This window comes from Catharus ustulatus, chromosome 1, assembly GCF_009819885.2.
Source record: "Catharus ustulatus isolate bCatUst1 chromosome 1, bCatUst1.pri.v2, whole genome shotgun sequence".
Lineage (NCBI taxonomy): Eukaryota > Metazoa > Chordata > Aves > Passeriformes > Turdidae > Catharus > Catharus ustulatus.
In genome coordinates this window covers 106,224,306-106,512,663 of record NC_046221.1, presented here as the reverse complement: position 1 = coordinate 106,512,663, position 288,358 = coordinate 106,224,306, and the positions used below count along the sequence as shown (strand labels likewise).

The 288,358-nt window shown below is 40.3% G+C and overlaps 8 protein-coding genes across 16 annotated transcripts; 4 read left to right on the top strand and 4 right to left on the bottom strand.

Annotated features, from left to right (window-relative positions):
- The first annotated feature begins 6,419 nt into the window (after window positions 1-6,419).
- On the top strand, window positions 6,420-17,124 carry CIDEA (cell death inducing DFFA like effector a). Its single transcript, XM_033081216.1, has 6 exons — window positions 6,420-6,507; window positions 10,424-10,580; window positions 10,777-10,923; window positions 13,041-13,222; window positions 16,319-16,476; window positions 16,942-17,124. The coding sequence occupies exons 1-5, from the start codon at window positions 6,470-6,472 to the stop codon at window positions 16,449-16,451; spliced, it is 657 nt and encodes a 218-aa protein (XP_032937107.1). The 5' UTR covers window positions 6,420-6,469; the 3' UTR covers window positions 16,452-16,476; window positions 16,942-17,124.
- Window positions 17,125-33,457: 16,333 nt separating this feature from the next.
- Window positions 33,458-41,332, top strand: TUBB6 (tubulin beta 6 class V). The gene is made up of 4 exons (XM_033054689.1): window positions 33,458-33,569; window positions 34,118-34,226; window positions 35,349-35,459; window positions 39,717-41,332. The coding sequence occupies exons 1-4, from the start codon at window positions 33,513-33,515 to the stop codon at window positions 40,778-40,780; spliced, it is 1,341 nt and encodes a 446-aa protein (XP_032910580.1). The 5' UTR covers window positions 33,458-33,512; the 3' UTR covers window positions 40,781-41,332.
- Window positions 41,333-45,726: 4,394 nt separating this feature from the next.
- Window positions 45,727-70,137, bottom strand: AFG3L2 (AFG3 like matrix AAA peptidase subunit 2). 2 transcript variants are annotated; one of them, XM_033054666.2, is made up of 17 exons: window positions 70,012-70,137; window positions 64,992-65,091; window positions 64,474-64,542; window positions 63,900-64,015; window positions 62,835-62,987; window positions 60,256-60,330; window positions 58,722-58,846; window positions 56,153-56,426; window positions 55,464-55,601; window positions 53,604-53,757; window positions 52,927-53,034; window positions 52,651-52,776; window positions 51,481-51,591; window positions 50,809-50,924; window positions 49,679-49,879; window positions 47,836-48,030; window positions 45,727-46,723 (listed from the first exon to the last, which is right to left on the bottom strand). In XM_033054666.2, exons 1-17 carry the CDS (start codon window positions 70,135-70,137, stop codon window positions 46,481-46,483), a joined length of 2,430 nt encoding a protein of 809 aa, XP_032910557.1. In that variant the 3' UTR covers window positions 45,727-46,480. The 2 variants fall into 2 exon arrangements, with proteins under 2 accessions (XP_032910557.1, XP_032910566.1); XM_033054675.2 differs by having other exon boundaries at window positions 58,722-58,843.
- A 2,821-nt stretch (window positions 70,138-72,958) lies between these two features.
- On the top strand, window positions 72,959-86,568 carry PRELID3A (PRELI domain containing 3A). 3 transcript variants are annotated; one of them, XR_004418204.2, is made up of 7 exons: window positions 72,959-73,100; window positions 75,445-75,613; window positions 75,927-76,016; window positions 76,762-76,832; window positions 76,927-77,029; window positions 78,593-78,704; window positions 82,239-82,325. XR_004418204.2 is itself a non-coding variant. In XM_033062532.2 (7 exons), exons 1-6 carry the CDS (start codon window positions 73,069-73,071, stop codon window positions 78,644-78,646), a joined length of 519 nt encoding a protein of 172 aa, XP_032918423.1. In that variant the 5' UTR covers window positions 72,959-73,068; the 3' UTR covers window positions 78,647-78,680; window positions 82,239-82,326. The 3 variants fall into 3 exon arrangements, 2 of the variants coding, with proteins under 2 accessions (XP_032918423.1, XP_032918414.1); XM_033062532.2 differs by having other exon boundaries at window positions 78,593-78,680; window positions 82,239-82,326; XM_033062523.2 differs by lacking the exon at window positions 78,593-78,704 and having other exon boundaries at window positions 72,962-73,100; window positions 82,239-86,568.
- Window positions 86,569-89,915: 3,347 nt separating this feature from the next.
- SPIRE1 (spire type actin nucleation factor 1) lies at window positions 89,916-219,500 on the bottom strand. Of its 4 annotated transcripts, none has more exons than XM_042779108.1 (17): window positions 218,881-219,500; window positions 206,908-206,942; window positions 162,584-162,817; window positions 140,054-140,179; window positions 128,023-128,106; window positions 126,362-126,526; window positions 119,830-119,916; window positions 119,327-119,456; window positions 115,904-115,945; window positions 108,774-108,937; window positions 104,522-104,612; window positions 103,694-103,791; window positions 97,429-97,566; window positions 96,325-96,395; window positions 95,594-95,621; window positions 95,375-95,505; window positions 89,916-94,536 (listed from the first exon to the last, which is right to left on the bottom strand). In XM_042779108.1, the coding sequence occupies exons 1-17, from the start codon at window positions 219,185-219,187 to the stop codon at window positions 94,284-94,286; spliced, it is 2,184 nt and encodes a 727-aa protein (XP_042635042.1). In that variant the 5' UTR covers window positions 219,188-219,500; the 3' UTR covers window positions 89,916-94,283. The 4 variants fall into 4 exon arrangements, with proteins under 4 accessions (XP_042635042.1, XP_042635041.1, XP_042635043.1 ...); XM_042779107.1 differs by having other exon boundaries at window positions 103,649-103,791; window positions 218,881-219,499; XM_042779109.1 differs by lacking the exon at window positions 115,904-115,945 and having other exon boundaries at window positions 218,881-219,499.
- A 1,947-nt stretch (window positions 219,501-221,447) lies between these two features.
- CEP76 (centrosomal protein 76) lies at window positions 221,448-236,112 on the bottom strand. Its single transcript, XM_033061631.2, has 12 exons — window positions 235,969-236,112; window positions 234,443-234,598; window positions 234,042-234,123; window positions 233,455-233,679; window positions 232,768-232,953; window positions 230,963-231,060; window positions 230,179-230,307; window positions 227,590-227,781; window positions 225,147-225,313; window positions 223,952-224,285; window positions 222,501-222,718; window positions 221,448-222,052 (listed from the first exon to the last, which is right to left on the bottom strand). The coding sequence occupies exons 1-12, from the start codon at window positions 236,029-236,031 to the stop codon at window positions 221,914-221,916; spliced, it is 1,989 nt and encodes a 662-aa protein (XP_032917522.1). The 5' UTR covers window positions 236,032-236,112; the 3' UTR covers window positions 221,448-221,913.
- A 27-nt stretch (window positions 236,113-236,139) lies between these two features.
- On the top strand, window positions 236,140-243,310 carry PSMG2 (proteasome assembly chaperone 2). 2 transcript variants are annotated; one of them, XM_033061645.2, is made up of 7 exons: window positions 236,140-236,288; window positions 237,869-238,040; window positions 238,816-238,874; window positions 239,701-239,819; window positions 241,120-241,293; window positions 242,474-242,594; window positions 242,964-243,310. In XM_033061645.2, exons 1-7 carry the CDS (start codon window positions 236,220-236,222, stop codon window positions 243,054-243,056), a joined length of 807 nt encoding a protein of 268 aa, XP_032917536.1. In that variant the 5' UTR covers window positions 236,140-236,219; the 3' UTR covers window positions 243,057-243,310. The 2 variants fall into 2 exon arrangements, with proteins under 2 accessions (XP_032917536.1, XP_032917544.1); XM_033061653.2 differs by lacking the exon at window positions 236,140-236,288 and adding an exon at window positions 237,249-237,340.
- Window positions 243,311-246,290: 2,980 nt separating this feature from the next.
- On the bottom strand, window positions 246,291-277,358 carry PTPN2 (protein tyrosine phosphatase non-receptor type 2). Of its 2 annotated transcripts, XM_033065039.2 has the most exons (10): window positions 277,143-277,249; window positions 274,540-274,630; window positions 266,881-266,981; window positions 266,144-266,242; window positions 264,883-265,020; window positions 258,068-258,277; window positions 255,849-256,007; window positions 253,204-253,394; window positions 251,613-251,717; window positions 246,291-247,113 (listed from the first exon to the last, which is right to left on the bottom strand). In XM_033065039.2, the coding sequence occupies exons 1-10, from the start codon at window positions 277,209-277,211 to the stop codon at window positions 247,092-247,094; spliced, it is 1,185 nt and encodes a 394-aa protein (XP_032920930.1). In that variant the 5' UTR covers window positions 277,212-277,249; the 3' UTR covers window positions 246,291-247,091. The 2 variants fall into 2 exon arrangements, with proteins under 2 accessions (XP_032920930.1, XP_032920925.1); XM_033065034.2 differs by lacking the exon at window positions 246,291-247,113 and having other exon boundaries at window positions 247,785-251,717; window positions 277,143-277,358.
- Window positions 277,359-288,358: the final 11,000 nt, after the last annotated feature.

Genomic DNA, 288,358 nt, shown 5'->3' with positions numbered 1-288,358 from the left:
AGAAGCAAGTAGGCAGCATCTGGCAGATGTTACCAAAAAAGGACAAAGTCCTCAGAAGACACCTGCAGCCAGGAGCCTTTAGAACCCCCTCTGAGCAGATCCAAGCTCCCAGGTCTGTAGTCAGCCCAAACATAGCTTTCTCCAAGGACCTCTTCCAAGGGATGCAGCTCAGAAGACAGAGCACATATTTCATCTGTACCCCTCACTTCTACACTTTCCCTAAAAATTGAACTTAACTGGCATAAAACTCAGAGTTGAAACAGGCTGAACTTTTACCTTGGATATGCTTATGGCAGCATGTTGTGCATATAAAACCATAGCCTGATCTCTCCCCCAGTAGTTCCCAAGAATGACTACATCAGCATTACCGTCTTCTTTCTTTATAAACAAACCAAAAAAACCCAACGCCAAAACATTCAAGAATGATGATTAGGCCAGAGTTTATCTGAGAAAACTGTTGAGACAGAGGCCTTGGCTGAGCGCCCACCAAAATCAATGGGAGTCTTTCCATTTACTTAATGGGCTTTGACTGAGCTCTGAGTGAAGGGGGGTGGGAAGGTGGTGAAATCTGTGCTGATTACCCACTAACAAAGATGTGTTTGATATAATCTGCTGCCATCTGTCTTTGTTTTGCTAACCCACTCAGCTAGGCCTGAACAGAAAACCCATCAGCTGAATAGAGAATTAATTATTTAAAGAATGATCCCTTTGCATTTCTCACCTTCTGCAAGATCTATCCCCACTGACCATGTGGGAGATTTCCCTGCATGATTACAGCAAACCAGCATGGCACTGAGCCTACAGCTGTCACATACGTGTGTGTGTGTCAGGCAAATTATAAAAATAAATAGATCTCTTCAATCTCGTCCTGTAAGGTTCCTGTTGTATCTGTTAGGAGGAATGGTTCAAGTGTGACCATGAGATAAGTCTGGCAGCTCTGTTACCTCCTCAACGTGTTCCAAAGCCTCAACAGCTTAATTTCTCAGGAATCATCCAGACTTACTATCACTTACTATCCATGAAAGGGTGTAGTAACATCATGCTCCTAAGTGTCACCCACACTAATTGGTTTGGCTGGACAGAACATCCAATGGCCAGAATCAAACCCAACAGAGCCACATCTGTGTGGGCTGGGGCTGATGGGGGAGGCACAACCAGGCCTAAGAGTGTGAGGTGACAAGGACTTTGGAGCTGAGGTGGCCCAGGACCACTGGAAGCTGCAGTAGTAGAAATAAGAGGTGAAGAGTGAGACTATTCAGATCTGGGAGCTATTAGCCTCACAGCTCAAACCCATTCTCCTCCCATCCAAAAGTGGTGCAAAGACCTGCTAGGGTCAGAGATGACTGGATATTTTACAGGGATGGGTACAGAGGCAGGCCAGCTCTTGTCAGAAAGCATTTAACTCCTAAGTCAGGCTTAGACTCCAAATTAGGTCTGACAGGCACTTCTGGCTTGCAGCTTACCAAGAGCATTTTTGTCCAGAGAGCAAAGTACATAAGGAGAATGTAAAGTAAGTCATAGCAATATTTTTCTTGTTCTGTTTCAATCTCTGATCCTTTAAAATTTCCTAGTGGAGCTGCTTTGGAAATTTCATGTGCACATAGATTACTGTGTAGCATCTATGAATCTAGTTCCTGTTCTTGCATGCCTTGGAAATGTTCAAGCTCACAGGTGAACCCATAATAGACAGAAACACATGGATTCAAATGCAGCGGGACCCTCAGGAAAGTCACCCATTAACCTATTGTTGCCTTAGTCTTTGTTTTGGACAAAACCAAAGTACAATAATTGTTATTTTTAAACTTTGAAAGAATTCCATGTAAGACATAAAGATGATCCTTGTCCAAGAAGATTTTTTAAATCTGTTTATTTGAGTGCAGCTACCAAGGAAGCATGAGCTCACAGCTCAGTCTGAGGCCCAGTAGCTCTGGATTGTTGCCTGGAGTCTGAAGCTCTTCAAGCCCTGGTATAAAAATCATAACATGGCTGTGCAGCTATGGGACAATTCCACAGCTGATAGCCACTCATTTTGTGATGAAAAGCCTCATAAAAGAAAATTTCAATACTTTTAAATTAAAAATTCATATTTCTCCTTGAATATTTTTATTCCTATTTTTTATTCACTAAACACTAATAAATTGTAAAGATATTAGAAATGAATGAACAAAAATGTGATTTAGTTTTATTTAGAACATACACATCTTCAGAGCTCCAGCTTTTGAAATATAAAACAAAGTATTTGAGATTATCCTTGGCATGATCAGAATAAACAAACATTAAGTTTCCAGCTCATTATCTCCAATAATCTCCTGAGCAATATTTATATTTTTCATTACCTCTGTCACACTGATGTTCTCCATAAGTCAGCTTTCAGCTGAATGCTGCCCACAAATATGTGCAATTCATTCAGTATAGCAAAGGGGGTAAAGGAGGGCAAAGCCCAACCTTGGGATTTTAATACCCCATCTAACCATAATGCATCTAAATTTAAATTTGTGTGTCCAAGTATTCCACACCACTGAGACACTCTTGACAGGGCAATTTTTCCTAAGCATGCAGCATGTGCCCATCCATCAACACTCTCTTGATCCTATTGTTAAAATCATTGAAAACCAAAAAGAACCAAATAAAACATAATACCCACCCATGAAATCTCAGAATAAAGAACATTTTTTCTGGTTCAGATAATTCACTGCATTAAAGGGTAGTTTTGAGTCCAAACAGAGCTTTCTGTTTGAATCCAGGAATCTTTGCTGGCCACAGAACCATTTCCAGCAAATTTCAGAGGATTTTAATGTTCCCATCTTCTTCTACATAGCCGTGCAGAGCACTGAGATCACCTTTAGGAGGAGCCTCATCCCCTCCTGTACAGCTAACAAAAACTCTCCATGGCTCCTGAAAACCTGTTAGAACTTTACATTACAAAATATGGTTTCACTAGCAAAGATTCTGAAAAAGATGGAAAACAACAAAAAGCAACCTCATGAAATCTATTCCATAATCTTTTCTCAAAATAATCTGATGTATATTAACCTCTTGTGATGGATGCTTGTCTGATTTGTTCTTTAAAACTTTAAAGGATAGTGCAGTATTGGTTAGCAGAAATTAGGAACGAACAAGCAAATCTTTAACATAAACAGCCTGACAAATAAAACAGAATTAGAGGCAGTGGAGATAGAAATCTGCTGAATAGTAAAAGCAGTTTAGAAACAAGTATTGTTATTTTGAGGAGACACAGTGAAGAATAGAAGGTTGGTTCTCTATGGAATGGAGAAGAAATAAATTTGCTTAGGGGTGATCACAAGAGTGCTTCTAACAGAAATCAGGATCCGACTTAACTGAAAGCAGGAAAGGGCAGAAAGCTGAATAGAAGGTCAGCTTTTACAAATCTGAGGCAACCCTTCTACCTTTGTAGCTCACACTGCTGTAAATGCATCTGTTCACTTCTTTCACTCCCCTCTTGGGCCAAGGAAGGTGAGGTAGAGATGCACTTTATTCTGCTTTAATCTTATTCATGGTATTTGTCAGAGCCTTGAAAAACAGAAAGGATGCCCAAATTGATCCTTGGTGTCTGGACTTGTCCTTTTTGTTATTTGACCACTGGCCCAAGCAACACCAGTGTCTAATTGACCTCACATCTTCAGTCAGCAATTGAGCCCAGAACCTAACAGTCACCTTAGAGGGGAAATGTTTCTTAATGGACAACCTAATTCTCCTTTCCTACTGGTTAAGCCCTTGTAGACACAAAGAAAATGTTATTCCATTGCTCTTCAGAGAGTTCTCTAAAATTACTGAAGTCCATGATTGGTATCCCACCCACTCTTCCCAATTCCCAAAATACATAGCCCATATACCATGTTTTTCTGCATGTCAGATCATTTCCACTTTCCTCTGAGTTTGTTCCAATTTTTCTCAGAGGGTGATAAGGAAAACCTGGCCTGATACTGCATGCTCATCAATGTGAAGTTGCACACAAAACTATTTCAAGTGCCTCCTCCTCCCTGTTAAACATGCCAGATGCAAACATTTTTCTACAGCAATATGACCCCTGTGAGGAGTGACTTAATCAAACTTGTTTGACTTGAACTGCCATGGAAAAGTAACACCTGTGGAGGCAGTCACTGCACTCAGCAAGGGGACAGTAAGAGAGTAATTTAGCAAGAGGGATTAGCACCCTTATTTAACTCCACCTCTAATATTCACTTCCTTCAGTACCAGCCATGTACTTTGTCCCCTGCATGACTAATATTTTCAGTGATGACTGAAGCAAATGTTGCTAAGTTTTCTGGCCTCCTCACATCAGCCTACAGGTTACTTTCTCTCCCTGTAAAAGAGTGGAATGATTCTGCCTCTTACAGCTATTGTCTTTATAGTGGGTGTTGCCTTGTCACATCAGTTTTTAATGACCTCTCATTTGATTGCCCTGGCCTGCCAGTTTTGGCACCTTATACTGGTTTGTACTCTTCCTCGGTAGGTTCTGTGCAAATCCCATCTGTATCCTGTCTTGCTACTGTTCAAAGATGATTCCCAGCTCCTAGGTCAGTGATTTTATCCATCTGATGGTTTTACTGCTGCTTGCTCAGAAAAGAAAAAAAAAAAAAGGAGTAAGGAGTATTTGTGTAGCTTGTAAAACTGCAGGTAGTACCTTCTCTCCTTTTCAGATGAGGACAGTCTTTAAAAGGACATGTTTTTCCTGTTACTCTTGTATATCTTTGTTTGCATTAGTTAGGCATCTGTGTTTGTATTAGTTGCAACTGCCATGCAAATTGAAGCACTAATGCTGCTGGAGGAGCATTTTGTCCTTGCAAAACACACAGTGCCTGCCTCTGAGCTGTGGCAGACTTTGCATGTCCCCTGGGGAGCTGCTGAGCAGTGGCTGTCTGGTTGGACATCTCTGCAGAAAACTTTGGGGAGAGCCACATGACTGGCGAAAAACTAAACTTCTGCAAGACCGAAATTTCCAGCTCCTCCAGACATTTGTATCCCAGCCTGTTCAGAAAAATCTCAAAAGTTACTGCAATTTCCATATGATTTGTAAGGGGCACTCTCTCTTCCCTTCCACAGACAGAGGAGACAGACCATCTGACAAAACTCCTTCTCCCTCTTCTCACTCCACAGCAGGAAAAACTGCAGTATACACACCAGTTTTCTACAGAAGATAAACCCTTGTCAAGAACTCCTTAAAAATGCATCAATTTTCAGACTCAGCATCAGCTGTGCCCCACAATCAACCACAAGATACAAATCCAGCGGGGAAACTGGTTGTTTGGAGTCCAGCACTCAAGAACTATTTACTGCCCCTCATCTCCTGCTCTCTATGGTGTATTGTCAGGGACTTATTGCAGAAGAGTAAATGCCATAGGAAATGGGGGGAAAGGGGTTAACATACAAGAAACATTCCTACACACCTGCAAGACACAAGTAGCTTGAGGAGGAAGCAATAAAAGTCTGAAACTTCCCAGGGGCGAATTTCTTGATCTAGAGTGTGCTCTGAGGAAAGGAGCTATTTGTTTCATCAGGCTGGAAAGGAGATGCCATCCAAAAAAGCAATTCAACCAAAAATGTTGAATTCTTAATAGCTGGAAAAGGCCCCAAATGCTGAGGACTGAGGAAGACATCTAGCAGGTGTCAGACTGCCTGCTGAAGAAACCTGGACAGTAAGGGGTATCTTGAGTGCTCCTTTCTACCCTAAACAGGAAAAGCAATTCAGGCAATGAAGTAACTCAATGTTCCTGACACTGGGGGTAACCTGAGTGCTGGTGGCACTGATCAGCAGTGGCAAGGTGTCCTGGTGCAGATCCTGGCCATAGGTCAGATTCTTGCCTGAGGCAGGTTCTGATGCTCCTGGCTCTATTTTTCCTGTACAATAGTTGCTGGACAGCTGTGAGCAACAGAACCTGGTTCCAGAGCCCAAAAGAACTGTGAAGGATTTGTGTCCATGTGAACAGGAACCTTTGCTCCCGTGTAGTAAACAGAAGCCACTGCTCCCCTGCCCGTGGGAGTAGCAGTAAATACGTCCACTACTGTACACATTAATCCGAGCTGTAAGCTTATTCACAGGCCCTAAAATCAGAAGCTGAGACACTTAATCTGTTGATTTGCTCTAATGCCGGGAGGCCGCAAATGAGATTGGCTTCCCCTGTTACTATATTAGCCGTAACTCGCCAACGTGCGGCGTGCATGCCCCACACACTCTGAACAAAACCTTTCCCCTTCCCTTCCCAGGCAAACCATTCGGCGCTTCCTAACAAACATCCCTTCCCGAAGGGCGCTGCCCGCACCTGTGGCTGCACCCTGGCGTTGCGGGCAGGCGCGGAGCCCGGCGGGGCTGTCCGGCCGCGCTCCCCGGGCCGGGCACACCTGCCGGGGCAGGCGGGGAAGGAGGGGAAGGAGGGAGGGCCGGGGGAGGAGCCCCGCCCGCTGCTCCTCATTAAGCGCCGTGACCGGGGCTGCCCGCGGCCGGGCGGGCATGGAGGTGGCGCGGGATAGCGTGGGATCGCTGCTGCGGTGAGTGCGGGGACATCCCGCCCGTTCCCCGTGCCCTGGGCCGTGCCGGCCGGCGGGGATGCCCGGGGCTGGGAGCCCTCGGTCGGCCCCAGCGCTGCCGGGCAGAGGGCGCGGTGCGGGGGCAGCCGGGCAGGGTTGGAAGGGGATTAACCCCGATGGACGCTGCGTGGGAGCAGCGGGTCGGGACGCTGTGCAGCCCTGCGAGCCCGGCTGGAGCTCTGCTGAGGGCAGCGCGGGTGGAGCCCCGCAGCCTGAGCCGCCTGGGAGCTGCGGTGACCTCTCGGCCCCCGGGGCTGTGCCGGCTGCGTGGGAGCCCCGGGGGCTCGGGGACAGCGTGAGCACAAGCCCGGTGATGTTGTCACCGAGCCAGCCGCGACCATCGGGGTACAGCTCTGTAGGACATCAGCTCCCAGCTGCGCTTGTGCCGGGTCCACAGGTCGTGTTTGAGCAGCAGGACCACGCTGCCATCTGGTTGAACCCTAAGTCTCCTAACCGATTTCCGACCTCGCCCTGTTTTGTTGTGTTTTGATTTGTTTGGTTTGGGGATTTTTTTGTTACCTCTTGCTTTGCCTCATTGTCACTGCCGCTGTCCTTTGCCAGCGAACCCTAACCTAAAAATCAATCCATATCCTAGAGCGAGTTGTGCAACGTTGATTTTTCTGAGACTGAAGACCATTGCACCACATTCTTAGACAAACATATGGGGCATGTTGCAAACAGAGATAAATAGTGAAATACGTGTACAGGGCTCAAGGCAAGCTTTTAATCCTCATGTCTTCCTAAAAAATTAATTCATCTGTCCCACCACTTGACACTAGAGTGAATGCTGGTGGCAGCATTTGGGAAGCCCTCTCTAGCAGATTGTTTTTATCCAAAGCAAACTGGATAAGATGCTAGAGTTTGAAGATATTAGATCTTTCATTTATAAAATATTTTTGTATTTTCCACAGATATGGGATTCTCCCTTCAGAGAAGAGCTAGGACTTGATCCTTTTGGCTTTAAAGAATAATAAAACAATAGTCTGTATTTAACATGTCACTCAGCTTTCTGATGAAACCAACTGCACCCTCCTTTCCACCACTTGTTTTGTGATGTAGCTTCATCAGCTTTTAATAGGAGATTATTTTTGGTAATTCCAATCTAGCAGAGGAATTCCCTATCAGGAATTGGTCTATCTATGTTTGAAGGACAGCTACAATAAGAATGGAGCTTTCTTAGACCTGTGAATGTAAGCTGGCCTGTTTGAGTCTATGATCTAGGAAGGAGAGTGGCACACAAAATAGATTCAGCTATAGGCCCAGAAATGGAAGGGTTCATGCTCTCTTTATCTGGATGCTTTTCATCCTTCGGCCTTTTGTCTCCTCATTAGCTGAACCCTCAGCCTGCCCTGGAGCCCAGACTCACTTCTTCATAAGCAGGCTTAGTTTAAAGATGGTATTGACAGGTTTTATCAAAATGCAGGTGAAATGTCACCACTGTAAAATAACTTCTTAAGATCTTTCCTGTTCAGTGACTGTCTGGTGGTGATAATGTAAGCCCTGTTTTATTAATCTTTAGATAGGCATTAGATAGAGCTAGGCAGCAATGTGATTGATCCTGACTCCTTGAGAAATTCTGCTCAGAGCTTCCAAGTACAGCTTGTAGAGTTGGCTGGGGTGATCCCTGTTAGCTCAAGTCCTGCCCATGAGCTGTGTCCCAAACATTTCTCATTGTTTGTCAGCATGTATGTTTTGGCTGTTAGTCTTATGCCTTGTCTTTTGTGAATGACAGCTTGGCTTAACTAATGGGAAAGAAAATTTTTCAATGGGACTGATATTGACTGTCCTCACAAAAAGAAAAAAAATAGGCAGTACTCACGTATATATCACTCGTATTACTATTTTACTTGCAATCTTTCAAATTTGTGAGAGGCAATGAGGTGTAATCAGCTGTGAAAGCTCTTGAAACCACAGTACTGCACTTTTCAACATCAGGGTGCCCTGTGAAGTGGTGTCACTAGCCCCAAGGTAGATGAGCAGGCTTCCTTCCTGAGAGAGAGACTCAGTGATTCAGAATGTGAGCTGCCCACAGGCAGTGGGGTGATTGGGGGTTCATTAACTTAGTCAGCAGAGATTGACAAACAGCAGAGATTGACAGACTGTCCCAGCAGGCTTCCCCTCTGTGGAGCCTCGATGCCTTTGTCAGTGCTGCTGTGTCCTTGTCCTCCTCCCTGGCCCTCACCCTTTTCCAGGAAGGATGGCGTTTATTAGCACTTTAATACAAAACTGCACTTGTTTCCTGAAAGCCAAACTGACTGCTTATCCTCACCAGCTTTGTCACAGGAAGGGCAGAGGTTTCCATCAGCTACGTGTGTATAAATGCCAAATGTTGAAAGCCAGGCATCTACTGTATAGCCAGGACTAGCAACAAAGTTATAGCATGAGCTGGAACAAAACTGCTGAATGTTCTCCTCCTTTAAAAATATTACAGCTCCAATAATGCCAAGGAGTTTTTGAGGAAGGTAAACTTTATTTTTAGAGGAAAGGTGATAGCTCAGAAGTGTAGTTCAGAACAAGAACAGGAAATAAATTATTTGCTGAAATCTGGATCTGTTCAGACAGAAAATATTCTATACATTCCAAAAATATGTTTATAGACCAGATAAGAGATGTGGAAAAAATATTTATTCTCTGCAGTTGGTGTGGGTTTGCATAAAAGGTGTGACTGGGAGATCATAGGTTGAGTAACTTTATATCATTTCACTGTTGTTCTAGGAAGTCCTGTATTCACTCTCTGGCTGCAGATAAAGGCTGCCAGCTCACTCTACCCTCAGTAAAAATGTCTGAGAATAAATTTTCCTATGTAAAGTTGACCTTTTACACCTATATGGGAGAACAAAATGGGGATGCACCACTTCCCCACCCCTGAGAAATTCAGTATGAAGGAACCAAAGGGTACAGAGGGTAAAGTCCAGGAGTGTGAGAGATAAAACATTGCCTCCCTTTAAAAGACTTGGAAATCAATCCTTCCCAAGTGTCAGGCAGAGTGCCATTTTTGGCAAGCTAATTATTGACTTAGCCATTATAATTTGGCAGAAAAAGTTGTCACTAGGTGTAGATGAGAGCAGGTTTGTACATTGGTTTGGGAGTAGGCTGTTACTGGTGTTATGTGCTTGGCTTACCAAAGGTAAATATGCAGTTGCCCTGAAAAAATCTAAAATCTCTTTCTAAAAGTGATTGAATTCTTCCAGCATTGCTGGCACAACACTATGCATTTATGTACTTGGATATTAACTTTGCCTACATTAAACTCCTTCTGATACAAGCCCCTAGTTTTGTGTTTTTCAAAACCAGATGGAGTTTCATAGGCTGCAGATATAATTTACAAACAAATGCTTTGACTCTTCGGAAGTCAAATGTAACTGTATCACAAAGCTCTGCTTGCATTCTGCTGCTGGGTGTCTTGAATATGGGTAATAATGTTCAGTCTTCCTAAAACAAAACAGCTTTTAACACACAGATTGGTTTCAACTAATTGTGTATCTCACTGAGTGTTTATGTTGAAAATAAAGAGAATGATCTAAGTAACTGAATGCAGTAACAGCTGCTGCCTTTTGAATTCAGTTTTACAACCCATCAGCTTTGCTGTGATTGTGGCTCTGATGTCAGTCAAGGTAGAGGTGTCCCATGTCTGCTTGAAAGTGTATTAATTTTAAAAAAGTCTTTCCAAATGTCGTGGACAAGAGAGAGTTCAGATATAACATGTCTGTAGGGCTTATAACATGTCTGTAGTATTTAGTTTTGAAATTAAGCTCCAAGAGTCTTAATGTGATCTGTGAACTACTCATATAATGTGATTATTTCAATGGTCTTCCTCCTTCTTGCAGTACTTGACATGACTGTTTTTGTAACTATGTTGAATTTTTATTTGTCTTAGATCTTTCATATCCCTAGGAGCATCTGTGGGAGCAGTAACAAAACAGACCCTGTTCCCTGCTCTCATGCCTGCTGGGCGCCCTTTCCGGGTGTCCAATGCCTCCCGCAGCAGCCGGAAAGGAATTGTTGCAAGCAGCCTGCAAGAGCTCCTCAGCAAGGTAGAGCAAACAATCCCACTCTGACTGAAACTTGCAGGGAAATGCAGTATCCCAGAAAGACAACCTACAGACTCTTGTTCTTCTAAAAACCCATTACTGGAGAGATTCAGGAGAATATTTCAGATAAGCAAGTCTCAATATGAAATGATGGGCTCTCTTTAGAATGCTAAAATCTCCTGGTTTTTTTTTTTTTCAGACTTTAGATGCCTTTGTTATAACTGCTGGAATAGTTACTCTGGTTTTGGAGGAAGATGGCACAGTTGTGGACACTGAAGAGTTCTTCAGGTCCCTGGATGATAATACACACTTCATGGTTCTGGAAAATGGACAGAAATGGACACCAGTAAGTGTTGACTGCTTCTCTCTCATTTGAGTAGAAGTGGAAGGAGGAATGTTTGTAGCTGTTAAAATTGTTGGAAAGCGAGGAGAAGAGGAACAAAAATGCCTCTGAAGAGGCAAGGTGTAAATTCTTTGTTGAGCCTTCCTGGATGAAAAATCAAGTTCATATTTCTTATTGTCGATTGTTTGGACATAGATCTGTTGGCAAAATCCACCAGCAATTGAAATAAAACATTACAGCTGAAAAGACTTACAGGGAAAATACCCTGCTTTTGGGGAAGCTCAGAAATATTTGTTCTTGAGCCTTTTTGTAACATAAAGAAAATTAGGACTTTGACTCTGTGAAGTTAAAAAATACAGTGTCTTTAAAGATTAGATTTAGACTGTAAAAATGCTCAAATAAAGTAATATAAAGCAAATTCTGTCTTCTGAAGACAGTAATAGTTAATAACATTTGGAAAAATGCCTGTGTTTGATTTTTGTCAGAAGTTGGCATCAGAACCTAATGTCAGTCTGCATGCTTCAAGATATTTAAGAACTATTAAAAATGGCTTGCTTTAGCCTTCTAATCATATAAATTTAGTATTCAATCAGTTACTTTATGGGGAAATAGTCATCTGTACATTAATAACATGGACTGAAACTCAGGACTGTTTTTCCATGAGATGATTGCTGCTAAAAAGCTGGCAACAATTTTTCCTAGAAGGTGCAGAGCTGGCCGTGGAGCTGTAAGTAGGGACCATTTCTTTGCCTTCACAGGTACAGCTCAATCATGTGGCCCTGTTTTCCCAGTCTCCTGTTGCAGTGTGGGCAGCCTGTATGTTTTTCCCCCAAATACCTCACTGGCTTATCAGGCTCTGCATCTGGGGCATGAGCTTCCAGGGCAGAAAAGGAGTTGCTGCCAGGGTGTGACTCCACCTTGCTCCTCTCCACTGTCTGAACAAGTCTGAATGCAGCCCCTCTTCAAAATGTGCTGAGTGATAACAGAGGGATTGCCACAGCTTCAGCAGTCACCTGGAGTGTAGCACCAGCTCTGTCCTGCTTTATCCAAGTATTCTGGCTGCTAATGGGGAGGGGTGTGAGGAGATGCTTCCAAGCACGCCAACTGCTTGTACATGTCCAAAGCTGTTGTTGATAGCGGACCCTGCTGCTGGAGCTTGGAGGTTATCAGAGGAAAACAGGCATAAAATTGCTGGCTAATGATATACTGCTGTGTTTAACTTTGTCTGACTTATCACGGTGCTGTCTGAGGACTGGGGTGTCAAGTACAAAAAGGCCCGGTCTTACACAACTTTACTGCTTCATGTAGCATGCAGAAAACAGCCTGGCAGCTGCCAGGTCATTAACCTTGAGGGGAACGTGCTGAGCAGAGGATCCTGTGTATCCACTAGATGTCCCTGTGAATATGGGTTCTCCACTATTTTCTTTTTGTTTTTCCTTTCTCGAAGCACACACCCTGCAGCAGACAAGGGCTGCTTTCAATAAAGGAGGGTGCATTTAAGATGGAAGATGACTTTCTGTGTTCCCTCTCCTTTGCTTTTCCTCTTAAAATCTCGTTATTAAACCCTTGGCCCAATCAGCAGTGGTTCCCTCTCTGTGTTTCTTTTTATTAGGAAGAAAGAGATGTTGTGAGCCAGGTTTTGAAATGAGTTCCTGACTTTTCACAAATGCCATCTTTGTAGCTGTCTTCAAGAGTGCTCAACCAGTATTGTGCTCCTGACTAAGCACAAGGACCTGGTGTCACCCTGGATATTTGGTGGCCTAAACCCCCCTGCCTCAGAATGTACCAGGATAAATAAATGGCAGGAACACTGTCCGGTGGTTTCAGTGTACTCTGAAGAAGGTCTACTACAGAAAATAAATATTCAGGAGGTGCTCTGTCACTCTAGAATTTTAGAAAACATCAGGAGCCTGTTCAGGACTTGGAAAACAATACACAAACTAGAGACCTCCTTTTCTGTGTACTAATGCTTGTAATTGTAATTTAGAATTGACCGAGAACTAGCCCCAAGACTGAAATAGGCAAAGCTGCTTCTGAAGATCTACACTGTTAATAATTGTCTTGCTGTACCTTCCTGTGTCATGGTACAAATTCTCTCTCTCTCTCTCTTTTGAAATCAGACAAAAAATGGAGTTGTTGCTGTGAGAAAAAAGAAGAAAATGGGAGTAGCTAACATCACATTTGATTTGTACAAACTGAACCCTAAGGATTTTATTGGCTGCTTAAACATCAAGGCAACCTTCTATGAGATCTACTCTATCTCATATGACATCAAATGCATGGGAGCAAAAAGTGTATTACGGTGAGTGTTTCTCCACTGCTGGTGAGATGTATGTGCTAATGTAAAGGTCTGTGTTTGCTATTGGTTCTGTGAAGCAGGCGTGTTTATAAATTCAGAATTTTTGTTATTTCTTTCCTACTGGCCAAGATGCTGACTCTTTCTTCATAAGGTGGATAGCTGACTGGTAAAAAGCTTCCTATAGCTTTTATGATGGAATCTTGTGTTTCTGCCGAGGCAAAACTCTTATCAGCTTGTATTTACTGAAAGGATGTAAGTACAGTCTCTTTGTTCTGCTGAGAGAATTTCCTCACATTTCCTTGACTTGTTTGTCTGAAGAATGCAGGAGGCTGGGGAAAGAAACTCTTCAAAGAGAAGACTTCAAGGGGATGAAATGAGAGTAATTTGAGATCTGATGTCAGGGGTCTTAAAGCTTACTCAGACATTGCAGTTCCTGTTTGCCAGATTCGCCACTGGAGCTACATGGAGGCAAAGGAAAATGGAACAGCGGTGACACTCTCCTCTCTTAATGTGGATTTGTCATCTGTAGCAAGACTCTGTGATATCACTGTTTTTAAGCCAGCTGATGTAGTGTCTAGGCTAGCTGAGGGAGCCTGGCAAGGACCAGTCTACTGCAGGACTGATCTGCTCTGGGCTGTGAGTTTGGTAGAACTGGCTGTTGGGAAATGATGTCTTAAAATAATACCTGTCCAGTCCGCTGTTCTTAGCAACAAGATAAGAGTCATGATCAGCTGTGTTCTGCTTGTGGTTCAAGAAGACTCCTGAGTTCAGGCCCCTTCCCAGAGGTGCAGTCCTTTGACAGCTGTTTAAGCTGCAGCCCCAAGTTTCTCTGCCTGACTTTTAGAATTCTGGTTGAGACACAATGGTGTGCTGCATTTCATTACTTGAGGGCCAGATCTGACAGACAGATGTGTATGTCATCAGTGAAGTTTTGTCTCGTCCTGAGTGACATGTGGCCTTTAGATGAAATCTTTAAGCAGTCTTTCCTGTCCTGATGCAGATATGGTGATTAGCATTGTAATGCTGATCTTGTTCCCTGTCCTTCAGTCTCACTGACCTCTCCCACTCTACTTGGGTGGTCCCATCCTTAATCTTTCAGGCTACAGCTGGTGTGGCTGTAGACAAGACTCCTCTCTGGTCAGGATGAAGTGATTATCCAGCTACAGGCTTCACCCACCTGTAACACTGACTTCATTAGGGTTTCTTCAAGGCAGAGGTTTGCCCTTGGACAGCTACACTCCTCCAGTTCTTATGTTTGTCAAACTGTCTCGAGCCAAAACAAACTCTTGTCTCTGCCTGCTTGCTATGGAACTGAGTATCAGCACTGGAACTTGTGCTGCAAAGGAGAGTTTGAAGTGACAATTCTGCCTCCCTGCCAAGACGGGGCAGCTGGCAAGGAAGGAGCAGTGCTGGCAAACAGCTGAAGTAGCTGTGGAGTTCTGGAAGCTCTGTTATGTTGCAGAGTTGAGCTGTAAGGGATGTGTCACTGTCAGGGTGGGATGACAGTTTGCTAGCAAAGAACAGGGTGACAGAAGAGATAACCTTGGGTACCCTTGAATACAACAGTGGCATGGCCTGTCTCAACTTGCTGTTGAAATTGGAGACAGACAATGTCAGGATCCTGGTGTAGTCCCTCTGCTAATGAGTTCCAGATTGCTAACTCTGATGCCCTCTCCCCGAGCCTGCATGTAGAGTGTGGAGGGAAGGGACTGAAAAATGCTGCAGCTGTTCGTGATGGGAGGGGCTGGAAACCTGCCAGGTCTGATTAGTGCATTTCCCTCGTGGTGTTTCCCTGTAGTGTCCGACTGAAGGATCAAATGTCCAGTTCAACAAATAACTTGTTCCCTGGCTTAAGTGGCAACTGCTCTTGTGTGCAAGTGACACACTGCAGCTGCTCCAAAGCCCAGCACCAGGTGCAGCTTTCTTTGCAACTGCAAAGCTCCTTGGCCTGATCTGTGTGGTGGAGGAAGAGCATGCTGAAATGGCACGTGTGGGAAGCATGAATAAGGGTACAGTGTTCTTTAAAGGCTGCACAGGCTCGAAGTACAGGGTATTCTGCTATGTTGAGGCATTGGATTTCAACTGCAAACCTTTCATGACACTGGGGTTAAACATGAATTTGTAGGAAGAAGGCTCTGCTTAAGCTCAAAGGACAAGTGAATAGAAGCAGAGGGTTCACAGCTGCATGTTTTCTTAGACAAGAATTCAGAAAATCTTCCCACTTTTTTTGCAGAAGAGAGACTGATCTGGTTTCTGTATCTTCAGAACCTGATCCTGTTCCAGTTTTTTTGTAGTGCTTCCCAATGCCTCAGCTTCACACTTGTGAGGTCCCTCCTAACTTCTGGGGGATGAGACTCAAATGTAGCTCTCAGCACTCATGTCCCTGTTGTTTCTTGCCACATGGAAGATGCAGTTATAACTAAATTGAATAAATGACCATTCAAATATGACTGTCTCTTCTCCTTTGAAGATCCACAGCTTATATTGTCAATGTCAGATGCTTACCTGATGTTGTCTATGGATTTGTACTGATTCTTACACAGCACTATATATTTGAATGCAGATTTTATCAAATTTTTAGAAAATAAGTAGTTGTGGACTGAGAATTCTTAGGGCTTGCATCTTGGCCAGCAGTAATTTTCCTGCTTCACCTGTTTGGCTGTTGAGTGCCCACTGTAACGTGATTGTTTAGCTTCAGATCTAATCAGGTTTGATCTGTGGCTTGAAGATACATACAGGGCTGTTTTAGAGAATGACAAAGGTGAGACATGAGGTGAGGTTATGCTGCAGGAATGCTGCTCCCAGGTGAAGTTGTTTTCTGTGGTACTGTGATGGTTTGAGTGATGGCAGAAGGCCTGTAAGGGTCTAGCAGGATGTCAGTCTGCTTTGTCAAATGTGATTTCTGGTCCTTCCCAGCAGTTTTCTGTCAATCAAGTATTTTCTCTAAAGAAGGTACAAAAATGACCATCTTCTCAGAAGTGAGAAGGAATGAGAGCAAGCTTTTAAATACATTGACTTATCACGACACTGTGGGTGGAAAGGGGTAGTGGAATCTTGCTAATTTTTTTTTTTCTCTTAAACAAATGATTTTTTTTCCAGGAAAGTGCTTCAACTAATGTCCCATGCAGCACAAATAACTGGACAGTTTCTCCTCTACACTGGGACATACATGTTGCAGTTGATGGGTGAATATGATGAAGAGGAGATGTGCACAAGATCCAGGCGGGAGTAGTGACCGCAGCTGCGCTTCTGATGCCGAATCCTTTTGCTTAAAGACATTCTCTTGCCCAGTTCTGATTGTAATAATGTTGTACCAGGGGGATGTGCACTAATGTGAACTAATGTTTTTCCTGTTTGGGAGTACCTTTAGGGACTTAGTTATGAAGTGTTGGATGTTCACAGGCTCTTAATACCACAAAAAGATGGGTACCTAACTCTTGAGAATCTGGCAAAAGGAGAGAGAGGGAGTGGTTTTGCCCCAGCAATTCAAAATGGAGAATAAGGATACTTGGAAACTTGCTTGCTTTGCAACCAGTGGAATATTTTTTTGCACCAATCAAGACATTTTGTTATTTTGGGGGGATTTTTGTGTTTGTTTGTTTTTTCATAGCTACCTATCTACTTGCATTCTGAACAGACTGGGGCTGTAAGGGGTGGGCAAGGGGACTGTGGGGTTGGTTTGTTGATTTGTTTGTTTTAATCCTTAACAGTGCTGGCATTAGTGTGAAACTGGCATTGAGCTGAAGTTTGCTCCTGCTGACAATGGAACTACGTAGTGCAACTTCAGTCATACTTCAGTGACTGACTCTTCTCATGAAGTCTAATTGGAGATTGTGCAACTACTAAGCAGAAAGTTAAGATTTAGCCTTACTTCCCTTAAAACAAATAAAACCTTTCCATTATCATTCTTTATATATTTTTTCAAATCTTCAGGATATTTAGGTTATTACAGCTCACACAGTTGAAGAACCTGATAATTTTTTTAATGAGTCTGATGTCCAGTTCTGCCTGAGCACTCAATAATCTGCCATTGTTTCATAATTATGACTTATAAGCAACCTGCTGAAGTTTTTTTTCAGGGGTTAAACCACCACTTCTGTAGTTTTTACTGTTAAAGATGATGCTAGGTGTCAAGTTGGGCCTTGAGGTACATGTAAGAGATGCTGGATATTTTGTTGCTCTGGATTTCAGGGGAGAGAGCAGCAGGACACTATCTAGTCTTGCATAACATACATTTATGCTTTAAAGCTAATATTTGCAGTATTATAGTCTCCCAAGACAAGCTGTATTAAAGGGCAAAGTAATGTTTCCTGCAGTTTACTGAACTGCTGCTATGCCCAGCTTTAAGCAAGCTTTTCCTCAACAGTGTGAAAAATTGGGAAACACTTAGCCTTAGACATCTGGCATCAAAATGCAAACTCACATTGGTGGAGGAAAAAAAGCCCAATTTTGGTTTTTCACACATGTAGCTTTTGAGGTTTTTGTTTGCTTGCATATAAGAATTTTAGGAAGGCTGGAAGCTGTCAAGGGTACACCAGATGCAGGAAATGTTTCTCCTTCTCTTACTGGAAGCTCTGGTGCAGAGGGAACAAGTGGGGCGGGGGAGGAAATCAGTGGGAGCAGTAGGGAAAAGACCACTATGGACCCCACAGTGCTTGCTGTGCCACTGAGACAGGAATCCATTAACTGTGTGCACCAACTGCACCAACCTGATCTGCTACAAGAGGAGCAGAAGGGTGGGGAGATGAAGTGTCATGGCTGGTGGTACCTATTCTGACCTCTTAGCTGGGTCTGTTCACTTCAAAAGTCACTGATACATGGGAAATTTGCTCTTGCTGTTAGCTGCAAATCTCACCTTCGTGTGCTTATTTTTACCTTCCCATTATGAGTGTGGCTATACCAGCTGGAGCTGCAGCTCTCAAATCACTGTTGAGAGGAAAGGCAGCCTGAACCCAAGTGCTAAAGTTACTGATGGGCACAATTTTTGGTTGTTCACTGCCCGTAATGGTATTACAAATAAATAGACAGATAAGGAAAATCTTGGTGTCTTCTCCTAATTTCTGTTTCCCATCTACTTCTGGGTGTTTGCTGGAGGAGGCAGAGTTCATACTGCTCCAGATAAGGGGAGGACTTGTTCTTTCCTTATTTCTCAGAAGAGAGAAGGCCTGGGGCTTGTGGCACTGTCAGGTGTCCTTCAGAAGAAAATATAAACTATTCTGGGAGTAATGAGAAAGCTTCCACATTGTTATAACCTCTTTATGTTTTATCTGTAATTTTCTGGACACCTCCTGCATAAATGATTGTTGACATGTTAATAATCTTTTTCTTAAATCTCTTTTCCTTGTCAAGGAATCTCATTTAACTGACTTTACAAGGACCTGGTGCCTTTTTTCAGTTTTTAAGGACCACTTATTCTATTAAAACATGCATACCTCTTGGAAGCAAATTCTCTAAAATGCTTCTATGAATATTTATGTTGCCTATGGTGGGAGCACCAGCGTTAAAAAAAAAAGGTGAAACAACCGGAATAACTCATTGTTGCTTTGAGTTATTCTTCAACATCTGTAGTACAAAAGCTTTTGCATGTCTGAACTGTGCAGATCCCGAATTCCAGCCTCCTCTAGCCAGAGGCAATTGTTACAGGACTAAGACTCCATAGTTTACAGTGGCACTATCTGGAAAACTAGCAGTGGTCTGAAAAACTAACCTGCTATGAATGTGCAATGTTTTTAAGCAGCTGTTCCATCAACAGCTTAGCACTTAAAACTTGAGCTGCTGAAGTTCCTGTATGCAGCAATTCCCTCTGTTCAGCTGTTTGCATTTTGAATTAAAGTAGCTCAGCTTTGGTATTTTCTTGAAATGGGGGAAGTGTCCTGGAAGTTGTCTAAAATTGTTTCATTGCTTCTGAATCTGGATCTCTCACAGGTTTAGTGTTTGGAGGTGATATTTGCTACTGTACCAACTTCTTTCCGGAAGTAAAGTTTTGGCTTTAAGTCAAAAAGGAGGAGTTTGTCATTCTCTGAGTTGGAACCATTTTGTTTTTTGTTTTTGTTTTTTTTTGCACACTGCTTAGGAAGTATAGCTTTTACTTCAGTTGTGTATCATATGCAGCAAAGAAAAACTTTTGCATTATCTACCTTTTAGAAAACTATATACATTGCTGTACATTATCTAACAAGACACAGAAAAAACTAAAAACACAGGGTCTTAAATAGAGGAATGTGAAGAAGCAGCTAGATTCTTTTTGTTTGTTTGGTTTTTTTAGCTTTAGTTTTATTTCTCGTAAACTCAGTTAATCTGCACTTGTTGCAGACAAGGCTGGGAGCAAAGAAATGCAGAAGGTGTGAAATATGTTTGCTGCCTCCTTGTTTGCACTGATCCTTTTTTGCCTTTTCTTTGCATCACTTACTAACAATGCACCAAGTCCTACTCTCTGGTTACCAAAAAAGGAATTTTCACTGAAGTAAGAGACCTTGTTGACTCAGGCACTGCTCATGTTCTGCAGACAGAGCAAAGTTGCTTTCTTTACGACCAGAATGAAAAATCTAGTAGCTTTTGTGTGTGTGCAGTTTATCATTACTTCATTTCCTTCCTTTCATAAACCCATGAAAGTTTTCTTGCACCTTCCGATTCTTTCAGGAGAAATGGAATTGCAAGCTCTTCTGTCCAGGGAGAGAAGAAAAAGCAGGGTTCTAAATTTCTTAGATCTTTTGATATATGCTGTATGAAATACTAGGAATCCCTTCCCTACAGAGGAGGGGAAGATAAAAGCAGGAAAATTGGATTTTGAGCTGGAATTTTTTTCAATGAAGTGTGCAGAGAGGTAGGTATGCAGAATTTTGGAAATGTTGAAATTCTGAATTTTAACTGTGAAGATAACCTCACATGATAATTTGTAACTGGCAGAAATATAATTCTAAATAATTTCAGTGTACTTCTTCCATGAAATAACATTTGAACTAAAGGCACAAGCTAATTAATTAAAAGTAAAAAAAAAAAGAAGTTTAAAACCAAAGTGTGTTTTTGACTTATTGCCCCAAGGTTTATTAGAGGACTTAATGTGATTAACATCCCACTTCAGTTATGTATCAGCAAGTATCTTTGTGGGGCTTAGAGTTTATCACTGCTTCTTCTACCATACATTGTCATATATGTAGCTAAGATATTTTAAGTGTAAGGATTGTTATTTTGCTAAGGGAAAATATAGTATTTTCCTACTTCACATATTTTAATCTCAGTAGTTTAGCTTGCTGTAAAAATTGAGATGGGTGAAAATTGTGTTCAGTGATGGCAATATTTTCTGCTGTGTGGTGCCAATTTTAAGGAACATTGTTCATTAATAAATAAAATCAAGTGGTGGCTTTGGATTCATTTCCAGAATAACTTGTTCCTGAAATAGTCATGAATATTAATGAATCTATGGTCTGGCACAAACCGTTTCCAAATGCTGGACTGTGGCAGGAAAGTAACTGGATACTATTTTGTGGCTCTGAACCCTTAACTCCCTACTGCTGACTCACTTTCTGGCCTCAAGAGAAACTGTGCAAACTGTGTTTCCTTTCATACAAAAGGTTTGCCTTCCTCCATCTTTTACAGAAGTTGCTAAAGACTACAAAATACTGAGTACAGGAGATAGAAGGGTTCAGGGATCTCTGGTGTTCGCTAAACACTGTTAGGGTCAAGGACCTCTTTATTTTGCCTCACAAAACCTCTCTGCAGTCCTTTGCCTAAAGATAAGGTAGTAGATGTTTGACTGCAGGGGAAAAATTAGTGAAATATCATATTTGTGTAGTTCAGGATTAACTTAAGTTTGAGGGGGGTTAACATGCAAGTGTGATTTGTCTACTGCTCTTCTGTCTAACAAGTACATCTTGTATTTAGCTTAAGGGACAGTTTTGAAGAGCTTGACTGATGGAGCAGTTCCCCTCTGAGGGAATCAGTCTGTTTTCTTGCAGTGGGAAAGCACAAAATAGAGCTGTACTTGGTTTAGTGGTGAGGCTTTGGCAGTGGGAATTAGAGGGATGCTGTGGCGGTGGCCTCTGTGTTTTCAGAGCTCTGAAATGAACCCACCATTGCCCAAAGCTGAGACCTTCAGACAAGCTGGTGGTGCCCCTGTGGAAATATATTTAAGAAAGGGCAAAAAATGCTGTGCAGCAGCTGTGAGAAAGGACAGGAAAAAAAAAAGGAGATATAACCTGCAGACTTCAAGGTCAGAAAAGAAGTGGGAGGAAGTGCTACACGTGCTAGACAGAGCTTTCTCTGCAGCCTGTGGAGGAACATGCAGGAGAAAACATCCACCCGTGGACCCCCCTTCCCACAGCAGGTAGATATGCCTTGGAGGAAGCTGCAGCCATGGGGAGCCCATGAATGAGCAATTTTTCTGGCAGGAGCTGTGGCCAGTGAGTGACCCATGCTGGGTCTGTATCCTGCGGGAAGGGCCCAGGGTGGAGCAGGGGAAAGGGGGAGAAGGAAGGAACAGCACAAAAGACTGGATATGGAGTCACCGTGACCCCCATTCCTCTACACTGCTTGGGGACAGAGAGAGGAGGTGGAAGAGCTGGGAATGAAGGAGTGAAGTTCAGCTTCAGAAGAAAGCAGAGTTTGGGGGAAGGTGTTTTTATTTTGTTTCTCACCATCTTATATTTTTTTTTTAAATGAATTTGATCTTCCCTGAGTTCTGTCTGTTTTGCTGATGTCGCTAATGGGTGAGTGATGCCTCTGTCTTTATCTTGACCCATAGAGTATTTCATCTCATTTTCTCCCCATGTCTGTTGAGGGGATGAAGTGAGAGATCAGCTGGTAGGTGCCTGACAGGCAGCAAAATTTAACATACCACAAGTAAAAAACACTGGAAGTAAAAATAAGCAAAATCCCAAAGGTGTTTGTGCCAATGGTGGCCAGTAAAACTGGAAACAAATCTTTAGGAGTGATTTCTGAATGGCTTTTCACAGCAATGTTTGGAGGGACAAAATCCAGTCATATGTGAGACAAAGGTAATTTTCTCTTTAAAAAAACTTCACTTTACTAAGCTCAGTCTTGGGCGTGGTTTTTCTAAGGTCACCCATCAGTGCAAATCATTTGTAGTAGGCCCCACTCTTAATGTGTTCTTGATTAGGAATATTTATTAATAAATAGCAATTATCACTGGAAAAATAACTTTGAAATAGTAGTGTAAGTAGTTTCATAAAGCAAGACAACTAATGAGATGTAACACTAGAAATAAAGTATGTCTTAATAGGCTGCAGAATCACGATAATGCATTTTATGCAGTTGCAACATAAAAAATTGTTGACCACCAGATTTCTAAAAAGTCTGCTTCAATAATTAGCATACATTATGTATAGATTAGGTGGAAGGGTTAAGTAATGTAACTTTTATAACAGGTTGTTTGTGATTCTCATATGTTAAAAAAAAAGGGAAAGCTTAGATCCTCGGACAGCAACTCTATTTAAGAAAACTGTAGCTTAATGATGTGTGTACTCAGTCTATTACAGACCCAGAGAAATCTCAGACATCTAAGAAGTCCTTTAAAGTCCTAAAGGTAATTTCTTATGACACATTTTTAATTACATCATGAAGTCCATAATCTTTTATGTTAGAAGCACTTCTAATTACAAAGCTTCTTCCCATGCATAGGTACGTAGCTTGGTTTGCTGCCGTTCTTTATTAAGGAGTGTTTTCAAATTCTCTTCTCGCATCTCAAAAATCAGGAGAGAATGTACAATAAAACTATGAATAACCTAATTTAAGTAGAAGGACTGTTGATTTATTACTGAGCTAGACAAACTGAAATCTATGGTAAACTCTATTTTATTCCTGAGAATCTAAATTGCAAATGCCATCATTTCAGTGATTCCTGTACAAAATGTGCTTAATGTAGGTGCTCTCCCAGGTGCAGCTCTCTTGCTTTCTTGCCTACTTAGGGAAGTTGCCTAGAAAAGCTGCCTTGAACAATTGCAGAATATTGTTCTAATTTCCCAAGTGATCATGCTTTCCAAATAAAAGTCACTATCTTTCAGAATAAACAATATGTTTTCAGAGATGATTGGTTATTCAAAAATCAATTCATTTTACCAGAAAGTATTAGATAACTCCTGCAAATATTCCAGTCTCCCAGAAAAGCCATTTCATCTTTGGATGTTCAAACTGGTTTTCTTCATTATTATAAGCACTTTTTGCATACTACATTAGGATCAATACTTCATCTTGATAAGAAAAGTACTGTCTCTAATAGTTCCACCTTTGTGACCACTGAATTTAGTAAACAGCCCTCTCAATTCCTCCTAGTCTTAGCTGGCCCTGACACTGTACCGTGTACTCACAAGAGTTGTGATCACTGAAAACAAAGCAGGTTTTGTCACTTGCAGCATCAGCTATGGCTAAAGACTGTAGCAATCTAACAGAAAAAGTCACTTCTCTTCCTCTAACTTGTCTCTCTACAAAGGTTGGAGTTTGGAGGGGTTTCATTGGAATGGGAGGGAGTGGTTGGTTGGTTGGTTTTGATATTTTGGTTTTTGGTTTTCTTTCACTGGAAAAATTCCCGCTGCTACATTCTGTTCTTCTTTTTCTCTGTGCCTGATGTGTCACCAGCTTCAAGCACTCAGTTCCTTTAGCTGTTTTTCTGCACCTTGCCCTGATGAGCCCCTTTACACATGAGACCTATTATGTTGTTTCTCTTGTGGCCTTCCATCACCTATTCCAGATCTCCTCTGGCCACACTCAAACTAAAAATACTTTGTGACTGAGGGGAGAAGGGGGTGGGGTGGGCATGAGGGGATGAGCAGGTGTTTAAGCAAATGTAAATTAAGAAAAAAAGGCATTTGTATCTGTCTTGTTCTAGCTGTTGCTGTGAAGTCTTTTGACATAGCAATGATCAGCCTCCTTGTTTCTGTAGCACTTTTAGCATAATTGTCTTCTATACCAACCAAGCTGATGTCCTAAGACACTTCTGATTACTTCAAGCCATGCCCTATTCCTGACAGATCATACAGACCACACATGACATAAAGTCCCTGTTCATTAACAGTCAGGACATCACAATGAAATAAATTTACACAACAGAGATGTATCTCTCTGCAAATCTTCCATGCACAAGCAACAACTGTGTGTCCACACCCTTCCCACAAAGCAGTGACATTCAGCTGTGCAGCCAGTGTATATTGCAGCTCCATATCCTCCCCCATTCCGGTTCTCTGTTCAACAAACCGACCGTGAAGCACATTATTCACCGGGCCAGCAGTGGGCTGAGTCCTGGCCCTGGGCCAGACTGACCTCTTACATTCTTGGCATTCATAAGCCTTTAGATCACGAATATGGTAATGCTGCTCATGGGCTGCAGTCCAAGGCAAGGGGTGAACACCCTCAGTACCACTGCTGCAGAGCGCTTTTCTAAGAAAAATCATGTCCAGCTCTCTCTGTGGGTGAATGTCAGCTTGCTCTCCTAATTCCCAGTAGGTGACTCTTGGAGTACCCTGCTCAGAGGGGGATGGTTCAGCTGCTTTTGTGCATTCAGTTTTAGAACACGTTCCTTCAGTGGCTGCACCCACCCAGCTCTGGCAGTGCTGAGCACTACGCTGTTAAAAATAAGCCAGGCTTTGTCCAGTCATAGCTTGTGCTGTGCTGTTTGTCCTGTGGACTTGTGAGGAATGGTGCTCTTCTCCTCCCAAATGTAATCTGAGAGAATCTTTTGTGGAGCAGCATAGGAGTGGCATGCTGGTCCTGGTTGGACATGTGTGACAGATGAGTGGGATCTGTGCTGGTGCAGGAAGGGTGGCAGCCAGGAGCCACTCAGCACCTGAGAAAACAGGTGAGGACGAAAACTGTGACTCACTTGAGAAACCCAAGGCCTGACTGGAGCAATTTATAGTCGATTTTAGCTGCAAACCTGCTCTTACAGAAGAAGTGTTTCCCACAATGGGATGAATCACTTTTACCTGGAGAGCTACACATTTCGTCTCAAATACATGCTTGGTAAGTGTTAAATAACTGACAGTCTAAGCAGGATTACATCTCTTTGTCTTAGAGGTCTATTGCTTTTTTGCAATGATGAAAAGTTTGCAGTACAGATCTCTGCTGCAAGGAGTTTTACTCAAGAGCTTTAAGGAGACTGAGCTGGATGGGATAAGTTGCTTTAGCAACAAAAGACAAGAAAACTCTAGATGAAATCCATAGATTGTGCTTGGACCTGAACTGCTCAATTCTAAATGACCTGGGGCAAAAAAGTACTGAACTGGTAAATCTCTGTGATTGTACAAAAATCTTCAGGACAGTTAATCAGGCTATCAGGTGGACTGAGTTTCAGAAGTATTTCATGATACCAATTCAATAAACAACACTTGATGAAATTTAATATCCGTAACTGCATTACACAAGAAAAACCACCCCTGTGTTTCCAGGGATGGGATTTAATTTAGCTATCATCATGGTCAAAAGATGTCTTGAAGGTGGTGTGAACAGTTCAAGGAAGCAAAAAGCTCAGCAGCAACCAAGAGGGCAAACACAAGGAATATTAGAAAATAAAAACCGGAGCAGGAAGCGTCCTATAACACTGCACAAAATGATGACCATCATTTAAATACTGTTACTCCCATGTCACAGACGCTGCAGTAGAGCTAGCAAAGGAGGCTGATAAGCAAGGACTGTCATAGGAGTGCAGGGTCACACTCAAACATGGGGAGATTAATTAGTGTAATACTTTCAGCTCAGAAAATTTTGGACAGATAGGTGAAATGAAGAACAAAACCACTAAAACCTTCACCTTACACACAGCTACAATGATCATTAGGAACTGGTAGTCACTGTTTCTCAAAACAGAAGAGTTTTGAGCACCAATTTCAGGTTTCAGGTTTACAAAAAAGAAAGAGATACTTCTTCACGGAATGGGATTCAGTTGTACATGGAAGGTAATGCCATGGGAGACTTTGGAGGCTGAAACTGTAACTGTGTTAAAAAGCAATTATATAACTTATAGGATTCTTGAAATGAGCTATTAAATATGGGGTCCAGATCCTTCCTGTGGTTCAACAAAGGCGTAAGCACTGATTGCCAAATGTAAAAGGGCATTTTTGGGGGATCATTACCATATTCTCTCCCTAGCATCCATCACTGACTACTGTCAGAGATGGAATTCTAGATTAGATAGATCTTCTATCTAATCACAACCAGCTGCCATCAATGTACTCATCTGGTCAAAACAAGGGGTTTTTTTTCCTGATAGTCTTTAGCATGACTTCTGTTTAAGAGACCTTTTTGTCCTTGTTCTGATGTCTCCCACTCCCAAAACACGAAGACTTCATTGATAAGGTCTGCATTGTATTGGCATCTATTCAGAGCTGACTAAACTCCATAAAGCAAGCTGTCAATATCTCATATTCATTTTCCTCTTACATCTGTACCACTCACTCACCGCATGATACAGATAATGGGTGGTATACATTCCAGTTAAATTATATTTTCACTCTGTCCTCCAAACAGATTGGTTCCCCAAAATCTTGAGTGTATAGAGAGGGTGGTGAGTTGAACGTAGACAAATGCCTGCCTTAATTTTGTATTCCCATAGTCTTGGTTGTAGCTGTAAGGAAACACTAGCCTGGCTCCTTTACTGACTGTTGAACACAGAGTGCAGCCCATTCTCTAACTCTGTTTGTTTGTGTAGCTAAGTAACCGATTGGAATAGAGGTTAAAAACACAGCCACACCAAATACACATTTCTGCCTGACAAAACAGGCAGGTACATGCTTCCCTCTGCTCCAGGTGCTACAGCTATTGCATAAAAATCACTATGACCAGCTGTGCAAAAAGTCTTGGCTGAGTAATGGTTAGCATTGAGGCTAAGCATGGGGAGAAACTAAGGGCTGAAAGAGAATACTCATTTCCAAAGGACAGAAAATATGTTACAAATCAAAAGACATTAAGTGCTGGAAAGTGCAAAAGCACCTATACTCAAACACATGAATATTCAGGGTTGGAGTTAAAGTTTTCCATCCATTTTGTCAAACAGTGATAACTGTGTGAAAATGCAGCTAGAAACTCCTTTGGAAGAGATGGTGGGATTTCTCCAGCGTCACAGTCTCTTGGACTTTGCATCTTAACATATTTTGCCCTGACTTTAATTAGTGGCTTTTGTTTTAACGTTACAAAGTTCAGACCACATCTTGTGGGCTAAAACAAACATCAGCAGTATCTCCACTGACAGCTACAGATAGCAGCCAGATGAGTAGCAATAAAAAACCCCCCTGAGTACTGTGTGTGAGCATAGGTGGCAAATCATGAAACCACAAGTTTAATGGATGGGGGGGATGACAAAGCAAGAAACTGTTTGAGAACCATATGAAATATAATGGCTTGGAACACAAGCCATGGAACACAAGCTCCAAAACACCTGAGCTAAATATGTGGCCTGGTGTTTGTCTTAACAGACCATTTGTTTCTCTGTGCGTATCTTGCTGCCTCACTTCCCCTTTTAATTGTTTTTGTTGTGTTCTTGAGCTGTTTCTAGACTCAGCTGCAGTGTCTCTGTAACTCACGTGCCTCTTGTAGATTTTGTCACAAGAGGCTGATGGAAAAAGAGGTAGTGGTGGATACATGGGTATATACTTGAACAGGAGCATGACTTCCCATCATTGGTTTTCTCAGGAAGCCAGGCAGAAAAACCCCAACAAAACAACAACAACAACAAAACCCAACAACAACCAAACAAAAAACAATAAAAAATCCAAAACCAGATTATTTTAAGGTTTTTTTTTTTTGTTTCTTAATTTGCTTGAAACTCTTCAGACTAAAGAGGAAAGAAGGAACTAGACTGACCTTTGGACCTTCCTCCTAAAGGTCACCATTGACTTAGCCATTTACTAGCCTGTTACAAGCTGTCAGAGTAAATCCACCATTATATTTATTACTTCAGTATTTAATGTAAGTGCTAACAAGCGTTTTAACACTGGATGGACACTTGCTAATATTCTTAAATATCAAAATGCACAAATGTATTTTGCTGAAACAAGAAAAGACTAGCTAACTTGCTAAATGTTCTCTTATGGTATGAATTTCTCTCTAGTCATTAAAAACTTCAGTAAATAGAAATAATCTTAGCAACAACCCTGATATAAACACAAATGTGTTTCCTGAAAAGCAGGAAGCAGCTTAACAATCATATCATATGACTGGCTAAATACAGAAGAACTTAGCTGGTTTTTTTCCAGGGCATTAAAGCAAATTTCCATGTGACTTTGTGGGACATGACTGTTGCTTGAGCTGTTATTACTGGAAAATCCTTTTACTCTGCAGCATGGGCACTTCACACATTTTGTCACACCTTGTGAAACTCATCATCTTGTAGGAATCCATTTCTCTTCAGCCTGTGCACAAGAAAAGAGAACATGAGAAAACCTGAAGACAGAACACTGAATGCTCTACAACCACCCATAGCCCCCATCCTGTGAATGTGTACGGCCGTTTCAAAGCAGCTGGAGCTCACACAAGATCAGTGTAAATATTTAATTTGCTGCTGCTGTCTGATACCTTGTGAGTTCTGACCAACAGCAACAAAGAATCATATCACAGTGAAGCCCATCCCACTGGAGCACCAAAGAGTTATCCAGTAGAAATAAACTATCTTGGGTTTTTATCAGCTAGAAATGCCTAATCCAGATATGGCCGAGCAGCCAGATATTCCTTTATCCATATCCTCTCTTTCATAAATGGTCACACCATTCCCTTAAATGCAAGTTTGGACCTCTTCTAGCATTTAGTCTTTTGCTTTCACAATTGGGAGCAAGAGATACCTAGAGAACCTAAACTGATTGTTCAAAAGGCTGCCTGGAGCACAAATCTGCAAACTTGAGCTGGTGGATTGTAGCTATTGTAACATTTTACTCATTTTTCAGGTAATATATTAAAAAAATAAAAATTATATATATATATATACACGTATACATATACGTATACGTATACGTATACGTATACGTATACGTATATGTATATGTATATGTATATGTATATGTATATGTATGCATACATATTATATATAATATATATTAATTATTTTCAGCAGCAGAAATTAAGTTGAAATTGCAAAAGCAAATAAATAAGGAACAACAATAAAAGGAGTAAGTCTGCAAAGGAAACCTTAAGAAAGTTCTTCTCCTATTTTGTGCATGGTGGGAAAAAAAGCCATACTCTAAGTATTAAATTAACCTATGGAGTGAATAGGAAATAAATAAAAGTCTATGAGCTATGAAGGTTAGAGGTCAATATATTATAGGTATGTGAGAGAGATATCTGAGAGAGCCAAATATAACAAGTGAGAATACATTGTACAGAATTTACAGTGTTTCTATAATAATCTAAATATAGAATGAATCTCATGGATCTCAGTCAGATGAAGAACCCAGGGAGAAATTTAGGTGCCTTAAATTTCCAAGAGGTGTTTAGTGGAGTTTTAAAATACAGCCATAAGTAATCCATGACAGTTAAGTACATAGGAGGGTTTTGAAACACCTAAGTACCCTTAAAATCCCAGACCAAGTCTGTGGAGACTTAAGAAGAATATGCAGGACTCAGGTTATAATGGCACCTTCACCTCCTAAATCAGTTGAACTATTAAGTAAACACAAGCATGGATGAAAAGGATTTGAAGGTGCATCTACATTCAGTGACCAACAAAAGTGTCTCCTTTTAGATTACCAGCAGTAAAACATGGAGAAGCTGCAAGTTGATTCAGGTCTGACTGAAAATTAGAAGTTATTTACGTAACTATAAAATTTCTACATGCAAATTTGTTGGGTAAGCTGTTGCTCACCTCCATGAGGCACACAGCTCTACAGCATTATACACACCTCAGTGTGTTATTTTGTATGTGTGGGAAACTGGCTGAAGTCTTGGTCTCTAAATGTTGTTTGACCAACTGCTGCTCACAAACACGAGACAAACCTTTCAAAGATTACAGATGTTGGCAGTGCAGCCAACAGAAGGCACGTGGATTAAAGGCTCTACTGAAACACATTCTCATTGCTTCTATTTTCCCCTTTCTGCCTACCTATGTCCATTTGTTGCTTCTTACTTTTATTCTTAAAACATAATTTGATTCAGATGATCACATGGGTTTGACCTGCTGCTGGATTACGTGATTCAAGGCTTATCTCCACGAATGGAAAGGAGCACAAAGGAACACAGGCAGGAGAAATCCAATAGCACATCCAGAGAAAAGGAGCCTCTGCCCTGGCTCCTCTCAGTGAGGGTTCAGCCTGGGGTCTGGTGTGACACCCATCACCTCCAGTCAGTGGGAGAGGCTCCATGGATAGAGAGAAGTTGAGAATCTCTAGGAGTTGCCTGCAGGGGTTGGGAGTCTCTGGGGCATGGAGGGGAAGAACATCTTTGGGATTGTACAAGACAACTTTTGGGATATTTAGAGGAATCAAAGTTGAGGGTAAGAGGGGATAAAGATGGTTTGATAAAGAAAAACAAAAGGCTACAAAGCTAAAGTGACCCAATTGGGTGTTGGTGAGCATGCTTGTCTGGGTACACCTTGCTCCTGACCATCTCAGTCTGTCTTGTATTTGTCAACTGTATTTTAATTATTTTTTGTGCGTGAGAGTGACATCTATATTCCATGTGTATACATGTGTATCGCAGCCTGAGTGCCACCAATTAGAGATGGGGACCACAAGTCACAGGAGCCTGTGTGTTCTAGGTGCAGCAGCAGGGAAGATGAGAGCACACACTGTATGTGAATCTGTGTAGTCACTAGCAAACAGCAAGCCAGGGCAGGTGGAAGTCAAGTTTTGGAGCAGCCATGAGTCCAGGAAGGAAAGTGAAGAGACCAGAGGATCTCTGAGCTGGCTGCTGGAGAGACAAGGGGCTTTCAGTCACCTGCTGAGGAGACTGTGGTGGGGTTAGCTACTGGTAAGGCCACAACTCTGGACTAGCTGCCAGAGGAACTTGTTTGTATGTCTGTATGAGGCAAATGGGGATCCAGAGGTCAGCTACTGAACAGGCTGTGTCCTAAAGCCAGCACCGGACAATGAAGCCATAGTTCATAGTTGTAGATCTGATTACAGCAACTAGCTTCTGGGATAACATTTGCATTTACCAGCAACTGAAAAGAGCTGGAATTCAGGTGTTAACAACAGAGTAAGATTAGTGTCTCAGACCAGCTATAGAGAGATCCATATTGTGTATACAAATACATATTTATTTTCCATTAATGGGGATCTGTCCTGATCAGTCAGAGAGGGGAAAAAGATGAGGCCATTAATGCTGTTTGGTTTTGTGTGAGTGCTGTGTTTTCTGCTTGGGTTAGTCAACATGGCCAGCCATGCCTGTATCTGTATGTGTGAGCCTACTGGGAACACACACCCAGTCTTACCACTACCTGGATCTGGGAACCTACTGAATTTTAAAAACTGGCATACCAGCAACAGGCAAGAGGGTGGCAGGTATGAACAGTAAACAGGAGGATTTGCAAAGCATGGGGAAAGCCAGGCCTGGAAGGCATAGTCAAGGACATATAGATCCAGGCAATGTCCAAGACAACCTCACTAATCAGGCTGCTGAATAACGACTTGTTCATGGATCTCTTCCAAAAATGCAGATCACACACAGAAGGACACTTATTTTGAGTCCTTCAGCAGAGAAAAAGGCACATAGTATCCAGTCTTCTGCTGCTGGCTGCTTGCAAAGCAAACATGCTGATCCTGATCCTCCAGCTGCTTCCCTGATGCCAGGAAGAGATTTGACTCAGCCTAGCATGATGCATGTGGGCTACTCGGAGGTCATTTGCAAGATGCTGCAAGCCCTGCTGAAAAACATTTATGGGAAGGCAAGGCTGGAGCTGAGAGCACAGAGTCGAGCTGACATCGGTCATGCCGCAGCAACGTAAGGGCAGACAGGCAGCAGGTGGCCTCCCAATACACAGATTTTGGATTATTTGTAGGTTATATATCGATTGGTGGGAGCTACCTTGACTGTGTTCAAGCTGTAGAGAGCACCCAAGATTGTTCACCAAAAAGCCCAGCTGGGCCAACTTACAACAAGTGGATAAGGAGGTTCTGTAACTCCGGCCTCCGGGCTGCTCTTGCACAACAGCAGAGACTGGGCTGGGCAGCGCAGATGTGCATGGACAGATGAATGTCTCCCACAGGGCTACATACTGGAATAGGCTACACAGACAATGGCATCCCATGGAAGAGTCATGTTGGCATGACAGCAAGCACCCTCTACTTGGGAAACTGTGCAGCAGTTATCCACAGCGGTCATAAAGCAGGTTCAGCAGCTGTGGGAAATAACTTCTTCTCTGGAGGGGAAAGAAAATACCATTTTGCATTAAAAATCAAGCTATTTCAAACCTTGTATATCCCAGGGCATGCTCTGTATTGTGATGACATGAGCTCTCAGGAAAATTGCTCCACAGACTGCTTGACATCCCAGTTACAATTTTCAGGCAGAAGTTTGTCTTACTGGCAAAAGAAAACCCCAAAACAAACAAACAAACAAACAAACAAACAAACAAACAAACAAACAAACAAACCAACCAACCAACCAACCAAAAACCTCAACCAACCACCCAAACAAAAAAAACCACACAAAAAAAACCCACTCCAAAAAAAACCCAAAACCAAAAACCCATCAGAAAAAAATTAAGAGTTGTGTGAAGAAGATGGCAAGGCACAGAGAAGGGCTACCCATTGTTTTGGATGCTGTGCCTTCACAGGAGCACAGAACCATAGGATCAGTTCGGTAGGAAAAGACCTCAGTGGTCATCGAATCTAATAATGACTGAACACTACCGTACCTAAACCACGGCACTAAGTGACACCTCCCGTCTTCCCTTAAACACCTCCAGGGACTCCACTGCCTCACTGGGCAGCCGGATCCAATGTCTCATCACCCTCTCTGTGAAAAAATTCTACATAAGTAGACTTCTGCAGCAAAGGCTGCGATGTGCGCGCCCGTCGGAGCAGGGGGACACGGGACAGGAGACGGAGAAGGCGGCGATGTCCGGCCGCCCCACGGCGAGGGCTCCCGGGCGCTGGAGACGCCGCAGCCGAGTTTGCTGCGCTGGCTTTGGGGTGAGCACAGCCGCTGAGGCAGGAGGAGCGCCCCGGGACCCCACGGCGGCCGGGGACAGCGAGGGCCGGTGCCGCAGAGCGGGCGGTGTCGCCCCCGTGCCGAGGGCGGTGCCGGGCGAGCGGCGGGGGGGTGCGGGAGCCCATAAAGCACCGCCCGGCGGGACGGCGCGGCGCACAGCGGGCTGGGCGGCGGGACAGCGGGCGCACGGCGGGGCGAGCGGGGCGCAGCCATGAGGGAGATCGTGCACATCCAGGCGGGACAGTGTGGAAACCAGATCGGGACCAAGGTGAGCCTGAAGCGGAGCCGCCGCCTGCCCGCCGCGTGCGGAGCCTCTGAACGCCCGGGGGACGCTCCCGGTGTTTCCCCGGGGCTGCCGGACCCCCGGCGCTGCCGCACACCGGGGCCGGGCTGTGCCGGCCGCCCCCGCTCCCCGTGCCCCGAGGAGCCGCTGCCGAGCGGCGCCGGGCGCGCCCGGGGCACCGCGCATCGCTCCGCTCCCCGTGACCATAAAAGGCCTTGGGAAGTACCGAAACCGAAGGGGACGGCTTCATAAAAATTGTTTTAAAAGCTGTTTTTATGTTTGAGCCGGCCAGGCTGCGGTTGAGGAGCGGGGGAGGGCGGCAGAGGCTGGGCGGCCCCTCCGGGCCGTTGGGTTTGAATCCCGGTGCCCGCCCGGCCCCGCTCCCTGCCCCGCCGCGCAGGGAGGGGCGGCGGGCGCGCCTGGAATCCGGCAGCTGCCCCGGGACCGCCGCCACCCCCGGCCCGAGCGCCGGGCAGCGCCCCCGGTGCTCCGCAGGGAAGTTCCCAACCCGCTTCTCGCTTTTCCTCCCTTAGTTTTGGGAAGTGATAAGTGATGAGCATGGCATTGACCCAGCCGGAGGCTATGTCGGTGACTCAGCGCTGCAGCTGGAAAGGATCAATGTCTACTATAATGAATCATCTTGTAAGTGTGGGACAGGGAAGGGTGCGGGACAGGGGGCTCCGTGGGAAGGGGCACAGGAATCAGAAGACGGCGGGCTCATGAAGTCATATTGCAAGTCTGGCCACACTCTTCACATGCCACTAGCCCTCCAGCTTTGCCTGGCTCTACAGAAAATATTACCTACTTTCTTACAAAGTATTAAGATGGCTGGGTGCTATCTCCCCAGACACAGAGAAGTGGCACAAGGGGCTGTCCTTAGGGTCTGGAGGTGGAGGTTTGTTTATTATTTAACATTACCGTAGGCGTTTGCTCTTCAAATGTGTGCTTACTTCACTGAATGCGTTTCTTCAATTACTCCAAATTAAACTCTTGGTTATATGAGCCCACATCTGTAGTACTCTCTCTTTAATTTTCATGAATGAGAGGGTTGGGCCACAGGTAATAAGAGAACTGTTCCATTAATAAGATGCCAAAAGGCATCCAAGTCCTCAGAGTCCTCTGCTGTTGAAAGGTGTGAACAGCGTAAAATGGGGATCTGGAGTTCTTTGGTCCGGGGACATGAACCTGTAAGCGTGAATGTTTCATCTTTTGTCCAGCTGGGGTTAAATCACATTTTTTTACCTGAGTTTCCTTGAACAAATTCAACTTGACACCGATTGTTTATTTTGTGCTTTGTGGTAGATGTGATGACTACTACTGTTTGCCATGTACACCAAATAGCTCCTTCAGTGGAGGAGAATCCTTCAAGCATAAAAGCTTGTGGAGATGTGTTAGGGTAACTTGAACATAAGCACTTGACTCACCCTGATATTCACAGAAAAGATTACCTCCTTTCTTAAAAAAAACAAGTAAACCGTTTTTTGTCTAATCAGAAACGCCCTAATATCTCTTGCTAATAAAGAGCTTACAAAATGTAAAATCTGTGGAGCCCAAATTAGGTCAGGTCTGTTTTCCAAGCCGAATTGATTTATTCCTATGGAGGTGGGTTTTTCACCACCATGACTTTCTGTATAGGAGGGGCTTATATATGTATGAACTATATATTAGACTAACAATATGAGATGTAATGTATCTGTGTATTGAAAGCTGTAACTGTGTTAGCTTGTTTCTGAACACTAAGGGCACGCTTACTTTTTATTGTAGCCCACAAATTTGTACCAAGAGCAGTTTTACTGGACTTGGAGCCGGGAACCATGGATAGTGTGCGGTCTGGTCTTTTTGGTCAGCTCTTTCGGCCTGATAATTTCATCTTTGGTATGTGGATGTTTCTTTTTAAAAAACAGAGCTCTTCTACTGCTGTTTGATTACCAAGTGACTGGTCAAAAAGCATTCCACCTCCCTGTTCCAAAGTGGTCCTACTGAGAAATCTTAATAGCAAACAATGGAATTGCAATTATGTGTAAGCCAGTGAAAACATCCTGTTAGCTGAAAAAGACATTCTGTTGATTATTCCTTTGGTTAGCAAACTGCTGGAAGTTTCCTATGGTATTCAGATAAAGTACATTTGCTTTCTTCATATATGAACTCCAGAGAAATCCTGAGGCCAATTCTTCACAACAAAATGCATAGAAATTATGCAGAAAATGGAGGGGGGAGGGAAAACCTCAACCACAAACCAGCCAGACTACTCTTCACTTAAATTCACATTAAATGCTTGTTTTTGGAATTGTTGTTTTTAGGTTGTGTAATTAAACTTTTTCAGTAGATCTTTGCAGTACAGTAACAGCAGGAGAACATAATCTGTAACATGGAAAACACATATGTAGCCAGTTTCTGGTTTAGATTTTAGCATAATGAGGAACAGTCTGAATGTATGTGGAGATGTTCTGGTTTTGCAGTGTTCTTACAGAGAGTTGTTTTTACTTTTACTGCTCTACTTTGGACTTCTGTAGTACTTTGCATCTAAGCTTAAAAACGCACATTACCTTTCAGAGCATCCTTACAAAGCAGAAGCATTATCAGTCCCTTTGCACTAAAGGAGAAACAGCATGTGGAAGCTAAGTGAGCCACTTGCTGAAATGAGAAGTCTGAATGAAAACTACGAGAACTTTCATGTCCTTTTGGTTTCCAAGTCTGCACTAGCCACAAACACATCTCCTTCTGTCAAGGCAAGCTTAAACTGGAACTCAGTTTGGTATGTAGTGTTAACATAAGGAAGGAACAAAGCCAGGGACAGACAGAGGAAAGATAAACATAATTTGGATGGTATAAAGCAAACTTAAGTCTGGGTTGTTGGGTTGGAGAGGGGAGTGAAAAAGCCGTACAGAGTTCCTTTAAGGCTTTGACTTCAAACTTTTATGCTATCCATGTTGTTCTCCTGTAAACTGCGTGGCAGTGGTGTTGAGGGTCTGTAAGTTACAACATGTCACTTAAGGGGTAAGCTTAGGGAGAACAGCCATAGATATAGACAGCTTTATGAAGTCTGTTTCTTATTCAGGTTGTCCCTTTCATTCCCTTTTACCTGCACAAACCACAGAAGCGAATTCACACAAGTGAATTCATCTGACCTATGGAAATACCTGAACTGGAGCTTTACAGTTTGGCACAACACCAGTAAAACCAGAGCAAAATCAATTCAGAACATCTCCAACAATAGTCCAGTTTGCTGTACTCCCTTCCTGCCAAGATAACAATGAACCAACAGCATGTGATCGACTCGTATCTGACAGAGGCCCCTGCCAGCATCAGGCACTGTCCTCCCAACCTGCTGAATAATGTAGAATGGCTGAGCGCTGAAGTAATGATCTTCTGTGTCAAAAGCCAACAAAGCATTTTGTTTTCTCTTTTAAAAGTCTGGCCTGGGCCCACAAAGGATTTTGTGGCAGAAGCTGGCAGTCCCATACTTGCTGTACCCCAGGCTGTATGGGCTCATTCTGATGGGGATATTTTCCACCTCTGCTTGTATAATCCTGCATGTGCCCACATCTCCACAGCAAGTAACCATGGACCACCAATCAGGATTTCATGCAGGGGTATTGAATACATGGTCACACACTCCACATACAGGAATTTGTATCAAACCAGCAAGAGATTTAAGATGAACACAAAATAATCCTTACACTTCAATGCCTGTGTTGACAAGGCAGTGATTTAATGGGTGAAGAACTGCAGGTGGAATGATCTTGCTGTATGAGAGCAGCAGGCCTTCTGACAGCACACAATTGCTCACCAGGAGCTGCTGTGAACTCCTCCTGTTAACCAGTTTTCATTTGCACATTTTTGCATTTCTCATTCTATTCTTGTGTACAGCCTTGCTAGATTTTCTACAGAGATACCACTCCAATTTAATTTGTATGAACTGATGGGGGCAACCACAAAATAGCTGTCAAAGGCAAGTTCTGCACCAGGGCTGTTCACACCAGGCTGCTAAGTGTTAATGTGCAAGCTACTGAGCTCTTTTATCTTATATTTTATAGAAGATGAGCAGATTTATCTTCTATTTTGAGCAGCAAAGAGGGTAGAGCAAAAGAAGATTGTAGGAAACAAGTGCCATTTTAGGGATTAAAGAAATAAATTGACTGTTAGACAAATGGCTTCTCTGCATGTGCAGCTCAACCTGAACATGTGTGATAACCCTACAGCATGGTGAAAGAAGGATCTGGAGGTGCCAGGGGTGCTGATAAGTTGTGGGATTGCTTCATGTAGGCTTCTTTAGATCCTGGCAAATGACAGACGCAGGATGCTGGAGATGGGCTTCCAGGATTGGCAAAAGAAATGCCAGATCCTGAGTTTTGTTGGCACAGGTTCATTGTCCATCTAGACAGTTTAGTCCTGGTGAAATTTTATCATTTCTATGTGTTTGCCTTAGATTTTCAGAGGTCAGGTAGGTAAGTACCTGATAAGTGGAGGGCATCCAGTACAGTTTCACAGGATTGTGATCATGATTTCCAGGTTTTGTTGCAGCCTTACAGTGCTGTAGAGTCAGTGGTTCTGGAAGTGTAAGATAACTGGGTGTAGAAGTAGGAGATCACCAATGAAAACACTGGAGACCCTAGGCACATGGCTGACTAGTGGATGGAGTGTAGTGTTGCCACAGGAGCAGCTGATAGTTGTCCTAAAATCAGAATTTGCCTCCATGAAGAGGTAAATGCCTTCTGCATTTTGGAGTGATGTCTGCTTCTTTCTATGCATCCTGGTGTGCTGCCCTATCCATAGTAGGGGATCTGCTCACGAAGACTGCAGGTGCTTACAAACATATTTAATTCTGGAAGGATATTACTTTGTGCTTTGCCCAGCTGGACAGGAAGTGCTGAGCTCCCTAGGCTCAAAGAAAGAAAAATATAGCAACACACAGAACAATGCATTAACTAACCAAATACACCATAGGAAACCAAGCATTTATGCAGTGGAAAAAAAATTGCATAGGATTTCAGAAGTGTCCTAGCCAGCAGTTTCCCTGGTTCATATGTTTGGCACCAACATGGTGCTGTGGGAATTGAAATGAGACATGGTAATAGGAAGGGAGGGAAAGCTCTTGGGGAGCAGCACAGAATTTGCCAGCTCTATTCTTAATTCTGAAACTATTGCTCTGCCTGAATACCAGTCCCAGGAGTACCCTACGTGAGTTCAGGGGCAAAATGTGTGTGTATAGTAGTCACTGAGGAACAGGAGTAGCAAAAAACTGATTCCCCAATTTAATCCTCCTCATTATCTAACCAATAACAAAATAGTGACAGTAGCAAATGATCCACACTGCATAAAACAAGAAGGGAAGCCTTGGGAAGAAAAGGATGGACTCATCACTTTTCTCAAATATCAGTAATCCAATTTTGCATGTCATTCTGCATATCCTAAAGAATAGTGAGTTTATAAGGAAATCAGTAAAATCTAAAAGGCACTTGACCTGTAAGTTTTTTGAGATAATGTCCCTGAAGCTCCTGTTGATCACTATTTTCATTCAGGCTAGGTAACCGTGAATTAAAAAAGCTATAGTTCTTGACATAATTAGTTAAATAGGATTTTGAAGCCCAGCTTTATTCTTGCATGACAATGCTTTCTCTTTGACTCATAAGAACAGTCCAAGAACCTCTCGTTTTCATTGAGACAGATGTATCCGTGATTTAGCTTTGCATGCATCATGGTCCTTAGAGACAGAAAGCATTTAAACAGTCATCTTGTGTACAGATTCATCAGGATTGGGAGTGTGAAAGTTTTCAAAACAAGGAGTTAAGGCTATCTTTGCATTTATGGAAGGTAAAATGACAAAAAAGAAAAAAAACAAAACCAAACCAAACCAAACAAAAAAAAAACCCTCAAAAACCCCAAAAAACCAAAAAACGGACAAAACCAACAAAAAACCCGCCTAAAGATATTAATGAAAACTGCCAGAGGCTATATAAAAAGTTTATGGTGGTACTTCCAGAGACATATGTAGGCAAAACCGAAGAGCACAGTTATCTACCTGACAGATTTATAGCAGATTTTTTACAGATGTGAGTCCATTGAACATGCAAATATCAAACCTTGCCAATAATTTTGTATATTTTCTTTTCCTGTTGTATCTTATTTTAGGACAAACTGGTGCAGGGAACAACTGGGCTAAAGGACACTATACAGAAGGGGCAGAGCTGGTTGACTCTGTGCTTGACGTAGTAAGAAAAGAGAGTGAACACTGCGATTGCTTGCAAGGATTCCAGCTCACTCACTCCCTGGGAGGAGGGACAGGGTCTGGCATGGGAACCCTACTCATCAGCAAGATCCGAGAGGAATATCCAGACAGGATAATGAATACCTTTAGTGTCATGCCTTCTCCCAAGGTTTCTGACACAGTGGTGGAGCCGTATAACGCTACGCTTTCGGTCCACCAGCTGGTTGAAAACACGGATGAAACCTACTGCATCGACAATGAAGCTCTGTACGACATCTGCTTCCGCACCCTGAAGCTCACCACTCCCACTTACGGGGATTTAAACCACTTGGTGTCCGCCACCATGAGCGGGGTAACCACATCCCTGCGTTTTCCGGGCCAGCTCAACGCTGACCTGCGGAAGCTGGCAGTAAATATGGTCCCCTTCCCACGCCTTCACTTCTTCATGCCAGGCTTCGCTCCTTTGACGGCGCGAGGCAGCCAGCAATACCGAGCACTGACGGTGCCCGAGCTCACCCAGCAGATGTTCGATGCCAAGAACATGATGGCAGCCTGTGACCCCCGGCACGGCCGGTATTTGACAGTGGCCACCGTCTTCCGCGGCCCCATGTCCATGAAGGAGGTCGATGAGCAGATGTTGGCCATCCAGAACAAGAACAGCAGCTACTTTGTGGAGTGGATCCCCAACAATGTCAAGGTGGCAGTGTGTGACATCCCTCCCCGTGGCCTTAAGATGGCCTCCACCTTCATTGGCAACAGCACGGCCATCCAGGAGCTCTTCAAAAGGATCTCGGAGCAGTTTTCTGCCATGTTCAGGAGAAAGGCCTTCCTCCACTGGTTCACAGGAGAGGGAATGGATGAAATGGAGTTTACAGAAGCAGAAAGCAACATGAATGACCTGGTTTCAGAATATCAGCAATATCAAGAAGCAACAGCAAATGATGGAGAGGAAGCGTTTGAAGATGACGAGGAAGAGATCAATGAATAAAAAAAATTAGGTGCGAGATTTTTCCAGGCCAAATTCTCAAATCTGGATTTCTGATTATTAGGTTTGTAAATCCATACTTGCATTCAAAAAATAATAAAAAAGGGAGCATGAATTTCAGATGTTAGAAGTGCTCTTCAGAGTACGTTTGGATCACTGAGGACATTCAGCATTTCTGGAAAGTGGGCCATTCCTGGTCGTGAGACAATTGTAAGGCATTCAGTTAAGACTTTGGCCTGAGAGTCTGAACGTGGAGATTGCTAGTTTGGGATCTTTTTTCTTTAGGGTCATCATCCCTAAAGCTGTAGAAGAGAAGATGTAAAATAGGCATGAAAATCTGCAAATTAGAGCTGCACTATTTTCATCCAGTTATGAGTAAGAAAATCTTGTGAGCTTGAAGCATTCTGTACCAAATGTACAGTACTCAACTGCCAAAACCAAAATTTATTCATAATAAAAGAAAAAGTTTTTAGATATTCTGTACAGTAACTGCTAACAGTGATATTTGATTCCAGTCCTCTAAAAATAAAATAAAAATTAATAGTACCCTCTCAAGCAGAAGTGTTGTGGGCAGTCAATGCTACATAAATACCCAGCGAGCTGCAGGCTAGAGGCTGGATTTGTGTGATGTGACTTCATCACTTGCTGCTGCTGAATAATCACAGATGATATATATGAAATCCTTCCATTTGTGATGTGTTTATCATGAATCCCTGAGGTTTAAAGTGGTACCCAAATATCTTACTGGTCTTCCTGGCTATCACCAGCTGCTGATGCTATTCTTAACTCTGTTTCAACCAGCTGAAACCCACATATTCCACAGATCATGGTGGGACAGGGGACATAGGCTATGTGCCAGCAGCTCTCCCTCCCTGGGTTTGTAAGCTCACCACACCTACAGAGGCTGTGCATGTCTTGCTACCAAAACAGGTTAAAACAAATGGCCAGGTAAAGGTTAAAGCACAAGAGCATTTATCCATGATACTCAAAACAGTTGGCAAAATGAAAGATGAACAACAGGTTTATCTGCCCCCACTAAAGCCAAGCCAGAAAGGTCTCTGCCTAAGCCAGCTGACAAAGTGACTGTTGGGCATTTGCCCTCTGTGCATGCTTTATGTTTCTGCTCATATCAATTAAACAGTCCTTCTCCATTAGAGAGCCTCCACCAGAGAACACTCTGTCTACTTGGAGTCTCTTATTTAGGCCAGTTCCTAGGCAACAAAGAAAGCAAACAAAGGAGAAAAACCTCTGGAAATCCAAACTTTAAATGTTTCAAGAACTCTTGCTTTTTCTTCTTGCTTTCAGAAGCACTTTCCCAGCAAAAGTGTTGCTCAATACTTAAAAAGGCACTTTACAAACATAAAGAAATTTCCAAAGGTCTGCTGCTCCTGACAAATGATGCTTTGCTAGTTTGGGATTCAGGGAGACAGTACTTTAGGAAGTATATAAACCAGGCAAATGTTAATCACATAACCTGAAGCTGTGTGCCCAATTCTATTCCACACAGAAATGGAACTACACTAGCTTTAATCGAGTACAAGTTTTTTGCAGAAAGTGACTTCAGGGGTTGACACAATTGCTGGAATGTGCCAACCAGACTGGCTTTGGCACAGAGGCAGAGCTTGGGAGGGCCTGGCTGATTGTCTTTAGAAGGATCATGGAGGAGTCAGCAAATTCACAGGGGCCACATTCTTTGCTGTGTCTAGTGATGCCTAAAGGATTTATGAACAGCCATAGAGCACCTTTAAATATGCATTTTATAAATGTGAGATGTGGCTATGTATTAAATTACAGTATGAGATAAAGTTATAACACAATATACATTGAAGAGAAATTACTATGCAGGATAATACAAAGCAAAATCCAGTGTGAGTAGAGCCATTAAACTTCAAAGTGAAGTTGGTTCTTTGTAAATGGTTGACTATTTGCTTTGAAAGGGAGGAGGATGCCTTACAGGCTCAGAGCCTGCCATCACACAGCTGTGGCACAGGCTTTCCAATTAGGGCACTAGCACAGTTTCTGCTGAATGAAATAGAATTAACCATCTTATTGTGTGTGAAACTGCATTTTGTTGTAACACAGATTTAATAATTAGGTCCAAGTCAAATTCTGATATTACTGTGGGAAAAAAAAAAACAACAAAACTTTAAAAATACCAGAAATCTTGGCATTGCTAAATAATGGAGTTATTAACTTGGGGAACCAGCCTATTCCTTACTGCATTTCATACACTTGACTCAAAATGCAGAATGCAGACTCTGAGGCTGTGGAATTCAGACCTCACAATGATCCTGCTTTGACTCACCCATTCTTGCACATGTGTTTACTTGCAAGTGTTTGATGTGAATTTCTAGAATGTGTGGAGGTGGAAGAGGCCAACTAATGTTCTCTTTAGAAAAAAAGAGATCTATTCCATCAGATCCTAGGGGGGAAAAACCCCTGCCACCATAATGACCCCAGGAACCTGTAGCAGGAGGATCATCAGAGGACCAGTTTGTGCGTAACCAGTAACAGAGCCACGGGAAGCACAAACACTTCCTGTTTCTCTTCAGCCAACCAACTCTAATCATCTTCCTTCCCTGAGATACAACTGAAAATTGTTTTAGTAGCAAGTTTAGTGAGCAAATCCTTCAGTTGCACTTCCTTTCAAATAATTTCCTGCCTTTTTCTTGGAAGCTTCTCTCTTATTTTGCAATAATACTTTTCATGGTGACTCGCACCTGGGCTTTGTTGCTCTTCTTCTCAAATTCCTCACCTGTGTGTTTTTCATTTCCCCTCTAGTTTTTCAGCCTAGTCTCTGGCACCTTTTATTTCTGTGCCTGGCCCAGCCTCTTTTTCTCTTCTGCAACTGCTTTGCACCTGGCAGTATCTAGCAGCAGGCTGCCAGGAGAAGCCAGACCCCAGGAGCCCTGGAAGTGCAGCTTCCACTGCTCAGACACAAACACACCAATGTAGGCTGAGGAGAAAATATGGCAGCCTAAACCACTGACACCACTTGGAAACTGGGAGTTGGCAAGGTGCTGCCTGGGAAAGAGGGAGTGGCATCAGGACAGAAATTGGAATCTTAGCTCCATAGGTCAGCTCCTTTGCAAAGCCACTCTGGTCAAGGCCAGCAGAGAAAGGGGCAGGCCCTCAGCACACAGTCAGGAGAGTCCTTGCACATGCTGCCTTCACCAAACCACCTCAGGCTCCTGCTTTCTTTGCATCCCATGATTACTGCTTGGATTACACTCTCCATTCCTTCTGTTGCACTTGTAGCCCCTAGGAAAATGTGATCACTCCTTGGGAATGGAGTCAGGTTGGGAAAGAGGGTCTAGACCTACCTGCTCCTTCTCCTAGCCTTGGGAGGAGCAGGGAACTCAACAATTCACTTGATGCTGCACAAGACCCTGGTAGCTGAAGCAGCACTGCTCAGTGTGCTTGCAATAGAAATTAATCTGGCATTATTGGCAGCCACAGCACAGACTACACTTGATTTTCTTGATTTACATTCAACCACCTGACATCCTAAATTTGGGAGTTGAAGGAGGCTAGCATTCCTCTTCAAAGAAGCAAGTTGGGTAAACAGCTTTTGTGGTTGTTTTTCTGTATCTTTGATTCCAAAATCCCAACACTATCAAATTCTGCCACTTTGGGCACAAAATATTAAGACTTGCTAATGTAAGGTTAAGTAAGCAACTTAATGCTCTAAAACAGAGGCAAAGGTAAAATAGAAGTAAAGCCCTTTTCCTACACCTATTAATTTCATGCTGCTACTGAACAAGAGTGGAATTTATTAGTAGACACAACAGGGAGTAAGAGAAATCATCTCCTGGAGATGATTCTTTCAGAGTCTGGTAGTGCCATTGTGAAGAGTCAGGTTAAGAGTTTTGGTGCTTGGGTGGTTGATTGCTGAGTTTTCTACTGGTTTTATTTAGCAAGGAATGAAGAAATGCAGAACTCTGACCTTTACTGTATAAGCACAGCTAGTCCTCAGCACTGGCTACAAACAAGAGTATCCCAGACAGGAAGAGTTCAGCTAAACTGGAGGATGAGAAAAGAACAAACAAGGCATTCATGCAGAATACATGTGAGAGATACATGTAAGAGCATAAGTACAGAAATCAGTGACTGCCTTATGTGCGCAGAATTTGAGTTTTATGGAAGAATTTTGTTATTGCAACAAATAATTTTAAACTTTGAGTCCAAAAAAGAAATGAAATTGTTTTCAGGCTGCTTTCCTGTTTATCATTCATTTTTCAACAAACACAATAGAGAAAAAAATGCCCAGTAAATATGCCCAAAATAGCTATATTTGTTCAGTTTACCTCATTCCTCTTCACTGTAAAGCCAGGTAACATCACAGATGGAAGAAGTTCTATCATGAAGAAAAAGAAAATCCAGAAAAACAATTTCCATCAATAATTTAACTCGAATACATTTGGAACCAAGTGTCTAAACTTTCAGATAAACTTTTTCCTTTGTCATCCTACCGATTTCCAGTATGTTGCAAAATACAGATGGAATCAGTCACTAGTTATCCTTTTAACCTGCCCTCTGACTCATCATCCTTAAAGGATATTTGGTCCAGCAGAGAAGATTGGTTTATTTTCCTTCCCCCCCCTTAACCACCACTCCACCCTCCAACCATGCTTCCTGTCTTCTGGGATGGGGAGACAGGCCATTAATTTTTGAACAACTGAATTCTCCAACTAATTAATTCTTAGCATGCAACAGACAACAAGAAGCAGATTACTAAGACACTGTATTCAACTAAGCAGGCGAAAAACCCCACAGCTTTAGGTTAAGCAAACGAGTATGAAACTCTGACAATCTGATTTATCACCTTTAGTTTTGGTTACTGCTTGTATTTGTGAGCACAACCCTGTTACCCTATTTTAACAGAGAGTTAGATTGTTCTGAATTATATACCCAGAACCCAGGGAAAAAAATAAAAAAGGCAAGCTTTGTTCAGAAAAGTACTGTTTTTATTGACTCAAACTGTATTTACACAACACATTCATATGTTCAATATTTTACAGAACTCTGTAAAAAACTGACTGGTAAAACTGCAGGAGCCAAACAGTTTCAGACTTAATTTAAGACACTGAACCATGAGTACATTTTATGATATTTAGGCAAGTGTCCAGTTTCACTGTCAACTTACATGGCAGCTCTCTGTAGGAAAACTCTAAAATCAAAATTAGGTGAAGGGGAAAGGATCAGATGAAAGAGCTGATAGTTTTGCGAAGCCAGTACTTTGTACAACCAGACTTTCACATTTGACGATGGTTTTTATGATTCTTTTTCTTTTTGGAAACAGGTCACATATAGGTATTGTTTAGATAAATAATCAAAAAAAACCCTTTGATTTTTGTAAGCTTACAGAGATTTGGAAAAAAAAAAGACCAGTGCCACAAAGTCTGTGCATGAACCTGAACTGTTTCAACACTTGAGAGGCTCAGTTCTGGCGTTCCACTGCAGCTCAAATTCCTTGTATGCTTCTCCAGCTGGCAAACGAAAGATGATCACCTTTTACCAGTGAACTGCTGATCTCACACAGGTACATCGGAAGCAGAACATCCTTATCTCATCCCAAGAGATCACTCTTCCATCCACTACTAATACAGTTTGGTTGAATAAATATTTTTTGTTTTGAAGTACAAACTAGGTGAGTTTGTTTCTCTTCCAGAGTGCAAGTCACTGTGGGCACACACTTCACAGTTAAAATGGCATCCCTCCTCTGATCTGCCTAGCGACCTGTTCATCTGTTGTCTCCTCTTTTTCTTTTTCACGCTCTTTGTTCCAGTCTTTAAGGCCTTCTGGTAGTGAAGTATCCTCATCCAAACTTCCTGTACCTTCCACAAATTCTTCATAAGTAGACTTTTCTGCAAATGGTCTTGGGCCAAGCAAGTCTAGCATATCGCTTTTATCAAGCACTTCCTTCTCCAGTAGCCTCAGGGCAACCTGGAATAGCACAAGTTATGTCATGTCATACATACCAAATATTTAAGATAGTTGTACTATTGAGAAGAGTTTGCTAAGGCAGTTAATTTGGAATTGATTAATTTTGATAGAAAAAACAGGTTGTTCAGTGTTCATCAGATACAAGATTTTTCTCCCTCTTGAGCATAAATAAAATTGTATTTTTAATCCTGCTTTTAAGATTAAGCAAAGTCCCCTCAATGTGGGTCACTGCTGCTTTTATTGTTGCTTCAGAACAGCAGCTTTTTGCTTCTGCCAAAAGGCTCCTGATGCAAGACATTAAGTGACAGACGAAAACACGTGCTCCCTTCCAGTCAGTGGGGATGGTTCAGTCAGGCTGCTGTTGTGCTACAAGCTCAAGAGCACCATAAAATACCAATATGTGAACACTGCACCAGGGTAGTTTGCAGCCTTGGGTCAGTGAGCTCATTGTTCTGCACAGACCACATTCAGTGTTCCCTTTTGGGATGCTGAGCTGCTACAACAAGATTTGTCACCTTATCAGTAAGCTTATTGCATGCCTATCCTAGAAATTTATTCTTTTGCTGTATCAGATTTTGTGGGATGAAGAAAATATGCACAAGCTGAATCTCAGCTGCAGTGAGGCAGATCACAAGCAGCCAAGGGACAGGAAAGGAAGATGACAATACTTTCATTAACGCTCAAAAGGAATTCAGAGAAAAGAAGGCATGTGAACATCTCTGCTTACAAGAGCTTCTTTTAGCCCAAAAAATTGGTATCCTGGTATTTCACCTTTAGGTTTTTAAGTTTGCCTATCACATCTACTAAAACGTTATGTTAGTAGGTAGACTCTTCCCTCCAACTTTCAAAATGAATATTGACTACATAAGCAGGGAGGGATGTTAGATCATACTCATGAGACGCTCAGAAGTGTTCCAACACAAAAGGAGGTTTCTGTTAAGTCTTGTGACACATTCTCAAGATTGCATCAAATGGGTTTTGAGCAAACTTTCTCTATATACTTACATATATACTATATACTTACATAGTCACTATTTCAAATCGAATTCAGTTCAATTCAGATTTTGGCTTACCAGCTTGAACTTAGTGGCTAAAAATACTGTAATGCTCACCTTCTCCACTTCTGCTTTCTTCTCAGTCAGCAGATTTAATGTCCTTTCATAGGCAATATTAATTAGTGACCGCACTTCTTCATCTATCAACCTGGCAGTTGCCTCGCTGTAAGGTTTCTCTAAGACCATGTCTCCTTGACGAGGAAGATCAAAGGAAATCTGCCCCACTTTTTCATTCATACCAAACTGAACAATCTGAAGGGGAAAAAAAAAAAAAAATCAAACAAAGAAGAGACAGCAAGACTTTAGGGTAGGTTGATGCAAAATATGGCCAACAAAAAAGAACGGAAGAAGTAATTTTTGCTACAACCTAATCTTTTCCTGTAACATCAACCCTTCCCTCAAGTCTATTGAAGTTAATACATGCATGTTGACTGTCACTTAGTTCTTTTTACTGATTATCTATTGAAGTTAATACATGCATGTTGACTGTCACTTAGTTCTTTTTACTGATTAAAGGACACAAAAACCACCATTTTAAAGTGGTTACTAGTGGTACACATAGAGTTTTGCTGTTTAAATTCTAAACTATTACACAAAAAACACTTCAGCCTTCCTTAAGCAGTAAAACCCTTCTCCTTTACCAGAAATAGAAGTGTTTCGCCAATTCAAAATACTTCTGAAGTTTACCATATTCTACTCACCCATAAAGATAAGCCAACTTAAGTACCGAAGTAGAGGGTCTTGAAGGTTTTTCTTCTATCAAGTCCAAAAATTATACTCTATTTCTCATCTCAAGACACTCCTCTACAAATATGAAAACAATTCTTATATTGCTTGACTCAGTCCTGAATATTGACTTGTCCGGTTGCCAAATGTGGATGTTTTAAGTTGTGTTCTGCTCCAGCAGAGGCAGAAGCAAGTTCAAACTGCTATTTATTTATACACTCCATGGCTACTATCAACTTGATGGTTACTGAAGCAGCACTTCTCAGTCTAACAAGATCCACATAGGTATGACAACAAATATTCAGAATTCAAAGAGATCTCACCATTAGAACCAAGCATCTTAACCTGCTTTCTTAAGAAAAGTTTGGTACTTTTTTGGTTAACATGTACTAAAGTCTATAAGTAGACTTATTTTTTTAATTTAAAATTGAACAAGAGTCACTGGAGATCTCATAGAACTAACAGGGTATCATTTCACATTTGCTTCCAGAACTGAGGCAACAAGAAGCATGCCTGAGACCAGGAAGTAGGTGGGGTTTGGGGATAAGCGTGCAGGGGAAGATAAGTGTACTCCAAAACATCTCTTGCTCTTTGTGTCTTATGAGATTACACCTTTTGTGCTGATGCAGGAAATATAGTAATACACCGGTGTGTAGCCCACAGCTACACTTAGGTGAGTCACTGCATTGATAAGATTTTAAATTACTCATCTACATTAGTTAATATGATACAAACACAAACTGATGTCTTAATTCCCATAGCCTTAATTGGCATCAAATAGTGGTTTTATGTAAGGTTGTCTGGATTTCAAGTGTGAATCCAAATTGAATCTTCACACTGGGGAATTATAAATGTAGGATGATATGATCAAATCTTTGTACTTATTTTAAAATGGAATTTAGTTCTATTTCCACATGTAATTGAATCCAATTGCATGCAACTGCAACATGTATATTCCTGTGGGCAGATGTAGGGCAGTAATTGAAGCCTAATGCTGTTGTGAGACTGAAATAAAATGTTTGAGTCATCAGCATCTCTAAACAACACCATGATGTTTGTTTATGCAGTGTTTTCTGAAACAAGGCTGATGAAATTGCATCATATAAAAATACTAGTCAGGTCAGAGATAAAGAAAACCATAAAGGAAAAAAAGGAATCTCACTGAAGCCCATACCTGAGCATATGCACTCTGGGTCACCTTCTTCAAGTCATCTTGGGCACCAGTTGTAATTCTTCCAAAGAAGATTTGCTCAGACACACGTCCTCCCAGAGTCATGCACATTCTGTCCAGTAGCTGCTCTTTGGTATAAAGATACTGTTCTTTGGGCAAATACTGAGCGTAACCCAGTCCTTTACCACGTGGAATAATAGATACCTACAAACAAAATTAACAGTGCTACAACTAAACAGTGTTAAAAACCATAAAGCATCCTTCAGTTTGACTCACTTTTTAATACCACAACCTACACCATACCCACCCTTGAGGTTTAATTCAGACATTATTTCCATTTACAGTGTTGCTCCCATTGTGTTTTATCCTTACAAGCCCTGGCTAGCTCTAAACTGGGATAACTACTACTAGAATATCTGGGAAAGAAACACAAGACCACTGTCATCTTCTCTAAAAACTGTATGATATTTAAAAAATACTATTTTAATTAAAATCCTCAGTTCCTCGAGTGTTATGTATTGGGCATTATGTACTCTGTAACAGATACAACATTTTTCCATCTTTAGCATTCTGAGCAATTCAAGAAATTTCCACATTTACTAATGACCTTTCTTCCAGCGCTAAATTGTACAATATTATTTTTAAGCCTGAGATGAGATTAAAAACACAGCTATGCAAAACTATGAATGTTAAAGCAAGTTTGGTAGTTAAGGGTGCTTTTCCCTCTTTTGTTCAACTTGTCACACTGTGAACCGAAAAGAAAGCAAATTGAAACTAAAATTTAGCCTTATATATTCCTGAAGTATACTGTATAACCTAGTAAGAGTAACTTAAACCATTGATCAGTACTGAAAGCCTCAGAGAAAAAGCAACCATCAAGGCAGGCAGACTCATGGGAAGAACAGGTCTCTCACTTTCAAAGGACATTTATACTACAAACTATGTAACAGTTAAGTCAGAAAACAGTTTAGAAAGCTCCAAGAAATGAACCAAAATGTACTCTAAAATTGACACATACTGCTTTTTAAAAGATTATGTATTTTAGTATCATCTTAAATTAAGGAGGGAAAAAAAACAAATAAAAACATGCCCATGCTACTGTTAAAATGACACGTTCAAATTAGCCTTCTTACCTTCAACAGTGGGTCAGCATGTTCCAAAAACCATCCTGCAACTGCATGCCCTGCCTCATGATATGCCACTGTTTTTTTCTCCTCTGGTTGGAGTACTTGGGTTTTCTTTTCCAAACCTTTGTAAAATAAATTTGATTAATAGTTTCAGGCACAACTTTCTCCTCTGAAATCCTTTACCTCATTTGGAAAGATGGTGAGCAATACTTAGAGGTCGTGCATATGATCTATTGAAAAAGTTTAAATAACCCCCCGCAAACTTGCAAGTTTTACAAATCTGCATCTTCCAGGTTTCACCTTGTCCTTCCTTAGACTTTCTAGTTTCAAATTAAGTTCTTTAGAGTATTTAAATATTTAAATAAAACATTTGCACTTTAAAAATCTTTTCTATACTATTTCAGGCTAGAAGCAGTTAAAAGCATCCCTAAACCCAAACAACTTTTCCTCTTGCTGATATGAAGAAATTAGGGAAGTGTCATGATGAAATTTCTCTTTGTTCCTCTTCCTTTATTACAGAAGTCAGCAATACAGACATGATGTTTCTTTTCTAAATCTCAGGTGTGTTCAAGAGAGAAAAAAAAAACAACCCTGAAGAGCAGGGAAAGATTCAAAAGCATGGCTTCCTACACATAAAAAAGGAAGAAACAATTGACACAATTGACACAATTCACCTACCTCCAATAACTCTTTCAATTGCTTGCTCAAAATGCTTTTGGTTTATAGCATCTGAGAGATGCCTTGCAGCAATTAAAGCAGCTTCATTACAAACATTAGCAATATCAGCACCTAAAAGCAGAGAAGGCAAGAATTACTGATCCTTTTCAACACTTTTCTCTGAGTTCTGCATAAAGACAACCTTATCTATAATTAGTTTGCTATAAAGTCTCACTGAGCTTGAAAATTAAAGGTAATGTGCTCTGAATAGCTTGATCATTTAAGATATATTTAAATACATATGCTATAGTTATAGGCTTTAGGGTTTTTCTCATAAGTACACAGCCAGCAAATAAAGCTTATTACCAGTGAAGTACTTGTTTGACACATCCCACCTTCCTTTTCTGTCTGCATCAGATTATACTTAAACTAGTATATACTTAGCTGTATGCATTTCCTATATGTGAATTCTGTATAGCTCAGATATTGGCATATCTTTAGGAGATATCCTTTCACATTATTGATTTCAAGCCATCCACTTTTTGTTAAAATTATTTGCAGTAGTGCTATTGAGATAACTTAGTTTAAACATCATCACTGTAGCTGCCAGAAACACTGACAGTCAAATCTCAGAAAACCAGTTCTGTACAGACCAAAAACCAGTGAAGAATTCACAAGTGTTGAATTAAGAAAAGATGCGAGAACTCTCATTATTCCTTTATAATCTAATTAATTTCAAATCTGTATTAACCAGTAGTTGAATTCTGCACTGTTTTTTGGTTTTTACATCCAGAAACAGAAATTCCCCTACAGAATATGCTCACAAACTCCACAAAACCCAGGTCTTCTCCAGAAGTGTTCAAGAATGCAACAAACAAAGGAAAGGACAAACAAAGGAAGAACACACACACGCACAAGTGATAAAAATCAGAAACCTTTGAATTGCTTGTACTGAAGACAGAAGAAAATCCCTTCTCATGTCACCCTGACTGAAGCCGACAAAACGTTAGACCCTCAGAAATCTTACTTGCTTAAACAGGCTATGAGAATTTCAGGCTGTGCCAGTACACACAATGAAATCACATGCCATCCAGAATATCAAGTGCAAGAAAACCAAAATTAGTAGGGAAATCGAATATCTATAGCTTAAATAGTAAATGGAGAATAATAGTGGCTTTAGGAGTCACTTACCAGAAAACCCAGGTGTTAGCGATGCAAGCTTTCTTGCTAGGTTATCTTTATTTAAGACAGTGTCTAATTTCAGAGGTCTAAGGTGAACCTTGAAAATGGACGCTCTTCCTTTTATATCTGGGGGTCCTTTAAAACAGAAGACATATGGTTTTATTTTTCACACCCATATATATTCAAATTGAGTGTCTGAAAGGAAGCTACAAATATAAACAGTCACAGTGACTTCAGCAGTGTTCTACAAACAGAGGGTGATACAGGCACCCAGGTAAAACTTACCAATGTAAATCTGCCTGTCAAAGCGTCCTGGTCTCATCAGAGCAGGGTCTAAAATATCTGGCCTGTTAGTACCTGCCAAAATTACTACGTTTGTGGTGGTATTAAATCCTGTTAAAGAAAAGTGATAAAGAAAAAAACCTGTAAATATAATTTCTGTGAAAATATAGACTGTCCACTTTACAGGGTCATGTAAGAACTGACAATTTAAACAAATTATGTTAAAGCTGAATATATTTCTATTTATTGCTGCATTGACCCCAACTTTTCATAACAAGCAAGAAAATGGCCTTGGGCTCTGCTTTGTGAAGTACTTTATCAAATCCTGCTTTATCTTCAAAATACAATAATAGATTGACTGCTCAGAAAGTCACAAAACCAGCACAGCTAGCTGTATTTTTTACATACGACTGGTCTCATTGCAAAGAATTTTTTTTTTTTGCTTATTCAACTACGACAAAGAGTTAGGAGATACAGAACGAGGTTTTTTTTTCTCTGAATGAATTTTAGCAAAACATCAGGGTGCAGCAGAATGAGTCACCATGCTTTATTTTAGGAAACAAGGAAGGAATTTGAATCTAAGCTAGAATACAGATCTTGGTTAGCAGGTCTGAACAAGCATATTAGTTCTTTCCAATATCCTTGTTATTATAACACTGTATTAGATATTAAATACTCACCATCCATTTCTACTAAAAGCTGATTGAGCGTGTTCTCTTGCTCACTTTGTCCTCCAAAGTTGCCCCTTCCTCTCTTCCTCCCTACTGCATCTATTTCATCAATGAAGAGAATGCAGGGAGCATTTTTCCGAGCCAGAGCAAATAAGTCTCTAACCTTAACAAGGGAATAGAGAATGTATCAGACTTGTTCATAACTCTTTTGAATTACGGGTGGGGAGGAAGAGGCACATCAGTAACAGTATCCCTAAATCACTTAGGGTTCTGAACAAGCAATCCAAAGCCTTCAGCCCTCAAGGCAATGATAAGTTATTGAATTCCCCTCCAAATATTCATTTGGAAGTTAAATTAACTTCTAGAAGTCTGGAAAAAACATCCAGGACATGAGTAGATAGCTGATTTTTTTTTTAGACTTTCATATTTTAAACAAGATATTACATAACTACTGTGGTAGTTGCAGCACAATCTGACTTGAATTTTAGATGCAACATTGCAATGTTGCTCTTCTTGCAAACGTATCAGAACAACCTCATTAAAACCAGTTCAGCGGGTTAACAGATCTACAACTGAGGAATCGAACTGGAGCAAACAGGAAATAAAAAATTAATGGAAGAATGTTGACCTGAGTGAGAATCAGGTGCAGCTCGGAGCTTTACTACTTTATACATTACTGATGCAATTACAGAAGGCTTTTCTGATGACAAAAAACGTACAGGAGACATGAAGAGATGCAAATATTGGACAGTAGGCTGTACTACAGAAAGTCACCCAGATCTTTTGAGAAAAGTATAATGAAGAATCAAGATAAACAAGTGTCAGATGCTGAAAGTGAACTATCTTTTCACTGGAATAAGCAAAAATCCAGAATCATACAACTATCTTTCGTGTATTTGCATTGTGGAAACGAAAGGTTTTCATATGCATATACACTTAAAAATGACCAAAGAAACCAAGGTTGTGTAAGCAGTTTTAGTTCTAGCACATTCCAATTTACAAATGATCAATTTAGCATCACTAACAACTGCCTTATTTAATAAATTAATAGGAACTGAAAGTAAAACACTCATGTTGTTTTCTTATAAACATCAGAGATTATCAACTGTGTTGAAACCTCTGTTCCCAGTCAAAGTTGAGTCAACAGATTTCACTGGACAGTAAAAGTACTTTTATAGACCACTAGGGAAAAGTTAAGTCTCTTTGCTTTGGAGCACTTCAGCTATCTATTGACAACAAACCTGAGCATAACTATTATTTTAGGATACCTATTACTTTGCCAAATTTTAATTACCATAAAATACCACCAGTAACTTGTTTATACCACTTTACATGTTTTTAATGAGCTTTCTTGAGACAGTTAAGGCAGAAAAGCCCAAAAATATTAGACATATATTTGGTTATTTAAAACACCTGATCTCCAGAAATCAGTCACTCGACTCATATTTCCTTCAGCAGCTTATCTGTGTGTCCTAGAAACTCTTTACAGCTAAGAGTTTGAAACTACAAAGAGAATAAAGTTCTTCAAAGAAACAGGATTTAGAGCAGAAGGCACTCCCATACCAGTAGCCTAATGAGCTGCTAGTAAATTTACTTCAGATCAGAGCTTAAAGAGTGCTGTTCTGTGTTCTCAAGCACCTGAAAAGAGGCACATCCTTAACGGCCTGAAACCAGATAGTGAACTGCCTTAGTAACTTTTATTAAAGGTACACCAGTGATTTTTGTGTTTAGACTTGCATTTGGTATCACTTGTAAGAAATCTGCATAGAAGAAAGAACTTCAGCTGTAATCAAACCATTTGTCTCCCAAACCTGACAACATCCTTTCAACAGCCAATACTGAAAGAAAAGAGCAAGGCCAAAGACTTACTCGCGCTGGACCCACACCAACAAACATCTCCAAGAACTCTGAGCCATTGACAGTGATAAATGGCACATTGGCTTCTCCAGCTGTAGCTTTAGCCAGAAGTGTTTTCCCAGTACCTGGAGGACCTGTCAGAATTGCCCCCTGCAAGAAAACAGGTATATTTTCCTCATGAAGAAAACACAGTATTAAGCCTATGAAATAACACGTTATGATATTGAGTCCTCTGGCTTTTCTTTCACCACACTCAAAATCATGCAAGGAAATAACTGAAGATTAATCCCTTCTTTAAATGAGCAAAAGGAAAAACAAATTAAATACAACACTACCATGCTGACTTAGAGTTACAGGAACAGTGTTTTCTTTGACTGACATACTAAAAAAGAAAAAGAAAGGTATGTCATCAGTTGGACTCCCCTGTCAATACAGCCAAAAGGCAATTCTGTTGTAACTATTTGCCAGAATGATGCTATACTTATATGTGCATCATTTCTGGTCCACATGAACAGATAATGTATTCCACAAGGAAAGTCTTCTGGTACCACAGTTGTACTGCTGGCACTTAATGCTTTTTTTTTTTTTCCTGACTGGAAGAAGACAGAAGCTGGAAAGCATTGCATACATAACCAATCCTGGGACAGTTTAGAATACTGAGGACTACTAGAAGAATAAAGTCTAAGTCATCATTTCCTTACCTTTGGAATTTTTGCTCCCAGATCCTCATATTGTTTGGGATTTTTCAGAAAGTTAACAAACTCCATTATCTCTAATTTGGCCTCCTCACAGCCAGCTACATCTTTGAATTTAACATCTATTTCATCCTTAAGGACTTTGGCTGTAGTTTCACCAACACTGAAAAGTCCACCCATTCCACGCCCTGCCCGACCTAAGCCTGCAGGACCTCTTCTTAACGTGTACAGCAATGAACCAATGATCAGAATTGTAGGTAGCAAACTGAGGAGAAATGATCTGTGGAGAAAAACAAAAAAACAAGAAGCATATCACAAAAGTCTATTACTGCAAATAACATATACAAGATGCTGGTTCCATCATAAGCAAATTCAGGACTAATACTCTACTAACTTGTAATCTTTGTATTTCCACAGGTTGTTCACACTGGAAAAACACCAAAATAAATCAAGAACAAATTGTTACACTGACAGTTGCCTGTTTTTAAGCCAAACACATGAAATAACATTGCTGAGTTTCACAGAGGAAAAACTGCATTACCTAAGTAGCTTGGTTTTGCAAAGGTTAATTTACAGGACTACTTATGAAAATGGTTATAGTCTCAAAGTAAGTTGTATTAGGTAGCATATAGACAGTGTGTCCTACTATTTCAAGGGTAAATTTATCTCCAAAATACATTCTCTTCTTCCCTTAGATATTTCAGCCTTTTACATTTTTTCTTCTTCTTTCCATGTTTCTATTTTCATTTTCAAGGATACAGATTTGCGGGGGAAGGGGATGGTTTCTTGAGGTAGGTTTTTGTTTGTTTTGTGGCTTTGATTTTTTAAAATTATTATTCATTGTCCATTGTCCTCCAGCTTTCTAGCACAGCTCTGTAAAAGCCAAAAACCCTAACACAGCCTAACACAGTCCTCTTTATCATGTATCTGAGCACAACACAGATTTTTCTGTGAAAAGGAACAGCTTCAAACAGCTCACAAGATGTTCTATCCACACTCAGCAAAAATAAAACGAAGAAAAGAAGCACAATAAATGAGCACAGGATTTCCAGGCTTTACAAATAACCCACATTCCTGGGATAAAGAGGAAAAGAAGGATTTTCCCCTCTACTGTGGTATTCAGCAGATTCTGATTCAACAGAGACCAGCAGTACTTTGATTATATATCGCTCCTGCTCTCTCCTATTTTCTGTGGCATTCCTGGGGCAGAGCAATATAAATAATTATCTGAAGAATAATATATGAAGAACAGCCACTGAGGAAGAAAGGACCAGATCTGTGGTCAGAAAGAGGGATTCAGGAAGTAAAGGTCTGGACAAGGCTGAAGAAGGCACAGGAACTAACCTACTTTTCCCAGTCTGTTGTTAGAAGCCTCAGGCCAACATGCAGTCTTTTTGCACAAGTGCTGCACTGCCCTGACCATCACTTTTCCCCAGGTTTGTTTAAATAAGGCTCAACAGGTTTATTTATGACCACCCTTAAGAGCATGCTCCATTATAAACAAACAGAAATGAGGTAGGCAGTGTGTAGAACAGGGAAATAAAAACCTCTATCTGAAGTTGCAGGATTGCCCAGAGTTAAGGCCACCATTTTCCTGTTGCCACCAAGACCAACAGGCAACAGGAACACACTGCAGAAAAAACAAGATATTCCCCTCCATCCCCTCAAATCAAAACAAATACCCACAAGTACCAAGAATGTAAATATGAGGGGCAATAAATGAGCCATTTTCATTAGTCATATGAGCTACTACACTCAAAGTCCAACTTCCTGATGATACAAAACCTATTTCACAGACATCACCAGGAATAATTTTTGAACTGCTCACTTAAAAAAAAAACAAAAAACAACCCCTAGTCTCTCAGATACAAGATTATGTTTGTCTTCTAAGCTACTTGGAAATATACATCAGAAAAGCACTTTTACTGTCTTCTAAATAAGGTCAATAAAATTCAGCTACATAAGGCTAATATAAAGAACACAAATCTAGTATCAGTCATTATTCTGTAATGGGAAGCAACAATGCTGTAAATCTAACATCAGTACTATTTTTCTTTACAATTAAGAGTGTGATGCATTTGCCAGTCCCTGCTAACAAGCAGGTTAGTGTGATCTGCTTAATCACTCATTTCTTACTTTTTCCCAAGGCCTCAAAATTTGACTTATGCTTAGTTTTTGGCCAAAATTTGATGCCCAGAATGTCTCACCCAGTATACTGTGGTTCTATGATATAATATATCTGTTCAAAAATCCACATAAACATCATCTCTGGAGCTCTGCTGCTGTGCCTGGCTAACTCATGGTCTAGTAAAAGTCGCTGAGTGGAAGGGCTAAAACGAAGAAAGGTGTTATAGTAAAATATTTATATAATAAGAAGCTATATGGATTTCTTCATGGACAAAGAGTACTGAACAGCTTCTCTTACACTTAGCACTCAAAAATTAACCAAAGTTTGATTGTTATTCTGATAATACTGCCACCTAGTGAAGCATAAACTATGTGTATTACAAACCTACTTCTCTACTATAAACACAACCCTTCTTTTAACCAAAGACTTTTTAAAGCAACTTCTTACCCATCACTCTCTGTCGAGTAGACTACAGGCAATCTGTTCTCCACTTCTATTCCCAGATCTTGCTGCACAGTCTCAAGATTCCGCTCAAAAGTGTCCACACTACCGATATTAAACCAGACGTACTGCTGGGAAAAAAGTAGAGATCACAATGTGCCCTGTCTTATTTCACCTTCACTACAAACCAACTTCTGGTCTAGTAATTCCTTGTGCATGGGTTAGATTTGGACCAAGTTTAAGTTGCCTTGTCAAGTCTGTAACTGGTGCAAGAGGCACACAATAAATCCAAAGCCTCCCAACCTGAATATGCTGTATCTATCAGTGCTTCTGCAGAGATGATGAATCCAATAGTTTTAGGGCACTTTAAACAGATGGAAATCCTGGCACTTCATTCAGAAAAAAAAACCAGAAGGGAGTAATAAACAGATCTTTACAAGTGAGCTATAAAGTCAGAATAATACAGAGCACTGAACCTGGAAATACAGCAGTCATACAACTTACTGCTTCATCTGAAGGTCTCAGCCCTCTTGATTAAGAAAGGCTTTTGCTTTTCTTAAGAAAATCTTTTGTAGTTTATACTAGCTTTAAAGTTAGCTGTCTTCATAAAAAAAAAAAAAAAAAAAAAAAAAAAAGCCCAGCATGAAATTTATCACAGACCAGAACTAAAAATCCAGACATTACTTTCTAAATGTGTTGAGATCTGGTCTTTTGAGAAAATCTCCCCTTTTCCACCACGACCTGCCTGACTTGTCCCTCCTTATTCTAACATTGAAAAAGAAAAAAAACAGTTAACTGATTGGGAAACGAAGGCAACTGGTTTTATGTGGGCTAAAGAGTAGGTGAATAAATAAGTCACACTGAAACCCACTGATTAAGTAACTGCTGCAGATTTCACTTTACCCAGGAGGGATTTGCAGACCTTGTTTCAGAAAGACAGTTAAGAAAAGCTCAAACACCTAAGAAGAGGTAACCTAATAAAGCTTTTCTAATGCTTCTTTGAATTTTTCATGAAAAATTTGTATTTTTTTTAATAGGACCCTGCCACTGGTTAACATTCTTTAGAAAACTTTCATCTGCATCAGTCTATTTCTCACTGTGTGACTAGGAGAGCAACTCCATGAAATGAATACATTGGAAACAAACACTTGTCTTTGTTTTCTCAAGTAACTGGCTAAAAGCAGTCCGGAACAGAAAAGATTCCTAAGTATGTGAACTTAAGTCTGGGATTTTCTTGAGCAGATGGAAAACAGCAGTTAAAAATACAGAACCTTCAGCAATTTCTTGCTCTTCCTGTTTAAGTATCTGTATTAAAGAGCATAGTGCTGGAAAGGAACTACTTGTCATGGTTTAAAGGTATCTATGGCAAAATAACTGATACAGTAAAGTGAAAAACACACGATATAGGATAATGTAACAAGAAAATGTTTTGGATTAAGAAATTATTAACGATCCAGACCAAGTTTCTGCCTCAAACTTTATGTAAAAAGACTCTTCTGCTGCTTCCAATATCTCATGTACATGTATTAGAAGTGTTTACCCATTCATGAGGAGACTTTCCAGGAACAAAGATGACTCTAACAAAGCGCTTGTTCACCACTTCAAGTCTGTCCACCTGTAGGAAGAGAAAAGAAGAAAACCTGAGTGAAGGGTGCACAGTCACTGAGCTGCCAATACAGCTTCAGATAACGAATGTGAAGCTTTCTGTTTTCCAGTTAGGAGATTACAATTAATCATGTACATCAGGACAGTTTCACAGTCTACAGTTTGCCATTAGGAATCACGTACGTAATCAGGAAAAAAGGAATACTGACTGGCACATCAGAATTTAGATTGAAAGACTGACATCATACCCTTTTCTCAAGGAAAAACTCAAGGCATGCCTCAGTAAAAATCAGTTACAGTAAAACAGTTAAACAATAGTTAATTGTCTCAGTGGTCAAACACCAAAAGCAGTAAGTGATATGATTCCAAACTCTTACAGCAGCTTCCAAAACAAACCAAATTGAGCAAAATGAGGGAAATCTAAACTCGGCTCTTACGACTGTTTTCCCTGATGGACAGGGTTTCCCATGCTACAACATTAAATACAATAACACCAATTAGATTAAGTATTTAGCTGAGGTAACAGATATTATATAAATCTAGGAACTGTCATAGATTCAGCAGATATATACCATTAAGATCTTTTTTACAAGTATCCTGCAATGGTTAGTTTCTTGGATTTGACAGGACCTTTTCAGAAGTGAACTAAAGATTTTTCCATGTTTTCTTCCTCTTTCCATAAAATAATTGGTTTTAACATCTCTAAAGTATTTAAAACTAGCAATCTAGTTTTGAAAGTTGGGCTTGAACTGCACAGCTCACTATATGTGGCCATTTCCGGTAGAATTGAAGCAAAACATGAGCTAAGAAATCCCTCTAGAACTACCCTGATTTCACACAACACTACCTGAATGCCTTTGCTTTGAACAGCACACCACTCCAGCAGTGCAGTCTTCTCCCCACCACTATGGCAACTAACAGCACTCGATAGCTACACATTTACAGTAATTTCACGACTATAAGGTGCACCCTTATGACTAAAATTTTGGCCTGAACCCAGAAGTGCCCCTTATAGTCCGGTGCGCCTTATATATGGATAAAGTTTGGAAATTTGACAACCCGGAAGTGTGAGCCGCAGGGGGAGTTGGCAGGGCCGTGGGGCTTCTGCTGCCAGGTGGAGGCGGGCCTGGGGGCCAATGGCTGCTGGGTTGAGGCGGGGCCTCGGCCAGCAACCGCACTGGGGAAGCTGGGGACGGATCCTCACTGCAAAAAAAAAGTGCGTCCTATAGTCCGGTGCGCCTTGTATATTGGCAAAAGTTTGGAAATTTGTTGACACCCAGAAGTGGGCCTTATAATCCGGTGCACCTTGTGGTCGTGAAATTACTGTAGTCTGTCTGAATATCCCCACTACATTTTACAAAGACACAAGAAACTCGGTTTTGTGCAACAGCCTACTTTCACAATGCTTTTCTGCAAGAAGGCTTCAGGCCTTGCTCATTATAACAGCTAAACTAATATTTTTACAGAGTTAAGTGTCTCACTGCTTCAGAAATTTAATGAGTACAGGTTTTTTTCACAAGAGATACAAAAGTCACCAATTCAGAACAGGACTGATTGTAAGACAGTCTAGGTAGAAGGGGAGAAGCAGCTCTGCAGAGATCAGTTAGAAAAGAAAGGTAAGAGACACCCTGTTCAGCAGCTTACCAAAGTAATAGAAGGTTAATTTTGTGTTAACATAAAATCCCTCTAGGTCTGAAACCTAGAGGACAAAGCAAACCAATGCTTTCCTAATCTGTAGGTGAAGCTACAAGCAGGGAGGGAACAGAGCAGACAACTAGTGGCTCCTGAAGTGGAAAAAGCCTATGCAAGACAATCTCCTGAACTTCAGGGCATCACCAACCTATTACTCCAAGTATGGAAAGCTGCCAAGTTCTACAGAGAGATAGGATACTGATGATAAAATTGATTGCTCCAGTAGTGGCTCCAGGTAAGTAGAAATGAGAGGAGAAAACAAAGAAAGGAAGCTACTTTACAACACAGGTTGATGAAGGGATGCCAATGTATTACCCTTGAAAGGATTCTTCCATTCCCCACCCAGCCCTTTCTCTTCCCACTGTTGCTTCTCAGATTCCCCAAGGAACTGATTTTAGGTATGAAACAAGAAAAAAACCTTTTCTTTCAGCAGGATGGGCTCATGCAAGTGATAAGGTTAGGAGTAAACTTCTTCCAAAGGCAGCTGGCATGTCTCTTTAAGCCATTATGTCAGCTTACCTGTACTGTACAGCCATACCCAGAGGGAGTGTGGCTACCCTGCCCCTTCAAACCAGCACCCACAGAATTTTTGTTCTGAGCTGCTATTCCCTCTCCTCACTCGAAATGACATAAATCTTCACACATCCATCCAGAACATCAGATCTAGGAACTGATTAAAATAAAAGCTAATTCCTTTCTCCCTCAAAAATTACACTGAGCTAATTCTCACTCTACAGACATGCAAACACAAGCCTAAGTGGGGAGGCAGAAATTAGCTTCTTCAGCACTCTGATGTTTCACTCTGTGAAACTTCCCACTCACCAATCCTTTAGAAAGGTAGTTGTTGACAAAGTCTTTCCAGGTGATTTCTCTCCCAGGGACCCTGAAGAAGAAGTAGTATACTACCATTGTCCAGAAAAAAGAACTTCCCACTACATACATCCGAAACTCCCTGACATCCCATGGAATGTCACCCTAGGAAAAAGAGAAGGCAAAAAAAAAATTAGAGTCTGTAATACAGTGAGCACATAGGAAACAGATTCTGGTATTTCTTTGTAGCTTCTACTCCCTGCCCTCAAGGTTGTCATAGAGAATGTCAAAGGCCAGTTTTGTTGAATGAACACGCTTCAGCAATTTCACACAGAACTGAGGAATTACAGCAACCGAAAATCCTTAAATGTTTTATAAATAGTAATTGAAGAGTTTTGATCTACAAACTACTGATTTTAGAAAAAAAAAATCACATGACCTTTCTGCCTCCATTCTACAACATTATCCTTGGTCTCCAGGAGTGCAAGAAAGACCGACAAAAAATAAAGGAAAAGACTAACAGAAGAAAAGAAACCAAAAAAACCCCCAAAAACGCCCCAAGAAGGATGAAAAACATTATGTGCACCAAAAACATTCTTTATATTCCTGTACTGTCAGGTGCCATTATCTTTGTGTTACAGCTGAGGGCAATAAATTTCAAAAGGAAACTCACATAAGTATTCCATTAAGGTCAAACATGTAAGAGTGAACTACATTTAATGAGCATTGTGTGGTCAGAAAGTTTTCCAAATTGACACTGAAACAAAACACAAAGCCTTTAAAGGTCTGAGGCTCTACTCTAAGCATACTGACTACTAGCAACTGCATTCACACAGCTTAAACTTCACTAACATTCCTGAACCAGAGGCAGATGCCTCTGGAGTTATGCACAAAAGTTATTCACGAAAGGCACTGAGTGGGGTGCCACCTAGAGCCAGATGCCATGAAAGGCCTGGCACAGGAGCTTGAGCAAGATTTGGGCAATCAGAATATGGCCTTAAAAAGCAAAAAAAACCCATGCAAGGTTATTTTGGAGACAAGATAGCGACATAAAGAAAGATATTTTGAAGTCAAAACCTTCTGTAATCTGGTCCACCAGTTAGTGTCTTCTTTCTTGCCACCTTTTTTTCCACCACTGCCGCCTCCTCCACTACTAGTCCCACTGGGTTGTCTGGAAGGAGCTTGCTTTGTTTCTAATAAAGTAAAAACATGTTTACATCTTATACCAATCTCACATTACCTTTTATTAGTTACACTAGGGAGATGTTCTGAAAAATGTACAAGTCTGCAATACTACAGAAATAAGATTATTTGAAAAATTGCACTTTCCATAGAAAACCAAATTGTCCATTAAGTGGCAGACAGATAGTTATGACCAGATGAGAGGTCTGTTAACTTATAATTGAGGGACAACACTCCAACAGAAGCATGACAATAAACACTATTCCAGAAAGTGAATATTATTTTGCTTTCATATAATGTATAATAAAAATGTATCAATTTACATTTCTAAACTAATCTGGTACAGAAATAATATCTTCCCTGGAAAATAAAGAAAAAACCTAAAACCCCAACTCATAATTGTTATGCTAGAATCTAATTTAATGAATACACATTCCACAAAGAACTCAAGCCAAGTAGTTTTTTGTACCTTTTGTTTCTCCAGGTGTACTTTTAGTTCCATTAGATTTCTTCCCATTGGGAAAATACTTTTCAAATCCTATTAAGAAAGAGGAAAGGAGTTCACAATTGGTTTTTATTTTACAGTTCTTTCATCACACTTCAGTCACCACAAGCTGAATGTATACACCAGAAGAAGCTTACAAAACCAGCTTTGTTCTTGTCTACCTGGTCTCCACAAATCTACTGTGTTGACAAGAAAATGCCACATGTCTTTAATAACCTGAAGTAAAGCTATCTTTTAACCAGAGATACAGAAGCTCAGGTCAACAGAAAGCTCCACTGCACAGTGTGAAGTTGACCAAACCACACTATTCTTTAATAGCTTCTAAAGATCCCATAAATCAAATGTTCCATCTCAAGATTAAAGGCTGGTTAGTACAAGAAATGACTTTCCCACAGATAATAAATCTGAATGGCACATGAGTTCAGTCCTCAGCAAGGTATGTAAGCAGTCTGCTTTGTTTCACAAATCAAAGTTACAGTCACCTTTGGGAGGTTGAGAGAAAAGCCTTCTGCAAGCAGCGATTACACTCGCCAAAACAGTGCCTCTATCAGCAGTAGCTCCAGGGGTAACTTGGTCACAGAGCTGAAAGATAAAAAAGAAACATAAAGAACAAGAACATGCCACAAAAATATTCATGCTCTCTAGTACAGCCTGGCAGCTAGTCAAACACTATTTTACCACTGGAACTTTACAATAGACCTTGTAGTAACTGCTGTGAGTCAGAAAGTAAAATAACAATGGAAAAAGAAAAGTTCATCAAATTCAAAATCAAATGAGTAATTTCTAGAGCAAGGAGATTTTTTTCTTGTTGTTAAGAACAGAATTTCATCTTACATACAAACAAAACATTCCTTATTTAGAGAAAAAACAAGTAGAAAACACTATAAGCTATGAACATTAAATACACATTTATTTCTATGGGAAACATTTAATCATACCAGCTGAATGACATTAAAGTACAACATTAACTGTGACTGTACAAGCATGATCCATACAGTACTGAATCATGTTTTGTCTGCAACCTTTTTTCAAATAGTGAAGAAGTTATAGCTTCTGAATATGAGAGATCTACTTGAAGCCAAAAGAAAGGGATGTGGCAGACACTGCTTACATCCAGCTAAGAAAGTAAAACAGATGAGGAATCTCAGTTCAAAAAGAAGATCTAAAGCCCTAATGTGGGTAAACATCCCATTATAAAATCACAACAAACCTAAGCCTATTGCTCTTTGTTCTAAGGCTTTTTACTGTTATTCATCGTTTAAGTGCAAGGAGGGAATTTAAATATTTAAAGTCACTAATTCTTCAAAATTTTGCTACTGCAGTTGAATTCTTACAAAAAGTGCAAACTGCAATTTTCTTGAAGAGAAATCACCTGATTTCTTCAAGAAGGAGATATTTTAGATAAAATCCCCTTCATAAGCCTTTCCAGCACTTCTGAGAAAAAAAATATTATCCATGCCAAGATTTCCCCACAGACTGACTTTCCTTCTGCCTCCACTCCCACCACATAAAGGCACTAATCTCCTGTTCTTTTTGATTGGAAGCTATTTACCTTAAGAGCCACAGAAACAGTAAAATGCAAAAACCAAACCTTGCAAGATAGCAAACATCGATCTGGGACTAACACCTCTAGGACTATTTCAGTGAAGGGAAGCTCAGTGTTATAGCCAAGGTACAGTGGCAATAAACAAAACCTATTTTTGCATATTAAAGAAACTTTTGATTACTTGATTGTACACTAGAACTACTCCAGGCATGCTGCCATTCATTAACTGAATGCTGTAACTCTCCTGAAATCTGTCTGGAGCTTCCCCCTCCACCTCTTATTAAATGATGAAATACATTAGACTTATTTCAAGCATCCCTGTAGTTCCACCTGCTGGCAACAAGAAGAATACCAAAAAGTTCTCATTCCTTGCTTTTCCTGTAGACTGAGCTAAGAATTCTTGGGCTGCTTGATCAAGCCATTAGTTTTGTGCCACTGCATGTCTCTGAATAAAATCCAGAAAATCCAAGAGGACATTTTACTGATTATGAGAAGCATGTGCAGGGCAGATAGTCTAGAGAGAAGGTAATGTAGAGAACAGCTACGAAATCCAATACACTATGGCCTCCAAAATGAGCAATTCCATCTGTGCTCCTAGAAGTTTTAGGACAAATGGGATGCAGCCATGTGGACAATAAAATAAAAAGAGCTTGCCACAGATCATGTATAGTTCAAATACAGACAGGCAGTAAATATTGCATCAAGTGACAAAACTCAAAGAAGCAACAGGGTTTTCTCCTATGTCAGTAGTCTCCTACAACACACAAAAAATAGGGACTTAGTTCTTCTGCAAACTCACATTACTTTTTATTTGCAAAGAGACCAGAATATTCTGAAAGCTTAACTCCAACTAAGGCAAGAACAACTACTCATGTTTAAAAAAAAACTTTAAGTAAGCCAAATCCAATGGCCTGGCTCATCTAGACCAGCATGGTTTACTACAGAATTAAGTTATAGTTTAAGCAAAGGAGAGAGAAGGGTAAGCAGACAGAGCTTTGCGGCAGACCTGAATAATGGGACTGGTTTCTTGTTGGATTGTCTCTACAGATTCCATGAACACAAGCAGACCTGTCAAGTTAATATGCAGAGAGCTGAGTGCTTTGAAGTTGCTTTGTGAGAAAAAGGAACAACTGACTTCGTGGCCTGTTCAGTATCACCTGACTGCCTTGAGAAGAGAGGGCTAAGAAGAGACCTCATTATTGTCTTTAAGTATCTGAGGGGAGGGTGCCAGGAAGATGGATCCAGGCTCTTCTTAGTGGAGCTGAGCAATAGGACAAGGGCCAATGGGCAGAAACAGATGCACCTGAATAGGAGGAAGAGTGTGGGTGACTAAGCACTGGTACAGGCTGCCCAGAGATGTTGTACAATCTCCCTCACTGGAGATATTCAAGAACTCTCTAAAACATCAGCACAAAAGCTGCCTGATACAGGGCCTGTCTGGCAATAGGAATGCCACAGCAAGTTTAGCTGATATAAGCACACTCACTGCCTAAACAGAAAGCAAACAGAGCACATTTTGACTGGATGCTGTTTTGAGCTGTCCATCAGGAAACTCTTGCCAAGTGTCTCCAAATCAGAGGCAAAAAACTTCACTGCATTTAAAACAAATTTTTTTTTTTAATCTAATTTTTTTCTTTCAGGCAAACCTTGTGACACCATCCTAACTTTTAAAAATATAAGTTCTAGATAACCAAAATACACATAGGTTAGTTTTACAGTTAAAATAACCAATGAAATGTTACTAGTCCAGAGTGCCACATAAACCCAAGACCACAAGAAGAACTACTTAAAAGGCTTACAAAACTTTGTAAGCACAATCCTTTTTTTAAAAACTGAGGCTACGTGAAGCAGGAACAGAAAATCCACTTGCTTAGTTATGCAAATAAGATAGAGAATCTGTTAATTCTAGAAAGCTGGAAGTTTACAGTTTTATCCATTATCAAATTCCAAATCAAAGTAAAATGAAACTGAACGTCTTAATTATCGAACAGCCACCAAAATATTACATAAGAACATAACAGGAAGAGGAGACAACACACAACAAAAAGCTGGTAAGGATATTCACCTTAATGCAAGTTACTTTCTACATGGGCAAATAGTGATAGGACAAGGGAAAATGTTTTTAAACTAAAAGAGTAGAGATTTGGATCAAAAATTAGGAAGAAAGTCTTTACTCCTAGAGAGTGGTGAGTCACTGGAAGAGGTTGCTCAGAGAAGTTGTGGATGCCCAACCCTGGAAGTGTTCAGGGTCAGACTGGATGGTGCCCTGAGCAACCTGGTCTGGTGGGATGTGTCCCTGCAAGGGGTTGTATGTAACTAGATGATCTTTAAGGTCCCTTCCAACTCAAGCCTTTCTAAGGTTCTGTTATCCCAACCCACTCACTTTTTGCTAAATTTAAATAAGTAACGGCTTTTATGGAACAAAGATGGTAATTTTTCTGCCTACATACAAAGCCAGATACCAGAATGAAAACAAAGTCCCCCTCCTAAGACTGATTACGAATAGGAACTCATTAAATTTTATTGAGAGAAATAAGAATTAGCTTCCTGAGAGATCAGCAGCATTGCTGACAATGTTTTAATTATTGCTGAAATGACAATCAGCTCTGATCAAACAAAATCAAATTCACCATTAAAAACAAGCCACGTATTCATGCTGACAACAAAACTACTAACACCCTTCTGTGTCTATTTGTCTCACAATTATCACCATCCTAGAGATAACCTTGATACCGATAAAGGTGTGGCTGTTCACCACTCTACACTACAGGAAAACAAAGCAACCCTCTCAAGGTGCCAATGAAAGGGAGAGGAATTAAGCATCTTCCTTTTCCCAAGCAGTCGAATAGGCCTGTCACTCCACTGTGTTAGAGCTGCCAACAAGGGTAATACACATCTTGTAACAGCTGACAGTAAAGACCATTTTACTAAGAATGAACACACAGACATCATGATTTATCAGTTAGTACCACAACTGTAGGTGCAGATTCATGGCATCATTGCAATGTGCAATCCCGGGATGCAAACAACCAGGCTCCTCTTTTCCAGAACACTGACACCCAAAACAAACTGCTCAGTCATTAATCTTTAACATTTCAGTCTCTCACACAGCCACAAACCCACCTAATGCAAATTATCACTCTAAGAAAGCAAAGGAAGAACTTTGAAATTAGGTGGGACACAGCACCTGGGAAACCAGTGGGAACCTGGGAACCCTCTTCTACGAGGAGAAGCTGAGAAAGTTGGGGCTGCTCAGCCTGAAGGAGAGAAAGTGGCATGGAGAGCTCACAGCAACCTTACAGCATCTGAAGAGGGTCTACAGAAAAGGACTCTGCCGGAACCGGAGTGACAGCACAAGGAGTAATGGGTGCAAATAGAAAGAGGAGAAATTAAGTTATTAGGAAGAAATTCTTCCCTGTGAGGGTGGTGAGACACTGGAACAGGTTGTTCAGAGAAGCTGTAAATGCAGTGTTCAAGGCCAGGCTGGATGGGCCTCGGAGTAACACGGTGTAGTGGGAGGTGTCCCTGTCCATGGCAGAGGAGTCGGGAAGAGAAAATCCTTTAGGTCCCTTCAACCTCCTAACATTCTCTATGAATACCGGAGCCATGCAGGACTGGGGTGTCACCTCGTCTTCCTTCTTCAAGGCGACCCTGCTGCAGCCGAAGGAGCCCGCAGGTTCTCCCGCACGGAGCCACTTCCAGCCCGGGAGGCGCGGCACTCCAACCCGCCCGCTCACCCATCCACCGACCCTCGCTCCCCGCCGCCCGGAAGGGCCGGTGCCGAGCAGGCCGGGGCTGCGTCCTCCGAACAGGGTAAGGACGAGCCGGGGAAGGCCGCGGGCAGTAGACAGACGCCCTCGGCTCCGAACAGCAGGACGCCTTTCCCCGCCCCGGGGCCGCCCGCCGCCGCCGCCACGGCCCTCTATCGACGCACGCCCCCCGTGCTCGCTCCTCACCTGCGCCAGGCAGGGCCTCGCCCCCGCAAGCAGGCCCCTCCCGCAGAGCAGCTGCTGCAGCGGGGCCCCGGGCAGCCCCCGGCGGCAGCCGCCGCCCCGCGCCAGCAGCAGGTACCGGTGCGCCATGGCCGCCCGGACCCGCCGTCACCGCCGGCCCGCGCCGCCTGACGTCACCGCGCCGCCGCGTGCATTTCCTCTGCGTCCGAAGGGCACCGTCCGGCCCCGCCCCCTGGCGGAGACCACGCCCCCCAGGAGGTCACGCACCGCCCTCTGACCACGCCCACCGCCGTCACCGCCGGAGCCCCGCCCTCCCTGGGCGCACGGCTTTCTCAAAATTCCGGGATCAATCGGGTTGGAAAACATCTGCGGGATCATCGAGTGCAACCTGTGACCCAACACCACCACGTCACCTAGACCATGGCACCAAGTGCCACGTCCGGGCTCTCCTTAAACACCTCCAGAGATAGTGACAACACCACCTCCCTGAGCAGCCCATTCCGATATTTAATCATCCTTTCTGCGAGGAATTTCTTCCTAATGTCATGTCCAACCTGAACTTCCCCTGGCGCAGTTTGAGGTTATGTCCTCTTTCCCTGCTTGCCTGGGAGAAGAGCCCGACCCCGACCTGCCCAAAAGCTCCTTCCAGGCAGTTGTAGACAGAGATAAGGTCACCCCTGAGCCGCCTCTCCTCCAGCCTAAACACCCTCAGCTCTCTGAGCTGCTCCCCACAGGACATGTGCTCCAGACCCCTCCCCAGCATCACTGCCTTTCTCTGGACACGCTCCAGCACCTAAATGTCCTTCTGAACTGAGGGGCCCAGAACTGAACTCAATATTTGAAGTGTTACCTCATCAGTGCTGAATACCGGAGGGGAAATCTCTGCCCTGGTCCTGCTGGCCACATTTTGATACAGGCCAGGATGCCCCTGATCTTGGCCACTGAGGCACATGCTGGCTCATGTTCAGCTCTTGTTGACCAGCACCCCCAGATCCTTTTCCACTGGGCCAGTTTCTAACTGCTCTGACTGCAGCCTGTAGTGCTGCATGGGGTTATTGTGGCCAAAGTGCAGGACACAGCATTTGTTCTTGTTAAACCTCATGCCGTTGGTCCCAGCCCATCTTTCCAGCTTGTCCAGATCCCTTTGCTGAGTCAAGGGTGTGAATGAGTCAGCAGGGCACAGCCCAGCCCCGTCCAGCCCAGCCCCGTCCAGCCCAGCCCAGCCTGGCCAGCAGCACTGAGAAGGGTGGTTCTCCTTGCTGTCAGGGCTGGTTTAGCCTGCAGTAATGTTCTACAAAGCCTGGAGGAAGGAAACAAGGAAACCTGTCTCCTGTTTTTCCCCCATTATGTAAGGCATTTCATATCAATGTGTTTGCTGTAGAATGAATCTGTGCAAAGTCCTCTAGGTGAACTCAGCCATTTGCCTTTATCACTGTTGAGGAAACATCCCAGTCTGACCATTCACAAGACTCTCTGTCAGCCACATTCCCAAGCCAGAGACTTTCACAGCTGGGATCAGTACCCCTTTCCAATGGGCAACTCCAGTGTGCCCACAGGAGCCCCACTTGATTGCCCTCACACAGCTAGGGTCAGGTTTCCTTACTGGATCCACCCCAGGTTTTTCATGGCAGTCTCAAATGTCTCATTCCGTAAAACAATTTATTCATGGTGCAGTAACACAAAAAGAACACCAGCAAAGGAACCCCTAGGCTTCTACACCCCCACAGTCTAAGCCACATGCAAATCTTGCTCTTACTCATGAGTCTTTGCTCCTCCTGTGTCTCCCAGTGTCCATTCACCTGGCTGGCAGAACCAAAGTGTTGGCAGTTCATGGTCTCTTGTCTCAGGTTCCCTCTGACAGCTCCATCAATATCTCAATCTGCAGTTTGCAAACTGAGCTATGTATTCCTCAACAATCACTTCTCCCCTGGGCACAGCCCTGTACATGCTGTCCCTGGCTGCGTGTCACCCCCACATCTGTTATTAGGGTATTTAATCAAAACTCCCAGTTTGATTAAACCAAAACGCTGGTAGCTCACAGAATCCCAGAATCCCAAAATGGGAAGGGATCACAGTACGGCATTGGGTCCAACCTCCCTGCTCAACCAGGGTCATCCTACAGCACACGGCACAGAGTTGCATCCAAATGGGTCTTGAGTATCTCCAGTGAGGGAGACTCCATGGTCTCTCTGGGCAATCTGTTCCAGTGCTTGCTCACCCACACAGTAAGCAAATTGTTCCTCATATTCAGTTGGAAAGAACTTCCTGTGCATCAGTTTCTGCCATGGCACCACTGAGCAGAGCCTGGCTCCAACCTCTTGACACCCTCCCTCTAAATATATATGTACATTGATGGGGTCCTCTCTCTCAACCATCTCCTCTGGAGGTTGAACAGGCCTCATGAGAGAGATGCTCCAATTCCTTCATCGTATTTGTAGCTCTCCACCATGGAGATTCAGGGAGCGCCATGTCTCCGTACAGAGGAGTTGGGTTTTTTGTGAGGACCAGGGGAACAGTCAGTCAATGGTAACGCAGAACTGCTTTCTCAGGGTGTGCCTTTCCACGATCTGTGTCAGGGGAGGTTTAGGCTGGATATCAGGAAAAGGTTCTTTACCTAGAGGGTGTTTGGGAACTGGAACAGGCTCCCAGGAAAATGGTCACAGCACCAAGGCTGACAGAGCTCGAGAAGCGTTTAGATAACGCTCCCGGGCACACGGTGTGATTCCTGGGGCTGTCTGAGCAGGGCTACGAACTGGACTTGGATGATCCCGGCGAGTCGCTCCCACACCGGGACACCGTGACACCGGGCCCGGCCGGCGCGCGCTCCTGCGCATGTGCGCTGCATCGCTTCTCCCACGGGCGCGGGAGGGGCGGGGCGGTGACGCAGGCGCGTGACGCGCGCGCCGGCCCGGGCACGCCCCCCACGCCCCTCCCGGCGGCCGCTCGCGCTCGCCGGGCCGGCGCGAGGCTGTCAGTCAGCCGGGCACCGCCGCCGCGCGCCCTGCTTCCCGCCTTTCCCGCCATTCCCGCCGGGCTCTGAGGGACACACCGCCAGCGGCCATGAAGATCTGGAGCTCGGAGCACGTCTTCGGGTGAGGGGGCTGCGCGGGGAGGGCCGGAGGGCGCGGCGAGACCCCGGCGCTTCGCCGGGCCGGGCCGTGCGGGGCGAGCCGGGTCCCGCCGGGATGGCGGCGGAAATAGGAATGCTGCGGGCGCGGCCGGAGAAGGAGAGAGACCGGGAACGAGCCTCGGCGGTGCCGGTCCTGCATCGCCTCAAGCTGCTCCCTGCGCGGCCGGACGCCGCGCCTGGGCTTCTCTTAGCTCGGGAATGACATTCCAACAGGATGGAGCGGTAGAGCTGGCCCGACAGCGTGATGGCTTGATAGAGGGCTGGGTGTCCAGGAAAAATAACTTTCACGCTATAAATAAAAATAAACCCCGAACTACTGATGTAGCCGACGATCTATTCCAAGAGGTGTGGGCAGAGTGTGTCCCTCAGCCTCAGGCGCTGCGCTGAGGTGCCCGGCAGCCAGCTCCGTGTAAGTGTTCTTCCCATCGGTGCTTTTCTGCGTGGAACGTGGTTCTGGCCATACGGTTCCACCTTGTCGTGACGAGGAAACAGCAGGGACGGGTATCAGGAGGTGTGTGACACGAGCTGTGCCGGGAGCTGGCGTGGAGGGTCGGCGGTGCCGGTGCAGCTCCGGGAATGCCGCCGCCCATGGTTCCTCTGCTACAGGTGGTCCTAAAGTCTTGAAGTTCGCAGAGCACCGGGGGTGATAGTTCTTAAAATATTTACAAAATATCTCAGATGTGTTACTCTAAATTTCTTCTGTTACCTCAACGCAACAGAATCCCTTGTGCTGATGCAGATACTCGGTGCTGCACTTCAACATTGGTCTGGTGTAAGTGAACTGTGATTTCTAGCAGGAAATATCAGGCAGAGACTGCTCGAGCATGACACAACTCCCGAGTTTGGGATGAGTATCTGTAACCTAGGAAATGCAAAAGCTATTTTTATTTGACATTTTATCATCAAGTTCTGTATTAGAGCACCCCCTTCTCATGGCGTAATGTGTGGGGGTGTAGGTAGTTCATTTGAATGGTTAATAAAATGTTGTTGTGCCTTATCAGATGTCTGACTCAATCCCTTAGGCACATTTAACAGAATTTTGTCATTTTCAGTTTCTTTATATTCTGTTGATGGAGGTGTGGAGTCGCCAAAGCTGAAGTGAGGAACAATCCTCTAGCTCTCCTTCTGCTGCAGGAATTGAGGGCTCTTACTTCTGCTTGCACCAGTAAAGCTTTCTGACACTTTTCTTATTAGAAAAATAACTTATTTTTCCAACTTTCTCTTTGTTCTTGTAGTGCTGTACTGTCAGTGCCTTTCTATACCAGTCTATTTTAAGACTAAAATAAAATCCATTTAAGGCCCTAAGTGCAACTCTTAAGTACGAGTTGGCAGCCCTAAGCCTTCTTAAGTTAGATACCAATTGTTGAATTTTTAAACATACTTTTAAAGGCTTTAAGGCTGTCATGTCATGACAGTCAGTTATTCTGAATATAGAAATAATTAGGGACAGAATTTCTCTGTTGGATCAGGTCCATGGTTTCTGTAGCCTTCTCTGTTTCAGAAGGAAAAATCTGAAGTACCTCAAGAGCTGTATGGACAGTCTGGCCTTGAGTAGTAGGACTGCTCCGATCTCAGGAATTTGAGGTTATCAAAATTTGTTTCATAAAAACAGTTCTGAGAAGGGTATCCACAAGTGGAATTCCTGCTAAGAAACTGCTGGAAGCAGTAGTGTAGGTGCAGACATCAGGCTGTGAGCTGATGAGGTTTCTGAAAATCTGTTTCTTTATTTTGAACTTCTCAATCATCATTTTTTTTAGTAGAATTTAATTTCACTTAGCTTTTTTTTTTTTTTTTTGGCTGTAGGAAGGAGCAGAAGCTAGTGATGTCATCTTCAGTTTATTTGGTATGCTTAGAATTACAGAAAAATTTATGGTGGAGTAGACTCGTGGAGGTCATGTAGTCTAGCCCTCTTCTCAAAGCAGGGCAAGCTTAAGTGTTAGGTAAGGTTGCTTTCCTGGTGAGTTCTGGAATGAGCTGAGATTCCACCATCTCCAAGTGTGGGCACTACTTCGAATGTCACTTGTAGCAGTGAGTGACTGTTGCCCCTTGCCTTCATTTTTCTTACTCTTGCGTTAATAATTCCTTGCTTCAGTCTGGAGAGAAGAATTTATTTTTTCTTCTGTTCTTGTGTCAGTACTCTCTTATTGCCTTTCCAAGCATAACTGTATTCCAAAGGGACTTCTGGGAGCTAGGAGGCTGTACAGCCTGTACCATATTGCACAACCTATATCCTGATTTAGTATCATCTGAATAATTGCAATTCAATACAGAATACTTACAAATACTCTCACCTCTTCCTTTTACAGGCATCCCTGGGATACGGTGATCAAAGCTGCTATGAGAAAGTACCCCAACCCCATGAATCCGTGTGTGGTGGGAGTAGATGTCCTTGACAGGAGCCTGGATAACCAGGGGAGGCTGCACAGTCACCGTCTTCTCAGCACAGAGTGGGGATTGCCCAGTATTGTCAAAGCAGTATGTTTTTGCAGCCTTTGTTCTTTATAAAGGGTGTGATCTCTTTTATGTCATCCTCTGAACTGGAGATGACTTCGAAGTAAAAAGCTGAAATTTGTGTGTGTCTATAAATGCCTTCCAGGCTGGTCTGTGCCATGCTCTATGGCTGATACAATCTCTACAATGACATCTTGCCACTCATCACATCCTCTGGTATCCATGAATTACTTTGTATTTATTTGGGGTCACTGAGAACTTGGCATTTATGTGTTTTAAAGTTCACTTTGCTTTTGTTTGTTGGATTTTGGTACTTAACATTTTTTTCCCCCTTCAGATACTAGGAACAAATAGAACTCTGACTTACATAGAGGAACATTCTGTGGTAGATCCAGTGGAAAAGAAGATGGAGCTTTGCTCAACTAATGTGAGTGGTGGCTTAAGAAGTTTCTGATAATTAATTCTGGAAGTTGGATGTTTTGTTCTTAACATTTAGATTAGAAATGTATCTGTGTCTTTCATTAGAGGCAACAATTTACATGTCTTAATCAGTGTCTTAGATGACTTTTTTTCTTCTTCTCATAATTTAAATATTTCATCATCAAACATTTGTGATTCTGTTTTTAATGTAAGATTTTTTTTTGGAATGCATGTAAAATAGTTTGACTTTTAGATGAATGAGTTCTGTCATTTCCAACAAAAGTTCTAATGTGAAATGCCTTTTTTCATAGAATGTAAATGAAGTATTGTGCTGTATTTTGGTATCCTGGCAACTCATGACTCAGATTTAATGTGGGGTTGTCTGTAGGAGAGCCTTGTCTCTGTACAAGAGGCCTTGTCCTTCCTGAGTGTTAATTTTCCTGAGTTAGTTCAGGTAGTGCTATGGGGGTCTGGAAGAACCTGTCTTAATTGCTGGCCGTAAGTCAGACTTGACATTCAGAGAAAGCTGTTGGTGCTTTGTCCTGTGAATGGGAACTTTGAGGTAATTAGATCAAGGATCGAAGAAGATGCATCACCCTTTATAGGTCATTTTAATGACCGTGTTCTGGGTTTTATATTCTGTGTACAGTATATTGACATTAAATTGAGTGCTCTGCTATTGAGTAGTGCTGCTGATAACAGAAAAATGAAAGGTGGGAAGTGAGGATTTCAGCTCTGTTTTTGTTCTTAAGATTACGCTCACAAACTTGGTGTCTGTTGACGAGAGACTGGTTTACACACCTCATCCCGAAAACCCAGAAAAGTAAGTAGGGATATTTGTGTGCATCTTTGTGTCTAGGAGACAATTTCTTAGTCCAGTTCAGCTTAGGTGTTAACCTTCCTTTATTCCCTTACAGGACTGTACTAACTCAAGAAGCAATTATTACTGTTAAAGGCATTAGCTTGAGCAGTTACCTGGAAAGCTTGATGGCAAACACAATATCTTCTAATGCCAGAAAGGTACATCTTTGTTCTGTGTCCTCCCTCTCTCCCCCACCCAATTATTCTTTCTTTTGAAATAGTAGTTGTCAATGGTGTATGTTGAATGTTGTATTTAATTTCCCTAGGTTTTGTGCACAGTGTTTCAACAGATCTTTTGTAGAACCTCAGCAACCTATTTCTAGGAGTTAGTGCTAGTAGAGAATATAACATCACTTTCAGCCTTTATAATGTGGATTTATCAGTTAATGTCAGCTTACTTTCTATGCTGCTTTTGTTATTCCAGTTCATATCCATTATTGATCTGTCTCCCTGCCTTTAGCTGAAAGTAATGTAGTGTAAGCAGAAGCATATTCTTTGAGGAGGTGAGACTATGCTGGCTCACCTGGGTAACACTGCACTGACTGCTCTGTCCTGTGCTTGCTTTTTCTATTTGGCCTGCAGCCATAGAGCTGCTCTTGAGCACAGGCAGAGCTATGGGCGCGCTTATTCTTGGGCACTTTGTCCTACAGTTCTTTGGAGAAGAGTTCTGTGTGAGAAGCATAGGCATTGCTGCCTAACAGCAGGGTGAGTGCTGTTAGGAGTTTTAGATTCTGTTCTGCATTGCTGGAGGGGTTCAGCCCAGTGGGAATCTGGCCCAGGTAACTCCTATGCCAGAGATCCTGTGCTTTGGCCACCCCTTCATCCTTGTAAGGGATGCTCCTTGACCGAGCCAGTGTAAGCCAATTTGGTATGACCAGCTGGATCAAGGAGGAGAAAGCTTCCTTTTCCAGCCTTCTGTGTGCTTCTCCTAAGGTGAGAGGAAAACATGTTAAAATTAGGAGGTGGGGAAGGAGTGGTGGGTCATTTCCAGACACTGAAGAGTACCTTTACCTGACTGGGTGCTCTCAGTTTGTTTGAAATGAAAGATATTTCAGGTAATTACAGTTCTGTTCTGATCCAGTTTCCATTTAAAAGTCTGTGTGGAGTGTATATTCTTGAAAGAGAGGAACAAACCCTGGCTCATGACCAAATTTCAGGCTGACCTAGAGGTAGCAAAGCATTGTTTAGTTGGCTGGTGCACCAGATCAAGTTAGGCACACTTAAAAATACTTGCAAAATTCCTCTTGAGGCATCGGTTACATTTACATGTCTCTTGAAATCAAAGAAACTGTAAATATTTATTGGAACCTGTTGAGGTGTTACCTGTGAGAGAGCTCAATTTCTTGTTCTGACATTTTGAAGGAGTACACTAGCCTACAAGCTTCTTGCAAATCAGAAAGATCTTCTTGTCCTGTTTATTTCACTGAAAAGTCTCCACAGATTTTGAACTTGGCAGGAATTTGTAGTTGCTGTTACCAACTCTTTGCTAACCAGTACCTACTGTGTTGCTACTAGCTCTTCTTGCATGCTGTGCTGTGCCTCTGTGCTCTAAATACCCCTCTTAATCTTCTTGCAGTTACTGAAAAATGTTTTGTTGTTTTGAAGAAATAGGAATTACTGAGACTTTGCTCTGAGGTAGCAGTGGCAGTGATGCTTTATATTTTTTAATGATGATGAAAAACTCATTTGCCGTTTGTTGTAAATCTTTTTGTGTTACTCTAGGGGTGGGATGCTATTGAGTGGATAATTCAAAATTCTGAAAGCGCTCTAAGCTAGCAGTTCTCCACACCTGCAGTTGTACTAACTAGTGGTAATGCCAGCATTCTTCTTCTTGGTACAGCATCTCAGCTTTCTAGCGAATATGTGCATGGATATGTGTGGATTTCATAAATTACCCTGCATGTCTGTTTTACACCTTGCATACAGGAATGGCAGATCTGTTCATTGCACTGCAGTTGTAGGGGGTGAGTGTAGCCCCAGTCCAGGCTGGATCCATGAGCCCATGCTTGTGCCACTGGGCAGCCAAGGTGCTGCAACCGTGTCTCGTGCACACAGTCTTACTTGTGGCTTGAAGACCTCACACAACTAGGATGTGAAAGAGTCCCTCCACCGAGTGTTTGATCTGGCCCTATTTTCTGTGATTTCAGTGTATAAAGCTGGTACTGAAAGAAATTAATAAATTGACTAGTGAGTGGAATTGGCTTCATAAAAATGAAACAGAGCTGTGTTATTAGGATATAAAACTGATTTCTTGAAACAGATTGCCTAACGGGGTAATGTTTTGCATAGCAGAATTGTATTTGATTTTCTTCTGCCTGAGGAATACTGTTGCCCTTCTGAGGAAATCTGTGCAAAGCTTGAAGCTGTCAGGATGCCAGACTGTTCCTGCTTTTCTTTGGTCTTATAGTTATATTCATTTTAGCAGTGACATATCCCTGCAGTTATATGTCCATGAACAAAATCTGAGTTCAGGGTTGAGAGAACTGAGTATATTTGCCTCTGTGAGACCTCTGTGCAGATTGTTTCCCTTCCACTAGTCAGTGTAGCCTGTCCCTGTCATTCCTGTATTGGCTCCTGCTTCAACCAGTAAGATTTCTTAAAAAGAAAGAAATCCATTTTGCTGCTTCTCCTAGTTAAGAAAGTTGGGCTTTTTACACTGCTTACTTTGAGGTCTGTGTATGCCATGAATGTTTGCTTTTACTTTCGCATTCCACTAAGCTTTTATGGCTGTTTTTCTGGAAAACATCAACTACAAAGGCTCAGCACTTATCAGTCACTTAAGCTCTACCAACAAATCTTCATCTGCAGGCTTGTTCTGCCAGCCACGTCATGCTGCTGACATCTGCAATAATTAATAACACAACGTGCATGCCTGGGGATGAGTGTGCTTGCTTCATGACTGACTGCAGAACTTGTTGTACAGTATGAGAATTTATAGACAGTCCTCTGTCAGATTTTTTATGATAACTGGGTAGTTTCATGGCACAGAGGCTTTGGATCCGGTTGAGATTTCTAATTTAATTTCCTCTGCAGAATGTTCCTGAAGTCTTGTTAAAATCATGAGTTTATTCTTAGCTGCAAAATATGGCATATAGTGTATGCAAGTCTAAGGAGATATGCACAGACCTATGTACTCTCAAAAACTGGAGGAAATATATTGGTGCTTCAGTTGAATGTCATGGATTTTTTTTCTTAATTTATCTCATGAACAAAGATATCAAGTAAAACACAACGATGTGATTGTTTCTAGTCAGGGCCTAGTTTTTCTACTGAGTGTTTTCTATGGCAAGGGTGTTTGACCTTCTGACAAGTCTTCTTTGAGCAATATAACAAATATAACATCCAAGCTGTTGCTGTCTCAGTTCTGTGTGCCTGTGTCACCCCAGAGAGGATATTTAAACTTGACTTTTAAATGTCCAAATGCCTGCTTACTGAAAGATGATTCCCCCTCCCTGCCCCCCACTTTTTCCTTACTGCGCACTCATCTCAGTTAATTCACAGCTGGTTACAACTTGTTACTGTGCAGTAGCCTGCCCACGTCTGGGTGCTTTTATTTGTGCTTTGCTGGTGTTCCCAGGTCTTGCACAGCCTGTGGAGAAGGTGGAAGTTACTCCCTGCTGGAGAGCAGTCACTTTGGTGCTGAAATGGAAGGAGCTCAGGAGTTAAATCATCCCTTCTAAGGTCTTTTATCAACAACCTGTACTTAAAGTGAAGAATTTCAATCATGCTTTCTTGAATATTATTAGTATCTTTTAAAGGCTTCCCTTGAACTAATTAACTGGAACATCATAGTTCTTGAGGTAATTTGGGGTGGAGCTGAATCTTCCTTTCTGAACCCTGACCAAGATGACTTTTCTCAGCTTAAGGACTGCCTGCCAGTTCAGAAGTAGCAATTAGTGTTTATTCTTTGAGTCCCTGAAATATGGAAAACACAAAGAGAAAATGAGTCAGTGCTTCACTGACCTTAGTGGGAGTCATGAGATAACTGTGCTCCTATTCACAGTCAAGCTTTATTTCTTTTAATAGGTTATACTTTGCTCTCTTATTCCAGTCTTATTCCAGACTAATGTTTCTAGACTGGCAAAAAAAATCCTTGGAGAGTGTATGAGCTTTCTTCTGACATTCTTTTTCCCTTAGATTTTTAAAGCTGCTTATACCAATTCTTGTTCATGCTTAGTGGTCTGTAAAGGAGAACAGCAGGTTCTGGACCCTGTGATGTTTCTGAGCACTTTATCACCTTTAATGAATAAACAAAATTAGCACATCACGGCTTGGATCAAGCTGTGTGCAGAGGAGGCTGTGCTTGTCCTTTCTGTCAACATCTGCAGAAGGCTTGAACACTGACAGTGGCTCTCCTGAGCATTTTTGACTTTTTGGGCTCAAACCTTTATCTCCAGAATTCTAAACTTGGCCAGAGCCATGTGACTCCCACTTAGTGCTCTCCACTGTTTGTATTTCTTATTCTTCATGAAGTAATAGAGGTAAATGTCTCTTGACTTTTGTCTAAGTGAAAAAAGGCCAGGTGTTTTCCTAGTCTTATCCCATCTGCTTGCTTTGACAAAAGCTGCTATTCTGAGCTTGCGGAGTTCTAAAATCTTGACTTTTGTTTCATTAAACTCGTCTTTATTTTCTTGACTTCATTGTGCCACTGGCTGCATCTTGTGGTCATTGGGGTGCAGTTGCTAGAGAGTCTTCTTCAGGTAAGAGGTTTTTTCCAGGCTTATTACCCTGGGTTCTCCAGCTCTTACTGAAACACTGGCTGTCAGTTCTGAGCTTGAAGCATTCCCATACTTTGATATAAAATGTGCAACTCCAGTCTCTCAATTACTCTGATTTATGTGCTGAAAAGTTGCTGTGTATGAATATCGAATTCAGTGTGAGTCCATTTCTGAACTCTTGATAGATATCAGATCACTTAGCTACAACTTCAAAGAGCACTTGAAAGACTTTCTTGGTCCTGAATCTTCTCAGGAACTCTCTATATAGCTTGGCTAATGAAACTGAGAAGAGTACCTGGATTTTGCCATAAATCTGCTGATACTCTTTGGGTGGTGGGAGCAGCAAACAGCAGAAACAGCAATTCTCTTAGGTAAGGAAACTTGACTGCTGAATTAGGCCTTTTGCCTTGGCATGCTGCTGGGGGCTCACACCAGCATTGCATTCTGGCTTAGGGGTGAAGCAAATGCCTTTGCAATGAAATTTCCATAAGAAGATACTAAGAAATTATCAATATAATCTCGTATCAAACTCTGCAGGGCATGACATTGATTTCAAAACGAGTTTCATGTCTGACAGAGGAAGACCTATAGAAACATGAGCAGTGGTGGTGTGTCTGTTCTGATCCTAAATTCCAGTATTTTTCTGGCAGGGTCGGGATGCCCTGGAATGGGTGATCAGCAAACTAAACACAGAACTAGAAGAGCTGAAGTCCACACGTGAGGGGATCAAACCAGCCATGGCAGCAGCGTCCACGGAAAAATCAAGCCAAATATTTGGGTTCACCAAATAAAACCAAGTAACTGACAGAAAAGTCTTATTCTGCAGACTGCTCTGTAGAGCTCCCTCCCAAGGCTGATCTGCAGAGATTTTGTCCATTTTTAAGAATACTGGATCAGTGGAAAAGTAACCTCATCCATTATCACCACATCAGCTCTTGTTGCTACTGAAGATTAAACTGACCTCCTGCAGATGCTCTTTTCATTTGAACAATTTACGGTTAACACTGGAAACAAAACATGTAGCACATTTAAAATGGCCTAAATGTGCCTTTTAAAACAAAGGTAGAGGACATGTTGTATTTACACCATCTCAAACTGAAAAGCTTGAAGAATAAGCATGTGTGGAATTAAGAGTTTTTCACGTGAACCGTTGTTCTGTGAAGGGCTGATAGATCCTAGAGCTCTGAATTTTGTCTGGTTTGTAATCTGATAATGTCTTATGGCCAGTTAAAGGGAACTACATGAGTCAGAACATGATACTGTAGAATTTGATATTTATCTAGAGGATCATCTTGAAAGGCTTCATCTTGTGTGGAACTAACTTTTCTTAGGTTGTTTAAATGTGCTACCTAGACATGACACACAGATACTTTACCTCTTAGGTGTTTGTATCCAAACAAAGATAAAGTTTCTATTGATGTTAATACCTAAAATAGTTTTTCTGGTGGGGAGAAGGGTATAATTTATTTTCTTATTTATTAATTTTTCCTAGTTCCTCCCCTCCCTATGAGGACAGGGGTAGTGTAACTGGAAGGTGCTGGAAAATACTTATTTATCTCTAAGAAGAGTGTTGTAGGCTACTGGAATGAAGAGACTGTGCTGTTCCACTGGTCCTTGCTCTTCACATCATGTCTTAACTGAGGGAGAAATCAATGCAATAACCAGAAGAGTTGAAATGAGAAATGAGCAGAAGATTTTAAATCCAAATGATAGGACTTCACAAAGAGAAATTTTTCATTCCCTGAATGGAGAAAACGAGTACAAGAACCACAAATGGACTCTCCTTTCTAAATGTTTTCTGTTAACTCCTGACTACCAGTGTAACTGAACCTTTTCAACACTTTTCCACGTGGGTACGAAATGGTTTTAAAATCCTTTGAAATGCTTCTCAGTATCTGGAAAAATATCTTCAATAACTGCAGAAACTTTCCTATTAAGTATGCATAAATATATATTGGTAACGACTTTAGCCTTGTCTGATGTTTACAGAATAGTCATGTTTGATCCAGATGGAGTATATGTTTCTCAGACAGAAACCTCTGTTGGGGCATTTTAACTTATTTTTTGGTGTGCACGCAAAGTGAAATAAATGTTGCAAGGATGTTTACTTGTTCAAGTGGCAGGCATGTGCTCCAGAAGCTGTTAAAGAGCATGAGTAGCTTCTAAAAAAATAGAAGAGTAAAATGTTGGTCACTGTTTTGATCTGATGATTTTAAAGTGTTTGTGGCTTAAGGGAATTTTCAGCATTTGTATTGTTTAGTTTGAAAGTAAACTTTAATTTGGGTGTAACTAAGTTACATTATCCTAATGAATAAACCTTTTAAAAATATGTCTATTAGTTGAAGGCAATTAAATGACTAGCAAATATTTACACTACTCTTTTTATGTGGACCTAAAGCCCTTCCTATTTTGGAACAGAAACTTAGAGCTTAAAGCAGCCTGTGTCTGGAAGATAAGGTGGATGGCTTTGGTGCAGGTCAGTTGTGCCCTTCTCAGGACTGATGCCACTTCCTGGGTGAGGAACACAAAAGATGCTGTAGTTCCTGGTGTTGTTCTGCTAGGCAGGGCAATGCAACTATGGCAGAGCTCTGCACAAAAAGGGGGAAGTTGGTGGTGTGTGTACATTTGGAAACCTGTGCTCAGCATTTCCGTACATGCATGCTTGAGGGGATGAAAACATGACTGTCAGTAGGGGCAGGAAAGCCTTTGGAGAGTTTTATGTATTGCTTTGATTTGGGAGAAGAGTTGTCTAAAGCTGCTTCATGCATCAGAAATGAAATATTTACTTAGTGTTGTCTTATGGCTGGCTGACTTGTGCATGGCGCTTCCAGTACTGGTTTCCCACATAAGTCACCACAGGCTCTCTGGAGCCAAACTCCTCTGCCACACTCACAGGTCAGCACCAATTGCACATCAGTTTTCTGCATTACTTTCCTGACACTTTGTTTCCTTCTTGCAGGAACTAATCGCTGTCTGCTTCTGTTGTAGCATCTCCTTCCTGTTTCCTTCCTCGCTGATTTTGGGCTGCTTTCACTCCACCATTTCCTACCACTTAGGAACTATGTGGCTAAATGCCTGGTTTTCCAATTGGCCACTCCACTTGCCAGACATCAGCACCTTTCCTACCTGTGCTCAGTCCTCTCCTGCTTTTCTCTAGGCTAAAGGAGTGGAGAAGTTTTGGGTAGGAAAAAGACGATTTTTTCTGGAGGCCAGTTCCATTGCTTGGCTCCCTCTGGTCTTAAGGGTAGTTGCCAGTTGTGCATCCATGGGATTATTGGTCTTCCTGTGGCTGCTCATTTTGCCAGTGTGTACAAAGGACCTTGCAGTGGGTCACACTGGAACCAGGTAGGCCCCAGATGAAGTGGTTCTTAACTTCCCCTAAGCTTTCCTGGGCAGTTTTTACCCTGTTTTCTGTCCTTGTTGTTGGCATGTGGGGCTTCCTTCCTTCTTTTCCCTTGGCCATGTGACTGGTCAGATCGATGGGATCCCGGGGGATCTCTAGCTGTCTGTGCTGTGCATAACACTGTTTTTGAAGCATCCCAGTTCCCTTTCCTGTTATTAGACTGTTTTAGACTGGGTTGGCCCTTGAGGCAAAAAAATGCTGTCTTTGGAATTGTTTGTTTTTGTTGCTCTCTAAAGAAGTTCCTCCATCTTTTCTTTCTTTACTGGAAATGTCTAAAAAATATTTATGAAGTTGGTTTTATGTCACATGCATTGACTGAGGTATCTCAAAGACAGAAAGTTGCATGTGAGGGAAAGTGTTAGGTTGCTTGTGGGAGCAGCAGAGTGCAGCTTTTTAGATTGGAGCAGGAGGAGGAAAAGGATATGTAGGAGGAAAAAAAATGTGTAAAGCAGAAATGGTGTAAAGTCAGCGCTGATTTACTTAGAGGCATCTTGAATTGCTGGGGACCAAGCAGAAGAAAGCTCAGTGCTTTAACCATGTTGATTAATAGGTAGCAAGTGCCATCTTGAATAAGAATTCTGCATTTTGAGAGTTGAAAGTGGAAGTAAGGTTGGGTTTTTTGAGTTGTGAGAGGGAAGTTGCTTGCAGCAGTTGTTCAAGCTGCACTTCAGTGTTTCTCAGCTGCTGGGTTGCAATTCAAAGGAAACAGAGTGGGGGGTGTGATGTAAGGATTGGTTGGATTTTAAGAATTTGGTGCCAGCACATCAGGTCTCCACACTGGATAGAAGTATGGCTGCTCTCCCTGTCCTTACTGCTGTGCCACACATGCCTGTTGTGGAAGGAAGAAGCTGGGAAAAGCTGGTTCCTGACTGCAGGGGAAGCAGAGAGGGAAGACAGCAGCAGTGGTTCCCAGACCATGCAAATTGGGCATGTTGGTTCTTGGCCCTGAAGGATTTTAAGATGTTGAAGATCCCAGACTCAAAGTAGATTGGCTTCTGGTTGATGTCTAGTTTTTGTACAGGCTCATGATAGCAACAAAAGGTGTTAATTTAAAACAGTGTAGTCAAATGGTCTGGAGTGTAATTAATTGAGTTTGTTTAGACTATCCTTTCTTTGTCTAAATTTGTCCTTGTGCCAGTGTGATCCCCCATGCGTCTTATTTCTTTTTGTCCATCAGGTCAGCAGGCACAATGGAGGAAGGATTATATTTGTTGGGACAACAGGCAATCCTAGTGAAAGCTCCCATATTCTTGAAAGTGTTGCCTAAAGTAAGCAAAGGCATTGAGCTGCAGCAGGTGGTGTCAGGAACTGCTGCAGAGCACAAACTGGGCACTCATGTACTGACAGTGTAATAACCTAGCACTGAGTAAATCACCAGCCATGTTCCTTGATGAGATAGTTTTCATTCAAATCCTCAGGTGGAGCAGTGGTGGGGAGGCAACACCATTCCTACTGTTGCACCTCCCTAGGCTGAGAGCCATGAAAGCCAGGGCTGTAAGGCTGTAGTGTCTATGTACCCTGTGGTGCTATCCAAAATAAATAAAAATAAATAAATGCCATGTGCAGTTTAAAAAACACTTCTGGGTGTGACTGTGGTAATATCTAATGTGCTGTTGGTTTCCTGAGAAAGCTGCAGAAAAATAATTTCCATTAGTCTGTGCTGGGACTGGCAGCAGGATCCTGTACCAGTCTCCCTGGAGCTTGCTGTAAGCCACACACTGCTCAAAAACTCTGCAGGAGTCCTCTGGGCCTGGACTAGTAACTCCATTTCAGACTGGCAGCTGCTTCATTTTGCATTACAACAGGAAACACTCATCTAAAATCACTAACATTGACTTGTAGATAGGACCTTATTTATCTAATAAACGATCTTCCTACCCCACCAACACTACTTGTCACCTGTCAGAATCATGCAGGTTATGGGCTAAGCCTTTTAATCACAGCTCCAGGGAGCAGGTCATGCTTTCATTCTGGATTTGTTCAGTGAGAAGGCATCTCTGTGAAACACAAGTCCTGTCCTTTTAATTTTTCCACAACTGAGATGATTGAGGTATGATTCTCATTTTGCTACAAGGCAGCTGCAAGGGAAGTGATCAGTCAGGTCTCCTAATGTGGGGCCCTGCTGGTACAATACCTTCTCTTTTACTTTGCTATAATTTTGTTCCTGACCTTGCTAAGATGTGCAGAAGCTAAGGTTCAGGGCTCTGCCTAGCCAAACAAATGTGGAACATGGCCTTGCCAGCTGTGCTCTGTAATGGTGTCCTTGGTCATCGCAGTTCCCTCAAGAAAGCGAGAGCAATGCAGTAATTTTAAAGAGCTTTTTATTAGTAACGCATAAACAAGAAATTGCATTTCAGTACCACATAACATGGAAACAAGCAGAAGACAATGCTGTTGCCTTTCGCTGTTAGAGCTGATGCCCCTGGTGTCCCTGAAGATGCGCAGACGGAACATGCACAGTGACAGCACAGAAGCAGGGGAAGCTCAAAGGGGAAGGGTTTGTGCTTTAGGTCTGTTCATGTCCAAAAACTGCACCTCCTGTTTGGGATTTTTTTTCTTTATTAAAGAAGGGGGTTAGGGAAATGGAATTAGCTTTAATAGAAATACAGCTCAACCCCCCTTCTTGTTATCTTCATTTTGGTGTTGATTTGCAGGTCCTGTAACCACCAGGCCTTCAATAGGCACATGCCCACATTAAATGTCTCAGCTGGAGCTGGGCCTTGGGCTCCGTCTCTCCTGAAAGCTGGGCCATGAGAGTGGTGCCTCTCGAGCTGTGCCACCTGAACTGGTGCTTATTTCCACCAAATTTTGGAAGCCCACCTCCTGCAGAACTTACATCAACTCACTCTAGATTTGACAGATTTCTGAACTCAGATTTCTGAAATCCAGTTTAAAAATCCTACATTGCATTGTCTGGCCCAGGGCCTGTCCTGCAAAAGCCAAAAGCGTTGCTGGCTCCCATTTCTAAGCACTGGTGTCACTGGCTGGAGAAATGCAGAGAGGATCTGAACCTTAGTGGAAACACTTTCAGCTGCATTGGGGGGACCAAGAATATGTTTTTTGCATATTGAATGCTCTTATGGATTGTTTTTGTTTTGTTTTATTTTGTTTTGTTTTTAAATCAAATGTATCAATAATCTAACAGGTCCTTTTCAGCTGTGAGTTTGCAGTAGCAGCCTGGCACCTTGAAAGTGATCTGCTTACAAATGTATTTTTTAATTAGCTATAGTAAGGGTCTGTTCCAAAGCACTTCCTCTAGAAATGGTCTACAGAACCCATCTCCCTGAACTTTGCAGACAGCAGCAGCTTCCATTACCTCAGCACACAGAGCCTGGGCTACCTCACATCTGACACTCAGTTCAGCCAGGCACTGCCACTGCAAAATAGCCTGACCAGGGAAGAAACTGGAATGTTACTGAACTGATTTATTGCAAATAAACAAATTAAGCTACTACTGCATAAAATTTGATACCTGTTCAGCTTCATCTCCTGATTATGCCCCATGACACTTGTTGAGAGCAGACCTACCATAGAAAAATTCACTCACAAGTCTTTGCTTGTCAAAGTATTGTAAAGTTTCACCTCTCTGGAATTTGTTTCACCTGGAAGTAGGACTACAGGAATTTCATGATTATAAGCCACACCTGATTATAAGCCGCACATTACAATACAGAGTGTGATAAAAGGTATCTATTCTATCACCATCTGTTGAGGGTGGGGGCAGTGATCCTTATCTCAATGGCAGATAATGTGCTAATGGGCCATCCATTGAAACCAGGCAAGGCATTGTTCTTTATCTTTTCACAACCCATCCTTCCTCCAGCCAGTCATTTTCTGCTAATGGCCCATTGAGTCCCGCTGTGTGACTGATAAAATTACTGCATCCCATGGGGAGATGCTCCAGCCAGGGGGAAGAGCCCAACATTTCTTATCAAGATAAAAACAGAGGTTTTGGGACACTAAGGGAGCCCTTTCTCCACTGGACTCCAGAGGAAAACCGGATTTCTCCACATCACCACTGGACCTTTAGAGGGAAACTGCACCTTCTGCAGGAGCACTGCTCCAACTGAGCCACATCTGTCACTGCAGGAGGATGCAGCCACCATGGAATGGGACTGCTACCAACACCCTGCCTGATGGGGTGTCAGGTTGTACTCTGACTTTGTCAGGGTTTGGAGTTTGTTTCTTTGTAGTACTGTATTTCTATTTTAATTTCCCTAGAAAAGAACTGTTATTCCTAATTCCCATATTTTTGCCTGAAGGCCCCTTGATTTCAAAACTATAATAATTTGGAGGGAGGGGGTTTACATTCTCCATTTCAAAGAGAAGCTCCTGCCTTTCTTAGCAGACACCTGTCCTCCAAACTAAAACAGCAACATTTCGTTCTTTGTCCATATATAAGCTGCATCTGATTATAAGCCACACTTCGGGTTTAGACCAAAATTTTAGTCAAAATGGTGCGGCTTATAATCGTGCAATTACTGCAATTGTTTTCAAGTACTGAAAACAGATGGAAACTTGCACTGCAGGATCCTTTCAGCTATGAGCATTCAGCTCTTCAGCAGCAGCTCCCAAAATGATTTAAACAGTCTGTTATCACTTTGAAGTGTCTTTTTGCAGCTGGGGACCCTGGGACACAGAGCAGCTCACGGCTTGTGCCAGGGCAGCTGAGCAACATGGGCAACTCTGGGATTTTTCAATGTCAGGGTAAGGAAACAGGGAAGGCCCCAGGCTGCCTCTGCTCTGGGCTGCTGGAGCTCATAGGTACCACTCAGCCCAGGCTTCTGTGGCTTTGTGTATCATATCAGGCTGAACAAATGCCCCTCTGTCATGGTTCTCCTGCAAGGAAGTTCTGGGGAGTACTAATTTCAGGTACCAAATTAATCTGAAACACACTAGTAAAAATCAGACAGAAACAACAAAAGAGGTTTCTATAGCTGGAATTGGTATTCATAAACATTCTCAGACTGGCCTTAAGATACACATATACAAAAGAAGAAATAAACCAGAGCAGCTCCAAGTGATCAACATGGCAACAATATAAAATTTTCTGGTAACATGAACATAATCCATGTGCTGTAGCACCAGAGTGTAGAGTTGCAGCACCTTTCTCTCATGCCTGTGTGCTGTCACTGTTCCACAGATGAGACTGAGCAGTAAGACATTCCTAAGAGTTGTGCAGTGCTGCTGGATGAAGTAAAGCAGGAAGGTAGCAATCAGGAGTTTAAAGTTGAAGGTTCTAAATAAGTTTTAACCTATATAGCATGCAGCCAGTAACAAACCAGGGAAGCTGATGCTGAACTTGACTGGAGGAAAAGGGATGCTCAGGAGAGAAGAGAGAACAATATAAGGGTTGTGATAATAATGTTCTCTCCAATTCTGTTTTAAAAACTAAACCAAATCCATCAAAAACCTCTCTGAAAGACTGTCAGCATTTCTCTCCCAATGATGGCGGGGTGGAGATTTCCCAAAGCCTGGATTACATGCAGGACAAATGTGCTGCCTCAGGTATAGCCAGTCAGTGTTGGAAGAAGCAGCACGCTGGTAACAGAAGGAGTTGGCTGCAGATGATGACGAGGAGTTAATCACATCACTGGGGTTACACAAGCAGTTTTTATTGCTATTCTAAGGGTACTTCGACATGTTTTCATCCCTTCATTCAGCCCAGCCAGTGTTCAGCTGTTATGCAATCATTTTCATTAACAATTCTTTGCCAAAAGAAACATCTGACTGATCTTACAAAACTATAAAAGCATGAAAAAGAGAGAAACAGAACCTTTAAATCAGTTTCCCCATGAATAATTAACACAGACAAAGTTCATAATGGAAAGGCATTTTATTTTTACCAGGTAACACCCCTCCCTGTATAAAGGAAGTAATGGAGAAAGGGAAAAAACAACCCCTCAGAACACTACTGTCACCATGAACACTTGAAGGGTCAGATCTGAGAGTGGCAGCCTGCTCACATCTTCCATCACCGCCATGAGGCAGAGCTGGTTTTGCATTCCCCACAACCAGGTTCACATACAAAACAAGACTGATGCTGCCAGAGGCATTTTTAGCTCCTTGGGTCTCCTATGATATATTTTAACAGACCTTGGGCATACTAATAAAGCTAAAAAAAACAGAAGAAAATAATTTTAAAATTCATGGAACGGAGTTCACTGTGCTAGTGCTGTGTTCTTTTCAGCAGTAATTCACTCTAAGATGTGCAAACTGTATTAGGGGGCTGAAAGCATTAACTCTAATAAAAGATAACAGCCAACACACATATAAATAAACTCATTTCCTTTTTAAAACTTCATGGGAAAGTCAATTCCCATTGCATGATTGATGGAGACTTCCTAAATATTAATAAATATATTACAGATATTTACAAGCTTCTGATTTTCCCCCTCTGACGCTGACGTGAAGTTCAGCCTGTAACTAGGACATGCTGGGCAGCACCACGGGGTGCTGGGCCAATGGCTGCAGTGGATTTGGGATGCTGGTGCAGGCAGGGAGGAGATGCAAAGCTAAAAATAGCCCACTCTGCAGAGCCAGGCAACCAGAGAGCTGAGCTCCTTCAGGCTTTCTGCAAAACCAACCTGCTGCTTCTCCTCTTGCAGAATGAAATGCCAGGATAATGCAGAGCAACTGTGCCAGGGAAGAGGGGATGGAGAGAAGGGGAGAGGCAGCCCTCTACACTGTCTTCTGGAGCCTGCACAGCATGTGTCAGCAGCTTGGAGGGCTTTTTCCAGGGAAAAAGGGAGGTTATCCAGGGCCCTGGCCCATGGCAGCCCCGTGTGAGCAACAGGGAGCCATCTGTACAAGCACTGCATTGTTTTTCAGTGTTTGTGCCTGCCCTGAGCCAAGGACTTGTGGGAATTCCGGGAAGGCACAGGCTGGATCACAAGGCTCTGCCACCGCCCCAGAGCCACCCCTGGACACTGCCAGAGTGGAGCAGGACACAAGCATCAAAGACTTGTTTCCCTTTGCCTAAGAGTTACTTAGTCCCTCATCCTGCCTGCCCTACAACATCCCAAGTTCCTCTCCAAGAGGAAAATAAATGTGCTGGATGCTCTGCACCTCAGTGGCTTGAGGACACCAGGGAAGCAAGCTGTGAGCAGAGGACTGCATGACTGTAACATGGCCAGGGCATCTCCATGAAAAAATCATGACAACAACAACAGGGCAGATGCAAAGGGAGACTTCCTGCATTTGTTTCCATCTGGTTTCCCTGGTGCACTGTGCAGCAAACACACAGCCTGGTTTTGGCACAGAAACAAGAAAAAGTGCTGATGTGACTGAGATCAGGCGACCCTTCCAGCAACAGCAGAACCTTTCCCACCAGCCAGCCTGTGCTGCTCCCCTGCAATCTTACATCCCTGTCTCATGCCAGTGCTCCAGCTGCCTTAACATGCAAGACACTATTCCAGAGGCACCATGAGGAGAGGGCTGTGACACCTGACCTTAAATGGGACAACAAGGAGGGAGAGTTAGCACTGAGCCCTGCTTTTGTGTTTGCATTGTTTCAGAAATAAACAGAAATTATTTTGATAAGCCCTACATATGGGAAAATTCTCATTTTCTGAGGAGGTTTTTATGAAAAAATAAGGATGGCTGACTCCCTGGGAAGGTTTACAGAGACTTCTGCATGTGCTTTTCAAATCGGCCTAAAAGAGACGATATGGATGGCTGCTCCAAAGGCTGCCAAATGGGAGCCAAGCAGCCCTGGTGCCTCTCAGCCCAGGCACTGTGCCTTGCCAGGGCCAGAGGGGCAGTCTGTTTCTTGGGCTTTTTGGACAGAGGAAGCTGTTTTGATCAATACACCTTTAAAATTATGTTATGGAAGTCCAGTCCCAGCTACTTTGGAGCAGTTCTGAGGTATCTCTCATTAACTCGAAGTATAGAAATGTTAATAAATAGATCTGCAATTCCTGCTATGTCATTCTATAATACACTACTATATAGATATTAAATATGCCTCAGGGTATTAAAAATTTTATGAAAAAAGTTACAGTAGTTGATTTTCAAGTATTAATAACTTGGCTATGTTAGCTTGTTTTTAAATACCAAAAAGTTCTGGCCCCAAATTATCGACTAAACTCTGACTATGACTGAATTAAAAAAAAAAAAAGTATATTGAATATTAAAAAAAGTGCAAAAAAGCATGAGATGTCAGTTAACATTGTAAAATTGTTGTAACTTTTAAACAATTAGTCTAGCACTCCCTTGTGAGTGAATTAAAAAGGGGGGTTAAGAATGAAAAAAAGATTAAAGAAAAAAAAAAGAGAGATTGCTCCCAATCTGAGAGACCACTGTCCCAAATTTCATCAGAACACGAATTTTTACAGCCAAGTTACAAACCCCAGAAAAAATGGGGTCACTAGTGGATATGCTGTCAGACAGAACTATAGCAGTATCTGTGTGCTCCATTATAATACAAATTTACACCTTACTGCTTTCTCTGAGTAACCATGAGAACAATTTTACAGGTATTCAGTTAAAATTAGAAGCCTCCCTTATTTCCCATCCTCCCCATAAACTGTACAACTTTGTCTACTACTAAAATTCACTGCTACTAGTAGTCATTATCATACATTCAAGATAGAAAGTAAACTACCAAAACCTGCTCAGGAGTCACTCAGAAGGACACTAAGGCTTAAGAAGTACAGCAGCTCAGGGGTATGACCGACCACACGGGCAAAGAGCTTTGTCACCTGCTTTGCCCCAGGACACTGACATTGAAGAGTCCTGTACTGCACCCTGATCTCAGAGCAACCAAAGTGTTTCAAAGGAAGATGGATTTGATTGGAGCTGCTCATGCTGAGTGCCTGGTGTGCGACACGGCCCTCGGCTGTCTCAACAAGGGTGTGAGCATTCCGAGGGTGGGAATGCAGCAGGACCTACTGTTTGCTACCGTGCTAACACTGACACTGTGCTAGATCTGATTCTCCATCAGACACCTCCATCAGCTCATCTCTTGAAAAATGATTCAAAGCATGGTTAAAAAAAGATTGAAAGCAAGAAAAGGCTTTCTCACTTCGACACACACGTACAAAAGAGGCGACAACTTCAAACTGTTGATTTTTTCCCAGCACGAGCAGCCACCCCATCGTGTACCACCCTGCACAGATCCCAGCACAGCGCTCTGTGTCTCCAGGAATTGCTGTAATAGGAAATCCTGTGACCGAATGCAAACCCAAGCCAGTCAAGTGGAATGAAGCGACGGGGTGACAATCCGGTGCCAGCGGCCTCACGCATGGATGGTGACCTCATGGAGATGGAAGCAAAGCAGAAGGCACACGGCTCAGATCTCATTGATCGTCCTTTCTGAGGGGCAGTACTCCGAGGTTCCTGGAGATGACATGTAGAAGGACTGCGTTTTCCTTTTTAACCTGGCTCGCTTGTTGGCCAGAGACAGGCTGCGCCGGCTTGAGTTGATGATTTCTGAGATGAACTTCTTGCAGTCCACACAAACCTCCATTGTGCTCCAGTCCTCCATTAATTCTTTGGGAAACTCTTCATGTGACTTATCCACAGACTTGGACCTTGAGGTCAACCTGAAAGGCAAAAGAGCAGGATCTGTCATGTTATTTGTCAGCTTGGCTGTAGGCTCCAGAAAATCACGTCAGAAAGGTTTGGATTTAAATTTTCCTTCTTCCAAATTACACCAAACACTGGAGAGGACAGCTTCTACCTGGATTGGCAAGATTGCAGGGTCACTGACTGAGGGTGTATGTAAATTTTACATCCTGGAAAAACAACGTTACTAGTACCTAAACTAGCTGATGTCTTTGGCTAATCTACACAGCACCGCAGCAATGGTGATCTATGCAACAGGTTTATACAGTATATTCCCTCAAAAAGGAGCATTTATTTTCTATTTAATTTCTTGGATTAGTTTTGACAACCATCTGTGTGTACGAGATAAAAAAAAAACAACAGATAACTTCATAACATTAAAGTGAAAAAATTATGAAAATTGGAGTAAGAAAACTTAACAGAAAAGAAGATAAATCCATGCACTAGACATCATTGAATTCTCAGTCAGTGGGTGATTTAACCCTGCAAGATTTATCTCCAGAGAGTCCATTCACACCAGAAAATTCACATTAAGGATATTTTCTCAGAGGTCCTACAGAAATACAGTTGTCCCAGACTCTCATTATTTTTCAGCTGTAATGTGAAAAAGGTTTAAGACACTGTTATGTTGCTATTTCTGTAAATCAAAATGACTAGAAGAGACCTGGCTTTTCAGGCTTCAGAAAACTTACTAGAGGCATTAGAAACATGGCCAACTACAAAGCAGGTGAGCAGCACCTTCATGATTGATAATCCAGCATGAAATATTTGGGGAACATTTGCAACGGACAGAAGTGAGGCCGCGTTGTCTCTCACCTGCTCCGCAGGGAATGGTGGTGACTGGTAGAGGGTTTCTCTGGCCTCATGAAGCTCTCTCCCCTTTGCAAGGTTGAAGGCCCCAAGGAGAAGATGGGAAGGGTGGAGTATGGCTTTGATGGCAGCCGCATCTGTTGGGAACAGCACAAGGCACGTGCAGCATCATTACAAAGATCGCAGCTTTTTAGAAAGGCTCGAAACATAAGTTTCCTTACTTACTTTTTTGCAACACTGTGAGCATACAGGCCTGTGTAAAAAAGCAAGAGCATGAATCAATCCATTGGGAAAAATTATGTTTAAATCAAGAATAAGGAATTTTGGGAATTAGAAACCCTCCATTCTCTCCTTAAACAAACATTTTTATTTTTAAAGCTTCTTCAACATAGCAACTTCAATCAGAACATGAAGCCAGAAGCAAGTAGAAATGCTGAACAAGAGCTACACCTAAATTTAAAAGTAGGGGAAAAAAGAAAAATAAGCTAGTTTTCCTCTAAACTTCTGGTAAATGAGACCAAAACTCAGTGATTACATAGATCTTCTGACTTATTGTCTCACTGTTAATTTAAAATTTATAATTTTGCCTAGAAATATTCCTTCTTGTGTTTCCCCTGCCCCTATTCAAAAAATAGCCCAAAAAGTAAATTTGCCTTGAAATGTTTTCCCCAAATGCATAGGATGTAGAACTGCTGAGTGGGGAGTCTGAGTAAATTTAATCTTGATTCCTCATAAGCATAAAAAAAGAAATGTTTCTCTCACTTTTAGTTACAGTCCAAGGAAGCAATTCAGTCATTCACAAATGAAATGTTTCTGCATAGTATTTTGTAACACAGACTGTTACAGAAATAAACCCAACCAACAGTATGCAGCAGAAATTTTTGAGGGTTTCTAATGTATAAATCAATAATTTTCCCTATGAAATTGTACTCATTATTAACATATAAAATATTTACCTCTTGCAGAACTGACAAGTGTAAGACCAGGTAAAGAAAGAAAACCTTCTTGTTCGACAGCAAAAGCAGAGCTAGAGGAAGAAGAACAGAGGAATCCACAGTGTTAAGCAAAGTCCCAGACAGTGATGACTTCATTGACCAGTCGCTGTTGCCAAGGTCACAGTGGCAGTGCTACATCCACTTCTGGGGTCTGTACTTCTAAGATGATATTGACAACAAGGTCCAGAATTGTATCTTCATATATTTAGAATTAGCCTTTAATTGTTTTACCTAAATTAAATACTTGCCCATTAACTAGATAACTTTGGTTAGAAATAAAAGCAAACAATTTTAATAGTGGAATAAATTAATTAAAGCCTCAACCTACTTTGAGATTTGATAAAAGCTCATCACTAAGCTTTATATATCATGACAACAGGCAACAGCTGAATCTAATGAATGATGTTATACAATTCTTGTTCCTCTGCCTTCTGTGTATTAAATCTTTAAAATAAATCTGCATACTAGACACAGGTAGGCCTGTAGATAAAATACACGGTGAAGTCAAAATAGACTTCCTGAAGGTGTCCAAGAAGCACAAATCAAAAGTGGGAGAAAAGGATGCTGCTTCTTCTGGGAAGTACCAATCTCCAATCTGCAGTTTAAAGAAAAATGCATTAGTTAAAGGGTCTCTAATATTAAACCTCCTTCTGGGGTCACATGTGGCATCATTTCTCTGAAGACTTTATTTCCCTCTGTGCTTTATAGTAAGGATTCATATATGAAGAACTTGTAGTTTTCTATTGTTATCTGTAATTCTTTTTTCTGGAACAGAAAAGGTAATCAAACCTGCAGAAGGCATCACATACAGATACACTCTGATAATTGCAAACACTACTGCATTTTTATAGACAATCGGAACAGACAAGTTGTTTCCATGAAAAGTTTTGGTGTTTCTGGACATCATTTGAAGAAGTTGACCCATGTGTCACACATTTAAAGGCATGTTTGGTGGATAACTCTTCTTTCTCTCCAATAGGGGGTAAGAAACAAATGTGTAAATGGGAGGCTTGTGCAACTGGCCTCCTTCAGTACCCTTCAGAGCCCCCCCAGACTCAGCCCTACCTTTCCTTTCTTGAGAGCAGTGTAGACATCTTTATATTGCTGATACTTCTCCAGCTCCGCCTTCACAAGCACCTGACGGATGTGCATGACCTCCTCCACTGTCAGAGCCAGACATTCCACAGGGTAACAGAACTCCTCCTGGAAGTCAAAAGCCCCATATTATTTCAAAGACAAACGGCTTCTTCCAGAGTTCAACCTTGACAACCAGCCACCTGGTTAGTAACTCCAGAAACAGGGAGTTTCTCCCATCAAACTGGAATAGCACTGGCTCATTCATGGGCATCACATGAGTGCCAAACCATTGGAAGCTGCATAAGTGTCATGTAAATGGTCTTATGTTCAGCCTTCACAACAATTACAATCTTTCCTCCTCAAATCACTTGACTCTTCTCCCCATTTGTCTTTTATTATGAACATTTGTTTCAAGCCAATCAACATTCAGATTCATAATTTGAAAGGGAAAAAGTAATATGGTAGATGGCATTATTTTATGTATACTGTTTCAGGTATACATCAAATAATTTCTCAGAGACCTCGTGATGCCCAGAGTGGCCAAGGAAAGTTGTTAGTAGCCCATTCTAGCAGAAGTTTTTATTCAGTGGTACCACATCTTGGTGCTCACATGATCAGAATCACACCAAGGCTACAAAAAGTTACATCAGTTCAGGCAGAAAAGTTCTCCTTTCTGCTCCAGAAAGTAGCAGCAGCAGTTTAAGCTTTACAGAATAACATTCCAGTATCAAGCAGGTGAACTGGTTACCCAGTGTTGCATTATAAATGGTAGACACTTAAATAGAGAATTAACAGCACAACTTTCCACTTACAAAATTTTGCATCTGATCTGTGCTGCAGCATTTAGAAGAATATTGTGTGCAGAACTCCTGAATTCGGTACCAGGGAATAAAAAGCACCAACCCAATTTGTAATCCAGCCCAGTAGTTGATTATACATTTCCAAAAGAAAGACAGAAACCTCTGTGGGAACTCCCATTGCTTAATGCTTAGTGAACCTTTTCAGTCAGCCCAGAGGGGCTACTGTGCAGTAATGACAATGACAGGCAATGCTCTCTGAATAAACGAAGGAAATTTCTCCTGCATACACAAAGACGTGGCTGACAGTTTGGAGATCTCGTTTACAAATTGAAGTGATGAATCGGATTAGTACGGAAATGCTCCATTTCCATGTACTCAGAGGTCTGTTCTGTCTTTCCATCAGATTAAAAAGAAAATCTTTCTACGTTGCAGACCTGGCAAACATTAGCATTTAGAAACCACCACATTTTTAAAAACTGTTGTCTTACCTATCTAGAAAGGGAACACAAAGAAACTTCACTCTGTTTAAGGTACCCCACAAAAGACTAGAATTGAGTTAACTTTGTTAGATTTGCCAGCTAAACCTTTAGGATGTGGAACGCTAGTTTTCTAGAAAAAACAAACTACATCAAAAGCAGCTGCAATTTGTTCTGAGGTGCAAAACTGCACAGCCAAAACAAAATATCTTCTGTTCCTTATGAGCGACTTTGCAGCTAACCAGCAGCTCTCAGCATTTCGTTCTGGGTTCTTCCCATAGCAACTGCCTTGCTGTGGGGAAGGCACGGCTGGGGTGGCATGGCAGAGGAAGTGGGTGGGAAAGCGGGATGCACACAATGCCAGCAAAACCCCCCGAGTCTGTCTGCATCGTGGGAGACTGAGGGAAACTATCGAGGTGAATGGGGCTGACTGAATGCTTGCAATCAACCAGAGCTTTAAGTCCTTTAGAAATACATTTCTTACTTGAAGCTCTTCCTTCCCCCTCATGAACGCCCATTCCTTTATTTTACAGAACGATGACGTCGGGGAATATTGCTCCTTTGAAGAAATTCTGCAGATCTGCTATAGGTGTAGAGCACGTACTAGGGGAATGAATAGTGTGGGCCTGTTGTCGTACCAATCAAAAATGAATACCATTAAAATAGAGATAGCCAGCAGGCAGCAGGGGAAACATAGAAAATATTCACGTTTAAATGCTAATGTTTTAATTCCAGTGGTTACACAAGGACAACAAAATGTTAATGCAACATTAAATGAAAGATAAATAATCTGATTTCAGAAAACTGCTTGGGTTTGTTTTTTTTCCTTTTCAGAATATAAATAAGTACACAAGAAAATCTTTTGTTTCTCACTACCTCTAAGGCATTGAAATTAATTAAATTTTGCTAAGCACTGGATAAACTTCATTGAACAATGATGCTTTGGATTTATCGCTCAAACTTCCAACAATAGCTGCACCCAAATGCAGCAGCTCCAAGTGAGAGTACTCTCTGCAATACTCACATATGACAGAACACAGTAAAGACAAGTGGTTTGAATGGTTTTGATTTTCCAGAATTATACTCCATACTCTTTTTAATATTAAACACAAGCCAGTACACTTATTTTTAAAGGGGAAAAATATTATTTGAAAATACTATTTTGAACTTGAAGTTTTTGTGATCCTCTTGGAGACTGGCTTAACACTGACTATGCAATCATCTTATAAACACTATACCTTAAGGTGTGTAGGTATAATTTTTTTATGCAGGAAAAGCAGGTAGTAAGAATTGCATATCCATAATGTGCTTTGTAGGTCATTCTCAGTGTACACCTAATAGGTTCTTATGACTAACACATTTTTTCTCTAATGTATTCCTTCTTCTCATTAAAGGATGTCACTAGATATTCAAATGAGTTGCATTAGTAAATTGCAAAATGAATGAGTGCCAGAATGGTCTCTAAATTCTGCAATTCACAATTAGTCAGGCACTCAGAACTCTTGCTCCTTTTGCAGACTTAAAGTTTCTAAAATATCAGCTGGGTATCTCAACTATAAACTCTCCTACAAGAGGTTTCACCCTTCCAGTTATTGGTTGGGACAACAAAAAGAAGGAAAAATTAAATACTTCATGTACAGTTAACACAGGAGTAAATGAATTACTTTTTCTTTTCAGTGGATTTGCCTTCCCTGATAGATGGACGTGACCTATTCTGCAAGTTCTGATACATGAGTGCACTGAGGACCAAACCAATATGTAAGTTTTCAAGTAAAGCAGATTGCAAATGCCCTCCCATTCTACGAGTGTACCTTGGGAGAAACATAAAACCTCATTATTTTCAACATAGTCCAAGGATCACAATAGTTTTGCTGGATTTTTGCTGCAGGATCTTCATGTGCTGTAATATTTAAGGTCTGTCCCATTGATAATCTGGTGATGTTGCATTTTTAGTTTGCTGTCCTTTCAGAATTGATTTCTTTTCCCCGTGAGGTGATTGAAGACACACAAATATCCTACACACATTGAAATCAAAGTCAATCAGGTGCAATGTCCCAGCCTAAGCTGTAATTCTTGCCACAGCTGAGGAAGTGCTCCCCTAGGAGGGAACATGCTGGTGAAGGTGATTTCCAAAGCCAGCAAAAAGAGGCAAACCTTTGCGGGTTTCCACCTGCTGACAAAAGCTCTCTCACAGAGATAGTACATAGCCCCTGCCACCCCACACATGGCTGCTTCAACGGGATGAGAGCTGAGCAGAGAAGCTGTTTGCACAGTTGTAAAAAGTGGTCTGAAAGTCATCCTTGGAAATAAACTGGTTATCCTAGGAACCTGAACAATAGATAGGAAGCAGAGAAGCGAATGCTGTGTATAAATGAAACCATTAGCTTTGGTCCCCTGGGTCATGAAAAAAAGTAATGATAATAAAAATAATAATTTAAAAACAAAAAGACTGCAAAGGCACCCAGATGTAAATCTTAGGCCACTGAATTGATGTCACTGATTAGGTACCAAATCAGCTCACTACAGCAACCACCAGGGCTAACCCCCCCACCACCAGAATCACAGAGCCACCCTGCTTTTCCATGTAGCACTGGCAGGGTAACATGTCAAAAGGACTGTGTTTGGTACCTTTCCAAGTTTGTTTCCCCTCCTCACCCACTTGGGCCTAACTACCTCTGTCTGATGAGATGCCAGTGCACAAAACCATCGTTAGTATGCAAGACAGAGTACAGTTTCTTGCTAACCCTGCCTGGTTTCACTGGCACTGACAGCTATTTGCTGACAAGGCTTTCACCTTGGAGAGAAACCAGGGTCACAGGAGCTGGTGATAAGAAATTACCTCCATCAATCCTGGAGGAAGTGGTAGAGAAGTGTGAGGTTAAATAAAAAATAAATAATACTCTGTACTTATTGAGAGCATTCACTCTGGGAATGGCAATTTCACAGGTGCAACATCTGGTGCAGCCACTGGAAGAGGCTGGCATCCCTGCGGGAAGGAGAGAGTTGCAGAAAGCCAAAGTGTGGAACTGGGCCAATGCCAGCATACCAGAATGCATCTCCCAAAATGAAAAATAAGTGTTGAGGGAGGTGTCTGTTACACCCTAGAGGGCACTATTGCCAAGTTAAAGAATTAGCTCTCAAGCCATCAAAAAGGTTCTTATTAACAAAACATCATTTCACTACCGGTTTCCTTCTTTTTCACTTCAAAGTCAAAACCAAGCTAGGTGACAGTTCTCTAGGGGTTTTTAAAAAAAAAAAAAAAAAGACCAAAAAACCAAAAAGTCCCCCTAAGCACAAAAGAAACTAGTAAACCCCTTCCCATCTGTTCCCAAATTAGCCTGACTTAATCTAATGGCTTTTTCTCCCTTTTTCTTCAGTATTTTTCAGGGGGAATGGAATAATTGAATTAGTTTTTCTGCAATGGTTTTATTTTTAATGTATTTTTCTAGACATATGTCAACGAACAGACTGACAGAGGGAGAGGAGAGTATGTATGTGGTCAAGAAGATCCTGGTAAGAACTTGGTTCACCTGTTTAAAATAACAGACTCATATAAGATTTTAAATTGCATGATCCTCTGAAGTACATGAGATTAATATTACAATGTAGCACACTCAGATACACTAAAAGTATGATGGAGCAAATGTCTCAGTATAACACAGGATGCTTTCTCCCATCCTCCCTTTGAACTATTTGTCTGTTAATGACACTGGGCTTCCCAGAAAAGAAAGTCTGGGTTTCCACATACAGGGAATGCAGCAGGAGGTGACAGAGTAACCCATTTCACATGACAGTGACTTCAAACACATGCTGAAGGAGCCCTTCAGCATGGCTCTGCTGCAATACATCCTGCTCCAAGTTCACTTTGGCTGGAGATGTCCATGTGGGCTGTGCATTTATCAACATATTACTACCTGCACCTGGAATAAGAAACTACATTCGACTTGGAAGGATGTAAAAAAATCCAGCAGACCTCTGAAAAGGAAAAGCCCGTTGTGGGAATATTTGGAGGTATTTTTCCTGTAACTGATCAGCTTCATCATCTAATATGTTTGGATCCTGGCTGTCATCTTTGGGCTGACCAAAATGCTCTTCAAAGCCCTTTGATACCACTGCTCTACAAGACAGGGCAAGTGAATATTCCCTTCCTTTCAAAACTCGGATGTGTTTATAGATTTCTCTACTGACCAGCACCTCATGGGGCACACTTTGAAACCCTGCTGGTAGCAAAAGACACAAGGAACATACCCTGCATGAAATTACAAAGCACTAATCGCTATGTCAGCATAAACAAAGCAGGTTTTCATACCCTTTGCTGTTTGTACTCTGTTGGAAAACAGTTCTCAATTAAAGCTAATTGATCAAATGCACTGTACTTTCTTTTCAAGCAGTAATACAGGTTTTTGCCTCAGTAACTTCAACAAAGCAACACAGACAAACCTTGATTTGGATTACTGAAAGAGTTTTCATATGTATAAACATTACCAAGCAAGCTTTTAAGGTGGGAAGAAAAGAAATAATTCCATTCATCCAGTCATTAACCGCAATACTTCCAACAACTAAAAAAATTCCCCCAAATACCAAAATAGATCCACTGTTTTGGAATTGTCTCTACTGAAGTGGAATGTCAGTAAGGTGAAGTTCATCTGTTTTGGTAATTTTCTGAAACAAAAATCAAGACACGTGGTTTACCCGGAGTCCTAATCACAGTGCAAATGTTTTCTGAGGCACCTGTACCTGGGATTCTGGATAAATATGTTAGAGAGACAGAGTTCAAATCTTGATTTCAAAACACCTTTAGTAGCCAAGAGCTGTTTCTGAATGGAGGAGTTTTCTTTGGGTCATGTTCTAATCACACTGAAGCCAAGTTTTAATTTTCATTATACTCTTAGCATTCCTCTTTTTCTCTCTCCTACCACCCACTCCACTTACAAGTGACCTGGAGCTCTGTTTTGAAGGGGGTAGGAACTGTCTCACATTGGTTGGTGTTTCCTTTTCAATGGAGTGTCTCCTCTGAGGTGGCTGCCGTCTCTCGGGCTGCGGTGTAGACGATATGGGCAAGAACTTTGGAGGCACTAAGGATTCAATCAGTACAAACATGTTAGTTCCTCTATGAGAGACTGTTGGATAACATTGCTCAGTACTTAATCCAGCCACTGATTTGCTAGAATTCCTACTGCTGGTGGCTGAAGTTACACATTTATACTGAGGTGTTTCAGGATATTATTCTACTTATTTCACCATCATGCACAGAAAACACATGTATCGATTACACAGATCATTAAAAAGCCTTCCCAGTGAAACTGAAACACTTTGAAATGAAAAATATTGTTACACAGTAAAACCTGCAATAACTGTGCCTGAAAAAAAACCCCAAAACAGATCATGCCCTCTTCCAAGTAAGTATTTATGAGAAATACTGGTGATTGCTGAGTATCTTTGAAACACTGCCACAGTGGCAGAGACAGAGGAAACATCTGAACTGGTCTTAGGTTAGAACATGCTTCTGTAGCAACAAATTATTTTATGAGATGAGCATAGCTAAGCTATCCCCTCCATTCACTTCTGACTTCCTCTACAGTCTAACAGAAACTTCAAGGATGAAATCTTCTGTTTCACAGATATATCCATCCAGAGTGGAGGGTAGTGCCTTCCAATTGTGTATTACATTTAACCCATTCAGCAGGGTTCAGCTTTAGTTCCATTAACAACACTCAGCTTTCCATGTAAGTTTGAGACAAAGTTCATAGCAAAGAACTCAACAGAGGTGAGCAAAAGCAGTCACTGAGCTCTCTCATAACTCACTCTTTCTGCTGCTGGTGCCTTCTTGAGAGGGATCTTCCACTTGTGAGGGGGAGATGCTGCTGCTGCTTCCTGATTTGTGCACTGATTCCTCCTGTGTGGCAAGAGGAAAAGAAACAGAGTTCCTCAGGGACTGGTTTAAGTCTCCTACTGCTTTTTAGCACACATAAACCATAAGCTATCAAATATATTTTGCACTGTTCAGTCTCTCAGTCCTAGAAGTCCTGAGAAAAACATTGACTCTGCACAGTACTGAGCAAACAGAATTTTCAGTGCTCAGATTTTTCAGAGAGTGAAATAAATGGTACATTACTTGAATTCTATGTATTTAACTACTGCATGAAAGAACAAGATCAGAAGAGAGGTGTAAAAATCACTGTAAACTGTTAATTTTCCTTGTTGTATTCAAAGACTTCTAGGTATTTGCAGCTACAGCAGATATATCAGCTTTATATCTCACACTAACAAGGAATTAGCACTTAGATTTCTCTGGTCGCCAAAGGAATGACAGTCACTCACACAAGTGACTGAGGTGAAAAGAAATTAAACTGAATTTGACTGCACTGTTCCCTAATTCCCAATCCTGGTGTGTTTTTCCTTTCTTCTGTATTTAAAAGAAATCTTATTCACTGTATCAGCATGCTTCTTCTCAACAGCCAAGAGCAACTCCTGCAAGATGAAGAAAAGTGAAATAAGCTTTGACTAAACAAACACCTCTCAGCTATCTAAAGTTTTATGTCACCTGAATTACATCCTTTGCTGTCACCTAAAGCCTGTCTTCAGCCATGCAATACCAGCAAAGAAACAAATCATCACAGAAGCCTCCCAAATGAAGAGTGCCGAAGGACTGAGCTTGAACGCTCTTTACCTCTAATGTGAATGCTTTCAACCAAAAAGAATTAACATCATTTAGGCTGTCTAGATTTACAGATCAAACAAGTGACCTGCCCTAAAATCCAGCAAGTGGCTGAGCTTCTCTCTCACAGATTTCCTTAGCTGAAAATCTGCACTGGTTGAAAGATTGCCTTCTTTGGTAACAGTAAGTCGGAAAGAAAAGCTGGCAGGATCACCTCACTGAGCACCACACATCACAGGACACAGACCTCTACAAATTCCCATCAGGTGATCTGTCCCTTAGGCTTAGCCCAAGGGTGGGTGTTGTATGTGAGGACACACAGCACAGTACTCTGCAAGGGGTCGCAAACCAGCTCACATGCCAAAACAGTATATTTATTCACTTTAGCATTTTAATTGTCACCCCACAAAACACTTGGGATGGGAAGCTTGTAAGGATGCTTGAGCAGCACATCAAACTGCATCAGCTGTTTTACTTGCAGAAACCAGTACAGTTCATCTACAGAGCTGGCTCAGACAGCTCTGCATATTGCTGCATGGGTGCCTTAAAAGACCAGTGGAGAACTTGCATGACAACTGGATGCACTGTTCTTTACAAGGTGTGCAAGTCTTCACAAGTCTAGAGTAAAACATTTAAATGTTGAGAAGAAGAGCCCTGTACAATGGGAACTGTTCAACTTTTTACTTTGTAGAGTCAGATTGTTCTGAGTGGAAGATAGAGTTTACCATTGCTGGAGAAGCTACTGAGCTAAGATCCTCTTCTGCTGTTCTAAAGTATGAACTGTTGGAGCCAGTGGCTAAGTATAAAAAATAGTAAGTATAAACCAACACAGGGAAAATGGAAGCCAGGAAGAAGTTAAATTGGACATAAAATCCTAGACATCAAGTACTCTGGGTTTGTAATTTCAAATTACTTCTGTGCACAGCCACGTGCACTGACAATGCTACTGCTGTCCTACAATTTCTCACAGAAGGCTTTTTTTTTTTTGAGAATGAAATCTTGTGTAGGAAGTCGTAATGAACCACTGCATAAATTCCTCCATATCTATACAGCAGCTGTTGACTATTATTGTAAACTATCTGACATTTTACGTTTGAGATTGGATGAATCCAACATCCAGGACTCTGCAGTTCTCTGGAGTGTCAAACAATTAGAAATTTAGTTACTGAGAAAGCTGCACTTTAAAGGCTTTACCTCAAATTATCTGAATATATTACAGACATGATTTTTGGCCAGATAGCTGCAGCTTCATTAGGGAGAGACAATTTTTTAATCTGTGTCAAAAGTGGCTATTAGATTGCAACTTCTCTTAGCCACACAAGGCAAAATGACTTTGTTCCTGTTCCACGCCCCTTGTCATATGTGATTTTAGTGGTGATGCAGAAAAAGCAAGGACAGGAAGAAAGAACAATTTGTACATTATTCAGCCTTGATGGATAATGGGCATAGGGCTGTATCAGACCTTGCCTTTCACCTCTGCCTGGCTACATTGTGTATTGGGACATAGCCTGCATTGCAACATCAATGAAAGAACAAAGGGGACACATGGGAGAGAAAATGCATCTGCATCACAGCTCATTTGGAGGTCCACAGCTCAGCAGTGCAGGTATTTCCAGCCTGTAATTTAGGACACAACATAGTCATAATTTCATTCCCAGTGAGTAACTCCAAATAGGTTAAGCCCAGTTCAAACTGCAGACAAAGAAGTGGCCAAGTCATTTACAAGCAATCAGAACAACACACACGCTCTTCTGTGTGTTACATACAAAGTAAAAGTCAGGAAAGAAATAAAACATTTGGACAGAGCAATCTTCACTCTCTTCAAATGTTCTATGTCCTTCAGCACCTTGAAAAACTTCACCCCAACTCCCTTCAGTTTATTTTCACTACTTTAGGACTCTTCCTGAGCCCCAACCAGTATTCTGCTGAGCATCTTTATCATCTCAGTTGCTTCACCAGCTATTTCTATTGACTCAAACTAGTATAGCATCTGTTCTCTGTGGCAGCTCGATGTGGTTGATTTATTTTCAATTTATCTTTTGCTGTATGTTCCAGAGCTTGTTCCATACCACTTTGCTTGCCTACACAGTATTCTCTAGTCAATAGTCACGTTTGGACATTTTATTTTTCCCTTTCCTTGTCCCTACAAGAATCATTTCACATTTCTCTCTACATAATTTTTTTTTATTAACTTCTGCTCATTTTCCTGTGTGAAATAGCATGATGCTTCAGGATACACAGAGGTACAAGGTTGTAAGATCCAGCTCTCACTGACAGATCTTAATATTCCTGCATCCTGACCAGCTTCATTCATATTAACAAACCACATATAGCCTCTATTGTAATTTTAAAGACTGATGAGTGATCTCAGAATGCAAATCTCTTCTGCTTTCAGAACAGATGCATCAAATTATGCACCCACACAAGTCACCCACAGGATAACCCCAAAGAGGGCCAACCTTTCACAGATCACAAAGTATGCAAAGAGATAAATTTCTCCCCACATATATTTCTTCCCAGCCTCCTATCTTTCAGCATAGATGCCTTTGTAACCACCCTGTCAGCAAACCCCTCCTTTCCCATTTACAAGAAAGAAAAAGAGTCAGGGAAGACTGCTTTCCCCAGGCTAAAATTATCCTCTGTGAATAAAGCCTGCCTGCATGTGCTTTCCAGACAGCTTAACTTTCAGAAAGGTCCAAACTCAATTAATAACACTACTGGTCCAGAAGACAAAGCTCATTCTTGAGGATGTAATTTTGGTACTTCCTGAGGATCATATATAATGCAGCTTTGAAGCTAAAAAGCTTTTTAAGGTTTTCTCCTTCTAATGCTTTTTAAAATCTTTAACTCTTCATTTAGAGTGGATGAATTCAAAACTATTTCTCCATCTGACTGGTATTTGCTTGTCCCTATCTGTGAAACATTTTTGGGGTGTTCATTCCCAATGTTACATAGCAAACTAATGCACTGACATCTGCACCAAACTGCAATCCTTCTGGCACAGCTGCTGCTCTTTATTTAACAGCTGTTATGGTGAGGCTAGCCCCACATCTGAGCCCTTTAGTGACAGCTACTTCATGAGTGCCAGAAGGGTGCCATGTATTTTCCTAAATTCCCAAAAGCATAATTGCTACAACCACACTGTGGACAGATACTGGGCATTTAGGAAAGTAAGTAAATACAGGTTTAAGGCCAAAATTACCATTTAATCTTTCAAAAGAGTATTCTTCTTTTTGGGGTCTGATCTAGTGTTTTTGAAGTTCTGTGGGCTGACAAAGCAGCCATGGAAAGTTCGGATTATAATTTGCACAGTCACTTCTCATCTGATCAGTTCACCAAACTAAGAAGTAAGACTCAGTTCTGACAAATTGAGAAGCAAGTTGTGTCCTGATTTTTTACCTCTGAATCTGAGCTGTCAAGTTCAGCCAACGTGGGAGCCTTAAGGAGTCTCTTGCGTTGCACTGTCACTTGTGTGGCCCCGTTCTGCTTTCCCTGTGCTGCTGGGACACCGTTCACTACAGAGGCATCCACTAATTTTCTTCCAGCCTCTGGCGTTGGTACATCTACCAAAAGAAAAAGAAAAATTAGTGTTTGCACCTGAAATGTATTTTGCCTTCTCAAATCCTGCTGTTAAGGCAATACCCACAAAAGGAAAAATATCATTGTGATAGTTATATCTGTGCAATTATTTTAATGATTCACTGCTCAGACAATTATAGGCAATGGCTTGCAGTACAGAAGCAGTATGAGAGAATGAAAGCAGTGCAAAAAGCAGCATTGCATAATGCTAAAATCCAACCTCAGACCAACACCAATCAGCTTTAAAAAAATTGCCTGTGTTAAACCCGAAAATATTCTTCCTTCAACGTATACTCTATAATTAACTATGTAACAAGGACCAGAAGAATGCACAACCATATCTGGGCAAGTGGGTTTCCAGTGAATCTGAAGACAACACCACATAGAAATTAGGAGGTTTAGCATGGAGTAAACCCAGTTTTTCCTGTGAGGACAGAATTGCACTTTATTCTGCAGGATACAGAGATGGAATGAAAATTAGGTAAATAATGAGTGTTCATCAAACACATGCACAACTCTAAGGCTTGCATGGCCATTTGTATTAAAAACATGTCTGTGAGGTCAGACCTTCATGGAACAGCAGAAACATGAGGCTTCAGCTCTATTTTCATCTACATGACTTTTACAAGGATGTAACCACTGAGTAAATTACTCAGGATTTCTGCCAGTGTGCAATGAAGAAGCATCTTGGATAATGTAAGCTTTGGATCTGCTGTGCTTAGCCTATCTTAGGTTTAGATATTAAGGTAATGACCTAGCCTTTGATATTTTAGGAGAGCTTACAGTTTGGTCTGATAAATCAGTTTTATCCCTGTAAAAGTACAAAGTACAGTATTCCAATCTGAACAAAATTATGTTGGCGGGACAAGGAAGAGAAGCTTTTAATCTCCCATTTGCATGTATGCCTAACTAGCTGGTCTTTCTACAAATGTGTTTTTCTACTCATGTAATTATAGGACTCCTTCTCCAGCCTTGTAATAACAAGGTACCTCTAGGTATTATAAGGCTAGGATAATGATGAGTAATTATTCCCATTTTTATACATGGTGAAAAGAGTCACAGAAGGTCAAGTGACTTGTACCTTAGGTTACTGGGAGGACCATGACAGAGAAATTATATCACCCAGATATTCACAGTGCCAACAATGCAAGCACTCACACATTTGGAGTTACTTACACAGTTGCCCTGGTATAAACAGACACAGCCACTCCTGCTACAACACCATTTACATGGATAAAGCCAGCCTTGCACCAGCTAAATCAATGCGAGACTACACAAAGCACAGCTGCACTAGTAGGTCTGTTTAACAACATTCTCACCACAGCACCTATTGAAATAAACTAAGAATAGGAGTAAGTTATATTATATAATATATTATATAACAGTAATTGTATAATATATTTTAAAGAATTATCCAGGTTATTGTTAAATGCTGGAAAATGACCTAAAAAGCATCTGCACCCCCCTCTAAAAATGAGAAGGGGTTCATTATAGTTGCTCTATAAATCATATCTTCAACTGGGAGTATAAGAAAAGGCAATTATTTGGGCTATTAAAGTCATGGTGACATTCCACGCCTATGAATCTGTGTACTACAGTGTTATTACTGCCTTCAGGTCCTTCCTACAAAGAGCTGCAATCAAAGACTCTCTAACCCTTAGTTCCTATCTTCAAAGGTTTTGCTAATGGGTGTCTTGACTACCACAATGGCTTATAGGTCATGGTTTTTTTCCTCCTAGATTTCTGTCAGTACAGCATGAGTGTCCCTCACATCAAATGCATTCCTGCTCTAACAGCAGCTAAATGCAATTCCGGAAAGGGACAGCAGCAAAACCAAACCCAAACGGCCTCACCTCCCTGCTGCCAATGACACTTCTTGAGACCTTATAACCAGCTGGCATGGAGTTGATTGAAGAAGTTCTGAGTTTTCCAAATGATCAAGAAAAGCCTTTGATTTGTCTGCACAGGGCAGTTCCTAAACAGACTTTCTAAGGAAGACCATCCCAGCACCACCCACACAACAGCCAAGGGGGTTCCCCTTCTCCCATAAACCTCCTGGGTGGGGACTCTCCTGCCTGATGGTAGGGAGGGTGAGGAATGGCCTGTTAGCACTGCTGGACTCACTGGGAGAGTAAATGCAAATGTAAAAACAGCACTGCTCTCCTGCCAAAAAAGTAACACAAACAATAGGCCTGGGGAAAGGAAAAGCGGGGACTCCACCAGACATCCCCTATGGCAGGTGATGGAATGTGTTTTCAGATCAAAAATTGTTTTCCAGTGGTTTTTGTTTGTTTGCTTGATTGCCTTTTTTTTTTTTTCCCTAGGAATTTAGGACAAATTTCTTTAGGTCTCAGAAATGGAAATCTCTGGTCCATTTTGAAAGTAATTTATGTAGCCAGTCACCATCTACGAAGCCAAAACCAGCTGTTATTTAAAGTCAGGCATATATGAGTTGTTCATATATGTTGCTGAGTTGCTCAGATGTTGATTCAAGTCTTCTTGAAATACCAAAGAAATTTTAGGTGAATCAAGAAGACAATCCAACATAGTAATTGTTTTCAATGTTTCTTCAGTAGGAAATGTCATTTATCACCATTCTTTTCTCTAGAGGAAAAAAATAAGGAGTTTTTACAACTTGCAAGCACTAAAGAAGAATAAGAATAACAATAATAAAAAATAATAAACTTAGAAAATCATCTATATAAACCATCTATAAAATCCATTTGTTCAATCAAGTTCAATTTATCATTCTTGCACTTACAGTACTGGACTCATGTGAGTAAATGGATTATCATAATTTAAGGAAAAGATTATGACATTTGAGTTTCAACAAACATTTCAAGAAAAAAAGCCTTGTTCCAAAATTAAAAACAGAATCTGTTAGCAGACATAGACCAAAAAATGATTCATTTGTTTAAGCTGTTTTAGAGATCTATTCAGACATCAGAAACATCAGCAGGTGACAAATAATTATACATTGTCATAAACAAGATAATATTATTTAGGAGAAACAAGTCAGAAGCAACAAATAGATTAAATCTTATAAATATGAACATGATGGAAGAAATCAATGGACAATTCTTTGAAACAAACCCTAGATTTCTTTTTTTTTTAATTGATAATAGTTTACAATCTATAGTGTTCATAGAACACTTAAATGTTTTGAAGATGGTTCCAATGATATTAAAAAAGGCTTGTGTGAGTAATACTCTGAGGTTAAGAATTTATTAGAGTCAGACACTTTGGGGGAGTGTTACTTCTCTGTGTTTTCAGGTAGCAAGTACAGTGAACAGTACCTGAAAATTGGATGAATGTGTTTGGTTTCTTTTGAGATTTTCTTTAAGCTGTCATTACAACAGGCAAATGAAAGAAGGCAAGGTCTTGATTTGATTACTTGATCATTGTGTTGGGCTTCCCTGACCAGCCTTAGGAAGGGGGAGACAAAGAACCCCATTGTAGGATAATATGAAATGTGCCTTTATTTACATGTGAGATTATGTCTCTTGTGAAACAAGGAATTAAGCAGACCACAAATTACATGCAAACCTCAGCAGTCATGTAACCAACCATATGCTGTCTGCTTCCTAACCAGTTCTCCTCAGCCAACAGTGATGTCAGAAACCTGAATTTTCTTTTATACAGGAAATGTACTCCTTGGGATTATAATTTTTTACACTGAGTTTAAAAGAAGGCTAAAATGGATTTGCAGAATTATTATCCTTTTGCTTTTTGCTGCCTACTATGTTGATAATATATTGGGAAATATTACATAATGAATAAAAGTAACAGAGATGTGCTTCTTTCAGTGGACTTCAGATACTGAATTCAAACCTGAGAACTAATAAATCAGTCTTCAGCTATGTTTGTATCTCATGTATCCTGTGTTACATAAACTAAAGAGCTTAAAAGACCTGGTGGAGTTCCTGCCTCCCACTGGTCTGGGACAGACATAATATAAAAATAATAATCCCCATAAAATTCACTGTTAAATGCTTCAGTTTCCTTTTCTCTCCCTGCACACCTCCCAGTTCCACCCCCTCCCCCAAAATGTAGAAACTGTTTTTGAAACAACAACTTCAAAGCAGCAATGCACACAGCTTTGAGGTAAGAACTGGAGTGTTAAGAGTGGGAATGACTGATCTTTTGAGCTGCATTCAGCACTGCATTGAAATGAAGCTGCTTTTCAGCTATTTTTCTATTAGAGTAAGTGGGTAGTGACTGCCCTGGTCCCCAGTTGTTATCTGTGCACCTCTCCGGTAACTCACAGGTGGCTACCACTTGCTCCTTCTATTCTACCAGAAGGAAAAAGCAGTGAAAAAGGAGACCCCAGGAGCCCCTCCTTTCCTCTTCAGGAGAACAGCAGGCAGATACGTGGAGCTGGGCACTATGACACACCAACTACACTGGCTTGGTGCCAGCGAAAGTCTTCTCAGGATTCTGCATTCTCCCCATCACAGGCAGCATGAATAATATAAACCTGCACCCATCCTTTAGCACTCAGCAGGAAACACTCCTGTTTTTCAGCTGGTTTGTGGGGTTTCTGTGACAGCAATTCCATCAAGCAGAGCGCAATGAAAGCAGTGAAAAAGCAAGTGTGGGCAAACAGTGATGAAAGCACAGTACAGCCTCTCTGCCTCTAAAATAATGAAAAAAGTAAAAGCACGCAAAGCAACAGCATCCAAAATTACTGCTTATCTGCTTACTATCAATATCCCAACCCATCTAATTCATTTGTACTGCTCATCTGGTGTCTCACATCTACCTAACTGGAATGTTTTAATCATCCCAAATTTACTTCCAAGGACACTTTATCAGATCACTCAGTCACGCCATATGATGCTACTTGCTAAGAACCACATGACTTGAAAAAACAAAACCAATCACATTTGGGAGATGCATAAAGAAATCAGGAAGAGTTCTTCAGTGGTCAGTCAAAAACAGCAAATCCAAGTACAGTACAGATTTTTAAAGCCATTTCTTCAAAATAAAAATATTATGGTTATGAATTAATGGATTACAAAATACAGTTTGGATTTAAACAAATGTGGATGTCTCAGAATTCTTAGAAATGAAAGGCAAAAGAAGAAGCAGACAGACACATGTAGAAAGACAGATCTGAACGTTTCCCTTTAGCTGGTCACTGGCATATTCAGTTTTGTCTTCTTAAAACTAGAACTTTTGGCACATCTGAAAATAGCAATACTTTTTGAAAACTTAAGTTTGCCTGTTTATGCTGTTATCTGAGGCCCTGGGGACCCTGCAGCTTTCAGTGGAGTAAAATATAATGCATTGTACATATGTAATCTGAATCCCAGCAGACAGCTGTAGTAGCTGCACCATACACCACGAGTGTAAAGTTTCACAAAAAGGCTTGAGCTGCATTAACAGCTTGTCACCACCTCTGACAGCAGAGCCTGTTCCTTCCTCCTTTCCACCCGTGCTCATCAGCTGCCCTCCTCAGCCAGCTCTCCGATCATCTGATCAGATAGTAGGCAGGTTTCAATCACTAAAAGAGCAGAACAACCTAGTAAAAATATATTAAAAGTATTTGTTGTTGGGTTACAGGACTCTAACATGGTCCTCTTGTCAATAAATGAGCAGGACTGACACAGAGAAGGGGAAGAATCACATGCTTAGAAAGGGGCCTTGTGAGAAGAGGGAGCAGAGGGTGTCCCTCCTCCCCTCTCAACAGTGGCAAGCTGTTTGCTTGGCTCAGTCAGAACAGGGAGCCACATTCACAGATATGTCACTTGTGAACTGTGTTCCCATATGACATAAATGCTGCATTTTTCAGGTTATAGTACTCAAAAAACTTCTATATAGTCTTCCTAGTTAACTATATGCCAGCATTTCAGTCAGATGATGCCTTTCCGCAGGGAAAATAACCAGATGAGGCTAAAGGATGCATGGAAAAACTGAGGATATGAACTCTGCTAAAGTCCTAGATGAGATGTTTCTTGTAACTCAAAGGAAGGAGAGAAGGTGGTAAAAAGGGCATGGCTTATTTTGAGATTTTTTTGGAAGTCACCCAGGGGAAATTTGGTAAGAGCTAGCCATCTCTTCCACTACCAAACCTTTGAGGCTGATGTTGAATACTTCCAACATCAGTGATGGAAATTTTGGGCCTGATCATCCTGGAAAGTTAGTTTATAATGAAGGAATGAATTATTTTCTGGCTACTAGGCTGACATTACTGTATCCAAAGGGCAACAGGTTCGTACAGTTGCAGTATGTCCCATGAGTATGGCTCACCAGAGGGAACCTGAAAATTTATATTAGATAGTTGATGATTGATGAATGATGATTTTGGATCCTCTGTACTAGCTATTACCAGCAAATCTTACTTTGCTAACAAGTGAAGAAGGAAGGTTTAGCCTTTTTGTTAGTGAATGTCTTTGATTTCATAGCTCACAAAGCTTTCACTGTAAAGACAACTGTAGAACTGACAGTTTCTTTCTAGATCAATATACATAGGTATATTTCATTTAATCTAGAAAGGTAGATGAGTTCAAAGCTAGTTTTAGGATCCTGGTGAGAAATGAAGTACTGCGAAAGATGGCCTAGTCAAAAAGTGAGTGCAAAGACACAGAAGTCAGATTTATAAATAAATAAATCAGACTTGAAGGTGATGCTGCATTCTGCAATCCTTTTAAGAGTCTAGAATAGCTCTGGACCACCTTCTTTTGTTTATTTATTTAAGCAGAATTGCAGCACTCTGGTGAATGCACTCTGTATTTCAGGTGAAATGCAGATGTCTCCAGTACCTAGGCATCCTTTTATGGCAAGGGAAATGTAAGTATTAATAACTAATTTATCTAATTTTTTTTTTCACTGACCATATCTTGGAAGAATCCCTTCAAGTTTCTTTCTTAGATGGGAATTCAACAAACAGATGGAACAAATTTCACAATAAGCACAACAACCACGTCAGGTGGTGCAGCACATTTTACCTGACAAGTCAAAACTGTAAGACATGCTAAGTGGCCGCATTGCTGTAAAAAAAGAAACAAACACAACAGAAAAAAAAAAGATTCAGCTCTTAGAAAAGCAGAGAGATAACGAAAACAAAAAATTAATTCCACTTGAGACATTTTGGACTCTTGCTTAAATCCAAAATGTGTCAGACATACTACTGCTTTACTGTAGCAAAGCTCAAAGTCTGAAAACTACAGTAGCATTAACAGGACTTGCAAACAGAGCAATTATATTACTAGCAAATTAGTATTTTTGGAATTCAATAAATCAAATATGAAAACAAGAGACAAATATCTAAAAAATTTAATATTTTAAAATAAAAGCACCATGAAAGAGAAACAGGAAAAAGGGAAAAAGAGAGAGAGAGAGAGAGAAAGAGCTGGAAAAAAACTGAAAGCACAAAGCCACATTTCACACAAGCTTCAGTGACCTGAAATAAAGATATTTCTAATTTTTTAAGCATAATCTCCAATGATTATAATTAAACTAATAAATAGAGACACCCAAGCTAAGCTTGAGAAGTAGTTTCCTTGAAGATGATGGAAAAAAAAGCCAAACAAAATCTGATTTGTACTGATTCCTGGTCTTTTTAAAAACCTTAGGTGCACTTAGACTTTAAAATGCATCTGTAATATTATTCTCTTCTTCCTGGGCCTCTCATGATTTTATTGTTAGATAAGAAAGTGGCCAGATGTTCTTCATGTCTGGAAAGACCTATCTATATTTCCAAGTAAACAATGTATTCAGGGAGCAAACTCTCAAAATATTCTTCAACTGAAAATTTCAGTGCACTAATCCAGATAAGCAGGCCAAGCCCAGTGACAAGAATGCGCAAAAATGCATTAAAATTGAAATCAGCTTATGTGTCTTACTTGACAGGTGATCAATCTGCAAGCTGGTAGAAAGGGCCTGTCAGACACACATACCACTGCCCTAAAAGATGTTTATAAAAAGGTTGTACTGGGACAAGTTTTGCTCATGAGAATAATTTAAAGTGGTGCATGCAGTAGGTGGCTGACTTACAGCTAAATTTGGGAGTCAGGGAATTTTTTCTGTATTCATTAACTAGAAATTATCCATAGATAATAGCTACAGAAACAGTATCAAAATTTCTGTCCAAACTTAGTACAAAGGCACATAATTCTTAAAGCAGAAAGTGTTAAAGGGTTTTTATCACCCTGATGCTGAGACATTGATAAAACCTGCATGTGAAACAAAGTTTTCTCCAAGTCCCATCAGCTCCACTTGCTTGAGTCACAAATCCATGCTTTTAATTAAAAGGACATGTGCCTCAAGGCTGCATTTGTCTCCATGGCTTACCTGATGATTTTGTTGTGTTGTGTAGACAGAGAGACAAAGCCTGTGGCTGCTGGGAACACATGCCATAGGTACAGTCTTATCACAGAGGAGGAGCTACAAGAGTACAGCCCCCCCTCACCCCAACAGCCAGGTGTAGTTGTGCTCTTGACTGCACAAACTGAGCAAAAAGGAGTAGCTCTGGGACATGTGAAACACACCTCATGCTCCTGAATACTGTAATGTGGTGGGTTTTTTTCTCCTTTTTAATAGCAACAAATAGTTCTGTCCAGATGGTGCAAGTGTCCCACATGGTGTTTCTACTTAGATTTGTAATCCTTAAACCTCATTACCTTACACTAAATTACGTTCCGTGGTCATTTAAACTGTATGGCAGATCTATGTGCGCCATACTGAATGCCACTAACATTACTCTGTTCCCAAACTGCACAAGGACATTCATTTTTAAAAGGAACTTTAGGTGTAACAATCATTCTAACTGTGAGAAAGAATGAAACCTCATACATCACCATAAGGAAAATGATCTTAAAGGCCTTTGGTCTTTTTAGTTCTTCATGCCAGCAGCTCATATATACTTGGAAAAAAGCTTGCATGTATCCACTTTTACACTTCCATTAAAGTGACACTTAATCCAGTCAATTCACTGGACTTAAAAGGAATTACCCCAGTTCTAAAACACAAAAATTTAATGCTTTAACAAAAAGGGAAGAATTAGTGAAAGGCAGGTATCTCTCATTGGAGGCAATGCCTCGAAATCAGTCAAGAAGTCCTGAATAATAGTGGTTCAAAATTTAACATCAGTTCTAGAAAGTGTTTACTAACTGGGTTTAGTGCCATTTATATCAGTTGGAAACTGTAAAGATTTATTAATCAGGTTTGCTGCTTCTGAGACAACATGGTAGTTCCCAGACAGGGAACATTTAAAACACTGAAACTGAATGTTTGAAAGAAAAGTAAGGAGTCATTCCATATTTCTACAAGCTTCCTACATTTGGAAAAAAGTCTAGGCCTGTGAGAAATGTTAATTGATACAGCAAACACAAACAGAATCCAAACCAGAAACTGGAAGGTCCAAAAAAACAGTATCTGAAGCGTCGATCTTTTACAATTGCACCCAAGCATTCCCCAAACTCCATCAAGCACTTCAAAACAATGCAACAAAGCAAGACTGATGAAATTGTTTTTCTCCAGAGACAATGGGTTGTCACAATCCACTTGAATCTGGAACAATGCCTTTGGGCACATGTGCAAGTACAAATATCTTTCAAGAAGCAGTGACAGAGAGTACATATGTGGATTTTTGACAGTTTTCAGCCATAGGATTCTATATTTGCTCTTTAAAAATTCAGCTACTTAAATTTTTCTGATACAGATAAATACACTACTCTTAAAGCAATCTAGGTCTCTATGTAGGACTGTATTTGTCATGCTTTTGCCATTAGAACCACTGAACTAATGCAAATTAGTGACTGCTGCATTGCATAGTATTTGCATCATTTCATAGTGATTTGCTGAAAATACACTGCAGAAATGAAATGCTTTGCAGTGTGAGCCTGGATTATTTTCCCATAAAAAGACCTACAAATACATTTTCCATAATTCAGAAAAGGAAGCAAGGATTTGGATTCAAAATAAATGCAACAGATTAGTAAACAAAATAAAAGCCAATTTTCAATTAAAATAAAGAAGTTGATGATGCTAATAACAGGAAACAAAGAGAATAAATTAATCAAAAATCAACATGTAAAGAATACTTGCAGATAGTCAAGGTATACTGCATTAGAGACAAGTAATACCTGTTCCGCTCTTAGCAAACCTAACAAAAATTGTCATGTGCAACAAGCAATAAAATACCATTTCATTTATCTAATGCACTAAAAACTTGAATGGAATCAAAATGAACAATTCCGTATTTTAAAATATAATTAAACATAAAGATTGCACAGCCCTAGAAAAGCCTGTAGGTTATTTCTTTTTCTGAAGGAGCAATTTTATCTTCGGTGACATCTGCACAGATGTAGCTAAAATTGCTGCTTCTTATGTGGGAAGTTACTGCAGGTAAAAACTGGCCACATGCTTACCCAGCCTGCTGCGCCTTATCTCATCAGGGGAGACTGGACGTAACTTCCTCTCTGCCTTGATCTCCTCCAGGATCCTTTCATGGAGGCTGCGGGGCCGTGGTGGGGTTGGTTTCAATTTCCTTGCAGAGGCCTTGGGATACAGAGACAATCATATCTACATTAAAAAGTGTGTCCTTGAAAGTGGATTTCACACATTTTTCGAGAAAAATGTGTAATGCTGTGATATGATTTTACATACACTCAATTTCAAACCTCAACATAAATTGAAAGAGGGTTTTATGCAGCATGGTTTCCTAGAGATAAAGGGATGCCGGCAATAACAGCTGTTAATTGGTATGTGCATCATATTACATGCTGTTCTTTTAAGGGATCCTGTTCTATGTATAGAAGAGAATATTTTTGAAAGCCCTGGCAGAAAATATTATGTCCACATATTTGCTGGAACCAAACATGCTTTTAAAAGCCACTATTTTGTTAGGAATGAAGCCCACTGGATTACATACAGGATTTAATGGAGGTCGTGATCGGATGAAATCCAGGATTATTTCATGGGCACTCTTTTTTAATCGAGGAGGGATGTCACCGTTGACCTGGAAAGGAGAAAGTGAAATATGTATTGCTGTGTTTCACATTTGTATTCATGCAGATGAGATCAACTGAAAACTCACAACCCTGGCAGAGCTGCAGTGTTCTGACACCTGCACCAGACATTAAGCCCCACCAATCCTGAGTGGAGCAGCAATCCATATGCAGAGCACAGGCAAGCAAAAAAGGTACTTAGCAGCTTTTCAGCTTTGCTGAAGGTTGCAAAATAACTCCAACTGCAGCAGCTTTAAGCAGTAATATTTAGGATTTTGAAGTAATGAAATCAAACGCCAAGGCTGCAATTGTGTCTATGGGAGAAGTATATCTCCTCGTTGTAAATCACATATTTCTGTAAAAGAGGGGTTGGGTGACAGTTGTTTGCTTTTTTTGTTTGGTTTTCTCTGAAGACACAGACTTTTAGATGTAAGACCATATACAAGACATCACAAGGAAGAGTCATCAATTCACTATACGCACAGGATTTAAAGAAGGCTCTGGAAGTTTTCATATCATATGAAGAATGTATAAATTGCAAGCTGGGAATAAGTGTATGGATTTGCTTAAAAAACACCCACTTGTCAGGTTCAGTCTTCACAGAGCACAGTGCCCAAGTATGCTGTCAGGGATAAGAGATCATCCTATGTCATATATACCCTTCTGCTACCTCCTCTTATTCATAGTAGCTGGCTATCAGCCCAGCGCGCCCATTTGACAGAAATTTCCATGACACTGTATTGCTTAGACCAAGGATTCCATATTTCAGACTTCATTTTTCTTTTGTAAGGGTCAGTTGCCTCATTTTTTAAAATTTTTTTTGGATGCTATTAATACAAACTCTATAACCAGAAAACCTATGTAAAGACACGTCTGGTTTGCCATATAACATGCCCTTTTGCTAACCAGAAGAACTGCTGCCATCACAAAAAGGGGTTCAAATGCCCATAAGGTCACCTGAATATGACCCTTAACTGGACTTCGCCAATGCCATGCAGCTTCCATACAAGCTCTGCTCACCTTAGGCATGCCCTCCGTCCAGGCTGAGGCTAAGTGCAGCCTCCTGGAGAAGATTCATCCCTTTCCCTCTAAGAAATTAGATGCAGAGTCTCTCCTGGGGAGCATGTAACTGCTTTTCCGAGGACTCTTTCTGGAGATATCCTACCCCAGACATGGTTCAAACTCTATTTGTTCCACCCTCCTTGGTTTCCTAAGATTGAATTTCATGTTGCCTGGCAAAGAATACCAAGCTGCTAAACTCTGCAACATGCATCATCTTCTTAAAAATAGTGCAGAAAAATTAAAATGGAAAAGGTTTATACTAAACCATGATTTGACATTTCCTGATGAGGAGAATACTATTTTAAGGGGTGTGATTGATTTCTTCTGTTCAAAGACGGAGAAGTTTTTTGAGGCCAGCACACCCTGGAAGATTGTTAATGAAATAAGAAGTCTCTCTTCCCTGAGCTACTGTTCATCAGATGTCAAAGTTGATAGCTGAAGCTGAGAATTATTACCATCAGAACTGCCGTTTTGTAAACTGATAATCTCTGCTTGAGCCTTGGGGAACTACCCTCTGCATGACAATAGTCAATAAATAATACATGGCTCTGAGCTTTTCACCTCAGGGCACTCTGGGCCCTGACTTAATGCCACCAGAGTATAATTAGTATCAGTATTACCATCTGATTGGTAAAAGAGAAATGTAGGATTTGCTTAAGTGATTTTCCACAGGATGCATGGAAGCTGGTGGCAAGGCAAGTGGATGTTTTGCAGCCAACAAGCCAAGAGCAGGAGCATCAGGGGCAGAACCAACCTTCTCCTACTTGGTGCCCAAACAAGATACTGACATGAAAGATACTGAAGGGAAACTCTTATCCTCTCTGTTTAGACTAGATTTATTTATTTACTCAAACTCTCTCTGTAGTGAGCAACTTCAAATGCACCTTTTGCTTTTTATTAATTAAAATTCATGGCTCCTGATTAAAGTCTCAATCAGAGACATTGCACAGATGTAGTAGCCATGATACACAGACTGCAGGGGAAAAAACCACCAAGGAACAAGTTTAACTTTTTTCTTTTTCTCTCCGCATAGCAGACTGGCCCCAACTACAAACCAGTACTTGAATAAATGCCTCAAAACACTGTAAAACTACCCTAAGTCCTCGTGTGTGTAAAACAGCTTTTGTACAGTAATATGCATTAAAACTGGCTGTGTGAAGAAAGCTTAACAAATTATTATAAAAATAATTGCCTCCTAATATTATAAAAATCAAACATAAATGTACAGATCTAAACATCTGATGCACAGAAAAAATAATATGTCATCATCTACCAACAACCTGCTACAATCACATTTTAATATATAAATATGGATTTGCAATTAAAAAAATAATGGCAAATAGTACTTAGTTACCTTTGGCTGAAGCCCAAAGCTTAAAAATGGTGATCCCAAACAAGAGGTACGTTGCTGATAACTTTCACAAAAAATAACACCATCTATCATTGACACTCAATTATCTTAGCCATTTATTTGTCCCTCTATAAAAGCTGTCAGCAGTAAGTAGGAGAGTGCTATCTTTAAATAATAGTCAACAGGAAACTATTGTTTTGTACTATCTAGAAATCTTCATTTAAAAGACCCTGGGCATAGACACTGAAACAGACAGAGGAGACACACTACATCATTTCCAGAACAGTTCATTATAAAGTTCAGTGGTGAATTAAATTAAGTACATATCTATTTACCATCTCACATTATGCAGACAGTAGTAAAGCGTTTTAGTTAACACAGTTGTTACTCAGTAGTTTGAGACCCCACAGCAAGCTGCAGCAGCAAAGTCCAAGAATGAAGTGCTCTGGTATTCCCCATCATGGGGCACTGTACTCACACTGTTGTTCCTGTACAGCTATTGCAGAAACAAGTTTGTGATAGCACATGGTAACCACAGTACTCACACACAGTCCCTCCTCTGAATACCCCTAAAGCATGATTAGGAACTGTAAAGCTCCCTGCTCTACCTAGGATGACTCCTACACTTCTGTAGAAACACGTGATGAAGGTAAATTTAAAAGCACAGTTCCCCTGCTGAAAGCAACTCACCACAATCAAGTCAGAATTGTGTGTAAGGGACTCTACAATGTTCAGCTAGATAAAGTGGTCAAAGTCCTTTGCACAGCAAAACTCACATTCTCTATGTCTTGATTGAAGCATATGAAATCATGCTTATGAAAATATTGTCTGTGCACAGCTGTTACTGCAATTAATAAGACGCTAAATACTGCAAAGAAGTAAATTTTAAAAAGCCAATCCCAAAACCAAAAAAAATCATTCCACAGGATTGTCAGTTTAGACATTGAAATTAATGGATATATTTTATAATAATGGCTTCAACCTGTTTAAATTCCCCTTCTGCACCATGGCCAAGCCAACACCAGTGCATGACAGGTACTTGTGAAGAGCTCAAATATGACAACAAGAGTGCTTTTACCAACAAAGAGTGTAACTGTTTTTTAACATAGTGCTGAGTTTGGATAGGGCATAAAAGTACCTGACAGGCAGGTATTGAGTAGGTAACACAAGAGATATCAATTACTATTCAATAAGCACTGCTCAAGAAATACAGTGAATGGAGATGGGCAGAAAGCAGAGCTAATTGTGAAGCACTCTGAAACTAAAAACTGCAGCTCAACACATACAAATAATAAAGAAAAATTAAGTCTGCAAGAGTAATTTAATTCTTAAATTTCTCCATTTCCAGGTGTTGACTCTACCAACAACCACAGCTTTTAGCTTTTATGGGAGTGGGTGCTCCATAGGTGAGGAAAGCTATTAAATCTCTCTAAGGCAGATACTTAAAGTTTATAAAATTCCAGAATGAAAGCTATCTTGCTCCCACAACAACTGCAACAATGAGGATTCTTGCCTCAGGATAGAAAGATGACAGATCAGAAATTATTTTCAGATGTACTGAAATAGAAATGCCAACGTCACTGAAATGAAGGAAACCAGTTATTTACCAAAAGCCCAGAATCTGACATTTTACATATTCAAAACATTTTGAATATTTGCCCTATAACAATGGGTGAGAACAGGATGCTCCAGTTACTGCTGTCTGTTAGCACAACAGTCTGAAACACTAAAATATGGCCTAACAGGAACATCTGTTCCTTCCTTAACTTCTACTCTGAACAGTGAGTAGTCTGCAACAGACCAAGCTACTTTTTTAAACACAGCACCACATTAATAAAAAGAACAGTAAAGATTTCATGTTGCATTTCATTTACTTACAAAAATGACTTATCACTTTGAAAATTTACTTAGCCTCTTGGTATCATTAGTAGGATATGTGTCCTCACAAGCCACCTAGCCTAAAATTACTACCCATAAATTTAAAGCAAAAATTCCTTCTAATACAAATTTTGCTAAACATACATTTTGAATGATAGAAAAACATAATCCAGTTTTCCTAGACTGCCATAAAATTCAGATCTGGGATCCTTGTTCATTTTTCCTCTTCTCAAGAACCACAAGGGTTTCCACTAATGGGAATCCATACAATCAGCTTCAGCCTGTGACAGCCAGTTAGAAGATGCTATATCGATGCTATATCTATGCAATCTAACTAAACTTCTGTGTAAATTCTTCAGGTTCCACAGGTTCCATATCAAGCTGCACTCTTATTGTAGAACATGCTTTGCACAATCTTCAAGCAGACCCTGCAGCAGAATCTAAGTTACTCAGTTTAAGGTAAGAAAGAAGTGATTTTTCTAACACAGTGTCATTAGCAGATGTCAGATTAAGCCAGCAATTGCATCACAGACAGCCCTACAGGTACTGTACCTGCAGCTGATTGCAATCATATTTACTCCCAGAGTTCACTTTGGACAACCTATCTAGAAGACAAGATAGCAGGCCAAAAATAGATGCTTCCAGGGATTTTGTACAGAGCCAGAGTCTCGATAAGCAGAGCAGCAGCTGTGCCCCAAGACGTACCACATAATGAAGGAAATCTCTTCTGAAGAGGCAGGAGCTTGCTTAGCAGCAGATGAAATAGAAGCTAGTCTGACAAAAGCAAAATTAGATGAGCCAGGGGTTCCCATTCAAACAATTCCCATTCTGATTGCCTACAGTAATTGAGGTCCTGAGGGGACTGGTCCGCTTTTGCAGAGGGTACAAGGAACACTTAGCACAGTTCTCTGAATTGTTAGGGAAAAGAGAGATAACATCATTACTCGAGTATGTATTTTACTCTATTGTTTTAATATTTAAGCAACATCTGCAGTAGAAAATAAATACAATCAGATAATCAAAATCCAGATCTTGATTAGGAAAGTATTTTCAGCTCAAACATAAAAAGCATTTATACTACACTCCTTCTGCCTCTCTCATCTGTCTCCCTCACTCCCCATCCTCTCATGTGAATTTTTTTTTGGTGGAATCACAGCTCTTTCACTATATGAAAATTTGTTAGGAAAGTAAATACATCTGAATACTGAATATTCTAAGACAATGCTTCCATTGTAACTAATGACCAAGGTGAAGATAAGCAAGTGTAAGGTATAAATATTGATATTGACCAAATACGTGCCTCTGACAAAGGCATTTACAATGTCCTACTAGGGATAAGACACCCTTTAGATCAGTTGCTAGATGATCAGGAAGAATATCTTACTGTTGGAAAAAATACAATCCAAAAGGATAGAAAGAACAGGGAGACACCAGTAAATATCAAGTGGGTTTTGATAAAAAGAGTGCTTCAAGTTAATTTTACAAGCACCTTTATGAGGATCTAGGGGGAGGAGACCCATGAACATTCTTCAGCTTGCTGTGGCATATTGTCTTGACTTGAAAGCAACAAGAGAATATGCTGAAAATATCTGAGCTCAACTTCTACAAATGGAATTTAATTTTTTTTTACATAGATTGTTCCTTGAAAATTCATATCAGATCATGGTAATGTAAGTTTTCAAACACTGTGATACAGGCAGATTTCAACCACTTAGGTTTTCCTCTCCCATCACAGTATCATTCATGATAGCACTTTACATTCTGGAACTCCAAAAACTATGCTGCAGCTCAAGATACATGTACTCTCCAATAAGAAAAGTCTGAATCTCTCAGTGGAAAGCATGACAGGACTTTTGAGATGACTCTTAAAGTTATCACAAACTCAACACAAGTGATTTGTACAAGCTTATGATAGGTAGGTATGCCTTTCAGAATTTTAAATACTTGCAACATGGAAAACAAAGTATACTAGGTGTGTTGGTTTCATGTTCTCTCCCTTAATGCACTGCACAAATTTATGATGCCATATAAACCCCATGAACATTAGTATCTATATGAAATAATAATTTCAAGATTCTCAGAAGAAAAAAAAAAGACAAAAAGAAGATAAAAGAAAGAAAATAACATTTCAGATTTGACAAACTCCAGTAATCCTCTTGACTTACCATGACCTTCCTTAAGGTATAGCGTTTGGATCTAATATCATCCATCAGCATCTCATAGGGTGTGAGCTGATATTCTATGGGGAGTGGGTTGTACTGACGCTCTTGAACTTTCTTAAGTTTAACACCATTCCGTAAATCTCTCATCACCTGCACCCAGAAACGGGCCTGAGGACATAAGAGACAGAAATTTTATTTCACCCCTTACCCTTGAATGCCACCTCACAGTAAACCAAAGTTTTCTTCCAGGACATCACCAAATTTTTACAGCTGTACTATTTTATTTTTAGCACACCAACCAAATCCCATTTTATTTTATATAAGCTTATTCATAACACCCACGAACATAACAAAACTTTGTTGCAACTCAGCAGGACTGTTGGGTCTCATCTCCAGTATGGAAAGAGGATCTGAAATTCTCATATCTTACATCTAAATTCCCATTTCAAGTATACTGCAAGCACATAATCAAAATGTTTAGACTTATAGCTAATACTATGTGAATTAAAACAGTGTTTGAATCTGAAACTTTGCTACCCAGGACTCTCCTGTAAAATTTCTCCAAAAGTTGTTCCTCAAATAGAAATCTTTGAATGGACTCCAAGTCCTAAGGTCTTGCAATAGAAACACTCAATTTCTTTTGCTCTGTCTGTAAGAGCATCACACACTTACACCTCCCTCTCATTTTCTGTGAAGCAGCATGGCTGGAGAGAAGAAAGAACAGGTGGTGGAGAGAAGATCAGGAAATTAAAGTATTTTTAAAGAACCTAGTAATATTTCTCTATTAACTGGCAAGAACAGTACCTAGAAAAGAAATTAAGTTACTTCCTGCTTAAGAGTTTCCCTGCAGCCTTTTTCTTTCATCACTGGAAAAATTCAGCTGGTGGCTCTGTTTACTGCCTGACTGCCCCTCTGAAGGGCAGTCAGCATGGTACCTGTCCAAATGCTCAGTCTTTAAACTACAAAAGCTGCAAAAACTGCAAGAGGAAAAATATATGGCTTGGATACTTGCTTTCTTTCATCTGTCTGCAAAGCAAAGTTGAGACTTCATTTAGTTCTAACTTGCAGTTGGTTACTACTAATTCACATAGTAAAAAAAACCAGAGACTGATTTGAACACAGTATCACAGAATGGTTTGGGTAGAAAACACCTTAAAACTCATCTAGTTCCAAGCTCCCTGCACTGGGCAGGGACAGCTTTCACTAGACTAGGTTGCTGAAACCTGTTCTGGTGCCTCACCACTCTCATTGTAAAGAATTTTTCCTAATATCCAATCTAAATCTCAGTTTAAAGCCATTCTATTTTGTCCTGTCACTAAATGTCCTTATAAGAAGTCCCTCTCCAGCTCTCTCAGAGGCTTCCTTCAGGTACTGGAAGGCTGCTCCAAGGTTCCCCCAGAGCCTTCTCTTCTCTGGTCTGAACAACCCCAGCTCCATCAGCCTGTTTCCATAGGAGAGGTGCTTCAGCCCTCTAACCATCTTTTTGGCCTCCTCTGGACTCAATCCAATGGGTCCACGTCCTTCTTATGTTGGGAGCTACACAGGTGGACGCTGTTTCAGGTGGAGTCTCATGAGGGCAGAGGTAATAATGCCTCAGTTAAGCTTCATAAAGAAAAATAAATTACTAGTAGTGATGTTGAATCACTATTCCACTGTTGTCTTACCCAGTCAGCATTTTTCAGTTCATCAAGATCCGTGCTGGATTCATCACTTGCCTCTTTGTCCATTTCCTGAATCTTCTTTAGGTTCTGCCAATGAAAAGGAAATGAGTCAATAAATGAACAGTTGCATTAACTCTCAAGTAAAACTGAAGCTTAATTTTTAATCAGTTTTTATCATGTTGTTTGGGTATTCTATTGAATGTTTTATGACTTGAATAGTAGTACTGTAAAGGTAACTTGAAACACTATTTGAATATATTTCTCTTCCTTGGAAGTTAACCTTAAATGCTGGGAACAAATGTAAAGTTTTGAGTATGAAAGTACTTCAGATAATAACAAGCTGGAGGAAAAACTACACATTAAAATGTTTATATCTGTAAATTTTTATATGCACAGAAAAAAAACCTTAACCACCTATCAGGTCTGTTAAACTACAACGCAGAAATATTATGAGCTTGATAAGGATCCATTCATACCAAAAGTACAGTAATTTCACGACCATAAGGCGCACCGGACTATAAGGCGCACCCCCAGGAGTCGGCAAAATTCGCAACTTTGTAGATCAGATAAGGCGCACTGGACTATAGGGCACACTTTTTTTTTTGCAACGAGGCTCCGCCCCCAGCTCCCCCGCGTGTTTGCTGGCCGAGGCCCTGCCTCCATCCGGCTGCCGTGGCACTGTGGCCCCGCCTCCACCCGGCAGCCCCGACCCCGCCTCCAGCCAGGAGCCCCGGCCTCGCAGCCCCGCAGGCACCCAGCAGCCCGGGTCCTGCAGGCACCCAGCGGCCGCAGCCCCGCGGGCACCCAGCAGCCCCATTCCTGCGGGCACCCGGAAGGCTCAGCCCCGCCTCCAGCCAGCAGCCCCAGTCCCGCGAACAACCAGTGGCCCCAGCACCGCAGGCACCAGGAAGCCCCGGCCTTGCCTCCACCCAGCAGCCCCAGTCCCCTGGCCCCGTGGGCACCTGGAAGCCCCAGTCCTGCGGCCCCGCGGGCACCCAGCAGCCTCGGTCCCATGGCCCCGCAGGCATCTGCAAGCCCCGGTCCTCCAGGCACCCGGAAGCCCCGGTCCCGCAGGCACCTGGAAGCCCCAGTCCCACAGCCCCGCGGGCACCCAGCAGCCCCGGTCGGGCAGGCACCCAGCAGCCTCAGTCCCGTGGCCCCGCAGGCATCTGGAAGCCCCGGTCCCACGGGCACCCAGCAGCCCCGGTCCTCCAGGTACCTGGAAGCCCCGGTCCCGCGGCCCCGTGGGCACCCAGCAGCCCCGGTCCTCCAGGCACCCAGCAGCCCCTGTCCCGTGGCCCTGCGGGCACCCAGCAGCCCCGGTCAGGCAGGTACCCAGGAGCCCCAGTCCCGCGGCCCCACGGGCACCCAGCAGCCTCGGTCCCGTGGCCCTGCAGGCACCCGGAAGCCCCGGTGTGCGGCCCCATGGGAACCCAGCAGCCCCGGTCCCCCAGGCACCCAGCAGCCCCAGTCCTGCAGGCCCCCACAGTCCCGGTCCCATGGCCCTGCGGGCACCTGGAAGCCCCGGCCCCGCAGGCACCTGGAAGCCCCCGTCCCGCGGGCACCCAGCAGCCCCGGTGCCGCTGGCACCTGAAAGCCGCGGCCCCGCAGGCACCCAGCAGCCCCGGTCGGGCAGGCACCCAGCCGCCCCGGTCCCGCAGCCCTGCAGGCACCCGGAAGCCCCGGTCCCAAAGGCACCCAGCAGCCCCAGCCTCGCCTCCACCCAGTGGCCCCGGTCCCGCGGCCCTGCCTCCAGTCCACAGCCCCGGCCCCGCAGGCAGCCGGCAGTCCCGGCCCCATGGGCACCTGGCAGTCCCGGCCCTTCGGCCCCGCCTCCACCCGGCAGCTGCAGCCCCGTGGCCCCGCCTCCACCCAGCAGCCACGGCCCTGCCGGCTCGCCCCGCGGCTTGCAGCTCTCACTTCCGGGTCTGCAAATTTCCGAACTTTGTCCATTATACAAGGCGCACCAGACTATAAGGCGCACTTCCAGGTTCGGGGGAAAATTTTAGTCAAAAGGGTGTGCCTTATAGTCGTGAAATTACTGTAATGTTTGTTGAATTCAAGGCAGCTCATTTTTGTACAAGGAGAAATAAACTGTAATAAACATTGAATAGCGACAGAATTGCATATATATACATATTGCAATTAATTAGTCTGTATAACATGGGTATAGATTCTTAAATATCCATAATAAAATCACGGGAGGAAGAGAAACAGATCTTTCAAAGATGAAAACTGCTACTTATGAACACGATCAGATCATGCAAATACAGAAAAGATGGTGTGCAAAGGGGCAAAACCAAAAAGCTTTCATACCAACAAGAACATGAAAAACAATTAAAAGTTACAGCAGACCAAAGAACAGGCAAGCTTGAACACAGGAGGCTGTGGCTTTACACAAATTTTCTTATACACATCAACACCAGTATATTCAAAAGGCTTTTTTTAAAATTTTGGTTTATTTCTGTAATGCAATGTTTTGGAACCAGATGTACAAGCAATTTCTCAGTAATCTACTTCACTTTCACGGAGAGTTTTCCAGGAAATGTTTAACAATGTTTAATTTGATCTATTTTCTAAGTACTCGCTAATATATTTGAAATGGACATTTAGATCCTCTTCTAACTACTTTTTTTTTTAATTTTATGAGACTAAAGCAACAGGTCAGAGATCTGACAGACATATCTACCAAAAGTATTTCTATCTTTTAAGCACTTAAGCTCTTCCTTTAATAGAACTGAGCAATTAGTCTCAATTCAGCTTCTGAGCTTTCCAGAAAAAACAAAAATAAGTATACTTTTTAAAACTTTTTTTCCCTTGAAGTCGTTCCTAAACTGCCAACCTTTCAGTGTAAGAAATGGAAGCACTGGAAGAATGCTTAATTTGCACATTCAAAAGTGCTAGCATCTACCAAACCTGGCTGCAGAGATAGGACATGTGAGTCAGCTACCACTGAGGTTTTGGAAAGAGACCAGATGGGTCCTTTATTGTCTTATTTATGTAACACAATTGCTTTAGTATAAAAGAAGAAATACTACCATTGGCCTATCAAAATAAAATACATAATTTACAAGAAGGCTCCAAAAAAGCATCAATCACCCACTAACAAAAGCAGATACATCATGGGACAATGTGGGAACGTTTTGGCATAACTTGCAGCAGCATCCCAACAGGATACCCAGCTGGGAAAGAATGTCTTTATGGAAACTTCTGTTGGTCCTGGCACTGCAGCCAGTCTGACACTTACAGGCCATTGCCCTTTCCAAGGGAAAAACAGAAAAATGGAAAGAACAGCTAACATAAAGGCCTTGCCTATGTGTATTCTGCTATCCAGGGCCTCGTCTTTTCTGTATCATACAGTTGGAGTAATCATTTAAAATACAGTACCTATTAATTGTAAATTACTTTCTTTCTTGCAAACTGTGAACAGCTACTAGTAAACTGCAAAATATAACATCTGATAATTTTTCATTTATCTCTTTGTAATAAAAAAAATAACTTCAGTAAACGTGCTCACAACTATCAGATCTGTTCCTTCTTTCCCTACTGGAAGGTACACTTTAATTTTTCTAAAAATTAACATGTTCCAGCTACTTAACCTATCCTTCAGCTAGTCAACAAGACTGCTGACAATCACCCATCTCAGCAACTGTGTTCCCTACCATACAGTTTATGGGGTTGGTTTATACCCAAAGGCTGATGCTTGTGACTGACATAAATATTTCATGAAGCTGGAAGAGATTGCAACCTGTTTTTCTTAACAGCTGAAAATTAGAAGGGGGAAAAACTCACCCTGAGCAGCTGAAAGATCTTCCAAATAAGGCAACCATCTAATTAGTTTCTCTGGAACATAGCTAGAGGGGCAGTGCCTACCCAAGAAAGCACAGGTGTAAGTGATGGTGGCTACCATGCACCAGAGAGCTGAAGGAGCAAAACCTGCCAGCCAAGAGATGAAGCGTCTCCAAGTGCAGTTTTCTGATACAAATGAGCTGGTACAAGCACAGGCTGCTGCCAAATCTGGGTTACTTTTACTCCCCATCCCTGCGCTTAGTGCTTGGCTGCACTGGTACCACAGACATCCACTTCGTAGGGATAGCTCATTCTGTTCCCTGGCACCTGGCTCTGGCACTTAAATGCAGCTCACCATGCAATTAGTGGACAAGAGTAGAAGATAAAGGAATTTCCATCATTATACAACTAACAAAGCTTGGAAGAAACCAGCAAGTGCTCTACGCTTGCAGGAAGTGTTTAGGAAGGCTTCTATAACTCTTCGACACCTGTCAGGTGCTGCTTGGGAAGGAATAAATTCACTGTGACAAATGATTATGTTTAAACTTGTAGACTAAATGGAACATTAGGGTTTCCCTCCAGCATCCCCAGCCAGCATCAGTGGGTTTCTGCCTGTTTCAACCGTAAATTATGGAAACCAACACATTTAAAGTACAATAGACCCTTTGTCACAATTCAACTGTGTTCCAAAACCTGTAAATAACCTCAGCTGCTTCTGGTGTAGCCACTTGCACTTACCCTTGGGACAATGGCTTAAGAAAAGCTATTAGAGTATAATAAATACATGGCCTAAATGGATTTCCATTTCAGAAAGCAGAAAAATTTTAAAAGGGTTTTTCCAAATGATCCCAGAACCTCAGACCATACTACAGACCCAATTCACCTATTACAGCCTGGGCATTCATTCAGGCAATAAGGGTTGGATGTGTGGGAAATTACTGTTTCAAGAGCTTTAGTTATTTTTAAAAACCTTTACAGCATTTGGTCATTTTTTTAGAAGACTGTATTTTGTGACAAAAGCTAGTAATAAAAATATCAAATGTCTTCAAACCTCTTCCTGTACTATTAAAAGCAGGTGCTTGATTTGCTGCTGCTGTGTGCCCCACATTTGAGATGTGCTCTTCTGTGCTCAGTGACAGATGGGAATTTATGTAAGACTCTTGTCATCACAGTGTCAAAGACTCCCTTCCATAAAATGCTTTCTAAAATATGATGCTTTAACGTGGTATTCTAGGGAATCCAGACCTGGACTTGGACTTTCACCAATTGCAGAGCACAATCTACTGCAGTTCCCAGTTTATACTTTTAACTAGGAGTCACTTGTTCACTGATTAAATTGATTCTTACACCACTATCCATGAAACTAATAAAACATTCTTGTACATCTAGGCTCAATTTTAAAATACACAACATGCACCTTCAGCTATTCAACATCAGTTTAAATTCCTTAGGGCTTAGGCAGCAGCATTACTCCAGGTCTTTGGAAAGACCCAAAACCCATTTAATTCAAACTGGGAAAAAGATCAGTTAAATCAGCTCCTGAAAATCTCAAACTGATAGCAGACAAAGTTCTTCGTGCATAGAGGTATTGCTGATGCACTCTGCTCAGCTCTGAAGAGGGCAATAGTCACCATGCTGCTCAACATGACTGTGTAAGAGGCAAAAAAACCCAAACCAAGGCATGTAACACTGATTGAGTGACAGTGTCTGCATCACTTGAGAAAATAAAACCAAACTCTCCCCTGCCCAACACAAACCACCAGCATTTTGCCTTATTAAAGGTCCTAAACTGAGGGATCAAACTGATCATGATGGAGCTGCAAGCCTGACAATAACACAGCTGCAAAAGTGGAGTCACTGGAGATTTGGAAGTGTAGGCAAAAGTGAAGTTATGAACTGAAAAGTTTGTGAATTAATTAATTTCTCCAGCTGTGCTCTCTGAAAATCCAAGCACAGAGTATTTGACAACTTTTACAGTCACAAGACTTTTGAGAGTAACTGGACTAATGACTCTATTTCCAAAATAAGTTAGCTATTAACATTGTTTAGGTACTTATTAACTACCTCCATTATCATATTTTGTACAAATAATACAGCAGTACAGCCACCTGACTTTTTCATTAGCTCTTTTACAACTGAATCTTTGTACAGCATGAAACTAGGAAAAAAAGGAAAGGAAGAACAATTTCATTTCTATATCCTTAATTAGAATTTGTACGTTTACACTTCATATAGATTGGATTGAAATATATCCAGGTAGACTGAAAGAATTGTGTTTTCACATCAGAAAGGAAGAAAATGAAAGGCAACATGTTTTAAAAGAACAGTACAAAGATGAAAATTGGGAGCTTTCTCTATGTTCTACCAAAAGCCTAATTACAAGGTCCGCTGTGGATAATGAAATTATGGATGAGTTTTTGATGAGCATGGATTTTCACTGCAATTAGAGATGTAGGCAACTATAAAAATATACAAAGTCTTAATTAGTTTTGGAAGGAATATTAATTTTGATGCTCTAGGGTGTATATCAATCTCTAAAACTTTCTGAGATGTAAGTCAAACCTACTGCAACAGATCTCTCTACTGGACTCTTACCTCATATTCTATGCTGGCATGGTGTTTTTTAGCACCACCTGTGCCAGTTGAGTTTATCACCCACAGGTCTACATCCCACATTCCAGTATCGCCTTTACTGGTACCAACCACAGAGTCACAAGGTGCTTGAGAGCGGAAGAGATCTCTGGAAAGTCAGCTAGTCCAATCCCCCTGCTAAAGTCACCCAGAGCCAGTTGTTCAACATCATGTCCAGGCAGCTTTTGAATATCCCCAAGGACAGAGAATCCACAGCCTCCCCAGAAAACCTTTGTCAGTCTCAGTCACCCTCACAGTAAAAACAGTATTTCTGGCTGTTCAGAGGAACCTCCTGTGTTTTAGTTTGTGTCCACTGCATACAGTCCTGTCCCTGGGCACCAGCGAAAAGAGCCAGATGCTGTCCTCTTCACACTCTCCTCCCAGGTATTTGGAGACATTGATGAGATCCCCCTGAGCCTTCTCATTTCCAGACTGAACAGCCCTGAGTTTCTCAGCCTTTTCTCACAGAAGAGATGTTTCATCATCTTCCGGGCCCTTCCCTGGACTCTCTCCATTACATCAATGTCTCTCCTGCACTGGCGAGCCCAGAACTGGACCGAGTACTCCAGCTGTGGACTCACCAGTGCTGAGCAGAGGCGAAGGATCACCTCCCTTGACCTGGAGGCAACACTCACTCCTCCTAATGCAGACTGGGACACCACAAGGTTTCTTTGCAGCAAGGGCACATTGGTGGCTTGCTCAGCCATGAAGTGCACGTGGAACATTAACTCCAAGAGAAGGCAAGACTGGGCAGTAACAGGGAGCCAGAGGAAGACTGGGGAAGATATCCCTCAAAAAAAGCACATTCACAAAGTGTAAACAACCCTGGTGAACCCCCTCTCTGATCCAGAGCACAAATTTTGCATTCCTTTGTTTGCACAGACTCTCTCCCTGTCCCTCTCAGTCACACTCCATTTCTGAGCGATGTGTGTGACCTTTTCAGATACTTCACAGCAGGAACATTTGCTTTATCTCCTGCACATCACTTATTTCTGCCTACAGTTCTGCCTATGGCCAGGTACCACCACAGGTTATGTCAATGACCTCTGGATGATCCTGAAAAAGATCTTTTATTTTACGAAGGCCAATTTTTAGCAGATATTCAAACTACCTTGTCCCTTGTCATACATGTGTGCATTTCCTTCACCTTGTAGACCATTTCTCCCCCAAAAACAACTACAACAACAACAACAATAATAATAATAAAGGGAGAGAGACAATCTCTTTCTGTTGGATTTTCTTACTGCAATTTTGAAAGAACACTTCTTGACATGAAAAACAAGCTGTACTCTATCTTTGTTAAGAGTTAGGAGCTCTTGACCCATCAGAAGACCACTCCCAGAAAATAGCAGATGGTAGCCAGGGTGGGTCTGCAGCAAGACCCCACCTTTCACAGAGCCTAAGGTGCTAGCAGGTGCTGCCAGCAAGCTAAAAACCACCCCAGTAAACTTGTTAAAAAATCTTCACCTTGCAAAAAGAAGATTTTTAGTTGTATACTTCTAAAAACTATTTCACCGGCATTATGACATCTTTCTCAACTCTGTCCACCCTGTGCATCCACTCTATGAAACATTTCACACTTTTCAAGAATGGAAGTACCACCTCCCTGTCTGCAAGTCAGCTTTACTGCTGACCTTTCATACACAGGGAATCAGACTGGAAATAATCATATGGCATCAATTTTGTAACAAAGTGCCTTAGACATTCTATTTGACATCCATTGAGACGATCTGAACAGCTCACTCATCGCTTCATCATCTCTGATTAATACACTCACCCACATTCATGTCAGTACAACCCTTTGTGAATCTGTGCTCTATTTGTTGTATGACAGATGATGACTGGGGAACATGTGACTCCTCAGTATATACTAGCATTAAAACATATTACAATGTATAGACCTATCCCTCCTACCTACCAATATATTGCTCTTGAAATCCTGGACTTTCAAAGTCCTGCTAAGTCTTTATAGGGCCAAATTGAAAACAACATTATGGCAATATTTTATCCCTGACTCTTTCACAGTTTATTTTCCATCTAAACCTGTTCTAGCTGCAGCATAATATAGGTCAGATTTAGTTCACTCCAAGCATGTGAATTTTTACAAGCAAAAATTCTTCCTCTTCCACTACAGTGAAGCTGCCTATTTAAGCATTTACTGACCAAAAACCTCATATACCTGGGAAACAGATACCCAGATGCGACTCAGTGGCCCTAGAAGGAATCCAAGTAATTGAAAAGTAAATTTTATCCACCGAAAAGTTATTTTAAATCACTTCAGAGGGCTATTTTTCCTTCTTGGTGTTTTTAATTTCATTTTCATCTCAGATCCACAATTGCATCTAGGTCTGAGGGAATCTAAAGGAAGATCTCCAAATTAGGCTGTTATTTTTTGAAACAAACTAACAATTCAAAATTCCTGGCATCTTTAGTGTCAAACCCACAATATTACACAGTATAATTTTTTTTTTTATTGGAAAAAAAATTTTTTACTGAAGTATTCAGTATTTATCTCCTTTATACGCATTACTTAGAAGACAACAAAAAAAGGAAAAGAAAGAGTACAGTAATTTCGCGACTATAAGGCACACCCTTTTGACTAAGATTTTCCCTCAAACCTGGAAGGGTGCCTTATAGTCTGGTGCGCCTTGTATAATGGACAAAGTTCGGAAATTTGCGAACCTGGAAGTGAGAGCTGCGAGCCGCGGGGGGAGCCGGCAGGGCCATGGCTGCCAGGTGGAGGCAGGGCTGCGCCCCGGCAGGCATAGCCTGGCCCCGTGCAGGCGGGGAGGAGCCCTGGCAGGCTTGCCCCGGCCCCGTGGAGGGGACACGGAGGGGCGGGCGGCAGAGCCCAGCCCGTGGAGGCGGGGAGGAGCCCCGGTAGGCATAGCCCAGCCCCGTGGAAGCGGGGAGGAGCCCTGGCAGGCTTGTCCCGGCCCCGGGGAGGTGGCACGGAGTGGCGGTGGGCATGCCCTGGCCCCGCTGGGCACAGGCAGGCCTGAGGCCCATGGCTGCCGGGTTGAGGCGGGGCCTCGGCCAGCAACCACATGGGGGGAGCTGGGAGTGGAGCCTCGCTGCAAAAAAAAGTGCGCCTTATAGTCCAGTGCACCTTATATGATCTACAAAGTTGCGAATTTTGCCGACTCCCGGGGGGGTGTGCCTTATAGTCTGGTGCACCTTATGGTCATGAAATTACTGTATTTAACTGTACTCCTCATGACTTATGATTCTGCTATGTATTTGCAAGACAGAAGAGCATGTAAACAATAGCACAGCTTTTACTGGCACAAACCTAATGTGATCATATGATCCCTGCTTGCCTCAAGTATAAACTTTAAAGGTCATTTTAAAATGGTGCAACAAGATTTACAGCATTCCACCTCATATTTTCTTCATACCTATTTTTTATTTTGTACACTGTATTATTTTCAAAATTAAATACCTTCCAAATCTATAGTTAGATAAAAGCTGTGACCAAGGACCAAGCACATCATAAATCCAAAGTATTCAAGTTCCAAAAGATGCTTCCAAGATAATTTTCCTGGTAATTTCTTACATGCCTACTGGGCTGAGGGACTGATCCAGAGTAAGATGAAATCAAAAGGTCAAAATTCTGGCCCTGGTTAGATGAAGCAATAAGTCTTACTGATTCAGTAGGGCCAAAATTCCATCCACAAGGATGGAATTTCCTTTGACCTAAATGTGCTTTGAATCAATGCCTAATAGTCTGTGAGAGGCAAATGGTTTCTTTCATTTGGGATTAACTCATAGTATTCTCTATGGTGTGATCAGATGTTTTTGGGTTTTTATGCCCAATGATAAGGTGATTAAATAATTTGCAAATTCAAAATACCTTTCCACTTTTAAAAATAATTTTTAAAATATTATTGTTAAGACATGATTTTAAATGGTTATAGCCCACAATATTTTATTTTGACATTGACAACAAAGATGCCCTATTACTGCTCACTGTGGCCAAGGCGTTTGAGAACTGTTGGAAATATAATTTCTCTCTGAGGAGAAAGAAGAATTCTGAAGAGTGTTATCTTTGAACCTCAGCATGGACTTTGCAACAACTGTTGAGTGAGGTGTTTCCAGCGTGGGACCCTCAGTTAAGATATCCAGTAGTTAAAAGCCAAGATATGAAATTAATGATGTCAGGGTTTGGGAGACAGCTTTAGCATGGAGATCTTGTATCCTGACTGCTCCCTGTATCAGGGGTATTGGATGCAGATGTCCCATAACACAGGCACTTCAGAAAACAAGTGGCTCTTTAGCCATGTGACATTGTCAAAATTATCCTTGTATGACACTGCTTCAGTTTAAAAATTGCTTTCAGTTTGAATAGGATTGATGAAGCGGAGATTAAATGTGATCCTGTGCAGCAGAAAACACCTCAGAAGGATTCTCCCTCTCAGATGATGCATCTCAGGAAGGAAAGAGCAGCCACCATGAGCACAATAAAAGCTCTCTTGTGCTGCTCTGAGGCTCATCTGACCCTTTAATGAGCTGATTCAGCTCATTAACCTGACAAGGAGTAACTCCTTTATTTTTTGTTTTGCTTGATATTTACTGCATTTGTTCCCTAGAACCAGAAGAAGGAAAACAGTGGGAGTACATGTGCGTAGGTGGAACAGCTCTGCCTTTTCAGCAGCAAAATTTTTAGGTCAGCCTCTAAAATCTTATCCTGCTTTTCAAAGGTACTGTAGATCTTGACTTACAAAAGAAAAGAAAATCCTTCAGGGATTTATTAAGGAAAAAAAAAATTATGAAAGTGTTGCTGCTTGACAAGTTTGCTTTGGTGAAGAAACCCGCTTTGAGAAATGAGTTTGCTTTCCTGCCCTTCCCCTCACCCACCAGTTTTCCAATGTTACAAGCACCCAGACTGTTTTAACACAATTGTTCACAGGGCTGCTCTGCAGACCAGATCACTGAAACTATCTACAGTAAATATCATCCTTAAAATCACTCTTCAGCCAGACCCATTAATTGCAATGGTTCACAGGATGGCCTTTCAGCCAACAGTAACAGCCAAACAGTCAGTGAACATAAGCATTGTGACCTGAAGGGAAAAGTTTTCTATTTTTAAACTTGGCTCTGCTGTGAAACCAATGTGACAGAAAACAAACCAATCATACAGCAAAAGGTAAGAAAAGCTGATGACTGGGGACAAAATATAAGCAAGAAGAATCTCAGATAATTCTCAGCAAAGAATTCCCTCATGAGAAGGAGCTGAGGAAGAACAAGCAAAGCTGTGACACTTCATAACATCCCCAAAACACCAGAGAAGAATTTAGACTCAAATACATTGCACAATATGCAGGAATGGGTACATGTATTCAATGTGTTACCCTCCAAGAAAACCCTCTGTTTTACTTCCAAATAGACTAATCACAATTAATAACAAATTCTGAGGGATGTAAATGGTTACAGGCCAAAATTTAAAAAAAAACAAAACAAAAAAGACACCTCAGCTGAAGAAGAGTACTCCCTGAAAACTACAGATCATCTCTTCAAGCATCTGACATTCTCTATTGGCTGGGTACAGAAGCAATTTCGTAAGCCGAATTTGCATGGTGATGAGCTCAAAAGCAGAAAACCTCAGATTGCTTACCTCTTTTGCACTTTTAATTTTGGCCAGGAAAGTGTAGAGCTCCATTGTTTCAGCAAACAGAGCCCGACACACTGCTTGATAGTGGTTGGATGCCTCGGATCTGGTTGGCAGGTGGGCAGCACACAGCTAGGGAGAAAAACAAATAACAGGGTCAAAACAGTGTCCCATTGCTTTCAATAATGCTACAGAGCATGAGATAACATGAAAGTGAATGCAACCAAATACCAAGGGCACAAACATCCATGAGACATTTCAATTTTGTCAGGAATTGGTGTTCCTATTTGTTTTATGGGAAGAGAACTACAGGAATGGTAAGAGGACTGGTAGACCATGTTATAGAAACAAAGACACTGTTTTTTAATTAAAAAAAAAAAAAGTGTGGGGGGGACGACGACAACATTATTCAGCATAATTATCTATCATAATTGTGAAAACAAGCCATCCTGCAGTAGCAAATTATGGGAAAACACATTTCATTTAAACCAGCTGTAACAGTAACTGTTAAGTATTCATATGAATATGGAAGAGAACTGTATCCCTATCAGTATATGAAAGGATTGGAAGGTGAAGCAAGGAAAAAAGTACAGTGTAGTCATCAAGCTGAAACTCTGATCAGACTTACTTCAAGCAGCACAAAGATTTTAAAAATCAGTGAGAGCAATGGAAGCTCAGGCTTATTGCTCTATCTCAGACATTTCTACTCATGAACATTTCCAAACACAGGCACAGCTAAGCAAAGAAACCCTACAGCTGCATTCTTATATGCTAAACTTGCAAAACTCTGAAAGCCTACTCAAATCACTAATACTTACTCACAATTACTGATGAACAGTCAATCCAGCATTGCTTCTAGAGTAAAGCATGCAACTCCTGTTTACACCAAAAGAAGTTTCACTGAAATCAGCCTTTACACTTCAGACTGAGAACCTGAATGGTTTGAGTGACATCCAGCTTCATGAACATATCATGTTCATGGAAATACTGTCTGAAAACAGACAGAATAAAATAACATATGTAATTTGTTTCCTAAACACGTTTAAATTTTAAAAATCCCAAGGCTGAAACTTGAGCATCCATATCATGTGTCATACTGGCGTATATGTAAAAATAAAACCAATTCTTAATCAAGGCCTTACAATTGGTCCTGCTTCTGTGGTTCTATAGTAACTATTTTTTTATACATATAGCTACATTCAGATCTCCAGAACTAAAGCTTGAGACAAAAGCCTCTTTAGCAGAAGAGCCCTTAATTAGCCCAGTGGCATACTTGTCTAAATCTCTCCTGTTATTACAGTGAGTGCTGTAGTAACAAGGGGCACGACACACATAAAGCTCAGGCTGCTTTTCCATATTGCTTTCCATTTGATTTAAATCCATAGTGCCACTAAAAGGTGTGGTCCTCTGGCCTCCAGCTGTACAAATCCACAGACCCTTATGCTGGTATGGGAGCTTATGCCTTAACTCAGAGAGGATTACACACCCAGACAAAAATTAACAATGTGAAGGAAGTGGAGCAAGAGACAATTACTCTTCATGGCATGGACACTCTCACAGAAATGAAGGCAAAAAGGTGCAAAGAGAACGTGCTGCCAAGGGTGGGAAAAGGGAGGAAGGGCTGAACAATTGTGTTTGGGTACAGTCAGATTTAGATTGCCTCAATCCCATTGACAAGTTGCTCTCTGAGGCCATAGGCCCCTTGCTATCTTTTATTTCTTCCCATTAGAATAACAATACAGAGCTCAGTGGTCACATTTGGTCAACTCCTTTGACAAACTTTTACAAGCACAATTTGGACTCCTGCAATATCCTGTTCTGATCATGTACTGCTATGTATTTATCTCCTTTCAGTAGTAAAAAAGAAAAGTTTAGATATAAGTGTGTATATATTTTTATTCTTTCCTATATATTTTCCTTCCACGTAGGAAATGCAAGGCAGCCATATTCATGAAATTGCCTTTGATCTCTACACTTCAAATTTCATGCTGTTTACACAGGATGGCCAAAATTTTCTTAGACTCTTAAAACTTATTTCTGGATAATCACAAGGACATAATTGATATCTCCCTTTTTCTCCCAATCCCTCCACTCCCCTTTCTTTTTTTTCTCCTTTTCTTTTTTATTTCTTTTCCCCCTTTTAAACAAATTGGATCATCTCCTTTGCAGACAAAGGGAGAAAAACCAAAACAGATGCATGCCTAATGTGTGCAATAATGTTAACATACACCAAAAAGACAGAATCTACTGAACATTCCCCTTAATGAAAATATTAGAACATTACACCAGTTCTGAGTATGGCTGTGTTCTTTTTCTCAATAATGAATCATGTCCTTACTTGCCTTACTGTGTTTTCATTTTCTGGTTATTAATTATAGTACAGATAAAAGGGTTTAATTCTAAAATACACTACTTACAAGAATAAAAATAATAGCAACAGCAATTTTGAAAAAGGTCATGAAATGGTATAAGTCCTCACAGCTGAGAATAAAATTTTATTATTATACAGACTGCACACAGGTTTTTAAGAATCTTTTTTTTCTTTATTCAGAGGCATGCTAATTAGAAACAATTTGCATCAAATATTGAGGAAGTTAATGAAATGCAGTGCTGACAAGCTCAAGCAAGGAATGGTTGTAATATTGATTCTACTACTGAACACAAAGTGAAGCAAAAAATAAAAAAGCCTTCTGCTGAATTTAAGTTACAAAAGCAATCACATAAAACCTGACCATTTGCTTTGCAAGCATTAGGCTGCAGGTATTACAAGAGGGCCAGCAGCTCCTACTAACTTTCATGTTCTGAGAAATCAGTCTCTGAGTGATCTTATATTATGTGAAGATGCATTACATAATAAAACTCCTTGTGGTAATATTAAGTCAAACGACTCAACATGAATTTTTTGGATTAGGGAAGGTAAGCCTGAAGAAAAACGAAAATGCAAATAGCACAGGCTGATTTTTTCCCCCCTTCATTGTAATATATTGTACTTGCACATTGGTTCAGAATGCCTGACAAGCTGTAACTTCTGCATGAAAAAATGCCACAAAATCTAGGCAGGCAAGGCAAATCAATTATGAAATGTAACTTCTAGCCTGAGTTCAGGATATTTATCTACTTAAAAAAATTAAAAATCTTTAACTTTTTGGTAGTAGAGTTTGAAAAGCTCTGTTACTGTACCACACAACAAAAATCCCAGTCAGTATGTTTTAACAACTGGGAAATGAAAGGATAGTCACCTAATAAACTCCTCCTGTTACCATGTCATAGTGGTTGTGGTGCAAGAAGGATTAAGATCACATATGCAGTCTTTTCCAGTCATTTTGAGGTTGTGTGTTTATTCTGACACTTGCCTTTTCATCCCTCATGATACAACTTAAAACTACCCTAAGGGGAATGAACTCGAACAGTGCCCAGAGCTTAATACAAGGGCTGTTTGTTCTGCTTCCAAGAAGTCTCAAAAAGTATGGCTCAAAACAGATTATGTGGTCTTTGCAAACTGGTGAAATAATAAAAATATTAACAACTACTGAAACATTAACTAGCTCAGTCTGTAAATATTTCCATTTGCAATCATTATGAAGAGCTGGGATTTCAGAATTTTTTTTTTAACTGAGCCTATGCAAAACCCCAGCTTGACCCAAAGCATTCAATCTTTGCTTGATCACTAAGAAGATTAGAGGCTGTTTCTATCCACATTCAGGGTTCACAGGAAAAAAAGGCATTATGTAAATATCATAGCCTTGCCAGCTCCTCCAACTTCATCCTCAGTTGACTAGGAAACAGGGTGCACCAAGCCAAAGCAATGCTAACAGGAATCACAATTTAACCATCTGAAGAGATCAAACAGCATTTCTTGCATTTGTTTGTATATATTCCAGCAAGCCCTCCATAAATTTACAAAAAAATACAACTGACTCTCCCACTAAAAAGCTGCTAAGTTTTACAAAAAAAAAAGTATATATAGATATATACTGAAAGTTTCATCCAAACACCTGGGCTGCTGGAATTAAGATTTCAGAAGACAAAAAGTGTTTCCACTTCTAATTATCTTGGGCAGAGGGCCTGTATGAATGCACCACAAAGAAGAAAAGGATTTCTTTTTCCCATGGGCCACAAAGACAAGCCATTGATATTATGCAAAACATATTACCAGCCTGAAAATGCCAGGCTTGTAAAGTGTCTTGAAAGCCTTTGAGTAATAACAAAGACTTAAAAGATGTACTTTTTCTTAAGCAACAAGAAGAAGTTACTTTAACCAACAGATCCTTGAACATGCAAGTGTCCTAGGTATTTGCCTCATCCTTTGCAGTATGGTCACAAAATAAAACTCAGCTTGAGATGCCTTTTCAAGTCAAGGCTATTTTCTGAAAGATTTTATCTCCATGAAGATAAACTAGAGTTTATGATTAGGCTTTTGTTTTCATATATATCCTTCTTCATATGAACTTAAAGGAGCCACATGCCTTACCAGAGAAATCTTACAAGACAGTAATTTGTAAATATACTTATATATTTATATTTAAATTTGTATACTTTACAGTATATTTGTAAAACTCAAACAAACATTTTGCTTTGCTTTATTATCCAGAATAACACTGAAGATTTGTTTTGTCATGAGTTTGTAAGATGTTTCTGCCTGCTAGGACCACCCCTGTGCATAGTATCCATAACTTAGGCACGGTACAAGTTTTGACGTGACTTTCACAACACCTGGAGCCATTTCACCTGCTTCCCAACACTTTGGAGCTGCTCTCTCAAACATTCCAGGCAGAGATTTGCCCCTGGCTCTGCTGCTTGTAACTGCAGTGGGACAAGGACTGCCTGATCCCTCTGCTAAGAATTCTAGCAGAATACCACAGAGGAAAGACTGCAATGAGACAAAAGGGACAGGAGCAGAGTTAGCTATTAATCCACAAAATAAATTAACAGAAAAAATAAAAAGTAGTTACAAAAAGTGACTCTTCACCTACAAAAGCTTGTTACCTTTTTAACTGATATTTTATATTATCTTTTTCAAGTGCCATGGAATGTCAAATTGCTTGATGTGTGAGCTCCCAGTTAATTTTGCATGCCTCTAGGTAAAGGTAGGTTTTGTGGAAATTGAAGCAAATTGTTAGTACCAAGCACATCTACACCTTGGTATTTAAGTGTTCTCCAGCACTCTGTTAAGGCCTTCCCTTGTGCTGGTATTTGTTGCTTTGATCATCACTTTGGGATGTTCAAGGGAATTACTACACAATTCTCTACTTTCCCAATTTCCAAATTTAAGTGATGCTCCCCATAAAATGATTTAATAAATATAGTCTTTCTTTACTGATTTTCCTTTCTAGTATGAACCTGCAAATGCAGCAGCAAAGCTATTGCATTTAGCAACAACAGGTATAATTTGAAGAAATAGTGGCCTTGGCTGGTTTTCTCTTTTAGGATTGTGAAAAGGACACAACAAGGTAGCTGCTGAAATTAAAGCCAAAGCTGCAAATGGAAATTGGATGAGGTAAGAATTGAAAACACTGCTTTGCATAGGATCTTGATCCTTAAAGAAATGTCCACTTGTCTGTATCAGATAATCGTCATCATCATCACTAACTACCCTGTGCTTTGCAAAGTCTAAGGATTAAAGGCTTTGAGTAAATTATTTATACATACGCTGAAATGTCAAACAGGAATGGACTAACAAATGTTTACAAATCCCCTCCTGAGTCAAAACTTAAGTCAGCCTGGAAGTAAAATTGGAAGACGCTCGTCATGTGGGCAGACTGTGCTGGGAAACGCTGTTGTGAAGTTTTGTATGCTGTCATTGTTTCAGAAACACAAAGCAAAACACAGGGATTCAAAATGTTGAGGATGAAACTGGTGCACAGTTAAGGACTCCCTTCCACTATTTTCTCCTGAACAGAATATTTGTCCATACACTGTTTCCTTCAGGAACCAATTGCATTGAGGTGTTGAGCACTATGACTTAAAATCTTAACACTACACAACTATTCGAAGAGTCTTAACTACTTTTCCATGCTATTAGTCTGAATTTAAGCAGTGATGAGAATCTTGAAAAAACTTAAACAGACAGCAGCTGCAAGACTAACACCTATCTCACCCATATAAACTTGAACCTTACCCAACAACAGACAATTAAAAGTGAAGATAATTTGTAATATTTTACATTTATATGATACCATCTTTAGGTAAATGAGTCTTACAGATATTTAACATAATTATAAACACTTTTGAAAGTACTTAAAACTTACACTGGTGTTAGGAAAAGGAAAGGAAACTCTACTATATGATACCATCTTTAGGTAAATGAATCTTACAGATATTTAACATAATTATAAACACTTTTGAAAGTACTTAAAACTTACACTAGTGTTAGGAAAAGGAAAGCAAACTCTACTATACATTACTGACTACAGTAACATAATTTTTAAGTCAAATCCTGTAATTTTTATGCTCAGTGATCCCTATTCTCACTCTTTATTAGCTTTCTAAGAATGAAGGAAGACTTGACTATCAAAACAGACTTTAAATGAAAGTCAACCTATGTTTTTTTGAGACAATGATTATTTCCACTGATATTTTGATACTAAGTTTTCAATGACTGACTAATTTCATGTGCCAATGCAGACTTCTTGACAAAGCTGCATTCGTATAAATTCTCATTTCTACTTGAAAGCTATGAGGGTATTTTTACCCCTCAAATACAGCATCCTGCATACAGCTATTTTTGGATTATGTATTAGGTGTATTACACTGTCTTTACATAGTGGACTAACAACATCCTGCTTCTCAAAGAGACTTGTTTCAAAGGAGCCAATTAAGTGAAAACCAATTCTGCATTCTCTCTTAGTTTCAGAGAAACTGTGCTCTGTTGTTTCTTAGCAGAATAATGGAGGAATTAGTAATATAAATATGCAGTAATCTGAATTTCCTAGCTCTCATTCTTTGACTATTCAGTGGAACATCAATGGGATTATTCATGGGCAAGGGAGAAAACCTACCATTTATATTTTTCCCTTTTTTTTTTTTTTTACATAAAGTTTCTATTCCTGCAATATTTAGCAAAACCACTAGGTAGCCTGTCAACAACAACTATTTTCTGAAGCTCTCTGCTTCACCAGTAGACAACAGGTCATGGTGCAGCTCTCATGTGTACCACTCACACATCTGCATTTCTCAACAGAGCAGCAGAGTGAAGGACGAGACGGAGGCATCTGAGTAAGAAAACCAGCTTCAAAAGCAGAGTAGAGGCGTAGATGGGAAAACACGATAAAACTGGATAATTAAAGGAGAAGGGGAGTGGCAGTTCATATTCACAGGGCTACCTGTAGTTATTTAGCTAACAGCACATTAAGCTGTGGAACCACCCTTCACATTATTAAATAACTTAGACCTGAACAACTGCTAGCAAAGAGCTGCACCCCTGTCATGCCATTTTGTATGTTTGTCTGCCATGTTGCTCAGGGCCTCCTTTGGGCTGCAGGGTGCCTGCTACTACTACTGAATTACTGCTTCTGTTCAAGAGAAGAGAGGAGAGTTGGTTTTTTACCAGGATGCTTGGCATACCCAGCAGAGAATGAGGGCACAATGGAAGCCCTTCTTTCTTCCCCTCTCCCCAAGACCCCACACAAGCAGATAAAGCAGCGATTACACCCAGCCTGCTGCTTAAAAAAAACAGAGTATCAGGGGAAAAACAGTAGAAAATAGTGAAGTTTTCAAACAATGTAAATGAGAAAACAATTTTATCAAAAGGTACCATAAAATGTTGGGAAATGACCCCCAAATCAGAAACCAAGTCACACGGACACATGTAGAAAAGGGAGAGTACTGCAGCAGAGAGGTTGTATCTTTCATTTTGAATAATGCCCATCAATCTCATGACTAAACAGTTCAGATGTTTGTATACATTCTAATTGAGAGACAATATATTAATGTAAGGCAGTTTATTCATGGGCCACTTAAAATCCTATTAAAATGTATCAACTAAAATAAAAACATGCACTTTCCTTGGCAGTAATTTACAGCTCACGTACAAAGCTTTAAAGTGTATGTGTGTGTGGGAAGTTTGTTTGTTGTAAAGTGCTGAAACTTCTCTCAGTAGGCATAATAATAATAATAATTTGCTTTCATGTTTTGTCCTGAAGCATGACTTTTTATTACTATCCAAAAAACAGATTTCCAGCCACATAACCAAATAGACAGCATTACTAAGCAAAACAAGCTTTTAAACTTTACTCCCAATGAAAAAATCAAGTAACTTCTAACAAGTCTCATTTTGCTTTCATTAGACCTTAGCATACGGAAAGCTGTTCTACTCCTTCATGTGTGCCTACTCCTTATTTGTAGTACCTTTGTCAGGGAAATCAGGTCTGGGAATCCTGATTGCATGAAAAAGGCCTACAGAAAAATTCTTTCTCCCCTTCCAGGCAAGTAACCTTAACACTTTTCTCTTAAAATTTATAGCCACTGACTCTACATTGCAATTCTCTTAGCAAGCATATCAGTTACATAAATGTTAAATATGCCACTCTAAGATAGGTATGAACAAAATTATTTAACCCACAATTTATTGATTAAAATGATTAAGCAATTTTGATTCAAATACATATCTTTGCTTATTCTAACAGAATGGATATCCAATAAATCAGAACTTTTAAAGTGTTATTTTCTCCTCAGTTCCCTCTGTTTATAGTGGCGATGGCCATTTTTGTCCTTTTCCTTACATACACTTCAGTCCTGGAAAACTAAAAATTTACTTACCTGGAGCCAGTGGCTTTGACATTCTCCCAGTGCATAGATGGGATTAACCTGCAGGGATTGCAGATGGTGTTTATACTGCCCTGAATGCTCAGAGGCTTGAGGGAAAGACAACTTTGCTGCTTCACTTTGCCTCCATATGTTTGTGTCCACTGGCAGCAATAGGAGCAAAAGCATCACCCAAGTGTTCAAGGCCAGTTTGTGTATCCCAAACTGTGCTGAGTCTGCACTGTGGGGACTGTAGCTGGGCTGTTGGGGCTCGGTGACAGCCTTGCAGTCCAGGCCTGCACACATTCTTAATCTCTTGTGATATTAGGAATTAAGAATTTTCTTTTTGTCAGTGTAGCTGAGGTCAATGCAAAGCCCACTGGGCTGGTCAGGAATCTTTTTTGATACGGAAAAAATAAAATTCTGTATCAAAGCCATTGTGACCAAATCACATATGATGCTACAGCACATTTTCTCCTGCTCTGTTGGTCCATTTGCACTTCTATCTACTCAAAAGATCTTGGTCTCCATATGAACGTTTAGGACGGATAGTTGTAGTGAATTATTAAGCATCTTCCAGTAATTGATGGTTTTCTTGAAATCTTAGGTCCTGAACTCATAAGAATATATACTAAATATAACCTTCATTATTTCTAATTCAGAGATTGTGAAGATTCTAGTAGATTTTAAAGGCTGATCTCTTGTTGCAATCTTAAAATATATTAGTTTTCTCACATCCTGACTTCTTGGAGGGGAGAGCAATGAGTCTTTGCTTCCAAAACAGATTAACAACACAGACCTCAACACAAGATGGGAACCCAAAAATGGAGAGCAAGAGAGATTGTCTCTTGCTAATAAACTGAATACAAGAACACTTCTTCGTCTTCCTTAGAGCTTGGCTGTTCTTTCTAACAGTTATCTCATTTATTTCAAAATATGTCACTTGTAGAAGTAGGCCAACCCATGCACCTGGGCCAATCTCTGACTGCAAAACCAAGCACAGTTTGTTATATTTTCAAATAAACTTCCTGGTATTTTCAAATGCTGAGGATTCTTTTGGAAATTAATTTACTTGTGCACTCAGAAGAAGATGCATTGGAAAACATATACATAGCTTAAGGTATTTGAAGAATCTTTCTAACCCTTATTACCTTGTTTTTAATTAGCATAAAATAATTTTGCACTTTAGGTTATTTCAACCATATAAGTATTACCATTCTTATCTGAGAAAGAACCTTGTAGAAAGGAGTATGTTCCTCACTAAAGGGATGTCAACAGAGAAAGGTCCTCAACAGAGAACACGGAAAAAAAAGAGCAAAAAGCAAAAAACTCAACAACAAAAAAACCCCCACACACCACAACCCAGCTGCCAGCCATCTCTTCATCAAAATCTTATTATCTGAAGAAAAAATGAGAAAATGAAGGTAGGCAAACCATTTTTCTAGTTCTCCAATCAAGTGCTGCATGAATGCTTTGTTTTCAAACACAGACCTTAAAATGATTAAACTATTTTGTGTCAAGTACTCTAAGGACCTGCACCATAGGGAATTATTTACCTGTTCTCAGCTACACATCATGAAAGATACCTTTCTACAAGTCAGGCAGGAACTCCCAGCTCAGTTCTTCAACTTCAAAGCTACCTTTAAAACCCCTGGCACCTGCAGAGGCATCTACAACATGCCCATTGAAAGAGATGCTTTTACATGATAAGTCTATCAATGCCTTCTAAAGCAGAACTATAAAGGGAATTATATCTCTGGAAGGTAATTAATATCGTAGTGACCTCAGTCACAGAAAGGAAGGTTATCAAAGGGGTGATCATGGTAGAGCACTCTCCTGCATGTACTGAAAGACCAATTGTTACTCTTGCACAACTCTTCTCTACACTAACATTTTTCATTATAAAACCACTTTGAAGGCTAAAAGTCAGAGCAGTTATGTTTTTAAAAATTGAGACTTTAGAACAAAGTATAGTCACTAGAAATGAAAGTATATACATCTATTTCAAATATTGCTATCTTCAGAAAGATGAAAGGCAGTTTAACATCATATTGAACTTTATAGCAATGGATAAAGGAACATACCTAAGGCATTGGCAAAGTGCCTCAACTGCAGTTAGTCAACAGCTCTGGACTGAATTTAGGATGTACCATCACATCTACCAAGAGCCTGGTGTAAAACTGATGAGTGTTAAAACTTACAGACTGCTCTGTCAGCAAAGATAACTTCAAACAACAGTCTCTTGTCAAAAAGCCCACGACTATTTCTTTTTGCCAGTATCCCTAAGTGTACATCAGTGTCCCACAAGAAAGATGGCTTCAAGAGGAATCTGGGGGAGGCAGGAAAGGCAAGGGGGAATCAGTTCTCTCAAACTCTGCATGACACCAGCAAGGAGCTGGCAAGAAACCACTCTGCTTGCAGCACCTTCATTAAAAGGTCAAGATAGCTGCCAAATTACCCTCAAAGAGAGGTTATCTTTATCTGCCAGAGTGGTAAAGAAAATTAATAATTCTTTCATTGTGGTAGGCACGTAAGACAAAAGAGGTTTGTGGGGGGTGTCCAGTTATCTTGCTGATTATCTCCCTCAGCTGCTTGCTGCCCTGCACCCAGGCACAAGCAATACCTGCCTGGAGATTACAAACCTCCCGAGTTTCACCTTCACAGCAGCAAGTGTCCTGAACACAACAGAAACGCCCATCCTGTTCTACCTGCTGGCTTGACCATAGAGCCAGGCTGAGAGCAAATGGATGCCATCCATGCCTGGCCACCAGGAGAGCACCTGGAAGGAACAGGCATGTTCCCTCTCTCCCTCTCCAAGCCAGGAAAGCAAGCCCAACTTACAGTGTTCCAAGGTAAGGTTTTTTGGTTTTTAAAGGTTTCTGGGTACAGACAGATTTCAGCACTTCTGCTGAAAGTGACACCATGAGGCCAAGTGTCTCTGGCAACCAGACTTCACTGGAAAGTCCCCAGCAAAGTGCCTTGGCTTCAAACACAGTAGGCACCATAACCAGGGCAAGAAATTGCAATAAACACCCTCCTTTGCTCTCCAGCACACTCAAAAGTGAAAAGGACTGACATCACCCTTTTAAAAGAAGCATAGTGGTTACTTTCAAAGTAAAGCTGACCACATGTTGACCTCCAGTTACACTGCCCAGAATGAAAAATCAGGACAACTGTTAAGACACCAAATGACATCACTTTAATTAATGAAACCTGTCTATCAACATAATTCACTTAAACACTTGTCACGTTCAAAGCTGCTTTAAAATTACTTTGAAGGGATTTACGTGAACTGTCCCCAGCTTTCTTCATAAGGCTAAGGTACAAGAATCCGTTCCCTTTCTATATGGGTTTATAAGAAATTAAACACAAGGACAAACACAAGGACAAAATTAACTTACTAAGTATTCTTATTTCCAAACGTGTGTTGTCTAGAAAACATATTTCTTTTTCTTTTTTTTGTTATCTCTGAGCCATTAAAAATAGTTCTAAGTGTGACATACTCCTTCTGTCCAGACATGAAAAAACGTAACAAATCTTGCTAATACTGGCTTGCACTTCAGTTTTTACAGTTTTTTAAATTATCTCATGCTACCAAAGATGATTTTTTTAAAAAACAAACCCTATAGCTCACTTTCTTCCCTTAACACTGTCATGTTTTTAAACATGGCCTTACAATCTTTCCTTTTCAAAAGGTGGATTGAGGATAGTGATATCTTACATCTACCTGTGTAAGTATATGTGACTATGTAAAATACATATATGGGGGCTTGTTACATACAGTATGATATAACAGACTGGTAGAGGTGAATTAATTAGAATAGAGTAGTTCATAAAAAGATTTGGCTTCATGAAAATTTGCTGGATTAATGCAAGTGTTGGTCTTAATGCTCACATCAAGAAATCTAGGCATGCCAAAACGAAAAAACAAATACAATTACTCATTAGGACGTTCTTGTCCCAATTCCAAGCCTGCTTTGTCCTAAGAAAAGGCAAAAACCCCAAACCTAGCCAACTTGCTCTAAAAAACCCCAACTATACAACTCTGTTTTGGCTTAAATCACCCAAAGTATCATGTTCTTCCCTGCCCACGTGATGGCAATAACTACAGAACAAATGCCTGTTTTTTTCTAGTGCTTAAATCAAGTTTCTAGCCCCTTCCTCTGAGATAAATAGATAAATAACAACAAAACAAAGGGGTTTGTTCTCTCTTCATGCAGAGGCAATAAAACCCTGTTTTCCATTCACCCAAGCTTCCAAAAAGAATCTTCCTAGTGCCTTCTTTGCAGGCTTTACACAAAGCAAGCTGAGAGCAGCATATGAAGCTCTGCCTGCCTTAGCACAATCCCTGAGCTCCCTGTCCTTGTCAAACCCTCAGCTAAATATTCCTTCTGAGAAGGTTTAGTTTGGGTCTCCAAACAACTACTACTCGTGGTTGCTACTGAGTGCTGCCAGTTTGTTTTGCCTCCCTACATAAAATCCCTGAATTCCCATTCCTACTATCTTTCTATAGCATCCAGGCTGCCCTACACCTTCCCTTCAGTAAATGCTCTGCCAAGCTCAGTAGATTCAAGGAATTTATCTCTTGGGACCACTTGATTCAGTTGCACAGATTAGTGTGAGTTATGAGAAAGGCTGCTAGGTTAAAATATTCAAATCATTCTCCACAATTCTGCATACCCGACTCACATCTGCAGAAGCTTTGGAATGTATGGCCCAAAGTTTGCAGTGAGGCAAACCTTAAACTACATGAGAAGTGTCCTGAAGCCATCACCCAGAAGAATACTGCTTTTCCCATTGTCTTATTTAATTAAAAATATTTACAAATCGATTACTTAAAACACACTCAGGGCCATGCATCCTGCAGACAATAATATTTTGAAAGCCACCTCTCAGGAGTGCTCCAGTTACAATACTACTTAAGGATGTTGAAAGTACATGTTTTAAACAAAAACCTACTGTAAAAACCTTTTACTAAGAAATGCAAAACATGCCCTGTCTTCAGACCAATCTTTGGGATAAATACGATATCCTGCCTTTTAGATATGGATCTTCAGGGGTCAGCACAGTCAAGCAGACTCTGTTTATTTCTTTGTATGGCCTTATCTCACTTAAATATTTTTCTAAAATACAGCATGCAACAGTACACTAAGCAAAGAGGAGCAGAAAATAGCATAATGGGACCACAGTAGTCAAGAGCATACTAAAAAAGATCACACAGATAGAAGAGAGATATTATTATTTTGGACAATTAATGGCACTTTAAAATCAATTCTATGAACTTTCCTCCAAATGTTTAATTTCTTTTTATACTGTTACTGGCACCAAAATAAATGCACCAAAAGAAATTTTGCCTCAAGCCCAAGGCTCCCTCTTGAATAATTCAAAAGCAAGAAGATCACAGTGGCTTAATTAAAGGCCCTCCCTCTGTTTCTTTATTTTTCCCATGTTGCTGTTACAGGACAATATGCCTCTGTAAGGAGTTTAGTAATTTTGTAGTATCTATGCTGCTTCCATTTTCTTTGGCAATAAAATATCATTATAAGTGACTCTGGACTAGCAATATTGACAACTGAAAGGCGTATAGTTTTTTACATAATTGTTATCAGCAAGATAAACTTCTTCGCCTACTCATATTCAGAGATTTATATCCTGGCAAGAACTAGAAAAGGCAAAACATCCACAGCCACCTTTCCTCTTAATCTCTCTCCTGAATAGGCTGATGGATTGTGAGGCTCTAACACCTCAGAGGAGTTAGGGACTCCACAACTCATAGAGGACAAGCACTTGCAGACTCTGCCATTGGACCTTATCTTTCAGCCTGGAAGGCATAACATATTTTACTCCAGCTAAATCAGTCAGACTAATTAAGAAGTTCTCCCCCACCCCACAAATTCTGCTTCTCTCATGCCTGTAAAGCACTAGAGCTAAAAGTGCCTATTTCAAATGAGCTGCATATGCACAACATAAAAACTGCAGAAATCAGTTCACCTGCTGTTTTTAACATGGCCAGTGAGTGCAGCGACTGGGAATCTGCAGCCCATAATATTATATGAGAAAACTGCCCATCAGTTATGCATGTCACCATTAGTTCACCTGTCTACTAAAACATGTATCCCACACATAATGTAAGTAATACAGGGGGTCCTGGGAAGCTACACTGGAAATCCCTTATGGGTTATCCCCTGCAGGATACTGGCATTACATGGAATGTAAATCAAACACTTGTGCCTTACAGGCACGCTAGGAGATGTCATGTGAGCCTGTGTAAGAATGGCCTTCACTTTTAAAGTAGCTAAAGGAGCCTGCAGAGATAAAAAGCTACCAGCAACACCACAAACATCCAAGTCTGCCAAGTCTACACGGGTAGAAATGATTGTGACAAGATGAACCTTCCCCAATCCTAATGTAAGACAAGCTGCTGTCCTGGCTAATTTTTCTGAGCAGATCTACTGCCCTTACCAGGCTGACAGTCAATCTGAAAACCCATCAGGGCCTTCTGTGCACTTATTAGTTTTAACACCTAGAGAAGAGGAGAGGTTAAGTGTTGGAAAGGGAGACTCAGGCAGATCCCTCCAGCTTTGGCCAGGTCAGGTTTGCTCTGCTGAGTGCTGCAGTTAATCTGTAGGGCAGAGAATATATAAGTCCTTTTTGTAATAGTGGCTCCTCTTTTTTCCTACTTTGTTATGGGTCACTACAGCTTTATTGTGTTAATTGACCATTACCCTGATTTCCAGTCATTACTTAGAATTTCAAATTAATCTGATCAAACAGAACATACCTTGTGAAAGTAAACACTCATTGATCTACTTTAGTCTCCAGGGTATATTTTAGGCAGCACAGGCTCACACAGATTCTTTCATACTTCAGATGTATTATTTCCTAACAGAAGGCTTTGCACATTTTCCAACTAGTATTTTTTATGGAATAACTGGAGCTCTGTCATGACAAATTCTGCCTTTTATGCATTATGGGCCACCATTACCACCAAAGAATCCTTCCACCTGCACTAAAATATGGAACTTTATTTTTACCCTTGTATAAATTATTTATAATAATTACAGCAAAAAGAGACAAGGGAAAAAAGTCCCTGCCCTGCTGTGTCTCTTTTAGATGCATAAGGGCCACACACAAATTTAAGGTGTATTCCAACCTCCCCATACATAAAAATAATCTGAACACCCCATCTGTGTTTCCTGTTTTTGTTGGACAACTCCTTGGACTCCTCAGACTATTTTAAACCTTAGACAGGTTATACCAGTATAATTACGTGAATTATGGGTACAGGGGTTTTTAAACAGTGTAGATGTGCTACTGTGAGCCATAAATCATTGCAGGAAAGGTCATTTGGTTTTGTCTCTCAGCCTGGGGTAAGACACTCCAATCTATCTAAGCCCATACTGATGGAAGGAATGCTTCCAAGAACAATTAAAGTAAGGACGACAAAAAGTTCTTCTTTTTAAATGGAAAGACCAAGCCCTTGTCAACTTCTTCGCAAGTACATCAGGTATAAGCCCTTCATATCAAAGCCCTATTATTATTGTTAAACACTTTTCTTTTAATACCAGCAACATGGACATATTGCTCATACATTACAAACACTCATACACGCAGAGAGACACTCCTGCTTTATTTTGCACAGTTTGTCCTCAGCTCAGCATCGTGGGCCTGCACAGCACAGGAGCTTCCAACACTGGCTCCTGCCATGACTCAGCCAGGAACTCTGTTTACTCTGCACCTGCACAATTGTTTGTGGCACAAAACAGATGAAGGAACTGATTAACGAACAAAGGCAAACAAAAATCTTTTGGGATGCTTTGGATGCTTTGACTAGACATAGGTGACAAAGATCCCAGCAAAAGTGACAGCACAGACGTAAGAAACACACTGTGTTTTGAATGAATAATCATGATGCACAAGGCTTGCTTGGACAAGAGAAAAGCAGCAGGTTTACTGCATTTCTAAGACAACTCCAAGTTCTCTCAAAGCATGGTGAAAGAATAAGAAAAGGCCTGTGGATGGGTCCTATTCAGCCAAGATCCATATATTGGACTAGCATATTCCTTTGCTAGTCCAATCTCATGATTGTTTTGAAGAGTCCCAAAGGGAATACTTGAGCACATGCTCACCTCCTGAACATAGGAGATGAATTCTGATCCTTGTGACTTCACTGCTGAACTCAGAGCTCCCACTTCTGTCAGTGCAGCACAGGGAGAAAGGGTGGCCAGGATGTGTGCTGCCACAAGCTGTCTACCTGCTCAGAGCAGCACCATGAAACTCCACCTTCACAGGCCCAAATTGCCCAGGGGCATCCACTTCAGGGTGTCCTGTCATTGCGGTATGATATGGGGCTGTGTTTACAAAGTCATTTTGGGAGATTTTGGGGTTTCTTTCTAGCTGACAGTCCCCAAAGAATTAAATTGCAAAAAAGGGACAGCCAAAGGAGAACCTGCCTTCCTCAGAACTTAACAGGCACAAAAACTAGATGCCTGCACTTTCGAGACCCAAACAGATGGGACAGGAGGTTTCCCAATATTACAAAAGGGGTCTCAGTCCTCCATGTGACTGAAAATCCATGAGTGGAATATGATACATTTTTGTTCAAGCCAGCAAGTACTGTGAGAACAAAAGTGAAGAGAACTGAGGACTTCCAGCCCACTGTAATTTCAATGTCTCTCCATGCACATGAGGCAAAAATAATGTTTTTCTAGAATGAGATCCACCAAGATAAAGACTAGCACATAAACACATGAGTACAGGATTCAAGAGAAGGGAAAGGATCAATTGTTGTCTTTTTAGAGCATGAGAATTTTCACAAATGGTCAATGACGTTCCATTCCTTTTTAATATAAAATGAATTGGCAACATCTGAGACTTTGTTTACCATCTCAGTAAGTTTCCAAATCTTCACCAGCTTCACAGAGTTACAGGTACACTGCAAGTTGCTTATTTTGAAATGAAGCATAAATGCTGTTTATTCTGCAGGCTCATACAAAAATGCTTAAGCCAGCCCAGCCTTAAACTGAATTACACTCACAGAAAACTGCAACTTACTAAGCTTGGACTAGACAAAATTATGGACCTTTGAATTCCAGTAATATGAATTCTTTAACTGTCTGTCATAAACAAATACCCTGACTTGTTTTTAACTGCATTTTCTGGTTCTTCTCTGACAGGTTCCCATATTATACTTACATGGGGTCACAGCATCTATATGATAATAGTCCTCAGACTCAGAAGGGAGTCTCCAAAATACTTAGATCTAAATGTAGGTCTTCTTATCCTGCCTATAATTGCATTGAGACAAGACATACTTTTCCCCCATAATTCTACACATGCCATAGATGGTAGATCTGTACTACTATCAGAGTACTCAAAATAAAACAGAGGCAGATCAATATCATCACTGTAAATTTCAGCTCCTTCCAGCTGAAAGGAGTCAGTCATATCCTTGAACTACCAAGACATATGAGTCACCTAGATATACAAGTTTCTCATCTCATGACCATGCCAATGATTAAAATAAATTAAATAGGAGAGGAGGAGTGTTTGAGGTTGAGAGAAATAATTTATTCTTCCTCTTTGCAAAGCAAAAACATAATTTTCTACCAATAAAAATATTGCAAACTGCATCCTTGCTTACATTTCTTATAGCAAAATAACAATACTGACCGTGCTACTCTGAAAAAAAATTTCATACAAATTAAGTCAGCATGGAGATTTTCTATGTATGAATTTTGCCTGTATGGGACCTAGGGTCACTCATTCACCTCTGTGAAGCATGACCATTGATTTTTGGACAGAATTAACAAACACTATTACTGAACTTCTTAAAAGCAATTAGGGATGTAAGACCTAGGATCTGAAGCCACTGAGCACCCACCACCATCCACCTGTATTTGTGTCCTAGACAAGAAGGTGCGGCTTAGCTACAGATAAGGTTCCTATTAAAAGCTGAGTTAACTTTTGGGATGAAAGGTGAACATAAGTACGAGAACGATACTGGTTCAGGAAGGGTGCTGCCTCCTTTATGTACCCTCTACAAGACCTGCAGAAAAAGGTACCAAGGCAGTGACAATGGTTAGTGTTGTGACTTGCAACTGACAACTGACAACACCTCTACAACACCTCTGCTCTGCAGAAGGGCTGAGGTAAAGTCTAGTACTGGCAGTAGTGATTTGGCTACAATGACGTTCAAACCTTGAAGAAATGACAGGGCTAGGATGGCAGTTCAGCCCAGCAAATACCAGCACAGAATAAAGCCTGCTATCAAAGCCTTATGAGGTTACCTTTACATCTAGAATTAGAAAGGGGTGTTGACCTAGAATGAAGTATAATACTGTAATTGGGTTTAGGGTTGGGACTCAAGCCAGCAGATATTGATAAATTGCAACTTAGAAAGTGCCTCTGGGTTAACATGAAAAATGTTGTTGGTTTAAACCATCTGACTGCAGAGATCTGTGGGATAAGGAATGTGATAATGTTAAGATTAGGAGTGGAATTAGGGTTTGAGCATACTCTGGAAGAGGTTGATAAACTGCATCATCTTGTCTCAGTATCAGGGAGGGCCCCATGCTGTGATAAAGGTGCCACATGACAGGACTTCCCACACCCTTAGCAAGCCCAGCACTGCCCAGCATGCCAGGCCTTCCCTGTCTATACCCTCTGTTGACCAAGGCTTCCCAAGGTCTATGAGCACTGTCAACCTGATGAGCTCCTGATCCCTCGGGATTACTGTGTCTTGGGTACATGCAGAGCGAACATGACACTCCTGACATGTACAGAGTTCCTGTACCACACAGCACAGTGTATGCACACAGTGGATGGGGTGGGGAGAGGGACTCAAACAAGGAAAGCATCTGTCTGAAAATGTCCAGACTTTACTGTCTCCCTTTCTCCCTTCATTTGTAGCAGGGCTAACAAATCAGAAGCGTATCAAAGACCAAAAGCTTCTTTCAATGTCTCCTCTCTTCACAGATGCATTTATAAAAACAGTCGGTTGAGTCTAGGCACCAGGTTGGTCCTGCCAAGGAAATCAGAAGCTAAATCAGCCAAATATACCAAGAAGCAGCACAAAAGCTTGTCTGTGTCTTCCTCACTGGCTTTGCCAATGATGATCTTGGCAGTACTATTTAGCATTTACCCTTTTCCCAGTTCTTGGGAATCAGTGTTTGTCACATTACTCAGCATTTTCCAGGCTAGAGGGAGGGTGCAGGATTGACCTTGCTTACTTTACATTACAGAGAAACCTGACACATATCTTAACTACTCTGTGTTTTAATCACAAAATATGCTCAATCAAGTTAGTGATTAATAGTGAAAAATTCAGTCTTAGTGGCAGGCAGGCCTTGGAGCAGACAATGACAGTTTTTGGAAAAGGAGGAACCATATAATCACTTTTCAAGGACAAAGTAATTTCCAAAAGCTACATAGTTAAAAACCTTAAAAATCAGTATTAGTAGCACACAGGCCATCTCTACCATTTTCCAAGCCTGTGATGTAGAGAATGCAGGGGAGGCAAGAACAACAGTTCTCAATTCAACGAGCAAACCTGCTTCAGCATTCACTACAAACTGTAGTTTGTACTGAGGAACTGCAGAAGAAAAAGCTTCACAGTGAGTTTTGCCAAGAGGGACTTAAAATAATTGAGCCTCATGGTCACAAGACCACACACTACTGTTGTGAAACAGTCACTGAGTAAATAAGGGTGTAACCTCTAATATTTTAGCACTCTTGTGGGGTGGGGGGAAATAAGAGAAAGCCAAATGCAAAAGATAGTCTTACCCTTAAAAAGGTATTAAGTCAGGAAAAAAGGATCTTGCAAATCGACACTCGTCAAAAATATGGCACAATGATGCTGCCATTCTAATACTGTCAATACAGTAACAACACTGAGTAGGGTATAAAGGTAATTTGCAGAGTTAAGCCTGCAGCACATAATTTAGGCAGAAACAATGACAGAAATAAAAGAGAATTGCAAGGGATGGAGGAGTAAAAGGATGATGTAAAAATTGACAGCTGACTTTCAGTTTACTAAGATGAAGTCACAGAAGCAGTACATGTCCAGAATTTTACAGAATTAACAAAATACGATGAAGAGATAAAATGTAAGATGCAGATTTTAAAACAAACAAACAGGCAGGTACCTCAGACTAGCAGAGATATTAACAAAGTCAAATGAAAAGGATGCCATTCCATGGTCTTAACTGTTGAAACCTGTAGAATTTTTTATTGCTTTTGTATTTCAGGGATGTCTACACCAGTGTACCTAAAGGAGTTTGGCAAAGTTTCCCCAATTTTTCTTTTAATGTTTGTAGAAATCAAGTAAAGAACTTGCAAAACAATCACTCCCACAAAGCCACTGTCTTTAGCCCTGTGTATACAAAGCTCTTTTCTTCCACTGCACTAAGTGAAAATTTCACTTAACAATCTAACTCTAACTGTCACCAATTCACAGCATTTTGCCAAACCAGAGGGAATGGAGGAATGTATCCCATCAATTTTCTACATTTCCTCTAGACTGTCTGGAGTGCTTGCATGGGGGCTTAGCAGGGTGCAGCTGGTCCCTTCTGGAGCAGGAGACTGGGTGTCAGGGAGAGGCAGAGGGAGGAGAGAGCAAAGCACCTGCTCACAGCAATTCAGCAAGGCTGGCAGTGGCAGGGGCTTGGAGGGCAGAGCACTTCAGGCTGCCAGGCTCCCCATTACAAGGGAGCAAAGACCATTTCATTCATTTCTCCCACTGGCCTCTGTTTCTCTGAGGGAGGAAAAACAAAGGCATTAAGCATTCAGTGTTACTTCTGATGCAAGGAGGATGCAAAAGCATCTCAAAGTGACTTCCTCTCCAGTCTCCTAAGAGTTTCTCTCTACTGTTAAACCAGCAGAACTGAAAGGTTTTAGTAGGGTGTTTTTTCTGAATGTTAATGTGTTCCGATGGGCTATTTGGGACATTCTTCTAGTCTCAGCTTCCACCATGACACTTAATTTATGCAGTGCACTAAGCTCCTGGTCCTTAGATATGACTTGCATTTGTGAAGAAGCCCTATAAATGGCTCAGTCCTCTGGTACAAGTTAGCATAATGTTTTCCAACCTGCATTAATATCAGATTATTTAGGAGTTAAACCAATTACACAATTTTTTTTCAACCATGCTTATTAATACCTCTGTCTGTAACAAGAGTTTACTGGGCTCCAAAACATGCACAGAAAATTGCTCTGTAGAAAACAGTGTAATACTTTTAAATTATTATTCACAGTAGTTCAGATAACATTAAAGAACTTGTCACAATTAAAGTTCATAAGCTATATTTCCAAATTTCACAACTCAGGTCAAGAACTACAACCATAATGATCACCACCAATGTCCTGACTCACTCCATACAAATAAGATACTCTTATAAAAGCCTTCCTATGCTTCAGGAGGGGAGGGTGGCAAGCAAAGGAACTGATAAGAAATAATTACACTAATAACTTGCTAATGAAAAGGTGAATTAATTGAAACACACCATGAAGTATCCAAGAGTACACAAAGTAATTCAACAGATGTTTACACTGGAAGGCTGACTATCCAGTGCAGGGATTAAATCAGATTGTGATATTAATGGCACATCCAATGCTAAAGTTGATCATGGATTTTCTGTTGCCTACTGTGAAACTTGAAATAATACTGCATGTCATTGTCACAAGCAAGCCATGTACAAGGACCAGGGAAATCAGTATCACACAGAACAATAACACAGAAAACAGAGTTGATTTTCTCATTGACAGAACTATCATATAAACTGTCCCCTACTGTACCTTCATGACATCTTTATAGGAGTGAATGGCCTCAATTTCCTCTTTGCCATCATCGTCATCCTCCACTCCTTCATCCAGAGCATCATATCCTTCATCCCTACTCCCATCTGTTTCTGTGGCATTAGTCATGTAGTCAATAAGCTGCTCCAGTGGAGGACTTAATTCCCTCTCTTCATTCTCCTTCAAACCATAGTCCAGGGCTTTATATATAATAATCCCTAGGGATTCAATAACCTGTAAAAACAAAAAAGAAATATATATTAATGCCATTTACATGAATGAATAGGTCAAGTGAGGAACAACATTTTTTGGTGTTTGTATAACAAACCCAGGAACAATAAACATCAAACTCAGGGCAATAAACATCAAAATCGAAGAGAAAAACGATTTGCTAATATCTGCAGCAGCACTTGAGTAAGCACTTGAGTAATACAACATAGAACAAGCAAGAGCAGATCATACCACATACCTACAGCTTTCTTATTTTAATATTTGAAATAAAAATTCATCATTTAGAAACAAAGCAGGACCTTTTAAGGTTATTTTCCCCTTTTCCTTCTGATATTGCAAACCTCAAAGTAACATTACTCTGTAAGACTATATTGCACAGACATCATCTTTTTTGTGCAGCAGGTAGGAAGAAATTAAAAGAAAGAATAAACTAACATGAGATGCCTTCCTCCTCCCACAGCTTAATGACACTTGGAAACTGCCCTTCAGTTTGTGTCTCTTCACTGACCCGAGAGGTGTCTGGACACAGCTGTGGATGTCCCACTGTTACTGAGCACTGGGACAGCCGCCCACAAGAAATCCTTTGCCTGTTGCACAGCTAGTGGAAGCACACCTACGCCACTGAAACTACCAACAATTGTATTCCATAGTGATGAGGTAGTACTTCAATTTTTCATTGAACTGGGGCTTCTTATTGGTGCCCTGTCAAGAGCAAAGCAAACCAATGACCTCTTACTCAGTGAGAGCTAGGATAAGATTGTCATGAACATCCCAGAATGCCAAATGCACATTTTCTCTCTGGGACTTAATTATTTTCCTTCTGAGTAATACTGAAGCTTCTGGAATTTTAAAGATGCAAATAGATGGCATTTCAAACTGAGGAGTTTGAAAATGGATATTAATGAAGAGGGAAGGGAAAATGGGATTGCAATAGTAAACCACAAGAAGGTAATGTCACTGCTTGGAAGATCCTTGTCTGACAAAGGAAGTAGGACTGGAGTTATTGCATGTTATCTCTGATCTTCCTTGTGTGTTGGGATAGATAGCATGTCACACAAATTAGCAGACTCCAGTGTAGGAGTAGTTGGCACAGCAGCAACTTCAGTGACAGGAGCATTTCTAAATATACCAAACCTTGTCATCAAATGCAATTTTCTCTAATCTGCCTTTCGGTACAATCCTGGTCGACACACTTTTTACTGCAGAGTTTTGAAATTTTGTTTGGCTATATAGGACAACACAAAGGGATTCTTAAAACATAAATTTTACTCTAGCTGCTTACTTATTTCAGCACAACAAAGTATTTTTGTCTGGGAGGCTGGAGGTTAGCAAAGACTTAAAATCGTTTCCCATTAGTTTATCTAGACAGACAATTTAATGATTGCTGTAGTCTGACAGCCTTACACTTGTGTACTTCATTCCTCTGTTGGGATTACTTTGCAGTTCAAATTCACTTTGCAAGACAGTGGCTAATAAGCAAAAAAACCAGTTTAAAACCCAATATATAAACCTCATTCTTTTATAATTTATTTCCAATAATTTTGGTAACTTGGTTCAATATAAAAATTTTGCACATGCTATTCCCTTGAAATGTGTTTATACATATTTATTAAAAAATGCATTTAGGGAAAGTGATTAGTCTAATTTGTTAAGAAGAAAAACCTGTATGTGTTTTCTCAGTTCAAAGAACAGCTTCTGACTTGGGAAGTGCTACTGGGACAGGAAAGTATGTCAGGGAAGTATTGCTGCTCTCCTGCTCAGTTCTTGTACCCTTCCCCTGACTTCTGCCATGACCCACTTTGGAGACAGGACACTGCACCATACAGACCTTAAAAACAGCTCTAAAAGATTAAACTTCTATTTGTGATATATCTTGTTCACTTCTTAGGGAAGCTCAAAAAATCTGAAAATGTGGAAGTTTCACAAAGTAAAATATATTAATTCCAATGGTAGACATGTGTTTCCTGTAACTCAGGTTCTGAGTACAATCCCAACATACACCCCTTTGGCAACTGAAAGGGAACAAAGCTTGAAGGAAACTGAAATGAAAATGAAGTATAACTGAATAATCATTTTGATACTTTGAGCACTTGGGAATAAACACAAAGTTTATTTGTGTATCTAACTTTAATAAAAAGTACATTTGACAGGGCTTAGCATACACGAAGACTGAAATGTCCAGATCAGATGCAAAGAAAATTATCTCTTCTGCCATGCAGTATTGGCTACTGAACACAACTTCTGGATTTTGCTACCAAAACTTAAAAAAAAATAGAAGAAGGGGTAGATAAAGAAAGTGCACTCTCTCTGCCTTCTTCTGTTTGGGAAGAGGATTAAGGCATTTGAAAGCACCATGGCTAAAACCAAATGACAGCTGCTGCTTTCTTTGATGTATCAGCAGTGGGGCTTTTGCAGCTCAGTAATATGGTTTGTGCATTTTTATATACTATGAACAGATTTCATAATACATGCAAAGCTGACACAAGACAAAAGCCTGTAACAGCACCAAGTCAGAGCTGTAGTTCAGTCTCTCAGCTCCTTATTTAGGAGATGTGAACAAAACCATTTTTACTCATTGTCTGTCTGTATCACAGATTCTTCTTGCTGAAAGACAAAGCAGCAAACCACTCAACTAAGTAACTTCGCTTTGACTCGCATTGAAACTGAGAATGTTCAGTGCTTTCAGTAGTATCAGCTTGCCATGTAAACCACACAAAATTGCCATACAATTATCAAACAAAAGTCACAGAATTGTCAATACTTCTTCCCATGGATAAAACTACTAATGCAACTTCATACAAATAAAACCTTTAGGTCTATATAACTAGAAGCAAAATATACAAGTCAGCTGATTGCTGCTTCAATGCATGAGTGCTGTCACCTTGCCTGTAACACAAATCAAATACAAACAAAAAAAGGGAAAAGCTTTTCACAGGTGAATAGATGAAGTGATAAATAAGAGGGGGTTTTAGCTGGATAATCAGGAACTTTCACTTTTAATTTTTTTAAAAACATCAATTATTTACAAAGAAATCACGTGTTCTAAACTCTACTGTTAGCTGATTTAGCACAAAATAAAAACTTCTGGCACCTAACAAGTGACAAGTACTGATACAGTTTTCAATTACATGTGAAAACTGAGATATATTAAGAAAAAAAAGGGTAAGAATGGACCTAGCAAAGCTTTTTTAAACCACAAAGTTGCACATTGACACCCTTAAACTGTATAACACTGAAATAAGTGTCATCACTAATAATAAGTAATGCTGCTCAATTCAGGTAAAAAAAACATAAAGACCTGCACCTTGAATTTTAGAACACGTTTGTTCCTGATGGATTTAAATTTCAGCAAAGGACCTGACCTCTGGAAATCAATCAGCACACAAATCAACTTAAAAAATAAACAAGGAAGTCTGCATTATTAAGTTTTACACCTTCTCATCAAGTTCTTTTGAAAGTCATGGCTTCAGACCAAAAAAACCCCAAGAGACAAACATTTCCCACAGACTGAACTTGTACTTTGCTGTGCTGAAATCATTAGTGAAAGGGCAATTTTGTCCCACTGTGAGCATTCCTGCAGTTTCTACAGCAGTCTGGACTCACACAGTGTTTTTATAACAGATTGTGATAAAGTTGCTGGAACACTTTGACTTTAAAAAACAATATAAAAACAATATCCACACACTCCTTTTACACACACAGTAAAAACAAAGCCCAAATTATTCAGATTATTTTCATACACAAACACTGCCCAGAACTTTCCATTCCGTATACCTTCCTCCAACACATAGCATGCCTCTTGGATAGGGGCTCATTGGTGTTTTAGGCTTTTCATATAACCCAAATTATGCTCTTCCAATGAACTCTGCCAATTTAACATTCTTGAATTCTTCAAATATACAGCCTTTGTACAGGAACCTAAGAGGTCTGATACTTGCAAAAGTGCAATTATTTCAAGTACAGTAATTTCACCATTATAAGCTGCACCTGATGGCAAGTTGCACTTCTGGGTGTCAGCAATGTTTTGTTCTTTGTCCATATATAAGCCACATTGGATTGTAAGCCGCACTTTCATTTGCAGTGAAGTGACCAATTTGTAACAATCGTGCGATCGCGGGTTTTACTGGCAGGTGCTCAATTTGCGAGCTCGGGCTGGGCCTGCGGCTCGCACTTCCAGGTTGAGAAATTTCAGAACTTTGTTCATATATTGGCCGCTCCTGAGTGTAAGCCGCACTTCCGGGTTGGGACCAAAATTTTAGTCAAAAGGGTGCAGCTTATAATCGTGAAATTACTGTACTTCACTTTGAGAAGCGAAGCCTTTTTCCCCCTCAACATACACATCTCCCAGACTCTTGCCGAAGCGTAGATAAGAACAGGCAGAATCCGCATCTCACAGCACAAACAATGGGACACTGTCTGAGCTTTCATCCTCTTCCAGGCCTGCCCAACTTTTAAACAAACGAAGCCTAAAGACAGGCTTGTACTTACTGCAGCAAAGGACTGTTTTATAGCTCAAATGCCTGTCCCTCTCTAAAGTTCTCCCTTTGTCCAAAAGCCACTCAGATTTTGCATCCCTAAACTTGGATCAAGCTCCTAACTTTGAACTTTCTCACAGGGACCTCAGATATGGCCATCAACCACAACAATATTTGCATTACTACTGCACTTTTATAAATTCCAGTAATTTTTTATTAAAAATGTGCAGTACAATAATTAAGGGCTTCCATATTTTACCCAGATCTCCAACGTACTTAATGAAGGAGACCCATTCTGTCTCACGGTAAGAGTGCTGAGAGTTCAGGACTGGCACTTCTTAGGGCATAGCTCCTCTCCACCAACAACTCTGCCATCTCCCATGGTATTAGGCAGCACTTAGTTAATCTGTAAAGACTAACCTGTCCTAATGCTGACTTTAAATTAGCCTGCCAGGAACTCCACATGATGCTTCACGCAGTATAAACATAAACACAGATACAATACTCTTAAGTCATGAGTTAGGTATCTTAAATTTTCTGTGACATTAGACGACACACACAAGTTTTTGTGCTCAGTTTCTGTAATATGGTCCAAAGGACTGACATGTTAAAATGTTATGTAAAACTAACTTTTTCCTCTCTAGGTGGATGACAGAGAGTGAAAGCTTTTGCTCTGGTTCTCATTTCCATTTGTAACAAAGTAAGTCATTATTTCTTCAATTCTCTCTGTTTCTTTAATTCAAATCTGTAACTGAAAAAGACCAGGTCTTTAGGAAAGGTGAAAAAATAAAGGGGTTAGGATAATCCCATGTACATTTTTTGGGTTATTTAGCTCATCCCGAGGTGCCCTACATAACCTTCAGGAGCACCTCATGGAAGAGCATGTCTAAACAGGATGCTATGAGAGATGCACTGCTGTCACTGCACACCGTGGCTGCATTAATGCAGTTTTCACCAGAGCATTCCCAAGTGGAAATGGGGTAGCATTGCACAGGTTTTAATGGTGGGGGACACTGGCTAAATTGGAATATGACCTTCACTAAAGTGGAGCAACATGCAACGAACTGTCAAATGAGAACAGTGAAAAAACTTCCAAGTCCTTCCAGGAAAGCAGCAAGGATTTGGACTACTTCCAATGAATCAAATGAATCATTCATTTCCAAAGAATATAGACATAAGATACAGAATTATTTAACTTCTGGATGATGTTGGTTTGCTACTGAAATAACGAGGTACTGCTTTCTGCAATATAATGAGCCTTGCTTTTTAAGTCAAAGCAGTAATGAAAGCAAAGAAAAAGAAAATCAGAGTATGTCAGGTCTAATAGAAAATAAAATGAGACAAAATTAAATAAATCCTTTCAATGATATTCAGTCTGGTTTAGATACATTCAGAGTCAGGAAAATTTCTCTACCATATTCAGAGATCTTTTTCAAAATGGTATTATATCCTGAGTCTGAATGCACTAAGCGGGCCAACAGACCTACTTACTGAATTCTTTGTACTATTCAGGTGTGTGCTAAAGAGATTCAGTGCAAGAACTTTTGATCAAAGACACAGAATAAGCCTAAAAACATACAAAGGGGGTGCTAGCTTTTTTTGGTTTGGTTTATTCCTCTCAAAGTGAATATGTGAAAATTGAAGCAGTTAAATGTTGTTGGACACAGTTGCCTCTAGGAGTGTAGCACTAATGTAACTGTAAGTTTATTAAGAATCAAGTGTAATACAACTCTTCAATGTATTCAAAGGTTCTGCCAATGATAAATGTGGTTTTTAGTTTTAAAAATTCTACTACAGATATTATCTCAGGAGAACTACAATTTATTAGCATAAATGAAAGCAGAATTTTTTTCTATTGTATCAGTCTCAATTTACATTTTATCTGCAGTACATTTTAAACACTGAAACAAAACTGTCAATTTTCTTCTAGCTTTTGTTCAGACATTATAACCCCCAAGATAATGACAAATCATTATTCTGTTACTACAGACTTTATTCAACCTGAGAGAATTTCACAACAGTGACAGTTCATACCCAGAGAAAAAAAAAATTAAGTTCTCTAATTTAACTGTGGAGACTCCAGCAATGGCTGAAGCTTCAATTGAATTGGATGCAATAATTAAGTAACCTAGATGGTGAAAGTAATTTGAAAGTTCTAAAATACACCTCTATTCATATCAGGTTTCAAATACAGGTCATGCTATCCTGATACCATTTAAATAAGGAGAATATGTTTTTTATCCTAAATTAAAGACAGAAAATCCAATCATGTCACAAACTTATAGTTTTGTTGTCTATTTTTTAAAATTTTTATTTGATAAAACATAGCTAAACATACAGATAAATTTTTTTGTAGAAATAGAAAGTAATCAGGTGAACACCCCAGGTGAAGAAACAGGAGCAAAGACTTCAGCTGACTTCCAAAAACATAACCAGGCCATAGAAATGCCAGTGGGTTCAAACAGTGTGAGAGACAGAAATTGCCATTTGTCACATCAGTCTTTTGCATAAAGCTTTATCTAGATTACATGAGAGTAACAGATTAACTGCAGCAAAAGGTTTTGCAGTGAGGGAGAAAAGTAAGCAGCTCAAGGAAAACTGGTACAAAGAAGAGCGAGACTAGTTCAGTAGCTCTGATCCTGAGAATTCATGTGCAACTGGTTTAAGTTTAGCTGACATGGCACACCTGCCTATGGTCTGTCAGACAAGATATAGAAGATAGATAATAAAGTGCTTACCAGAGCTTTGATTCAGTTCAATTTATGGTAGTCATGAAGCAATGCAAAATCAATGCCACTTTTATTCAAAACATCTACACAGTTCAACTACTCTACTCAAAGAGCCAGTTTGCATGCATTTTTCAGCCTTCCCCATGGCTTTTATGCCAACCATTACAGCTGCCTGCTATAGCCTTGGCCCCATTTAATTAATCCAAAAATTAAAGTGAGTAAACTGCAATATAAACCATTTGTTCTCCTCTGACTCAAGAACTCTCTCAAACCTATTTTCACCAAAATTAAAAACTACAAAAACCAAGCAAACAAAATACCAGGACAATGAAAGCTATTCTTTTAAATACAAATTCTTGATTAGTTAAAGTCTTGCATTTCCATGTACATCTTATAAGCTTTCCAGCAGCAGCTCACAACAGACTTTATAAAAGTTAGGTTGGTTTCACCATATTTGTCATGGCTATTCCTGCATTTCAAGTGTTTCACAGTTGATGAACTTCACAGAGACAGATGAAGCACTGAACAAGTTTACACAGAGTGGGGAACACGAAAACAACTCTTCTGGTTTGACTTTGACTTCCTTCAAATCCATCTTCCTCTGTTCCTGAAAAAATGTCTTTCTGCCCCCTAACAGACTTCTCTTGTCAGTCAAATTGCCCTAATTCCAAGACTTCATGTATACAATCAAATTTGTCAAGAAAGAAGCCCAAGTGCAACCACTCACCAGGTCCTTTTCAAAGTGATGTGCCACAAAAGAAGGCTAATAAATGCTGCTCCTTTCTAGAGACTGGAGTATTCATCAACCCCACACAAAGCAATACTAATTTAACACTGATTGTTTTGCATATACACAACAAATCACATAACCACCCATAAGAAGGTTGTCCTTTCCATCCATGCCAAAGGAGAAATTTCAAAGATGTCTATGGGATGTTGCATTTATCACATAGCCACCTGAGACAAAACATGCACAGCTACCTCCAGTGTCTTGTGGAAAGTCACTCAGCCATTCCTAGGCTTCTTTTCCAAAGAAACTGATGGGAATTTATACATACAGCCTATGACCAGAAAGGAAAAAATGTGAGAGTTTTGCTGATAGTTTTTTTGCTAGTCATATGTCAAAGGAAACAGTATCCTGACATAAGGATATACCTTGATTATGAAGCATGTGAATTTTCACATAGACTATCATGATAGTCCAAGGAATTACAAAAGGGCCAGACATTAATTATCTAGGTCACACATATGATCTCTGAGTATGTAATGGAAAATATTACTGCAGGCTGACAAAGCCTCTGCAAAGCTCCGGATTTTATGAATATTCTTCCATGCCCTCTTCCCCATGAAAATCAACATTGCACACAGGCATTTGGATCTCTCAAATACTCGTCCAAAACTGAATGCCTAAGTGAACATAAAATACTTGAGTAACAAGCAAGGGGAGCTACTGCAAAATTACCTTCAAGTTCTCATAATGGCCTTATTGGAAAGAATGGAACTTGCTAAAATAGTTCAATAAAGCAAAAGTAGGCACTGTTGACAAATTATCTACCTATAAAAAGACATTAGCTTGATATTCTTTTTTTCAGGTCTGAAATTCATATACAATCATAGGTTGACTTGCCCTACACCAAAGAGCAACAGAACTTGTGGAAGAAACTCAGCAAAAAGCTCAGCACCTGCTCATAGGGCCACAAAACCCCAGAGAATCCATTTACAAAATATCACTCACAGATTTCTATTTCTATTTCCATCTGAACAATGAAATCACCACAGAAGAAATACATATTAAGACACACCTCTATCACAGATAAAAGCTATTGATACATAAAGCATACAGTTATAACCTCAGGCATGAAGTACCTTAGCATGAGATATTCCAGCACCTGCCAGCTGTCAAAGCCATCAAAGTGTTGAACTGTGACAGTTTATTATCCTTAACGGAACAGCCATATTCCTGGATTACAAATTGCTGAGCATTGTTTTACTGCTCTCTGCCAACAATGACAATATCTACGTATTTCAGTACAGTGATGATCACATAGATTTGTTTTCAGTCACAGGTCAAGAGTGTTACGCTATTAAAAAAAATTTCATATTGATTTTATGCTTAGGTTTAAAAAAAAAAAAAGCAAACCAACAACAACACAAACAACCTTCAAAAACTATAACTAAAACAAAGCATTCCTGACTCTGGTTGTCCGCAGAAACCTCCATCAGACAGCTAAATTTTCTACAATGCTTAGCACCTGACCTTCTAATATCTGTATTATCCAGATAAGTTATTTAGCTGCTTAGGTGGCAGCCAAATTACTAGAGAGGTATTAATTCCTACACTTCCATCTATGTAAGACACACAGGTACTTGGGAACAAAAACACACACCAAAACAAGCTACAGTAATTTCACGAATACAAGCCGCACTGAGTATAAGCCGCATCTCTGGGTGTTGGCAAACATTTCATTCTTTGTCCATAAATAAGCCGCACCTGAGTATAAGCCGCTCTGTCTTTCGCAGCGAGGACCCGCGTGCAACAAAGTTGCCAAATAGTAACAGAACCGTGGCAGGGCGGGGTTTACTGGCTCGGCTTGGGCTGTGCAGGCTCAGCCCGCTCGGGGCTGCTGACGGGGCCAGGTGGCCCAGCCCGGCGCTGCCGCTTGGCGGGGCTGCTTGGGGCCGGCCGCTGCCTCTGGGCTCGCTCGCCCTGGCCCGGCGCTGCCCCGTGGTGGCGGGCAGGGATGGAGCCCCCCCAGCTCCCGCGGCGGCGGGCGGGGACGGAGCACCCCGCCTCCTCCCCAAACCGTGGCAATGGCGGCGCGGGGCCCCCGCCTTCCCCCCGAGCCACGGCAATGGTGGCGCAGGGCCCCCGCTGCCTCCCCGAGCCGCGGTAATGGTAGCACGGGGCCCCCGCCGCCTCCCCGGGCCGCAGCAATGGCGGCGCGGGGCCCCCTCGTCTCTCCCCCGAGCTGTGGCAGAGGAGGGAAGGAGAGAGCTCTCCCTCCTCTCTCCCCGCCCCCCATGCTGCCTGCAGGGAGCCAGGTTCCACCCGTGGCGCAACAGAGTAGCGATTTGTAACAATCGTGAAATGCCGGCTTTGCAGCTGCTCGGCTCGGCACTCTGGCTGGCACTTCTGAGGTTGCAAATGTCAGAAAATTATTCACATATTAGCCGCTCCTGAGTATTAGCCGCATTTCCGGTTTGGGAGTAAAATCTTAGTCAAATTGGTGCGGCTTGTATTCGTGAAATTACTGTATATGCATATTAACTGAATAGATTTACTGCCTCAAAAAACTGTAATAAAATTATCTGCTTCATCCTGTGCATTTTACACTGCCTGGGAAACTTGAGATGCTCATAAATTTAGGCCTAAAACAGGCAATCCTGAGTTTCTCCCATGCTGAGACATTGCTAATACATGTGCTGAAGTCCCTGTACAAGCCACTGTCCTGTACTCAACCCAAGGAAAAGTGAGGTAGGCAAAGAGGCAAAGATGTGTATCCAAGCTAACACGGTAGCAAGGGGAAGGAAGAACACCAGGACAGAGTGACCTGTCACATCCACAGGAGCTCTAATGCAGTCCTACACAATTCACCCCAGGATCAAGGATTCACAGCAAGCTCCCCAAAGCTTCCTCACCAGCTTGTAAAGAACAGAGCTGACCTCAGGTGTACAGGGATTATAAATCCCTTTAGACGTCTTAAGTTTTGGAAATTAAAATAATGCTGCAATATTATTCTGTGTTTCTAACCACATTACTACCATTTAAACAACAAAAATAAATCCCTACCCAGAAAAAGTAAGTCAAGGAATTCTTTTCATATTGTGGCAAGTTTCTTTATTTTTTGAAAATATCACACTTTTTGGGTTAAATTTAAACTAAAATTAAAGGTTTATAATGTCCAGATAAGTGTTGTCACAGCACCTTGAAGTCAGAATAAAATTGCCCCCACAATTTGCTTGACACAAAACAGCCAAAGACTTCAAATCCTAAATTTAGTCCCATCTTTACATCCTCCACCTCCCCAGCAAAATAAGCTGCACTGTCTTCCCTAAACACATCAGAAAGCACAGGCATTACCTCTCCTGGAGTACTGGAGATAGTTTCAAGTGTAGAAAGTATATGGGACTGAAGGTCTGTCCTGTGGGCTTTTCCTCATCACTCTTCCCTGTGAAACCTCACACTGGTCATTTCCCCTCTCCTATAACAATTTCACCACCTGCTATATAAGGATATTGACCCATTTTCAAAGCTTTGGATAAGGAAGCGCTGTGCAAGTCTAAATTCTATTTCTGCATGACATGCACACAGACTTAAACACAGCTGGAAGTGCTTCTAATCATCCAGTTTTCCATATGACTTTTGTTCCCAATAAGCTAGAGGAAGGAAAAATGAAGAAAAGTACACGCCTGAGGCTAATGGTTAGGCTTATCAGCTGGGTGCAATGCAACACATAAAGCTGCTTTTCTTTGAGAATATAAAGCAAGACGTAAGAGTGGTTTATTTAAATGTAAGTAGCACAGGTAGCCAGAGAAAACAGTTACTAAGGTTAGAATATCAGATTGTTCTAAACTTCACAGGACATAAATTCTGACAGCATCATCTCTTTGTCTTGTTACACCAATGTAATTAAACCTACCAGGCTACACTCTAGAGAATTAATGTCTTGAAGCTTAAGAAATGGGGGGAAAAGCTAGGTTTTACTGTGGCTTTAAATTTTGCTCCTTAATTTAATTAAGTATCCCTGATTATTTTTAATATCCTTTAAGATTTTAACATTTTACGAACTCTACCATATCCCCATACCCTTTTGGAATACACTTTCTAACACACAGTATGACAGTTCACATTACAGCCCAAACAGAAATTGTCCAGCAATTCCTAGACCAATCAAAATGATAAATGCTTGTTTCTTCAGACAGTTCTCTAACAAGGGGAAAAATTTTCCTAAAAGGAATTAAAAAAATTAATTATAAACAAAACCAAACAAGAACATTCCGAATAACAACAAAACAACAAAAAAACCCCAAAACACCACTAAAAACCCAACTACCAAACAACAATGTAACAGAAGGTCCATTAAAGATAAAACATTAAATTCTGCTGGATTTCCATAGGAACCCCAGTTTTGGAATAACAGAAACATTCCTGCCTAGCCAAGAAACAATCTATTTAAAAGTAATGTCCTTAGATTGGAGAGGTATCTATTTGATTAAAAAAAAAAAAAAGAGAGAATCTTTTTTCTTTTGTTCTCTTATTTTGTAGACTCCCAAAAGTTTGAGAAACTAAAAATAATAGAAAAATATAATTGTATTACAAGCACATGCCTAGATTTCTTTAATTAAATGAGCACATTCATCAATACTTTTGAAGGAGTTAAAGATCTTCAATTAAATCAGTTTGAAAGAGCATCTACTCAACTACCTCCAGGGACTCAAACATTCAGTATTGCAAGTGCCACTGAACCATTTATATCTGTGAATTCTGAAGCAGAGAGTGACAGCAGAATCTGGTTTTATTTTCCTTTCCTTAACCTCTTTGCAGGGACTATTTGCACCAAATGGGGAGCTATATGTAAATGTTACACTATGCAAAGGCAGCACTTCCCAAGGGAGAGGAGTCTTTGGGGAGGATCAGCACCACGAGAAGGCATCAAAGTGCAATGACACAACTTTAGAGAATGCTGCTTGTGGGGAATACCTATTACCTGCCAAACCAGAGGAGTGTGGGTGGGTGTCATCCTCCCGGCTCATTGTGCCCCTTGCTAACATCACAGGGCTTGTGCTGCAGTGTGGTCTGACAGCACAGAAAACTGACCTAGCTGGGAAAATTCACATTGCCCCGACCAGCTTAGGGAAAAAAACCCAACCAAAAATCCCAACAAGCCCAAACCCCAACTCTCTGTGCTTGCACAGATGCATCCTGTGTTACCAGATATCAGTGCTGGCTTTAGGGCAAAAGAAAGCACAGCACAGCAGAAACCTCAGATCTATTCCTACCCATGACAGAAATGTCTAACTGGAAGAGCTAAAGTTAGCCTTAACAAGGAGTGACTGCATGATTGCCATAACTATTTAATATATTTTGATAAAATGCTTGATGTAATGCAATCCTTCCTTTAACAATCTTTCTATGTTTTTTCTGTGTTAGTAGTCTTCCCTAATCTCCATTTTTAACCCATGAACAATGATTTTTATCAAATACTTTTTATGATAGGTATAGATAGGATGGGTAGGTTGAGCTGCCTAGGAAAAAGTAGGAGAGTTTGCTTTTAATAGTTAAGATTTTTAAAAAGTTTAAAAAAAAATTTAAAAAGCGATAGAAACATTTGGTTCTTTTAAAAATACGATATTAAGATGAATCAAGTCACCCAAAAGCCAAACACAACCAAACAAAAATGTCTAACTCAAATCATAATATGTTAAACCAAGATTGATTAGTAAGAGAACTCTAATAACATTAAAGAGAATTCAAGGTGGAGTAAAACACTCCAAATACAATGTGTTCTTTTACATTTTTCTTTGAACTGAATTAAATAAAACCCCTTAAAATCAAGTTTCTATGGATTTTTCCATTACACTCAAAGGTGTTTTTATGGAGTAATATATGACATTCCAACAAAGCCCTGGTGCAAAGGAACAGCAGACTGGAAAGATAACCGTCCCTGCTCACTGCCCTTATCTAATTAAACCAATAAAACTGTTCTACCAGAAGAAATTATGCTTTTCTCTGTCCTAGAAAGCTCTCTATTTTTAGATGGGAATGAATAATGTGTTTAGTAATTTTAAACATATCTCCCAGCTACAACACCACGAACTGACCAACCAGTGGGACTGTGTATCTGACCTAGAAATTTGCACCAAAAAAATTATTTTTTCCCCCCTTATGGATAAGGTACACCTCAAACTATGGATTACTGCTCACTAGAAAGCATGGCCTGAGGGAGAAACTTCCTCCAGTGAGCAGAGACTACAGTAGTTGCTGCTCTTATGGGAACACTACATGAAATCTGTGTTAGGCAGAATTGCCAGCAGCCATCACAGATGCAGACAGCAACAATTCCGGAGGAATTTTTGACTGAAGGCAAACCTTAATATTCTTAGAGCATATGTGATATTTGCGCACATGTCTCTAGTCATTTGACTGCTGCTAATTTTTCTGGACTGATCTACAGATGCTTCCTCCAAACATACCTCATCCTCCTATGAAATTCCCAGTTAATTCTCTATTGAAATATTTTACTCTTTTCAAAAGAGTTTTTTTTAAAAAAAGATGGTTGAATGCTACCATTAAGTTATTCACAATAGATCATTTTGTCACTGTTTTCTAAGGAACAGCAGCCATTAAATCTAGGAGAGGAAACTCGTGATGACTATCAGACCTAGCAGGTGTGCTACCAATTTACCAATTTTGCCATATGTGTCTTGCTCAGTCACATTTTTGGGCTATAACATTAAAAAATACACTAGATCTGTTAAGAAAAAAAATCTTTCTTTTCTATAACTCACTAACTAAGAAGTAACTGCATACAAACTGTAACTGCATAGAAACCACCCTGTTTCTGCATTCATCATCCATCTTGTAATGAAGTGCTACCAAGCAGAATGATGTTTTCAGGCTTACTATGGGTTGCTAAAGTGAGGAAGCACATGCTTGGATAAAGAAAACACAATTGCTAGAGGGTAATGCAGTACTTAATTTTTCAAGCAAAATGGGGTTTTGTTAACCTTAATAATACAGATTTTTGACCAACCTTCCCCCTTGGGGGGGTCTCACTTTAATGTTTACACTGACAGATCAGAATAGCACTTTTGAAGTGAATCTCCCCATCATCCTTCCCTGAGCTTCTGGCTTGCAGCATGGGGTGCTGCGCAGAATGGGGCTCCTTTTGGATGAAGCTAAAATGGAAGATGAAATCCAAAAGCTCACCTAAAGCATTCATTGTGCTGATGGCAGACTCAGCCTAAAGCTCTCAGAAGAGGGCTCCGCTGAAATAAAGCAACTGGGATATGTATTCCATGGACATGGGGTCCTCGACACAAACTTTGTTGCTCTACAGACTTGCAAAATGCTATTTGTTAATGCAAAAGACTCAGTTGAGACTGAACTATCATAAATACCCTGAATGCAAGACTAAAAAACAACTGAAAAGTTGTAAAATAACCAGAAAACTATTAAGCCATTTCTATTAAGGAAGAATAACCAACAGCAGCCATTATCTTGGGCCAAATTCTGTAACAAAAAAGTCATGGTTTTAGTTGGGCAGTTCAGATACACTTAGATTTTTTTCTTGCTGCTACAATATTGTGAAACTGAAAGTAATTACCATGAGTGTAGAATTACCAGGGGAATGTAATAACCACCATAATGTAACAGATCTAAAATACAATTCGGAGCTTTGGATATTAAAAGGTGAAATAATACAGGTACACCTATACTGCAGTTCAAACTTACACCTGCTACCCAATTTTGTTTACCCTATGTGAAAAAAATCCTATGTAGACTAGGCCATGGATATGTTAATATAATTTAAAGAAAAAAAGCTAATGGGTAGTCTAATACTCGGGACAAATGCTGTGGGGTTTTTAAAATAAATACCAGTATATATATACTTTGCTCTCTCTGTATATACATTGCTATATATATAGAGAGCTATATATATATATGTACTACACTACTACATATACATTGCTCAGCACTCTATTTGTCTTCTTTTAGGATATTTATGTTTCTTACTGCACATCCAATTTCAATGGGACTACAGATAATGAAATATGGACACAAAAAAACCTGTAGTTAAATGCTCAACATTTACAACATCCTCTGAATAATGTACTGTAAGTATAATCTCCCAAGTCACACCATTCCCATATAACATTCTTTTCACCTATGTAGTACTCAGCTTGCCAATCAGGAATGTCCTCTCTGCTGAGGAGGGACTGTGAGATGGGAGCGAAGCAGGAGAACAGATTCACTATGACTTGACCATTTCTACAATCAGGTGTTTACATCTTCTAGTACCTCAAAAAAGGGATTCTGGAAGGCCAGAGGGATTCTGGATTCTCTGAACTCACCAAATCTAGTCCATCTTTCCACCCCAAGGATAAATTACTTAAAACTTTTCAACTGGCAATTGAGAGAACAGCAGCTTCTCAAGGAAAGCCAAACAAGGACTGCAGTTAAATTCTCTAAGTTTTTCCTTTGTCCTCTGCAAAATGAAAACATGACACTCATAGCCTTATAAAGGTAGAAAAGGAGGCATATGGAAAGAGCTATTAAAGTTACACACTTGATTAAAACACATTAGTGATTATATGATATAATATGATGCAATATATGATAGCAGGGCAAAAATATTCAAACAATAATAAGCACTTGTTTCATGACAACAAATATCAGATTACAGTAATTTCACTACTATAAGGCGCACCGCAGTATAAGGCGCACCTTTTTTTTGCAGCGAGGATCCACGCGCAACAAAGTAACGAATTAGTAATGGAATTGTGCGATCGCAGGGTTTACTGGCAGGTGCTCAATTTGCAAACATTTTTCACAGATTGGTGTAGCCTTTACACACAGCCCCAGGCGCCCTCCCTGTGCCTCGGGCCCCGGCACTCCTGCCTGCCCCAGGTGCCGGCTGGCACAGCTCGCGGTTGGCGCAGTTCGGCTCGCAGCTCAGCTTGCACTTCTGAGTTGGCAAATTTCCAAATTTTGTTCATATATAAAGCGCACTGGATTATAAGGCGCACTTCCAGGTTTCGATCGTCAAAAGGGTGCACCTTACAGTCATGAAATTACTTACTATAATTTGGATATGAGATAATATTTTTCAATGTCATCTCAGAGTCTGATCACTCTGCTTTTCAAAAATTCTCTGCTTTATACCACAGATGTTGCAATAGGTTAAAATCCCATAGAGACAAAATGCCCACATTTTTACCTGTATGACCTTCACCTGAGATAACCTGTTTCCTATAAGAAAAGTGTCATCTCAAAAAACTTGCATATGTGGTAATGAGTAAGGGTGTTTTTGAGGGATCAGAATGGGGGCGGGGGAAAGAGGAGGAGAACTGCAAGGAAATAGGATGATTAAAATGTTTAAGACTAATTTACACCTCATACAACCACTCCCACCTATGTGAAACTGCACTGTTGAGTCTCTGTGGGAAAAGAAAGGATCAAAAAGCCAAGTGAAAATCGATAACCCGTGTGAAATGCACCTGAAAATACAGCCATTAATTGCAATACATGGTCCCTAAAACAAATGGCATTAACACACAGATCTTTACCAATGCTCAAACGAGCATTTATTCCAAAGCGGAGATGGCTTCTGAGCAGATCAGTGTTTGTCCAACATCACCTTCAACAGTTTGCCAGGCTGAATCTACATTACAAGAGACTATAAATGCCTCTAATGAGGACAACTCACAAAGCAGCATTGATGTACAAATCTACATTACAAGTAGTTATTGTAGTTATTTCACAATGCCCAGCCTGTGAGATGCAATCTCAGGTGGTCTACATCTGTTCTGCAGGGCTTTGGGCTGTCAAGGTCAGATATCTCGAGCTGGTTGTAACTTGAACTCTGGCGGAGTTCAGATAAATGCAGTCAAAGAGAAGAGAAAGCTTCAGTGTCTCCCAGGTATCCTATTCCAACAAAGAGCAAGAGAAACAGAGAAAAAGTTTGTGTTGGCTACACAGGCTTGTCTCTGTCTTTTTTCCTTCCCTCTCCTGTCCCCTAACCCACAGGCATTGTTAGATGTCTAATTTTAGTTTCAGATAGCAGATGTTTTTTTCAAAGCTACTCCCAGAAAAATGAAATAATAACAGGAGGCTTCTTAAAATTTAAAGGACAGAAAATAGTCTGTTGAATCTCTTGCTGTTACTGTTAATTATAGACACCAGCATTTAATTAGAACCAACCAAACAGAAAAACATATGCAATCTATGCCTTTGGCATAGCATGAACCAGGCAAGGGGCAATGAAGCAACCCCTGCCGTGACATTTTAATTAATTTTATTTTAAAAAGAATACACAGATCAGGATTCAGCAAGGGTATTTCTAGTAACTGATATAAGATCATTGTTATGAAGGTTAAGTTTTCAGACAGCAGAATGCCTTGTCATAACACATGAAAATCTTGTTATATGAGCAGGAGAGATTTCCTATTCTGATACCATGGAATGGTAACACCATGGAATGGGTAACACTAATTTTGCCATTTCCCTTCTGTCACATGCATGAAATCATAGGTTTTATTTTGGCAAAGCAAGAAGTAAGAAAGGATGGTTTTGGTAACAAAAATTACCTCTGTCAAAGCATTACTAGAAAGACACCTGTGAAATTGCAAACTTCAACCCAAAGCCTAAGCCAGTATGAGGCTGCTACCTTTCACATGGACTTGTTCACCTTTAGCAGCCTCCCTGATATTTCTACCCACAAACGCTTTAAACGTGTACGATCCTTCATCCACCCCTGTGCTTTTCAACCCATTCTTCACTCTGTTTCATCCCCTAATGGGAAGAACAAAGATGTTTTGTATTAAGCTCAGGCAACATTTTGCTAGTAAAACTTCAGTCTGCACTGACTGGAAAACTGGCTTAAAACATACCTGGGTGTTCATGGCTTTGGTTTCAGGAATGATTTTTCTCAGCTTTAATAAAATCTTCTACCATTTAGTCACAGTAGACCTTTATAAGTATCCGCAAGACCTGCTGCACATACTTAATACAATTCATCCCTAGATTTTATATCCCTTTTTACCAATAAGCCTCAGTTGTCATTTACATCAGAATGACAGAGGCACCGAAGGCCCAGAGCTGAAATGGAAGAAAATCAGTGAAGCTGCATGCTCAGAACTTCAAGTGCTGTATAGTGTTAAGTATTCTGAAAATTGGGTTCTAGGTGTTCAAAATGGGACATCTAAAATTAGATTATCTGTACAAAAAACGAAAGCATATTATTTGTAAAATTTTAAAAATTACAGTAATTAATATAATGGTAAAGACCATGACAGAGCCAACCCTTCTTTGAAATTTTCTTTGAATGCTGCAATTATAACATAGGATGACTCTGTGAAAATCCTGGGGAAAACCAGCAGGATGATGCAAACACTGAAAGGAACCAAGCTGCTCTGCAAAGCCATCACTGTCAATTATGGGTATTCACAGTCTGTGAACTCCTGAATGTACATCCTTAATAAGCTTTTTCTTTCTTAAGCATATATGTGTGAAGAAATAGCACACTAAGATCTTCCTTCAAAATGATATTTAAAATACACTAGTGCATAGCCCACCTCACTGATGTTTTGACTGTGCCCACACAGTATGCACATGTGTGAGAGCACACACACACAACCTACAGCAGTAAACCACTTTCCTGTCTATCCCCTCCTATGGCTTTGAAGCTAAGCTGCTTATTTTAAAAGAGTTGAACCTATTCAATTTACTCTGGAAGCTTATTACAAGAAGTAATTTTACACCATCACTGTTGGGGGAATAATTGCTTTCAAAAAACAAACCCAGACATAAAATAAGTTTGTCTTTTTCTGAAGACCATAAGATGTTCAACCTTCTGTCTAGTGCCTGGGTATTTCACAAAGTAGAGACCAAAGGTGTACTTCAGTAGTTTTATTTCTTTGGGAGAAGCTACAGTGGAGGAGATAGGTAGCCTTTGTGATAATGCTGTCTGAGCGCATTTAGGGCTTTGAACACGGGAGCCCAATTTGGAGCCACACCCAGGATGCCACCGGTGAGCACAGCACAGGGTGTGGGCATGGATGGCACTAAGTACTGCTTCCATGGAGTACAATTTGGCATTTTCCCCCTTCATGTGGCCTCTTAGTCATGCAACAGTGAGCTGCAGGCACCATGCTTCAGTCCTTCTCATCAACATTAACTACAGCCAAAGAAGCAGTCACAAGAGGAAGGGGTTGGGGGCCCCAACAGTACAAGGTATCAGACTTAACCATTGCCATTTGTTAGCAGCTTGCTTTAAATTAAAACTAATTAATTTAAAGAAATGATGCAAGCTTTGCTTGACTACCAACTGCTAGTACCACCTACGAATTTCAAGCATTAGGTCAGTTGCACAGAGCTTGTGAAAATCAGCTTAAGCTTTTTTAATGCTTCATTATAGCAAGTCTTCTTTACAAGCCTTTTACAGTGTCATTACACAAATTGCAAGTTCAACCATAGTTTGAACACAAAGAAGTTCCATTTATGAAATGTGACTTGCAAAGGTATTACATGAAATTAATTGGGAAAAAATAATCACCTAGAACACAGTAATTACATTTTAGAAATGAAACCCTTAGCCAATTCATAGGTCTCTAGAATTAGGGAGTTCATAGCTAATATATCTAATATACTGCTGTTCTTGGTGTTTCCTTTTGTGCTTGGGTTTTTAAAAGGAACAGTCATAAGGCCTGTTAAAATACAAACCTTTAAAATTCTATTGCTCTTTCAAATTAATGATGTCATACAGGGAACAAAGGAGCATTTATTTCTAAACGCTTCAGAGATGTAATTTTTTTTTTTTAATCAGCTCTTAATAATATCATGGATGAACAAGAACTTCAACACCTCTCTGTAGATATATGAGGAGAAAGATATGCATTTGAGTCAATACAAGCATTACCAGCAAGCTGAAATTATATTTGTTAAAGCAGAATGGCTTATTTTCTTGCACATGCTTTTACTGTGTACCTATTCAGGTCAAAATATTCTGTAGGATTCCATTTCATCATCATTTCAAACACTTTCGCCAGCAATTGCTAGGAGAAAAAATGCTGGGGTGATTTGGTATGTCCTTTTCCATTCAGAGCTGTTTAAAATATTTAAAATAACACAGAATTTCGTAAGATTAGAGTACACAATAGTAGGTGAAAGCAATTTTGGAGAGATATATATATGTATGAAAATATTCTGCCTGATAAAGAGTATCACTTGAACATTAACGTTACAAGTATACAGAACAGACAGGATTTCTTGGAGGCTTTCAATGAGACAGTTTGTTAGTAAACACACTGAGCAGCAGCACAGGAACTTTACTCTGTGCCTGCAAGGGCAGAAAGGTCAAGAACACAAAGCTCCATTTTTACAAGCAGGAAGAAAGAAAGTTAAAGAAAGCATCACAAAAGGATTTTTTCCCCCTCTTTGCTTTCAAAAAAGTAAAGGATCAGAGAAAACCTTGGTCAACTTTTAACGAACACCAAGGATTTTTTTGTTCATGTGAAGAAGAATTTTTGGTATCATAAGTACTTCTACTATTTGCCTCTATACTAAAAAGACAGTAAATCCCAAGAACATCTTGAACATCATCAGTTTAAAGAATTCAAAGCAAAGGATGAACACAATATCAGAATAACTGCCAGAAAAATGAATTATAAAGATCTTCCATTTTTAAACACACACAGACCTTTCTGCAGAATATGTTCCTTTCAAACATTCTGCTTTCACAACATGACATACTGTTTCCATGAGCATTAATTCAAAACTATTGTTGTATCTTACATGTCTCCACTTCTCAGAGCTTATTTAAACAAAACCTTGACAAAGCAACCCAAGAAAGTCTACAGGGAAAAAAAATTACATGCCTGCTTACAATAGATAATCAGATAATACGGGACAGCCTATTATACTGCATGGTTCAAAAGCTTAAAACACCTCCTCATTCTGATTTCACTTTTAATCATTAAAATACCCTGTATCTGTATCATAATAAGGCTCTTATGTCTCTGTAAGGCCACATTTCAAAGCAATTTGTTCCTTAGACCAGAGTTTGGCTGTGAATAGGCTGTTTCCTCTCTGTTCAACTTCACAAAGTTCTGAGGTGTTCTTTCCAATGCTTCTCTCACATCATCTGCTCTAATTAGCCCTTTAGTGATATTTGACAATCCCTTAAAATGCAATTTCTTTAAAAGTATGTTTAAAAAAATCATAAATCCCCAAGAATTGAAAAGACAAGGAAAATAATCCCTGAATGAGACTGTCCTTAGTTCCTTTATTTAAGTTGCTTGGGTACCACAGCACTTGCCATTAGAGGACAGGCAGATGGGCCTGGCCTTCTTCAAGGCTGGAAAAGAGAAAATTTTGCTGTGAGAGTGAAGCACATCCTGCTGACACCTGCCAAGTAGTCATTGAGAAGACAGAGCCAGTATCTTCATTGCACTGCACAGTGTGGGAACACAAGACCATGAAAATAAAATGAAACAGGAAAAGTTCAGATTAGATATTATAAAAATACCCCAAAAAACCACCTGGAGGACAACAAAGCCCTGGAAGTGGCTATCCAAAGATGTTATGGAACCATTGTCCTTGGAGGTTTCTAAAACCCAACTAGACAAAAAGCCCTGACTAACTTAGTCTGCACTGAGAGCTGAACAGAAGCCCCTCCCAACCTAATGTCCTGTTAGGAAATTTTTAAGCAAACATTTCTCTTTAAATTTTCATGTTGCAGTTACAAAGGAAGCAGCAGTTTGCCTAAAGCAATCATACTGATGGCACACAACCTCAACAGCAGCAAATACAGAAATGAGGATTTCCTTTTTCTAGAAATATGGTGATTAATTGTCACACATTTCTGATTAAAAAAATAAAGCCTTTCACTTAAAACCCAAGTCTTAGAGGCTTTATTTATATGACAGTATTTATTAGGTTTTATCTTTTCTTAAGATGGAATCTTGCCATGGGCACAAGTTCATGCACATGCATGCAATATTATTATCTCTTTTATGACACAGGTGCTATTGTTATGTGTTATTTTAATGAAAATACAAAAGTCATTACATATTTATGTATGGATATTTTGGAATAAAGCTGTTAATGTGATTGGTGTTTGGTCTGGCTAACAGAGAATAAAGAATTCTCCTGGCAAGCTGATTTAAAATTTACACATGAAATTCATAATTTATAAACTGATAATTTTATGCAGTCTTAAAAGTACAGTTTGTATCAAATAGTGTGAAAATAATTACCTATAAAAAGTCTTCCCCCTTTTTTAAAATAACAAATATAAGCAGCTAATCTGTGTATATTTTTCTATTAGTATTTTAAGTGTTCAGATGATAGCAATGTACTATGCAGAATCTCCAAACACCGTGTTAAATTATAACTTGGTCTTTGGAAAGACCAAACATACAAAAGAACTAAAAGTCACCGAAAAACCTCTAAGATCCAGAACCCACTCCTGACACAGTAACTCTTTTTGTCCAGTCTGATTTAGCTGTCTGTTGAGCAGTACCAAACATAAAAGCATCCATCTTGATCCTAAAGGGAGAAGACCAACTTGAAAACATTCAACTTCAGCGGAAGATGGGGTGGCACCATCTCATATCTGAAGGACAGCAACTAGAAGTAAACTAGATATAATGAGAAAGAAAGCTAGGAAGACTCTGATATATTCAGAATTCCTGAATTAGGTAGATACTTTAACAAAAAGATTAGCATTTACTAATTGATAAGGTTTTCCTCGTCTGAACAATTAAAAGACTTTAATTGACTCACAGAAGTGCTGCTGTTTGACAGAGTTGACTCTCTGAAATACATAAATTAATATTGTAAAATCCAGGTCACCCTCTCTTCTCAGTGACTATGGAATGCATTAGATGTTTCCAGCAGAACAGCCAGACTGTACCAGCATCACAAAATAATCATTTGTTAAAAGCAGAAATGATGCCAGTATATTCTGGTTTTGCCAGATGAAGCTTGAATTTCTGGATATGACACAGAAGTGGTCAATAAAAAATACCTTGATTTCTGCACCCCCAAGAAGATGAGGCTCCATCACAAACACATTATTTTGCTGTTCTTTATGTCAATTTTTGTAGCATAAAAAGGCTATCTCTTCTCCATTTTTTTTCCTCAAAAGTATTATGTTTACTTATAATAATATGGTGGTATCAGATGACTATATGTTCTTGGTGTTCCTTGGGACTTCAACAAAACTTGCATTGAAAACTTTTTAGTGTAAATCTAAAGACAAACCCTTAAAATATACTGATAGTGGTTTAAGACAGATGATGAGGACTGCAGCACAGCAGGTAGAAAACTATCTGGTCATATTTCTACTAAAACTTGTTCTGTCTTGAGACATGTTTGTAATTGTACTTGAAATATTAGCTACCAGGTTTTATGATTTCATCAAAAGACTCTTGCAATTTAGTCTGTTCCTTACAATTACAATTCCTGAGTTGTGCAACAAAGTTTAGGGATTTTTGCTTGTTCATTTTTAAATGGGGATTTTTTATCCTTTAAATTCCAGAAAATAAAAACCAAAAACCAAACCCCAGGAATCCTTAAAGGCTTGGAGCTTTAGGGAAGAAATCAAATAATTCAAACTCAAGAACTTCTGAGGGGGGAAAAAAGAAGAGTTTTCTACAGTCTGACCCAGTTTCAAATGCTTTGCTTTTATACTACTGCTTTGTTACATTTCAGATTTATTATTCCCCTAGTAATCATTATGTAACTTCTACTTTAACAGCTGAAGACTTCCTAGGGAGGATACACAGGCTCTATATACATTTTACACCAGCATTATAAGTACTACAGAGGAAAATAAAAAGAAGTAAAAAGCCAAACTCACACTTCTCGCCCCTAGAAACATTAAGCAGGTTTTAAACAGCCATGAAATCCTACCCAAAATGAGCAGATTTAGTAGCCATTACCATTATAATACTTTGCCAGTAATTAACTAAGCAAGGCCAAAACATTCAGTGTTACAAAAGCCAGGCTTGCAGCACCGTGTGTTCTAATCACATGCAGTAAATTCACTTTCAAGCAATTTACCTAATGTACCATACAAAATAAAAGCAGAAATACAAGCAGAAATATTATTTGTCCAAAACCATTAATCATTCCAGTTTTTACATTAAACCTCTCCTAAACTTAATCTTAGCCGGTTTTTCACTTCATCATTTCCTCAGACAGAGACCATGTAGTTCTTTATTGCATCCAAAGGATTTCAAAAACCAGAAAATATTCTAAACAGGAGAGAATATTTACAGATGAGGTGGTTGATCTAGTGCATTACGTTTACCCAAAGGCATGAAAGGCACCACCTAGAAAGCGAAAGATAAGGATTCACATTCCTCATTACCACTCTTTTTTAAAATTATTTTTAACTATGAGCATTAACCTCTTCCTTAGTAGGAAGAGTAAGAACAAAGAGGAGAAGCACAGGAATAAACAAGTAAGCTGACAGGAATAAACAAGCAAATCAACTACTTTTCTAAGAAGAAACCATCTAGTGGGTGAAAGGTGATAACAAAAACTACATGGACTTTTTTTCTGCTTCTATGTAGAAGGGAGAATGATAAAAGATTTTTTTAAAATCCCTTCTATCTACATGTTTACGATTCTGTCCTTGGTAGAGCTTCAGGCGTTATAATGACCAAAGTCTCCACACTGAGTATGCAAGATGTCATGAGACCCAAGAAATATAATGTTTCCGTTGTTCTGTTGAGATAGCAATATTTAAAAAAAATATTCCTGCCATTCCTTCTAAAAGGTAGACAAAATTTACTTATAGCAGGCCATAATTCTCTTAAAAGTTTATTTATCTTGCAGAATTTTGTGTAAGACCTGCAGTGTGGTGACATTTTCCACTTTCACATTCCACTGCTAAAAGAAGAAAAAGAACTTCATGCTTGGTGTGACAATTTTTGACTTCTAAGATATGCCATTAGTTTTGGGCATGCCTGTCAGCTCAGGCAGGCTGAAACAATGACCCAGGTATTCCCTGTGGTTACAAGTCCTACGTTTTGTGTTTTCTGCTTGGAAACTGTGGCAGTCATACTCTTTCAGCAAGACAGACTCAGAACTCCTGTTCAAACACTGAAACACACTGCAAGACAGTCGTTGAACCAAGAGTTAGTTATGTTCCAGACTGAAATATCAAGCATTTCTACAACTAAGGTTGTCCTTTTATATTAGATATTACTATACACACATATAGATGGTAGCATCAGACACACAGATTTTAATTTTTAAAAAATATGTGTATTTGAGGCTTTTCTAAGTACCTCCTTTCTGGAAAAACTGCATGCTCAAATCCAAAGCACTGCAATCTGCCCTGAAGGTAGCCCAAACACATCAGTCAGCTCAGGATAGAAGAATCTCAACTACGACTCATTGGTTGGGGAACTTCTGCCCACTCCACATCAAGTCGGAAATTATTCAGTTATGCTGAAGAGAGGTACTCCTTGTAAAACAGCTGCTGAAAAAAATATCTGTATGTCAATTCATACCCTATGCAATCTCCCTGGTTCACAGCTTCAGTCAGTGTGCAATCTGTAGATACTCTGGTCCAAAAAAAAAAATTTAATGCAATAAATGGATGTATTAGGTTCTTGTTATTAATGTAATTTCTATATTTGCAATATAGCAGCATCTAGTCAGAGAAGTCAGAATGGCACAGAGATGTGAAAAAGATGTCATCAGAAGATTTTGGGATGTTTACTTTGGAGGATTTCTTATATATAACCAGTTGACTAAGTAACAGATTCTTCATTTTTCATATTCATATAATACAATTCTTTTATTCATAAAGCAGCCATAGTTTAGATAGACATTGACGTTTTCTTTACTGGGCTTTTCTGAAATACTGACTTAGTAATTTAGAAAAGGAAGATTTCTGATGTGTTCTGTTCCCTTACCACTTTAACAACAGTATCATAAGCAAAGCTATCTGACAAACATTTCTAACTGAAAAGCTCCATAGATATGTGAAGTATGTGTTCATTCCTCTTTGGGGAGCAATGAAAATGGGCAAAGGATTACTTTGTGTACTCCGTAGAGTCCAAAGTCAACTCTGGTATTGAAGTACACCTAGTTTTGACTTATACATAAACACTATGGAAGTTACAATACTGAAGTTTCTTGGAAAATGCCCCCCAAAAAACTGCAAGAGGAGAAAGGACATAGCATTAACTTTGTTATCCATCCTTGGAAAGGTCAGGCTTTTACTGTTCCTCTTTAAAGCAAGTGAAGCTCCCTCTTTGCATGCAATATCTTCTTTTTGAGAGAGAAGGGACACAAAATGTATTAGCTTGCTCTAAAACTGTTTACAGTACTGTATGATAGTAACACTGCTAATGAAAGCAAGTGGAGGCACTTAGAGTATCAGAGGAGATTTAGTATTTATTGTATTATTTTTTGTTGGCCTGAAAGTTTAAGCCTGCTTGTTTCTGACTCATAAAGTAAGAGGACTTAGTTAAAGTAAGTCATAATTTCTCTCCTCAGAAGTTACAGTAAAAATATTTCTTTCTAAATATAATATGCTATGAAACAATTGAGATGTTTGGCTTTCCACAAAGGAATTTCTCTCAATTGCAAACAAGTCTTTGACCTTCAAGCAAACAGGCACAATGATGCCAGCAGCAATCTAAATTTATACTTTGACTAGCTCACAATGGCCACATAAATCACATATCAAGGGTAGGAAGATAAAAAAAATGGATAGGCCACAGCCACCCAATTGGTTGGTTGGTGGCTCTTCTGTAGATGTTGGCCCCTGTCATCACGGCATCTTCACTGGCCTGGGTGGGGATGCAGATGTAAAATACTGAAACAAACCTGGAATCAATTTCTCAGGCACTGGGGCATGCTGATTCCTGCCAGCAGTTAAGGCATGGTAATCACTGGGACAAACACAGGACAACTCCTCGGTATTTACTTTGATACCCCACTATGATACTCTCAAAAAAGATGAGGCAGTAAGGGTATGCATTTTCCAGATCATTCATAACATTACCTAAAAAACTTCTGTATTCTGTGTAAACCTCTACCGCATGTGTTGGCAGCTACTGTTACAGGGAGAGAAAAGAAGTGCATGAATACCCACCTTCAAAGTTCAGCATTTGTGTGTGTGTCTGTATTTTCTGCACTGGTTTTTCATGCTGTGATCAGGGAAAGGAAACATGCTTCCCTGTTCCTGAATGAGTAAAGGAACTTGTGTGAGGAAGCATTTAAAGGCAGCCACCTCTGCAAGAGGAGGCGAGTCAGGAGCACAGGGTGACCACAACAGAGGCAGGGGCAGTGCCCTCATTGACCAGGGACGCACTCACAGATACTCAAACAGGAAAAGTAGAGCAGGTCTGGTAAGAGAAGCCAGGGTCAGCCACAGTCCATGATGCCCAAAGCCATCCAAGAGTGACAAGGCAGGTCTGAGGCCTGGCCAGGAACGCAAGCCAGTGGGTCAGGTCCAGCGAGGGATGCGGCTGGGCACAGGACAAGATGCTGCATAGTTCAAGAGACGAAATGCAAAGGCTCAGCTTAAATGTTCCTCCTGAGAAAGGAGGTGGAACACCTGCAACAAGGCTTCTGTACAGCTCTGACATGGCTGTTTCCACAGCCTCGTGATTCAAGGCTACCATACCACAGCAGAACTGGCTTCGGGCATGGGAAACCCATTCCTGTACCAGAGGTGTGTGCAAACGATCCTGGCACAGGGCACTGTGTTTTGGTACCAGGAAATACTGAAACATCCAATGAAAAGTGTGAACTATTCTATTAAACATACATGACAACTATCAGAAAAGAAAATATTACTGAAAAATCAGATGTCTGAAGTAAAGAAAAAGAACAATCCAGTGCTCAGACATAACCTAGGATATCTAAGATATAACTGAAATATATGTGGACTTGGAAAGTTCACTTGTGAGAAAGCTGCATCAGATTCTTAATTCATATCTTGAGTTTTTCTGACCTATGAGACAAAATAATAGTCATGTTCTTCAGGAAAAGAGAAACTTCATCCTACAGAATAAAGATTTGGCAATTTGCTCACTATACTTGTTTCATAACTGTCCATCAGACTACTCACAAGCCCACATTGTTCATTTTTGTTTTGTTCATTTTTTAATTAAATGAAGTCTATTGTATTTGGGAATATCCTGGAAAATGTTTGTAATCATGTCATTGATGGGTTTGTGAGAGCGAACAATGGCCTTTTTAATCCAATATTGTTTATGAAACTAATACCAGTTAGGTCCATCAACAGCAACAAATAAACAAGTACCTCCTTTAAAAGAAATGACACCAACTGCTGCAGAAAATACTGAACATGAACATGCATGTGATTTTCACATCCACAAACCAGTCTTGGGTATCACATGACTGTGACTCCTGCACTGACAGACTCATTTTGGGTGGCACAATGCTCCCCAGTGCACACAGCAGGGCAGTAGCAGCAGGATCCTCCTCCCCATTTGTGCTTTGTAAGGACCTCTGGCTCTCTTTAGAGAAACTATCCTGGTTTAGCCAACCTGATGGTTTAGCTCATTCCTCCTAGCCATCTGACCATCCTACACACCCAGTGACACTCTGTGAGTCAGCTGGCAGTCTTTGAGGCCAGGGCAACAATTCCACCTCCTCCCTGAAACCTGCCTGTGCCGTCTCTGACACCTCATCTCCCTACGCGAGGTCAGCGTGGGTGTTCCAAGCTATTAAAATATTTCAGGACTCCCATGTGTTAGACTCTCTCTCTCCCCTCTCTGAACCTGGAAAACAACCAAACTTTCTTTCCATCAAATACTTCATGAGCCTAATGCACAGTTAAAATAACCCTGACTCAGAACATTTACGGAGCAATAAAAAGGATTGATTTACACACGAGGATTTAGTCTTTTCTACATAAATTACTACGACAACATGAGCAAACAAACCACCAAAGTGTTCCAAAGCATATGTTTAAGCTGGTTTAACAAAATGAGCAGCTAAGAAAACATTACTAATATCTGGAAAATATTTGCTTATCTTGAAGCCTTCTTATTTTAAAACTGAATTATCTGCATAGGCATATATATGAGCAAAAGGTTTATAGCATGTTACTTGTTGTTAGGCAGCTGCATTTCTGTAAGAAACATTAAACAATCAGGTATATAAAATCTATAGAAATAATACCTGTCCAAGATCTATTAAAATTTGAGACATCCATAGAAGAAAAGAAAAGGAGGTACACAACAAAAGTATAAAGATCCAGGATATACAAAAACTCTTAGTTTATGTAGAAACTGTCTGGGCTCATATGTTTGGAAAACATTTCATCACTGGCTTCACTGCAGGTAAACATTGATACAATCTAAATCAGAAAATGAAATACATCCAGCTGTCTAGTAACAACGACAGCCTAAGAGTCTTTTTAAGATCATTTAAAAACATTTGAAAACAGCTACATTATGGTAACACATGTTGGGTATTTCAAACATTACAATCCATAAGACTCATCAAGTAACAACAAACTTTATGTAAGTAACATTAGGTTCAGTGAACTGAAGTCTCTTCTAAAACTTGTGATCAGTCACAAGGCTCTATGACTCTTGAAATCATCACTTCACTTAAAGGGGAATTGTTTCATCCCACCCCAGATATTTACATATTCGAAATGAGCACATATCTGCTTACCATACCTACTTAACAAAAAGCTACAAAGCTTCACTTAATTTTGTCTTGTGCAACCCACAGTAATTCCTGATATTGTTTTACACGCCTGCAAAGCAAGCAATATCATACTGCTCCTCACAGGAAACACAGATGTGTCCGCTCTGCTTTCTTTTGTGTGCTATTTCACCACAACAAAAATAAATACATAAAAAGACTCCTATGTGGTTTTACTTGCTATGCATGATAAAATATGAGCTTTGTATCCAGAAAATAATATTAATGCAAAGTTTAAATAAAATCACTGAAGTCTGTAGCTTCAGCAGTACTCCAAGATAGAGCTCATGCCTTTGTCTTTCATGTTGTCCTGCCACATCAATGATCTGCTCTGAGCACTAACCTCCAAGCCCCCAGTATTTCTCAACATGCAATTCAAAACTTGTGGTGTTAGATTAAAGACAAGACAGAAAGAATGTGCTCATACCCATGAATTACATTTCCAAGTAACTATAGCTACACTAAGAAGTTATTTTTCTATGTTTGGATGGGTGGATGTCTGCATACGTATTCTTCACAAGGAGGGTGGTGAAAGAGGAGCAGATTTCCTAAAGAGGTTGTGGGAAGTCCAACCCTGGATGCAGCTAGGCAAGGTCCTTATCAACCACATTTAACTTGAAGTTAGTATTGCCTTCAGCATGTTGGTAATCCACTCCAGATGACCAGAGGCCACTTTAAAAGTCCGTTCTAAATATATTAGTCTGCGATTCCTTAACATTGTAACTTTGGCTGATTTCAAGCCATGTCTCACAAATAAATACACAGGCATTAAAATGCAGAGGCCTTCATGCATGCAAGGACCCAGAGCCCTGCACAGCCCCTGGCAAACAGCTCTGCTGCCAGAGTTGTCAGCAATGCCATACAGTTAATGAAGCTGCAGAGCTCCTGGTGCCCATGCTGAAGAAGTCAGTGCTGGAAACCTTCCCAGCATCAACTCTAATGCAGTTAAGGCAATCAGCAATGCAATCATGACCACAGCTAATAGAATCTGTCTCAGCACAACACATTAGCCATGCCAAAAGGATTTGAGTAGGGATGGGCAATCCCCACAGTTACTCACTCCACAGTGGAGACAAAAAATCTGAGAGATAATATGAATGTTAAAAGGCAAATTTTCACATTTAGAGCAAGCTATAAAGCTCATTAATGTTGTGTATCCACAAGAAAAACACAAATTGTATAGGAACAGTTGTCATAGGATCTTCAATGTCTTCTCATAAATAACAGGAAAACCAACTTCATTGAAAGAAACACTAGTGAATATTGCCAAAGGTATAAATTCAGTAAGATGTTGCATTGTTCAGTCTCATGATACAAAAATCAGATTGTTTAGAATCTTCTGACCTAGGAGTATTTTGTGCAGGCTGGAAAAGGACAATGCCTGTTTTTCTTGACCCTAAGAAATTCTGTAAGACATTCTTAAATCTGCCATTGTAATGGAAGAAGCTGTGAAAATCAGTGACTTTGTGCAGTAGTTACATCTCTAAAATGGACTGTGGCAGCGTGAGTTCTTCCTCCACTTGAGTGTCAAGAGGACGCAGTGCCTACAAGAGTCCTGGAGGTCAGAGGCCAAGAACAAGTGATAGGCACAAGGTGTTAAGGGAGATACAGCACCTGTGAAAATCAACTGTACGTTTAGAATCCTGACTCTCTGCAGCTGCAAGTGTTGTCAGAAGGTGCAATGGCAGCAACTGTGAGGCTTAGGGCAAACAGAATTTAGCAGGATTTCTGACTGAGGACAACTCTGTATCCATTCCTATCTGATTCTTTTGCTCAGACTTTTTTAGGTCAGGATACCCTCATGAGATCTGCAGATGAAATCCTGCACCATGATGCTCAGGACTCCTGCCATTTGCAGCCCCTGGGGCCATGGCAGAACTGGGTCAAGACAGGGACAGCAATGGAATAAGCCTGGAACACAAACAGGGCCAACATGGTTTAAATAGCCACTCATCACCTTTACAAGGAAGGATTCTGCAGATGTGGGCTTTGATTCCTCTGTTTGTGGGATTTGAATCCACTGACAGCTCTACACTTGGTTACTGGAACTCTTTGGAGCAGCAGACATACTCTGTGTGTGGGTGGATGATGAGAAGAATGCTTTGAGGAGTGTATTCTCTGGAGGCAGATTGCAGCAATTTAAGATAAATTTTTTTAAAAGCAAAACCAAAAGGGGCAGACTAGGATCCTCATTCATGGAGGAGCTAAAGAGACCTGGCACTAAGAGGTGGCAAGCAAAGTAATTAGAAAATAATTATTTTAAGGGAGAAAGGGATGTAAAAGAGTCAAGAGAAGTGAGTGAAGATAATTTTAACAGAATGAATCATAAAAAAGTAATATATATTTCCTGTTGTACTGGGTGACTGAGAGGGATGGGCATGCTCCTAACAAGATGTTAGCAAAGATCTTAACTAGATCTTTGCTCCTGCAGCCATTAAATAGGGGGAAAGCACAGCAACCAACACCTTTCTATCTTCTCTTCAGAAAGCATTTTGAAAACTTGCTTTCACAGTAACTTTATAAAATCTGTAATGGGCCATGTCAAACAAAAACCCCAGTGTCACACAAATTCAATCAGAGGTAAACAACAACACAACAAAAATACAAATGCAATTTTTCTAATCCATAATGTTCAAGTTTCCATGCCAGGAAATGCAAGATACTGTGTATGTGTATCTGCTGCAGTGCCCATGGTCTGCTAAAATCCATTTATCTAGATATTCATACAGACATAAGATTGAAGAACCAAGATACATATACAAGCCATCTTTTCCAAAAACAAAAGGACAAGCTACTGACAGGAAACTGCATGGAATCTTATTAGTCTGACACTTTGTGTTTCCATATGACATTTCAAACACTGGAACAACACAAAAATGCTGTTCTACACCATAAATTCATAGTGAGGTTCAGGCTACATTTAATTGTTACATCTTTGTTCATGGTACAAGCACAAGAAAACAAATATACCAGTCCTCTGAAGTATATTGTGTGAAATGAAATTCTATTTTTAGGACCCCAAGCTTGCTCACGTTTAACAGAATTTTTTGTTCAAGTTCTTTGTCCTACTACTTATTACTATAGCAATACCACACTGCAAAGCTAAATATTATTTAAACCACATTTAAATGACAATAGACCTTTTGCTTTACTGTCTTTCCAAACACTGCAGTAAAGAAGTTTCCTTATTTTTAGTTCTCAATGCTTCTATTATTTATTACTGGAATAATTTCCCTTTACTCACACCTAAATATGACTCCTACTTCAATTCCCCACATTTGCTTTTTTCCTTCTATGAAACTGTTAATTTTTATCTTTTCCAAACATTCTATATCTATTTTGAAATGCTTTTTCTGACTGAAATGTGTACAAGAAATGTAGGGGTAAGCTTGTCTTCTGTGTAGGAACAAAGCTCAGTTTATCTATTTCCAGAAAGAGAACAAGAGAAAGCAAAGTCTGATTTCATACTAGGATGGCAACATCTACATGTATAAACCTGAAAGATAATAAATTTATTTTTAAAGAGAATGGGCTCTACTATTTCTATAGAATTTTAAAGTATTTAAGAAGTTGACACAGCAAATAAAGAATAGCCTAGCCTGAAAGTAAATTCCTAGTTATCTTGATGAAATGTCTCTGAGGGAATTAGTTTTCTTGGCAGTAAAGTAATGGGCTTGTTATTTTGCAGTTTTTTAATCTGAAGAAAGATCTTGGGGTTTGTGATTAAGGCTTAAACAATCTAGATTCTATGCTGGCTCCACCATGTAGTCCAAATGTCACACCAGGCAATCTGCCTGATGTCTTCAAACTTAAATTTTCTTTCTCTAAAATGAGAACATTAATTTTCTCCACCAAAATATTCATCTTGTCTGCTTTAGTGTCCATATAATTAAGTCACTGGGGCAACTCATAGAACCACAAATTCATCACGCACTTGTTTTCTCCTGGTCTGGGTTTTAAACTGTGAAGTCTGCTACTACATTTGCATATATAACTAGCATAACAAGACACAGAAATCATCTGAAGGATCTGAGAGCTGCAGGCAGACAACACTCCAGAAAGCTGAGATTCCAGGGATAAGAGATCTTAACTTTTAAACAAACATTTTCCTTCTGTAAGGGAATGAAGTACTTTAAATTGAAAAATAATTTTGCTATAATGCCTCTAAATAAGTGTCAAGACTCTCCCCACCACAATAGGATGGTTTTTTCCTTTGTCTCATATAACAACCTTTACCTATGTTTTACAAATTAACTTTTTTATTTCTCATCCAGCAATGAGTCCAAAACATGAAAAACAAATAGCATTCCAACACATTTTCCCAGTGCCAATGTTTTAAATGTTACAAGCATAACCATGCAGCTGATTCTCCATAAGCACACAGTGTTACTGTTCAAATGCAATGGAAGCAGCAGACTGCATAAAGAAAGCCAGGTTCAGGTTCAGCACTAGCTCTCTCCACCAGAATCTGAATGACAGCTGACAAAATTTTGAAGTCAGCAGAATTTTGGAGAAAAAATCACTGTAATAAAAAATTTGTTTATTAAATAAAATCACAGCAAAAGTCCTTGGATACATTCAGTTGGACAATGAAGGCTAAAACTATTATGATAAAGTAATGCTGGATGTTGTTATTCTGGCCAACAAAGTTGATTAAGGACATTACTTCTGTAATTGCACAGACAAATAAAAGAGAAAGAAGAAAAAGGAAAAGAGCTATTTTTCCACATGCTTACTAGTTGTAGATTTAAAGCAAATTCCAACAGCAAGCAATACAAAATTATAAAGAAGAACACCTCTTTATAAAATTACAAGGCAAAAAGGTGGCAAAGGACCAGAGACCACAATTACTTGACTATTCTCATGCACTTTCAACTGTATTTATTTTTTTCATTCCCAGTGGCACGAAACATTTCAGGAAGACTTAGGAACTGCATGGAGCTTTCACCCTGAGAATGTAAGCGAAATACTCAAATATTCAATGACAAGCAGCATGCTCAGAAAAACAGTGTAATCTGACATGCTACAAAGTATATGCAAAAGTAAGTATTGATTCACAGACACCAAATAGTGAACGAGTTTGAAATATGCAATTGAAGGATACGTGATTGTTTTTCTCATTTGTGTTCCCTGAAACATTAGTAAGAGCTTCCCTTCAGAGCAAACAATGCATGGCACATCTTCCTAAACAGACCAGATTGAGCAACTTGTTTACTATGCAGTGAGTGTTTGCTTCAGATCTACAACAGTAGAAAGAAGACAGCCTGAATGTGTAGGTCACAGGTGAATCAAAAAGCAACATATGGCAATCCTGAAACCACAATGCAGGCAGAGAAGAGTCTTTCAAAAAACTTTGAAGAAATAATTCCCATCATTGCCAAGAAAGGAGTAGGTGGCAGGCAGTTTGCATTAGCCAAGACAACCCAACACAAAAAACACAAAACCTGAATTATCATCTTGGCAACAGAGGAGAGAGGGGTGCTTTTAGCAGACAGCAATTAAGGATTTGGCAAGCATCTGGAGGAAAGGAAAGGGTGCAAGTCAAAGATAACGCCAATATCATAGGTCCAGATAACAGGGGAAGATAAGGACACAATGAGAAATACACAGCAGAAAAATAATTAATTCATTATTCACTAGGACCAACAGAAGAAACAAGCAGAAGAGGAGAGATCTGTGAAAGAACACATTTGGAACAGAGAGTCATCTTAGCAACACTGACAATCAACAAACATTGTGCAGAGGCAGTAACACACACCTGCAAAAGCAGATTATTAACTTGTTGGTTAAGGAGAAATAGAAATTAAGGAAGTTAATGAATGAACTATAACAGATTTTGGAAGAAAGCAGGAGAGGGACAAGAGGAAGTAAAGGTAAAATACAGGTGAGAAACAATGACAGGAGACTTGGACAAGGGTGTTTCAGACTTAGGGACTAACAAGTGGAAGATAAAAACTTGTCAATTTAACAGAGTAGCCTTACTCTCTTAAATGAAGCAGGACTTAATCTACTAAATGTGAACAGCTTGCCTTGTCCTAGTTAATTATTTAACCTTCACATCTTGCTGAGGGTGAAGTACTAAAAGCATTACAGGTGCTTCATAATTACCACTGGTTAATAGAAGAAAGGGATGTGATGAAATACACATTTAGAATTTGGTCTAATTTTATCTGTGTGTTTAATTTAGCCTCTGCATTTCCTTTTGGTAAATAGAAGTATTTGGCTTCACCTGCTACAGCACACAGCAACACTAAGACTAATCCAACAGTTCAGCATGGAACATCTTTCTTTCCTTCATGTTATTAAAAAGAAATCTTGGAGATTGCTTTGTCTTTCCATGATTGACATTACAGACATGTAACTGGCAGACAAAATCAAACAGCTTAAGATGAAAATGTTCACACTGGTAGGTCATGGGGAGCACAGAAACTTACCAGTTGCTATAAAGTTCACTCTGGAACAAAAGCCCAAATTAATTGCACTGTGTCAAGTCAAACAAAAGAAAGCACAAAACTAACAAAACCCCCTTTTGCCTCAGTGAGCCCCAAGATCAACTCAGGATCCTCTCTGCCAAAGAAAACACACAGTGCTGCACACTCTCACGACTCGACTGCAAATCTTGCTTTGTTTAATGCCTCAACTTCTCAGGTCAAGTGATTTTGATAAAAAGCTACATGTTAAATGTTTGTGTGAAGAAAAACATTTCATCATAGAAATGCAAAGAAGAAAATATAGTTATTTGGATATGTATTAACTAAAACCTAGAAACTAATAAAAAAACCCCCATGTTATTTTCAACATATTGTTTTCTGCTGATCTCACTGTATGCAAGAATAAGCCTTATGATACTCGAATGCTCAAAGACAGTTCTACAGGGAATTTCTTAACCAACCATCATGACCTGTCCTATTACTGACCTACTGAAAATGCGTATCTTACTAAAATTCCAATTAAGCTTTACTCTTAGTACTTTCCCTGAGTAACCTTTAGAAATCCTGTGAGGGACACCACATTTCTTCTCCTTTCTCTTGCAATAAATGAAGCTTCTTCATGTTGACAAGCAGAGGACAGCAGTTCTTGCTTCCAGCAGAGAGACAAAATAACAGAAGGCAGTAAAAGAGATTGAAAACCAAAGAAAGATTAAGAGCACTACCTATTTGTTAATTTAAAATTTTGTATGTTCATCTGCATTAGGTCAGATAAGATGCATTTAAAAAAAGTTTTTCATAATGATTTGTTATTTTCCCAAGTACAAATTGCTAGGGATCTGATACATGGGAAATATAAAGTGACTAACAAGAAAAAATGTTAAAACATTATCTACTTCATACAAGAATTGTTTAGATTAACTGGATCAGTATTTCTAAGCCCATTCAAAAAAGGAATGTTAGAATGACTCATTATTAATAAGTTAGCACATGAAAGAAGAGCACAGGTGTATTAAGCAAAGTAGGTGGGAGCACTCTGAATTCACCTTATTCATATACAACTGTTTTCTCACTTTAAATCTCTTCACATTTTGAAAACAAACTTACTGATACTGTCTTTCAATCCTTATCTCATGTTCTTAATGGCTAAATTTAAAACAACATTTGCTTTTAAATTGGGAAACTGATGCCTGGTAACTGAACTGCTGAAATGAAATCAAGTGTTTAGTTCACTTGAGTTTCTGTCTTCTTCGACAATTTCTAAACTGATTAACAAGTAATTAGGCAATGTTAAAAGTAGCCATGGCCAGTAATGCATGTTATTGTTGAAATAATGCTGCTTAGATTTCTAAGGAACTTTATGTTAGAGAGTCTCCAAACCCAGTCACAAAGAAATGTAAAAAAATGATACATCAATTAGAAACACACAGACACAAAAAGTCTGTTTGAACAACTTTCCCTCTTAAGATGATTTAATAATCCAGTAAGATCATAACATTTTACAAAACCAAAAAAATCCAACATTCTTCATGAAACATTTTGAATAACCACATCAGTCAAAGGAAGTTACTCATGTCCTACAATATCAAAAGTAGAATGTGGAAGAAAAAATGCAGCACAAAATGAATGCAATATTACATTAGAATACTTAACCAGCCCCCTAAAGTGTTCCTTGTTCATCTGAAAAAAACCCAAAAGTGCAGTAAAGTCTCATTTCCCTTGGCTTTCCAAAAATCAAATACCAAAGTGAACTTATTCAGCATTCCTAAATTCATAACTGCAAGTGGGAATGAAGGGTGCAGGGAAAGCAAAGCTGTAAACAGCGGAAAACTTCAGAGATTGAACTGCTTTGTATGCCTTTCCTCTGTCATTTAACCTACATTTTATATATTTTATTCTTGTCATCTGGGTATCTCCTGCACTTCTTATCTTGTGGATGTTGAACTTCTGAGTGAATAGAGACATTCAGGAATAGGGGTTGAGTTGGAGTTTGTCCTCTGCAGATCCAAAAGCTAATGCTATCAGGTTGAACTTATCAGTGAAACTGAACTTACTGAACTCCAGCGTGTATTTACCTCAGTTTCAGCACTGCCCTAGGCAAAATCCTTCAAGCAATAACAAAGAACTCCCTCCATGCAACTACGCTATTATCCACTTCTATTCATCCACAGAATGTGTATTTCTTATGTTATTATGCTTTGACTAATAATTGTTTGGAAATTAGCGAAGAGGTAGGAAAACACCAGCATCTCTAACAGAAAATTCTTAAGTAGTAGAGTTCATAGAAAAACGTCATATAATCTCAGAAAGCTTCAAGAGATTTAGCAGGAAAAAAAAATATGAGACAGAGCATTCTTGTTTCATACTGATACTCTAAACTTGTCTTTTATTATACAGAACAACAAAGAATAACAACACAAAGGGCTGTTAAATTGCCGATATGCAAACATATGTCAGTATGCTTAATTTTTTCTTGCAGTTTGAATAAGCAGTCAAATTAGTCTTTTGGACAGGCAAACATTTCCACAGGCACTGGTTTAGCCAAAAAATAGCACATTAAAGCTAATTAATATGATAACTATCAATGAGTACATTTGATTGCTGCCATAGGTATGCTAACATGCTTCTCGTTAGATGGGTATCTTCTCAAGCACAATTTAATAGAATTTATACAGAAAAAGTTCTTCAAAAACTGAAGAGCTGTAAAAGTTATCTTTTCTTTCAAAACTCTGAGTCCTCTTTCAGATTCTTATAATCTATAGTTGCAGACTTTTCCATCTCATCCCATGAAAAAAGAGAGAATTCTGTAGCTACCAAAAGCCAAAAAAAAAAACCCACTGAAAACAAACCCCCAAAACATCAAATAAACACCAACACAACTTAATGCTCTATGCCCTATTATTTGTGGTTTTTGCAGGCAAAATGTCCCCTGAAAGGGCTCAAGTTACTGTAAGACCTAGTTTTCCACCATCCATCATCTGAAATTGTCAGAATACCAAAGGCTGAAACTGCCTCTGGACTCTTCCCCAGTTGATAGAAATCTTTATCAGTGGTATCACTGGAATGGAGATTTCATCATAAATCCTGTGTGACTCCAGGGTGTGTAGATTAATAAAGGCACATCATATACTGCAAAATTACAAAGGAACAAGCCGACTTCTCTTAGAGAACTCTGGACAGATGGCAGGATTTGACTACCACTAAATCAGCTTAGTCAAATACATTATTAGTTCTTCCAATATTTGCTGTGTATTCCCAATGAAACTGCTGAATGAAAAGAGCAATGTCTCAAGCTTATGGCAAGTAAACATCAGAAATCCATTTTTCTCCAAGATCCATCTCCTCCTGATGTGCTCAAAACTTACACAAATTACAAAAAAAACCAAAGCTCCTCTTGAAAATGCAGCTCATTACAAAACACTAAAGATCAAACCCTAAACTCTACTTTTCTGTGTGCTTGTGATTTAATTAAATGTCTGTTAAGCTGCTTCTTTGCAATTATGGAGTATTTCAGGAAAATCAGGAGGTCAGAGTGACTGCCACAGAACCCCCACATCAATGAACAAGCATAATGGGCTTTCAGGTGTCTAAAATAACAGGTCCCTCAAAGGCTGGAGTGCAGCTTCTCTGTGAGATAATTCCATCAGCAAGGGATGAGTGCTTCACTTATCAGAACTGCCACATAATGCTCAAGCACAAATTAATGCTTGCACGAATAGATGCATGATTCTGCTTTGGTTTCTAGAAGGCAATTCTGAGCTCTTGTTAATGTTCCTCTTAAAAGCACAAGGAATCAAAAGCTTTCATAGCATTACCAGATTTGTAACCAAGCATTCAAAGAGAAATTTATTTTTTCAGTACACAATGAAAACTTACTTTGATGGAAGTCACAAGTATTCATATTTTACTAAAAGAAATAATTCTCAAACATTTTTGCCTGTCCTCTGTGCAGTGACATTTCTTCTCCCTTGTCACCATAAGGTTAATGCTCAGGAAGGAGGACAAAGTGATTGTTACTGTGCATGACAAGGATTGTTTGCTGCAGCGATTACTATTCAATCAGAATGCTACTTTTGTTTACACTCAACAAGGATAAAAATATGAACCCTGGATATTCTCATATGCTAAATACACATTTTGCACTGCTTGAATTATGAGCAGGTAACAAACTTTCATATAGGTGTGGCATGGCTTTTAATGCAAAATTATGACACCTCTTTTGAAATCCTAACATTCTGTGCTATTAAATACCTGCTCTCATTTTCATCTACATGAGAGAAGTGGCTAATTTTATTTGCATCAATACACTGAACTAACAGGTATATTCTTATTTGTATGACAATGAATGTTGTATTCTTATAACCTGCATATTTAATCCCCTGAATTATTATCGAAAATACAGTCAACACTTCAAGTTTCCAATGAAAAAGTTAAAAAAAATTAGCTCCATAGACAAGTACTGTTCTTTTCAATGTATGTTAAGATTTTTAATAGTGATACCGAGAGCTCATGAATAGAATTTGCATAGACAGCGCACAGTCTCCCCACAAAATTTCTACAATTGATTCCTTCTGTGATTTGACTGGGACTGAATAGTGTTGAGTAATTTATTCACCATTGTTTGGAACAGGCTGTTTAATTCCCCTCTGACTCTTAAACAACGTGAGAGGTTGCGTGTGTCTCTGTGTTAGCACACGTCCTGGTTAACTGCGTTAATCACACACAACAGGCCTGTGCTCACTTAGGTGGGTCTTTTCAAATAGATGGCAATTAAACCCTCCTACATATGAATCACTTTGCATTCAAAGAATACCTTCTATATGAGCATTAAATATTTACAAATGAGGCTGGCATATTTTATATAATTTCACCACCTCGACTGAGATGACTAAGGAGCGCTATCATTATGTACATAACAGAGTTACCGGCAGGTGCAGATTAAACAAGGTCACTTTATTCCTTACTCGCATCCTCCTATTATGGCTATGGCACCTGGACTCTGAACTTGACACACCACACATACTGCTAGTTTGAAATAAAAGGTGTCCCAATTCTGGAGAGTTTACAGGATGTTTTACAAAAAAGAGTTATGACTGTTATTTTTTAAGATTTTAGGAAGTTTCCCACATATCCTAGAATGTTCATTTAGGCCACACTCTCTTCTACAGGAATCAAAAAAAAGCAAGATGAGCTGTCTCTGCTGAATTCCTAGTTCTGAAAAACACAAACATCATCAACTTCAAGTCTAATGCTGCAACCCCAAAGGAATTTTGGAGGAGAAAAAGGCTACTGACTCCTTCACAGCCTCCTTCAAAAAGACAAAGATAAAGAGAAGAGTCAATATGCTAATGGTCACAGCTGCTTATTAGAGACATTCTAAAATGAAGCCTCTGTCTCACGGGAAGCTCCAGTCTGTTTTCAACTATCAACAAATAAACTTTTAGAAGATTAAAATTAGAAAACTCTTTTCCCATGCAAGATGAAATATAATATATCGAACTGACTCTTTCTAGGCATTTTCATTTGAAGCAAAAACACTTCTACTTTCCCAAAATGAAGTATTTTACATTTCGTTAAAAACATTTTAACAGTGGTTTACTATCTGCATTTTGATTATGTTCCCTTTTAAAAATATAAAGCAAAATTGTAAACATATTTACTATGCAAAGATTATGACACACTGGATTATAATTTGTAAATAAGGCACTAGATTTGTGAACTGAGATTTTGCAAATCCTGAAACAATTGCAGGATGCATTTGTTTAAACCAAACCACAAAAAGCAATAAAATATGCCTACGTCCAATTTCTGTACTTCCATCTGTTATGAATTACTCCTTACACTGTATCCTGCAGAAAGAACGTTTCTGGTTTTATTATTATTATTAATTGTTGAGAAAACCTGGATAGCCGTAGCATTTTACCATCTGTAGTTGAATTAGCTGTAGTTGAATTAGCCTTTCATTTTGTCTTTATAACCAGCCATCATCATGCACAGTTTATCTATGAATAACCACCTGGTAACAATACTTTGTCACCTTCACATATATTATTGATGAGAAAGCTGACAAGCCGCCAATTAAGATGCTCCACCACTTGTCCCATCTTCAGGCTCAGCCTGAGGTACGGATGGAACAGTTGAAGTAAAAACTCAATTTTACATTTCAAAGAAAGTTCAAAGGCAGTGAGAAAAGACTGCCCTGCAAAGGAGACAGAAATTGTATTTATTGCTGAAAAAGTTTATTTGAGTAGACTGTATTATTTACTCTGTATGATAATAAAAATTAGACTGTGAGTCCGCATCTCGTTCAGCTAGATGTTCTACTTAGTTTTGCATTCAGTCTTGGATTAAATCTATGAATCTGACATATAAAACAATTACAACACTAATGGCAGTTTAGTATCAAAAATATAGTTTCAAATAACAGTCAAGACACAAGTCATGCAGATTTAAGTGGATTTGTGTTTCTATTGTTACCCCAGCAAGATATACAACAATATTTCTTGGACTCCAAAACATTGCCAAGTGATAAATTAAAGATCATATCAAAAGTATCTGAAATCAGGATGCTTTTAAATTAACAAACAACCCTGAGATCACTTGTATTCTCTGCTTCCATCCAAAGTCTCAGGTTGTCAAAAATCACCAAGCTGTTCCATGACCGTACTTTCTAAAATAAGTATAACAGAGTAATTTATCCAACAGAAATTACCCACATTAAATATTCTTTAAAATACACATATGTTTTAAAGAGATTAATATCAAATGAGATTACACTGGCTGGATCACAAATCTTTAATCTTGGTTTTAAAAAACCACACAGCCTTTCTTTCCTGTATTTTTGAACATGAGACTAAATATCCCATGTTAGAACACACTTATCAGCTGCAAGTGAAAGTCATAAATACAGTAAACAGTGCAACTTTGCAATGATAACTTCGCACTGTAAGTATACTACATCTGCACTACAAGTTAATGAAAAAGAGCTGAGCTACGAACAGAGAAGACAAAATACTTCTCTTACCTCCATTTCTGTGCAGTGTAAACGCCCTGATTTATCTGTAAGGGAAAAAAAAGAGTTTTCAGATAAAGTAAGAGATGATGGAAAAACACAACTAAAAAGCTGAGTCACTTCTCTTTTTTGATTGATTGCCAAGTATTCCTTAACTTAAATCACACATTTCAATAATGTTTTTATTATATATGCATCATGGTATTAACAAGAAGAAGGCCCTACCCTTTCTATTTGGATCCTTTACAATACTGGTTTTTAAAAAGATGTGTCTTTAATGCTTGGCTTCATTATTTAAATCGTGTGATTGATGTTTGGCCATGGAGGGAACATGAAAACATGTTGGTTTAAATAAAGCAGTAGCAAATAGTTATTTCAAGAGAATAGGCAGCATTAATTCATGAACTAGGGAAAAGCCACTGTTTCATCTGATACGTCTGGGATTTCAAAGAGTTCAACAGAAATATGAAGTTCAAGCAAATTAAAGTTAAAACATTACTGTACTATTTTTGTAAGTCCCACTTGTCAATTTTTGCATTTCCTCTGAGTCCAGAAATATCACTTTGGAATTTGTGTAATAAAGAAAAATTAAGTTTCTGAACTGTTTCATTAGATTGAAATCTCAATTTTCTGAAACACGAAACATTTTTATACCAAAGTAGCTTGACAGCTTAGCAAAAAGAACACTGAAATTTTACAGCACATTAGGAAAGTATCATGACACTAAAAGTAGCATTTTTTTTCATTTTGTATCAATCTTTCTCAATTGTGTAATCTTTCTCAAAATAGGGTGAAGGAATCCTGACAGGATTAGTTCCTGCTGGAAAAAAATTATTTAAGAATGTTAATTGTTCCACAGAAATCTATCCATTTGAAAGGGGATCCACTCAAAACTTTAATTTCAAAACACGTGGACAACAAATTTTACATTTTTTATCTTAGCTTTTCAGCTTCAATGCATTCCCATTATTGGTTTAGAATTTGCAGCTTTGGACCCAATAGCATAGAGCCTACAAAACACGACATAATTCTGAGACCTCACATACTAAAAAACTAGAACAGGATGCATTTGCTTGACTGTATACTCTAAGAGCACATGCTCAAGGGATGATTGGGAAGGATTTACTGCAATAGTTCGGAAAAGCTTGTGATTTGTACCCATAACTGAAAGGACTATTTTATCAGAGTGAATGACAAGCCCAAGAAAGCTCAACCAACTGGCTGGCACAATGCTTGCACAGAGGAGTGAGCACGTTGACTTCACATGACAAATGTGAACGGCATGCAGAAACTCAGCTCTAGGAAGAGTCACCTACACAGAAAAAAACTCTAATTTTTCCTACTGAACGGGTCACCTTCCCTTTGAAACTAAAGGTTAAACACATCCTGAATGAATACGGAACACCCACCTAACAGAGTGAAAGTTGTTTACTGTCCTTTTGAACTGTTGCCAAAGCAAACTAATGCTTAGCACTGGTGTCTGACTTCAAAACCAAGAGCAGAAGAGTGACTTAAAAAGGCTTTTGCATTGCATATTATCTTTTCAAAAGGACTGGTACCTCTGGTTCATTCACTTCCAGATCCACATAAGGGATTTTTTGGTGTTTAAAATGGTAGCATTCACATGATTATTACAAACTATAAATAGGAGAAATTTACTGAGAATGTTTTTTAACTGCTAGGATTATTAGCAGATTTATCAATATTAAGGGGCTACTTTTGTGAAATCAAATGACAAGTGACAAAAGCAATGTATCTTTATGATACAAGATGATAGAAGATGAAGTTAAGACAAATATAGTCAAAATAGGAGAAGAAATAAGCACATGCTCGCTTTAAAAAAATGTTACTTTAAAAAAAATGACTACTTCATTAAAAAGTATTAATTTTAAACCTATAGCAAAGCAGTGCATACAGTAGGCCACCAATGTTTGCAACCACTGACAGTTTAAAACATCTGGACTTGCATCTCCTGTGGTCTGAGGGAACAGAAGCCAAGCTGTCCACTAGATCCACTGAGCAGCACCAAGTACTCACTGCTGCACCTCATCATAGCAGTGCTGAGATCTCATGAACATCCTTTTAGTAGAAGTCTCAAACAAATAAATTAGCCCTGACCAAAACAGGAAAAACAAAATTTGAATTTCTGAAAGTAACAGCGAGAAGCTTATCTTGCAGCTCCTTTGATAAACTTCTGAAAGCTATTCCTCAAGGAAAAGCACTCAAACTCTAGAATGCTTTTTTGTTATTAAACTCATCTATTTATTTCTATTTACACCAGCCATTTTATTGGTTTTAAAATCCAATAGTATTGTCATGAGTGCACGTGCTGGGGCACGAAAGGGAAATTACAAGTCTTTCATGCACTCAGACAGTATCCTAGCTGGTGCAAGCAATTGACTTAAAACTTTTTAATATACTTTGCATTATGGTAATTATTAACCATTCCATATGCCTCTGTACCCTGAGACCAGCTCTACACTTAGCAGATTTCCCAAAGCTGTTTGCAGTCACTTGTGGACTCCCTCCATTGGGAATTTACTACATTTCTGAAGAGATAATTAACAATATTGTTGATGCACTTATATGCATCTATCAAGACTGAAATTAATTTCCTTTTACATGGCCCCTGCAAGCCAATTTCTTTATTCTGGCTTTATCTATACTGGCCAAGAGTAGAAATTTCTTCTCTCTTCAGCTGACATGACTGAAAAAGCAGTAACTCATACATGTAGCCTAAGGGTCACACTCCCTTCATCAGCACTGGAGAAAAAAAAAAACATCCCCATAAGTCATAGAACAGTCTCTGTCTGTAGGCAGGATGAAGTATTGCTCTGGTAAACAGGTGAAGCCTTAAAAAACTATTTCAGTTGCTGAATCTTAACATAAACACAGACTTTTCCAGACTTCCAGACTTCAACTAGATATTCATCTGTGCAGCATTTTTACCACTCTTGCTGCCAAAAAAATATTCAACAGTAATTTTCCATGACAGCTTTCAAACAGAAGCTAATGCATTCATTACTAGTAAACAGCATAACTTTAACTGTCAACTTCAGTTTATAAACAAAGTACAATTTGGAAAATTAGATCATTTTTCACTCTCAGGTTGTTGAAATGCAAAAAGTGAACAGTTTTTGAAAGAAGGAGAGTGACTTACATTGGAGGTTTCCTGTATTTCTAAAAACAGTCTTCAGAGAGACACATTTGACAGGAAAAAAAACATTAAAAGAAACCCCAAATCTTCACATTAATTTTTTGTTCTTCAAAATTTCTGTTTGAAAAGTATTCTTCTGTTAAATCCTCAGCAGGAGGAGTCATGACAAACTTTCCTCACATGCTAGGGAAGACTGTCTCATCTCTTAAGGCAGGAGCTCCCTGTACTCCTACCAATGGTAAGAAGCACACATTTAAGACTGAGTTTTAAAAGCAACATAGATAACTCAATATGTTAGAATGGACTGACCCAGGGTATTTGTAGGATAGCATGTGGGATGTGCCAACCCATCTGCACTCCTCTATCTGAAGAAAAATCAAGCTGCAGAGTTGACTTTAGTGATGTGACACCACAATCACACAGCCACCATTTTGGCTATAATCAGCTGGTCTGAGCCCTGCAGCTCAGAGCATCTCCCTAGCCTTCCTCCAGTGTTTCAGACTTCTCTGCTCACATCCACAGGCAGTTTCTTCAAAACAGCTTCTTCCAGAACTGAAATGATAAGCCCTGATTTTTCTGGCAACATTGTGGCTGATGCACATATTGGCAACAACCCTGAAAGTCATTTTGTGTTAAAGATTAATATTGTAATTAAATGTCATAGCCCACTTCTGCCGGTTTGGAGTGAAATCAAGCTGCTGTTGCTACAACAACAGAACTCAAGTTGCCCTCAGGAATGACAGACATTACCTATCTGTATTGGAGGACAGTGGAAGAGAAGGATGAAGAAGGAACATAAGGGTTAATCTAGGGAAAAAGAGAAAGGAAGAACGTGAGACTCACTAACTCAGGTTGCTCGAGTTGAGCGGTCGTTAGTCACATCTCCAAATTAACAATAAACTGAATTTATATTTGCCTTTTAGCTTCTACATCTTCAAGAGTCAATAGTAGTACAATAGTGAGCTTTTCTTTGCCCTTAAGAGAATGAGGACTCCTCAAGTGGGAAAAAAAAATAAGTTCAGACTCACATTTAAACATCCAGAAACTGGAGTTTGGTAGCTTCAGAATTACCAAAAACTGGAGATTTGGTAACTAATCTAAAACTGGTCAGATTGGTTACCAAAAATGACAAGTTCATCAATACAAGAGTCAAGATGAGCACCAATAAAAGGAAAGGGAATGAAAGAAGAAAGAAAAGGCAATCATGCCACAGAAGGAAAAGGGATAAATATGCAAAGAATGGGATTTGTAATTAAATGAAGGGAGAGGAAAATATTGATATAGGAGAAGTGAGCCAGGCTGAGGACAGACACTGAAAACTTGTAGCATAAAAAGAAACAGGAATAAAAGTGAAAAAGATAAAGATAAACATAGGCAAAGGATATCTTAGGAGTAAGACACATCAGGATGCAGAGAAGAAGGTCAAAAAGAGTGAGAACATGAGGAGGTGGAAAGAAGCAGACTGGATTAGGAGAGGTAATGAGAGACCCCCTCAGAGCAGGAAGCACAGAGACCCAACTTCTTAAGAAAAATGCTTAGGTTTTGAGGATCAACATAGCCTTCCTTTAAACTGTAATTAGAAGATAACAAGACATGGGATGACATTTTAGAGCTTGTGGCTCTTTGGATATGACTCATGATTTCTATATCAGACTACAGCGGCTGACTTAGTAATTACATGCCTCATTTTTCTGCTTAGGAAAGAAAAAAAAAAACTGTAAAAATTTTAAGAGAATACAAGAAAAATTCTTAGAGAGGTTTCTAGACCAATGGCAATCAGGACTTTTCCTCCCTGTGAGAATCTTTTTTCAGGCCTTCTTTTTTCACCATTCAACACTTCACTGAAGTTACTCCTCATTTTGAACAGTCATAAGCATTTTTTGTCTATTGCATAAGTAGAAGTAATGACTAAGAGGTCTTCTATATTAATACCCTGTTAATTTTGTAACAAAAATATTTTAAATTGCAAATTAACAAAATCCACAATGCCTTAGTGCTATCTCCTAGGATATAATTACATGGTCGCTCTTTGTCCTGTCTCACTTCTATTCTGCACAAGGCTGTGATCAACACACAATTTTTCTATGTTCCACTGCTCGTTCTCTTTAGCAAACCTGTAAGTCTTCCTAGGGATCACATAAATTTTTGTTACTCTAAGACAAATACTGTGGTAGTTCTACATCTCCAAGTGCTGCTGACTCCATTCATAGCTGCCAATCTCTTCTGTAGATGCTTAAATACAGATACTGCACTCATCCTCCTCCAGCCCGTACAGGTAGCAACACTTCCCCAAAAAAAAGTGTGAATTCACAGAGTTCACGTGTCTTGATTTTTATTTTTTAAAATTCCTGTTACTCTGATCATATCCAATTTTATCCTGGAGTTACCCAATTTGCCTGCTCATTCAACAAGTATGTGTACTCCTGGCAGAACTGTGACTCCATTCAAGTCATCAGCAGTTTCCTCCATCATTTTTCATGGATCCAGAGCTTCAAGTAGGTTACAGTTTTTTTAAACTGGTAACTCAGCACTACTGGATCTGTTGAAAACTGTTGCCAACTCTCTCAAGTAAATGAAAAAGGAGTTCTCTTATTTCTTCTCTACCTCAGCTATGTCTCTGCAGTCTTGCATTTGCACTATGACTCGTCTCCTTTTGTTCCTCTTAAAGTGCACAGTAATAAAATACAGTAATGCAACAATCATAGTTGCATGTGTCATGCAAGCTGTTTTAAGGTTTTATCAGGAATAAAACAATATTGTCTCCTTATTGGATCTGATGCTGTAATGTGATTAACTAATTCAGAAACAAAGAGTAAACACTCCTCAGTTTCCTTTTGACAGAAATTATGAAAAAGTTTCTCCACTTTCATGAAGATATGTCCATTGCCAACTCGGATGCAGGATGTAACATACCTTTAATCCTCTTGCTACCTGTAACACTCCTACTCCACACTCGGGAAACACACTCAGGCTTGGGTACGACTCATCCACAGATCTGCTGCCATGTGGGTCATTTGCTCTGCCTGTCACTCTGATCCTTTCCTGCTCAGAATTGTCCTGTTCAAGGCTCTCTCTCTCTCTTTCTCTCTTCCCCTCTGTCACATCACACACTGCTACTGCCTTTATTTTAAAAGCTCTGCTTGTGCTCTCCCCATCCCACCCCACTGGGCACTGTGGGGTAAACTATCACCTCCAGCCAGCCCTGAAGCTGGACTCCATTATCCATTACCTATTTGCACCCCACACCCCCCCAAAAGCATCTTTGTTCTTTCTCCAGCAATGCCCCATAGGGATGTGATATTAACTCCCCAGAACATCATGGCAGATGTCTCATTTTTCACTCTTCTCTTCAACTGCTGTTAACAATGACAACTAAAATCCCATTTTCCTTTCTAAAGCAACGTTTTTACTGCATTAGCCAAGAAAATCTCTGTTAAAGTCCAAATGTCTTATCTTTTACTTTAAGTCATTATTAATACCAGAAGCCCACAATTCCTCAAAGTTCTTTCAGAGTTCAAAGTTCAGTGTTTTCCTTAGGAATAAATGCAGTTTTCAGACAACACCAAATCATAGTTCATTCATTCACAGCATACTTTCAATCTTCAACATTTCTCCATACAAATATAGACAGCTAAGGTCACTTATCCCTGTTGGCAATTTCCTTCCATTTCTTTTGTGCAGGTATTTGAAATATGCACTTTTTATTCTAAACCAAATACATTATTTCATTATGCTATGATTATTCTTTGCTTATTTTATCCTCCCCCACCAGAGTTGTCTACAACAGTATGCCCAGCATCTGCTGATATTCACAGAGAGCCCACGTAACCCCCAGTGCATGGGATGCATCCGCATAAGCCATGACTGGAAGCCTTCCAGTTCACGCTTACGTACTGGGAACCACACTGATGACAGAAGGCCTGGCATAAATAAGGCCTAAGCTTTCTCTCTTCCACAGAGCAGTAGAGCAAGAAGAGATAAAAACATCAACTCACTGAGGCTCCTCTCTGCTGTCTAGTACTATTTTCTTCCTACCTTGACATCCAATATTAAAATACCTATATAGGTATCTCTCTTAAAACTCTTGCACAAAAAAGTGAGGCTCAATACATCAAGATTTACCATTTTTAAATACAGATGTTTCTGAATACCATTGAATTAGATTTGAATTCCGAACATAATTAAATCTTCATCCTAAAGGTACTATTTATTTTAGCACTATTGATAGCAACACGTCATTCAAAACTTAAACATCAAGAAAGGCTACTCCCACCCACCATCTTTAAAAAGGATCAACAAAATTATAAGAAAAATGGTTGTACACTCATTTTCTTCTAAAAATAATTTTTTCCCCTCAGCAATCCATCAGGGACTGATAGATAAGAATGTCTTCACGCATGCAAGTTAAATTTGCATTTTTTTCATCCTGTTTCTCTATTCTTGCCTTCCAAAACCTGGGCACACAAAGATGTAAGAGGGACATGGAAGTCATTAAAACTGCCAAGACAACATAAACTATTCTTCTCCAGTATGTCTCACCCTGAGCCCTCCCAGTCCTGTGAAAGCCACCATGCAGTCAACTTTTCTGTGATCTTTTTGATTCAAAGCCAGAATACCCCATGCATTATGCCCTCCTGCTGAACACCTGGCAGATTTCCAAGAGAAAAATCTGCATAGTACTCACTTCTGGTAAGACCAGCAGTAATTTCCCTGTGTGCTTTCTCTCCTAGGGCTGGAGGACTAGGCAAAAGAAGGGCCACTGAAACTACCCACAGTTCAGGGTCTCAGGAGGGAGACGGAAGGCCGAGGAGTGCCACATTCATGCCAGCCCTCAACAGCCAACAGCTGGAAGTGAGCCCAACTCAGTGTTCAAAATACCCTTCTTTGCCTTTCCGAGATCCTCATGGTTACTCCTCTTCAGGAGCTCAGTGCAATGCCCGAAGTTGGTTATCGCCTTTGCTAAGCCAGAGATCTGGCACTAACAAAACACGCAGGGAAAACCCTCCTTTTGCCAAGCCTACTCACCCCCAAAACTGTTCTGTTTCCCACCTCTGGGAAACAGGTGGCACAGCCTCTGTGCTGGAAAGCGAGAGCGCCTTATCCAGCTTGCAGCAATGACACAACCCCAACAGAACAGTCTCTGGCACCCTGCAGTATCCTGGTGCCCCTGGATCCTGGGCATGATGTCAACTGTCAGCTCTTGTGCAGGTTTTCTGCTCCTCTATCTATCATTTCATTTTTGCTTCAAGTTTATAAAAATGTGCAAATGCATGGAGGAGTCAAACCCTGTGTTTACCCCAAATGTTTTAGCTGGTTCAGAAGTTACTTTTTATTGTATTTGGCACTTTACTGGATGCCACCATTAGCTCTTTTCATATAAATTGCAAGTAACAAAGACTGCTAAAGCACCCATTAGTTAAAATAAATTCTACACTGTATCTCCAATTTCACCATGGGTATTTTGAAGCAACCCACACTTCTGTGGTATTTAGATGTCAATGATCCATACTAAGACAACCACAGCAAGCTCTATGTTTATTTTGCATATTCATGCAAAATCTTCTTCCTTTCTTACTTTGGTGCTGAAAATTAAAAAGGTTTGCACTGCTCTGTAAAAATATGCTCTCATGTGCACCTCTAGAGCAAGCTCTGTGGCACGGCTGCGTTTGCTCCCGATTTCGCGCAAGCCCCACTGACAGGCGTGACTGATCACATCGTTTGCCACAGCCCTGGACAAAGCCCGAATGTTCACTACCCAAAGACACCATTCTTCAGGGATTCCTTTATTTGCCCACACAGGACTCTGTTGTTTACTAAAACAGAAAGTAACAGCCAATATTTGTTCCTGTGGATTATTCAAACCTATGCACCAACCTACACCTATACATTTTTTATGTATTGCTAGAAAGAAACAGCTTTACAACTCAGAGCGTTAACCCACAGAACCCCTATTGCTCTGACAAACCTCCTGACACAGGCATTTAAATCTAAATTGTCCGAAACACAAAGGCAGGAAAACAATTAGCAGGAATCCTTCCTGATCCTCCTCTTGTCAGGGATTCAGGTGATATCAATAGTGACATGAAAATGAACAACTGGGCGGCATTTTCATCCTTCATCTTTTTACTTCTTTTTAACCAAAACCTTTTTTTTTTGAAGATAATGAAAAATTAATAGATCACACAGATAAAACTGGAAAGATCTGAAAATCAGTCTCTGGTTTTGTTTAAGGACTGGGATTCAACTCCAAGGGCATTTTTCTGCCCCACTATCAGTGAAACTCATCTCTTTCCGATCTCAAGGACATTTTTCTTCAATTTCTATGTATTGTTATTTGGCATTTCAAGTATTGAGCATGAACTGGAAAACTATTTCACAAGAAACTGCTTTGGAAAAGGACCATAAGTTTCTACATAATCAGTACTTCTTTCCAAGAGAACTTTAATTTGTATCTTGAAAGTAAAATCACTGTGACCATACAGCTTCAGGGCCTGTTGCATTGTTCTGCTCCCCAAGCCACAGAGTCAGGGCACTGCTTCTTCCTAAGCTTCCACTGGGGTGAAGAGAATACAGGAGCCTACAAACAAATATCCATTCCAGAGACTCAAGCTGTAACTGGCTGAGGAAGCTCCTTAATCATCACCCAGAGAGAATGCAGTGAGCAATAAGAAAAGAACAGGAACAGCTCAAAAGATGCCAAAGAGAAGCAAGCCTTCTGTCAGCTCCTCAATATTCAGTATAGTGAATTCCCAACATCCAACATATCACATATATAACAATTTCCAGTGAAAACCTGCTCTAGGTTTCACAAATCAAAGAACACACAAAATCCCTCGTGAAAGCTTGGAGGCTGAGCGGCCTCTGTTTCCAGAGTCTATTCAAAGCTAGGTAGATGAGGAAGGCCAGGGGCAGGGAGAGGACCCCAGGAGGAATCCTGCCTCTTTTCAAATCCAGGCACCTACCAGCCTGCAGCTTTTGGAAAAGCAGGCTCACCGGGGATGCTTTAGGAATGGACAGCTGGCAGAAAAATCCCCACCTCCCCTTTTCTATTATAGGCACTGGAGGGGGTACTCTGCCTGGGATAGTTCCCGCCTCCTGCTTTCCTGGGAGGTCTTAACAGACTGGTTATCTTTGTTTTGATACATATACACACTCTCTTTAGATTCTCAAGTTAAAAGCACACACATGTAGTGTTATACAAAATAATACATACACTAATGAGGTGGGGAAAAAAAAAAGAAAGAAAAGGAAAATAGACAGGGCTGGAATACTAAAAAAAAAAAAGTCATCCATCCAAAAATTTAGATGTGGTATCAACATACACAGGTTAGCACATGTTGACCCAAACATTTTCACAGCAAAGCTGTAGCATAAAAAAGCCATGCTGGGTATCAGTGAGGGGCCTAAACTTTATATCCAAGTATATTCAACACCCTTCTACAGCCAATAATGATACACTGTAAGAGGAAATACGGTAAGTCCACCAATAGCAAGAAAAAAGCCACAAAATGAAGAAATACATAGTAAACGAATGTATTTCCTCCAATAGGAAAGAGAAAAGGTCTTAATGTCATCTCAAAAGACTGTAAGCAAAAGCAGCACACGACATGCAGAACTCTTCAATGTGCTTGTGACATGCAGATGCCTTGGTCAGGAGAGCATTTTCCTGGAATTTCTGGGTGTTGGTCTGGCATTTAATTAACATTACAAAGACCTGTTTTTTAAACAATTTTAAAAGACACCAGATCACATTTAAATGCAAGTCGTTATTAGACTCATTAAAATTGCAGAACTCAATTATGTCCTTTCTTCCACTACATATATTTTGATATTTGCATGTACCACTAGCTCCAAACTGGATTACTGCAAGTCTCTGCCAAAAGACTTTTCAGACAGGCACTGTATCAAAAGGCTTCATTAAATTGTAACACCAGGCATAATATTCGTGCTCTAAATGCTGAGGGTTCCTTTAATCCCATTTTGTGAATTTGCCACTGCCTTCTGATTCACACAACTTTAAAATGCTGAAACCTCCGTCTTCCCGAAAAATTCTGTGACGTTGAATGTGGACTACGCTGGTACTGGGGAATACCATTATGTATCGACCGCATCCTTCTGCTGCCCATCTTTGATTTCTTTTCTGAAATCGAGCTTTACTTGCAACAAAAAAAATACTGCTTTCCGCATGTAAAATCAGAAGCTTTGAAAGGCTGAGAAACAGACATGCGCCCTCATTTTCCTTTCCAATGCAAAATACGCTTTCCTGGGTATTTTAACGAAACAGATGGTAGGTGCTAAGCCCCTGAACACGGCTTTCTCACTTACTTAGTGTCAGCACACATCTAAATGGATCTTTTTCTAATAGGTGTCTTTTGATGCCGAACTGCTCCGGGAGCCCCTGCGGGATGCACGGCCCGGCCGGAGGAGCCCAAAGAGCAGGGATCTCGCAGGAGCGGCACTCCCGGCGTGCGGATGACACGGGATCGATTACGCACCAGGAGAGACGACGCAATTATAAAACACTGAACCCGCATTCGCCTGCCCGTGCCCGCACGCAGGCGATCGCATCCCAGGCGAGGGGTTCTACCTTTCCACACACGACACCGAGATGCCGCAGGGACACACATACACGGACACACGGACGCACGCACACACACACGCAGAGCCCTCACAGCCCCCGGCACGACCGAGGAGCCGGGCACTCTCCCTCACCGCGACCCTCGGGCGGGAAGCACCCTTGTCCCGGACAAAGGCTGATGGGGACGGGCTCCCGGCCGCTGCCGCCGGGGGTTGCGCGGGGTGGGCGCCGACGGCGGCCCCGGCCTTACCTGCGGGGGGCGGGGGCGGCCGGTCGGGCTCGTCCTGCTCCAGGGTGACGGCGCCGTCCCGCCAGACGCGGAGCTGCGCGGCCGCCGCCCCCAGCCTGGCGGCGGGGGTCTCTCCGCGGCGGGCGCGGGCGCGCAGCGAGGCGCAGCACTGGTAACACACGGCCCACGCCTGCTCCTCGTTGATGGGCTGGTTGTAGAGCCGGAGGATCTCCTCCAGCGACAGCGCCTCCGGCTGCCCGCCGGACCCGCCGCCGCCGTCCTCCTCCTCCTCGGCGGCCGGGCGGGAGGCGCCGGGCTGGGGCTCCATGCCCTGCGTCCGCCGCGGAGCTCCTCGCTCAGTGACCGGCCCCGCCGCCGCGGCAGCGGCTGCTGATGCTGCTGCGTGCGCTGATGCTGCTGCTGCCGCTCGTGCTGCTGCTGCCGCCCGGTCCCGCCGTGCTCATCCTCTCCGCCCCGCTAGTGCCACCAGGCCGCCGGACGGACAGCCCGGCCCGCGCGGCAGGCAGCAGGAGCCAGGAAACAGGCAGGAGTCAGGAGGAAGGCAGGCACAGGATCGGCGCCCGGTCCGCCCGCTGCCGCCGCCGCCGCAGGGGGAGCGACAGCTCATAGCAACGCAATGGCGTCCTCGTCCTCGCCCGCCCCCGCCGCGCGGCGCCGCCCGCCGCCGCAGCGCCCCCTGCCGGCACGGCCGCCGTGGCGGGCGCGGGGAGGGTCCCTCGGGGCTGCCACGGCAACCGGCGCCTGCATCGCCGGCCGGGCCGCTCGGCCTCCACCTCCGCCCGACACACCGACGGACGCGGTGCACTGATCGCACAGCCCTCGGCCGCTGCTTCTGCGCCGGGTGTCGGTAATCACCACCCCCAGAAACAAACAGCTGCCGGCGGGACGCGGGGTGACACTCCCTGCACCCCCAAGTATTGAACGCCTGACACCAACCCGCGCCATCACCGACACAGCGAAACGCATTAGCAGGTCCCCGCTTTCACAGCAGGAGGGAGAGCGCCTTTGAATTCCAGGCTCTGGCCTCCCAAAGCAAACACTTCCTCCGGGAAAGCTCCCGGAGAGGCTAGCAGAGTTAAACCTGCCCAGTCTGGAAAGGGAACAACAAGGCAATCGTCCAAGAAGCTGGGAACTGACGTCCCTGCCCCTGAACACACCTGGGCACCAGAAGAGCACAGCCCTTCATGCCAGCTTCGCCCCAGGCAAACGAGCACTTTCACGTAGAAAACATCAGACTAAGTAAGCTGGAGCTCACACGGAACACACGGCGTTTCTCTCTTTAGGGTTCCACCTCTCAGATGTGAAAAGGAAACCCAAAATCTCCCGTTCGCACCTGATCCACTGGGAGCCGGGAGGGTGTGAGGGAGAGCGCCGGGACTGCCCCCTGCCGTACACGAGCGGTACTGCAGCTGGGCAGGGCCCCCGCCGCCGGCTCCAACCAGCCCGCTCCCCTCTTCCAGCTCCCCTCTCCCCCGTCCACTTCCAGCTGCACTGAACGCCGCTCTTCTTTTCCTCTTTCCTCTTGTGTAACATATAGCGGTGCATATAAGATATAACTGGTACTTAAATAACGCTGTTAAATTGGCGATATTCACCATGCAATATGATTCAGCCTTTCAGGCTACATTTAGGTACAAGGATATTGGGAAAGAAATTGCACTTGTGAAGCTTTTATCAGCCTCTTGTATGCTGTATAAGAGGCAAACGAATGCATTTTGATCTTCCAGGTATAAAAAGAAAGATAACACAAAACCAGACTCGTAAAGTTAGCAGCAGGGCCGGTAAGTACATAATGTGCTATTAGAGTCCTAAATTTAAAAATCCTCAGTGCTGCCATAGGAAGTGTTCAACACTTGAAGAAAAAAAGACAAAAAAGGTGTCACACTGCCACACTGCTGATTAAATGTACATGCAAAATGCAAACTCCTGCTGTATGTGTTGCAAGATTCTCTAGGATCAGGTAACTTTTTTGCTCCAGCACCAGCAGAAAGAGTTGCCTCTTTCTTACAAGTAGAACCTAAGGAGGTGGTCACGGGCTATCACTGACACATAATGGCTTCTACAGAAGAAACCAAACAGTTTCAGATGTTACAGCCTCAAGAAGAGATGCCTGAAGTCTACATGGGGAAAAACCTGAGAGGTATGGTAGGGAAAAGTTCAGTGAGTCCCACTGCTTGCTGTTTTGCAGAGCATAAAGACTTAAAGATACTCAGCAAAATCATCACCCACAGGTTTAAGACAGACAAAACCAGAGATGGGTAATTAAGTACAGATCTGAGCGTCAGACAAAATCATGAATGGCTGTCAAGCAAAACGGTCTAGTTACAACTTCTACCTCAGAAACTTCTTAAGGTAACAAGAGGAAAAATGCATCAGGTTTAACTACTTTATCTAACCCATTACAGCTATTCACATCTTCAGATATCTAAGTCCTAATATATATATTTTTAATGAATCCATAAATTATTAAATTCATTGATCTTCAGGTATCCAAGTCTTAATGTATATTTAAAAAATAAATCAATATATTTTTATAGCCACATATCATCAAGATTATCTGACTGAACTGTTCTCAGAAGCTGAATGTAGAAGTCACTGCTACATCCATGAGAGGCAAAAATAAATTTTGTTGTTTGAAAGACACATGCTTAAACACCAGCATTCCTGGATGTCAGTCACTCACAAAGTACACACTGTACACTACAGGGAAAGGAGAGGTAAAGCCGACCTACTTCTAAATAAATTTTTACACCAACTCAGAACTGCAAAAAACAAGCCAGTATTTTTTTTACACATTTTAGTAACTTGACCCACATTCCTATAAATATAAAAAGCAACTTTTATTACAAAGAATAAATTCTCTTTATAAATACAATTATTACTGTGTACACAATCCCCTTCAATACAATACACATATGGTGTTCAAAATCAGTGGCATTTATATAAAATACTATCTTAGTTTTTAATGGAATAATTTTTCACCCACATACATTATTTTGTAGCGCTAAAAGGTATGAATAATTTGGGTTTTTTTCAAAGGACAGAGCGGTATTTACAAGCAAACATGATCCAAACAGCACACGCAGATTCAGGGTACGTGAACACTCGTACACGAACCGCAAGTCGCACTTGGTCTCCCCTACAACAGATTATTTCTTCACAAAAAGGAGACCTATATGACAAAAAGAAACACAGGAGTAACAGACAATCATAAGATATTGTTAAAACTTTTGATTACATAGTGCAATTTTTGTGAAGCGTGACTAGCATTTAAGTACCAACGAATACCATGAGTCTATCATTACAAATATAATATTGTTCTATAGTGCAAGGGCTGTCGCCTTGGCGGAAAATGACACAACTGCTGATCATTTTTAACAAGTGCAATGCAATTAAATTAACTCCACGTTCTTCAGTTTAATATACAAGAAATCTATCACCACTGAATCATCAACGTAACCCCATGATCCATTACATGTACCACACCACTCTTCCTCCAGTTCTAACCAAAGGAAATTAATTTTCTTTAAAATTCATTATTAAAAAATTGCGCTGCAATTAACAATTAAGGATTACTATTTAGTTTTAACATATATCTGTATCTTTACACTTAGACTTACCGAAGACACGTGGCAAATGCTCTCCTGGCATTTCTGTGCACAAAATGGATGGGAAACCCTTTGAAGGTGTGACCATCAGGTACTGCTCTCCTTACGGAATCCTGAAACTCTTCATTTCCTGCAGAAACACCTGTTGTGCGTTCAAGCTCATAGGCTGCTAATGCTGGTGACAACAGATAGGAGAGCTGGTCATCCCAAACAGTAGAAAGGCCAAGATCCTGGGAGGCAAGTCACAGAGCGATGATAACTGTACATCAGGATATGCCTAAACTCGCCTACTGTATAGATTCAAATAAATACAAAAATCTTTATACTGGTAGTTAATGGCTCGTGAAGCAGTGAGATTTGTGTATTGAGTCACATACCAGCTGGGAGAAGCAAACACCACAAGTGTCACTACAAGTATCAAACATTGATCAAGGAATGAGGTTAAACTATTAAACTTAAACATTAGGCCAGCAGAGTTAAAAACAGATGTTTCAGCTACAGTGTATCTGCATGAAATGTAAGATATGCATAAATACACAGCAAAAATATGGAAAAGATCAAGTAAGATTCACCTGACATTTTTTCAAATGTCTCATGGAAAACCTTTTCTGAAAAAGCAATGCACAACAGCTCCCCGAAACACAAAGGCACCTTCTTTCTACCACCCATCTTCCCACTACATATATGTACCTTCCTCCTACCATCCCAAATGCAAAGTAGAAAAATCTGCCATGTATGGATTCAAGACTGTATGACTCTCATACTCTGAGAATTAACTTGCCATCCTAGAGGTTGAGTATCATGCGGGGAGATAAAAACAGAAACATTCAAAAAATCTCATTAAAAACAGACATAAGCTAACAGGGACTTAAAATATCATCGCCTTCATGTCCAGCACAGAAAGTATTATTTCTGGCACATTATACCGTGTAAAAATCCTGGTAAAGGACAAAATTAACTTCTAAAAATATCTCAGATTTTGTAAAGCAGTCAGAGTAAGATCACAAAAGCTGAAAGCCTGCTTTTATCTAGGAACCAGAAACATTTGTGCTGGACTGGCTAAGCCCACTAACAACCAGATTTCATCTTCCTGGTGCTTTTAGAGACCCCTCATGGGTGGTCTGCAGGTGCCAGTAAGCTGAAGATCATAGACACAGAATGAGGGGCAAAGGCAGGGTGGGGCGAAGAGCCCACACATGAGGCTACAGATCACCACTGCACATAACAGGAAGTACGATGTCTAAACCTGCTCATTACAGTCTTCCCAAACATTTTTTTTTCAGTTGTTTCCCATAACATTTCTGCAAAAGCTGATGGAACACAAATTGCCAATATACAAGTATGTGAACTAACAAATGGCTATCCAAAACAAGTTAACACATTAACAATTAACTTATTAATTAACAAGTTAATTAACACATGAACCTCTATTGCAATGACAGATCACTGCAAATCTTTCTCACCTTTCTGTGTTCAGAGACCAGTATCCTCAGCTGCACTTCTATCTCATTGCTTGTTACAGCAGCATCTATTGTAGAAGCACACAGAGGAGGAAAAGGGGGAACTGAAGATGCTGCTCCAGGAGGACATATAGATTTTATTGCTTCTCCACTCATGGGTTTCCATCTAGATTCATCATGCAGGTCAAACACACACAGCTCCACGGCATCAGAGGGCTGACAATTTCCAAAGAACTTTTGATGGTTGAAGATACAACCTATTGTGCGATATGGATACAATGGCTTGGGTTGTTCAACTAGGGGAGGGTCATCAGGGTTGATAGGTCTGTGGATGTACCTAGTCAAAAAGATACAATTTCTTACTAATACAACTTATTTCAAGGCAAAGTAAAAATACTTAGATGGGACAGATATAGCCATTTTTCCTTTAAAAATACAAGCCAAGTTTGTCATAAATTTCCCCCCCCAAATAGCATTCATTTGTTGAAATGTAATTGTACACACTTTGGAAGTATAATATACAATCAAATAATACATAATTTTTAGTCTTTAAATCTAGAAAAATAAGCTGCTTAATCAAGCAGCTAAATTTTGCAACTATAAGAACATGCTCATACAGTTTCTCTGCTGTTCATCACATTTGGAGACATACACCTGCAAATGCTAATCACAGGACACACAGATAGTGGCAAAACACTTGTTCTGAACACTGGAAAGAACATGTTCCCGTAGCTTAGTATGCCAAACAACTACATGTGTGCTTCTCAAATGACTCAAGTCAAGAGAAAATCCCAGAGAACTTAGAGACATTTCTGCAGAGGGGGCAAAAATGTATTGCAACACTGATTTCACTGATGAAAGCAAAAAATGTGGGTTCCTAAACAATCATGTCAGATTTCATCTCCTTTACAAATGATGGCAGTGATAGCATCAATGGCAATCAACTAACATAAGACACAAAACAGTTACTATATGGTATGAAAGACACTGATACATTACAAACTGATTAAATACTTCTCCTCATGTTGATCAATTATTTTCCAAGCAAAAGCAGTAGACAGAAAAAAAGATTCAAAGACAAACATCACCCGGATTACATGATAGGGTACAAAGATTTTTCAAACACCCACAACAGCAAAAATATCCTACACAAACCTCAATACATATTGTTCTGTTTTCTTATATCCTTTTTACTCACCTATGGCCTGTTAAGCTCTCCCAAAAAGTAATTGTTCCATCAGACCCACAAGTCATTACCCAAGTATGGGGGACTCCTTTTGCTTTTGTTCCAACACACACAAAGGCTTCCAATCCAAACCCAAGAAGAAGACTGCACAGAAGGTTAGCATGGTCTTCACAATCACCCTAGACAATAAATACTAATGAGCTGGTTTGAGTATTGGTATGGATAAAACCTTAAAGAAAGAAAATAGTGGTATTTCTCAAGCCACCATTTAACAAGTCTTGTTACTCCCCTATCTAACTAAAGCATGTATCACAAGTCAAGATTTTACAATTTAAACTAGACAAGTTTTTGTTTTCTGTAATAGAATAAATGAGTTTAAAATGCATGTTCTAATGATAGACTGTTGATACTGTTTGTTCAAGTATAGTGTATGATTCACACTGGGAAATGTGATTATAAAGATACCTCCAAGTAACCCAAAACCAGAATCTATTCACCTGCAACAACTAAACCAATGTTCTAATTAAACGTAAAAATATATATAAGGTAGACACCCGGGGCAAGACTACAAATTATGCAACATTTTCACACAATTAGGAAATTTTTCACTTAATGAAATGTAATTCTACTGGTATTTCACTTTCTTGAACGTGCTGTCAAACTTCAGAATCTAGACAAAGATAAAACAAGGTCCCCCACAGATCTAACTTTAAAACAGCTGGGAATCATGTGCAGCTGTTTTTTCCTTCAGTCAGAAAAACATCTACTTCATAAACACATTACTACCACTGATAATTCACAGAAAACAATTTCCAAATGCAATGTCTAATATCCTTTGTCTCTTGAGTTCTTTACAAATGTAAGCTGTAAAGTAAGAACAAAAATTGCTCAAACAATGAAGGATTCATAACACAAAGCACACCATTCAGAAACAGAACAGTAAGGCTCTTTAGTCAAATAATTATTCAGAATGTTGAAAATGTAAAATTCAGAGATCTTGGATGTATCAAGACAACACAATCTTGCCCTACCACAGCATAAAAAGGAAATACACAGAAAAGTAGGCTTAAACAAGTTTGTAGTGAACCTGTGTTATTTTAATAATACTATACCACTTTCCACAAGAAAAATAATGATCTAGCTGGTGTCTCAGGGGCTAAATTCAGTTATTTTCCTACAGCTTTCTACTTCTGACTTGAAGGAACACTTTTCTCTGTGCTTCCAAACACAGAGATCCTCGAAGTCCCTACTGTCACCTACATCTGAAATCCAGTGGGTAGCCAGAACTGCCTTTATACAGCACCTGATAATCAGAGACAACAGCCAATGCCTGTTCTATGTGGTCCTGGAGGCAGATCTAAAATCTGGGATACAGCTCCTGCTGCCCTGAACACATCTTTTAAATGTAAACACACGAGTATTTCTGAAGGCACAAGTATCTCCCTGGCAATGAAAAGCCCTGACTACTCCAAAGAAGTATCAGAAGTGATCACTGTTACTTCTGCTCATAAAACAGAAGAGCTATAAGCCAGAATCAGTTACAGTATAGTCATATGATACAAATGTCAGACCACCAAGAACTAGGCTGAAACTTCCAGTGAAAATTCCTATCTTGCAAAAATGGAACATAAAAACTGTGAGAACACTTCTGCCTCTCTATTGAAAAGAAAAAAACAAAACCAAAACATAAAAAAAAGACACAAAAAAACCAAACCCAAAAAAAACCACGACAAACCACCCCCCACCAAATCAGCAAAAGAGACAAGAGACTAAAGAGACTTTTTCTACTCTTCCTGGATTCGTTCAGAATTTTAACTCGTGTCCTGCACAGTAGCAGGGATTCATTGGATGATAATATGTGTTCTTAGAAATGCAACAGAAGAGAAGCATTTTAGTGTCAAAGACACGCATTGACAAATGGACCTCCAACTACAGTAGTAAATGAAGTCTGCTCCAGAGCCTTCTTGTCTACTATTTAGCGCCTGTTTCTCTTTAAAAAACACCTTAAGTAACAGAACCTTCCAATGTGATTTTAATGCATGTACAGTAATTTCACAATTACAAGCCGCACCATTTTGACTAAAATTTTGGTCCCAACCCGGAAGTGCGGCTTACACTCAGGAGCGGCCAATATATGAACAAAGTTCAGAAATTTCCCAACCCGGAAGTGTGAGTCGTGGTGCCGAGCCGAGCTCGCGAATTGAGCACCTGCCAGTAAAACCCGTGATCATGTGATTGTTACAAATTGGTTACTTTGATGCGAACGAAAGCGCAGCTTACAATCCGGTACGGCTTATATATGGACAAAGAACGAAATGTTGCCGACACCTGGAAGCGCGGTTTATAATCAGGTGTGGCTTATCATCGTGAAATTACTGTACCTGCAGCCTGTTTTAAATTCCCAACTCCCAGACCTCCCCCGCAGCAGTGCCACACAAGGGGCACTGTCACGCACCTTGTTCCTGCACAAGAAGGCGAGCAGGGTGCACCACTGCTCCTGTTTGCCGCTGCCCCCGCCGATGACCGCAGCTCTCTCGTGGCCCAGGACGCTGACGAAGCGCGCTGCCTGCCTGGGTGTGTCCAGCAGCCGCCCTGCCCGCAGAGGTCTCACGTACGAACACACCGGTCGGTTCACCCCGTTCTCATCCTGGACATGCCAAATGCAGTTATTTGCCAGCTGCGCAAGTGTCCCAAAACGTTAATCTTAACTTAGACTTTTTTCCTCTGGGATGTATCCTCCCTGGAATAAGTATCACTCAGAAACAGTACAACATGAAAACACCCCCAGAATTAGGACAAAAGGCCATTAAGACAACTCATTTAGAGAAATCACAGCTTTCATTCTGGCTCTGTCAATCACAGGGCATTCTGGACTAAATGTCTGAACACCAGGAACAGCACAGGCTGCAATTAATTTTCTCAAACAGGTGAGGAACTGTTCATGCTCTACTCACTTTCAATTTCCACGTTATCATCAAGTCTAAAAACCTTCCCCCAAAAGCATTAAACATTCAGCAACTGATTCTAGAGTTTAAGAGGTGTCTATTTGCTTCTGAATTTGAATACTCTACCGCTTTTCATAACAGCAAGCAATAAAAATTATACAAAATGAAGTAACTAGATCTAGTAACTAGATCTAAATTAAGTAACAATACTAATATTTCCCAAGTTCTTGTAAAAATGAAAAAGTAAGATTACTTTCAGAAAGGTCTGTTTTAGTACATGCTGCAGGCAAATACTATGATCATCATCTCTTAAAACTGCTTCAAGAAGCATAGAAGTCTTCAGTTCCTCACTGGGCTAAATTGGTACTTTTATGCTCATATATTTTTAAAAAGGATCAAAGCCTTTTAGATCTCTGCAGCTTCAGGATATTATGGTCTCATATTTTTACTGTAATCACATATTGTCCCCGTTAAGGTTTTGTCATGCTTTTCCAGCAAGCTGGAGGGAAAAAAAACTGCAGCATTTATTTTAGGCTGACTGCAATCCTGTTGAAAACTATTTCACAGCTCAAAAGCAATTTAAAAAAAGCCCCACAGGCAGGATTTATTTTTTAATATTGTCTCACATATATAATGCCTGTTTCTGTATTACTCATCTAAAACTTGATGGTAACTGAATTATCAAACTAATCTAATAAACTCATTTCTGTTCCCAAAAAGTTTTACTACGATTTGCTATGGCCAATGGGAGACTCAAGATAAGCTGTACATTGGTACTAATCTAGCAGGGGCCTAGTTCCTATCCTATTTAATTATAGACTTGTTTCTCTTTATACCCTGCCCTGAAACCTTTAAGCCTTTGTATTGGGTCTATTTGGAAGGGAGTTTGTTTTCTTCACAGCAGCACTCATAGTGCCGTTTTAGATTTGTGACCAAAACAGTGCTGTGAACACACCAGTGTTTTGACTGTTGCTGAGCAGGGCTTCCATGGTACCACACTGTCTTTCTTTCTCGTTATGCCACCACACAGTTGTAGGTTCAGAGTGGACAAAGGAAGGCTGACCTGATCTGACCAAAGGGATATTCCATGCTATATAGTCCAATACTTAGCAATAAAAACAGTAGGGATGGGAAAGAGACTTTTTCTAAACTTGTCCCTGCTTGGAGACTATTGGGGCATCTGTCTGCTCTGGGAGGAGGTGAGTCACTGTCCTTGCATCACTGTTTTCCCATTCTTCTTTTCTTTCTTCCTTTCTTTCATTTATTAAACCGCCTTTATCTCAACCCATGAACTTTTCCTTGCTTTTGCCCTTTTTATTCTTGCTCCCATCCCACTGATGTGGAGTGCGAGTGTGACAGGGTGGGGGCTCAGCTGCTAGCTGGGATTTGGAAGTACACATCACTCCTGCAAACTCAGGCACAGCCAGAAGGGAAGTTGTTGCCTCATCAAGGAGGAGGCACAGATTGCTTCAGGACACTCCTCTGAGGTAAGAAGTTACTGTAGTAGGAAAATTGCCACTATGCAGGGTAAATTCATAGCATGAAAAATGCAAGGATCATACCACTCTTTTTACTGAGGAACAGTTACTGAGGAGCAACTGATGTAGTAATTTATCAGACTCTAGTAATTATGACTGTAGTTGTGTGACATAAACCAGACAGATTGCATTACAGACCACACAGAGTTCAAATATTTTGAGGACGAGTTATGATAGATCTAGGAAGTCCATTTTTTTTAACTGTTTTATCTGGTAAAAAATTTATCTGAAATAGTTTGTACAGATCACCTAAGTCTCTGCCATTTGTGAGTATTCAAGGACAAGACTAAGCAGACTTTTTCACTTGGTACATCAGTTAGTCAGAGCAACCCTCCTGTTTGCATCGTTCTATTGAGCCTCAAATAGTAGAGGCTCAACAAGTAAACAAACAGAAGTTCAATCCTTACAAATTTAATTTTTTTACACGATACACCACCTTTAGCCCTGACCTGAACATAACCACATCATAAATCTATACCGATTTCACATACACATGAAGTTCAAAATAAAATAAAAAGACAACTTAAAGAAAGGATTAGTCTATTTGTAAAATTGACAAACCTGTGCAAAGATCTTTACCAGCCTTGTGTTGTGGGTAGGCCTGATCTGCAGGTATTCTCTCCACCACTGCTTAGCATACACAAGAAATAAACGCTCTTTTTCTGCTGTTTTCTGACGTTCCAAAGTGAACTGTAGGTAGGAAAAACAAAACCAATCCTACACATACTAATTCCAAACAGGAGAAAATGCCATAATCAGTAATTAGATTAAAACCACATCCTGGTATATGTAAAATAAAGCTTAACATTTTAAGTGTATCATGCAAATCCATAGTATTTTTAAATGGAAATCCAATTAAGAACAACTTCAAGTTGTAATTCTTGTTTGTTGATTGATATATTAGGCTTGACTCAAGTGTTGTTCATTTTAAGTACTGTGTTACTGCACAGAAGGATTGCTTGGATTTTAACATCCAGGAGACTATCTGCATGCACCTTCAGGCCAACATTTACTGGCTTTCCAAGCAGAATAGTTAACTTGAAATTACTGTTTCACATGGGAAAGAGCAAGAAAACATATAAACTACCTGAAGAAAATTAGATATACTGCATCTTCCTTTTTTCTTCAGAGGTTTTAATATAAGTAATTAGAAAAACCTATGACAGTACGAGTAATGTTCAGTATAGACAATGTAGTTTTAAAAAGGAAATTATATTTAAATTTAAAAGAAAAAAAGAGAAGTACTAAACATTCAAAAACCCCACAGTCCTCAACATCTAAAATTCTATACTGTGTTTCCCCCTAACAACAAAAAAATAAGTTAGCCCTCCCAGAAAAGACTTACTTGAGTACTAATTATTTCTGAAGAAAGTGTTTTATTAAGCTGCGGATACATTTCCAGTCTGATGTTTAAAACACCAACAGAAACCTTTGATTCTGTACCTTTGAAATGAAATAAATTTTCATCAGTTCTCTCATATTCAATTTGCTTAGACTAAAATAACGTATATTAGCCTTATACAATCCAAAAAGTAACTAAACTTCTTTAAACATAGGCAAAGTAATAATCTTTATTAAAATTTAAACTCAAGTGAGGCTGTAAGAAATCATTATATGATGAAAAAAAGCACAGGTGTCTACATCCCAGACAATTATCCAAGGCCCTATGTGCAGCCTGTACTGGGACACGAGATTAATTCTAGAATGGTGTTCTAGAAATGTGTGGAATAGGCATCTAAAATCAAGTAAGAGAATCACACACTGTAAATGTGCCTAGTCCTACTGATTACACAAGTAGCTGAAATTTAAATAGTTGGAAATAAGTAAAGTTCATCTTCCCCCAAGACACAGATCATTATGAAGGACTCTGGCTGTCATACAAAGAGATTAATCAACTTTAAAAACTTCCCAAAACAACAAACAAACGAACAACCACCCCTTCAACTTAATGTTGTTGCCTAATGCTGAAAATATTAAATTACATAAACAACAATAAGCATTACAAAACAGATTACAGATGGGTCCATAAGCAATACAAGCAATGGAAGCCTCGCATAATTGTTTATCTGTTTATCTGAGATGGCAGCATCCTTTGATGTTTTGATGCATTTTGTTCAATGACAGGATTTTGAAAAGGAGAAAAAGCAATGGATTTATTGCATTGATACTGTGTTACTTGGAAAAAAAGCTAATGAGAATTACATCCAACTCGTTCCATCAATCATCCAAGAATTAAACTCAACTTATTTGCTATGCATTTTCAAGTCATTATAGAAAATTAAAATTAGAGTGGCCTGTGTTGGATGGGATCTCAGAGATCACCTAGTTCCAATTCCCCTGCCATGGGCAGGGATACCTGCCACAAAAATCACATTGTTCAGCGTTCCATCCAACCTGGCCTTGAACACTTCTCAGGATGTAGTATCCACAGCTTCTCTGGGCAAGCTGTTCCAGTGCCTCACCACCCTCACAGGAAAGAATTTCGTCCTAATATCTGATCTAAATCTATTCTCATTCAGTTTGAATCCATCCCCCCTCGTCCCCTTTACCTGCTCCTGTAAAAAGTCTTGTAGGAAGTCATGAGAGATCTAGTCTTTATTCACTAAATCCTATCCTAAAAACACGGGTTGGAACTCTTGAGAAGACGACAAGTGATACACAAAAATACATGCATGTAGTAATTGCTAAGCACCTAAACCAAGCCATTCAGAAAACATGTTTCCAGCTACTGGGATAAATGGGAGCAGAGCAGAGATCCCTTTCTCCAGAAATTGTCAGTTTGCTATGAAAGGCACACAAGCTGGATTTTACTCCCCCATGCACTGATCAGATATATTCCCCGGAGATTAACTACTGGATTTTTGTTTGGTTGGTTTGATTCTGATAACCAGATTTTGCAGATAATCAACAGTGGGAATTCCCAGACATGAGGACCATTTTTACATGGGACCTGGAATACTCATTTTTAGCAGCTTGGTAACAGAAAAATCTGACCATTACGTCTTCTAGGCATTTTCTAAGGATACATTACAGTTACTTCTGAATTGAAGAAAAAAAATGAACTAGATCAAAAATACTGCTTTAAGTTTGTAAGCAAGTTCAGTACCCAATATTTTAAGTCATCATAACATGTTTATTTTTTATCCTTACCTACACCCAGGAGTTCCACAGCAACATTTGTTATGCCATTCTCTGCAGCCAAGACAGACCTCCACTCCAAGAAATAAGATGCTACCAGTGTGGTCTCACCAAATGTGTCTGTCTTGATCAGAACCATATGCACTGGGTCACATATAGATAACATAGTGGTTGCATCCACCATCTTACTTGCGTCACCTGCCATCATTAAACCAAAATAAGACAGCAAGAATATATATTATCATCCCAAGTTCTCCTCAGAACCTTAAAATGCTACAAAATGCAACGTATGTAATAAGTATCAAGAAAGATCTTGAGTCCAGAAGTGTAAGCAATGGTCCCATCTCTAAAACCACACTCATTTTAGGACAGAGCTACAGAGAGATTACAGAGAAGATGAAATTATTTTTGTAGTTGAGTACTGCAATGCAACAAGTTCAGATACACAAAAAATCTAAATGGAATTAGCATTTAAGAATGGATAAAGTTGGTCAATTTTAAGTTATTTTAGAGTGAAACAGAAGGAAAAGAGCAAGAGCAGAGAAAGATCTACAAGTGGCATAACCCAATTATGTAATCAGGAAAGCGTGACAAAAACAGGGAAGAAATCCACTAAATAATATCAAAGAGATTTAATAATAAATCTTAGGTCAGAAAATATCCCAACAGTATCAGCTTTAAACTCACAATATTCCTCACCTAGGCTATCCTTGTGTATTTCAAGCAGAAAACCATCTTGAAAATCTGGCTCACAGGCACAGGGTACAGGTTTGGAACGGAAGCGCTGGTTTCGAAAATGTAAACACAGAGTGAAGGTAGAACAGATCTGGCCAGGCAGAGGCTCTGGTTCCTGAAGATGGTCCAGAAAAGCTTTTCCACCCAAAACCTGAAGGTAAAGATACCTCCGTGTTGGGTCAATGTTAGCTGTAAAGTGTAGCAATAAAAATGAAGAGACTACAAACAGATCTTAGAAAACTTAATTTTTTAAATATCAGCTAACTAACAGGAGACTAGCAAAAAAAGAAACTGTTTTGAAACACGTGCCTAGGAGAAGATGATTTTAAAATATATTGAAGTTATCTTAATGTTAAACAAATTAAATAATAATAGTAAATCATATTTAATGCAACACTGATTGCCATATGAGTTTACTCCCTGTGGATAAGCAGAGGAAACATCCACCTTTATGCCCTCATACTGGATTATTAATTAAGAGCGCAAAAATCACAGACTTCAAATTTTTTTCAAAACTATGATCCAAACATTTAAATAAAAAAGAAACATACTTCTTTTCAAAACTGGTGGTTCTCTGTCAACAAAATGTGTCGATGGTTTTGGAGCCAAAGTCCTCTCCGTTTCTTTCACATCCTGGAATTACAATTAAGACTTTTTAAAGGAGTCAAGGGATGTGACAGTGCTCTTACCACAGTCTTCTAAAAATTAAAGAATCCTCAATTTCATCTGAATGCCATTCCTTAGGTATGCTCCCTTCTAAAATGGAACAAATATTTTCAGTGCAGTATTATCACCAAACCAATCTCAGCATATGCACTAATCTTCTCTGCTCCTATAATGTCTCAGTAACATCCTTACAAACCTCAAGAAGCAGCATAGCTTCACTTTGTCAGAACACCACATCAGTAAGAGGAACAAGCAGAAATACTCCTTCTCTTCAAAAGTTACTTACAGTTACAAATTTAAGTTCCTTCATAACATCATCAATGATTCCCCGCTGTCTTAGGGCTTTTATCAGATCTTCCGTGGACAACTGCTGATGCTCAGGTGCCAGCTCTTCTCGTATAGTCTCAGCAAGAACTTCTCGTATTCTCCCATGGACATCCATCTAAAAAAAATTCATTGTATGTTACAAACACCAGCTCTCTGTACGGCAGCAGGTACAACTTGCCAATTAAGTTTGTAATGCCAAGGGTATTTTCCTAGGAACACAGAAATAACTGCACCAAAATATTGATCCTTTCAGAACTAATCAAATGAGCCACTATCTTATAAAAGCAGCTCTCCCAGTAAAAAAAAAAATTACAAGCATACAAAACCTAGGCGTTTTCACTGCTCTTTTACAGCAACCCATCTTGAACTTCCCTCCTTACAAAAAAGTCTGCAGATCCATCGATTACAAAATGGTCACTGTTCTAATTTCTCTAATTCAAGTTTAATATAATACTCGTAACTTTTCCCTCAAAATTCAAGCTTAATATATTACCTCCTTATTTTCTAAGGGAAAAAATACGCTTTTTTACAGGTAAGGCACGAAAGTAGTAGATCTCGCCTGCAAACTTTTCCTATGCTCAAAGGGAATTCTGAGAATGTCTGCCCATCATCTGAGCTGTGAAAGCAGATGAGTTTATAGAGTGACTCTCATACTGAAAGGATGTTAAGGACACAGCCACAGGGACCTGAAACAGAATCACAGAATGACCTTGTTGGAAAACACCTTAAAGATCATCTCATTCCAAAGCCCCGGCCACGGGCAGGGACACCTTCCACTGGACCCAGGCACTCAGAGGCCCACACAGCCCGGCCTTGAACACTTCCAGGGATGGGGCATCCACAGCTTCTCTGGGCAAACTGTTCCAGTCCCTCAGCACCCATCACAGTGAATAATTCTTCCTAATATCTAATCTAAACCTGCTCTCTTTCAGTTTGAATCCATCTCCCCTCGCCCTGTCACTACACACTCTGGTAAAAAGCCTGCCTCCTTTCTGAAGGTAGGCTCCCTTCAGGTGTTGGAAGGCTGCTATAAAGTCTCCACTGAGCCTTCTCTTCTCCAGGGTGCACAATCCCAGCTCTCCCAGGTCCCAGCTCGAGCCTTTCCTCGAAGCAGAGGCGCTCCTCCCTCTAACCATCTTGCTGGCCTCCTCTGGACTCGCTCTAAGAACCCCGTTCTGCTGTGTGACAGGCAGGCATATTCACCACTGCACTAACAAGCGACACAGGAGTTACAGCCACCTCACTTATTTCCCCGTCAGCTCAAGACCCTCGCTCAAAAAAGCAACAAGAAAACGACAAAGCGGCGCCTGGAAAACACCTGCAAGTTGGGAAAACAAAGCGGGGCGCCGGAGCGGCCGCGCGCGCCGCCACCGCCTCAGCGGGCGCTGCCGCCTCAGCGGCGGGGTGACACCGGCACGGGGCCCGGCACAGCTCCCTGAGGGCCAGGGCAGGTCTCTCCAGCGCCGGCCGCGGCGCCAGTCCCACCTTGAGCAGCTGCTGGTGGATGATCTGCTTCAGCTCCGAGGCTTTCTCCGGCGGCAGCGACATGGCGGAGCCGGCCGGGAACGAGCCCCAACGGCCTCGCAGCGAGCGCGGGCAGCGCCGGCACCGCCCCCTGGCGGCAGCACGTGGGCGCGGCGTCCGCGCCCCGCTTCCTCCTTCCCTCCCTCCCTTCCTCCTTTTCTTCCTTCCTTCCTTTCTTCACTGCCTGCTTCCCTCCTCCCTTCCCGGCCGGCATGTTCGTTCCATGCGACCGCGGCGGGGGCTCCGCCGCCCCCGACTTTAAAGGCTTCACTCTGCTGATGGTGAGTCACGCTCCTGCTTGCCCCTTTCCCCCGCCCTGGGTGGGTTTGAGTGGTCAGCCCTGTGCTGAGGGCTCCGCTGCGCTCCTGCGGGACGGGACACGGCGGGCTCTGGTGTCTCTCCGTGCCCTGCCCGAGGGTCGTCCCTGGGTACTTGGCTACGGGATAAGCGGAGAAGGCGCAGGGAAGGCGGTGTGTGTGGAATCTGACGAGGAAAAGAGGGTTTGGAGGGCTCTGTCTGCAGCAGAGTTTAGCGCGGTCTTCTCCGTTTCTGCCAGCTTCTCCCTCCTCAGAACCCCAGTTTGTCGCTGTCAAGACGCTCCGTGCCCAGCTGCAACAGCTGTATTTTATTTTAGAGTAATAGCTATATGCTATTACGGAGCTATAGCTGTATGCTCTTCTGAAAATTAATGCGCCCTATGTGCTTTGACCGGATTTGCAGCACCCGTGGGTTGCCACTGCAGTAGAAGCTTGGGATTTTTTTTCATTTAGATGCGACATATAAATGTTTCCGATGTTAAAAGGAAAATGAAATAATTCTGCTGCATTTAAATCTCGGATTAGGATTGTTTTAGGAAGCGTTTTTATCGCCTTCACGCATGGTGTGGCAGCAGTGTCAGGTCCTGTGCCCGAGGGGGCGATATCGGTGTGGGACGAGCGCTCCAGCGCAGGCTGCGGAGGGGCAAACGCCGTCATTTCTCCCCCGCCTTGCTGGGTTAGCTGCAGGGAACCCCATCGCTTCCCAGGCAGGCTGCCCAGCCCGGGATGACGGTGCAGGCTGCGCAGGAAGTCATTCCCGGTCAGCTGACAAGCGGCAGGAAGCAAACACATCGCTGCCGAGCTGGGCGCCGGCCGGGACGTGCGGGCACTCGGGGCTGCCGGCCCCTCCGCCCCGCCAGCCCCAAACCCGCTGCTCCTCCGCAGTGGGCGGCTGCAGCCATCCTTAGATTTGGTTAGAAATCAGAGGAAAAGCAACCGAACGTTTTATGGTTGTCTTCCTGTAATAGTTTTTTGGAAGGACGCAGACTTTTGACTCTTTCGTGCCATCAGACGAGGTCAGTATTTTAGGTCAGTGTCTGCCCCAATTGATGATAATCCACAGCAATTCCTATGAAATTAATTTAAGGCCACCCTTATCATTTTCATCCTTAAAAAAATGAAAAACAACCTACTCTTGTCAGTAAGGGTGTCAGTCTGAGATTTAGAGGCTTAATATGTAATTCCAGAGCTGCCTTTGGGGCATCGTGTGAGGTTTGCGTGTCTCACATCAGTTGCTTGAGTGGCTTTTACCTACTCTCAATCCAAAAATATGGGGAAGGAGATAAGTTCCAAATTGTTCTTTCAGTTTACAATGAGATGCAATTATTCACAGAAGTGGCCGGGACGTTTTTTGTCAGACAGAGACTAAATCCTGTGTTTACCAATTCTTTTGGTAGGAAATAGTCACCTTTGCCAGAGGATGAGCAGCCACTTCTAGAAATCATGTTTGACCAGATTTTAAGGAATTTAAGCTTTCACTGTTCAAAGAGCACCTTCTGCCATCCATAAAGCACAGTGTAATTCAGTTCATTCTGTTGCTTCAGCCAGCAGTGTCCGTGGGAAATGTTGGTCAGTTGGCAATAGATCTGGTGATTTCCACACTTGACATGACTAAAGTTGGTTACTTCTACACCGATTGCCTGGTGCCAATGGTTGGAAATAACCCTTATGCAACAGCAGAGGAAAACTCAACTGAGCTGAGTATAAATGCTGAAGGTGGGTATTGAATGCTGAAGGTGTTTGCAGGGGCATAAGATGCAAGGACATCATATTTACTTTTTTGTTGTTGTTACATTTTGGTGATGTGCTTAAGTTAAGGTTAGTAAAACAGCTGCAGAAACTTACAGATAGGAATGTATTTACACTTCACAGAGGAAACTGTTCCTGTTGGTTTTTTGGGAAAAAAAATTGACATTTGGAACCAGTAAGAAATGCTGAATTTGAGCCATATTGCAATACAGCCAAAACTCTCAGTGCTGTTAATCCAAAGCGATAGCAAGTGTGCACATATTTAAATTATTGGAATACAAGTTGAATTTCTGATTTAGAAGGATACTCTTCTTCCTTCCTACGTACCTTTTTCCCTGTGTAATGTTTCTCCCACTCCCCTTACAAATTCTTAGTTTCTTTCCCTACATTGAACATATTTTATTTTGTTTACCCTCTTAAATCACAGAAATCTCAGAATTATCTGTCAATCTTTGCAAAGATGCGTACATTATCTGAATCATTACAGGAGGCAAATCTTCATATATCTTTCGTGATTCAATCCTTGAATTTAGTACAACTGAAGCTAAGTCTAATGAAAATACGAAGCACAGGAATATGTGTTTTTAACACAGTGGATGTTATCAGGTTTTCCTGTATTAATTGATAGCTGAAAGGTTCACTATCCCGAAGTTTGTAAATGGGGTAATTCTTGATATTTTTAAACCCAGATCTTTTTCTCTTAAGTTTCTGCTTAACAAGACTTTATGATTTCTTCTTGTAGTGTACTCCCTACCTTCGGAGAAACTTGTAGTTCTGCAGATCAGGTCACCTTTCATAAAGGTATGTATGTTCATTGATTGTTCTTAACTTCATTATTTGGCTTGAATAGTTCTGCTGGCAAATATTAAGTGGCCTGGCAAAAGTATTTTTCTACTTCATGCTATAACACCTTCTGCAGTTGTTACAGTTTTATTGATTTCTACATTCATTGAGGGTTAAGGTTTTGCTTTTGTTCTTCCAAGCCCCACAACAGATACCTGTTTTGGTAGATTTTAGTGTAAATGTCTCCTTAGTTATTAAGAGTCATGAAAATACAAAATGGTCTGGGTTTTGTCTGTTTATTTTTTTACCTTTACATTTATTGTTTTTGTGTGTTCTTTGTAATAGCTTTATTCTTTTTTGTGTCACACCAATTTAATTATTTTGTAGTATTCTATATTCATTTTAACAGCATTCATTTGGTAAAAATGAGGAATTTAATATTACTTATTAACTGGATAGTGGCTGTAATTTAAAATAAGCAGAATGCTGTGACAGAAAAAAAAATTGTGTTGCAGTAGTTTAGCAATTCTATGTGGAAAATACTGTGTGATCCTGCTATCCCATCTTACTCTAACGGTTTTTCCTTTGATGTCAGTGGCACACAAAACAGGTGGTACTGTTGTTGTTGACATGGTCTTAATGATAATTCTTATAATTCTGTGTGTAGTTTTGCTTACATAAACAACCAGGGCAGTTCTCTGCTTTCTAACGATGTATCTGAGGCTGAAGACTAAGTGGATATGAAGAATAATTTACATCACTGCTAAACATATTTACATGTAACACCTAGTACTGTTAAGGACAAATTAAATTTTTCACTTTTTGTCTGTGTCTTTGCGTAAAGAACAAGTACAGGCCATTCTGTGAAACTCTGCTTTCTTGGGTGAAGAGCAGCAAATGTGCCAGGGTTGTCCTTCTGTCCAGCAGTCATGCGTACCAGCGTGATGATGAGCAGCTTCTGGGGTATGTTTGTGTCCTTTAAAAGACCTAACTGATGTTTCTGGGGTTTTTTGACTGACATATTTCTTTCTACTTCCACGTACTGAGTACTTTTGGCAGGGTGTTTTTGCTTGCATGTGTGCATTGGTCATAAAATGCTTAGTATGGTATTAAAACATGATGTAATACAGGATTAGTCACTGAATTTTCTGGGTTACTACTGTCAAAAGTACTGATCAAATGAAAAGCTGAAAGCAAATTGCATTTGGCCTGCATTGCCTGAATTTTAACTTATGGTGGCTGTAGGCAATGTCAGGGATTAACTGCTGACATACAGGTCACAGGTTAGATTTTTAATAGTTGATTGCAGTAGTGGTTTGTTTCTGACCTTTTTGTCATCATTCTGCATTTGAAAGGTTTTCTTTGGGACAGTAAGTTGTCTTTTTTTTTTTTTTTTAGTAGGAAGTTACTAGTTATTATTTGTTGGGAGACAGCTGCAAGGCTGCAATTGCAATATTATTTTACTAGATATTACCCATCCAAAAAACAATCATTTCTTGCTGGATGAGGGCATCATAATTGGTGATTTAATGAGAAACAAAATAGGTATTTCTGCAGTTGTTATCCTCAGGCTCTATAAATGTATAGAGCCTCAAAGGAGGTTTAGATCTATGCACATCCCAGATATAGTGGTAGATCCATACAATTGAAGGATGGCCAGCTAAAATGGAATGAAAATGAGAGGCACTGATGGTTATTTGATGAGGTCTAAGTCATAAGTTGTGATTTAAACTCTCCCAGCCCCCTCAGCACCACAGAACAACTCTCTTATAGCAGATTTACTGAAGAGTGAGGGTAGTGCATTCAGAAAATACTTTTAACTTGACTGAAGTCTGAATGTGTTAGTAGTGTGAGCTTACTAAAAATATTATATAATGGTGAAGTCCAAGTTTACTCTAACAGATTTTGAATTAATCACCTCCTATCTGAAGGAAGAAAAAGCGCATTTTATTTGTAAATTATTTTAACAACCATAAGCAGTTGCCCTGTTTATGTGCTTGGCATATGTATTTGGCACTTGCCAGTTATTTGAGCCCTGGGAAGGGTACCTAAGTTCTATTTGTGGCAGAAAGTTGAGTAGTTTCTACAGTTTTGAAGCCACATACTTACTTTCAGACTTTGATCTGGCGAAGGAGAGAATGTCAGAGCAATTCTTCCCTGCAGGTGTGAGGTCCTCAGTGCTTGCACCTTCTGTCTGCCACAAGTGATAGCTGGGGTAGTGTCTTTCCTTGGCAGACTGAATGCATCCTTGACTTGTTTCTAGGACACCACTGCGCTACCTGCTCACGCCTGATCTGGAGAAAGCAGTTGGAGGCCGCATGAAGGAGCTAAACTGGAAAGAAATGGAAAGAGTAGCAGCTTACCCTGGAATAAGTGATACAGACAAAATTCTGCATATACCTGGAGGTGGCATCACAAAACTATTGTTTACTGAGAGGTGAGTTGCCTAAAGATAAGCACAGAAAGATATCAAAGGTCTTGGTTTTAGTACTTGGGTAAAATTATCTTGTAAATGACTATGTTACAGGAAATGTAAAGTCCTTCTTTTTATAGAACAGGGCTTTATAGGAATAGAATTTCTTCCAGGTCAGGCCCAAAATTAAGAGGAAGAGAAGTAGGGTGTCCTGAATCATAAAGTTAGAATAAGATAAAAAATAAGTGAATAGGCCAAAGAAAAATAATGAAGTCTTTACAGTTACGATCACAATCAATCTGGTATCTGATATTATCCAAACCACAATTTGTAAACAGTAGAATTCCTGTAACCTGTGCTAGTTTAACTAAAACTGTTTCCTGAGGCAAATGGTTCCAACATCAGTTATACAAAAAAACCCCCAAAACTGGCAAGTAATTCTGAGCACTATGAAAGAGTTAAGATTTCAAGCCCAGCGAAAAAATTAGTTGTGGGGGTTTTGTTAAAAGGTGTGTGCATCAGAAGTTGTGCTGAAAGCTGAATTTTTCAATTTTAGAAACTAGTATTTATAGCACAACAGTGTGTTTCTGCAAAAGATGTGTTGTATCAGGTGGAAAATCGACTTTTATGTTTTAATTATTACTTTTGACACCTGATCACACTGTTGCATTCAACAGCAGCAAAGTTACTAATGCCATGCTTACCTTTATACTGACTTCAGTATGGAAACAACATACAATTGCAAAAGAAAAGACCTGCCAGGATGTGAGGTAAAAAATTTTCAAATTACCATCTTAATATCTAAATTTAAAAAATGAAAAAAATCTGAGTAAAATAGTGATATGCAACCTGCAAAACTGCTGGCTTAAAATACACAGAAAGATAAGGAGTAATTGTATCAGAGAATGTGTATAGGCACCTCACCAGCACAAAATGCAAACTAAGTATGTGAAAAGCCTGAATACTCTTGCCTGATGTAGGATTCTTGCCTTGCAAAGTAAAGAACAAATTCAAGCCTAAGCAAAAGAGCATGAAGTGTGAAAATGTGATCAAGGAAATCTGTAGAGGAAAAAATATATATCCATATATTTTTCCTTTTTGGTTTTGGCTTTTCACAAGATACATGCGCATTGTTGCTGCTCTTTGTACATAATTGTTGTGGATCTAAAAACAAAATACAAATGTATGCTCGTTTTTGTTGCAGCTGTTCAGAGGGAATCCAAATGGCAGTTCTTCTGAAATTTTGCTCAGAAGGAGACAATATCCCTGATGCATTTGTTCTTGTTAACTATCTTAATGAATGGCTCCAGCTGATTAAAAGTGAAGTAAGTACTGTTTGATCTAAAGTTCTTGCTTTCATATTTTATATCCATTATTTTAATTTTTCTTCAGTCGAGATGGGTTCATTTTGGCTCTTCGTCATTAAGAATATGCCAAATAAAATGCATATTTGTGTTAAAATCTCACTGGGAGTTTCCCCACCTGAAAAAACAAATCTGAACACCAGTTCTTTTCTTTGACAGGTGTGGGCAAAAAGGTAAGGTGTAAAGGTTTGATTGAGTTCTCTCTTCCAGTGCTCTTCTCTAAAAGCACCCCACCATGACACTGACACTTGTACTGCTGCCTATTATTTTAATACCTGTGCCAGTTACATCATTACTACTTAAAACTTAATTATTCTGGGTTTGTTGCAGAGCAACAATTCCACAGATTCCTCTTCACAGTGGAAGATACCGAGTTCTTGGCGCCTACTTTTTGGCAACGGTCTCCCACCTGCCCTCTTCTGATCAGCTCTGAACTCGCTGTGAGTCACATGTGCAGTCACACATGTCCCTTGAGGTGGTGATTACACAGTAATTGCCAAGGAGCAGCAGCTTTCTTCGGTGTCTCTATAAATGCTTTATTTAAGAAAAATTCCTTTTGTGTGGGTAGCTAAAGAAATTAAGGTAACTTTCACAAACTCACCAAAGAAATATGTTTTGTACAGTTTATTGAGTAACTTTGGTTTGAAGTTTTTTCTAATAAAATATTTTTTAAGAAACCTTTTCCCTTGTTTAAGTGTTACTGCCATGGACAAGCTTAAGGTGCTCCTTTTTAATGCAGCTGAGAACTGAGAGTGATGTGTAGGCATGGATTTTCTTGGAAGATAAAACCCTCCACTTCCACGTCAACTGTGGATCTTTACTTTTTTTTCAAGACTTCCTGGTGAGGTAAGTGAAGGTCAGAAGCAATCTGGTTTTGCCTTCTTTTCCCAATGTTGTTGTGGTAGCTTCAACTGGGGAGACCACAAGCAGTGTAACATCTGTTCTGTCTTTTCTGTCTGCATAGAGTCATGAACAGTGTGGGTTGGAAGGGATCCTGATCCTCTAGTTCCAACCCCATTGCTCTAGGCAGGGACACCCTCCGCTAGACCAGGTTGCTCAGAGTCCCAGCCAACCTGGTCTTTAAACACTTCCAGGGATGAGGCATCTACAGCTTTTCTGGGCAACTTGAGCCTGTGCCTCAGCACTGTTACAGTAAAAAATTTCTTCCTAGTATGCAACCTAAACCTACTCTCAGTTTGAAACTATTTCCCTTTATCCTTTCACTTCATGCCCTTGTAAAAAGTCTCTCTCTTGTAGGGTCCCTCTGGGAAATGGGAGGCAATAATTAGGTTACCCCTGAGCCTTCTCTTTTCCAGGCTTCAATTCCATTTCCAGAAGCCACTAAGATGCTGAACTAAAACTTTCTAGGTCAATGAGCCTTCTTAGACTGAACATAAATACAGTGCTCTGAAATACAAAGGAATCAGGCAACCTTGACTGATACCAGGCACTCTGGTATCTGTGGATTTTGGAGGCTTAGTCTGAGACAGCAGTTGTGTGATGAAAGTTCATGCGTTCAATGTTTGTGATGTACCTGTTGCACTGTATTATTTATACTACAGTATTTGGCTGTGTTCAGTTTTGACCTTTTGGAAGTGGTTGGTCACAGTAGCTGATTTAAAAACAACTTTAAATCATGGATGCAAGATGGTCAGTTCTATAGTTGAAAAGTGAGAATTAACCAGTGTATTTTCAGGAATTCCCACAGTTATCCAGACTGGTAAGCTGACGAGTCAAAATGCAGATGCAGTCAGGGAATGCAGACAAAAGGCCGTGTGTAGCACAAGGCAAGTCTGATAAGCCTAAAGCTAGTTGGAAAAATAACCATATTCAAATTGAGCCAAGTGGCTACAAGGTGTGTATATAGAGCAGGAGAGCAAATTAAGCCTTGATGGACTAAAGGACCAGACAGAAGCAATGAAAGGGGTGTTACTTACTTCACAGTATTTTTCTTAAGTGAGCCACAGATATTCACCACCTCCTAAAGAGGCACAGCTGAGCAAAACGTTGAGAACGGAAAAGGAGAACACTGTGAGTACTTTCTGAAAGAGAAAATCCTCAGGGCTTTCCTGTTCCCTGTGAAGAAGGCAGAGGGCAGTCACACCCTTGTGAGAGGAACAAGGACGCAGCTTCTCCAAGGACAGCAGTTCTGCAGGCAGAGCTCCCTTTGGCCCCGAGCAGCTCCTGCCTCCAGTGCCTGGGACAGGCAAACGCAGCCCCTGCACACACCAAAACCTTCCTGCAGGACAAGGCTGCACCTTTGCCCGGCTGTTCAGACAACTAGCAAAAATAAAAACATCTCTCCAACCCTGCCTTTCAACTTGGAGAAACAAAAAATGACTGACAGTAAATCACAGCTTCTTCTTTTGGAAAAAAATGCCTTTCACGTGTCTGATCATTTTAATCCCATTTCTTTAAAGGCCACAATTACACACTCACTTGGTCCCTTCTCTCCCCTCCCTTCATCTTTTTGAATAATTTCCCAACAGCAGTAAAGATTTGGGGCCTGTGTAGAAATAACCAAACAAGTATACAGAAGCTAGACTTCTCCTGTCACAAGACATCACTCAACAAACCCCTTTATCTTGATCTCCTTTGCCAATTCATCAAGTTGGCTGACATTAACTTTATCCCAGCATCTCAGCAGCTGAAAACCATTTAAAAACTAAGGGCAATCAGCATTTTCATTAGGATATTCAGCTGTCTATGCCCCACAAGATAAACTAGTTGCATGTGACAGCAACAGCTAGAATAATAAGCACATGCACGTTTCCAGTAGTTGTGCACTCCATGCTTACTCACAACTCCAAGAGGGGGAAAACAATTAAAATCTAAACCGTAGCTAAAGTAAAAGGCATGAACAGCTGAAAGCCTTATCCAAAGATGTCCCAAGTGGTATAAACAGGTCCTGTTCCCGTAATCAACAATAGCAGGGTTTGTTGCAGTGATTTTGGCAGAGCTTGGTCTCTTGCTATAAACACTCCTAGTTTCACAGCTGCACTAACTTGAAAATGAAAACAGAATCAAGTAGCAATGCTGTTTTCTCCTCCAGCACATGCTCAGAACATTGGTAATCATGTAAAGGAAAAAAATTTGGACAAAGCAGACTGGCAATTTGTACTATTTCAGAATGGTGTCAAGTGTGTCTTTAGCTCAAGAAATAGCATTAAATACTCCCCTGCTTCAGCTTCCCCTTCAAGTTAACACAACTCTGAATATGACTGCTTTCATGAATGGGTCTCAAGACCAAGTTCTGATAAGATTTCGGGCTGCTGCCTTTTTTAGCAAAAATTGCCTCCATTGGCCTAGATTTCCCCCCTCTTCCACACTTTCAGTAACTATATGACTTGTATAAAAACCTGTTACAAAAATATGCAAGGTGCAAATTCTATGTAAAACCCCACCACATGCCAGTTTAGACAGTCATAGTAAATATACAGTTGTGTGAGTTTGTCTGAAACCACGAGAGAACAAGTGCAGAATTGAGACCAGCTCTTTTACAGAAGACGCAGGGCTGGAAAACCTGCTGAACTCGTTGGAAGAAGGCCTTTAAGCAGCACTCTGGCTTACCCATTTCCAATCTATCCTGTGTCAAGAACACTGACAGAAGATGGGAGACGTGAAGGAAAATACCGTACATAGAACACACGGCAGTGGCACAATCCAAAACCTGTTTAATTACAGACACCATTGACTTTTGTGTGCTTTGTTTTTGTTCCTCAGCTCCCGTTAACTACACAGGACTGTGGGTCGAGAGAGTTCAGGTTTTCCTTCTTTCCTCCCCTTAAAACATCACCAACAGAACACTTTCCTGTCACAAAGTTACTTTAGACATTTTGTGCATATTTTATAGCAAACATAAAGAATTACCAAACCAACTGGTCAGATTAATAAAATAATATTCTTAGTGGTGTATTACAAAACAAATGTGCAACAGTTCCTCCTAAATCAAACTACAATACTTAGCGTTAATGAAAATACTTGCATAAAGCACATTCTAATTTTGCCATTTTCCAGTTAAGACAGGTATCAGGAAACCTTAAGGCAAAACCCTTCTTTTTCCACAACACACACTCTTAGCAGGTTCTCTCTAACATAACGCGCACACAACAGCACATCATCAATTTAAAAAAATATTTAATGCTGCCAAAAAGTATAAAAATACAATAAGAATGGCAGTACAAAACAAAATACTTCCTAATTTATTTCTTTTACATCTTTCTACATTAATACAGGCATTATAAAAACACAAGATGGTAAATTATTTTGTTTTGCAAAGTAGCACACGCTGCTGGTGGTCTTCATCCCCTCGGTGCAGTTTACGCTGTAAACAGATAACTGAGGTCTTCTTGGTACTTAACAGACCTCACTTTTTGTTCCCGAAGAGGGGTCATGTCTCGCTTTGCATGTCATTAATTTGCAGTTTATAGCTGCAGAATATTCACAAGTCTTGAAGGTTTAGGTGTCAGTCAGTCTCGGCCTGCGACATACAACCAAAAGAAAGTCACCGATTCAGTACAGAGTACAGGATAAAAACAACAACAACAAAAAAAAAAAGCTAAGAACTGACAGTGGGGTTGCAGCTCACTGTCAACACCAAACAGCTTCATGTGTTCCCTGGAGCAACTACTTCCTCTGAGCAAGTACTCTTGGAAAGCCACTGCTTTACCAGAATGTATTTCCATGTTACAGTATAAGGCACATCCTTGCTGGAGAGTTTCAAGTACAGGTCTCAGTCCAGCAAACCGTCACAGATTTAACCACAAGCACTGCAGAAGTCTCCTTGGGCTTCAGAGGGACTATAGCAGGCTACATCTCAAAGCACATCACCTCTCACAGCTTTGGAGGCCAATCCTGCTACAGCGGCTGTGAAGTAACTGTTTCTAGGCAAATTTCCTGTAGTGAAAAAGACACCCCAGCACAGGACATTTTGTTCTTAGGCAAGAGAAGGGTCTACTCTGAGAGTCTACAGAAGGAGACCTCGGTGTTCACAGCACCACACCCCCAAGCTACTACAGGTAAAAATGTGTCTGAGTTCTGCAAGCACTACACTGATTCATAAAGCAGCTTTCCTCCGCCAGTTACGACACACTGAAAGAGGGCTTCCAAGTATTTATCCTTTCAATTTAAATAAAGACTCAGACAGAGATGCAATTTTGAACACGTTTATTTTTTGTACATAAAAATGAAAGACTGACTTAAAACTTTGGGGGCAAACAAAAAGGCCCAGGAAGACTACTGTGTGTCACGTCACCTTTGCAAATACAGTCCTCTGGCTTAAGCCACTTGGCCCTGCAGAAGACTTCCTCATTTGTCATTGTTAATTTAGTTTCTCATGCAGTCCTCAAGTGTCTCAGGTTTTACTATAATGCCAAACAGCAAACTAAATAATTTGGTTTACATTCATTAAACATAAAGCTAACCAGGCTTTTTTGTCGCCTGCATAATCCAGTCACACATACATGCATACACATTTATGCCTCTTCCCTTTTCAGAGGGATATAAACTGATGTCAGTAAACCATACTACTCAAGGTTTAACAGAATAAGCCACATTTCACTGGCAACATGTCATTTCCATAGCAAATCCAGAGGTTTTTTCCAAATTGCTATTTCACACTGAATTAATTTATTTTAGATAATACAGTTCAAGGAAAATACATATGTACCGTCACTAAGTGGACTGTGCCTGCACTAAGAACACAAATAGGAAACCTAGAGGATTAATTTCAATCTTGCAAAACCCTTGCAGTGGAGGTCCAAATGTTTGCTAGGTATTTTTTTATGAAAACGTGCATTATTTGTACACAAGTGTTCATCTGAGAGTAAAACATTGTTTAATCAGAGATGCCCACTATGCATCAAATATTTCAACTTAGGCATTTCCAGAGAAGAAGGGAAAAACCAACACAATAACATTTTTAATTGAGCCCAAGGACATTTTAGAAGTAGCATGGGACTAACCAGCAGTTTACCAGAAATTGAGGCAGGGGAAAGGAGAGGGGTCAGAATGCATGTCCTTCAATTTCACCCTTTAAGCATTTCCTATGATTGAGGTGACTGGGATAGACAGTTCTTCATTTTGGTCCATATTTGTTCCTATTTAACATCCAAGCTGTGCAAAACTGCTGCAAATTTAAATCCTCCAGAATAACAAAGTATCACAAGGGCTTAGCATACAGCAAGGAAAACAAACCTCCAGATTTTGGGTTTTAAGGATTGGTGATGGACCAGAAAGAAGATTTTTATCCAAATTATTTCCTGGAATGTACAAAGAGACCAATAATTTGATTTTCCTTACTATTCTCATACTATCATGAACAATTCACTGTTCAAAATAGTTTTGAACAGTCCAAGGCTTGTACTGGTTCATCCTCCCTAAATTATTAACAGTTAAGACTCCCAAGGTACTTGCAATCACAGAGCCAAACTCTTACAGAACAACTGCTGAATGTGCAAGTCCTGCTTTATTGCATCAAGAAGGTTAACAGAGTGTGAGGTGATCTGAATTGGCTGCCCCCTGCCCCACCCTGAACTGAGGAATGATTATTCAGGATCAAGAAAACTGAAAAGCCAGAATTTTGAAGATGGAATCAGGAAAAAAAAATGACAACTTGACAAGCTGCAGTTGGAGCTCCGTGCCTGTAGGATACTGGTAGCCCAGGAAATCCTCATACAAAAAGAAGGGCAATTAACGAGTGTGGTATCAGTCCAAGTTTTGCCTGCACTTTTTCCTTAGCTGCTTTAAAGTATCTAGAATAAAATCTGGACTATTTCTGTTACAAAAGCATTTAAATTACATTCCATGTATTTTTCCATAACCAAAATATCTTTATAAGGCACATACATTTACACCTACTATCAGTTATAGCTGATACTGAAAAACCTGTCCTCAATTTAAAGGAAAAAAAAAACTTTTGACAGTCTTCTTGCTGGCTGAAAGTTACTGTGGTTGTAAAAATTGTGAAATATCTTAAGATATATGAGCTGCCTGCCTGTGCTATGTCCCAGCAGTCATTCTGCTATTCAAGCTGCACAGTTGGCCAGCTATGCCATGGAACAAATTGTCTTGTTCTACTGACGCACAACTTCCCGAATCCAGCACTCCATGAAACTACACCTGTTTTCCTCATCCAGACCCTTCAGCATTTGTTTACAATACAAACAGTGTAGTCCAGAATAGTATCAGCTATTGCAAAATGAGAATTTTAAAGAGTAAGCTGTACTTAGCTTTGTGTAGTAAATGTCAGAGTAATTGGGCCCCACACCTCGTATGTGACTACCAAGCTTGGACGTACTGGAAAACTTTGACGTCAATTTCTTTGAATAAGGAGCAAATACTCATCCAGCTCTATGAGTATTTTTCAGCAGTAAATCCAAGAAGTGCTTTACAAAATGGGGGAGGGGGGTGGAAGAAAACCCCCAAGACCCCACACCCAACAGAAAACAATCAAGCTTAGAAAATGGAAGGAGAAAACATAACTTCTCTGAAGTTACCCAACAAGGCAATGCTTGAATAAATAAAATTCCCATTTCAAAGTACAATCCAATCCTACAAATTACTAGATCCCAGCTTGAACAACAAGCTACATTCAGCCATATACCATCTCTGTCTTCAAAGGTAATTTAAAGGGCAGAAAGTGGTTTGTGTTGAATTACTACCTAGAAAGTGTTACTACCCAAGTAATGGAAAGGGAGCACTCAATTTTAAAGGGGCTGTGCACAGATACTCCCAAAATATTAGTCATCAGGTGTTTTACTAGCAGGTCTCTAGTACAGTGCTGGGGAACCTGAAAAGCAGTTCCAGACTTTGTGAAGCTACCAAAGTGGCTCATACAGCTGAAAACACTGGGTATGAAAGAACACTACCAACATTTCTTTTCTATTAGAGCCACCGTTTCCTTTGATGTGTTTTTTACAACTATTACTGATTAATTAATTTTATTCTTTCTAGCAATTAAAATCTATAGATACACAAAACATTATGGTTTACATTTAATGGAATGTCAGCACTTGAACAAGATTTGCCTTCAAACAGTAGATGAAGTCTGAATACAATAATCAATAGTATAACTTTCAGTGGGGGCTAAGTTCTCAAAAGCCTTACAAAAAAATCCAAGTCTTACTTAAATAACGAAAACTACAAAAAATAAATAAGGAATGCAAATTAACAGAGTAGAAATTGGCAAGTGCTTCATCAGACCCCTAGCTGCTCATTTCAAACTGGAGAGTCAAATACGGGGAATGGCTGCACTATTCTTTTCATGCACAAATTATAATTACATTTCGTTTCAAAATGAAATTCTTTTGGTCAGAAATTTGTACAAACTGAGCTTTTAAAAGTACAGTGAACTACAAAAAGATTAAATATGCAATTATAAAATATATTTATCCTAGGTCATAAGAATATAAAATGTTTATGTTCATGTCACTAGTACATTACACATTACACATATTTAAGGATAACTTCTTTGCATTAATAATGTAAATGATACAACACTGTTTATTGCTTATGTCAGGCATGTAAATTTAAATCCAGACAGCCTTCAGGAGCTAAACCTCCATGGTTCAGCATTTGTTGAAGATCTGGTAGAACACCATTTTAAAAAGTATATAAACAGTTGCAGCAAGTTTGTACCTGCTCATATTAAAACAAAACCCATTAATTCTGTGGGGGGCAGCGGTTCATTTTTCTAAGTACCTGCAGTGGAAAGTCCTGAGATGTCAACATGAGATCAAGTTTACATCACTTCTCTATTGTATGTAACAGTCTGTACCCATTCCAGGAATAAGGAGTTTATGCTTAAAGTCACACCCCTACTCATTACCTTCCAGCAAAATTATTTGTTGGAGCAGTCACACTTACTGTTGACTTACAAAGGAATGTTCTTGAAAATACATTTTCCAGCAAGAATAAGCACCAACTAAAATCAGTGTACCAAACCCAATCTTAGTGAGAATAGGTTTCCAGTATAACCACCTTTTTCTTTTTCTTTCAGTCTCATTTAGCTTCTGCTTCATCTGCTGCACCTTCTGTGCTGTGTTTGCTCTTCTATCCTCCCGCTGTCGTTTTCGGACAGAAGAACTTAAAAAGAAAAAAAGGTGAATCTTACACTGTAGAACAGGAAAAAATGCTATTATAATATTAAAACAAACCTCTTTCCAACACTCCCAATAGTTAACCCATCAGGTAGCATATGGCAGCAGTATATCAAAATCCAAACCAAGCAATCTTTTATTATGTTTTAACTACCTAGATGTAGAGTTCCAGACAGTGAAGCCCCACAAATAAGTAAATGACAGATGCAAAGATGTACGCAGTACTTCATCTACAAGAACAGCATTAGTTGAATTATCTGAGCTGAGTCTCTCACCCCTGTCTGTGCCCCTTTTGGTGGCTGTTTTGTGTGGAGGCTGCCTTTATATGCAATGCCAGGTACCATGTGCAAGTATGCAGAGTTCACACCAGCATCAATGATACAATGACTCCAACCCCTACTCACAGCTGCCTGCAGGTTTAATAGTACTCATCTCAGGATGCAAACCAGATCATAAAGGACACAGAATAAACCTGAGTTCACTAGCAGGATGACCTTGAAATTTGTGTCACCAAAAGTGCCTTCACAATCTCTAAGACAGTGTAACTGTCACAAAAAAAAAAAACCAACTTTGATTGACTTCTAACACAAACCCATACCCTCACTCCTTCTTGTGAAGGGCTCCTTCAAACATCTACAGAATTGCTGTCGTTCTCTATCAAAACACTCATGAAGACAGAAAGAAACTCATTGGGGCATCTGGTAAGCCAGCTGTTCTTTTGGAATTCCAGCCTATCTACACTGAACTGCTGTGTATCCTCTCGGCCTGCAGCCCTTTGGGACAGACCCTGCCTCCTTCTGTGCACCTCATGGCTCAGCTTGGCACAGTCCTAGCCCAGTTTCTGGATCTCTGGCCATGGATCGACATTTGGCAACCCACATGTGGGGAAGGCCCAAGTGACACAGTACCTCCCAGCTGAGGCATCAGCACTCCTAAAGAAAGGCAAATTCACCTGACATGGTGAAACCAAAGGAACCTACTCACAGCAGGGAGATTTAACATGAGCAGAAGGTAATACATGGCTCCAACGATACCATTTCAACCACTACACAGAAAGTGGTATGTGATAAAATCTTTGTGTTTCTGAGTAATCATGTATTGTTTGCAACGTAAGTTAGCATTGTATTTAAAAATCAGTAAGAAATTATGCTGGACAATTTTAGGACCTCATTCACACTTCACAGTGGAGTTCACTGATAATCTGTTAAGAAAATGTTTTCAAAGTGTGAGGTCTAGCTGCTTCAGTTGGAGACATTTGCTTTTCTTCTCTTGACTTCTGAACAGTAATACCATATCACAAGGAATCATTGAGGTGGTATTTTACAAATCATTAAATAAGACAGTCAAATACCATCTTTTCTCCCTTACTAGTGCAGAAAGATCTTGAATGTTTTTTACAATAAGAATAGCAGCCAGTAATTCAGCCTTTTGAGGGTGTATCTGCCTTTTGAAAGTTTCTTTATCTTGCCTACTTTTCAATGTTCCCATCTGTGATATCTTGAACTTTAGTGGACACGTCAGTGTTTATTTTCTCCATCTGATCTTTGTTCTCCAGGACTATGCTGTTCCCATTGTACTTCTCTGTGGTTATTTTGGTTGGGTGTGGAGGAGACTGCTCGGAACTTGGCGCTTGGTCCTCCTTAGAGAGCTCCTTCCACCGTTTCTGAAAACAAGGAGAACATATTTCAAACATTCCCCTAACATTAAAGGGCCCCCTTGCCAAGATGTCTTCCAAAAGAACAGTCACAGAAGCAGATTAAAGGAACTACCAGATCAAGAAAAAAAATTCCTAGATGAAGATGCTAGATGAAGTTAGGTCAAGATATGTCTTCTCCAACAACCATCAACAATCCTTTTTTCTGTTTTTCCAGGATGGTGCCATTGCAAAGGCATGAGGTCTCTACCTTCAGGGTTTGTATTGTCCACAGCAGCTCCAAAATTAGGAAGCATCCTGTCTCATAAAATCCTGCACTGTCCAGCACTTCCCATCTCCCTCTACTTGCTACAGGCCTGTGCTGTACTCTTATCTTTTATGGCTTCAAAATACAACAGGACCTTGTATACAAGAACTGCCTAAAAAGAGAGAACTGGGAAAGTTTAACTAAGAGTTATCTATCTCTGCCAGAGTCATGGCCTACTATTTCACCTAGGGCCCATCAGCCCAGAGATCTAGTGCATCATAAAACAGTTATTCACCTTGTTTTGAGAAGTAATCTGAAATGAGATGGAAGAAAAAAAGAAATTGGAAGTAAACCTGTTTTGCTAGATCTCTCTCCTAATGGGTAACTTGTCCTAATGATAAATAGCCTGAAGGACTTGCTACAACAAAATTTTATGCAGAAAAGAACCTTAAAAAGTGTACAAAGGAAAAGAATCAGCCCTAAAACACAATCACTTCTTTTCTCACACAAATCAGACAGTGGCTATAGAGACACTGAATACCGTGTAGAAAAAAAATCAGTTATTTTAAAAGTCTATGATAAGGTAGATGAACTGAAAATTGAATCTTCTCAAAACAAGAAATTCACTCCTGTCCATGGAATGATTTCAAGATTGCTGATCTAAACTAAATATCAAACTTAGAGCATGATATAAAAATCAGCTACTTATAAATGGATTGCTGGCAAAATGAGTTTTAACAATGAACTCCTTCACTACTCCACTGCAAGTGAAAGTTGTGTTTGCACAGTTTACTGACATCTAAAATCCAAGGGGACATCAGAGATGAACATTTGGCTAACATTAAATAAGAGAGGTGTTCAATAACTTCAGGCCCTCTATCACCAGCAGAGAAGTGAATACTTCTCACACTCTGAAGAGTACAATTGTTCCTTATGAAATAAAAATTACCTAGCTGACCTTGAAAGGAAAAAAATGCTTTTTGAGCACTGCTAATTGATTTTCTGCACATAATTTTGAGTCCTAAAGAGAGAAGCACCAGGACAAATGCCTGCACTGCAGGAAACACTGATTTAAGGAAGATCATGTGAACAATCATAATAAGAAAAAGGTAACAAATGAGAAGTGTGCCTTCCTAGGCATTCTCTTATTATGAATAAATAACACTTGAACATGACAAGCAATATTCTTGAGTTGATAATGCTCCCTTGTATCCAGAAGTAAGAAATCCTGCTATCTATATGGGTGAGTGTGGGAACCAGAGCTGTTCAGTTTGGAACACAGTTTTTAAAACCAGCAAAGCAGAAAAATATTACTGGACACAATATTCCTCAGATCACCAGAAATATGAAGAGACTAAACTGCTGCTTAGCATTAGGATGAATCATGAAGTCTTCTAAACATACGGCACAGGTGTCAGACACACTATCTAGCAGCTGACTAGCAATTGTGTAAAATTATTTATTTATTTACACAGCAAGTCAAGAAACATTTGTTAAAGGGAAGAATCAGACTACTACTAATACCACAAAGAAATGAAATGTGTTTTAATTTATCTGCTCTATTCATGATTTTAAGAAATCAACAAAATAAAAAAGCTCTATGATATGAAAGTAGAATTAAATGTGTGTTTCAAAGCCTCTCCTCCCAGTTCTCCCTCCCACCTAGTCCCAGCCACTTAACAAAGCTGTAAGCTTCTATGTCTGCAAGCCACACTGATAAAACAGTGAGATTTGGTAATCTCTCTGCACCCAAAATCATTACATTTGGCTAGATTGTACTAACTGTAATAAAATTTTTAAAGGCTATGAAGAAACAAGGTAACTTTACCAATAATATCTGTAGCATCAGGTGACTTATCTGCTAGGAAAATAGCAAAGATCAAGGAATACATAAAAAGATCCTTGCTATCTTCAAAGTGATACTGGGCATCACTTTCCCTTTTCAGTATTGAAAGCATCAATTGAACCTTTTTTCTTAAGACATTTGGACAGACAATTTTTTTTTTACATTTTATCTAAGAGGGGACTTATATACAATGTTAAAAGTTTAGTTTGATAGAAGGCACTGAACAGATACCCTTTGATACCTCCTAGGCATCTACTGAAAAAAGCTAATTATTTAAATCCCACAAAATTACATTTTTTAGAATAATCTGGAACTTATTTTTTACTACTATTGCAATCTGCTGTTCAGATACATGGAGCTAAACATTTACCTGTATAGTTGAATCCCCCATTATAAATTTTGCTCCTTCTATTACAGCCATATATGAAAATCTTAGTTGATCAGGAGTCTGAATAAGTCCCATTCGGTATTTTCTCATATCCAGTAATACCTTCTTAATATCTACAGAAAATGGGTCTTTTTTCTCCATCTGTAAAGCAAGTTGCATTGAAAGTGTCAATGGTATATAAAAAATAATTACAAGTAAAAATCAGTCATCAAATTCAATCTAAAAATTAATTTCTCCATATTATGCTTCTGTTAGTTATATGCAAGATTAACATCTCAAATGATTTCTAATTTAAAGAAAAATGCAAGCTATCTAATGAAAACTTACTATGAACAAATCAAGGATCATGTATTAAACAAATAAATTAGTACCCTAATATTAAGTCTTAAAATTAAGACATTTTGATATGGTCAATTTTATTCAGGCTTGTAAAGTAGTATTTCCTACTGCTTCTGAATAGAACAGCAGTTCAGACTGACTGACTATGGCAGAAGTTTCCTTATTTAAAGCAGAACCCCAAAACCAAGCAATGCACATGCTTGTCCTCACATCACATTCACAGGGTGTTGTTGAAGTACATTTGCATCAAAACAAACTCCTATGTTTTTCAAAATGCATAAAACCAAAGAAAACCTGAAGTTAAAAAAACCCAACAAAAAAGTAAGTTGAGAGGAGCTTGCCAAACCAGAATGCATCTCTTGTACAGTAAATTAACGAATACAAGCCGCACTGAGTATAAGCCGCATCTCTGGGTGTTGGCAAATATTTTGTTTTTTGTCCATAAATAAGCCGCACCTGAATATAAGCCGCTCTGTTGTTCCCAGCGAGGACCCGCGTGCAACAAAGTTGCCAAATAGTAACAGAACAGTGGCAGGGCAGGGTTTACTGGCTCAGCTAAGGCTGTGCAGGCTCGGCCCGCTCGGGGTTGCTGACGGGGCCAGGTAGCCCAGCCCGGCGCTGCCGCTCAGCGGGGCCGCTGGGGGCCAGCCGCTGCTGCCACTGGGCTCGGTCACCACGGCCCGGCACTGCCCCGTGGTGGCAGGCAGGGACGGAGCACCCCCCGCTCCCGCGGCAGCGGGCAGGGACGGAGCCCCCCGCCGCCTCCCCGAGCCGTGGCAGTGGCGGCGCGGGGCCCCCCGTCTCTCCCCTGGGCTGCGGCAGAGGAGGGAAGGAAAGAGCTCTCCCCCCTCTCTCCCCGCCCCCCCATGCTGCCTGCAGGCAGCCAGGCTCCACCTGCGGTGCAACAGAGTAGCAATTTGTAACAATTACAACATGCCGACTTTGCAGCTGCTCGCCTCGGCACTCTGGCTGGCAGTTCTGAGGTTGTAAATGTCAGAAAATTCTTCACATATTAGCCGCTCCTGAGTATTAGCCGCATTTCCGGTTTAGGAGCAAAATCTTAGTCAAATTGGTGCGGCTTGTATTCGTGAAATTACTGTAATTTAATTGAAATGCTGTTTCAGTTAAATCTGTGTTTCCTTTTCACTATTACCAAGCACTAAAAGAAAACTCTGTGCCTGGACTTTTCAGTCCAACAAAAATTTTGATTTATTTAAACTATTATTTAACATTCAAGGTTCACTTATGACATGAGCAATTATAGATTATGCAGTTCACTAAGTAAGTAAAAAAAAATCTATACATTCATGTGGCACTGGAACTGGCTACCAAGCCCCACTATCCAGAGGGCTGCACAGCAGGGGAAATTCTGCACCACACTCCATTACACAGTACAGGAGAATTAGGGGCAAGCCTGAGTTCTCATCCTAGTTCAAGTAACAATAACAATTTTTCTGCATGCTTAAGGTAAGGGCTCTGGAGAAAAAGACTTAGAGATTCAACCATCTCAATATATATTCACAAGCTTTTTTCATATGAAAAAATGAACCAATCCTCAACCTTTTATAAGCACATCTTACATAAAAGGAAAATAATGTTTACAATTTACTTTCCAGGAAGCTTTGAGAATATATATTTGTCCTGGGGTACTTCATGAGGGATTTGTAAATGCATTTCAAGAGCTGTGTTTTTGACATCAAAATATGTGAAGAAAAAAAAGCATGATGTCTTAATTTAAGTTTCCACTGAAATGTCATGAACTTCAATGTTTTTAAAGCCTTCTGAACAAAAAGCCCATATTGGGAAGGTTGGCAGGGTGTCAGGAGAAGGGAAGGGGTGATAGAGAAAATGCAAACACTTACCAGAACAAGACAAGTATCTACTAATGAAAATGTGCCAGAACGTCCTATTCCTGCACTGCAGTGAACTACTGCAGGTCCGTGTTCAGGACTCAGTGAGCCAGATTCTCTGACTTTAAACAGGAAGTTCAGGAATGAAGCTGGGGATTCAGGAACTCCGAAGTCTGGCCATGTAGTATAATGAAAATGAGAGATCATCCTGGACTCACCAGTCTAGAAGTAAAAACAAACACTAGAACTAGAAAGCATTCCTCTTTGTCTCAGCGCACATTTCCCCAATCTCAATCAACAGCTATTTTCTATTTTAAACCTCCCATTAAGACAAACAACCCAGTAACTTGCTTCCAGCTGGATGACAACCAACAGTGCACACTGAAGAGTTTTATCTGAGTTGCTAATTTTCTCCTTTGCAATTATTACCACACACGTTTTTTTCTTGTTCTCAAACTTCCAATATTATGTTTGGTATGCTTTATTACTTACTCCAAATCTCTTTCTTTGTCTACCAATAATGCAATTCAATGGCTGACAGCAGTTACTGGACAGCTAGAATAGACATGACTGAAAAAACCCATGTCAGCATTGTACATGCTCGGCATTCTTGCTTAGAGCAAGTTTTAATGCCAAGAGGAATTACATCTCCTTCATACTAACCACATTACTGAGAGGAGCAGGAAGGGCTCCTTCCTGGAAAAGGCTATAAAACCCATACAGCAGGATGTCTTGCTAAACTTCTGCTGTGCGGACATCTTCTATCTTTAAGTAAAAAAGGAGGATTCCAAAATCATACAGTTGCTTTAGATCCACTCTTTTAGAGCTCCTCTCCTAACACAACCAACTAACTGCAAGTACTGAAATGACAGCAAGAGAGTATGCATATGAAATTTGGATCACATTTTTATGGAACTCATCCAGACCTGCTGTTAAATGCTACTCCTTGCCATGGTGATTCTGAGACAGAATGATCACAGATTTTAGCCTGGGAATTTCAGAAATGTTCCAGGGTGTTTTTATATAATTTATTTATAATTTATTAAAATAATGCTATGTATAGTTTATTTCATTTTAATGAATTCACTTATAATTGATTATTTCAATTATTTATTTTCACACAGACTGAAACCTTGCAAAGTTTCAACACAAAAGGATTTAAAATCAATGTATTTCAGAAAATCTCTTTTTCTTCTTCAGCAACAGTAAAATATAGTCATGAAATTAAAATGAATTCTACTTGTTCCTCATCTGCTCAGTCTGTTTCTACTTCTTATGAGGGACAACTTATGAAATTCCTTTGTGAAACTAAAATAATCCATTTCCACAGTAACAAAAATAGTCTCCCAACTTGTCTTTTGCCTTCAATGCTCGATACTGCAAGACTGCCAATACTTTCACAGAAAACAGTGGATATTAACATGACTCCAGTAATTCTTAGATGCCCAGTTATCGTCCAGAAATATTTTGTCTTTTGGTTAGGTGGTCAACAAGCAAAGTGTGATCTACAATATCGGGAAAATGAGTTTGTGTAGTAGCAAGTGAACTCACAAATGCACTGAATGACCTGTTTCTTTAAAAATAATGAAGGAGACACATTTTTTCACAAGAAATCTGTAAGTAACACTTAAGCAATTTCCTCTACTTCTAAGAAAAATAATTCATCACTTTAGAAACAAAATTAGGAAAACTGGAGAGGTGAGCTAAATGGACATGCTAAATAAAGGATTAAGTTGCTGCTTTTAAATCTAGATTGTCTTTGTAGGTGGTAATTGATATTTCAATTTAATTTAATCAATTTAATACTTCAAGATTCTGAAAGAGCATTCCAGTTGAAAGCATCCCTTACACCTCAAGAACACAAAAATGTCTTTTTTTGTCATTTGATTTCTGTCACTTCAAAAAAGGTGACCTGTGGGGGCTTTGGTTTGGTTGGGGGGTTCTTTTGTGTGGGTTTTCTACACCAATACCATCCATAACAAGCACTGGTATCTTCTTCCTAAAGAAAAAGAACCAAGTATGGCTAAGTGTCACCGTACTTACACACTAATCTGAAACAGTTATTTCTAAAAGAGAGATCAAACAGTGCTATTGTACATGTCACTCAGCTCTAACCCATAGAATTACATTTTCCTTTCTTTTCTTGTATGAAGGCTTTATCCATCCCATGATTTTCCATCCCTTCAGCCCATTATAAAAATACCTAGTCTCTTCATCTCTCTACAAGAGTCCCATTGCGAGGCACTGGAAGCAGCTGGTCATCTTTGAATTCACAGTTTCTAATCCTACAGCCAAATCCCATTTGAGTATTTCAAACCTCCCACATTGCTCTCTTAAACAGAATGGCTCTTTCAAGTGGTGCTTGGCAGTCAAGCTGTACAGCTGAAACACTGCCTTTGTGAGGATCTGTACCACCCTTTCTTAAACAACTTCCAGTCCCTGAGCCATGAAGCATTTACATGAAGTGACGTGGGACTGTTACGCGAAGAGGTCTGGCTTTTTGATTCACTACTGTTGATGGATAAAAATTCAAATTTAAATAACAACTAATTTAATTTGAAGTGTTACCAGGAAACTAACTAATCTTTTAAAATAAAAACCCCTAGACTTCAAGACTCAGGCAGCGATATAAAATTTTATATGTTATACACAAGGGACGCATTTCTGCATGGTAAGTGAAAACCAGCTTGGTTCTATGGTAACCACAATGCAATTTTCCAGGATTTATTCCCTAAGACTAGCTACCAAAAAAAAAAAATCGTTGAATAATCATGGGACAGCACTTTAGCAACTTTTTTTTTTAATCACTCAAACTGTGGAAGTTTTACAAACTACAGGGATAAGCTTTCCATAAATAACCAAGACAGCTAAACCTGATGAATTTGTAAAGATGCCACTACACTGCACAGCTCTGCACTGACTGCTGGAAACACCAGCAGTATAATGAAAGGACGACCAAAGCACATGCTCCAGGTTCCAGAGATCCACATGAGGAGTTAAGTAGAAAAGGAATATTCTATTAGATTAACTTACAGCAAAACAAGCCTTGCCATAACCTTTTTACAGTAACTATCCAATTACTCAAAACAAAAAGGAGCAAAAATCTCAAGAGTAACTTCAGATTGTTCAGTCACCTGAGAGTTTGAACATGAATAAAACATTACCAAAATGCTCAAGAGTTAAGTTGGTGCCTTCAGGGTCAAGTAAAATAGATGACAAAAAATGCTGGTCTGTCAAGTTTCACACACTCCTTATAAAAGCCATAATCAAAGTGCTACTGAAATGGTCAAATATATGAAGACATAACACACCTACAACCCTACAGTGGTCCTGAATTCAATGAACATGCCTTAAGTACATTAACAACTAATTTGATCACATAAAAATGAAAAAACATGCTATAATGGCAATATTCTACAAGCTGAAATTCGAAATCATAAATCAACTTCTACCAGCACCTCCTCTATTGCTCATTCATGATGGCCAAAATGTTTTCAACAATTTAAATTAAAATGGCCCCAAGGATAATGGGGCCAAATAATCATCACAAACATTCTGGTTCATCCACAGGATCAGCTAGTGAGGGCCACTAAGAAGTCTTGCATTACCTTAATCTGACAGTCACAGACACACAGAAGCTTGGTACTAAGTTGAGAATCCATTTTACTAATAGGTTTTTCCAAATATTTGCTATTTGTGGAGGACTCAAGATCCACTTGGGATTTATTTATTAATGGTTCTTACTCTGAAGTATCACACTACCAGTGTGACATCAAATTTAGTTCATTTCTCCTAGTCCTTTCTCCCCTTCTACTGCTGTATTCTTACTTGCAGAAACCCTGTCCAACATACATTCAGAGAGGTTCCTTCTGCAAAGTTCCACTGCTCCATTTCCTCATCCAAGCAATCCCTGGTTTCCCTGAAGATCTGGTGATCATTTGCCCTCACATAGCTTGTCTGAATTCTTCAGCACCTGTGTAGTAGTTTTGCTTATAAGCACTCATAATGTGTCATACCATATCCTTCTCAGGCTGAGTTGCAACACCAGAAATTACTGAAAACAGTTTTCTTTCTCTAAAGACCAATATATTAAGTTGTGACATTAAGGGAAAAAAAAAAAAGCTAAAAGCAACAATAAAGAGTAATATAGAATTACATATTTAACAAGGTGGAGTCTTTCCCAAGTCAGATGTAAAGATCTAACAATTCTCCTGCAACACTGTTGCAAAAAGGGGATTTTATAGATTTAACAATAGGCTCTCATACACCACACTATCACTTCTCCAATAAGCTGGGAGAATTTGCTTCAAATCACAGCTATTCAACAGCTTCACACATAAATTATTACAAAATTTTAACATGAGCACAGTATCTTCCTTCTACCCTTATTTTCCAAGGGACACTGGCTGCTGGAAGCCTTCAAAGCCTTCACACTAAGTCTTTCTTAAGGGACACTTCTGAACCTGAGCTATTACAGTAGAAAGCAGCACTCAACTTTCAGAAGAGTTGACAATTGACACCACCAAACCCATGGAGGATACAAAATGAACCATGGTGGAAATGCAGCTTCAAATGCCTGTATTCTAAAATGCAGACTGGGTCAGGCAAAGAAAAAAAAAAGGAAATTCTAAAATAATCACCAGCAAAACAAAGAACATTGGGAATCTTTTCAAAACTTTTGGAAAGATACCAATAAACACTATTTTCTGTTCAGAGCTTTATTGGACTGTGCTAGCTCCAAAACCAATTTTTCTTCCCTAGAAGAGAAAAAAAAAATCAACGTCTTGATATAATACTGAAAAAGCACAGCCCGCAATCCCACTTGTATTCCTAAGTAATCTTTAACAAAAGCAACTACAAAACCAACCAAATTCTCAGAGGTTGTTTCATTGGTAACAACATAAACAAACACTTTACTCCTAATATACCCATATTTTGTTTATGTGTTAAAGAGATTTCCTGCAGTAATAAAAAATTGACTTGAGCTCAGAATGGTTGCATTATAAAGACAACCTTGGTTCTCTCTGTTTTCAAGGAAATACTAAAATTTAAATATTCTTGGCATTCAGAGTATATTTTGTTCATGAGTCATCCTATATTCCGGGCATTGAGTGGCTAAATGTCTTACACTCTGCCTCCACCAAAGGCCCCTCCAGAATAACTTACACAAACACAGTTAAGCTCACATTTCAAGTTACTGCGAATACTCAGTTCCCACAAGTTTTATGGTACAATTATCAAATTCTTACAAAAGGCTGCATATAACATTGACAGTGTTGGACTAGAAACTATGCAGGTTTTTTTGCTTGAGTAACGAAGTAACTGCTTTTTCTACAAAAATTGTGCTTTGGAATTAATATTCATGGAGCCTTACCAGAGTGCTAGAGATAAAACAAAAATTCATTACATAAAGATTAGTGAGTATTTGTGAAACTGATTTGTATGATTGTCCTGGGTTTGCCATCACAAAAGAAACTCTGTACAGGGCTGACAGGCCTGCACTGCTGGTCCAAAACAAACCCAGAAATTTAAGTGCTCAATAGCTCCAACTCGAAAGTCTACTACAGTATACATTGCACTGTTCCTTGAGGCATTTCTGCATTTTCCAGTTAATGTTATGTTCAAACATACACAAGTAAAGAAAATTGCATTCTTTGAAAATTGGAAGTTTAAAAGTAAGCACCAATATCACCAAACAATTCCACAAAGAAGTCTTTTTGGTAGTTAGGAAACCTTGCCTAAGCTTTCCAAAAGGAAGAGTTGTTCTTATTCAAGCACTAACTAGCCAGCATTACTCATCTTTCTTTTGCCTTTGCTGTCAATAAACAAAGTACTAAAGAAAAATTTCTTCAGGTCAGCAGGACAGTATTTCATAAAGCTCTTCTAACATGGAGAAGACCAAGGAACAACATGCGAAGTTTTATCATGTTGATCTCGTGAGGGAGTTATTAATTAATTAATATTATCTCAGAATACCATCAGTAGTTACTATTAATTCAAGTATGTGGGAATAAATTTATCAACAGTTGTATAAAACAACATGCAGAATATCTTCAAGCTTTCTTTTCCCAAAAAACACAAAGACAACCTTGAAAACTTGCCATACTATCATTTTCAATTAATATAAGGCAAGATTTATAGGGAGAGAGAATATCTTACAAGACACAGCTGGAACAAACAGACAAGCTCTTCAATTCTGTCTTCCACTCTGTAACAGAAGCAGCAAATTCCAACCCAAGCTCAGGCCAGGAACAATTTTTTTAGCTTAACTTGCTTAAATTGTCAAAGTGCTTAATTTTTTAAGAGAAAAGGATGATTGGTCCTGTGGAGCAAAAGGGCAGGTAAGCAAGAGGAGATAAAGTTACCTATCTACAGGTGGTAATTACCCCTCCCCCCAAAAACTTCAGACAACTGGACTAAATTACATGGAAAACTCAAGTCCCACTAAAAAAAATCAGTAATTACTCAGTCAGGTTTCTGATATTCAAAGGAAATCAGAATTTTCCACTTGTGTTCCTCCCTTTAAGTTAATTCTCACAGCTCCTCTTAGAATCACCACTACCATCATTTAGAATTCAGCATATGCTACTGCCAAATGGAAAATACAAGCATACAAATGTCAAAGATGTTATCTCTCCTAATGTATAGATTGAGGTTTAAATCACTTGCTTATTTCCACACAAACATCTGCAACATTCTCAGAAGCAAAGTGCATTAAAATTTCCAGTGTAAAAGCTCACTCAAACCTGAAGTAACATCATGCTAAGTGGTTCTCATGATATACTTAAGTCCATGAATAGGAGTTGTATAGACTGAGAAAAGCTTACGTTGATATTTTCTAATTGCAGTAGATGAACTGTGTAATAGGATTTAACATCTTCAGACACTAGTCTCACACGGAAGCCTGTTTCACTGAATGTCATAACTTCCTCTTCTTTTGTAGGCCAGTATTGTGCACACTTCACCTAATGGATTTTTTTAAAAGATAAAGAAAAATAAGGAAAAAAAAAGAAAAACTTTGTTAAATATTCTAGTATCCTGGGCTTTGCGTGCGCAGATTCTGAGAATACATTGTTCAATACAGTAGACGACTCAATATCTGATCCCACTTTGAGGAATTCTTAAAGTCCACAATGTTTACAGCCAAGTTACTACAACTGTTTCAGTGGCTGTTAGGCATTCCAGCTTTATGTGTTTATGCTTTCTTTCATCACACAGCTAACATGTTTTGAGATACATCTTAAGCATTCCCTCTCCCCCCTCTAGTTCTCTACAGGGAACTGAGATCACTGTTCAGCTATTTCAGCATTCCCCACCCTTTGTTTCTGACTTGCACACCTGCACATTTACAGAACATCTATCACACCCAGTTCTACTCAGGTTTGCTGAGTACTGGAAGGTTCTAGTGGAACAAAAGAATGAACAAACCAATGCAAAAGTATTATTTTTCTTGTATTCCTCTTGCTCTGCACTCAAACTTTCTGTAGGAAAATTTTTGCACAAGAAAATAGGTGACTTTTTAACAGTCAATTTTTTTTCATTAATCTGCACTGAAAAAAGCCCCATAAACCTCAAATGACATGCATTTGTAACAAAAATCTGCAATGCTTTTAGGCACAGGAGCAGAAAAACTACATCATAACAGAAGATTTGTGCATTCTGCATGTATGCCACTGGTTTTAAAGAATCAAAAATAAATCAACAGTTCTTGGGCAGCAGCCTGCCTTCATTGTTACAGCAAACATCTCTGTATAACAAATACACTACTCCATTACACTTAGAATAATTAATCTAAAGATACTTTTTTCCCACCTTTCATTTTGTCCTAGGAACATCTTACACTGCCTCAACTCCTCACCATCTGTACATCCTCTCTCAGAATGCTACTTCACCTTTCTGGATGTACAATACTATTTTCACCAAACTGAACCGTATGTCTTGGCTCCCTCACTTCACTGTTATATTAAATACACATTATACTGTACACCAGTGAGAACATTTGTTAGTTCTTCTAATGTAATCAAATGCTGTTCAATCATATTAAAATTGAGTGGCTTATTTTACAACTTCAGGCCTAATGTCACTTACCGATTCTTTTTCAACAATCCTGTTCAGCATGACAACTGCTTTGGTTTGTTGTTGCCATACCATTAGCCAAAAATGACAACATGTATTAGGTAGTGGACCCTGCATAGTAAAAAATACAAAAATAGGCATGAGAATGTATAGGCAAAGTAATGTTTGAGCACAGTTAATAGTTCACTGTGGGAAACAGGAAAAAGTCTTCATCTTAAGTTCAAACAAATTATTAATAGAATGATAGAAATGGCAGGCAAGAAAGTAGCCACACCATACAGATCATTCCAGGACTTAAAAGGTTTGGGTTTTTTTTAAGGAAAAAAAAACAACAACTAACAAAACCAAATAACAACAGCAAGAACTCAGGGAAGGGATATTTTGGTTTAAGCATCAATACTATTGTACTGTTAGAAGAAAAGCTACTGCAGGCATGCTCAGAAGGTACAAGATGGACTAAGGGGTAGAAGTATTGTAGTTGTAACAAAGTAGTATTGTATTTACAAAATAACTAAAGAAAAAAGCAAGAAATATTTGAGAAGCTTCATAGCAGTAAATTACTCATACTTCAATATCCCTGTTAGCTTTTCTTAAAACATAAAATAATCTGTTTGCAATTACATCACACTAGCATTTAATATGAGATACTCGTAATTCATGGAGACAAGAAACAATCCAAATACAAGTTACAATTGTACAAATCTCCCTCCCTAGAGTCTCTGTAATAGCCCAGTAACTGTACTACTTACCTGTGTTAGAATATAGTATCTCTGGGCTTCTTCTATGACCACTAGGCTGGCATTGATATAGTCATTCTCAGTGTTCTGGAGTTTTACACGACTGTGATCATCTAAAGTTTAAAGAAAATTAAGAATTAAAGATGCATCCATCTCGATGAATACTCTCTAACAGGCAAGTTTAGGTCTGACAAGCAACTAGAACTAAATTGTGCCATATGACCCAAACACAAACTACAAATATCATTGAAACTAATTTCTCACATAACTTTGGTAACTGTACTATTCTCCCCTCGGTATTCCATCAGAGTAATTTCAGGTAGCTATTAATAGAATCTGCTCAGAAAACTGGAATACCTATTTTCCTTTAAAAAAATCCAACCAAACAAAATTACCCTCCCACACACAGGCCTAAAGGTCCTCAAAGTCATCCCTCAACGGTTGCATTTCCTTAACGCAACAGCACCACAACTCACACCAGAGTTGACCAACCAGTCACTGCCCTATCACACCAGATCACTCCACCACATTATTTCCTAAGTTCAAAATTCCAAGATTTTTAGTGAACTGAAGTTAAGCTCACATGGCTACAAAAACCCCAATAAAATCTACTGCAGTAATTCAAGCCAGGCTTTGATCAATTTCATTTTCCATCTAAGCTATTGTCTAATATTATGCAACATAAAAAAACTGAAAAGGCACATACAAACCCAAAAATTTTCAACAACAAATCATCCAATTAAATGAAGCCTAACCTAACTACATGGTTTTATCTCAAAAAAGCAAGACCAACAATTCCCCTGTTTATGGCAGAGGCAAGCAAAGGATTCTGCTTAATATTCTACCATTAATATGAGAAAGATTATCATATTGTCAAACTAAAAAAACTACATAATAAAGAGTCATTGTGGTTGTTCCTAGAACCTTTTAGTATCTGATTTATGAACCTCTAGGAGACATTTAGGTAATTAGACTTGTTCTCAGTAAGTAATCCTTCAGCCATTTATCAGCCACTGTATTAAATAAACAGTACTTTCAATTTAAAATTTATACACAACTACATGCCAGAAAATGAGGTTCACCTGACTGTAAACCTCCTGAAGCTTCCTGAAGCTCAACATCTTAGCAGACTATGAAGAGTAAATAGAAAATAGCAAACTAAAATCAATTTAAGAAACTGCAACAGATTTCAGGAAGAGATGGAAGAGATTACATAAGGAAACTGGCAGCAGAGTGAATTAACATGCAATACCAGTTTTTAAAACTAAGTTCACCTTGTCTAACTCATAAAACTCAATCAGGGGCCAGACTGCTGTTAAAATGCCAGCCCAACCATCCTTGTACCAAAGGCTCACTTTCTTTAGACAAACTCTTTGGGAAACACGCAAAGCCATGAGCTTTGACATTAGCAACTACCAAGTATCAAATTCAGCACAACTACAATAGCTGAACTCACAGCCAGCCTGCGCAGCACAAGGCTTATCTCAGAAATCCATAAATATAAACCAAATAAAACAGATAGGCAAAAAGCTGATGGTAATCAAAAAACAGTTACTGAATTAAACTCTTGTTCTACAGACTGCTTGTATGATTTAATATAAATACTTTCAATGTGTTTGGAAACCTGAGAAAAGTACATTTATGAGGTCTTGATCTGCCTTTACATTCTCCCTCATCTATCTGCAACTGGCAACTGCCAAAAATTATCTTGTTTTGCTGGATTCAATAAAGAAGTCAACAGTAAAGTAGAACTGTTTTGCTGCTGCTGAAACACTCAGATTTAGGGCTGTTGCCCTACCTCCCTTAGCTCCTAGCTTTTATATGCAGTCACATACAAACATGCAGAGAACAGAAAAATGCTGAAAACTTATTTTTTATATAAAACCATGAGAAATACACTGGGTTAAGCTGTTTTCATTAGCATTCCAGTTGTAAGGTAACACCATCTTAACTTTCAGGAGTCTTAAAACATTTATGATACCCCTGTGAGAAGAAAAAATATATTATCAAAGCCAAGACACAGCAAAATTAAGACACATGTGCATTTTAAAGCAAAATATATCTCTTTGTATTATTTTGCTGGGATAGGAAAGCATTACTTTTTCCTTTCATGTATCACTTTATCTGAAATGTTTCTACTGGAAAGAAACCAAGACCTCTGTAAATATTACATGTCATTTGCCAACAGGAAAAACTTAAGATCTTGTTATAGTAAATCACACATACCGGTACCAGTGTTCTCGGAAAGGTGACGCAAGCAAGCACTGTTAACAGTTTAATCACCCAGCGGCAGCTGCTCTACCGCTGCCGGGGGCAAAGAACTGCAGCCTCTAAGGAGGTTCCCTCCTGCAATCCTTGCATTCTCAGATTCATTTTTCCCTTCTTATAAATTCTGCTTTGTAAGCATGACAAATAAAGTCCTGCAAATTGTTTTTTTTTTTAAATTCCCTTTAATAACTAATTCTATGCACATACATCCTCCCTCTTCCTCCCCAACCAAAACAGAGGAGATCTTGCAAGAACCCTGGCAGACAGTCCACAGGACAAAAAAAAAAAAAAGGCACTAGAATATATTGATTTCCCTTCTTTCAAGGGATGCGGTTCTTAAAGGACACAATGACCTAGAAACCTCATTCAAACCCTGGCTTGTTCTTCTGAATTAACTGAAGCAAGCCAACTTTTGACAGTGAGTTAGCTGTAATGTATTTCCCGTATGTATATCATTTCCAGTTACAAAGTACTTAGATTTATATGAATGATAAACCTATCTTTCAGATAAGATTTATCTTCTGTGTTGCCATGCCCACAGCAGCTAAAATAGAGTGCTCATTTTCTGAAGTGTTAATTCCCCTATTTCAACAATGTATGCAGCCTGAAAAGGAAGTGGAAACCTTAAAAATTATTCTCCTTCTGGTTCCTGCACTGAGAAAAAAACACTCCCAGAACAACCCTGTCTGAGATAAGCAAACTCTGATTACCCATTTCCAGTGAAACCCTGTCCCACTGGCAATACTTCCCATGAATCAAATAATGCCAAGACTTCACAATGCTCATCAATCTGCTCACCCCCTGCTTAACAGAAAACGACAGATCCAGTTAAAACCAATGAAATGATTGGCATTTTACACCACACTGTTCTTGCAGTTGGTTAATGAAAGGTTTTCATTATAAAACAACTGTGTTTCTAAAACACTGTTTAACTTAAAAATTATCTTTTATCCAAGAGATGTCTCTGGTCCCCCAAATATAGAGTTGTTAACAGAGGAAGGAGAAATGCTACTTAGTGGATTAAAGAAAGTCATAAATAAAACATGCAGCCGCAAGCCATCCCAGTGACCCTGCCTGACCTTTCCCACCTACCAACAAATCCCTTCCATTTCATAAATCTAAATCCAGTCTATCTGAGCTTCTAAATTATTCAAATTGCAGTACTCTGTCACTAGACTTACATCTCAAGTTTCAGAGGTAGCCTAAGGCAAAGGAAAGGCAAAATGACTTTTCCTCACCACCCTGTCACTGGTTGTACACAATGAATGCCATCCTATCGGTCATGGTCTAGCTCACCACTGAAATGTATTCATACCAAAATGTACATGTCACTACTGCACAGCATCCTACACTTGCAAACAGGACTACAGAAAAGATTCTTAAGGCACATTAAATTTTAGATCATCATGTTCTATAAAATTCCCCTATTCCCCTCTTCCCCAACCCCAAAGGAAGAAGTATCTCCAAACTCAACAGCACGTTGAGTTTATTTTACAATGCTTCATGTGGTAAGATGCTTTAGAGAATCATTAGATTGTCATAAAAATCATCAATGTCAACTTCTAACATGGACAAGAAATGCAGCAGGCTTATTTTAGTCTGAACATCTCCCTGTTCTTAGCACATACACTTGAAACACAAGACAGAAAGGGAACATTCCTGCAATGATAATTCATCAGCACCATGTGTAAAACCATTCAAATCAGCTCCAACTCTGTTCCCTGTAAAGCACAATACTCTTCATGTTCCTCTCCTGTACTCTATGCCAACTGTAAGCCTATGGTTGAAAGATCTGACACAAAATCTAGTCAAGGCCCCAGGAAGAAAACATGAGAAATCGCTATCTTGCACGAACTTCCAAAAGCAACATAATCTATCAGCAAAAATGCTCAGATGACCCAGGTTCTTGAGCTGTATATCGTATTACAAAGGAAGGCTGAAGAGAAAACTGCACAAACCTCCAGCTACCCTTCAAAAGCAAAAGGCAAAAAAAAAAATCCTGCCAATTTTGCTGAGGGGATTTCCTCCTTGCCTGTAAATCTGAGAACTCAGCTCTAAATGTGTTTACAGTCAATCTGAGACACTAGACTCCTCTGATAACAGCTAAGGATAAGATTTAGAAGAAAAGTTAATTACAGAAATCTTTGGAATTTCATAAACATTATTAATAAAGAATAACAACCTCACAGGTTACTTTCCTCTGTTAACAACATTTTCAGAAATTTTTGGAGTTTCATTAAAATCATTAACAAAGAATAACAACCTCACAAGTTACTTTCCTCTGTTAACAACATTTTCTGAGAAATGGTTTCATCTGCCCGGAAATCACTGGCTGTCAAACCAAACCTATTTCAGATTAACTTCCTGTTTCAGTACTATGAAGCCAAAACACTTCTCTGCCTATTCTAGGCTAATACCAAAGTATAAGACTGCTATTTTTTTCAGCTAAGTAATAATTCTTGAGGGCTTTTACCAAACCAAACTTACATATGCTACAGATCTTTAGCCAACAAAAACAGACACTAACAAAAATATTTATGAAACTGGAAACACTATGAAACTCAACTGTAATGGACAGAGATGATTATCCTTTCCCAGCAAACAAATTGATTTTTACCTAGAAATGTATGGAACAGACACAAGTTTGTTCCAGTGTACTTGTCCCAGGTATCACAGTTGAAATGGGGCAAACCAACCCAAAGTATTTTTTCCTGAACTCATAATTGACATATTTCCCGTAAAATTGAACAATCTTTGCAGTTCCTCTTGCAGACACATCACCTCAGATTTTAGACTGGCTTGGCAGTTACCACAGTTAACAAATCATTTTCTCATTATTGTTGGAGAAAAAAAATCTTTCTTTAAATTACGTCTTACAGTATGATTAAGTAGTTAGATCTTAAAAGTCATGGTTCTGAAGGCCTTTGACTACTTGAGAATATTAGTATCACCCTTTTTTCATCAAAATACTATTAAAAAGCAGTAAAATTTGCAAAGTAAAGGACTGAGACGTCAAGATTGTGTGCAGCTGTTGCTGCACGTTTCTGCAACTCCAGGTCCCTGCATACATACACCACAATTACACATGTTCACCACAGTGACCAAACCACACAGTTTTTATACTAGCTGCTTTGAAATTTGGGCACTGCTACCTTGAAATCTTACTTATCATACACTCCCATCCAGGTCTCTTTCTACTCCTGACTCTCATCCTTCTTACTGAAGCAATTATGAGTAATATTTGAAAACACGGAAGTAAAATTCAGGAGGAATTAACTAGTTCAAACACAATGTGTTGCTCTGTTCTCCTGATACAGTTTTGTTCCTAGTGCCCAGCTCTGTAAGCTATCTAGGTGGACCATCTTTCTTTCATAAATGCTAAGAACTGACACATTCTTCATAAACATCACCATCTTATTCAGTTCATTCATCATGTAATAATTTATGGCAGAGTTTAACAGCTCTAGCCTTATCCTGAGCTCAACCACTACTTCAGTACTAGATTCTGTCTATCTCTCTGCTTTTGCACTGGGTCCAGGAATTAATATAATCACTTCTATTTTTTTCTACTGGATAAACATGCATTTTAGAAGCAGGCTTTGCCCTGCCTAAGGCAAAGGTATTTGATGCTCTTCACTACTATAAAAGGCATGCCACGATTAAGGAAAATATTGAGCTCCAAATAACTGCAGGAGATGAATATAAGTCATATCCATAAGGTATTACTGGAGGCATCATTAGATACTAATTGAATAATGCAATATACTTTATTTTAGAAACACTACTTTTTCAAAGAAAAAAGCATGAACAGTTTGAAAGAAATTTTTCATTCTCTTTGCATAAATTACATTAATGTACAGGAGAAACAGTAGATAAATACACAGATACAGTTTCTGACATGGAAATTGTATAGGATGTTAGACCCAGGACTAGGACCGGGACTTCTGGGTTCAAATCTCATTTCCTGCCTTCTCATCTTACAAACCCCATCACAACATAGGTACAAAACAGAAAGTGAATAAAACACCTCTTTCAGCACTAGTAAGATGCTAATGCTGTGCTGCAACAGGACAGCAAAGCTGGGACACCCAAGTGTCTCTGCAAAGACCAACACACACCCACCAGAGGCCTGGCTCCATTTCCTGAGCCTATGGTGAAAGTCAGTGAGCCCTGCCTCATCCGAGCTATCTTCCTCAGCGCTGGACACTCCTCCAATGGAACCACAGACACAGCAAGGAGGCCCTGCACTGAATTCCCAAGTTCAGTTTCACCAACCTGCAGCACAGGGGTTCAGCACCATGCCAGACTGGACACATTTGGTAGGAATTCACTGTGCCAGGAGAGCATCCTGGCAGCAGCCTAAGGAACAGCGCTGCATCTGACTGATGTGACTCAATCCAAGACCATTTCTGTGCCATTTTGAGAAGTGCTGTGCACATGCTGTCACCACAACTTTCAACTGGAAACAAGGAGCTCAGCACTTCTCCAAATTGTACAATAGGTATTCAGACCAGGCTTTCAAACAAAAAGCCCCAATATGCCAGCAACCCTTCAAAAACTGTAAATCCAGTAACAATACAGTTTTTAGGATCCTTCAGTATTCTGGGAATCTTCACAAGGAACACATAAACATGCTATCTGCCCCAACTTTAATATACTGCAAAAAAATTAAAGCTGTGTAAGATATCTATAGCTCAAATCTTTTTGCAGTAATTTTGGCTTACAATTTCTGAAGTAAAATGCTAATGAAAAGAAGCACACAACATCTCTGTAGCAGAGGAGCTGGTCTTAAAAAAAAAGGTTTTTTTCACGTAAGACATAAGATCATTATGTAAAAAAGACCATTTAATGGAAATTAGTAGAAGTACAAAGCATTCCATGCCTTACTTACTACACAGGCAAAACCAACAAAATCTCAAGTATTTTTTAAAGCAACAGCAGAAACTGAGTGGCATTTATCCACACCACCTTAAAAATACGCAGAGTCACTCAGTCCAAAAAGAAACCATTTCTGTTAGTCTAGGTGTATTAACTTAGTCTCTATACTCATTTTTTTCACAACAGCTAAAGCACTATTAAACAAATAAATAATTTACCTATGAGAAAAATATCTCTAAAACATTACTCTGCAGCTCGCAAAAATTTATCAATATAATAATACCTATGATTTGCAGCCATCTCTCATTCACCATTCAGCACAATGAGTTTAACACGCAGACTTTTCTCCCTCCTGTTATACACACTTGTGTGTGTGTTACCAAAAATCCCGCATTTATCACAGGACACATGCCTACAGAAACAAAATGCAAAATTTGCAATGACCATGATTTATCACTTCCAGTGTCAACAGGGCAAGAGAAGGTCTAGTAAGTTTACTGCAATGATTGCAGAAAAGATACTCACATGGACTAACATCTCTGTATCTGTTCCGATTTCTGTTTTCTGGATACTTTGCAACTCTGTGAGGGTAATCACTGGATTTATGTCGGATTTCCTTAAAAAGACAAAATGAATAATTGACTTATAGTCAGCAACCTGATTAAGATTAGTATTCTACACATACTATTAATTAAGCAACATTATTAATAACTAACATTTTTAAACCAACTTTTACTGCCCCTAGTGTCATTTTCATTCAGAAGACACATCTCATTCATGGCCAAACTGCTAGCACTTAGATCTTCCTACATTTGGCTAAAACTACCCAATGTAAGCACCATCTGACAAGCAACTGATGCATCAGGATCAAAAACCCTCTAACCCCAGATATTTACTATACTTTCAGTTTACCTCAGAGCTGCATGTTATCTCCCAAAGCAATAAGGGATTCATATGCAACAGCAGTATTCTGCTGACTCCTTTAGAGCAACTGGCAGTGTAAAACCCCACAAAGGTAAGTGAACCAATTAATGATTTTATGGCTACTATTAAGAGCCATAGGATTATTCTTGGTTGTTTGATAGCTCATCCCATACAGCTGTAGTTAAACGTGAACGAACATGAAGAATTCTAGAGTCATAAATTTCAATGTGAATCAAAGCCTGTTCTCCCCAAGCATTAATACAAACTTTGTAATAATCTGTGAGATATTCAGACTCACACACTGTTTTAAAGACCCTACTGTTCACAGGTTCTGAATGTTCTGCTTTATCGATTTCTTCCCTGAGTGCACCTTTTCTACAACTTCACTAAGATATACAGAATTACCTTATGTAGAAAACTGAAAACGGCCTTCAATGTATTCTACTCTGTCTTTATATCTCTCTACTGATGCTGTCTCAGAAGAAATGTTGCACAGTACAGAATTAGCAATATTTTACTTTGAATTCTCCTTCTGTTTTTAGATTATGTTGCTACATTTGATCATTATATCCCAAAGGGCATTTAAACTTCATATTACAACTGAGCATTCTTTGGCCTTCTCAATGTTCCCACTATCTTTGTCTTCAAACTTCCTAAACAGTCTAGTCTATTCCCAGACAACGAACACAGCCAGAAAGGGCATCAGTAGAAATATAACGTACAAAAGAAAGCTCCAATTTTTTGCATTGGTTGCGTGACCTTTCTTTAAAATGTACTGCCAATCTGCAAGAACATAAATCACAACATGGAACAGCAACTGCCAAGCACCAATACTTTGCATATTTGTATAAAAATCTCTTGATCTATTAGGTTTTTCATTTTGATACAGAACACTGGAATTTCTCTAGTTTGGGACTTGCTTAGAGAGCTTGCATATGGATCTGGCAGGCATTCACACCCAAGTTCCCATGAAGGGTAAATTTTGTACTGTTCAGTAACAGGATACAACATATTTAGTTTCATAAAGCACCTGCATCATCAGTGCACAGAAACTTTACTCTTTGGTAAAGAAACATTAAAATAGCTAGAAACACTTCTACAGTGATGGCGTGGGAGGGAAGGCTTGCTAAAAAGGAAGTTTAATGACTAATTCTAAAATCAGTTTTCCCACATAATATCCAGCCATCACACAGAATCACAGCATGTCCTGACCAGGAAGGGACTCACAAAGATCAAGTCCAATTCCTGACCCTGCACAGAATATCCCAAAGAACCAGACCATGTGCCTGAAAGCATTGTTCGATCCTTTTCCGAACTCTGGCTTGGTGCCAGATGCTACTTACTTGTAATATAGATACATCCAAAACTACAACATCTGAAATACTGCAGTAGAGATACTGTATTTGTATCACACACAGAGCAAATACATTGCTGATTTAACAGGGAAAAAGCATAATTTGAAGTCAGTAAAGAAAACTTTGGGGTTTGATTCTCTTTCCTCATTTGTGAAAGAGTGTCATAAAATATTGGAGGCTTAAATAACTGCTCTAGTGATACCAGCTAATACATAATGTCTGTTTCAGGGAATTGTTCTCGGAAGTTCTTAATCTCGTTAAAAAATAAAAAAAAATCCCACAAAAAAACTGTAGATACTGTATTTTATTAAGTGGCACTCGCGCAGAGCCCCCACAGCAGACACCGAGCAAGGCAGCGGGAACGGGCGCTGAGAAGGCAGCACGGGTGCCTGAGGAGCCGCACGAACCCGCGGAGGGGGTGCAGTAAAGCTCTGGCCGAATCCGTACTGCCGGGCACAGCTTCCCACACCGCCCGCAAGCCGCGGAAGTCCCACGGCGGCCGCCCCGGCTCGGACCGGGCACCGCTCGGTCGAGCCCCAGGGGCAGCGCGGACCAAGAGCCGCCGCCGAGCCCGCGCACGCGCCCCGCCCCGCGCCTGCGCGCCGCTGCCCCCTCCCGGGTCCTCCCCGCGTGCGCATGCGCACCGCTTGCCCACGGCTCCGCTGCCCGCACCTGAGGGCGAGAGTCGAGTTGGCCCAGCGACTTCCGCTCTCCGCGCTGCTGAGGCAGCGGCGGAGCCGCACACCAGGCACGGCCGCTGCCGGCCCGCGGGTCTCTTTCCCCCGGCATTCCCTCCTCCCTCCCTCCCTGTTGCTCTCCGGCTGGAGCCGACCACGCCGCTCGGCTCACCAGATAACGCGCCTGCCAGTCGTTCGTGGCGTCGATCTCCTGGAACTCCTGCTCGATGGCGGCGGACATGATGGCGGCGGCCGCAGCGGCCGCCGGGGCGCGCGAGCCTGTCCGCAGGAGGCCGAGCGGCGAGCTCGCGACGGCTCGCGCGCAGCCCCCCGCCTCACGGGAGCGGCGGGCGCGCACATACGCTCACGACCGGGTGTCCCGCTGCCGGCGCCGGGCGCATGCGCGGCCCTCGCCCCGCCCACCGAGGGCCCTGGCGATCACGCCTCCCCGGGAGGAGGAGGCGGGAAGCACCTGGGGTGACGTCACTGGCCGGCGAGGGGCAGGGCCGCGGCCGCGCTCAGGTGTCGCGGGGACTCGGCAGGGCCGGGGGTTTCGGTCTCCAAACGGCCACCGAGCTTTTGTTGTCAAATCACGGACTCAATTCCGTGGGAAAAGATCTCCGGGATCATCGAGTCCAACCTGTGGCCGAACATATAACTACGGCAATCAGATCATGGCAATAAGTGCCACATCCTTCTTTAAACACCCCCAGGCACGATGACTCCATCGCCTCCCTGGGCAGTCCGTCCCAGTATTTAATCGCCCTTTCTGTGAAGAACTTCTTCCTAATGTCCAGCCTGAACCTCTCCTAGTGCAGCCTGAGGCCATGTCCTCTCGTCCTGTCACTGGTTGCTGGGACAAGAGACTGACCCCCACACGGCCACAAGCTCCTTCCAGGCAGTTTAGAGAGAGATAAGGTCACCCCTGAGCCGCCTCTTCTCCAGCCCAAACACCCTCAGCTCCCTCAGCTGCTCCTCACAGGACATGTGCTCCAGACCCTTCAGCAGTTTCATTGCCTTGCTCGGGAGACGCTACAGAACCTCCATGTCCTTCCTGAACTGAGGGCCCCAGAACTGAACTCAGTATTCGAGATGCAGCCTCATCAAAGTGCGTGCAGGGGGAAAATCCCCTGGTCCTGCTGGCCACACTACTGCTGATACAAGACAGGATGCCATTGGTCTTCTTGGCCACCTCCACACTCCGTGGCTCACGTTCAGCTGCTGTTGACCACTGGTCCTTTTCCACTGGGCCACTTCGCAGCCACTCCGCCCTCAGCCTGTACCGCTGCACCGCTGTGCCGATGTGACTGAGCAGACACAGCCCCCGGAGGTTCCATGAGCTTTTCCAGCCTCCCGCGAGTCCCCAGCCCAGCTCAGCGCCGCACCCCCGGCGATGTGCCCCGCCGGGAGCTGCTGATTCCGAAAAGCAGAAGTGCGGAGGTATGGACGTGTCGGACAGACAAATCACGGCGGGGCTCGCCGTCCCGAAAGCAGAAACGCCTTGTCCCGCAGTGATTGCCTCATTGGGACAGAAAGTCCCTTAGGGAGCGGCTCCGGGAGACGCCGGGCAAAGCCAAGGGTCGGGCCGGGTCAGAGGGGCCTGCGCTGCGCGGGCTGCTGGGGACACCAGCCTGTGGCCCCGGGCAGGCGGGAGACGCTTCCTGGCTCAGCACAGCTCGCTGGATTAAGCTCGGCGCCTTAAAAATGTGCGAATTAGTGCCACAAAGGGGAACTATGTACTATCAGTGTGGGTGTCTGACGGGACGGCGCCAAGAGGACGGAGCCGGGCTCTTCTCGGTGGTGTTAAGCAATAGGTCAAGAGGCCATGGCAAAAACTGATGCTCAGAAGTTCCACCTGGATATGAGGAAGGACTTCTTTATTGAGCGGGTGCCCGCGCACTGGAGCAGATTGCTTGGAGAGGTTGTGGACTTTCCCTCAGTGAAGATGTTCAAGAACCGTTTGGACGTAGTTCTGTGCAATGTGTTCTAGGATGACCCCGCTTGAGCAGGGAGGCTGGATCAGATGATCCCTTCCAATCTTCCCCATTTTGTGAGAGGTTACAAGTGCCTCCCGGCACTCCGGTGACAGAGCTGCCCTCGGCCCCGCCGCCGCCTTCTCTCCCGCGGGTTCCCGTCCCGAGCCTTAACTCCTGGCACACCCTTGCCCTGCCGCAGGCTCTCTCCCACCCTCAACACGGCCCGGGAGGTTTCCCTGGAAATGTTTGTATCTGCTCCCTCCCGCGCCCGAGGCGCCTCCGCCCTGCGGTGCGCCCCACTCCCTCCTCTTGGCTTCCCGGCTCGGCCCCCCCGGCCCCCGCTGCCCTGGGCCCCCAGAGAGCCCGACACCCGGCACGCACCCAAGGGCAGGGCGTGTCAACTGTGCTGTGACTGACAGCTGGTCTTGGCCACCTCCACACTCCGTGGCTCACGTTCAGCTGCTGTTGACCACTGGTCCTTTTCCACTGGGCCACCTCGCAGCCACTCCGCCCTCAGCCTGTACCGCTGCACCTCTGTGCTGATGCCGTCCCAAGGGATGGCATGGACCTGGACAAGCTCGAGAAGTGGACCCTCGGGAACCTCATGAAGTTTAATGAGACCCAGTGGTCAGTATCAGTATAGACTGGGCTCTGAACAGATGGAGAGCAGCCTTGCCAAGGAGCACTTGGAGGTGCTGGTGGGTGAGGGGCAGGACATGAGCCAGCACTATGAGCTTTCAGGCCAGAAAGCCAACCACATCTTGGGATTCTGGCCCTCTGCTCTGCTCTTGGGAGGCCCTGCCTGGAGTGCTACATCCAGCTCTGGAGTCCCCAGCGCAGGAAGGACATGGACCTGTTGGAGTGAGTCCAGAGAAGGGCCAACAAGTTGATCAGATGAATGCAGTCCCTCTCTCACGAGGAAAGGCTGAAAGATTTGGGATTGTTCAGCCTGAAAAAGAGAAGGCTTAGGGGTGACCTATTCATGGCTTTCCAGAACCTGAAAGAAACCTACAAGAAAGATGGATAGACCCTTTTTAGAAGCGCATGTAGTGATAGGACAAGGGTGAATGGCCTTAAATTGAGAGTAGGTTTGAATTAGGTATTAGGAGGAAGTTCTTGGCTCAGAGGGTGGTGAGACACTGGAACAGGTTGCACAGAGAAGTTTTGGATGCCCCATCCCTGGAAGTGTTCACAGCCAGGTTGCATTGAGCTTTGAGCAACCTGGTCTAGGGGAATGTGTCCCTGCCCAATGTGGAGGGGCTGGAACTAGAGGATCTTTAAGATCCCTTCCAGATCATATGGTTCTATGATCTACAGCCCCTGTGATAACCAATGTCACGATGCTGAGTGTGGCTGTGCCATTGCTGTGGTTCCCTGTGTGTTGTTGCTGCTGCCCCACGTACCTCCTCTGGGCCTCACCTGATGTTTAAGCACAACAACAACTATTATTTTATAAACAGACTTTTGATTTTGGTACCTGTCAATGAATGCTGCTGCATTTCCACACAGTGATCCAAGTCCACTGGCTTATGTGCTCCCCCATGTCCTGGAAAAAAAGCTGGTGTCCTGAACACCATGGGACTGTGTGATACCTTTGAGGCACAGCAGATGGGACAGCATGTATCAGTAAGTTCATAACAAGTATTTCCAAGTAACTCAAGGAAATGTTGCACAATATTTTCAAGCTTTGAAATCAATATAGGGAATGGTTTTCTTGAATTTTTCTGCCTGCATGACTGAGGCGCAGGTTATGACTGTAGTTCTGCAGGTGCTCTCTGGTTAATCAGTGTTCTATGCATGATCAGTTATGAAACAAACAAATAAGAAAATGAATTGTGTTTATGATTTAACAGTACAGTAAAAAGTCCAAATGTCCATCCTCAAGGTAATTTCTTTTATTTTGAAATAGATTTCTTTTAATTCAAGCAATAAAATTGTTCTTTACACCAGAAAACTTAGGTTGCACAAACTGGGTGTAAGAAAGTGAATAGGTACATAGAAGATGTCTGCCAAATAACATATTTTAATGAAGAAATTAAAATAGCATCTTCTTCACTGATTTTAGTCTTTGGTAGGCTTTTCCCTGTATATAAGCTTGCTGACTGATCTGTATTTATAGCAATTACGACATGATGTGCTTTTCACTTGTGCTTGTGATATTTGGAGATTTAGTTCATACTGGGACAGCAATGTAATTGTGCGGTTAGGAAAGAGAGTTTTATGGTAGCAGCTGCATTTAGAATCTATAACGCGGATCAGTGCCCAGAGACATCTCATGGAAAGATAAAAATGTTTATTAATTGTGATTTAGAGCTGTCTTAAAAAAGCAATAACTTGTAAACCAGGGATTTCTGGAGAAATTGCTACTGACTAGTTTTGGGTCCCTTTTTTTTTAGTGCAAATATGCTGAAAATGCAGCAACAGTTCTCTAGCTTTTAGGATCTGAGCCCAGGAAAGGCCCAAGATTACATTTCTAATGGTCTGTCAAGGAGAGCTATATATACAACATAAACCAAGTACACTCATTAGAAAACTTTATTCTGTTGCCAGTAGTATACTCCCATTCTATATTAGCTTGCAGCCAAACCCAGATGAAATACTACATAAAGTCTTAAGCCTTTGAGTCTGTGTGAGACATGCAAAGAAGGATAACACAGTTGCTGGAAAGTCTAGTATATTGTAGTGTTTTCTGTCTTAGTATAAACACATGCAAGCGAAGTTTTTAAATTAAAATCTCTGCTAGTTTGAGAAGCCCATTTCTGTGCTGGTAAAAATGTCACCCCAAAGTAGCTGGTACCCACAGCAGTATTGATTTCAAAATTTTGACTTTGGTGCCCATGAAGACCAATCAAATTAATTTTAAATGTTTTTGTCCAGTGACCTTGGCTGAACAATTATTTTAGTACCAGTCTGGAACAGACTAAGTGTTTGTTCCTCCATGTGTACTTTTTCGGGTCATTCACTGGAACTACTTAAGCACCATTTATTGGAAATGATCTGGTTTGTGCTGCTTTTCTGAGAACCATTTTAGATATTGGTAGATGAAGAACAAATTCTTCCCTGAGGTGATTTTATTCACAAATACAATCCACATCAATTTTAACCGTTAAGGAAGAGAGCTGTAATGTGCTTAAGCTTGCCACGATGTGAAAGGAGGAGAACATATAATTCCTGATTTAAGTCTTATAGCCTAAGGCCAAAAGGAGAAGAGGATCCTTCCTTCCCCAAAGAACTGGATAGGACTTGAAACTCTCAAAGGCTGGCCACTCTTCTGGTATCTGATAGGAAGTAGGAGAAGCTGAATGAAAAGGTCCAGTTGTCAGAATAAAATAGGTTTCATTTTTTGTGTGCATTTGCAGTGCACTCTTTGTATTTCAGACTTTTGGAAGCTGTATTCCTTGTTCAAGTGAGCATTAAAATTCCCATTACTGAAAGTGGGTGTTGACGCAAATACCTTTCCTCTACTATATTACTGCTTTCCTTCCCCTGCCCAAAACTGTATTCTAGCATACAACAGGAAGGGGGGGTGGGGGAGGGGGGGGGAAAACACCCAAACCCCCCCATAGCAAACCCTTCAAAATGCATGTAGCAAAATGCAAATCACTGTAGCAGCAACAAAAGCAGAAGTTTAAGGGCCTCAAACTGATTTGCTTTCAGCTCAGTATGTCTCTCACATCAGTCAGAAATCCACAACAGTGGGATCCTAGTGTCCAGTGTGTAAAGGTGATGGGATTATGAAAGAAAAGGCCAATACGAGTGCCCAAACTGTTGTCTGAGTTCTATGTAGAAGAAATTCATGGCCAAGAAGAAATGAAATATTAAGAACTATTAAGGAAGTCTGTTTCACAGACTAGAGATTTATGTCAGTCTATATGGTACTGGACTCCCATGGTGAAGCTAAAATAATTGTGGATTATGAAAAGAAAAGGGTAACTGGCAGAAGTGCTGTCACGAGTGAATGGACATACCAGCTAGCAGAAAAGGCAGCCAGCCAGGATGTCTGCAGGATAGAACAACTTTAGGCTCTGCTGTGGCTTTGTGAAACAGCCCTTCCAGCAACCTAAGCTGGGGTGTGCAGTCAGCCACAAAGCCTAATGCCTGTGAGTCAATGCAGGGAGTGTTGTGTGTGGCTACGGGAAGAAGAAAAGAGCCAGTTGCCAAGAGAAAGATGACTCTGAGTGATTATTTTCTCACTTGTAGAGAGGATCTTGCTTCCTGGAAATGGTCTGTGTGTGTTACTTGACTTTCTGTCTCTCTTTGCTTTTCACCTCTAGCTACAGTGACATTTATTGAAAACATCATTTGCAAATGAGAAACTCTAATTCAGTGAGTGTGGCTTAGTGTCATTCCATAGTCAGAAGGTCAATTTTTGCTAGAAATGGCATCCATAGTAACTACCTATAGATGACATAGAGTTTTCACGTTGAAAGTTTGTTTGAAGATTATGGGTTTATTAGACTTCAAAATTGCCTCACAGACTGAATAGGATTGTTCCTTGCTTAGACTGTTTCTAATCTCACAGCTATTATTTCAAAGCTTTACTTTATATGATGGCATAATGGTTAAGTAGCAGTTCTGGAAACAGTTTTGGAACAGTTCTTTATGCTGGCCAGGGAGTCTTTCACTTGAGTTCTCTTACAATTGTGAAGTCTTAGTATCATGATCTTTTAACTTGTTTCTAGCACAGATTCTGTATTTTAGTGGTTTCCCTGCTTGATTGTATGTATCTTCATCTATATTTAAGCTTATCTTCCAAATTACAAAATTAAGGTCATTTTCTGAATTACAGCTGGAAAGATTATGATGCACCAGACAACTGTTGTTTGCTAGGAAAAGTTCTGGGAAGAAAATACTGTTTTAGCAGAAGAAGACTTTCTCCTGAGGAGTAACAGTAAACATTTCTATTACAAATTTGTATTCTCAGTTTTATATTCCAGTTTTTCTTTTCCCAGCATCAGAACAAAGTAATTATGATGACTTTCATGGGTGTAACAATCTCTGAATTGTTTTTGCTTCCCCCCCCCCAATAATTCAAAATAAGAGTCTTCAGATTGTAATCCATGTTTGTAATTTATGCTTCTTCTGCATTAGACAACCTGAACTGCAAATAACAGGAAAGGATTTTCTTCTACTACTCACTCTAATAGTGATTTAAAATATCTTATTGTTACCAATTTCATAGATCCTAAAATTTACCATGTGGTGGTGAGCCTTTAACATATATTACAATAATTACTTCTGTCTTTCCAGTGATAGCAGAGGTAGGTCTGTGCAGGATTTGTGATATCTTTGCCTGTTTTTAAGTTGACGTTAATATATCGAATTTCATACAATTTCCCGTAGAAGCTTGTCCTCTTGAGATAATGAGCAGCCCTGTAGGAGCCACATTCTCTGAGTCACTGTTTTGATGGCAGAGTTCCATGAGCGTGTGGCTCATTTTGCCTGCTGAGATGTCCTTTGGTATGTTATAGAGAACAAGGTGTTCACACTTGTGTCACTGTGGAAAGGCACTGCATCTTGTAAGGGCCATGGAACTCTACAGCAAAATTCACATTGCTGCACTTACTTGGCAAGGCAGGACTGCAATAATCAATGCACCTCTCTTTTTACCTTCAGAGTAAATCAAAAAGCAAGGAGGAAAATAGGTTTTGCCTGTAGGTGGCAAAGAGCCAGGAAGAAATTGTTAATTTTTCAGACAGTATGATTTCCTAACAAAAACAAATTAGTAGTGCATGTAAAATTTATCTTACCTTTTTTAATTTGATAATGTCTCCTATAAAAATGTCTTTGAAATTAATCTACTAAAGTAAGGAGTCTTAAAAATCTTTGTTTTGCATAACAAGTATAATGGAGCTTTTGAATGTATGCTATGCTTCCTTTGGTCCAGACATTTCAAACCTCTAATTCATACCCTTGTGGCATACAAATGGGCTGTAACTGCTAAGCCAATTTGTTTGTTTTCGCAAAGAAAAGAAAAACCGAATATAATGTGCTGAAAGAAGGATCCATAACACACGTTTTCCAATTGGAATGCTGTCAAGGTCTTTAACATCTTATTTTAGCCAGTGGAACAGTTCCAGCAGTTCAAGTCATGACATGACCACTTACTGGAATTAACAACCCAGGGAGAAAAGTGCCCTTGTGCAGAACGTGTCTGGTATCAAAATGGGTGTATGAAACTCTCTGGATCTTTTAAATTTTATACATTGTAAATTTTTTTCCCCTACTTTCTCACTGTGTGCAAAGAGACATCACTAAAAGACACTTTTCATTTTAAAAACCTTATAGTACCACTCCTCAAGCAAACCTCTGCAAGTTCTTTAGTGGCAGACTTCTGAACGCAGATTTGCAGTAAGGAAAAAACGTTACAAAGAGATAAAGAAACAAAGTATATTATTGAAATAGTATTCATCAAGAAAGATCCCACAGGGTCACTTCGAGATCTCAGGTAGCTTCTAGCTCCCATTCTCTTACACTAATTTTGGAAGCTCTATTCACTTGAAATTAATTTCCATTGTCCAAGATGGATGCTTTCTTCATACCAGCCCCCTCTGAAGCACTGACAGGAAAGGTGAGGTGCAGAGAAAAACCAAAGATGTTTGGGGTTTTTTCTTTAGTTTTGTGCTCAAGAAAGACCACCTCAGTTTTCCCTTTTGTTTTTCTTACTTAAGAAAGAACATTTAATTGAATCTGGTGACTAGATACCTGAAAATGATACTGTGGGGAGGGGATTAGGAGATATGACTGCCATAAACCTATTATCTGCATTCCCTAAGAGGTTGTTACATTAACATTTATGTCATAATCAGAACAATCCAGATTTCCCATTGCTTCTCAATAATACCTTATAGATGCTGTTATCAGAAGTTATAAATGCACAATCTAATTTCTAGATTCAGAATATATTTTGGGTGGTAAATGCTATATGAGGAACAACATGCCAGCAGCAATGGTGAATGAGAAGTGGAATGTATTATTTGTGAAACTACAACATGCACGATCTTTGTCCTAGGGTTTTCTCTGGGGAACATCACAAATTGTGTGACGACAGTATTTCTTAGTCTCAGAAAAAGTGGTAAGGATAACTCTCACCTATTTTCCAGAGTTTCAGGAGGCTTGGAAAGCAGGATGAGGCAGACAACTGAGGGACGTGATTGCATCAGTCATTACAGCTGATTTTGCAGTCAAATATGCATCAACAGTGTGCAGTATTGCTATTGAATTTACACAATTCTGTCACAGTGAGTGGAATAAATCCTGAATATCTTTGGACAGGAGGTTCCAATGAAATAATGCAAGGATTAAATATGTATATACTTTTCAGGTTGACATTAAAGCTTTCCCTTCTCTTTCTTTTACCACTCACTTTCCTGAGAGAGGAAGAAGTGAGGGTGCTTTGTTCATATGGAGGAGTGAATCATAAATAGGTTTGATAATTAATCAGAATAATGAAATCTATGTTGCAAGTTATAGCCCTCTGGTTACTCTAACTGGAAACTTATATACACAGCATTTTATACAATTTTTCTAATGGGAATTTCATAGATATATATCTTTAAATCTACCATTCTAACACAATGTGATAGAAATTAAATTAAATTATCAAGTGCTGTATTATATTTTTCTTGATAATTTTAAAACATTTCTATAAAAAGTAAGGCAGATACTTTTAATGATCATGCCAATAACTGCATGATTAACACTTGGAAGTTTGCTTCTTTCATCAGAATATAGCATTATTGGGGGAAAAATGGAAATAATATTTTTGCTTTCACTAATCTGTGCAAGTCAGCAGATGGCAGTTAAGTAGTCTCTGTACACTGTTCAGTGTTCCGTTCGTAGCTTATACTTTGTGCATAATACTTGTGTATATAAATATCATCTGCTCCTGCTGTCCTCCCACAGAGCACTTCAATGCACTGGGTACTTTCTTTGTATTTCAGATAGCTCAAGGGCATGAGCTCAGAAGAGATGCTCAGAGCTTAGGCGTGGTACATAAGGCGCTCACCAAAGACACATGCATCTGAAACAGTTTTATTTCAGCTTCTTCAAAAGCATAATGATGGGGGAAATGTTGAATAAGCTGCAAGAGTAGAAATTCTGTCTTTTAGGCATACACTGTTTCCTCCACAATGTATCAATGGGTTACCTTGAGCAGAAAGCTGTTGCTGGCAATTCGTGTCACTTGACCTCGGTTGAAAGAGCATCCCCTGTACAGCAGTTGTTAATACGCCTCCACAACAGAGCTGTGTGGGAATGTTCAAAGCACCACTAATCCTAAGGCACGATGTGAACATTTCTTAAAATACTCAAGTACTTTTTCAACATGTTCATATGGCGGATGCTTTCTCAGATTTGGGCTATGTTTGTTTTGGCATGAGCCTTGAGTTTTCAGTTTAAATTTCTGTCACAAAGCAAAAATCTTTTATTCCTGTAAGGCCAACTAACCATGCTAATTTGTACAAGACTGTAGAAAAGAGACTTAACAACATGCAGATTTGATTCTTCTCTTGCAACAGTGAAATTTCAAGATTTAGAAATAATTTATTTAAAAATATGTTAACGTAAACTATGACCCAACAGTTTATACAATAACATTTAAAAATTATATAAATTCTTTGCCACATCTAATGATTCCCTTGAATAATCTATCCTCATAGCAGTTCCTGTTGGGAAGTTCTTCTTGTTATGATTATGATCTAACAGCATTGCTGAGTTGAGACATAAGAGGAATAAAGTGGCTGGTGATTGGTATGAAGTCACAGTATATTTTCTCTTTAAAGGGAGTGCACCCTCACATCTGACAGTAAGGCAGCATTTTTGCTAGCGAGAATTTCATGGGCAGAGGAGAAGCCTTAACTGAGCACAAAACATTTTAAAAATTTCCAGTGAATGGGAAATTAGCTTTTGTAGTCATATGTCTTCCAGAAATTCAAGTATGCTTCCCCTGGAATCTTGTCTAGGATTTCATTACATGGTCTTAATCCAGATGTTTCAAATGCTTTGGAAACAATGAACTATTATTATTGTCAGAATAAATTAATCACATTTCCTTTCAAAAATGTCAGAGGGAGGAGGAGTGCTCAGCACCTCCCTAGGGAGCCTTTTGGTGTTCTCTCTACTAGAGTCTGAGACCTCCCTAGACAGATATGTTTAGCTTCTCCTAATGGTGATCAAAGCAAAAAATTACACTAGCACTGCCCATTTAAAATTTGCTGATATATATTATCTGAACTATGTCCCCAGACTGTTCCTTAGTTAAATTTACTGTCTTGTTATGCCTCATGATTATATTTAAACTATATATAGCATATGACATCCCTAAATATGTGATTCTATCTCTATAGTCTCCCCATACCCCTTGCGGAAATTTAATTCAAAATCTGAGATAGAGAGATGGGGTCTATTCTCC

Coding starts and splice junctions, on each gene's coding strand:
- AFG3L2 (XM_033054666.2), bottom strand. CDS start 70,137: ATGGCGCACCGGTACCTGCTGCTGGCGCGGGGCGGCGGCTGCCGCCGG. Junction 62,988..63,899: donor GGTGGACCAGATTACAGAAG/GTTTTGACTTCA, acceptor TCTTTTTCCTAG/GGTGACATTCCATGGGATGT. Junction 51,592..52,650: donor GCTAACACCTGGGTTTTCTG/GTAAGTGACTCC, acceptor CTCTGCTTTTAG/GTGCTGATATTGCTAATGTT.
- PTPN2 (XM_033065034.2), bottom strand. CDS start 277,211: ATGTCCGCCGCCATCGAGCAGGAGTTCCAGGAGATCGACGCCACGAAC. Junction 274,631..277,142: donor ACTGGCAGGCGCGTTATCTG/GTGAGCCGAGCG, acceptor TGTCTTTTTAAG/GAAATCCGACATAAATCCAG. Junction 266,243..266,880: donor GATACTATATTCTAACACAG/GTAAGTAGTACA, acceptor TTTACTATGCAG/GGTCCACTACCTAATACATG.
- TUBB6 (XM_033054689.1), top strand. CDS start 33,513: ATGAGGGAGATCGTGCACATCCAGGCGGGACAGTGTGGAAACCAGATC. Junction 34,227..35,348: donor CTACTATAATGAATCATCTT/GTAAGTGTGGGA, acceptor TTTTTATTGTAG/CCCACAAATTTGTACCAAGA. Junction 35,460..39,716: donor GCCTGATAATTTCATCTTTG/GTATGTGGATGT, acceptor ATCTTATTTTAG/GACAAACTGGTGCAGGGAAC.
- PSMG2 (XM_033061645.2), top strand. CDS start 236,220: ATGTTCGTTCCATGCGACCGCGGCGGGGGCTCCGCCGCCCCCGACTTT. Junction 238,041..238,815: donor GCTGAGTATAAATGCTGAAG/GTGGGTATTGAA, acceptor TTCTTCTTGTAG/TGTACTCCCTACCTTCGGAG. Junction 238,875..239,700: donor TCAGGTCACCTTTCATAAAG/GTATGTATGTTC, acceptor CTTTGCGTAAAG/AACAAGTACAGGCCATTCTG.
- CEP76 (XM_033061631.2), bottom strand. CDS start 236,031: ATGTCGCTGCCGCCGGAGAAAGCCTCGGAGCTGAAGCAGATCATCCAC. Junction 231,061..232,767: donor TGTGGAACTCCTGGGTGTAG/GTAAGGATAAAA, acceptor TTCATTTCAAAG/GTACAGAATCAAAGGTTTCT. Junction 230,308..230,962: donor CAGAAATAATTAGTACTCAA/GTAAGTCTTTTC, acceptor TCCTACCTACAG/TTCACTTTGGAACGTCAGAA.
- SPIRE1 (XM_042779107.1), bottom strand. CDS start 219,187: ATGGAGCCCCAGCCCGGCGCCTCCCGCCCGGCCGCCGAGGAGGAGGAG. Junction 126,527..128,022: donor AACTGAAAAATGCTGACTGG/GTAAGACAACAG, acceptor TTATGTCCTCAG/GCCCGTTTCTGGGTGCAGGT. Junction 119,917..126,361: donor ATACCTTAAGGAAGGTCATG/GTAAGTCAAGAG, acceptor TCTCCTTTCCAG/GTCAACGGTGACATCCCTCC.
- PRELID3A (XM_033062523.2), top strand. CDS start 73,069: ATGAAGATCTGGAGCTCGGAGCACGTCTTCGG. Junction 76,017..76,761: donor TGGAGCTTTGCTCAACTAAT/GTGAGTGGTGGC, acceptor TTTGTTCTTAAG/ATTACGCTCACAAACTTGGT. Junction 76,833..76,926: donor CATCCCGAAAACCCAGAAAA/GTAAGTAGGGAT, acceptor ATTCCCTTACAG/GACTGTACTAACTCAAGAAG.
- CIDEA (XM_033081216.1), top strand. CDS start 6,470: ATGGAGGTGGCGCGGGATAGCGTGGGATCGCTGCTGCG. Junction 6,508..10,423: donor AGCGTGGGATCGCTGCTGCG/GTGAGTGCGGGG, acceptor TATTTGTCTTAG/ATCTTTCATATCCCTAGGAG. Junction 13,223..16,318: donor GGAGCAAAAAGTGTATTACG/GTGAGTGTTTCT, acceptor TTTTTTTTCCAG/GAAAGTGCTTCAACTAATGT.